This window comes from Ovis canadensis, chromosome 6, assembly GCF_042477335.2.
Source record: "Ovis canadensis isolate MfBH-ARS-UI-01 breed Bighorn chromosome 6, ARS-UI_OviCan_v2, whole genome shotgun sequence".
Classification (NCBI taxonomy): Eukaryota; Metazoa; Chordata; class Mammalia; order Artiodactyla; family Bovidae; genus Ovis; species Ovis canadensis.
Genome location: NC_091250.1, coordinates 53,651,231 through 53,939,588, shown reverse-complemented (window position 1 = coordinate 53,939,588; position 288,358 = coordinate 53,651,231). Strand labels below are relative to the sequence as shown.

Sequence of the window (288,358 nt, the reverse complement as noted above, 5' to 3'; positions counted from 1 at the left end):
TAGAGGTTTATGTTTTATATAAAATACTATTTATGTATATATAATTATATATATTTATATATATATTGGAGAAAGAAATGGCAACCCACTTCAGTACTCTTGCCTAGAGAATCCCGTGGACAGAGGAACCTGATGGGCTGCTATCCATTGTGTCACATGGATTTGGACATGACTGAAGCAACTTAGCATGCATCGATGCATTGGAGAAGGAAATGGCAACCCACTCCAGTATTCTTGCCTGGGGAATCCCAGGGACAGAGGAGCCTGGTGTGCTGCCATCTATGGGGTTGCACAGAGTCAGACATGACTGACGTGACTTAGCAGCAGCAGCAAATATATCTATATTGATATATATAGATAAAAAGAAAGAGACAGAAATTGACTGAAAGGAATTGGCTTACACAATTGCAGGAGGTGGCTAAGCTAGATATTTGAGTTCAGTCACTCAGTCTTGTCTGAGTTTTTGCAACCCCATGAACCTCAGCACACCAGGCCTCCGTGTCCATCACCAACTCCCAGAGTTTACACAAACTTGTGTCCATTGAGTCAGTGATGCCATCCAATCATCTGATTCTCTATCGTCCCCTTCTCCTCCTGCCCTCAATCTTTCCAGCATCAAGGTCTTTTAAAATGTGTCAGCTCTTTGCATCAGGTGGCCAAAGTATTAGAGTTTCAGCTTCAACATCAGCCTTTCCAACGAACACCCAGGACTGATCTCCTTTAGGATGGACTGGAAGGACCTCCTTGCAATCCAAGGGACTCTCAAGAGCCTTTTCCAACACCACTGTTCAAAAGCATCAATTCTTTGGCACTCAGCTTTCTTTATAGTCCAAGCCTCACATCCATACATGACTACTGGAAAAACGATAGCCTTGCCTAGATGGACCTTTGTTGACAAAGTAATGTCTCTGCTTTTTAATGTACTGTCTAGATTGACCATAACTTTACATCCAAGGAGTAGGCATTTTTTAATTTCATGGCTGCAATCACTATTTGCAGTGACTTTGGAACCCAAAAAAATAAAGTCAGCCACTGTTTCCACTGTTTCACCATCTATTTGCCATGAAGTGATGGAACTGGATGACATGATCTTAGTTTTCTGAATGTTGAGTTTTAAGCCAACTTTTTCACTCTCCTCTTTCACTTTCACCAAGAGGCTCTTTAGTTCTTCTTCACTTTCCGCAATTCTATGAAGACCTACCTGAACTTTTAGAACTAACACCCAAAAAAGATGTCCTTTTCATTATAGGGGACTGGAATGCAAAAGTAGGATGGCAAGAAACACCTGGAGTAACAGGCAAATTTGGCCTTGGAGTACAGAATGAAGCAGGGCAAAGGCTAACAGAGTTTTGCTAAGGGAACGCGCTGGTCATACCAAACACCCTTTTCCAGCAACACAAGGGAAGACTCTATACATGGACATCACCAGATGGTCAACACTGAAATCAGATTGATTATATTCTTTGCAGCCAAGGATGGAGAAGCTCTATATAGTCAGCAAAAACAAGATCAGGAGCTGATGTGGCTCAGATCATGAACTCCTTATTGCCAAATTCAGACTTAAATTGAAGAAACTGGGGGAAACCACTAGACCATTCAGGTATGACCTAAATCAAATCCCTTATGATTATACAGTGGAGGTGAGCAAGAGATTTAAGGGACTAGATCTGACAGGAGACAGGGATCAAGACCATCCCCAAGAAAAAGAAATGCAAAAAAGCAAAATGGCTGTCTGAGGAGACCTTACAAATAGCTGCGAAATGAAGAGAAGTGAAAAGCAAAGGAGAAAAGGAAAGATATACCCATCTGAATGTGGAGTTCCAAAAAATAGCAAGGAGAGATAATAAAATCTTCCTCAGTGATCAGTGCAAAGAAATAGAGGAAAACAATAGAATGGGAAAGACTAGAGATCTCTTCAAGAAAATTAGAGATACCAAGGGAACATTTCATGCAAAGATGGGCTCAATAAAGGACAGAAATGGCATGGACCTAAAAGAAGCAGAACATATTAAGAAGTGGCAAGAATACACAGAAGTAAGTAAGCAAGTAAAGTCACTCAGTCGTGTCTGACTCTTTGCAACCCCGTGGACTGTAGCCCACCAGGCTCCTCCGTCCATGGGATTCTCCATGCAAGAATACTGGAATAGGTTGCCATTTCCTTCTCCAGGGGATCGAACCCAGGCCTCCCGCATTACAGGCAGACGCTTTAACCTCTGAGCCACCAGGGAAGCCCACAGAAGAACTGTACAAAAAAGATCTTCACGACCAAGATAATCACGATGGTGTGATCAGTCACCCAGACCCAGATATCCTGGAAGTGAAGTCAAGTGGGCCTTGGGAAACATCACTATGAACAAAGCTAGTGAAGGTGATGGAATTTCAGTGGAGCTATTTCAAATCCTAAATGATGATGCTGTGAAAGCGCTGCACTCAATATGCCAGCACATTTGGAAAACTCAGCAGTGGCCACAGGACTGGAAAAGGTCAGTTTTCATTCCAATCCCAAAGAAGGGCAATGCCAAAGAATGCTCAAACTACTGCACAATTGCACTCATCTCACATGCTAGTAAAGTAATGCTCAAAATTCTCCAAGCCAGGCTTCAGCAATATGTGAACCATGAATTTCCAGATGTTCAAGTTGGTTTTAGAAAAGGCAGAAGAACCAGAGATCAAATTGCCAACATCCGCTGAATCATGGAAAAAGCAAGAGAGTTGCAGAAAAACATCTATTTCTGCTTTATTGACTATGCCAAAGCCTTCGACTATGTGGATCACAATAAACTGTGGAAAATTCTGAAAGAGATGGGAATACCAGACCACCCGACCTGCCTCTTGAGAAACCTATATGCAGGTCAGGAAGCAACAGTTAGAACTGGACATGGAACAACAGACTCATTCCAAATAGAAAAGGAGTATGTCAAGGCTGTGTATTGTCACCCTGCTTATTTAACTTATATGCAGAATACATCATGAGAAACATTGGGCTGGAAGAAGCACAAGCTGGAATCAAGATTGCTGGGAGAAATATCAATAACCTCAGATATGCAGATGACACCACCCTTATGGCAGAAAGTGAAGAACTAAAGAGCCTCTTGATGAAAGTGAAAGAGGCTAGATATATAATATCTATATTGATATATACATTTTTATATATGTATTATGTTTATATATTGTATTATATTTATTTTTATATATCAATATAATAATATAATGATATTATATAAAATAATAAAATTATTTATGTGTATATAATTATATATTTTTATATATCTATATAGATAGATATATAGACATATCTATATTGATATATATAAATAAAAAGAAAGAGACAGAGACTGACTGCACAGAATTAGCTTATACCATTGTAGCAGGTGGCTAGACAGGTCTCAAATCCTAAGGGCAGGCTGCCAGGAAGGGCAGGCTGGAAACTCTCCCACAGGAGCTGACACTGCAGTCCACAGGTGAGCTTTCTTCTTCCTCAGGGAGACTTCAATTCTGTTCTCAAAGCCTTTCAACTGATTGGATCTGGCCCACCCAGATTTTTCAGGGTAATCTCCTTTTACTTAGAGACCAGATTTTTCAGGATAATCTCCTCTTACTAGAGACTGTCAATGTTAAACAGATCTATAAATTGCCTTCACAGCAATACCTGCATGAATATTTGATTGATTAACTGGGGGATTACAGCCTAACCAAGTGGACACATACAGCTGACCACCGCACTCACCCACCTCTTTCTGCCACCTGCCCTCAGCGCACCATTCACATGAGATCACAATGAGATTAATTCTTCCAGGACTTGTACAATGCAGTAGCCCTGCTTCCTCACTGATTCCCCTGTCTCCTGGCCCACCACACCTGACTACTCAAAGCTTTTGCCTAGACTCGGGCCTGGCTACAGCTTGTGTCTGGGTGTGCCCAGTGCACAGATCATACTGAACATTTCCTGGGCGAACAAACAGGACGATTGCAATACAGGTGAAAGGGGAAAGGATGCCGCATAACTGTTTAGAAAAATGGTATGTAAGGCAGAATCATTTAGAAATTAATGAAAGTTGAAAATATGAGAGTTTGGGACCCTAGGAAAAAAACTTCTATTCCTAAACCTGCCTTCCTTTCTCCTTTAAGTGTACAAAACAGAAATTAAGTACTCAAGCCGCAAAATCAACTGGATTTGAAATCTAGATTATATAACCTATTTGAAATCTAGTGGAAGTTTCATAACCACTGTGAACCTCAGTTTCTTCATCTTTGGCATGGGAAAATAATAAACCTTACTTCAGAAAGTTGTTATGAGGATGAAATGAGAAAATACATCAACACTTAGCACAAAGACAAGCATCCTATAGAGTTTTAAAAGTAGCTATTATTATCATTTTACTGTTTGCTGTTTAGTCACTAAGTCATGTCTGACTTCTTTGCAACCCCATGGAGTGTGGCCATGCCAGGTTCCTCTCTCCACAGGGTTTCCCAAGCAAGACTATTGGAGCAGGTTGCCATTTCCTTCTCCAGGGACTCTTCCTAACCTAGGGATAAAACCTGTGTCTCCTGCATTGACAGGCGGATTCTTTACCATGGAGCCTCAGGGAATATTATCAGTAAGTACCTACTATGTGCCAGGCAAAGTAAGGGATAATGAGATAAGTAAGAAGCTTGAAAGTCCATTGAGGAATGTCAGACATTTCAATACAATACATAAATTCAACAGGAGAGGGAGAAGCACATAAAGCAATTTAAGTTTCCCAGCCTAGGGATCAGGAAGACTTCACAGTGGGAATTCCACATGAACTGAGCTTCCAAGGACCAGCGGTGCCTTCCTGAGCACAAAAATGGCAAAGGGCATTACAAGCATGAGGAACAGCATGTGTCAATGCAGAGGCATAGAAGAGCATAGTGTGTCTAGAGGAGAGCTGAAGTCCAGTGTCAATGGAGCATAGGTGTTGTGAGGTAGGGGGGAGAGGATGGGGTAAGATGGAGGACGTGGAGAGTAGGAGGATGGCAAGGAATATAAAGACATCTGATGAAGGCTGATATGGCATGCTAAGGAGTTTGGCCTCTATCCTGAAGGCAGTTGGAGGCAGACTTCCAATTCTGCTTTTGGCCACAGAGCAATTGCACTGTAAATTGATAAAGCAGCATTTGTATTTACTTGTCTACAAGCCAGACATAGCAAATGCACACATCCCCATGGAAATGTTCCTCGCCAGGATCATCAGTAATCTGGGCAGAAGAGGGACAGGGGGATTACACACACCAAAAACAAGTCAACCATGGCGCCCAACCCAGTCCGTTGCCTTACATCACCACATGGCTGGACTTACAGAGAATTTGGGGAGGAAGAAAACTTTCTTAGTTGAAACAAAAGGACATAGCCACAGATATATTTCTCTCTTCTCTCCCTTTTGCACACCCCGGTTCTGAACCATTTTACACACTTGAGTGTTCCCTCCTCCTTTCAGCACTTGCTTCTCTTGGCTTCTAGGACATCCTCATTCTCCTGGGTGTCTTTCTACCTCACAGGTTGCCCCTTCTCAGTCTCCTTCACTGGTTCCTAATGTTGGAGCCCGAGATTTCAGTCTTTGGATGTGTTCCTTATCTTCCCTCACTCCCTAGGTCCTTTCATGCAGATGTATTACTTTAAATATGATCAATGTGCTAACAATTTCCAAATTTATATTATCGGCTCAGACCTCTCCTTTGAATTCCAAACTCTACATTCAACTGCCTGCTCCATCTTTCTAGTCGGTGTGTCAGGCATCTCAGACTTCAGATAGAGAAAACTAAACTTTTGGTCTTCCAAGCCAAATCTGTTCAATAAATATAAATCACAAGATTATTTTAAAACATAAATTATCACCTCACTTCACTGCTCAAAATTGTCCGGCATCTCCTTGTTTCCTTCACAGTAAAAACCAAAGTCCTACAAAATCCCAGCTATTGAATTCCCTCCCCTTTGCCTGTCTGACACTGATCTTCTACCGCTCTCCACCATGGCCTCTCCACGCTGATCACACTAGCTTCTTCCTTTTCCTCATATACACAAGACCACAGGTGCCTCGGAGCCTTTACGCTTCCCCCCTTCCTGAGGATGCTCTTCCCCCAGAATACTGTAGATTACCTGTCACTTTCTCAGTTAAATCTTCCCTAAGCAGCTTATTTAAGATATTAACTCGACCACTGTCAACACCTCTTCCAGAATACCATATCTCCTTCTCTGCTTCATTTTCTCCTTAGTACCAGTCACCATCTAATCAGGCATCTCATATACTTTTTATTTGTCACTTTGTTGTAGTTTTTCTCTCTTGCCACCACCCCTAGAATATGCCAAAACATGAGGACTTTTTTCGTTTTATTCAACATTGTATACCCTCCTGCAAAAAAAAAAAAAAAAAAAGGAACCTGACACATAGCAACTACTCAAAAAACATTTTTAAATTAATTAATCAATCTATGAAAAAAACACTGCACTTAGAGTTTGAAGATTTGGGGTTGAATTCAAACTGTGACTTATTCCTTTGTACCTTTGGTCAAATGATTTATCTTCTTTGGCCTCAGCTTTCTCCTTTGAAAATTGAGGATAGTAATCTCTGTTTAGCATGTAGCAATGATTAACTAGGATTATAAAACACGATACAGTGGGCACTCAACAAATGATTATATACTCATTTATCTTATTTAATGTTTCTGGCAAATAAAAAAGTCAATCCTGTAATAGAATAAGAGCTTCTTCTACTGCCAGCAGTTCTTAGACAAAATATGATTTGTAAAAACCAAGTTTAAACATCTACACTTTGAAGCATTATTATTTCCATACTCCATATTAACTCCTCAAACTTCAGCAGGAATTTAGGGTTCAGATATGTTTTGTCAAGTTAAACACAAAATAAAATGACAGATTGCCTGTTTTATGTCAGATATGCATTCACAAAGTTATTTATTTAACAAACATTTATTAGGTACCCCCTATTTGCCAAACACTGTTCTAGGTTCTGAAGATAAATCAGTGAACAAGACAAAGTTTCTGCTTTCATGGTATTCATACTGTAGTGGAGAAAGACATGAATGAATACCTTGTGGCAGTAATGATTTACAAAGAAAAAGCAGTATAAAGGACCAGAGAGAGTTGCTATTTTTTACAGGATAGACTGATAAAGTAAAATTAGATCAGAAGCCTGAATGAAATCATGGATAAAGCCATGGGAATATTTGGTAAGATAATGTTCCATAAATATAAAAGAGAGAAAAAAAGAAAAAAAAAAAGGCCCTGAAGTTTGATGTGCTAAAAGAATAAAAAAGAAGAGGTCAGTTTGGCTGTAGCTGAGAGAGCAAGGAAGAAAATATTCTGAAATCTGTAGTAACAGATTACCTAGGGACCATAGCATGTAAGAAGTTACAGGCACTGGCTTAACCACTAGCCACTAACCTTCAAATAATAGGACATGTATTTTTAAATTACATGACTAATGTTTGATAAATAAACATTTTGGCATATCCATCACGTTTTTTCCTAATAATTTAGTAATGCTTTCTTTTGTACATTTTATGATCATACCATAAATACAGTCTTAAATCTTGCCTTTTATACTTAATATATCGCATGCACTTTGCATAGACTTCAGCATTCTTTAAGCATATATATTTAATGGCTGTATGATGTATCACTATGTTGGTGTACTGCAGATTAATTAACAATTCTCATTTTAGTTATTTCTTACATTTCGCTATTATACATAGTTCTCAGACTTGAATTAAGATGGGGAACTAGGCCAATTTCTTCTCCTATCTGCTGCAACCTCTAGAAATGACAGAAGAAATATGTAAGAAGCAGAGAGTAAAAGGAAGATGAGAAGGTGGGGATAAAGAAGAGGAGAAAGATGAAATGGGAAAATAAAAATAAATAAAAGATACCCAGGTTGGAAAAAAAGAAGTGAATTTATCTCTATTCATGGATGACATGGTCTCAAGTATAGAAAGTCCTAAGGAATACACATGCACACACACAAACTATTAGAACTGATAAGCATATTCAGCAAGGTTGCCAAGACACAATGGTGTATAAAATTCACTTATATTCTAACCTGCGTGAAATGCAGGAGACACAAGAGACTCGGGTTCAGTCCCTGGGTTCGGAAGATCCCCTGGAGAAGGAAATGACAACCCACTCGAGTATTCTTGGAATACATGGAAAATCCCATGGAGAGAGGAGCCTGGTGGGCTATAATCCATGGGGTCACAAAAGGATCAGACACGACTTAGCAACTAAACCACAATCAGCAATGAACAATTCAAAAATGAAATTAAGAAAATAATCCCATTTATAAAATAATTCAAACAAGCAGAACACTTAAATTTAACAAAAATAATGTAAAATGTATATACTTAAGACCATAAAATATCACTGAAAGCAATTAAAGAAGATCTAAACAAATGGAAAGACATCCCAGATTCATGGACCTGAAAGCCTCGGTATTGCTAACATTGCAATACACCTTACATTGATTACAGATTCAATACAATTTCTATCAAAATCCCACCAGTCATTTTTGCAAAAATTGACAAGTTGATTCTAAATTCATAGGGAAATGCAAGGGACCCAGAAAAGTCAAATCAATCTTGAAAAAGAACAAAGTTGGAGACCTTGCTGAATTAAAAATTTAATATAAAGCTACAATAATCAAGGCAGTGCAATATTGACATAAAACTAGACATATAGATCAGTGGAGTAAAATTGACATTTCAGAAAGAAACCCTTGCATTTATAGAGAACTGATTTTCAACAAGGCAAGAGAATCCAATGTGGAAACAATAATCCTTTTAACAAATGGATTGCTTGCTTGTTACTTAAACAACTTGATACCCACATGCAAAAGAATGAGTTTGTACCCTATCCCTCATACTGTATATAAAAATTAACTCAAAATGAATATATTTGTAAGTTTTTCTCTAAAATTCAACTCATGGATTGAATTGTATAATGGACATGACTGCAGATAAATATTTGAGTTAGAAATCTAAGCCAGCCTATGCTCCCAGGACACAGTAGGAAAGGACAATGTGTTAAATGTGTAAAAGCAACTTAAAAAAAGATGTCATCTAGCTTCAGATATTTAGAACTCAATAAGATTTCTGTAGTAATAGAGAGACTGGAGGAAGACAGAACCAATGAAATAACCAATAAAGAAAATTTCCCAGAACTGTAGAAAGATATAAATGTTTCCATTTTAAAAGTCCAAATGCATATGAATTTTCATTTTTCCAAGGAAAAGAAAAAAATTCTACAAGCTTTCAAAGAAGGCACAGAGGGGAGGAATTAACAGGTACACTACAGAGGACTGAAATTTAGATTGGCATCACAATTTTTATCAATTTTAGATGTCAGAGATAATAGAGCAATGTTTTCCAAGTTCCAGAGGGAAACAGTTATGAGTCTATTCAAGCAAGCAATCATATTACTCTAAAATGTTCACCTGTACAAAACTAGTATACCACAAATCAGAGTAAGACAACTGGGATTCCTTTAAAAATTAAGGGAAATCGGTTGTTCACCATATATATTGAGCTCCTCATGCCAGGCAGCATTGTAGTTAGCCGTGACATAAAGGTGAACAGTATACAGTATATTCTCATCATTCGCGTGTCCTGTATTTGCCTCCTCACTAACCCTTACTCTTTGCTCTTTTGTAGGCTTGCACAGATTGGAAGATTGAGTTGCCTCGCGTGCACGTCTCTACTGAGGTCAAACAAGGAGAAGCTCTGCCTTCTTATGCCAGCTCTCATACTGTAAACAAGTGTCAATGTTTCAAGATCTATTTCACATTTTTCTCATTTTTCTGCCCTTGTTTGGAAAGGAGATTTCACTATTTAAAGTGATCCTCAAGCATAATGGAGTAGTGCTGTCTAGGCACAAGAAGGCCTTGTGGAGAAAATACATGTGTTAGATAAACTTGGTTCAGCCATGAGTTATAGTACCACTGGGCATGAGTTCAATGTTAATGAATCAACAGCATATATTAAATAAGGTGTATTTAAATAGAAACAAGATTGCATACTGATCAGCTGATAAAAATGTTGTGACCAGAGGTTCACTAACTTAACTCTATATTTGCCCTGGGAGTGGAGATTCAATATTCAGCACTAATTCATTAATTCAGTGTTTCTATCACAGTGACGTGATAGAAAGAATCACCATGAATAATGGCAGTTGGCTAACAAATTGCAAGTAGAGCAAAAAATTTTAAAAAATATGTAATCTTGCATAAATAAAAACAACTTAAACCATCTAAAGCCTGAAAAAAAATTCCAACCATATTCTTTAAAATTTATGAGCTGCCTTCTCTCTCCTTATAATATCAAAAAGGTTCTAAACATAACCTTCTAGTACTAGTCTCCTTAAATTCCTGGAAAGATGATAAGAATATTTATATGACTACATCAGTCATCTTTTCTGGGTATTAAAGCACATTGTGTGTGTGTGTGTTTTAAATAACCATGAGTTATTTTCTTGAATTTCTTGGAAATATTTTCTTTCAGAATTTCTGTAGGAGTCTAAGCACATCATCCACATTAGGAGGGGGAGAAATCTGCTTTTTAATCTTTAAAATAGTCAACTAGTATCATCTTTTCTAAAATAAATTAGCCAATTAATCGGTAGGAAGTGGCAACACACAAACAAATCAAATGGAACAAAAAGTAGAATACAAGAAATGGTGAACTGAATGAGGCAAAATGCGAAAATATGTTAAAAACTTTGAAATTTTATATTCATATTAATTCTTAGAAAAAACATCTTTTTGGATTGAATTTCTCTTTTACTTCCTTAAAAAATAGAACACATTCATTTTTAAGTAGAAATATTGAAATTACTCTCCTTTATTTGCATATTTGGCAAGACTTGCTTCTATCAACCACTTAGTAGTACTAAGATTTATGAAAGAACTAAAATACAAGATTAATGGGAGTATTACTCAAATATACTTCGAAGAGAAATTTATTCTTGCTTTCTTTGAATAATAAAGCAACTAAGTTTGCATACCACTTTGTTGAACAGGGAGTCGAAGATCAAGTGTAAGAGAGTAGAAATTCTAAAATTTTTCAAATGTTTCAAGACATACTTTACTAAAGCTGATTCCTACCTGTTTGGCTCCATTGTGATAAGCAAACAGACCCTGATTCCCAGTTGGTAGGGGCAGACTTTTTGTCCAGTACTTAACTGCATGATTATTAATATCATTTCCTTTCACCATCAAAAGTGTTCAAGCAACGAGGGACATATGGAGAGGGGGATTGAAAGAGCGAGCTGACATGATTCTCTTTCCTATTTCATTATTCCCTCAGGCAATTTTCTTTTCTGTGGTCTGCCTTTGTCCTTTTCCAGGTCTAAGAAAACACTTTTTTTTTAAAATTCCAATTTAAAAGCTCCTTCTTTTAATTGAGGACTTAATTGGAAAGATTTTATCATTTCATATAACAATAGCAGAACCAGTTTTTTATTTTGTTTATAATATGATATAAAATCAGAAGATAATTTTTTTGTTGTTTCCAGGGCCACCTAATTATAACTATTTTAAGAATATCTCATGAGATTTTAAGAGGAATTGCTAAACTAAAGTTAGTAAACAGGCTTCTGTATCCTATCTCATCAATAGCTTGGTTAAGAGGAATATTTGACCATGTGGGTCAATATGAGAATTCCAGGCCTTTGGGTACAGACTAAAAATAGCACTTTGGACTACAAAGAAACCACAGGCTTCCAAAGCACTGACCAGTAGAAATTTTTTTTTTTTTTTCAAAAAAAGAAAAGGAAGAAAAGAAGAGGAAAGGAAGAAAAAGCTTTCTCTGCAATGTTGTTTTCAATTGCTTGATTTGCATTTTATTTAAATAGTTGATAATTTTTCTTCTAGAGGAGTAGGCATCAGGGATTCCTTTTCCATGTTATTAGTAATAATAATAAATGCTCATATTGTGATAGTTGAAGAAAATGCATAACAACAAAAAAGTATGAATTAATTACATTCTTCATGAATCTTATCATCTTATCATCTCTGGGAGTTGGTGATGGACAGGGAAGCCTGGCGTGCTGCAGTCCATGGAGTTGCAAAGTGTCAGATATGACTGAGCGACTGAACTGAACTGAACTGATCATCTTAATTACATGGAAAACATAGTCTTTAGACTATAGTTAATTTTTGATATATATTTGAATTCACTAATCTTTTGGATAAATTTGAAGCTTGTCTAAGACTCTGAAGCCTGAAGGCTGGGAAACCACAGTCTGTAAGAAAGAATGTAGAAATTGGAACCAGTTAACTGTGGTTTTTTTTCCAACTCTACCTCAGTTGCTAGACTTGGGTAAATCACTGAATGATCTTGAACCTCAGTTTCCTTATCTGACGAAAGGAAGTCCTAGTACCAGGGAACACTGCTTAATGTTATGTTGCAGCCTGGATAGGAGGGGAGTTTAGGGAAGAATGATTACATGTACGTGTATGGATGAGCCCCATTGCTGTCCACCTGAAACTATCATAACACTGTTAATTTGCTATACTCCAATATAAAATAAAAAGTTTGAAACAAAATTTTTTAACTTTTAATTTAGAAAAAGAAGTGCTAGTGTCTTTCATACAACATCTAATTGTTATAAGGAACACATGAGAAAATAGAGGTAAAGAGGTTGATGATTAGAAACTACTATGCAATTTATTCAAATTGTTTATGAGTAAAAATAGCATTATCTGTTTAACTAACGCCTAATTTTAACAAATAAAAACAAAACTTGCTAGAAACAGGCAAGTAGAAATATGTGTGATTTTTATGTGTCTGGCAACAAAGTATTCTTTCTTAAAAATTAGATTCAGTATGATACAGTCCTCAGATGCAAATGAGAGCCTCTTATTATATCCAAGGAAGGAAATTGTAAACTGAAAATATAGGGGTGAATAGTGCTATATAACCTCTCATGATCCTTATTCATTTCCTACCTATGTCATGGGTAAAAGTACATTCCTTATCTCCCATTCAAATTATAAGGTATTTGAGGATAAAGTTCCTGTTTGTTTCATCTTTGTTGCCTTCACAGAGCCTTTGCACGTAATTGAGAGCGTAATTATTATGTCACAGGCACCTAATAAGAAATGAAGAAGCTCAGTTTCAAATCCAGGTCTTTCTAACAGTGAAAGCCTTCTCCTTTCCAGATACCATCTCAGTGCTATAAACTAGTTATTTTGTAAAACAATGCTGAGAGTCCCATGGACAGCAGGTGTTACATATTTATATGTAAAATCATATATATAAGTATAAGATCTGCTGTCCATGGAACCCTCAACACTTTTGCAATGTGACCAGTTTATAGTACTGATTAGAAATGACTTGAGGTCCCCAAGTTGTGCTCCTTATTCGTGTCCTTATCCACTCACCACCTTTGCTCTCACCATCTCAAACCTTTACCTTCTTGGTTCCTTTCCACAAAGAAAAGCTATCCAGAGCTCTTTAATTCTCTGAGCACAAAGTAACCTCTTGGAGGCATCTCCCCACCACTAGGCAGGAAAGAAGGTAATATACCCTCTGATTAGAATTCAAATTGATATTTTGAAAAATTCAAAAATAAATGTTGTCTATCAGCATCCCTCTTGATATTAAACCATTGAAAAATTTCACTACTTCAAAATACTTGAGTCCCAGCCCTGGGAACAGTCCCCATGTTCCCAGGGCTGACCTCAGTGGTTGGGTGCACTTAGGGAATCTAAGTGTGTAAAGTCTTCAGTTAGGTCTCCTTCATTGCTTGCACCTCCTGGCCTTGTTCTCCAGCTTCTGGACCTCTTAGGGAAAAGTCATATCAAGGCAATCTAATAGTAAATGCAGCCCTACGTTTTCTCAAAGCATGCCCCTCAGAAAGACAGTCCCTAGATGCTCCACCAAAAAAAAGAAAAGAAAAGATTCTCCTGGTTAAAAAAGCAAAAGAGAAACTGCGTGCCATACATTTGCTTGCAGAATGACAGGAAATTCTCACCAGCCCTTACTTTACTAACGGCAAGCCTCTACTATGCCCCCAGTGCTTACAGTGTCTGGCCCTGGAAGGTGTTGAACAAGTATTTGTCAATCAAAAAATTAAATGCATTTCCAATACTAAATACTCTGAGAAGAATTACAATTTAAAGCATCTTTTTCAGTTTTATTTCACTCAGAGTTACCCAAAATACACCTGAACAAAGAATCCTTTTCTCAAAGAAATTGTAGGAATAGTTTATAGGCACAGTAAATCAAACCAAAGAAAACCTATTTTGCTCTAAAGATTAGAGAATACTTTGTTTTAATTCTCTAGAATCTTGACTAGCCCTAAAAATACTCATACTCTTATCCAGTGGTCTGAATAATTCCCATTAGAGAGTGGAGTTTGTAGAGAACTTAGAATTTTTTTTAATTTGCTTAGTTTCCTATCATTATGGGAAAATTGAACAGTTCAGTTGTAGGAGATGGGCTAGTTCTGGATTCTCTAATGGTTTGCTCACCTCAAACTGTGTAAACACTAGTTTACTATCTTTATCAGATTTTTTTAGATAAAAATACAACTCTATCCCAATGTCAACATAATTTCTTAAAGGTTAAGAGCAAAAAGAAATCTTACGTATTAATTGATCTAGTTCTACAAGAATAGAAAGAAATATTATTCCCAAATAATGCTAAATTCAAATGTCTGAGTTAAATATTTTTTGAAAGCTTTCTGAAAAAAATTTTAAATGAATTTTACTCTTTCAAAAATGTTGATAACTTCCCCTTGAACTTCTCTCCTTCTTTGACCTGTATGATTGAACTGCATTGTCTTTCCATCCAACTCTCTGATTGCTGCAACTTATTTCTTTCTTCTCTTATTCTCTCGCTGTTGTATAGTCCAAAGATTTGCCCTGGACATTCTTTTCTCTCTTCATACTTTCTCTCCCCAACAAATCCATCCACTGTCATAACTGCCTTAACTACATCTGGGTAGATAACAACCAACTCTACCTCCATTATTGACTCCTTGCACGCACTCCTTGCCCTTATCCAGCTGAGTCCAAACATTTCTGTATGATTGTCACACTATTTGTTTTCACTCATCATAACTAAAATGCCAGTCATTGTCATCCCTGCTGTGGCCTCTGTATATCATCATCCATCTTTCCGAACAAAAAGAACAATCTCTCCCCTTAAGTAGAAAATGAATTGTTTTGGTAGTCTATAAGGACTGTCTCACAAGATCGATGGAAGAGGCTGGAGAACCAGCCTCAAAAATAAGCAGAAACCAAGACACAGCTACACCCCACCATACATGCAGTCTGCTGAGGATACTGCCTTTATGTCATCACCACTTAATTATCTTGTGCTACTGGACTCACAACTGTGCCACAAGAAAAAAAAAAAAAAAACTCTGACCATCTACTGCCTTATTTCATTACTCCCTCAAAAACTTTAAGTTCCAGATGGGTGTATCTGATGTTTCCAGCCTAGGTGACATTCCTACACTTAAGTTACTGTATGAAGAAGCTTGGAGGGAGATTATCTGCTCTTGCACATAAACTTTTGGTTCCCATGATAGAAGGTAGGATTCTGCCTTCTTACTTTGCAATCCTTCCAAAGTATGAAGAATGTTTAGATACTGGGCAATGAAAAAAGTACAAGTGTTTCAATATCTTCCTATAAAACCAGCCTTCCCTCCTGATCACACTGCTTTTGTTATCACCTTCAAGTCATTATGAGCAAATCCCACCTGATCATCAATCAATTTGGCAGTAGCATCAAATTTTCTTCATAGGACTCCTTCACCCCAGTCCATTATTTCATCACCTCATATGGTGCTTTTGAAATGATCTTCTCATTGGATCCCTGCCTCTAGCTTCTTTCCTTATATATTTGCTGTGGACATTTGTTCTTTAGTAGCAGTGCTCCAGTTTTCTTTTGGATAATTACCTCTCTTTCATTGTATCTCGGACTGTTAAGCAAGGTGACTTGACCTACAACTCCTAATAGCAGATGTGTGACCCAGGGTAGACCATGAATACAAATATTGACCTGATACAATACAAAGCTTATTTAACTTATATGCAGAGTACATCATGAGAAACGCTGGGCTGGAAGAAGCACAAGCTGGAATCAAGATTGCCGGGAGAGATATCAATAACCTCGGATATGCAGATGACACCATCCTTATGGCAGAAAGTGAAGAGGAACTAAAGAGCCTCTTGATGAGTGACAGAGGAGAGTGAAAAAGTTGGCTTAAAGCTCGACATTCAGAAAAAGAAGATCATGGCATTTGGTCCTATCACTTCATGGAAAATAGATGGAGAAACAGTAGAAACAGTGTCAGACTTTATTTGGGGGGGCTCCAAAATGACTGCAGATGGTGACTGCACCCATGAAATTAAAAGACGCTTACTCCTTGGAAGGAAAGTTATGACCAACCTAGATAGCATATTCAAAAGCAGAGACATTACTTTGCCAACTAAGGTCCGTCTAGTCAAGGCTATGGTTTTTCCAGTAGTCATGTACGGATGTGAGAATTGGACTGTGCAGAAAGCTGAACACCGAAGAAGAACTTTTGAACTGTGGTGTTGGAGAAGACTCTTGAGAGTCCCTTGGACTTCAAGGAGATCCAACCAGTCCATTCTAAAGGAGATCAGTTCTGGGTGTTCTTTGGAGGGAATGATGCTAAAGCTGAAACTCCAGTACTTTGGCCACCTCATGCGAAGAGTTGACTCATTGGAAAAGACTCTGATGCTGGGAGGGATTGGGGGCAGGAGGAGAAGGGGACAACAGAGGATGAGATGGCTGGATGGCATCACCAACTTGATGGACGTGAGTGAGTGAACTCCGGGAGTTGGTGATGGACAGGGAGACCTGGCGCGCTGCAATTCATGGGCTCACAAAGAATCGGACATGACTGAGTGACTGAACTGAACTGAACTGATAATACAAAGACTGAAAATGGTCAGATCTAATTTATTTCAGTCAAGGCATCATGACAGTGTCATAGAGCAGTTCCTTCTAAGCTGACCCTTGAAGTAAACTTGGTCCTAAGTTTTTTCAAGTCTAATTCTCTAGGTTTCCCATCTGTGAGTTCCCATACAATGCCCCACCCATGAAATGACTTTTTGAGCTTAAGTTACTTTTCAACCATAACTCTGTTAAAACATTGCAGTCAAATCAGTTTTTTCAGAAATACCTCTGTAATCATAGTACTGCTCTGTTCATAAACGTCAAAAGCTTCCCACAGGACGAATGTGATGCCTTTTCAAATGCTCTCCAAGACCTTTCACATTGTGGTTTCAAGCTATCCGATTTAGGTTGAATTATGTCCCCCTCAAAATTCACACATTGAAGTCCTAACCAGTCTCCAACCTAGGACTTCAGAATGTGACCTTATTTGGAAATAGGGTCATTGTGATGTCATTAGTTAAGATGAGGTTATACTGGAGTAGGGTAGGCCTCTGATATTGTCCTTAAGAAAATAATATCCTGTGAAGAAAGACGTGCATAGATGATGTGAGGAAGCAGGGAGAACACTATCCACAACGAGTGCAAAAGATTGCCAGCAACCAGGAGCTACGAGAGAGGCATGGAGCCGACTGCCTTCAGAGGGACAGCCCGACAAGCACCTTGAGCTCAGACACCTCGCCTCCAGGTCTTCGAGGCAATTTATTTCTGTTGTTTAAGCCACCCAAGTTCGTGGTACTTTGTTTCAGCAGCCCTAGTAATTTAATATATCATCTTACATCATGAGAAATGCTGGGCTGGAAGAAGCACAAGCTGGAATCAAGATTGCCGGGAGAATATCAATAACCTCAGATATGCAGATGACACCACCCTTATGGCAGAAAGTGAAGAGGAACTAAAAAGCCTCCTGATGAGTGAAAGAGGAGAGTGAAAAAGTTGGCTTAAAGCTCAACATTCAGAAAACGAAGATCATGGCATCCGGTCCCATCACTTCATGGGAAATAGATGAGGAAACAGTGGAAACAGTGTCAGACTTTGTTTTTTTGGGCTCCAAAATCACTGCAGATGGTGACTGCAGCCATGAAATTAAAAGATGCTTACTCCTTGGAAGGAAAGTTATGACCAACCTAGATAGTATATTAAAAAGCAGAGACATTACTTTGCCAACAAAGGTCCATCTAGTCAAGGCTGTGGTTTTTCCTGTGGTCATGTATGGATGTGAGAGTTGGACTGTGAAGAAAGCTGAGTGCCGAAGAATTGATGCTTTTGAACTGTGGTGTTGGAGAAGACTCTTGAGAGTCCCTTGGACTGCAAGGAGATCCAACCAGTCCATTCTGAAGGAGATCAGCCCTGGGATTTCTTTGGTAGGAATGATGCTGAAGCTGAAACTCCAATACTTTGGCCACCTCATGTGAAGAGTTGACTCATTGAAAAAGACTCTGATGCTGGGAGGGATTGGGGGCAGGAGGAGAAGGGGACGACCGAGGATGAGATGGCTGGATGGCATCACGGACTCGATGGACATGAGTCTGAGTGAACTCCGGGAGATGGTGATGGACAGGGAGGCCTGGTGTGCTGCGATTCATGGGGTCGCAAAGAGTCAGACATGACTGAGCGACTGAACTGAACTTACTTCTGGATTTAACTGCCATGCAGCTGCTGCTGCTGCTGCTAAGTCGCCTCAGTCGTGCCCAACTCTGTATGACCCCATAGACAGCAGCCCTCCGGGCTCCCCCATCCCTGGGATTCTCCAGTCAAGAACACTGGAGTGGGTTGCCATTTCCTTCTCCAATGCATGAAAGTGAAAAGTCAAAGTGAAGTCACTCAGTTGTGCCCGACTCTTAGCGACCCCATTGACTGCAGCCTACCAGGCTCCTCCGTCCATGGGATTTTCCAGGCAAGAGTACTGGAGTGGGGTGCCATTGCCTTCTCCATTAACTGCCATACTACCTCACAAAAATGATTTTCTCACATGAAATAATGAATCATTATAGCATTCTCCTTATTTTTATATACACTTGAAATTTTTGTGACAAAAAGTTTTTTTTCTAAATCCCAACAGATTTCTCCTAGGAACAACAAACTGATTTTAAAATTTACATGGCCAAACAAAGATCTAAACTGCCTGGAAAATAAAATAAAATGTAGGAAATCACCCTATCAGATATCAGACTTACTATGAATTTATTTTAATTAATATAGCATCTTCTAAACACAGAGATAGAGGAATTAACCAATTACACTGCCAAAAAAAGAGAGTTACATATTACAATATCTTGATCCCTAGCAGAGACAACTCTATAGGTAACTAGGAGAAAAACAACTTATTTAAATGATGCTGAAACAACCGACTATCCACATGGAAAAAAAAAAGTAAATTGAAATCACAACTTATGTCATACATAAAAAATAAATTCTAATGGATTACAAAACAAAACGTGATGGTAAAACTGTAAAATTTTCAGAATGAAATCTAAAAAACTATCCTATGGCCTTGGGATAGCAAAGTATTTCTTGCTGCTACTGCTGCTGCTAAGTCACTTCAGTCGTGTCCAACTCTGTGTGACCCCATCGACAGGAGCCCACCAGGCTCCCCCATCCCTGGGATTCTCCAGGCAAGAACATTGGAGTGGGTTGCCATTTCCTTCTCCAATGCATGAAAGTGAAAAGTGACAGGGAAGTTGCTCTGTCGTGTCCGACCCTTAGCGACCCCATGGACTGCAGCCTACTAGGTTCCTCCATCCATAGAATTTTCCAGGCAAGAGTACTGGAGTAGGGTGCCATTGCCTTCTCCAAAAGTATTTCTTAGATGAGATCTATTACAGAAAAGACATAAATTCTACTGTAATAAGATTAAAAACTTCTTTTTATCAAAAGACACCATAATGAAAGTGAAAAGACAAGCCAGAAACTATTAAGAAAAACTGCAACAAAATGAGTGACAAAGAATTAGTTTCCAGAATACACTAAGAACTTCTGTGAATCAATAATAAAACGTCAAATAACAGCAGGAAAATGCCCAAAAGATGTGGATGATAATTGCATTAAAAATAAAGCAAACAGCCCAATAAACATGAAAATGCCCTCAGTTCCATTAATAACATAGAAATGTAAACTAGGCACATGAAATAGCCACTAGATTGGCAGAGATTAGGAAATATAACAATAATAAATATTGACAAGACCACTGCTAGTAATATTATCAGTTCAGTCGCTCAGTCGTGTCCAGCTCTTTGCAACCCCATGAATTGCAGCACGCCAGGCCTCCCTGTCCATCACCAACTTCCGGAGTTCACTCAGACTCACGTCCATCGAGTTGGTGATGCCATCCAGCCATCTCATCCTCGGTCGTCCCCTTTTCTTCCTGCCCCCAATCCCTCCCAGCATCAGAGTCTTTTTCAATGAGTCAACCCTTCGCATGAGGTGGCCAAAGTATTGGAGTTTCAGCTTCAGCATCATTCCTTCCAAAGAAATCCCAGGGCTGATCTCCTTCAGAATGGACTGGTTGGATCTCCTTGCAGTCCAAGGGACTCTCAAGAGTCTTCTCCAACACCACAGTTCAAAAGCATCAATTCCTCAGTGCTCAGCCTTCTTCACAGTCCAACTCTCACATCCATACATGACCACTGGAAAACCATAGCCTTGACTGCTGCTGCTGCTGCTGCTAAGTCACTTCAGTCGGACCTTAGTCGGCAAAGTAATAGCTTGATACAATTACTTCAGGAAAGAATTTGGCACTATCTTCTGAAGTTGAAAATGTACACAGTTAGAATCCAACAATATAACTCCTAAGTATACATCCCACAGAAACCAAGAAACATGCTAAAGAATAGTCATGATTCTAATAGCAAAAATAAAGAGTATAACCAAAATATACAATAACAGGAGGTTGGATAAATTATAATATGTTGATATATTGGGTTATTACTGAATGAACCAAAACCATATGCAACAATAGGAATAAATAGTAATAATATAACCATGAGCAGAAAAAATACAGGCCATAGAGGACTACATTGAGTATGATATTTTATAAAGCTCTTAAACAAGACTGGATAATACATTGTCTAAGGATATATACATATACTGAATTTATTGCTAATTTGAACACAAGCAAAGGAAGGATAAATATAAATTTCAAGATAGTTTTATCTGGTTGGAATAGAGAAGGGGAGACCCAGAAAAAGAAGGGAAGAATCCTAACATAACGCCAATAGCTTCATCAGCATTGGTAATATTCTATTTCTTAAATTGAATGGTGGGCTCAAAGACGTCCACTCTAGAATTATACATCAAATCTCATATATATAGTGCATGTATCCTTTTCTGCACCTAGTATTACATAATTAAAAATTGAGGAATATGTCACACTATGAGATAGGTTTGTTTTATGTTTCGTTGTTTCATTCCTTTCATTGAAAGCATTAATACTTACAGGGTTTATTGTGACGTATTATGAAGAAGTGATTCTCTATGTTTATTTACCTCACCCCAATAAGGTAAATAATGACTTTTCTATTGATGTATAACACTTTACAACAAACTTAGCAGCCTAAAGCAATGTCAGTTTATTAGCTCGTAGTCCTGTAGGCCAGAAGTTCAGTTATGACATGACTGAGGTCCCTGCTCAGGGGCTCATGGAGCTGAAAAATCAAGGTATTGGCTGAGCTCTCTTTCTGTAAAGTATGGGGAAGAATCTGCTTCCAAGTTCATTCCAATTATTGGCTGAACTGCAGCCCTTGTGACTGCGGAACTGAGGTGCACATGAACTGTCAGGGTGACTAAGCTCTTCCAGAGACTTCCCACATATTCAAAGTCAGTAAAGGAGACTCTTTCTCATATGGAATCTTTCTCACACTTCACATCTCCTTCCAGAAAGAGCTTATCCTTTTTAAGGGTTCATCTGATAAGAGGATCCATCTGGCTCTTCTCTGTATTTTTAAGGATCAGTGATCTGGGACCTTAATTATATCTGCAAAATTCCTTCACAGAAATACATAGGAGTATATGTGTCTGCACCAGGAGCCATACATCTTGGGGGTCATTTTAGAATTATACTCATCACAATTATCAAGCTTGAGTTCATAATTTCTCCCATTGCCAGTTAGTTCTTTTATGCCACCTGTATCATATTAAAAATGTTTGTACTATATATTAGCCAAGATCCTGTTTTCAGGTTATCTATATTTTAATGTTGATTAGTTCATCTATCTGATAGTATTTCCATGCAATAATCTTTAATTACAATATTTATAAAGTATTTTAATATTTTACATGACAAGTTTTCCCCCATTATTGTTCTTCTCCATATTTTGGTCTGGTTTTATATCGCATGTTACCCCAAATTTTTAAAAGTTAAAAATAAAGTGAAACAAATAATTCCTTTGGAAATTTTATCACAGTTAAATACTTTATAGACTTTGGGACTTAAATCTGACAAAACTGGAAATTTGATTGGAACTGTATTTTAGAACAATTGACATTTGCATTCATCTGAACTCTTACCATTGCTGGTAAAAGAAAGTCAGTGTAAACTGTCAATATTTGTAAATCATATTAAACAGGATCTGACATAAAGTCAAAGTGTCAGTTAAATACATAAACAAACTATTATTTTGTTTTCAGCTTAAATATTTTCTCATCAGAAAGGCTTTTCCTGGCATTCCACAATAAAGTAGTCCTTCCACCATTTTCCATTCCATCCATTAAAATTTTGCAAATTGTAAAGTTCAGGTGACTGTAAAGAAATTAAACTTACTTTCTAAAACAAACATTCAAGAATTTATACTTTAAATATATGGACTTTCCTCATAGCTCAGTCGGTAAAGAATCTGCCTGCAATGCAGGAGACCTGAGTTCGATTCCTGGGTTGGGAAGATCCCCTGGAGAAGGAAATGGCAATCCACTTCAGTATTCTTGCCTGGAAAATCCCATGGACAGAGGAGCCTGGTGGGCTACATTCCATGGGGTCTCAAGAGTCAGACACGACTTAGCAACTAAACCACCACCATACTTTAAATAAGTGGACTATCTCCCTCGAGGTTGTAACCTTGAAATTTATAGAAAACACCTCTGGGACATATTCCCCGTTTCTGCTTCCCTTATCTGAGGACTTCCCCAGGTAGATCAAATGGTAAAGAATCTGCCTGCAATGCGGTAGATCTAGGTTTGATCCCTGGGCACAGGGAGATCCCCTGGAGAAGGAAATGGCAACCCATTCCTGTATTTTTGCCTGGAGAATCCCATGGACAGAGGAGCCTGGTGGGCTATAGTCCATGGGGTCGCAAGAGTCAGACACGACTTAGCAACTAACACTTTGAGGACTTCTCCCAAGCCCATGTCACTTCGCCCAAGGTCTTAAGCCTTTGTATTGGGTCAGTTCTGTTGCCCAACCACAGTCAAATAGGCACTGAGACAACTTGGACCACTGAGCTCTCTCTACTGGGAATTTGTAAATGAGAACTTGAGATACAACAACCTTACGCAAATGCTAAGTTTGTGTATAAGAGATCAGTCATCTTCTGCCCTCCTCCCTGTCGCCATGTGCACAGAAAAATGGAAAAACTAAAGAGGGAGGAAGAATGATAATTAATTATACAGATATGCAAATTTTAATGGACCTTGTGGCTTTAGAGGAAGAAAGATAAAGAAAAAGTAGATTTTGATTACTTGTCAAATCCCACTTTTAGCTATATAAAACATGGTACTATTTCTTGTATTTGGATTTCTCCAGAATATCCTTTCTTCAGATAAGTTGCCCCTTATGCTAAGCTGTTTTGTGTGGGCTTCTGCTACTTGCAAATAAAGAAACTCCAATTAAGAAAAGTTACTATATCCCTTTCTAATTATTCTTTGAAATGCAAGGCACGTTTGAAACATTACTCTAGAATTGCCTTCTGAACCTGGATCATTATCTTTCATTTGATGACATATCTTAATCTTTAAAAAAAAAAAAATTAACAACCAAAAATCTTTCAAAGACACACAGCTTAAAAATGTGAAGAACATGCACTGAAAATTCATGTTTTAAATAATTGGCTTAATTATTTTACAGTAACAAATTTTTCCTGCAGAGTTAGAATGTGATTGAGGCTAAGATGATAGGTTCAGGAATTAGATTTCCTTGGTTCAAATTCTGGCTCTGTCACTTATTAACTGTGTAAGTGAGAAAGTTACAGGGTTACAATGAGATACACATAAGACATCCATAAAACACATAAAACAGTGTCATATAGTAAGTGTTCAATAAATATTAGCTAATATTACTACTATTCTTATTATGTGCAATATGCAAAGCAATGTAATATATACTACAGAGGAATGCCAACTGAATATTAGAAGGAATTTCTACCCTCATGAATAAACAACCTATAAATAATAGCTTGAACTCAAGAGAACTAGAGGTATAGTATCCTTAATGGTTTCAGTTCAGTTGCTCAGTCATGTCTGACTCTTTGTGACGCCATGAACCACAGCATGCCAGGCCTCCCTGTCCATCACCAACTCTCAGAGTCCACCCAAACCCATATCCATCGAGTCAGTGATGCCATCCAACTTTCTCATCCTCTGTCGTCTCCTTCTCCTTCTGCCCTCAATCTTTCCCAGCATCAGGGTCTTTTCCAAAAGGCTTAGTTGTGTGAATTCATACACAACAATGTTTTAAATGAATTAGTTAAATATAAATTACATACATAATGTGATAGCTTTCATAGAAGAAGCATTTAATGTTAAAAACATTTGACCACCTTTGAGTAAATAAGTTTTTAGTGCTTTTGTCAGTAGAAATGTTTCTCTATACCTGAATTTCATTCATTCCTACACATTCTCAAATATTTATTATGTATTTACTGTATGCTATGTTTCAAGTGCTATGGATACAGCTGTGAAGAAAAGATCTAGCTGGAATTTTACAGTATGAAGTCAGGCAATAAGCAAATAATTAATGTAGTGACTTTAGATATTGATAAATGCTGTGAAGGAAAGGAAACAGGAGAGTGATTGGGATGACTTGGTACTCGGTGAGTTCCAGGTCTCTGGGGAAGGGACACCAAGTGAGGCTTATACAGCTACAGTACCCACCTAGAGATGGACCCACCTAGAGTACCATATGCATTTCTCAGCCATGAAATTCCTTTTGGCCATAAATGACCAAAGTTTATGTTTAATTCTTTATTTTTGTATTGCTGATACTTCAGATCCAATTTTTTTGAGAACAGAAAAAAAATCTAAATATGTAAAGCTTGTGACTAATTTAACCTGACTATTTTAAAAGAAGTCTATTTTCCTTGTTCTACTTTAAACCTCACATGTAATGATACAGAACTGGAAGGAATTGGTGATCAGAAAATGCAAATTTCATTTAAACTATTTCAGTACCCAGTATCCTTCCTAGAATGACTGGACCTGTCTGGATGCCCAAGATGTAGGGAACTTTGTATGAACATTTCAAGCACAAATCCATCTTCAGTTTTGCTTTCAGAGATTTTGGCAGCTGATCCCAGTTCTGGGAGAATTGTTGGGCCTCATAGGAAACCTGGATGGCTCCAGTTCTGTGAGGAAATAAAATTCTTGGATAATAACACATACATTTCACAATTGCTGCAAATTTTGAACAACTGATAAAATTGAGTTGTATTTATAAAATTATTTCCAATGGGAGAGTACTAAAATCTCTCAACAAAATAATGAATTCTATCAATAATAGAAAAGATAAGTAAAAAGGCTAAATTGAAAAAGATACCAAGATCTAAAATCAGTAAGACCAAGAATTTTTAGGTTAGGTATCTTATCTCTCATCCCGCTAGATCCAGCTGTAACCAATGTCACCCTTAAGTCTTATCCGTTAGGTCTAAATATCTTTTTAATGTGTTGTTTTCTGATCACTCTATCCGAAAAAGGTTATCTACTCTATTCCTCTATTTTCTTCTCTCATTATATGCTCTTTATTTTTTTCAGAACACTTTCCATGATTTATGATAATGTGCTTGCTGTTTGCTTATTCATTATTTGCCTACACTAGATAGATAATGTAAGTTCTTAAGGGCAGAGAAGAGGACTCCTCCATGCTGTTCTGTGCTACATATCAGACACCACCAGAGCACCTAGCATGAAGTAGATACTCCATAAACACTGGTGAGGTCAGACATTGAGTGCCATCCACCCTCCCTACTTTGTTCCATCTCCATCAAAATATTCCATTTTCATCAACTTGTTCTTGTCAACATTCTTGCTATCAACACGTTATCATCATCTGCTTCAAGTCTCAGGATCATGTTAGTTTGGGCTGTTGGTGCTCTATACAAAGACACTATGCTGATGGGATAAGAGGGGCTGAAATCCAGCTTGTGCTCTCTCTCCAGCTGTGAGCCCTGGCGTGGTGACTGCATCCACCCTGAGGGACCATTTTTCCTAATTCATACAGTCTCCATTACAGGCTAACAGCGGTCCCTTTCTGACTATTCACTTCAGAGTTTGAGTTCTCTCTCTGCTTTATATTCTGTGGTGGGTTGATTTATGCCCTCCACAAAAACAAACAAACAAAAAAATATGTTGAAGTCCTAACCCCAAGCTACTCCAGAATGTGACTGTATTTGGAACTAGGGTCATTGCAGATGTGAATAGTCGAGTTAAAGTGAAGTCATACTGAAGTAGGGTGGGCCTATAATCCAGAATGACTGATATCCTTATAAGGCAGACATGTGAAGACAGAGACACACAGGGAGAACATCAAGAGTCAATAATGGCAGAGATTGGAGCGATGCAGCTGCAAGCGAGAACCTCCAAAGATTTCCAACAAATCATCAGAAGCTAGGAAGAGGCAAAGGAGAATTCTCCTACCGGTTCCAGGGAAAAGTGGCCTTATCAACACCTTGATTTCTGACTTTTGGCCTCCAGAACTGTGTGATGATACACTTAGTTTGTTTTAAGCCACTCAGTTTGTGGTGTTTTTTACAACAGCCCTAGAAAACTGATATGCATCCCCATATCTTTTCACTTTGTTAGGCTGATTAAATATAGACACACACACCCCAACACACACACACACACACACACACACACACACACACAATAAATACCCTGCTTACTGAGGACTTAGCAGATTCTTTACCCCCTGTTTCATTCTTTTTGAACCCTAGCTGGATAGAAGCCTATTAGACCGAGGTAGAAGCTGTAGTGAATTTAAGGAGATCCTCTTTACACAACCAGCAATAGATGACTTGGCACCTAAACTTGCACAAAAAAATCATAGATTGTGGAAACATTTTTCTAAGCTTAGAAATTTGACTTTGCAGTTTCCTTGCTACCTACTCTTATTTATTTTGAAACTTGCCTTTTCAAAATAAATTCAGAGATTAGACACTAATAGCTGTCACTAACATGATTTGCAAGCTGTGAATAGAAAGCTTGTTCCTGAGATTTAAACTCTCAAGAATAGAAGCTTCCTAAACCTGAAACATCCCATGACAACAAAAACTTTCTTCACACATCTGTATGATCTTTCTGCATCTCTATCATAGGCACTCTGGGAGGAAAAACACCTGGTTGAAATACAAAGATATTAATGGTCAAGGGGACAATGAGGTATATTCAGACCAAGATGTGAGTATAGATCTCATTAATAGTCTTCAATAATAGTCTCTCATCTGCAGGCAGAGCGAAGTTTTTAAGTAAATAAACAATATGGTAAAGTCAAACTGTGCACTTTAGAACAGATATGCTACCACCAATACAAACTTGCATTCCATTAACATTACAGAGATTACTAAATTACCAGATTCTCTACTTTCAAAAGAAATCAGACCTAGGTTACCAGAGAAGCCATTCAATTGGCCTCATTTCATGAATAAAATCCATGGTGTTGATCCAAATAGCTTTTTTATTTTTTATCTTTGCAAAAGAGCTTGATTAGATATTTTAAACAAAACTTACCAGTTAGTAATAATTATTTTAAAACTTTTTAGAGAAGAAAATCATTGTGAGAAAACTTTCTAATTCATGAATGTTTGCAAATCCAGGCTTAAATTGAAGCTAAATGTAGTCCCACAAAACAGGAAAAAGTCACCCTTGTGGCTGAACTTTTTCATATATTTCAGGCCAATTCATTTACTTTTAAAGTGAGGTAGTTGATAAAAATTGTTTAGAAACTTAACAATATGAAATATTTTCCATTTAAATTCTAAAGCAGCTACACTATGAAATCCTAAGTTTTTCAAGTAAATTATCCTTCAGGGTAGATATTGTTAATGCAACAAAAAATTAAAATTAGCCTTGTATGTATTTTAAGGATGAAAATTAAATATAGTCACTGAACCACTTCGGTTAACAGGAGAACAAACCCAGGACAGATAAGTACATTTTCATGTATAACTCTGAAACTGTCTCAATTATCTGGAAGAAAAATAGACATTTTTGAAACTTTCTGATCTGAATAATCCATTTTGAAAAACTAGTTTCTTTTTATTCACACATTCATTTACTTTGTTTAATCAAATATTTACTGAGTGTTTGCTTTGTATAAGGTCCTGCTAAATATTATCACTTTACTATTCTATCACATGGACTTTTTTCTTAAATGTATGTGATCTCAACAAAAGTCAGGTATTTGTCTGAAAAACAAACAAAAGCAAATAATTTAGGGAAAATAACAGTGGTTTTCAGTAACCATTGGAACCTGTGGTAGATACTGTGACGGGTTTACAATTCATTCGCCCCCTTCCCCACAGTCTTGTTGTGGTTCATCGTGTCCAAAATATATATCCCTTCCATTGACATTGGACTTAACTGTGTGACTCGATTTAACCAATGGAATGGCAGCTAATGTGATATGAAGAAAGGCTTTAAATGTTTCGTGTTGTCTTGCTTACCCTCATGGCTATCTGTCATCTTATGATAAGAGCATGCCCTGAGTAGCCAGATCCCAAAATAAGGCATGGGCATAAAAATTTGACCCACAACCTGGAACTAAACCTACCCAAACCCAGATAGCCCACAGACTCATCAAATTGAGGAGGGGGGCAGAGTGAAAAAAAAAAAAACTTCAGAAAATGAAAATTAAATTGCTTGGTTGTTGAGGAAAGAGTCATAGCACGTAGACAACATTTACATGCACACCAGCTCAGTCATGTCCAACTCTGTGACCCCATGGGCCATAGCCCCCTGGGCTGTTCAGTCCATGTGATGTTTCAGGCAAGAATATTGGAATGAGTTGCCATATCCTACTCAGGGGACCTTCATGACCCTAGGATCAAACCTGGGTCTCTTTCATTTCCTGCATTGGCAGGTGGATTCTTTACCACTGAGCCACCTGGGAAGACATTTACTGATGATCAATTTTTAGGATCAACCCAGAGACAAAACATATAACACTTAAATATGGTTGCAGAGTAGATTGTAAATATTATCAAACTTGATGCAAAAATGCAGATGATGAAAAGTGAAAACTGAAAGGGAAAGAGAGCAAATGGAAAGGTAAGGGTGCTAAAAACCTTCAGCTGGAAAAGTGGAGAATCAAATACACTGGCTACTGTTGATGAAACAAGCAATAACAATATACTAAATAATTTAAATTTTTTTATTTTATTCACTATTAGTTGCTATGGCTGCCCTAGGAAAATACAACAGACTGTGTGGCTTAGCAATACATTTATTTTCTTATATTTCTGGAGGTTGGAAGTCTGATCAAGGTGGCTTACAAATGGCTGCCTTCTTGTGTCCTCACATGATCATTTCTCTGTGTACACATTCCTGGTGTCTCTTTGTGTCCAAATTTCCTCTTCTTATAAGCGTACCAGTCAGAATGAATTAGTATCTGACCTTATCATCTCATTTTAACTTAATCACCTTTTTTTAGGGTCCTGTCTCCAAATGCTGTCACTGTCTGAAGTAGTGTGGGTAGGGTTTCAATATATGAATTTTCACCCAACATATCCAAGCATATAGCAAGCACCCACATGTTTAAAAACGTGTATTCAAGACTTATCTGGTGGTCCAGTGGATAAGAATCTGATTGTCAGTGCAAGGGATGTGGGTTCGATCCCTGGTCTGGAAGATCCCATATGCCTCAGAGTAACTAAGGCTGTGTGCTGCAACTACTGAACCCCAGATGCTGCAACTACTAAAGCCCATGTGCCTAGAGCATGTGCTCCGCAACAAGAGAAGCTACCACAGTGAGAAGCCTGCTCACCACAAGAAAGAAGAGCCCCCACTTGCTATAACAAGAGAAAGCTCACACAACGAAGACGCAGTACAGCCAAAAAGAAACAAAATTAATTTTTTTTAATGTGACGGGATAAATACATCTATTAAAATACTAAAATTGTTGTTAAAATATATTCAAATAGTGATTCAACTATATTGAAAGGTAGGAAAAAGGAAAATAGATTGATAAGGTCAAAAATTGAAGTCAAGAACTAGCTGTAAACACATACTATTCAAAGATATGGAGCTATTTTAGGGCTGCCACAGTTGTACAACTGAATACAGAGGTTCTGAGCAACCACAAGAATAAATTTCAACATAAACAATTAAGAAGTTAAAATAGTTAGCTGTGGAGAACAGGACTGGATTGAGGAAGGGCAAGTCAGACATGTGTTTTCATTAAAAATCACTCAGTACTGGTTTATTCTTAAATCATGTGTACATGTTAGTTTGATTTAAAATTCTAACTCTAATAAAATTAATGAATTAATGAACTAATATTTCATTATTTCTTTGCCTTCTCTCCACCACTCCTCTATTTCCAAACGTTATTAACTCTTGAATGGACTATGGTAAAGTCTTCTAAACGTTTTCCTTGCCTTTAGTACCCTCCAACCCATCCTGCAATGCCTCTAGAGGGTTCTGTCTCAAATAAAAGCATGATTATGCCACCTTAAAAAACTGATTCTAAATCAAGGAAACTATATGGGAAAAAATTCTAGAAATGTTCTTGTTGCCATTCATATAAGAATATACTTCTAGAGTATTGAATCATATGTAAATTTTTATAAGTCAGACACATTGAAATATCAGCAGTTTTGTATAGTTCAATACAATAGATCAGAGATTGAATTTGATATGGTGCAAATGACTGTCTTCCATGAGTTCACAATCCGTGTATGTGTGTGCTAAGTCGCTTCAGTCATGTCCAACTCTTTGCAACCCTATGAAATGTAGCCCACCAGGCTCCTCTGTCCATGGGATTCTCCAGGCAAGAATACTGAAGTGGGTTGCCATGACCTTCTCCAAGGGATCTTCCCAACCCACAGGCAGAACCTGTGTCTCTTATGTCTCCTGGCAGGCAGGTTCTTTACCACAAGCACTACCTGGGAAGCCCCAAGTTCACAATCTAACACTTGTTAAAATGTGTCCTCACATATTCAGTTTCTTATTGCAGCTTTTTTTCTAATTCATTGAGTGCTTGCTTAAATAAAGCACTCTTTAAATGATTTTTACAAAACCAATATGACCATGTCACTCCTCTGCTTAAAATACGTTAGTGATCCTGCCATCCTCTGTGTAATGGTCCTTAACCTTGAGGACAAGATCTTTGATTAATTCCTTGTCTCTTTCTCTGGTCTTTTCTCTGATCACTCTATTACTGTCATTTTATATTTTCTCAAAACTGCTGCTCAGTCGCTTCAGTCGTGTCCGACTCTGTGCAACCCCATAGACGGCAGCCCACCAGGCTCCCCTGTCCCTGGGATTCTCCAGGCAAGAACACTGGAGTGGGTTGCCATTTCCTTCTCCAACGAGTGAACGTGAAAAGTGAAAGTGAAGTCCCTCAGTCGTGTTGTCCAACTCTTAGCGACCCCATGGACGGAAGCCTACCAGGCTCCTCCATTCATAAGATGGAGTCAATTCCATAGGAAGCAGATAAACAGAGAACAGGAGAGGACATGGTCCTTAGGGGAAAATTAACATCTATTTTCTAAAACGAAGGTCTACAAACTGTGTAAAAAACACTAAAGGCATATGCCGTGATCAACAGAATAAATTTTGTGAAACTTACCCTTCATGTCCAGTGTTGCACTTGAAAAATATTAAATGGCAAAATGCTTATTGAATTTTTATGTGCAGAGTACTGTTTTCTGGCTAAAAGGTAGATTTTTATGATAAAGTATGTATCTTAAGTAATGACATTTTAAAATTAACTCACTCATATACAAATGCAAGTTGTTTAAGATATTTCTGTGAAAATGAACAGTATTTTATAGCAGCATATAAATTCTAATCATATTAAATTTGCAGAATAAAATTCTGTCACATGCTTATATATACTGCAGTTTTGTTTGAATTGAGAAAATAAGACAAAATTCATCCCAAGGTAGTTGACATTTTGGAGGGCTTTTTATTTTATTTTTCATCTTTCTTAAAGAGTCCTTAAAAACCAACTCTTTAAAAGAAAATGCTGCTTCAGCAATAAGTTCTACATAATCCTCAAGGTGCCAAAATAAACCCTTGGATCAAGGGATTCATAACAGAAAAAGAGCCTGCTTTTTAAATGCACAAAAAAGTACATATGAAGATTTATCCCCAAAAGCATGAGCAAAGCAGACTTCTTTAAGGAAGAAAGGTGCACTAACAGACATTCTACCTTAGCAGGTGAGATTCCCCCAACAACATGATGCAATTATTTCATTAGCTGTGTGTGGGTAATTTGATTCTTCTCACTCTTTGTATTCCTTGTAGAACCTATCTGGGCAGCTATTTAATAGTACCAGGCCAAATTCCTTCATTTTTTTCCTGCCAAGTAGTACCATAATTGTCATCAAGATGTGATCATCTGTTTCACATTGCTTTAACTCATGCTGAATAAAAGCACCAGAGTGATTTGCCATTTTATTTCAGCTCTCATTCCTGAAAAGTATAAAATATGTGAACTCTTCTTTTTATCCCTTCTTCAACATCGTAAGACTGTGAATTAGTTAACATTGTCCTATTTGATTAGAGGGAGAAAGATGATGAGAATGGAAATAGAAGTTTTTTTAAGAGAGGAAATTGGTTGGGAGGTGGGTAAGGATAAAGCCTTCACTTAATAGAATATAAAAGCTTTCACAGTCCATAAATGCTTTTTCCAATATGGTAGTCTTCATCCATATGTGGCTAATCTGCATTGAAATGTGCTGCAAGTGTAAAATACATACACATGGAATTTCAAAGAATATAGAAAAAGTAATATAAAATAGTTCATTGAAACTTATTTTACATTGATTATATGTTGAAGTGGTAATGTTTTAAATGTATTGGATTAAATAAAATATATTTTAAAAATGAATTTCACTTTTACTTTTTAAATATGACTACTAGAAAATTTAAAATTGGAAATGTGGCTTACATTTATGTCTCACATTATACTTCTATTGAACAGAGCTGGTGTACCATCTACGTGTCAAGAAGTTAGAAAGACTGGAGATGAGATATAAGAAGATATAGAAGTCATATTTAACAAGAAATCTCAAATGCTATTTTCTGTTTTAAAAGACTTATTTGGAGGAATATGCATGTCTCTAATAGAGGTCAGGGTAAACTAAGTGATTTTTTTTCAGTAAAGTGTTATTTGGTGTTGCCTGTCTAGATATCTACATTTCCTTTTTCTGGTAATAGTGCCCTTTGAGGATCTCTCTGATTTTGAGTCTATCTGGTTTGGATGAGGCTGACCCACAGGTCTAGGGTTGGTCGTGTGACCCAGGCCTACCTAATCAGAATATTCTATTCCCCTGGCCAAAATAATTAGCTCAAGAAGTCAATAAAAGTTGATCAACTTTTAATAAGCTGTATATGTTGGAGCAGATAATAAAAAAGAGGTGTTGTTAATCTTGGGGAGGGGCTCGTAACAACCTAGAGGGGTGGGATGGGGAAGGAGATGGGACATATGTATACCTATGACTAATTCAGGTTGATGTTTGGCAGAAACCAACAAAATTCTAAATAAAGCAATTACCCTTCAACTAAAAAATAAATAAATTTAATTTAAAATAAAGGATTAAGTCTATAACTACTAATGGTTACTTTGGCCAAGCACTTGTGGAGATCTGACCTAAGAATCAACCTCTTAGAAACAACCAAGAAGAAAGCAATGGTAGGAGACAGAGAAACAGATTACTTTTGAGTACCTGGATTCTTTCAATGACTAAAGGTTACCACCTGGAATTTTTCAGAATCTTAATAAATTTCCTACTTTAAACAAATTTAAATTTAATTTCTGTTTTTCAAAACTAAGAAATCTGATTAAGTAAACAATATGCAATCACGAAATTCAATAAACATTCACAGAGTTTTGTCTATGTACAAGAAACTGTCAGGTGGAGGAAGGCACAAAGTCATTATTATTATTATTACATTATTAATTCATCCATTCATTTACCCATCCATTTATTCACACAGTAAACACTCACTGAGATCCTCTTCCACTCCAGGCACTATCATAGATACTGGAGGAGCAAAGATAAAAACTCAAAATCACGTACACTGAAGGATCATTCATTTTCTAGGTTATCTATGTACCTATTACTAGTTCTTTTTGCTCTCGCCAACATTCTTTAAATTTTCAGTTTTGCACAGGTCAAGTTCAGTTCAGTTCAGTTGCTCAGTCAAGTCCAAATCTTTGGGACCCCATGGATTGCAGCACACCTGACTTCCCCGTTCATCACCAACTCCTGGAGCATACTCAAACTCATGTCCATAGAGTCGGTGATACCATCCAACCATCTTATCCTCCGTTGTCCACTTCTCCTCCTGCCTTCAATCTTTCCCAGCATCAGGGTCTTTTCAAATGAGTCAGTTCTTCACACCAGGTTGCCAAAGTACTGGAGTTTCAGCTTCAACATATTCCACTGAATATTCAGTACTGATTTTCTTTAGGATGGACTGGTTGGATCTCCTTGCAGCCCAAGGGATTCTTAAGAGTCTTCTCCAATACCACAGTTCAAAAGCATCTTCTTCAGTGCCCAGCTTTCTTATAGTCCAACTCTCACATCCACACATGACCACTGGAAAAACCATAGCTTTGACTAGACAGAACTTTGTTGGTAAAATAATGTCTCCGCTTTTTAATATGCTGTCTAGGTTGGTCATAGCTTTTCTTCCAAGGAGCACGCTTTTTTTAATTTCATGGCTACAGTCACCATCTGCAGTGATTTTGGAGCCCCCCAAAATAAAGTCTGTCACTGTTTCCATTGTCTCCCCATCTATTTGCCATGAAGTGATGGGACTGGATGCCATGATCTTAATTTTCTGAATGTTGAGCTTCAAGCCAACTTTTTCACTCTCCTCCTTCACTTTCATCAAGAGGCTCTTTAGTTCTTCACTTTCTGCCATAAGGGTGGTGTCATCTGCGTGTCTGAGTTTATTGATATTTATCCTAGCAATCTTGATTTCAGCTTGTGCTTCATCCAGCCCAGCATTTTGTATGATATGTACTCTGCATAGAAGTTAAATAAGCAGGGTGAAAATATTCAGTCCTGACATTCCTTTCCCAATTTGTAACCAGTCTGTTGTTCCATGTCCAGTTCTAACTGTTACTTCTTGAACTGAATACAGATTTCTCAGGAGGCAGGTAAGGTGGTCTGGTATTCCCATCTTTTTAAGATTTTTGCACAGTTTGTTGTGATTCACACAGTCAAAGGCTTTGGTGTAGCCAATAAAGCAGAAGTAGATGCTTTTCTGATGATCCAACAAATGTCGGCATTTTGATCTCTGGTTCCTCTGCCTTTTCTAAATCCAGCTTGAACATCTGGAATTTCTTACTGTATGTACTGTTGAAGCCTTGCTTGGAGAATTTTGAGCATTACTTTGCCTGCATGTGAGATGAGTGCAATTGTGCAGTAGTTTGAGTATTCTTTGGCATTGCTCTTCTTTGGGATTGGAATGAAAACGGACCTTTTTCAGTCTTGCGGCCACTGCTGAGTTTTCCAAATTTTCTAGCATATTGAGTGCAGCACTTTCACAGCATCATCTTTTAAGACTTGAAATAGCTCAGCTAGAATTCCATCACCTAGACTAGCTTTGTTCGTAGTGCTCCTTCCTAAGGCCCACATGATTTTGGAATCCAGGATGTCTGGCTCTAGGTGAGTAATCAAACCATCGTGGTTATCTGGGTCTAAAGATGTTTTCTTGTATAGTTCTGTGTATTCTTGCCATTTTTTCTTAATATCTTCTGCTTCTCTTAGATCCATACTGTTTCTGTCCTTTATTGTGCCTGTTGTTGCATGAATTGTTCCCTTGGTATCTCTAATTTTCTTGAAGAGATCTCTAGTCTTTCCCATTCTATTACCCATCTGAATGCAGAGTTCCAAAGAATATCAAGAAGAGATAAGAAAGCCTTCCCAGTGAATAATGCAAAGAAATAGAGGAAAATACGAGTCAAAATTGTGTATAATTTCTGTTTCATTTTGTCCCAAGAAACTCTTGGGTTCTTCCACCATCCTACTTGCATTTGGACTTGCTTTTGAAATCTTCTGCTAAATCTCTTTTATAAGTGCCCTCTACTTCCTCATCTTAGGAATCCCTCTGATCTCTTTTATGGTGGATTCCCGGTTTCCGTGATTACTTCTCTCCTTACTTATAATAAAAGCACATTCTCCAGTAGCATCTGAAAAAAAAATACGTGGGAAGTAGATGTTTTGAGACTTTGCAAGCCAGAAAATATATACTCTGATCCCATAATTGACTGATAGATTGAAAATCATTCTAATTTTAATTCTGAAGATGTTTTCCATAGTCCTCTGCTGGGAAATCTGATACTATTCTGACTCTATTCACTGTATACATGGTCTACCTTTTCTGTCTAGAAGTTTTTAGAATTGTCTCATTGTTCCTGGGATTGTGAAATTTCATGATTGTATGACTTGGAGTGAAGCCACTTAATCTAGAGGTTCATTTCCCCAGGTTCTGGGAATTTATATTATTTCTTTGAAAACCTTCCCCTCAGTTTGTCTATAATCTCTTTTTGGAATTCAGGTTGGTCAGATATTGGACTCCCCAGATTGATCTTGAAATTTTCACATCTTCTATTGTCTGTCTCTACATCTTTTTGGTTTTTTGATGCTACTTCGAAGAAATTTTCTGTCTTAATCTCTCAACATTTCTATGGAATTTTGTCTTTAATTTCCAAGAGATCTTTTTTGACTCCTTGTTGTTCTCTGCTCTCACAGCATCTTGTTTCAAAGTATTTTATTTTAATGATGCAGTATCTTCTTTTACCTCCCTGAAGATTCTAATTATAATTACTTGGAAGCTTTCTTGTATTCCCTGCATTGTCTCTGTTTTAATTTGGATTACATTTATCTGTTTGTTTTGTTTCTGTCTTTCAAATTGGATATTTTACTCATATGTCTAAGGACTCTTAGCAGCCAATGCACATTTATGAGTGAAACCCTTAAACATTGTTTGGATGCTCTGTGTAAATGGTGGACCTTATGACTGGTGGGCTTTACTGAAGTGTGATAAAGCAGAAGACCAGCTTTTTGTTAACAAGATATTCAAATATCAGCATCTATAAGTCTTTTCTATAGCATCTATAGGTCTGCCTTGTAGCTCAAATGGTAAGGAATCTGCCTGCAATGCAGGAGACCCAGGTTCGATCCACGGGTCAGGAAGATCCCTTGGAGAAGGAAATTGCAACCCACTCCAGTATTCTTGCCTGGGAAATCCCATGGACAGAGAAGCCTGGCAGGCAATAGTCTATGGGGATGCAAAGAGCCATACGTGACTGAACGATTAACTCTGTAAGTCTTTTCTGTGAGACTTATGAGTTTCTCTTAAGAAAGATCTCCAATTTCCTGTTGAACTGGAAGAAAGTAATGAGATATAACTCTGGTTATGTGTATTCTAGGAGCAAGTTGGGGAAAATTTACCAAACTTTTACTTAATAATCTGTGTTCAATCTGCAACTTTAGCCCCGCCCCATGCAATACTTGGTGTCCTCAAATTCATAATCTCTCCAGTTCAGTTTCTCCAAAGAGTGAATATCCAGTCTCTTGTAGGAGTCAGGATAAAAAGGCCTGGCTGAACATACATGGTCAAGAAGGAGTCTGGAGGAGGAGGTGATTCTCAGCTCTTTGTACACATCCTTTAAACTTCTCCCTTCTACCTTCTGTCTTAGGACTTTTGTATTTCCTGAGAACAATGGAGAAACAGAGATTCAGGGAAACCAATGATATTCAAAAGAGTTGCTGAGTTTTATATTTAGATCTCTTTTTCTTTCAAGTTTCTGGTTTAGAGCTTAAGAGCTTAATGACTTTAGAATATATTAATAAGATTAGGTGATTTCACCTACTAAATCTGAAAATCTACAATAGAGTAATACGCTACTCTTTACCTTCTACTTTGCATTAGTGATTGTTAATTATAATTTAAATCTTATTATAGTTTACATCATCAGATGTTATATAACTTTGAGATATTGACTATTAAGTTAAAAGTTACTAAAGTTACATCAAATTTATTTTAATTCATATCCCTTCTTTATATGGGTAAACAATAGTAAAATTTAATTGCTTTTTTCTTTCCTGTATTTTACAGGTATTCTCTAGATGGTGTTAATACGCACCACTACCATATTTCACTGGTTAAATAAACATTTTTATAGCAATATTTAAAAATATACATTCAATCCACTAGATTTTACTTCAGAGTTTTATTGCTGAGACTGTTTACCATGAAATGTTAGTATTCTGTACAATTTTGTATTAAAATACATAAATATTTTCTATATGTTGAGACTGAGGACCCAATCCTAGCTATTGTCAACAGCATGGAAAAAAATTTTCAAATTCATAAATTTTTCCTATTTCTGTTCCCTAAGTCATTTTAGTAGGTAAAGAGATTTGCTTTATTCATACAAGACATTGTGGTTTATTTTGTACGAGGAATTTCAACTTGCTGAAAGGCCAATGACTATTTCTTGGTTTGAAATATAACCTCTGTAAAATACAAATATGCCACTTCCTTTTGTCACTGTCTTGACATCAAGGATGAGAAATGAATTTGGATTTATGAGTAGGTTTGAGAACATCGGTGGGGGTTGGAGTGAAAGAACCCTATATTTTTCATGTTTTCTTTTAAAAATCTCCATTTGTTACCTTTTTACTTGAACTTAACAAAAGTTCCATTGGTATCAACTAGACTCTACACATGGACATCACCAGATGGTCAACACCAAAATCAGATTGATTATATTCTTTGCAGCCAAAGATGGACAAGCTTTATACAGTCAGCAAAAACAAGACCAGGAGCTGACTGTGGCTCAGATCATGAGCTCCTTATTGCCAAATTCAGACTTAAATTGAAGAAAGTAGGGAAAAGTACTAGACCATTGAGGTGTGACCTAAATCAAATCTCCTATGATTATACAGTGGAAGTGAAAATAGATTTAAGGGACTAGATCTGACGGATAGAGTGCCTGATGAACTATGGAATGAGGTTTGTGACATTGTACAAGAGACAGGGATCAAGACCATCCCCATGGAAAAGAAATGCATAAAAGCAAAATGGCTGTCTGAGGAGGCCTTACAAATAGCTGTGAAAAGAAGACAAGTGAAAAGCAAAGGAGAAAAGGAAACATATAAGTATCTGAATGCAGAGTTCCAAAGAACTGCAAGAAGAGATAAGAAAGCCTTCTTCAGGGATCAACGCAAAGAAATAGAGGAAAAAGACAGAATGATCTCTTCAAGAAAATCAGAGATACCAAGGGAACATTTCATGCAAAGATGGGCTCGATTAAGGACAGAAATGGTATGGACCTAACAGAAGCAGAAGATATTAAGAGGAGGTGACAAGAATACACAGAAGAACTATATAAAAAAGATCTTCACAACCAAGATAATCACAATGGTATGATCACTCACTTAGAGCCAGATATCCTAGAAGGTGAAGTCAAATGGGCTTTAGGAAGCATCACTACAAACAAAGTTAGTGGAGGTGATGGAATTCCAGTGGAGCTATTTCAAATCATAATGATGATGCTGTGAAAGTGCTGCACTCAATATGCCAGCACATTTGGAAAACTCAGCAGTGGCCACAGGACTGGAAAAGGTCAGTTTTCAGCCAATCCCAAAAAAAGGCAATGCCAAAGAATGCTCAAACTACCGCACAATTGCACTCATCTCACACGCTAGTAAAGTAATGCTCAAAATTCTCCAAGCCAGGCTTCAGCAATACGTGAACCGTGAACTCCCTGATGTTCAAGCTGGTTTTAGAAAAGGCAGAGGAACCAGAGATCAAATTGCCAACATCCGCTGGATCATGGAAAAAGGAAGAGAGTTCAAATAAAACATCTATTTCTGCTTTACTGACTATGCCAAAGCCTTTGATGTGTGGATCACAATGAACTGTGGACAATTCTGAAAGAGATGGGAATACCAGACCACCTGACCTGCCTCTTGAGAAATCTGTATGCAGGTCAGGAAGCAACAGTTAGAACTGGACATGGAACAACAGACTGGTTCCAAATAGGAAAAGGAGTACGTCAAGCCTGTATATTGTTACCCTGCTTATTTAACTTATATGCAGAATACATCATGAGAAACGCTGGGCTGGAAGAAGCACAAGCTGGAATCAAGATTGCCGGGAGAAATATCAATAACGGCAGATATGTAGATGACACCACCCTTATGGCAGAAAGTGAAGAGAAACTATAAAGCTTCTTGATGAAAGTGAAAGAGAAGAGTGAAAAAGTTGGCTTAAAGCTCAACATTCAGGAAACTAAGATCATGGCATCTGGTCCCATCACTTCATGGGAAATAGATGGGGAAACAGTGGAAACAGTGTCCCACTTTATTTTTGGGGGCTCCAAAATCACTGCAGATGGTGACTGCAGCCATGAAATTAAAAGACACTTACTCCTTGGAAGGAAAGTTATGACCAACCTAGATAACATATTCAAAAGCAGAGACATTACTTTGCCAACAAAGGCCCTTCTAGTCAAGGGTGTGGTTTTTCCTGTGGTCATGTATGGATGTGAGAGTTGGACTGTGAAGAAAGCTGAGTGCCGAAGAATTGATGCTTTTGAACTGTGGTGTTGGAGAAGACTCTTGAGATTTCCTTGGACTGCAAGGAAATCCAACCAGTCTATCCTAAAGGAAATCAGTCCTGAATATTCATTGGAAGGAGCTGAAACTCTGATACTTTGGTCCCCTGATGCAAAGAGCTGACTCATTTGAAAACCCCTTATGCTGGAAAAGATTGAAGGCGGGAGGAGAGGATGAGATGGTTGGATGGCATCACCGACTCAATGGACATGAGTTCGAGTAAACTCCAGAAGTTGGTGATGGACAGGGAGGCCTGGTATTCTGCAGTCCATGGGGCTGCAAAGAGTTGGACATGACTGAGCGACTGAACTGAATGAACTGAACTGATACATTCTCAACAAATCATGGCTATTATTAAACTAAAGAAAGTCAAGACTAGGAAACAGGAAATCTGACCTTTAGCTTGTATACTGCTGCTTATAAGCTGTGTAACCTACATAAATTGCTTATTCTCTCTTGGTCTCAATATGCCCATCTGAAAAAGTAAGGGATTGACCTAGACAACCCATACTCTCGCTAAACTGTAATAGCCTAGGTGCTATAGATGACATTTTTATTTGACTTTGATACTGAACTATGCAATTGGATTAAATTGGATGAAATTGCCATCATTAAGCTATAATACATTGAAATTTTAATAAAAGGCTGAAAATGAAAGTGATGATAATGAGTTAGGCTGGGGAAGTAATTTCAAGTGCACACACAAAAGAGTAGTGATAGATCAGATCCTATTAACATCTATCTGGATGTAAGAGAAAATAGATGGTAAATTTATTCCATTCAGATGCCAAGCTCAAAAGTGTATGATTTTGTAAAAAGGAAAAAAAGAGAGAGAACAAGAAAAGAAAACATGCTCCCCCTAATTTCAGTATTGGTTATCCTTCCAGTTTAGGGCCTGAAATCCTCCTAATACAGCAAAGCTTGTATCTAACTATAAGATATTTAATATGAAGAGGTTACAGGTTATAACAGCAATCTTTTAAAAATGGTTGAACTAAACAGAGAACATTGAGAACAAAAATCTGAGATACGCCCCTGAGATGAGTGACAATACTGAGTAAACTATTATGCCCATTTTAAGGTACACTGATTTTTGGAATAGGAAATAGACATTGTACTGTAAGAAAGGAAATCCATGATCATTATTTTTCTGCTTCTTCAATTTTTAGTCCATCCTTTGAAATCTTATCATTATTCCCTACAAAATGTACAAAAAAGATGTTGACAATATTTAGAAATATATCAAGAAGATAAAACTGGTCATCTACTTAACTAATTATTTAACTACAGTATTGAAATTAAATGCATCAGCGTGTGTATCTGAAGCAAGTGTCCTTAGAGTCCAAACTCCCAGAATAAAAAAAATACTGAAAATCTTTGGCTCATAAACCTGGATGAATCTAAGATGCTTGCATAACATTTAGCATAATATGGTTGTGTGGCTGATTAGAAATATTTTGTAAGGGGCTATGTCCATGTCCTAATAATTCATTGATCAAATTTGTCTTTGATTTTTATCTTTCTGATCAAGGCATTATAGCTCAGAACTAAATGAAATATATAGTAAAGTATGATATTTTTAAAGCAGTTAATAAAGTTTACTTAAAAAATGGCTTCTCAGAATTATGAGCAATTTTATAGTTAATTAAGGCATCTAATGCCTTATACTTCCAAAATCTAATTCACACAAAAATATTTATATTTTATTAAATTATAAAATGTATGTTATTTTATATTTCATGTTGATAATTCATAATTAAATAGGCATTTTATACTCGTATTTGTATACTGGGTTGTTTATTTTTGTTGCATAATAAAAGAATAGCTTTCACTTTTGGTTAGTATATCAAAAAACATCTCTTGTCATGTACCTCTGTAATTTCATATTTCTCATCTATGGAAACATGGGTATTTCAAACTACTCCAATTTATTTGTATGTCATATTATAAAATGTACCCCAGCTTAAGAATTGACCAGCAAATGATCACATAAATCAAGAAATGTGATTTTTCTAGCAGTTCATATGTATACTTGATACTCTATGGATTGTTCATAAGATTTAGGTGGATAATCGTGAGCTTGGATAGATATTTATGGTGGTTTGATTGAAGTAATTCGTTGATCTTTTCTGAATCCATGCCATTTACTCTTGCTCTCAGATGTTGAGCTTGGTCATATGATTTGCCTTGTTTAATAGAACAGCAAGCAAATATGATGCAAGCGAAGACTTGAAAAGCACTTACACTGCTTACCCTCTTATTGTGCTTTATATCCTGCAACTAAATAAATAAGCTTTAGCTCAGTTCAGTTCAGTCTTTCAGTCGTGTCCAACTCTTTGCGATCCCATGGACTATAGCACACCAGGCCTCCCTGTCCATAGTCAACTCCCGGAGTTTACTCAAACTCATGTCCATAGAGTCCATGCTGCCAACCAACCATCTCATCCTCTGTCGTCCCCTTCTCCTTCTGCCTTCAATCTTTTGCAGCATCAGGGTCTTTTCCAATGAGACAGTTCTTTGCATCAGGTGGCCAACGTATTGGAGCTCTAGCTAGTCTCTCAATAATGAGATGCTTGGCTGAGTCATTCCTTTTACTGCAGCAAATGGGGAGCCAAACTCCAGACCAGAGAGAGGCCACTGTAGATCAAGCAGCTTCTAGCATTAGCAGTCCCAGTCAAAACCAGCAGTGCTCACCAGGTAAGCAGAACCACCGATTTAATCTGTAGACTTTTCGCGTGATAACAAATGGTTATTCTTTTTCAGTTCAGTTCAGTTCAGTCGCTCAGTCGTGTCTGACTCTTTGCGACCTCATGAATTGCAAAACGCCAGGCCTCCCTGTCCGTCACCAACTCCCGGAGTTCACTCAGACTCACGTCCATCGAGTCCGTGATGCCATCCAGCCATCTCATCCTCGGTCGTCCCCTTCTCCTCCTGCCCCCAATCCCTCCCAGCATCAGAGTCTTTTCCAATGAGTCAACTCTTTGCATGAGGTGGCCAAAGTACTGGAGCTTCAGCTTTAGCATCATTCTTCCAAAGAAATCCCAGGGTTGATCTCCTTCAGAATGGACTGGTTGGATCTCCTTGCAGTTCAAGGGACTCTCAAGAGTCTTCTCCAACACCACAGTTCAAAAGCATCAATTCTTCGGCACTCAGCTTTCTTCACAGTCCAACTCTCACATCCATACATGACCACAGGAAAAACCATAGCCTTGACTAGACAGACCTTAGTTGGCAAAGTAATGTCTCTGTTTTTGAATATACTGTCTAGGTTGGTCATAACTTTTCTTCCAAGGAGTAAGTGTCTTTTAATTTCATGGCTGCAATCACCATTAGCAGTGATTTTGGAGCCCTGAAAAATAAAGTCTGACACTGTTTCCACTGTTTCCCCATCTATTTCCCATGAAGTGATGGGACCAGATGCCATGATCTTAGTTTCCTGAATGTTGAGCTTTAAGCCAACTTTTTCACTCTCCTCTTTCACTTTCATCAGGCAGCTTTTTAGCTCCTCTTCACTTTCTGCCATAAGGGTGGTGTCATCTGCATATCTGCTGTTATTGATATTTCTCGCGGCAATCTTGATTCCAGCTTATGTTTCTTCCAGTCCAGCGTTTCTCATGATGTACTTTGCATATGAGTTAAATAAGCAGGGTGACAATATACAGCCTTGACGTACTCCTTTTCCTATTTGGAACCAGTCTGTTGTTCCATGTCCAGTTCTAACTGTTGCTTCCTGACCTGCATACAGATTTCTCAAGAGGCAGGTCAGGTGGTCTGGTATTCCCATCTCTTTCAGAATTGTCCACAGTTTATTGTGATCCACATAGTCAAAGGCTTTGGCATAGTCAGTAAAGCAGAAATAGATGTTTTATTTGAACTCTCTTGCTTTTTCCATGATCCAGCAGATGTTGGCAATTTGATCTCTGGTTCCTCTGCCTTTTCTAAAACCAGCTTGAACATCAGGGAGTTCACGGTTCACGTATTGCTGAAGTCTGGCTTGGAGAATTTTGAGCATGACTTTACTAGCATGTGAGATGAGTGCAATTGTGCGGTCGTTTGAGCATTCTTTGGCATTGCCTTTCTTTGGAATTGGAATGAAAACTGACCTTTTCCAGTCCTGTGGCCACTGCTGAGTTTTCCAAACTTGCTGGTATATTGAGTGCAGCACTTTCACAGCATCATCTTTCAGGATTTGAAACAGCTCCACTGGAATTCCATCACCTCCTCTAGCTTTGTTCGTAGTGATGCTTTCTAAGGCCCACTTGACTTCACATTCCAAGATGTCTGCTCTAGATTAGTGATCACATCATCATGATTATCTGGGTCGTGAAGATCTTTTTTGTTAAGTTCTTCTGTGTATTCTTGCCACCTCTTCTTAATATCTTCTGCTTCTGTTAGGTCCATACCATTTCTGTCCTTTATCGAGCCCATTTTTGCATGAAATGTTCCCTTGGTATCTCTAATTTTCTTGAAGAGATCTCTACTCTTTCCCATTCTGTTGTTTTCCTCTATTTCTTTGCATTGATCGCTGAAGAAGGCTTTCTTATCTTTTCTTGCTATTCTTTGGAACTCTGCATTCAGATGCTTATATCTTTGCTTTTCTCCTTTGCTTTTCGCCTCTCTTCCTTTCACAGCTATTTGTAAGGCCTCCCCAGACAGCCATTTTGCTTTTTTGCATTTCTTTTCCATGGGGATGTTCTTGATCCCTGTCTCCTGTACAATGTCACAAACCTCAGTCCATAGTTCATCAGGCACTCTATCTATCAGATCTAGACCCTTAAATCTATTTCTCACTTCCACTGTATAATCATAAGGGATTTGATTTAGGTTATACCTGAATGGTCTAGCGGTTTTCCCTACTTTCTTCAATTTAAGTCTGAATTTGGCAATAAGGAGTTCATGATCTGAGCCACAGTCAGCTCCTGGTCTTGTGTTTGTTGACTGTATAGCGCTTCTCCATCTTTGGCTGCATAGAATATAATCAATCTGATTTCGGTGTTGACCATCTGGTGATGTCCATGTGTAGAGTCTTCTCTTGTGTTGTTGGAAGAGGGTGTTTGCTATGACCAGTGCATTTTCTTGGCAAAACTCTATTAGTCTTTGCCCTGCTTCATTCAGCATTCCAAGGCCAAATTTGCCTGTTACTCCAGGTGTTTCTTGACTTCCTACTTTTGCATTCCAGTCCCCTATAATGAAAAGGACATCTTTTGGGGGTGTTAGTTCTAAAACATCTTGTAGGTCTTCATAAAACTGTTCAACTTCAGTTTCTTCAGCGTTACTGGTTGGGGCATAGACTTGGATAACTGTGATATTGAATGGTTTGCCTTGGAGATGAACAGAGATCATTCTGTCATTTTTGAGATTTCGTCCAAGTACTGCATTTCGAACTCTTTTGTTGACCATGATGGCTACTCCATTTCTTCTGAGGGATTCCTGCCCACAGTCGTAGATGTAATGGTCATCTGAGTTAAATTCACCCATTCCAGTCCATTTTAGTTCGCTGATTCCTAAAATGTCAACGTTCACTCTTGCCATCTTTTGTTTGACCACTTCCAATTTGCCTTGATTCATGGACCTGACATTTCAGGTTCCTATGCAATATTGCTCTTTACAGCATCGGATCTTGCTTCTATCACCAGTCACATCCACTACTGGGTATTGTTTTTGCACTGGCTCCATCCCTTCATTCTTTCTGGATTTATTTCTCCACTGATCTCCAGTAGCATATTGGGCATCTAATGACCTGGGGAGTTCCTCTTTTGGTATCCTATCATTTTGCCTTTTCATGCTGTTCATGGGTTCTCAAGGCAAGAATACTGAAGTGGTTTGCCATTCCCTTCTCTAGTGGACCACATTCTGTCAGGCCTCTCCACCATGACCCGCCCGTCTTGGGTTGCCCCATAGGCATGGCTTGGTTTCATTGAGTTAGACAAGGTTATTCTTTTTAGCTACTAAGTTATAGATTGGTTTGTTACACAGTAATAAACAATGATACAATATGTACTGGAAATAGCAGAACAAAATATCTTTCTAAAGACCATTAACATTTTGTTAATTAAAATAACATTAATACAGTTATAATATTATATTATTAACATAATTTTGCTACATTAAAAAATCTTTCGTGAGTAGCCAGATTTTCAGAGTAGGAGACAATCTTGGATATGACTCCTTCTCTATCCTTGGCTCTATAGATATCCCTGCTGCTGCTGCTGCTAAGTCGCTTCAGTTGTTCGTGCCCGACTCTGTGCGACCCCATAGATGGCCTCCTACCAGGCTCCTCTGCCCCTGGGATTCTCCAGGCAAGAACACTGGAGTGGGTTACCATTTCCTTCTCCAACGCATGAAAGTGAAAAGTGAAAAGTTAAAGTGAAGTCATTCAGTTGTGTCCAACTCTTAGCGACCTCATGGACTGCAGCCTACCAGGCTCCTCCGTCCATGGGATTTTCCAGGCAAGAGTACTGGAGTGGGGTGCCATTGCCTTCTCCAACAGATATCCCTAACAATTACCAAATCAATCAATAAACAATGGGCATCAACTAAGTGCCTGGAACAGCACTAGATGCTGAAAATCCAAAAGTGAATCAAATAGACTTCTATCATTATGTTCATTGAACTCACACAAAAATCAAGTTATTGGATTGTTATAACATACTCTGTGATACTGGAAAAATCTTTGCTCTTCAAAGTCAAGCTGAATTCTAGTCCATGGGGTCACAAAATAGTTGGACACTACTTAGCAAGTAAACAACAGCAAAAGTTAACTCAATGTGTGTATTTCATTGCATATGGCCATTATTTTCCTCTTCTCCCAGAAGTTTTATAGATATGATATTTATTAGTTCTGTTCATTAATACTTATTTCCCCTACTTTGGAGGAACACGGTAGCATTGCACATTCCCTCAGGCAGTAGACTGAAAAGTGGGCACAAATTGTTTCCTTCCCTCTTTCCATGCCCTTTTACAACATGTCTTCCTGTTAAGAGGTAGGATCTATGTCCCCATTTTGACACTGGGCTTGGCCATATGATTTGCTTTAGCCAATAGACCTGGAGTAAATGTGACCCAAGGTGAAATTTTAAAAGTGCTTGTGCATTGAGGCTTGCTCTCTTGCTGCTCTTAGAACCCTGTGACTACCACCAAGAGAACAATCCAAGGCTAGCCTCCTGTCGATGAGGGATACCTGAACTGATTGCTCTGTTGTCCCAGCTGACAGTTCACCCTCAGAAACAGGGCTGCCTTGTTGACAGGTAGCTTTCCACAAACACCCGAGTGAGCCCAGGCTGGGCAAGCAGAACTGTCTGGCTGAGCCTAATGAAAATTGCCATTCCATAGATTCATGAACTAAACGAAGTTGATGTCACAAAGTTTTAAGTTTTGAGGCGGTTTGTAATGCTCTATCTGATGTATCAGCTCCTCTGAAGTTAGGCATAGCCACACGATTTGCTTCACCCAGTGAAATACTTTACTTCTGGCAGAAGTTTTTTAGAGCTGGAATATGCTTTGGTAATCTTTTTTCTCTTGTTATGCTGACTGAGGAACTTTCAGATTGGGGGGCGTCCCATAAACATGGGTTCCTGAGTGGACACAGAACAGTTCCCACTACCCTCCCCAATACCGAGTTTTGGAGAACATATAGTTTAAGTAAGAAATAAATTTTTATATTAAACCTCTGATATTTTGGGTTTCTATTATTGGAACATTACCCAGCCCATCTGACTAACATAGAATTTGGTGCCCGGGAGGAAGTACAGTTATGATAGAAAATCTAAAATATATTCTATGACTTAAAAGCTCAGTGAGTGGTGGCGAAGAAACTGTTGTTAGAGGCTGGGAAGTAGGCAATCCATGTTAGCTGTGGTAAAATATTTTGCTAATACTATTCATGCATGCCACCCATTCATCCCCGTTCTAAATAGTTATTCTGTTCCTGTCCCACCACTGTATGTGAAGTGCACGTGTGTGTGTGTGTGTGTGTGTGTAAGCAGAGAAGATAGATACTTTGTCATTTCAGGTCTCTATAACAAGAGACTTTTTTTTTTTTTTTCTGTTCTAATACAGGAACTACCAAGCATCACCCAGAGATGTTGGACTTTGAGATTAATGCCAGTACTGAATAGAATTTTTGGAGTTTTACTTTTGATAGGAATGAATATATTTTGCAGCATAAGGAGAGTGATATGTAAATTGGTGATCAGAAGGATGGGTTCAGTAATCATTGGTACTGTTCACTAGTAAATTTTGGTTAATTTTCCTTCTGGGCAAATGATAGAATTACACTTTCCTGCTTCCTTCAAGGTAGCATGCCCACATAATTTGCTTTTGTCAATGAAATATGAGTGAAATTCACTTGGATCACTTTTAGAAAGAGCCTGTTTGACATTCATCTTCCTTGAGCCTATCATGCAAGTGGGGAAGCTCCAGAGATTGGTTGAAGCCTCCTTAAGCCAACTGGTTGGTTGGTGACAATCTCATGGAGTGACGTTCTCCCACCCTCTCCCTTTTTACTACCAGAAATGAACATACAAATGAACAGGAAATAACTGTTTTGCTGTTATTTTTAAGTCACTAAAACTTTTGGATCCTTTGTTACTGCACCAGTAACTTGCTGCTACTGCTTAGTCGCTTCAGTCTTGTCTGACTCTGTGCCACCCTAAGGACTGCAGCCTTACCAGGCTCCTCTGTCCTTGGGATTCTCTAGGCAAGAGTATTAGAGTGGGTTGCCATGCCCTCCACCACAGGATCTTCCTGACCCAGGAGGGATTGAACCTGGGTCTCCTGCATTGCAGGCAGATTCTTCACCGCTGAGCCAACAGGGAAGCCCTGGTAACCTAGGCTATCCTAACCAATGTAGAGTACTGTAAAAGAAATCAGGAAAGCTACAGACATTAATAATTTTGGCGATTACAGTTCCAGTAGAATCCATAACTGAAACCATCCACTGATACCTCCAAAACATCTTCATTCATGATTTCACTTGCTTCAATTGTGTTCATTCTAAAAACGATGATTATGAGATTTTGAATTTCACTTTTTTTTTAATTTTTGAAAATTTAAAACTGCATCTTTCACTACTGAGGAAGAAGTGATGAGCAGGACTACTTTCTCCTGGGGGCATAGGTGGGAAGAGAGGTAGAAAAGGAATGATAACCCACAAAATAGGGAGGGTAGAACTGAAGTCAGAATTCACAGGCGTTTCCAATAAGAATTAAAACGTGTTTTCCACAGACTTGTGCATAAATTCCCAGTAATACACGGTACTTCTCAGCAACCTTTGGGGTCTTAGTTTCGGTTCAGCACCTTGCACATATACAGAAACACATGCACAATCACTGTGGTGCAAAAGTAAAAACTGTCATTGGAGTTCATATTTAATTAAAAGCTTTCTCTGTGTGTGAAGAAATATTTTCTCTAGAGCAGCGCAGAATTTATTCCAAACGTTTAAGTGCTAAATCCCGTACCGCGCACTGTACCAGGATTAGGCAAGTGAAAGACGACACGGAACACAAGACTCAATGGGTTGCTGTCCAGGAGCTTACATTTTGCCGAGCATAAGTTTCTCCTGTTGGAGTTTTAACCCAGCCACATCTAATCTCCTGCCTCATAAACGATTTCCGGTGAAGTCCCATTTCTTTTCCCTAATTTTGCTTTCTGAGATGTCATCGCCCTGGAAACTGAAGTCACTGTGGGCTCTGTCTTTGGACATTTGGCAGATCTCGGATGCAGCTGAATTACCGGCTTGTTCTTTTCCTACAGTGGCGAGATGACAGTGACCCCAAAAGTTTCCAGCACTTAGAACATAAAGCAGCCCGAACCTTCAAGGGACCCACAACTCTAGCGTCTTCCGCTGCCCTTCTATCACGGATCCTAAGGAAGTTCAGGCGGTTGGGTCAGACCCTGCAACACTCGCAGCCCATTGTTCTAGGCGCTAAACCCATAAGCAGCGCAGAACTGAGAGATCTAAGGCCCAGCCGTTATCCCAAGTGTGCAAAGACCGAAAAAGTGCCCATCTCTGCTGGACTCCAAGAACCGGCATGCATCGCGCCGAAACGGCAATCTCCGCTTCGGAATCCCAGCGCAAAGGGGCCTGGGAAGTGAAGTCTCCGGGAGTCCGGAGTCGCGGTGCGAAGGCAGAAGGAAGGCATTGCTAGTCTGCTCCATTAGCGCGCCGGTTCCTGGCCGAGCTCCGAGCTTCTCGCTGCTGCTCAGGGTTTTCGCGGGCGGCGGGAGCAGGATGGCTTGCTTGAGTAAACTCCGGGGGGAGGGGAGAGAGGGGAGTGGATCGGGAGGCGGGGTCAGCGGAAGCGGCAGGTTGCTTCCTTCTCCTCACTCTCCCTCCCCGCCTCTCCCAGAGGGAGCGATGGGAGGGGGAGGGAAGGGCAGAGGGAAGGTAGTGTGACACGTGTCAATCAACCCCCCTCCGGGGGGCGCGCGCTCCGGGGCTCGCGCCGAGGGCTCGCGCCCCTGCCTCGTGCCTGCGCCGCTCGTATGTAAATGAGGGCGCGTGACGCGGGACGCAGATGGACAAGGGAAGAGAGAGAATGGCCGCTGCCGCCGCCGCTGCTGCCGCCGCCGCCGCCGCCGCTCAGTGCCGGAGCCCTCGGTGCGCGGCGGAGAGGAGAGGATTCCGGCGGGAACTCGACTCTTGGCGCCACCGCCTCATGCACTGTGTAGGTAAGAGAGACACGGGCCGGAGCCCCGGCTCCGCGCGGCGACGAGTGCCGCAGCTCGAGGAGTTTGTGGCTGAGGGGTTTAGTTGAATCTTCCGTTCGGGTCAGTTCAATGGGGGAGCGAGATGGGAGCGGCGGCGGCGCGGCGGCTCCGGCGCTCGCCTTTTGTCTGGGGGCTCCTCGCCCGGCGCGGTCCGTGCTCATTCTCCTTCTTAGCTCTTGGGCTCCCCTGGAACTGTTAGTTCGGACCCGCTTGCTGAGCCCCCGAGGAAGCGGCTTGCTTGCGCTCTCCCCGAAACTCGTCGGCGCCCCTCGCCGCTCACCGTCAGCCCTGTCAATAGGGAGGAAGCGGGTCGGCACCCGGGCGGAGGGGAGCCGGCGGGCAGAGCCGACGGGAGGAAGGCGGGCAGGTCCGCGCCCCCGCCGGGCGCACACACACCCCCTTCTGCCGCCGTGGGCCGGGCGGGCGGGCGGACGCGGCCGGGCTCCGGGGACAGGGACCTGAGCAACCCTCGGGCGCTCGCGGGGCTGGGGTCTAGGGTGGGCCCGCTGGGGGCGAGGGGCGGCGGGGGCGTCGCCCGAGGGGCGGGGGCGCCCAACTCTGCCCTCTCGTGCTCGGCGGCGGCGGCGCGGTGTGTACCCCTTTAAGAAGGAGCCGCTCGAGCGCTGACGGTTGGGATTTGAAGTTCTTCCTCCCTCTTTGGAAGTCTGGACTGAGAGGGGGTGTTGCCATGGCGACGGCAACCCCCCCCCCCCCCCCACTTCTCCTCACTGACGCCCCGACGACTCGGGTCCTCTTTTACTGTCATGTGATGGACCCTTCCCTGCACAACATGCACATCGCTCTCCCCATCGCTCTCCCCACCTCGCATCCCCTTCTGCAATTTCTTCCCTTTTGGTTTGGTGGGAATCGTTTTGCTTCAAACTTCTGGGCTCCGGACTGTCATTCTGCGGGTTCCTCGGGGGTGGCGTGAAGTGGTGGGATCTCGCCGCCTTGCTGCCGTGGCTTTTTTGTCTGAGTGAGACGTGTACGTGGAGCGGTTATCCAGCAGGTTGGTTGAGTGGGCACCGAGGGGATAACGCGGGTTGTGGGATGGGATGTGTTGTGTTTGTTTTGGAAGGGGTTGATGGGTAGGAGAGTATGAGAAGAGGTGAAGGGAAGGTTGCATTGTCTAAGGAGTGGATAGTGGCAAGCAGCTTGCTCAACTGGCGATTAAACCTTGGCTTTGGGAGTTGAGGAAGAAACCTTAGTGCCCTAAGAAAACAACTGCCTTGTTTCCATCTGTTCTTGCGCCACCTCGCGCCCCTTTTCCTCCCCCCCCCCCCCCACTCCCCTCAGATTTGTTTAATTAGCGCTTGAAGATCTTTCTTGTTTTTCAGTAGTGGAGAGGAGATCGTGGTAAGAAACTAATACAACTTAACTCAAAAATGTGCACTGCAGAGTACAGTGGGTATAGGAAAACATACGAGAAGGAAGGTTGCTCTGATTAGGGACATTTATGTTTAAACAAGTCACAGTTTTTCCCTTTATATGTTTTGTTCTTATCTAAGGAAACGTTCTAGGAAATAGCTTTAGTCAAGTAGTCTTAAGTGATTTTGCTTTAAAAAATTTGAAAAAGAACCTCATCGTATTTTTATGTAAAATTTTAAGCGAAGTGTTGCTAATGCCTCCCGAATACAAAATGGACCCTGTTTTTATAATTGCTTATGTAAAGATCTCTTCCACTGACAACCTGTTTGAGTTGTTCAGTTAGAGTCAGGCAGGATGATAGCATAGTAATACTGGCTCGAGATAACTGTGCTAAGTTTTGCCGAGGCACACAGTTAGTTGACGATGTTTTGTTTTTTCTCATCTTGCTTGTTTAGTTGCATTGTCACTTTGTCTCACAAAAATATGTTTTTGAAAAATAGTCGAATTTTTGTTAAACGCAAAATTAATTGGATTTGATGGAAAAGGGAAACAGGATATCTTTCTGTCTTACCTACTTGAATAGTAGAATTAGAAGACGTTGAAAATTGAGTTAATGCTGTGTGTTTAATATGCAGTCACTATATTCACTTGTACGATATTTGAAAGAAATTTTTTCCCCCTTAAGCCCTAACTATATTTGAGAATTACTTCCCACATCTCAGTCCTACTCAGGAGACCTAAGAAGATCCTTCTCCTACTTATAAACAATAAAACTCTTAAGTAGGGTAAACACTGGTTGATTGGGTTTTTTCAGTAGTCTCTGTGTGAAGCACCTATTCATAGTATGAATTGAGATTGAATGTATTTGTGTAACTTTTAAAGTTGCGTTTTGCTATTTGTAAACATGTTTGCAAAGAAACTGTATTCTTTTTACTGTGCCTGTGTGTGTGTGAATATATGTGTACTTCCATATTGAATATTTAGTGCTCTTATTGACATTTTATAAAATATTTTGTCTGCCTTTGGGGAAGAAAATGATCTACAAGTCTTTTTTTAAAATGAGGTATGAAAATTGTAAGCAGTGTTTCAAGGCTGTACAGCAAATTAGTATTGAATTAATAGTGAAATTTTAAAATCTCAGTTCTTAGCCTAAATCTTTAAAATAATCTTTTTCATTTTTTAAATAACATATTAATGTTCTAATTTTATGGGCAAAAAGTCCATTTTACTTGTCATAACTGCTTGTAGTTAGCTAAGATGTTTAATTCTTGATATGGAAAATATTGTTTACCTTTCTCTATTTGTGGAGCTCATCTCTTTATGTTAGATTTATGGCTACTCTGGGATTTAATCCTAGTATTTCTTTTTTTAGAATTGAGGAGTTGTTCTGTAAGCTCTGTGTCACAATATCATTATTTACAATGTGGTGCTTTTTACAATTTGATTTGTTTTTTTTCCTGCAATCCTATACTATACTAACTTTTGAGTAGGTTCATCTAACAAATGTTTGAGGGCTTGTTGAATATAATTAGTAGTATCCTAGTGCTCAGCATGATATTGAGTAATAACAGATATCATCCTGGATTGTATGAGAGATGTAATTGGTATCTGATAAGTTATAAAATTTAAAGCAAAGTCAAGTCTAGGATAAAAGAAATGCATTAATATATTTTTAAACTTGTATGGTCTATTAGGATATTTGATCTGGGAAAAGAGGCAAATTTTTTGTTTTAACTTTTAATTTTGATATAATCTCAAATTTACAAGAAAAGTTGGAAGAATAGTACAAGGGACTCCTCTATATCCTTCCTCACATTCAGCAATTGTATTACATTTTGCAGTATTTGATTTATCATTCTTGCCCTGTATCTATCTATATCTGTTTTTTTCTGGACCAATCAAAGGTGATTTGGAGACATGATGCCTCTTTATCCCTAAATTCTTCAGTTATACTTCCTAAAACCAAGGACATTGTCTTGCCTAACCATAGTATAGTTACTAAAACCAAGAAATATAACATTGACATACTTTAATAATACTATTACTGAATTCATAATTTATGTTCATGTTTTATCAATTTTATTTTATAGCTTTTCCTCTCAGCCAGGATCATACATTGCATTTGGTTGTCATATTTCTTTGGTCTCTTTAAATCTGGAACATTTCCTCAGCCTTTCTTATATTTCTTGACCTTGACATTTTTGAAAAGTACAGGACAGTTATTTTGTCTAATGTCCCTCAATTTGAATTTGTCTGTTGTTTCCTCATGATTAGATTGGTTATGCGTTTTTAGCAGGAATATCTTCTGTTCTTCTTAATACCTTGTATATTAAGATTCATGATGTTGGTTTGTCCCAGCGTTGGTGATGGTACCTTTGAAAGTTTGGCTGATGTGGTATTCTCTGTATTTCTCCCTAAAAGTTATTGTTTGTCCTTTTGTAATTAATGTGTAATTGATGGGAAAATACCTTGAAAAATAGGATACTTACATAGTCTCATAAAACTTACCCACAAGTTTTAACATCCATTCATGATTTTTTGTTCTGTGGCTAGTAGTTGATTCTCTGTCATAAAGTAGTCTTTCCCCTCTCTTCCTTTACTTTGTTATTTTCATCAGAATGAACTCATTGATTCTTACTTTTGTTAAATCCATTGCTGTCATTGTTTTGATTTCCAGGTTGTCCTAGGTTTGGCCAGTGGGAGCCTCATCAAGCTGGTTCCAGTGTTTTTTGACAAACCATGTGTTTCCCCATTCCCTCCCTGCCCAGTGATTATTTTTGAGTGCTTCTTTCTTCCCAAAGTATTCCAGGTTTATCTTGTATTTTACCTGTCCCAGCCCTGACATCAGCCATAGTTCCAAGGAGTCTTAGATTCTTTTTAGTGGAAAATAGATTTAGATACCAAAATGTTAACAGGAGGTGTCAGGACTGTTGTTAAGCCCTATTTATTGATACAGAAGTTAATGATCAGTGTAACTGATTTCCTTAAGGTTACAACAGTAAAACAATGAAGATTTGATTAGAATTATTCTATAAACTCCAGCATATTGCCAACATAGCATCATTGTCCCAGTAGAAATAGTTTTCTAGTAGCCACATTTAAAAGGCATGTTTGATTTAGCCCAGTATATTAAAAATATTTTAAATTAACCCATATAAAATTGTTGAATTAGTTTACATTCTTTTTAAAATATTAAGTCTTTGAAATCAGTTATTATATCTCAAGTTGGACGGGCTACATTTCAGATGCTTAGTAGCCTCTTGCAGCAAATAGCTACCACATTGGACAGTGCAGTTTTATAATGAGAGACTCCAGCAAAGTCTTGATTACCTGAATACCACACTTATTCACTTCTGTTGATACTAACCAAACTGATAGCTTTCCCCAAATCTTTTATTCCCCATGTCTTTTATTTGAATACTGTAATATAGCAAATGGGAATATAGATTCTGGAGCTAGACTATCTTGTGTTTGAATTCTAACTGTTAACCACCTACCGGTTATCACCTACAAGTTACTTAATCTCTCTGTACTTCAGTCCCTTACCTATAAATTGAAGATAATAAAAGTTGTTTGAAAATTAATTGTGTTGATATCTGTTAATATGTCTTCCATAGAAAGCATGCCCTAACCTCCCTGTCCATCACCGTCTCCCGGAATTCACTCAGACTCATGTCCATCGAGTCCGTGATGCCATCCAGCCATCTTATCCTGGGTCGTCTCCTTCTCCTCCTGCCCCCAATCTCTCCCAGCATCAGAGTCTTTTCCAATGAGTCAACTTTTCGCATGAGGTGTCCAAAGTACTGGAGCTTCAGCTTTAACATCGCTGCAATTCATGGGGTCGCAAAGAGTTGGACACAACTGAGCAACTGAGCTGAACTGAACTGAAACTGCCTATTATTGTTATTGAATTATACAGGTTATTAGCAGCTTTGAGCTTTATGTTTTTGCTAATAGATTCTTTCTGGTGGGAGTGCCAATGAACAATGAAAAGATCCTGAGTCATGTTAAAGAAGAAGATAGCAAGGGCTTAAAAGATCTATATTCCATGATATTCTTGAGCCATAGTCATGGAGTTTAAGAATCACAGTGTAGTCACTTGGCTTGGTCTTTGCTTTTTATATGTAAGGAGAGCAAAAGACGTTTCATGCCATTCTACATTCCGAGGGATATTTTGGCTTCGTAGTAACTGAATACAAGAAATTAGTGTAAATTCATTTTAAAAAGCCTGTATCGTACTAGATCATCTTGAACTTACTCTTTGTTGATACCTACTCTCTGTACTTTTCCTGTTAGCCGTGTCACTGTCTTTGAGCTCTGCACTCAGCAAGTGTTTGCAGAGTAAACTTTCTTCCAAACTACCTGCTCCCAACCATAATCAGGGTCAGAAGATATTATCTTCCTCTACTTTTAACATCTGAAGAAGTTACTGGAGCATTTCATAGAGCTGTAACACTTAAAGATGGGATAATCCAGGGAAATATAGTTCTACGTAATCAGCTTGACACTTCTTTCTCAATGCTTCTTGTCTCCTACTCTATTTTTCCACTAACTTCTGCTTCATCTTGTCACTATTGCTGTGTAAATCCCAGAAGAGAAGATTTATGTAGAAATCTAGATTTGATGAGAACTGATATGAATGGGTCAACTACCCAAAAACTTAGACCCTAAAACTATTGTTTCAAATAGCATTTATTTTATTCATTAAAAAAGATGTGAATTATACCACTATCTAATATGTATCAGGCAAGTGGAATCTGTGATGAACATGAGTAGTTGGGTGGTAAAGATACATATCCAAATTTCTCTGTAAAATAGGCTTAATATGAATTTTGCATGTAAAGTTTGAAATTCTGTATACTTTTCAATTATTGTATACCTGGAAGTTCTGCCATCCTTGGGTTCAAACAATATATGAATTTTCTGTATTTGCAGATGTTAGAAACAGGCTGTGTGCCAGTGTGAGCATGCCGTACACATCCTCCTTTCTCTGTGGGCTTGCTGTCTCTTCCTGCCCATGCTACTTCCCTTAGCTGGCTACATGTGTGTACCCGCCTCCCTGTTTGGCTGGGTACTGTGGTAAGTTCCTATTATGTCACCATAAGTAGCTATTATGTATTCTCCATGCTCCTCTGACTTGTCTTTCAATCCTGGTCTTTATATTTTCTACCACAGTGCAGTCTTGGCAGGAGTAACAAAGGCATGTAGATTTTTGGATATACAATTTTTTTCTTTCTTTTTGGTTATTCCAGTTTTTCCAATTATAATATATGTTATTGAGGTTTAAAGTTCCTTTTTCCTTTGGGTAATATTCCTTCTTTGTGTGTGTTTGTGTGTTTTATTCACCACAGAATATAGGAAAGACAATGTGAATAGGCCCAGACCAACGTACTACTGCCATTAGGAAACTAATTAAGGTAACAAAATAATGCCATATTTGTATTTGAAGAATGCTGTTTTGCTCTTAATTAAAGCTAAATAAAAATTTGTTTTGAGACTTCTTATGTTTTCTAGAAAACAACTTACAAGTTACTTTTCTGTATCTTCTTGCCTTTCATATAGTTTTCCCACTCATTGGCAACAGTCCTATTCTGCTTACTTATATTTGCTTCTTTGTTTTTCTTTGTTCTTTACCTTAATCTATTACTAAATTATTGCTATTTTCTTTACAATATCCTTTTGGATTTTGTTTTTTCTGGTGAAGTCAAACACTTGAGCAGGTTCAGATGAATCTAGTTTATGCCAGTAGCTGCATAGCTGATCTACTGTCCTTCACCTTAGCTTACAGCCTATATTAAATCATTATTTGGAATAACTACTTTGATTTTTGTAGTTTACAAAGCAGTGGTATCTCCCATGTGTCTTTTTTCATCAAATACAAGTTAGCTGATCATAGTCCATCAGACTTCTTTCCTGTTTGGCTCACTTCTTCTTTACACAGCCCAGCCACTTTCATCGATTTTTACTTCTGGTTTGTATACATTGCCCCAAATTCTTGAGTATATTATTAATCATAACAGCCACTCTGCATCCTCAGTCACCTTTAAAAATTCAATTGTATCCTAGAGTCTTTTCTAAAGCATTTATTGAAAAACAAGTTTGAGACCTTTCTCTCTTAATTTCAAACTGACTAGTTCATTTCTGATGGCTGTATGTAAGGTGTGTATGTAGGAAAATAACTTTGTCCAGTAGTCTTCATATTTAAATAGTAAACTAGGAAACAGTTTAGGGACAAAGGGCTAAGTCTGCAAATGGTCAAAAGGATTAAGAATTGAAAAAACAGAATTTCTTTTTAGCCTCTACCACTGGTTCCAGATAGGAAAAGGAGTCCGTCAAGGCTGTATATTGTCACCCTGCTTATTTAACTTAGATGCAGAATACATCATGAGAAACGCTGGGCTGAAAGAAGCACAAGCTGGAATCAAGACGCCGGGAGAAATATCAGTAACCTCAGATATGCAGATGACACGACCCTTATGGCAGAAAGTGAAGAGGAACTAAAAAGAGCCTCTTGATGAAAGTGAAAGAGGACAGTGAAAAAGTTGGCTTAAAGCTCAACATTCAGGAAACTAAGATCATGGCATCTGGTCCCATCACTTCATGGGAAATAGATGGGGAAACAGTGTCAGACTTTATTTTTGGGGGCTCCAAAATCAGTGCAGATGGTGACGGCAGCCATGAAATTAAAAGACACTTGCTCCTTGGAAGGAAAGTTATGACCAACCTAGACAGCATTGTAAAAAGCAGAGACATTACTTTGTCAGCAAAGGTCCGTCTAGTCAAGGCTATGGTTTTTCCAGTAGTCATGTATGAATGTGAGAGTTGGACTGTAAAGACAGCTGAGCACTGAAAAATTGATGCTTTTGAACTGTGGTGTTGGAGAATACTCTTGAGAGTCCCTCGGACTGCAAGGAGATCCACCCAGTCCAACCTAAAGGAGATCAGTCCTGAGTGTTCATTCAAAGGACTGATGTTGAAGCTGAAACGCCAGTACTTTGGCCAGCAAAGAGCTGACTCATTTGAAAAGACCCTGATGCTGGGAAATAATGAGGGCAGGAGGAGAAGGGGATGATAGAAGATGAGATGATTGGATGGCATCACTGACTCAGTGGACATGTTTGGGTAAACTCTGCGAGTTGGTGATGGACAGGGAAGTCTGGCGTGCTGCAGTTCATGGGGTTGCAAAGAGTTGGCCATGACTGAGCAACTGAACTGAACTGAGCTGTAGCTAAAGCTTCAATATTTTGGCCACCTGATGGGAAGAGCCAATTCATTGGGAAAGATTGAGGGCAGGAGAAGAGAAGGGCGACAGAGGATGAGATGGTTGGATGGCATCATTGACTAAAATGAACATGAGTTTGAGCAAAGTCCGGGAGATAGTGAAGGACAGGGAATCCTGGCGTACTGCAGTCATGTCGTTCCAAAGAGTTGGATGCGACTGAGTGACTGAACAACGTTAGGCACAAGTCATTTTACTTTTCACAGATAGAAATCTGTGAAACTAGGATAGTATCTGTCCTTAAAGTTTCTCTATTTCTGGTTTTTATGAAAAGTGATTACTATTACTGCTGTAATACTTATGTAGTAGTGGTTTCTGGACTAATTGATATAAATTAAGGAATTATCAGCATAAAGATGACATGTAAATCTGTGGAAATGAATGAGACCACCTAAGGGCAAGAGATAGTATTACTAGACAGGAGTAGAGTACTTGGTACCACATCTTAAGGAATCTTAACAGTCTGGATGGAGGAAGAGCAGTCTCAAAGTAAGACCGCTGGACTTTTACACTGTAAAGTAAAACTGTTGGCTGAGTACAGAAACCAGGAGAGATAGTATTACCAAATCTAAGAGGAGAGAAGAGTGTTAGGATAAGGAGAGATTGTTATATATTGATGAGATGTCAAGTACCATTAAACAGGGATGTGTACGTTGTTTTTGGCAGCATGGAAGTTCTTGGTGACCTTGACTGGATAAATTTAAGCAGAGTGGTGGGAATGGAAGCTGTATTGTAATAGGTTAGAATGTATTTAAGATGTATGTAAGAGGAGAAAACATTTGAGAAGGGACATTTTGAGGGAGAACATATGAATGGAGCAGTAATTGGAAGGGAGTTGCTGATGGGCAGGGAAACACAGCGTGTTGCATTCCATGGGGTTGCAAAGAGTCAGACACGACTAAGCTACTGATCTGAACTGGGCTTAAGGGATGTTTGTTTCATAGATAGATAATAAGATGGAGAATACTCTTCTGAATTGATGATATCCATGATTGCTTTATATGTTAATTAAGCTGAGATTTGATAGCTACAAAATATTGACAGATAATTAAATAGATTTGGTTTGAATCATTGAATGTGAACTCTCATTTTTCCTTCAAAACATATTTTCCTAAGTAAGTTCATCAACTTAATATATGTACTATTAGTGTGTTACACATTTTAAAAGAAAGATTTTTTCCCAGTTAATTTACTATTGTCAGTCATCGAATATCTCGAGTCCTACTGTGTGTCAGTTAATTGGAGTGTAATTCTGTGATTCTTCCTAAACTAGGTTCTGAATTGGAAATAGACTGAAGAATTAGGAATCGAAATGTTAGCTTTTCAGATGGTAAGGTTGTATTAAAGAACCTAGCTTGTAACTGAGGCCAAAATAAAGACAGTATCACTCTGAATTGAACTTGGCAACCTATCAAAGACAAAGCAGCTGGAGCTGCAGGCCTCTTCTAATAAACAAGGAAACTTTACTACCTATTACTGTGGTTTGTTATTGATACATTGGACCATCTAGGCAGGATGAGTGGTAGGCTTGGACATGCATGAAAAATGACCTTTAAAACATTCATCTGTTCTGCTAGGAACAACTGTCAGGATGCTGCCAATACTGGTCATTCTTCTTTCCTTTGGTAGGATGAATAAGGTGTAGAAAAAAGGGCAAAAGCTCCTTCAAGAATACTTCTCCTAGAGTATTGGGAGAGGTGGGAATTATGAGTTGGATAAAAAGACTTAATTACTACACTAGGAATTATTTGCTTTTAAAGATTCACAGTTATGAGGGATGTAAAGTATTAGAGTTGGCATAGAGTAGAGAGCAATTATTTGAAGAATCTGAAATGACTAGACTTGAAAGGATTGAGTGAAAGTAGGGGTTGCAGACTTCCTTTGTAAAGGGCTAGATGTTAACATTTTAGGCCTGGTGGGCCATGTGGTCTTTATTGCAACTGCTCAACTCTTCTGTTCTAGTGAAAAGTTCAGTTCAGTCGCTCAGTCAAATCTGACTCTTTGCGACCCCATGGACTGCAGCACTCCAGGCCTCCCTGTCCATCACCAACTCCTGGAGTTTACTCAAACTCATGTCTGGTTGATGCCATCCAACCATCTCATCCTCTGTTGTCCCCTTCTCTTCCTGCCTTCAATCTTGCCCAGAATCAGGGTCTTTTCAAATGAGTCAGCTGTTCATATCAAGTGGCCAAAGTATTGGCATTTCAGCTCCAACATCAGTCCTTCGAATGAACACTCAGGACTGATCTCCTTTAGGGTGGACTGGTTGAATCTCCTTGCAGTCCAAGGGACTCTCAAGAGTCTTCTCCAACACCACAATTCAAAAGTTTATAGTCCAACTCTCACATTCATACATGACTACCGATAAAACCATAACCTTGATGAGACAGAGCTTTGTCGACAAAGTAATGTCTCTGCTTTTTACAATGCTGTCTAAGTTGGTCATAACTTTCCTTCCAAGGAGCAGGTGTCTTTTAATTTCATGGCTGCAGTCACCATCCACAATGAATTTGGAGACCCCAAAAATAAAGTCTGACACTGTTTCCCTATCTATTTGCTGTGAAGTGATGAGACTGTATACCATGATCTTAGTTTTCTGAATGTTGAGCTTTAAGCCAACTTTTTCACTGTCCTTTTTCACTTTCATCAAGAGGCTCTTTAGTTTTTCTTCACTTTCTGCCATAAGGGTAGTGTCATCTGCATATCTGAGGTTATTGATATTTCTCCTGGCAATCTTGATTCCAGCTTGTGCTTCTTCCAGCCCAGCGTTTCTCAAGAAGTACTCTGTATCTAAGTTAAATAAGCAGGTTGACAATATATAGCCTTGATGTACTCCTTTTCCTATTTGGAGCCAGTCTGTTGTTCCATGTCCAGTTCTAACTGTTGCTTCCTGACCTGCATACAGATTTCTCAAGAGGCAGTTCAGGTGGTCTGGTATTCCCATCTCTTTCAGAATTGTCCACAGTTCATTGTGATCCACACAGTCAAAGGCTTTGGCACAGTCAATAAAGCAGAAATAGATGTTTTTCTGCAACTCTCTTGCTTTTTCAGTGATCCAGCGGATGTTGGCAATTTGATCTCTGGTTCCTCTGCCTTTTCTAAAACCAGCTTGAATATATGGAACTTCACAGTTCATGTATTGCTGAAGCCCGGCTTGGAGAATTTTGAGCATTACTTTACTAGCGTGTGAAATGAATACAATTGTGTGGTAGTTTGAGCATTGTTTGGCATTGTCTTTCTTTGGGATTGGAATGAAAACTGACCTTTTCCAGTCCTGTGGCCACTGCTGAGTTTTCCAAATGTGCTGGCATATTGAGTGCAGCACTTTCACAGCATCATCATTCAGGATTTGAAATAGCTCCACTGGAATTCCATCACCTCCACTAGCTTTGTTCGTAGTGATGCTTCCTGAGGCCCACTTGACTTTGGACTCTAAGATGTCTGGCTCTAGGTGAGTTATCACACCATCATGATTATCTGGGTTGTGAAGATCCTTTTTGTACAGTTCTTCTGTGTATTCTTGCCATCCCTTCTTAGTATCTTTTGCTTCTGTTAGGTCCATACCATTTCTGTCTTTTATTGAGCCCATCTTTGCATGAAATGTTCCCTTGGTATTAATTTTCTTGAAGAGATCTCTAGTCTTTCCCATTCTGTTGTTTTCCTCTATTTCTTTGCACTGATCACTGAGGAAGGCTTTCTTATCTCTCCTTGCTATTCTTTGGAAATCCACATTCAAATGGATATAGCTTTCCTTTTCTCCTTTGCTTTTTGCTTCTCTTCTTTTCACAGCTATTTGTAAGGTCTCCTCAGAAAACCAATTTGCTTTTTTGCATTTCTTTTCCATGGGGATGGTCTTGATCCCTGTTTCCTGTACAATGTCACGAACCTCCGTCCATGGTTCATCAGGCACCCTATCAGATCTAGTCCCTTAAATCTATTTCTCACTTCCACTGTATAATCCTAAGGGATTTGATTTAGGTCATACCTCAATGGTTAGTGATTTCCCTTACTTTTTTCAATTTAAGTCTGAATTTGGCAATAAGGAGCTCATGATCTGAGCCACAGTCAGCTCCTGGTCTTGTTTTTGCTGACTGTATGTATAGAGCTTCTCCATCTTTGGCTGCAAAGAATATAGTCAGTCTAATTTCGGAGTTGGCCATCTGGTGATGTCCATATGTAGGATCTTCTCTTGTGTTGTTGGAAGAGGGTGTTTGCTATGACCAGTGCGATCTCTTGGCAAAACTGTATTAGCCTTTGCCCGGCTTCATTCTGTACTCCCAAGGCCAAATTTGCCTGTTACTCCAGGTGTTTCTTGACTTCCTACTTTTGCATTCTAGTCCGCTATAATGAAAAGGATATCTGTTTTGGATGTTAGTTCTAGAACGTCTTGTAGGTCTTCATAGAACTGTTCAACTTCAGCTTCTTCAGCGTTACTGGTTGGGGCATAGACTTGGATTACCGTGATATTGAATGGTTTGCCTTGTAAACGGACAGAGATCATTCTGTCGTTTTTGAGATTGCATCCAAGTACTGCATTTCAGACTCTTTTGTTGACTATGATGGCTACTCCTTTTCTTCTAAGGGATTCTTGCCCACAGTAGTAGATATAATGGTCATCTGAGTTAAATTCACCCATTCCAGTCCATTTTACGTTGCTGATTTCTGAAATGTCGATGTTCACTCTTGCCATCTCCTGGTTGACCATTTCCAATTTGCTTTGCTTCATGGACTAACATTCCAGGTTCCTATGCAATATTGTGCTTTACAGCATCGGACCTTGCTTTTATCACTAGTCACATCCACAACTGGGTATTGTTTTCGCTTTGGCTCTGTCTCTTTATTCTTTCTGGAGCTATTTTTCCACTCTTCTCCAGTAGCATATTGGGCACTTAGCAACCTGGGGAGTTCATCTTTCAGTGTCCTATCTTTTTGCCTTTTCATACTGTTCATGGGATTCTCAAGGCAAGAATACTGAAGTGGTTTGCTATTCCCTTCTCCAGTGGACCACATTTTGTCAGAACTCTCCACCATGACCCATCCATCTTGGGTGACCCTACACAGCATGGTTTAGATTCATTGAGTTAGACAAGGCTGTGGTCCATGTGATTAGATTGGTTAGTTTTCTGTGATTGTGGTTTCAGTCTGTCTGCCCTCTGATGCCCTCTCAGTGCCTACTGTCTTACTGGGGTTTCTCTTACCTTGGACATGGATATCTCTTCTAGTGCAAAAGCAATGTGTAACTAACTGAGCATGGTGTGGTCCAAAAATAAAATTACTTAGAAAAGTAGGCAGATTTGACATACTGGCTATAGTTTGCTGATCCTTAGATGATCCAGCTGGAAAGTTGGGTGGAAGGAACAGGTTGAGGGATAGTGTAAGCAAAGATACAAAAATCTAAACAGTGTATATGCTGAAAATATTCAGCACTCTAGTAATCATTGGAGTACAGGATGGAAGTTGGAAATAGGATTGAAAGTATAAATTATGGTGTCTATAAGGAGGAAATTATGAGCATTTGAGGTGTTTTTTTTTTTTTAATGGGTGATAAACATGGTCATATAAATCAACTGATTTTCAGTTTGGACATCTATTGGTTCAGGTTTGAGGGGTTTTTTGTTTGTAATAGTTTTAAGAAGCTCAAATCGAAGCAGCCCATTTAAGTCAAAGCTGGGAAAATGAGCAGTTTTCATTGAAGATATTGGATTGCTGAAATACTCTCAAATAGCACCCTTTTTTTTGGCCTGGGTTCTTAACAACTTGAAAATTAAAACAAGGAGAAAGATGGAAGCAGAATATCACTTTTATTAATGATAGAAGGCAGATGAGAGAGATAACTTGGTGGAAAATTTGGGTTCTGGCATAGGGCTTTCCTTGTAATTCAGATGACTAAGAATCTGCCTGCAGTGCAGGCGACCCTGGTTTGATTCCTGGGTCAGGAAGATCCCCTGGAGACGGGAGTGGCAACCCACTCCAGTATTCTTGCCTGGAGAATTCCATGGACAGACCACAGGTTTGCAAAGAGTCGGACAGAACTGAGCAGCAAACACATAAATATGCCTATTTATCTACTGAGTCCTAGGCATACCAGGGATGCAGATAGAATATGAGCTCTTTGCAGGTATTTTCTCTCAATAGCTGCATCCAAGGGTCTACTCAGTTATTCTTTACAAATCACCAATGAGATTAGTCACTTTATTTCCCTACGAGTAAAGAAAGTCTGAGATTGTGCAGATGCCACATCCTTCCTCATAGAAGTAGGGAGCAAGGAAAGGGTATTACTCCTGTAACTATTGAGGCTGGTTTTTGCAGAGTTGTATCTGGGCATAAGTGTACTGAAAACAGTACAATTGTCATTATACTGAACACACGTCAAACTTATATATTCAAAATACTTTTTAAAAAATATTTATAAAGTTGGTAGAGTTTTATTTATTTAATGAACTAGCTTTTGCTACAAGCTTTTGTAAGATATTTAAATAGAATGTATATTTGTCTAGAGATAATACTGTCTTATTTATCAATTTTCAATTGACTTTTCAAATTTAGGAGGAATTAATGTAAAGGAATAGACCATTGTTTCTTTAAGAAAATTTGGATACTTTGACAAATAGATTACCCTTTTATTTAGCTTGATTTATGGGTGCTTATGCAGTTTATTTACTGGTATCACTTTTTGTTTTTAAAATGTCATCAGTTATTCTTCCTTTTTCCCTTCTTGTCCTTTTCTGAACATTTTAGTACTGAAACCGTCAGGTGGAACCAAACAAAGGTAGGTGTCTACTCTGGTTAAGATATGTCTGGGGCAGGGGCAGGGGCACGTCCTCTTGAAAGGTGGGATGTCAGAGCCTGCCAGGGATAAGAAGGGTCCCCATGTGCGATAATGGAACTGGAGGCATGAGGAGCAATCTGCATAGGAGGGCACACCAGTGTAAGGTTTTGGAGCTAAGCAGGGTCAAATTGGTATTTGTGAAGGAGAGTAGCCTGGTACAGGGTAAGAGGGTGAGGAGGGCATCTACTTGGAGGTGATGGGGGCCAGTGGGGGCAGCAGACAGGCATCTGTGTAGGAGGGTAGCCTAGTATGGGTGTATTGTGCCTCAAGTTGGGTGAGATGGGAGTCTGTGTTTGCAGGCATCCCAGTGCAAGATCAGAGCCTGAGGGTGGGGAGAGGAAGACATCCTAGTGGAGGGTCAGCTGTGTATGGGATGTTAGTAGCTAAGCAAGATGAGCATATTCTTTTAGGAGTGCCAAGCACGAGGAATAGCAGCCTGAGCAAGGTGGAGAGGTTTTACTCATGGAGGAGGCGTGCGGGTATTGTGGCAAAAAGGGGTGAAGAGAGCATCTGTGTGGGGATGGAGAAGCAGCCACAGTGGGAGACTGGTAACACAGGGAGACTGGTCCAGAAAGTAACGTTAAGGATAATGGGAGCCAGGCATCTCAGGGTCTGAGAACAGAGTTACTGTTACGGAAGCTGGGAAATACTAGAGTGCTTTCCATATTGTTGAACTGGAAAAGAGATGTTGGTGTGAATTCATGGTTTGTATTATATATAGATATAGGATATAGAAATACATACTTATGCCCTAAATTGTTCTCTGAGAAGGGGCCTAGGAGCAGTGACACCTCAGTAGCAATGAGCATGATGTTTCATTGTTAATTTCCTGGTTTTATAACAAATGGCTATATTTGTAAGAGAATGCCTTCCTAGAAATAGTTATTAAAGAATTCAAGAGTGATGGGTTATCATGTGGGCCATTTACTCTCAAATAGTTGGAAAAGTAACAGTTTTTACCATACTTCAAACATTTAATTGTTACAAATAAAAATAAATACTTAAAAGCAATGCCATTCATCTAAATACTACATTCTCTTAAGTAAGTCACTTTTAGTGTTTGAAACTTGTCTAAGACTTTTCATTTAGAAAATAATGAAGACAGAATTAGCAAATCTAATCCTTCCTGCTTCCTGATGCATTTAAAACATTAGTACTAGAACTGTGTTCTTTATTTCAAAACTTTGAGTTCAGAAGTAGGGAGAAATATTCTGGGTTTAGACATTCTTGTCCCTTTGTTCTTAGCTCTGGAATAAGAGAGAACCAGGAGCTTCTGTATTTGAATGTACATATCAAAGTTAAGGGTTCTCTTAGAATGGGTTAGTTTTAATATCCCCAGATTCCTTTCTTGGCTTTAACATTGGGAATAGGGGAGACAAGAGCATGGAGTTAGTGGGGCAAGGATTTTCCCTAGCATAGATTGTCAATATATAAGTTTTAGTCTTGATGTTAAACAGTTAACCCTCTATCCCAATTCCAAGAATGATGGCCATCCTCTTTCCATCTCTTTTGAACTTTTCCCAAGAATGGCAAATGATCAAATAGAAATAGCTGATGACAATTTATTATTTCATTTTAACTTATGTTCCCCTATACCTGTTTAGAGTATAGGAAAGTCATGCCCTAGTAAAATATATGTTTGGGTTTTTCTGTTTTGTTTTTTTTTTAAACACACTCATAGTATGGCATCAGTCTGGTCTTTACTTATTTTTTTCCTTTGCCCTATTATTTAACCTTTTAACATTTCTAGCATAGATATAACTTATATGTTTCCCTATGACTGCATATTAGCTTGCTTACTTTGCTTATCTTACTGAACTAACCTTTCTTCTCAGTCAGAACCCTCAGGTGCTTTCATCTTCTTTCACAGAGTGAGTTTTTGCTGACTCTCTCATTCTTTAGACCTGTTCTAAAATTGTTCTTTTATTTTTTATCAAGAGTAATTAGATTTTCAGTGTTGAAGGAAGCATAGCCATATGCTGTAATCTTTTCATACATTCCTTTTCTCTTCATAACTTTTTTCAGTAAATATTTATGGGCCAGACATTGTGCTCAATGACTCAGATATGTTAGATTGTCTTCGCATAGTCTTGCAGTGAAAACAAGTCTCTCCTACTCTAAAGAATGGTAAATACTATAATAGAAGTTTATACAATATTAAAGTTGTGGTATAGAGGAGAAGAGAAATTAAATTTCTTTGTATGTGTCGAGGAATGATTGTGGGACTTGAGAAGGGAACTAGAAGCTAAATCACGGAGAAATACCTAAGCAGTATATGACAGTAATTATTGTTATTTTAAATAGTTTTACTGTTCATTAGGCATTAAATGCTTAATTACACTACAATTCATTTGATTTTCACAACATAAGTAGGAACTATTTTTATTATCCCCACTTTACAGATAAAGAAGTAACTCTTAGGTAGTAGAAAACCATTGCAAGATTTTAAAGCATGGGAGTGATGTAGTTTAATTTGTGGTTTTGATGGCTCAGATGATAAAGAATCTGCCTGCAGTGAGGGAGACCTGGGTTCGATCCCTGGGTTGGGAAGATCCCCTGGATGAGGGCATGGCAACCCACTCTAGTGTTCTTGCCAGGAGAATCCCTTGGACAGAGGAGCCTGGTGGGCTACAGTCCATGGAGTCACAAAGAGTTGGACACAACTGAGCGACTCAGCACAACACAGCTGCCAGTAGAAGATCAATCAGAGGAATGTCGGGATAGCCCAACCAAGAAATTATGAGGGTCTGAAATAAGAGTAGTGGTAGAAAGAGAGAAGGAAGAAGAATTCAAAAGATATGAAGCATTAAAATCAGTAGATTTTAGTCATAGATGAGCTGTGGGCATATAGAAAGAGGAAGATTAAGGAATCATTTCCAGGCTTGTGTTTAAAAGGTTTAATTGGATCGTGAGACCATTATCCAGATGGAACATAGAGCAGTTTTCATATTTGCGATAGCAGAGTCAGTATATAGGTGTATCAGTTTCTAGGATCAACCATTAGGATGTGCTAGTTTGCCTTAAGCCAGTAGTTGCAAAAGTATTTACAACAAGAACTCTAAGGAAACCAGTCATACAGTGGAATATAGTAGAGTATAAATTCTGATCTTTCTTAGCTCAGAACTTCTGCTGTAGGAATGATGTGGCACCTCTGCATTCTTGTGTTCTTAACATTTGTAGGTCCAGGGGTAGCTTTGGACCTTGATTATTATTGGGTGTGGTGTTTTGTCCCCCCCTCACCCCCTGCAACTTTATCCCTTATTGTGTGTCAGGAAAATAAGGAATAGACTTAACCTAGATAGACTTACTCATTTTAAGGTTTTGTTGTTGTTGTTGTTAGGCACATATCTGTATAATAAGTACAAGTAATTTGGAAAGACTACCTCAAGTCAGTTTTCACAAATTGTGTCAAATAGAGCAGAGTAAATGTAACATCGTTCACTGTAGGTTTTAGACTTCCATAGCTGAAATATATAATGATTACTTCTTTAAACAAAATCCTACACATTTTCTTGTGACCCTCACTTTCTCTCTTCCCAGTCACTCGCCTGTCTCAATATTTGATTTCTTTCTCCACTTGTATGTCTTTCAGGTATCATAAATAAGACACAGTCTAAAACTGAACTATTGATCTCCCTCTACCAAATACCAAAGCGGTTCCTTTGTTTTTTTTTTATTATACCTAGTTTCACAAGTCAGAAAGTCATCTTTCACCTACTCTACATCTCCACTCTTATACCCAGTTATTATTTATTATGCTTCCAAATACATCTTAAGTCCATTCTTTTCCCTCTCTTTCCATTCCAGTCTAAGTCATCCTTGCTTTTGTTTGCCTGGATTACTGCACAAAGTCTTAGTTTCCCCTCTTCTGTTGTGAATCTTTTTAGTTTAACCTTCTACCCTACAAACAACAATCTGATGAAATATTTGCTCTATTTTCAACCCAGTGATGCCTTCCTTTTTCATCAGAGGCAAAAGCAAAAGGTTTGCTTTTGTGGAAGTTTGATATATTCTGTTTTTTTTAAAAATATTTATTTATTTGTTTGTGCCAGCTCTTAGTTATAGTATGTGGCATCTTTAGTTGCAGCATGGAAACTCTCAGTTGCAGCATGTGGGATCCAGCTCCCTGACCAGGGATGAACCTGGTCCCCCTACATCGGGACCACAGAGTCTTGGCCGCTGGGCCATCAGGCAAGTCCTGTGTTGTGTTTTTTGAAAATTATAGCATGCCCCGAAGTCCCAGGTTGGCAGAAACCATGAGAGTATAGAAATTGACCTGAAGCTGGATTGTGAATGTTTTTCTCCCCAAGGATTTAGTCCTCATTCTGATGTTTCATTGGGTGTTAATTGACATTTTTGTTAGTTAGCTTTTAAGTGGTAAAGTTCACAGGAATGCCACTTTCCACATTCCATCTGGGCTTCTCTGGTAGCTCCACTGGTAAAGAATCCGCCAGCAATGCAGGAGACCCCAGTTCAGTTCCTGGATTGGGAAGATCCCCTGGAGAAGGGATGGGCTACCCACTCCATATTCTTGAGCTTCCCTGGTGGCTCAGATGGTGAAGAATCCTTCTGCAGTGTGGGAGACCTGGGTTCGATCCCTGGGTTGGGAAGATCCCCTGGAGGAGAGCATGGCAACCTACTGTAGTATCCTTGCCTGGAGAATCCCCGTGGACAGAGGAGCCTGGTGGCCTACAGTCCATGGGGTCGAAAAGAATTGAACATGACTGAGTGACTAAGCACAGCACAGCAGCACTGTTGCAGATCTCTGTTTTATACCAAACCTCTGCAAATACTGATTACTCTTTCTTTGGGGAAATAAAAGTAGCTTTCCCAGGAGAATATTTGAAATCTTCGGTATAATCTATAAGAATCATTATGGGAAATTTTAAATATATAGAAAAGAAAGCATAATGAATCCCCATACTTCTGTGACCCAGCTTTAACAATAGTATTGTTAAAATTTTCATTAGGACAAAACATTTTGTATATTGGTTATGTGAATGCAGCAATCAGTCCATTCCATGTTCTAATGTGAACAAAGCCAGATTACACATTTTTTGTGGTACTTGTGGATTTAAATGCCAGAGTTATGAAAAATGTCATGACATTTATCATATCTTACTGCTTGCTTTTAGGCTTAATATAAACTATATTTGATTCCTTTTGATTTTGTTATGAGCCAGAAAAGGTAAGTTCTAGATCCCGGAAATTTACTCATTTCTTCTCTTCCCTCTCATCCCCTCTCCTCTCCTCTCCCTCTTCCATCCCCTCCTATCTTTTTGTTTACTTTTAAATGACTGTAAAACCATAAAGCATTGCTGCTTATGTCTTGGACCTATCTGACATTTTATATTAATCAAGCAAATCAAAGAAAGTTCTGCTTATTAACAGATATATTGCATATGTTGAAGAGCAGTTCGTTGTTTTTCATCTTGTAGAACCACTGAATTAACAGAGAGGTAGCTAATTTGTCAAAGAATCTCAGAGCATTCATCTTATTTGGTTGTTGCTGAAATAACAATAACTTACTAAAGGTGTTTTTACATTAGTGTTGAAAATTTGTTAACACATGATAATTTGATACTTAAAATTTGGTCTCAAGTGTTTATTCAGATCCATATCAAATTAATTTATGACTTGGAAAATCTGAATTTTAGGAGATATGTATAAGTAGGGATATATAGAGGCATGAAGTGTTAGTCGCTCAGTTATGTCCTGTTCTTTGCTACCCCATTGACTGTAGCCCGCCAGGCTCCTCTGTCCATGAAATTCTCCAGGCAAGAGTACTGGACTGGGTTGCCATTTCTTTCTCCAGGGAATTTTCCCAACTCAGGGATCAACCCCAGGTCCCCTGCATTGCAGGAAGATTCTTTACCGTCTAAGCCGCCAGGGAGCTACAGAGGCGTAGATGTATAAGTATCTATCCACATATATGTATGATTTGTCATTAGTAATAACAATTGTGATGATTCCAGGAGACTTCTAAAAAATTATTTTTAGTTTAATTTTAATGAATAGTTGAGAATGTCCTGTTGACATTTGTCTGCTTGAAGCTGCGCTGTGTGCATGCAGTTGCTCAGTTGTGTCTGACTTTTTGTGACCCTGTAGATGGTAGCCCTCCAGGATCCTCTGTCCATGGAATCTTCCAGGCAAGAATACTGGAGCAGGTTGTCATTTCCTGCTCCAGGGGATCTTCCTGACCCAGGGATGGAATCCACAGGGGTCTCCTCCTCTCCTGCACTGTCAGACAGATTCTTTATCACTGAGTCACCAGGGAAGCCCCATGCTTAAAGTTAGAATTGTAGGAAAAATATTAAATTGAGACTTTTGTAGTAAATTATGAATTTTATTCTGTCACTTACTAATTTTGTAACCTTTATAAAGTTATAAGCTATTCTTTTCAAAATAGCTTGTGTATTGATTTTCAGTCAGTCAGTTCAGTCGCTCAGTCATCTCCAACTCTGCGACCACATGAATTGCAGCTCGCCAGGCCTCCCTGTCCATCACCAACTCCCAGAGTTCACTCAGACTCACGACCATCGAGTTGGTGATGCCATCCAGCCATCTCATCCTCTGTCGTCCCCTTCTCCACCTGCCCCCAATCCCTCCTCAGTGTCAGAGTCTTTTCCAATGAGTCAACTCTTCGCATGAGGTGGTCAAAGTATTGGAGTTTCAGTTTCAGCATCGTTCCTTCCAAAGAATACCCAGGACTGATCTCCTTTAGAATGGACTGGTTGGATCTCCTTGCAGTCAAGGGAGCTCTGAAGAGTCTTCTCCAACACCACAGTTCAAAAGCATCAATTCTTCGGCACTCAGCTTTCTTCACAGTCCAACTCTCACATCCATACGTGACTACTGGAAAAACCATAGCCTTGACTAGACGGACCTTTGTTGGCAAAGTAATGTCTCTGCTTTTCAATATGCCATCTAGGTTGGTCAAGTCAGTGCTTTTTTCTTCCTTTCTGTTTGCTGGACCTTTCTGTATGATTTGTTGATAGCCTTTTCTTAACATCTTATTTTAAGCTTCACATCTTCTTTCCTTAGACAGTTTTCATAAACTCAAATGTGATCATTTTACCCTCTGTGTAAAATTCCTCATTGGTTCCCCACCACCTTAGGATAAAGTAAAATATTTTAGGAAACCCTGTCATAACCTGCTGTCTCTTTTCTTTAGCCTTTTTGTCATTACACCTTTATCACTACAGTCAAAGAACTGCATCAGTAGCACAGTTACAATAGTATAGTAATAGTTAACATTTATTAAACATCTATTAATATTTGTGCCAGATATGTGCTTTACACATATTCTGTCCTTTAATCCTACAGTAATCCTGAGTATAAGTTTCATACTTAAAATTTTACAGAAGGATGATGTTGAACCCTTTTTGGATCAAGCACTGTGCCTTCAGGCTTTAGCATTTTTCCTCCTGGATTACCAATAACTGCTATTTTTTCTTTTTGTAAACTTTTGAAAGTATAACTATATAGAGAAAAGTATATGAATTATAAATTTAGAGTTCAATGAACAAGGTGAATGTACTCTTGTAACCACCACCAGATGAAGAAATAAACACCCCAAAGTTGCCTGATAATCCCTCCCAATCATTAATCTATCCATCCTCAAACATGAGTAGTATTCTGACTTCTTAATGCCATAAATTATATTTGTCTATTTTGGGAAACTCTGCCTGCAATGCGGGAGACCTGGGTTCATTTCCTGGGTTGGGAAGATCCTCTGGAAAAGGGAAAGGCTACCCACTCCAGTATTCTGGCCTGGAGAATTCCATTGACTGTATAGTCCATGTGGGTCACAAAGAGCTGGATACGACTCAGTGACTTTCACTTTCACTTGCTTAGATGGAATTATACAGCATTTATTCTTTGTGTATAGCTTCTTTAACTTACTATCATTGTCAGATTCATTCTTTTGGCCTCCTATAGATATATTCATTTTCTTTGCTCTGTAATATTCCAGTGTGTAAATCTGTGATAACATTCATCTATCATGAATATCACTGAAGAATTTTGGACTGTTTCCAGTTTACATTATTATAAACAGTATGGTTGACATTCTTAAACATTATACATTTTTAATTTTGATTCTACTCCTGGATTATTTTTGTTACATTTTAGCTAATTATATTTCATTTTTTCCAGGAAACGTTTCTTATTCTTTGCAAGTTTGTATTTGGAACCGTTTTGTATGCATTGATAATCACTCTCTCTCTGTCTTATAAACATTTATGCTATCTTTCCCAGCAAATAAAAAGTGTTTGTGTATGTGTGTCTGTGCATAAAGGAAAAAATAAGTTTTCTCCCTGCTTTCTTGGCACCCACTAAGTACGTAAATAATTGTAGAGAGTGAGTTTTTCCAGTACATTCACCCTTTCATTGCTAAAAAATAAACATAAATTTAATGGAAATTGAGTAACATTACTGTGGTTTAGTCGCTAAGTCATGATAGACTCTTTTGTGACCCCATGAACTGTAACCTGCCAGGCTCTTCTGTCCATGGGATTTCCCAGGCAAGAGTACTAGAGTGGGTTGCCATTTCCTTCTCAAAGGGATCTTCTGGACCCAGAGATTGAACCCATGTCTCCTGCATGTCCTGCATTGCAAGCAGATTCTTTACTACTGAGCCATCAGGGAAGCCCGGTTTGATGTGTGAAGTGAAGTGAAGTGAAGTGAAGTGAAGTGAAGTGAAGTGAAGTGAAGTGAAGTCACTCAGTCGTGTCCTATTCTCTGCGACCCCATGGATGGTAGCCTACCAGGCTCCACGATCCATGGGATTTTCCAGGCAAGAGTACTGGAGTGGGCTGCCATTTCCTTCTCCAGGGGATCTTCCCAACCCAGGGATCGAACCCGGGTCTCCTGTGTTGCAGACAGACACTTTACCGTCTGAGCCACTAGGGAAGTTTGATGTATAGATTTAACTTAAAACTGATTATTATCAAGTTGTGTTGAAATTTTTTCATTTGTCAGGCATTTGTGGTGTCCCTTTTGTAATTTTTATACCGTACAGCTATCATGCAATATACCTTTGGAAATTTTCTTAAAATTTGTGGCACATTTGATAATTTTATTTGTGGTGAATGAAATTATATACTCTTTGAAAGTGGTGGTGTTTTGGACATAGCCAAAGACAAATGGAGCCAAGACAGTCATTTTACAAATAATGTGTTCTATCAAAAGTGAGTTGAGACTGCAAGGAACATAGACTCTCCACTGCCCCTATCCTCTAGTGGCTTTGAAAACTGTTTTTTTTTTTTTTTTTTTTAACATAATTAAGTCTCTGAATTCAGGTAGAGTTAAGTCATTGAAGTAAGCCAGAGTTTATAGTATATTTTGCTTTTGAGTTTCTTGTGCCTTAAAAGCTGGTTACTTTTGCAAGTTACTTATCTTGTACCTAATTTATACTTGAAAGTTATTTCCTTAATTTGTAAGAGTGTTTTCTTTTTTATTTTTAGCCTTTTTCATCTTGAATTTGTTGCTTCAGAAATTAGCATTTTTATCTTTTTCTTTAACCACCATGCCATTAACACCTAACCCCCCAAGTTTAAAGATAAAGTGCCTTCTACCATCTTATTTCTCTCAGGTTCTCTTTGACTTTAGCACTCTTTTCTTGCCCATCTCAGGGATTCTATATAATGTTTATTGAGCTTGTCTACTTTTTGTTTTTCTTTCCCATTAAACTATAAGGTGTTTAACACCTTAAGGCAGGTGTTTTTATTAGGAGTGTAACAAAAATATTGACTCTATGAAGACTTTGTCATGTGTTTTAGTCATCTCTAAAACACTGTATTTGCTACAAATGCTCGTTTTTACATTTGTAATCTTTCTTATTATTTAAAAACTCTACTTCTTCTTGAGAAACCTTTATGTTACACAGTGTAGATGGTTCTTCTCTCCCTTCAGTCAGATTATCTGTCAGCTGCATTTTAGGTGAATTCAACTACCATTTATTAGGTGAATCACTATGATAGATCCTAGGATTAATAAAAAGGCAGTAATGTCTCTGTTGTCAAGTTGCTAACCATTCTCAATCAAGAAGAAAGAAGTCTCAAGTTAGTATGTGAACATACTTGGGAGAATGTGGTGCTAGTAACAGTGAATTCTGACAAGTAAGATTAGAAGAGTCTTGATGGTACTGTTTGGACAGTATTTCTTATATGCCAGATCTTTTGCACATGAACAAACTGCTGCTTAATGTGGTTAATTACTCAGTTAGTTACAAAGTTGGAAGAAAATGTCTTAGGTTAGTTTGGAAGAATACTTGACAGATCCACAAAGTTGGGGGAAAAGCATTTCAGAAAGACAAGGAGAAGCTCAGATTTGTAAATAACTAATAGATTAGTTGTTTCTTATAAGTGGTGTATTAATTATAATGGAGTTGTATGAAATGAGGTTGGCTAATTGGCAGGGGCAGATCAGGGAAGGTCAATAATTTATCCTAGAATAGTTAGAATTCATAAGCAGTAGAGACCCATTGAAAAGTTTTAAGCAGAATTAGTATAGTTGTCTATTCTTTTAAATGGTGAAAGTTGATTAGAACAGTGACTTGTGTGTCTATTATTAAAGAGCATTGGTAATCATAGATACTCCAGTAAATTTCACGTTTTTTGTACTGCTAAGAGTAATGTTCAATAGAAATGAGTCTATAACACATTTACTGTTTGAAACCATAAAACTTTTTTCAATTGACAAATTATATCAGGGCTGCAAAAACTTAAAGTAATGTATATTCATGTACCTTCTATATTGGAGTTTCCAGGTGGCTAAGTGATGAAAGAATCCATGTGCTAGTGCAGGAGATGCAGGAGGCCTGGGTTTGATCCCTGGGTTGGGAAGATCCCCTGGAGGAGGAAGTGGCAACCCACTCCAGTATTCTTGCCTGGAGAATCCCATGGACAGAGGAGCCTGGTGGGCTGCAGTCCATGGGGTCACAGAGTCAGACATGACTACCCACATGCACCACATGCCTTCTATCTGAAGAAATAAAACATGGCAGATGAAGTTGAAATTCTTATCTGTCTTTTACCCATCCCATTCCCTTTCCTCCATTCTGGAGGTATGTATTTTTCTTTTGCTGTCAGTTTTCTATAAAGCCTTCATAGTCTACTTTCTATAAGTTATTTCAATGTAAGAGTCAGATGTGCCTTCTGAGTCAGGTGTCTTTCATAAAGGTTGCACCTTGAGTTTTTGTGTGTTTGTTTTAAATGCTCAGCAAACCTTCTATTTAAAATTATCGTTTCTTCCTAAAGCATATTATTGTCCCATATATTCATTTGTATATGAACTTAAGTCGTTTTACCTATTAGGTTTGCTTAAAATGAAACATTATTGTGCTATAAAATATGAATTTTTTTATTATAACTTAATAAGAGTAACTTACAAACTTAGTAAAAGATAAAGGGAAATAATATGAATAAAGCCTGGTCAGAATGTTTCCTGATTTGTGCCTGTGTACTCAGGTAAGAGTAAAATCTAGTTCAGGTAACTGAATTGTATATTCCTAGTTTCTGATTTGTTCAGCATTTATTTATTGATTTATTGCATTTTATTAAGAAATTCAATTAATGCTGGATCACATCATTGACCCAATGGACATGAGTTTGAGCAAACTCTGGGAGATGGTGAAGGACAGGGAAGCCTGGCATGTTGCAGTCCATGGAGTCACAAAGAGTAGGAGGACATAACTTAGCAACTGAACTCAACACATTAAGAAATTCTGTACAAATTAACTCTGTACCTAAAATGTATTGTTTTATTAAATGTTGAAAACAATAATAAAATCTTCAATATTTAAAATGTTGATGACATTCCAAATCTTAGAGAGGAAGGATTAGTGACTCAGAGAGGTTATATCATATGTCCAAGATCACATGGCTGGTATGGTGGCAAATTGAAGACTCCAGTGTGAATCTTAATTCCATTATCATTCTGTATTTTATGAGAGGGCAAAACAGACTCAGATATAAAAATCAGGGAATGCTAATAGCTTTTAATGAGAGGATGAGACCTTTTTTTCCAACAATGACTAAGAAGCATTTAGATACAGTAAAATAATTATTCTCATGTCAAATCAGTTATGTTTAAGTCTCGAACAAGGTAGCTATTTATCTTATACATGTGGTTATTCTTAAGCAATGCTCAAAATTCTCCAAGCCAGGTTTCAATAGTACGTGAACCGTGAACTTCCAGATGTTCAAGCTGCTTTTAGAAAAGGAAGAGGAACCAGAGATCAAATTGCCAACATCCGCTGGATCATAGAAAAAGCAAGAGAGTTGCAGAAAAACATCTCTTTCTGCTTTACTGACTATGCCAAAGCCTTTGACTGTGTGGATCACAATAAACTGTGGAAAATTCTGAAAGAGATGGGAATACCAGACCACCTGACCTGCCTCTTGAGAAACCTATATGCAGGTCAGGAAGCAACAATTAGAACTAGACATGGAACAACAGACTGTATATTGTCACCCTGCTTATTTAACTTAGATAGAGAGTACTTCATGAGAAACGCTGGGCTGGAAGAAACACAAGCTGGAATTAAGATTGCCAGGAGAAATATCAATAACCTCAGATATGCAGATGACACCACCCTTATGGCAGAAAGTGAAGGGGAACTAGAAAGCCTCTTGATGAAAGTGAAAGAGGACAGTGAAAAAGTTGGCTTAAAGCTCAACATTCAGAAAACGAAGATCATGGCATCCGGTCCCATCACTTCATGGCAAATAGATGGGGAAAGAGTGGAAACAGTATCAGACTTTATTTTTGGGGCCTCCAAAATCGCTGCAGATGGTGATTGCAGCCATGAAATTAAAAGACACTTACTCCTTGGAAGGAAAGTTATGACCAACCTAGATAGCATATTGAAAAGCAGAGACATTTACTTTGCCAACAGAGGCCCGTCTAGTCAAGGTTTTTCCAGTAGTCATGTATGGATGTGAGAGTTGGACTGTGAAGAAAGCTGAGTGCCGAAGAATTGATGCTTTTGAACTGTGGTGTTGGAGAAGACTCTTGAGAGTCTCTTGGACTGCAAGGAGATCCAACCAGTCCATTCTAAAGGAGATCAGTCCTGGGTGTTCATTGGAAGGACTGATGTTGAAGCTGAAACTCCAATACTTTGGCCACCTCATGCGAAGATTTGACTCATTGGAAAAGACTCTCATGCTGGAAGGGGTTGGGGGCAGGACAAGAGGAGGATGACAGAGGATGAGATGGCTGGATGGCATCACCGACTCGATAGACGTGAGTCTGAGTGAACTCCGGGAGTTGGTGATGGACAGGGAGGCCTGGCATGCTGCGATTCGTGGGGTCTCAAAGAGTTGGACACGACTGAGCAACTGACCTGAACTGAACTGATTCTTCAGAAATTCCATTTGACTGTTTTTTTCCATTTGTTGCGTAAATGTAAATTAGAGAATAATTAAGACATTCTTTGAGTTTTTCTCTTCTAGTGGTGGCTCAGACCGTAAAGAATTTGTCTGCAATGCGGGAAACCTGGGTTCCATCCCTGGATATGGAAGATCCCCTGGAGAAGGGAACAGGGTTCTTGCCTGGAGAATTTCATGGACAGAGGAGCCTGGCAGGCTACAGTCTGTGGGGTCACAAAGAGTCGGACAGGAGCAAACAGCTTTCACTGACTCAGATTTTTCTCTTCTAATGTCTATTCAGACATGTTGAACCTAGTTCCCTTAATGCTGACTTTCAAACCAGCCTTGGCACTATTTTTGGACTAGACAGTTATTTATTGTGTGGAAGTGTCCTGTGTATTGTAGGGTGTTTAGCAGCATCCTTAAAACCAGTAGATACCAGTAGTTCCATTTATTTGCATGTTTGGGGATTAGGGATACTGTAGGACCTTGTAATGGAGACACTTTTATTACTTGAGTTACATCGAGTTAGCACAGTCCTTAAGTCGGAGAAGAAAATATTTCAGAAAGAACAAAATAGTAAGAAAGTGCTTAAGAAAGAAGTGGAAGTGTTAGTCGTATCTGACTCTTTGTGACACCATGGACTGTAGTCCGCCATGCTCCTCTGTCCATGGAATTCTCCAAACAAGAATACTGGGAGCCATTGCCTCCTCCAGGAGATCTTCCTGACCCAGGGATGGAACCCAGGTCTCCTGCATTGCAGGGAGATTATTTTCCATCTGAGCCACCAGGGCAGACACTAACAAAGAAGCAGATAGTTACATTGAAGCTAAAGTGTCTTAGAGTCCAAGAAATAGAAAAAGCACTAAGTTAAGCAAGACATAATATGGGTTCCTCTTAGAACAAGATAGATGTAAATAAATGGTTGTGAATTCCAGAAAAATACTTAATGGGACAAGATAATTATTATTAAGTTTTTAACTTATAGGTTGGGCTGTGTTTTAAAAATTGTTTGAGAATAAATGCCTTTGGTCTCAGAGTGTAATTTTTCTCTCAAACATGTATTCAACAAATATATGAGTGCCTTACATGGGCCAGATTCTAGCGCTGCATAGCAAGCAAAATGACATGGTCCCTTCCTTTTTGGAGCTTATACAATTTTGTGGCATTTGTCAAATAAAAATATCAAGATTTATGTGTGTGTGTGTGTGTGTGTGTGTTTTCTTTCTTTTCCTGTTAGTCTTCTTCCACAGGTTTGAGCTTAGAGCAGAATTCTTATCTCTTTTTACTCACTGATGTCACCTTGTAGAATACCTGGTAGACATGCAAATATTTGTTAAATGAATAATTGATTAGTTGGGAAGCTACATTAAAAATTATACATGACTAACGAGAATTGTGATAGTGCTCCAAGGAAAGTACTATATAATATAAAGCATGTAACAATGGGTCTGGTCTAAGCTAAAGTCAGATTAGATTATATGAACTTTAAATCTGAGGCAGTGATTCTCTCCCCCCACCCCAAATTTATTGTGGTATAATTGACAAATGTATAAAGTATACAATGTGATGACTGGACATATGTATAGTTTGTGTAGTGATTACAGCAGTCAGGTTAATTAACACATCTGTTACCTCACATAGTTAACTTTTTTTGGTGTGTGTAATGAGAAAGCTTAAAATCTACTTTCTTAGCAAATTTTAAGTATGCCACACAATATTACTAACTATAGTCATGATGCTGTTCATTAGATCCCCAGAGTTATACATCTTACAATGTAATGTGTATACTCTTTGATTAACAGTGCTCCATCTCCACTTACACTCCCGTCCCTGGTAACCACTGTTCCACCCTCTGTTTCTCTGAGTTAGACTTTCTTTTCTTTTTTTTTTTTTCAGATTCCGCATATAAGGGAGATCATCCAGTTTGTTTTTGTCTAGCTAATTTTACTTAGCATAATGTCCTTAGATTCATCCATGTCACTGCAGAATTTCCTTCTTTTCATGACTGAATAATATTCCATTGTCAATCTGTGTCATGTCACATCTTCTTTATCTGTTCATCCACTGATGGACACATAGATTGTTTCCTTAGTACATTTGGCCGCTGTAAACAATGCTGCAGTGAACACACTGGTTCACATATTTTCTTGAGATAGTGATTTTTCTTTTTCCTTTCGATGTATACCCAGAAGTGGAACTGCTGGATCATGTGTTCTATTTTTAATTTTTTGAGGCCCCCTCCATCCTGTTTTCCACAGTGGATGCACCAGTTTACATTCCCACCAATAGTACACAAGGGTTCCCTTTTTTCCCACACCCTCCCCAACATGTTGTCTCTTTGATGACAGCCATCTTAACAGGAGGCTTCTCAGGTGGTGCTAGTGCTAAAGAACCTGCCTGCCAGTGCAGGAGACGCAAGAGACATAGATTTGATCTCTGGGTTGGGAAGATCCCCTGGAGGAGAGCATGGCAGCCCACTCCAGTATTTTTTCCTGGAGAATCCCATGGACAGAGGAGCCTGGTGGGCTACAGTCCATGGTGTCGCACAGAGTCAGACATGACTGAAGTGGCTTAGCACATCCTAACACATGTGAGGTGATATCTCATTGTGATTTTGATTTACATTTCCCTGATGATTATTGGTGTTTAGTACCTTTCCTGGTCATGTAGTCATTTGTGTATATCTTCTTTGGAGAAATGTCTATTCAGTTCTTCTGTCCACTTTTTAATCAGACTGTTTTTTGCAATTGAATTATGTGAGTTCTCTATGTATTTTGGATATTAACCTCTTCTCAGATACATGGTTTGTGAATATTTTTATAGATTGCTTGGTCATTGTTGGTTTTCATTGCTGTGCAGAAGCAAGGTTTGATGTAGTCCCACTTGTTTATTTTTACATTTGTGTTCCTGTGCTTTTGGTATTATATCTAAAAAAAGTTGCTGCCAACACCAATGTCAAGGAGCTTTTCCACTGTGTTTTCTTCTAGGAGTTTTAGGGTTTCAGTGATTTTTTTTTAAAACCAAGATTTTAGGAATATGTAGGCGTATCTAGACATATTTTGGAGGCAAGAATGGGGGGTTGGAATGTGTTGTAGGCTGAATTCCTGAGTTGGGATACAGTATGGCTTTTTTTAGGGTTTGAGTGTTGGCAGGCTTGGAGAGGGGATTGTGGGTAGCATCGTACCAGATGACATACTAACTTTTTCTTCAATTATGTACTGAAATACTGAAATTTGTAGTAAAAACAATAATATCATTATAATATTAGCAACTACAATAGAAAAACTTTTAAGTGATAATTTTAAAATATTTTGATTCTGATACTTGATGAAAAGTGGTTTCAATTAATTAGAAAATGAAACTCCATCTTCCATCTCTGTACTGATATTCTGTGTCTCTGATATTCTGTAACATATCCAAGTTAGAATATCCGAAAGTGAACTTCGTTTATAGTTACCAATCATATAAGACAAAATTGAAAAATAAAAAAACACTTCATGGATTTTCCGTCTCAGTGAATGTTTGTTCGCTCAATTTCTCAAGCCAGAAATCCCACCTTAAAATGATGAAATTCTGTCACCATTTAATTATTTTTTTCCATTTGATTGTATTATATGACTCAAAAGCATTCTTTTTTTTTTTCCTTAGATATACTTCTTCCTAAACTTACATTCTCGTTTTCTCTGCTGTATTTTTGCTGGTTTTCTGACCATTCTAAGCCTTACTCATTTTTCCTCATGTTAGTCTGTGTGCCACTTGCTGCTTGAGTGATCTTTTCTGAATGCAAAGCTAATCCTGTCCCTTGACTACTTAAATGCCTGCCGTGGCTCATTTGGCTTTCAGGATAAAAACTAACTACTTGGCAGAATGTGGTAGGCCCTTCAATATCCATGTCATGTGCATCTCTCCAGGCTTTTCTATAACCCTTAGAAATCACATCCTTATTTTTATCATACCTTTTTAACTTCTAGACATGCTGTTTGAATTAATTGAAACTTAATAAAATTTAAAAATCAGTTTTTCATCACCTGTTTGGATAGCACAAACACAGAACATTTTCAGTCATTATACAAAGTTTCGTTGGATAGTACTGTATTCGAGCATACAGTATTAAGCTTTCTTTTCCATATCTATGCATGCTGCTCTCCTTTGCTAAATGTGTAATATGCCTTTCCTTGTTTTGCCTAGCTAATTCCCATTCTTCTATTAAGACTCAATTTGGATGTCCTCATTTCTGGAAAACCTTCTCTGACACCACCTTTCCCTGTCTCTTTCACCTCCAAAGTCTGAATTCTTGCTTTTTGCTTGAATGTTTATTACATTTGAATTCAGGAGTCAGTATTTGAAAGCAGGATTCTAGCAGATACAAAGTATTGAAATTTTGTATAAACTATGGTTTTAGTCAGTACAGTTTTATACTGAATGTAGTGCATGAATTTACCACCATGGAAGTAAAGAAAGAAAGAAAAGAAAGTGAAGTCGTTCAGTCGTGTCCAACTCTTTGGGACCCCATGGACTGTAGCCTACCAGGCTTCTCCGTCCATGGGATACTGGAGTGGGTTACCATTTCCTTCTCCAGGGGATCTTCCCGATCCAGGGATCGAACCCAGGTCTCCCGCATTGGAGGCAGGCACTTTTACCTCTGAGCCACCAGGAAAGCCCATGGAAGTAAGTGAGTGAAGTTGCTCAGTCGTGTCTGACTCTGTGTAACCCCATGGACTGTAGCCTACTACGCTCCTCCATCCATGGGATTTTCCAGGCAAGAGTACTGGAGTGGCTTGCCATTTCCTTCTCCAGAGGATCTTCCTGACCCAGGGATCAAACCCAGGTCTCCTGCACTGTAGGCAGACGCTTTACCATCTGAGCCACCATGGAAGTAAAGATACACTTAAATAGATTTATCACCCAGTACTTACTAAGACGCACTTCATTAAATACTTGTGATCTTAGGAAAAGATAGTCAGTTGGCATGTTACATAGGTCAGAGTTTTCTCTACTTGACTGAGAATTACATACATTTAATTAAATCTGTAAAACATAGAATTGAATCTAGCAACTCAAGAATTTGCAGATATATTTACAAATAGAAAAGCATTGTATCAGATGTATTTCATTATAGAAATACAGTATTAAATTTTTAGGTATCAGGTCGACTTTAATAACTAGCATTATGATAAGCAGAGTCAGGAATGCAGAAAGCATCAGTATGGGTACCTACCCTCATTCAAGTTTACAATATTGTTACTTATCAGCAAGTTTTATCGCCACTCTACTTTAGTTACCCACTACTGCTCACCATCACTTAGTATGGTTCTTCTGTAATCATTAGTTCAGGTATACCTCTGTTTCGCCAGAATGAGGAAGGATTAGTTTCAGCACAGTTCTAGACCTTCAGAAACGGTATTAGTGAGCCAAAGAGAATATAGGAGAGGGAAGTGTGACCTTTTGTGGGGAGACTTCAAATTTTTGCCCAGAGCTTGTCTTTTGTTTTAGGAGTGGGACAAAACACTAATTCTTCTTACTTATATAGATTACTTATAGATTTGGTGACTGTATTTTCCAAACCAGAGTATCTTCTAAAGAGAGATGGGTTTTTTGTTTTGGTTTCTGTTTGCTTGAGTTTTGTTAATCTATTCAGAAATATGAGACCATCATGGAATAAGTTTGCATGCCAAATATTAGAATGTCACCATATGGCTTATGGAGACAATAGATGTCTCAAGATATTTCTGAATTCAAATATTCAAATTTAAAAGATTAAACTATCCAAACCCCAGTTACTGCAACTCAGTTTAGTTACTTACACCTGAGTTTGGAAAGACTTCATTGATAAAACTTAGTGAAGTGAAGCCACTCAGTCGTGTCCGACTCTGCAACCCCATGGACTGTAGCCTATCGAGCTCTTCCGTCCATGGGATTTTCCAGGCAAGAGTGCTGGAGTGGATTGCCATTTCCTTCTCCAGGGGATCTTCCCTACCCAGGAATCAAACCTGGGTCTCTGGCATTGCAAGCATACGCTTTACTGTCTGAGCCACCAGGGAAGCCCTGGTCTTTAAATTGTGTGGCTCAGATAAGTAAAACAGACATTTAAAGATGAACAGATAATTAATGAGGAATGGTTTGATTAGGGATACTTTCTTAGACGACCTGGGCTTTAGTAGACAAAAGAAGGAATGAAAAATGAAAGTAGAGGTCTTTAGAGGAAAAGAAAAAGGAATGAAGATTGTTTGTGAAATAGTGCTGAGACAGGGTAAGAACACCTGACCAGAATAGAAGATGAGGATTGAATATATATAGAGAAAGAGATGGTGATTTCACCTATCAGAGAAGGGATTGAGATCATGTGATGAACTCTCCTATAAAATCTCATTCATCCGAACATACCACATTATCCCTACTTATGTTAATATTTGACTTCTCATACTTTTAGTCTCAAAATGTTTTTTTTGAAAATAGTTTTTTTCTGTATGTATTTGTATCATACTTTTGCTTTCAAATCTTTGTTCTATTTCTGTTCAAAAGGGTTTTTATTTTTGAAGTTCATGTATCAAATTTAGTATTCCACTGGCATGCAGAAAGCTGTTATCTTTCTACATCCATTGATTACTGTGACATCTGACTTTCAGTCTTCTGTATTTGCTCTAAACCCTAAAATCATTCATGTTGACTTTATTTTTGATGAGGATAATCTATCAAGCTGTATAACCTCACAGATCATCAAGTTCTTAATAATGATTCCCACCTTTCTCTGCTTCAGAAATCAGCTATGGCATATTCAACATTTTTTGGTGAGGTTTCTTTTTTTGGCTGCCCCAGACAGCTTGCATATATGCTCACTCAGTCATGTCTGACTCTTTGTGACTTCATGGACTGTAGCCCACCAGGCTCTTCTGTCCATGGGGTTTTCCAGGCAGGAATACTGGAGTGGGTTCCCATTTCCTCCTCTAGGGGATCTTCCTGACCTAGGCATTGAACCCGAGTCTCTGGCGTCTTCTGCATTGGCAAGAACATTCTTTACTACTGTGCCGTCTGGGAAGCCCTGTGCCATGTGGCTTGTAGAATATTAATTCTTTGATAGGGAATTGAACCCATACCCCCTGCAGTGAAAGTGCTGAGTCCTAACCATTGGGCTGCCAGGGAAGTCCCACTGGCCAGGTTTATTAAGGTATAATTTACAGAGTATAGTTCTGACACACTAAGAGTTGGCTAACCAACTCCTCAGCATTCAGTATATACAACAGTTCCACCATACTCAAAAGTTATTTTATGCCCTCTGATAGTTATCTCCTTACCCACTCCCAGGCACTAGGAACCATTGATCTGGTTTTGACCCTATAGTTTTGCTATTTCCAGTGTGTTATATAAATAGAATCATATAGTATGTACTTTTGATTCTAGCTTCCTTCACATAATGATATACATTTGAGATATGTTCATGTTGATGCATGTATCAATAGTTTATTCCTTTTGCTTCATAGTGTTCTTTTATATCAGTTTATCCATTCAGCAGTGGAAGGACACTGGGTAGCTGTGAATGAAACTCTACAAAACTTGTGTACAGGTTTTTGTATGAACATAGTTTTCATTTCTGTTGGTTAAATATCTAGCAGTAAGATTGTTGGATCATGTGGTGGTGTGTGTTTAGCTTATTAGCAGCTGTCAATTTGTTTTCCAAAGTAGTTGTGCCACCTGGCATTCCATCCTGTAGTTTTATGAGAAATCCAGTTGCTGTGCATCCTTACTAGCATGTGATACTCGCCACATGATACCTACATTCTAGTAGGTATGTAGTGATGTTTTGTTGGGTTTTTAATTTGCATATCAATGATAAATGTAAGTACTTTTCATATGCTAATTTGCCATGCCTTTGTCTGCTATGGTGATGTGTCTGTTACCCTTTTTAAAAAAATTTGAGGGGTTTTTTCAAGAGTTTTTATACTTTCTATATATAAATTTTTTATCAAATATGTTACTTGCAAAAATTTTACATGTGCTGTTAACCAGTATTGCTACTGTTTTTACTTTGGTCAGTTATCTTTTAGAGCAATCAAAACTGGGAAACTACGTTTTTAAAGATTAAAGTATAGTTGATTTGCATTATGGTGCTGATTTCAGGTCTACAGCAAAGTGATTCAGATGCGTGCATATGTGTGTTTATGCATATATTCAGATTCTTTCCATTATAGAGTATTCCAAGATACTGAATATGGCTCCCTGTACTATACAGGAAATCCTTGTTGTTTATTTTATACATAGTAGTGTGTTTCTCTTTATCTCATACTCCTGATATATCCCTCCCCCTTTCCCCTTACCATAAGTTTGTTTTCTATGTCTTTGAGTCTCTTTCTGTTTTGTAAATAAACTTATTTGTATTATTTTAAAGATTTCATACTTAAAATGACACCATGTGATATTTATCTTTCTCATCTGACTTGCTTATGATTGTCTCGAGGTCCATCCGTGTACTGCAAATGGCAGTATTTTATTCTTTATTCCTCTGTGTGTGTGTGTGTGTGTGTGTGTGTTTACCACATCTTTACCCATTCATCTGTTGATAGACACATAAGTTGCTTGCCTTGTCTTGGATGTTTTAAATAGTACTGCTATGAACATCGGGGTGCATGTATCTTTTCAAACTGAGTCCTCATCTTACCTGGATATATGTCCAGGAGTAGGATTGCTGGATCATATGGTTGCTCTACTTGTAGTTTTTTAAGGAACCTCCGTACTGTTTTCCATGTGTGGGTGTTTTTTTTTTTGAACTGAAATTCTTTCATCTAATATGCATTTGGTATTATAGGATGAAAAATGTTGATGTATTGAAAAAGAGGAGAAATTCTGACAGAACACCATATAAGGTTTAGCCCCAAAGGGGAAACATGGTTTAAATAATTAAAATGGCCACTTAATTTTTGTTTTTTCCTCCCAGAAATGTAAGTAGTTAAGAGTTTGGATTATGGAAATATTACTTCCTTTACTTGATCTCTTTTTTAGCAAAGATTATTTTTAGTATTGCTCTATCTTAACACTAATCAGGAAGATCAGTTGACTTGGAACTATAAACCAAACAATACATTTATGAACCTCACTGAATCAGCCTAGAAAAACTGACTTTTGAAGGTGCTAAAGCACTTGCCAAGATGCAGCATACACAGCTTTCCAGGTTGTGTTGGCCATTTGTAGAATTATCAGTTTAGGTCTTCTGCTCATTTTTTGATAGGGTTTTAGTTTTTTTGTTATTAAATTGTGTGAGTTGTTTTTATACTTTGGAAATTAAGCCCGAGAAGTCACAGGATTTGCAAATATTTTCTTTCACTCTGTAGGTTGTCTTTGCATTTTGTTTGTGGTTTGCTATGCAAAAGCTTTCAAGTTTGACTTGGTCCCCTCAAATGGGAAATTTTCTTTTACATTTCTTTTTATCTTTATCCTTTTGGGGGAATCTTCATTTCTTTCTGTAGATCTAAATGTCTGGGTTGTAATATATTCTTCTGCCTGAAGAATTTTCTTTCACATTTCCTGTAGTGCAGGTCTTCTGGTAATCTCTCAGTTTTTGTCAGTCTGAAATGTTTTTATTTCACCTTTATTTTTGAAGGATATTTTTGTTATGTACAAAATTCTGGGTTGATAGTTTCAGCACTTGCAAGGTGTCATTCCATTGTCTTCTGTGTTGCAGAGTTTTGGATGTGAAGCATGCTGTAATTCTCATCTTTATTCTTGTGTATGTAGGGTGTATCCAGTTCTGTTTAACATTTAGTGGAGGCCTTAGGCAAAATAATAAAATTAAAGAGCGGGGAAACACAGTGATTTGAAAGGACTTACAGTTGTAGTTTTCCATAGGCATTTGTATATAATAATAAAAGAGAATCCACAGGTATATTATTAAAACAATCAGAAGAGTATAATAAGTTTACTGGATATAATTTGGCTACATCCATATGGAAAAGCAGAGATATTACTTTGCCAACAAAGGTCCGTTTAGTCAAGGCTGTGGTTTTTCCAGTGGTCATGTATGGATACGAGAGTAGGACTGTGAAGAAAGCTGAGCGCCGAAGAATTGATGCTTTTGAGCTGTGGTGTTGGAGAAGACTCTTGAGAGTCCCTTGGACTACAAGGAGGTCCAACCAGTCCATTCTAAAGGAGATCAGCCCTGGGTGTTCTTTGGAAGGAATGATGCTAAAGCTGAAACTCCTGTACTTTGGCCACCTCATGGGAAGGGTTGACTTGTAGGAAAAGACTCTGATGCTGGGAGGGACTGGGGTCAGGAGGAGAAGGGGACGACAGAGAATGAGATGGCTGGATGGGATGACCGACTCGATGGACATGAGTTTGAGTGAACTCCAGGAGATGGTGATGGACAGAGGGGCCTGGCATGCTGCGATTCATGGGGTCACAAAGAGTCGGACACGACTGAGCGACTGAACTGAACTGATATACCAAAAAGAAACAAGTTTTTTTTTTTTCTTTTGAGTTGACCTTTTTAGTTGTTAATAGAAACTATAAGCAAGAGTAGCTCTAATAAATGATGTGTTGAACCTTTGTTAAGAAAGTCATTGAGTGATACCAAGAATATTTTTTAAAATCATCAAATGGTAATGTGAGCGCTGAAGAATTGATGCTTTTGAACTGTGGTGTTGGAGAAGACTCTTGAGAGTCCCTTGGACTGCAAGGAGATCCAACCAGTCCATTCTAAAGGAGATCAGCCCTGGGTGTTTTTAACACATTGTGGTATTCACTTAGGAGTAGACAAATAAAGAACCTAAAAACAGATACAACAAAGATTGATAAATTGTAACTAAAAAAAGTTACAAACCTTTGTGCTTCAGAAGACATCATTATGAAAGTGAAAAGACAACCCACTGACTTGTAGAAAATATTTGCAGATAGATCATATATCTGATAAGGACCCTATATCCATATGAGCTTTGTAGCTCAATAATGAAAAGGCAAATGACCCCAACTAAAAAATAAGCAGGTACTTCTCTGGTCCAGTGGTTGAGACTCTATACTTCAAATGCGGGGGACATGGATCCAATCCCTGGTCTGGGTACTAGAATCTGAAACTAAATAAATACTTAAAAAAAAAATAAGCAAAGGATTTCAATAGACATTTTACTGAAGAACATATGTGAATTACCAATAATACAGTGTGCATGCTCAGTCGTGTCTCCCTCTTTGTGACCTTGTGGACTGTAGCCCACCAGGCTCCTCTGTCCGTGGAATTTTCCAGGCAAAAATACTGGGGTGGGTTGCCATTTCCTACTCCAATAAGCACATAATAAGATGTTCAATATCATTAGTCACTAGGAAAATGAGATACTACTTCATACTCACCAAAATGGCTATAATTGAAAAAACAAGTGATAAGACTAGAGAAATACTAGTGTAAGTATAAAATGGTCTAGGTACTTTGCAAAACAGTTTGGTGGTTTCCTAAAATGTTAAACATAAAAATACCGTATAGCCTAGAAATTTCATTTCTATGTGTACCTACCCAATAGAAATGAAAATATATGTCCACAAATGTACATAGTAGCATTATTGACAATAAGCCAAAAAAGTAAAAACAGTCCATCAGCTATCACATGGATGTATAAATGTAGTGAAAAGTAATAATATGTGCTACAACATAAATGAACATCACAGACGCTGAGATGATACCTGATGGTAGTTTTAGTTTGCATTTCTCTAATAATGAGCTATGTTGAGCATTGTTTCATGTGTTTATTGACCATCTGTATGTCTGCTTTGAAGAAATGTCTGTTTAGGTCTTCTACCCATTTTTTGATTGGTTGTTTTTCTTTTTTATATTGAGTTGCATGAGCTGCTTGTATACTTTGGAGATTAATCCTTTGTCAGTTGCTTTGTTTGCAAATATTTTCTCCCATTTTGAGGGTTGTCTTTTAGTATGCTTTATGGTTTTCTTTGGTGTGCAAAAGCTCTTACAGGACTTTAGGACAAGGATAAAGAGGACCATTTTATAATGATAATGAAATCAGTTCACAAAGGAGACATAATATTTAAAAAATATGCATCTAATATCAGAGATTCAAAATATATGACATAAAAACTGATAAAACTTAAAGGAGAAAGATTAGAAAACCAATAGAAATAAAGAAGACTTAAAGAACATTTTGTCAGCTGAGCCTAAATGACATTTATAGTACATTCCCCTCAACAACTGCAAATACACATTCTTTTCGAGTGTTCATGGAATATTCACCAGCATAGTGTATCATATGCTACCTGGAAATCAAGTGTCAATAAATTTAAAATGATTGTAACCTAACAAAGCATGTTTTATGAACACAAGAAATTCAGTTGGGATTCAGTAACAGATTTCTGTAAAATTCCCAAATATTTAGAAATAAAACAGTACATGATATAACCTGGGCACATAAGGCACCATAAGCGAAATTACATTTTTAACTTAATGAAAATGAAAAGATAATTTATCAGAGTTTATGAGATTGATCTAAATTAGTGAGTAAGGAGAAATGTGTAGTTTCAGATGCTTTTATTAGAAAAGGACAAAAGTCACTTATCAGTGTTCTAAGTTTTTACCTTAATAACCTAGAAAGATAAGTGCAAAGAAACGCTGGACTGGAAGAAATACAGCTGGAATCAAGATTGCCGGGAGAAATATCAATAACCTCAGATAGGCAGATGATACCACCCTTATGGCAGAAAGTGAAGAGGAACTAAAAAGCCTCCTGATGAAAGTGAAAGAGGAGAGTGAAAAAGTTGGCTTAAAGCTCAACATTCAGAAAACGAAGATCATGGCATCTGGTCCCATCACTTCATGGCAAATAGATGGGGAAACAGTGGTAACGGTGTCAGACTTTATTTTTCAGGGCTCCAAAATCACTGCAGATGGTGATTGCAGCCATGAAATTAAAAGACACTTACTCCTTGGAAGAAAAGTTATGACCAACCTAGATAGCATATTGAAAAGCAGAGACATTACTTTGCCAACTAAGGTCTTTCTAGTCAAGGCTATGGTTTTTCCTGTGGTCATGTATGGATATGAGAGTTGGACTGTGAAGAAAGCTGAGTACCAAAGAATTGATGCTCTTGAGAGTCCCTTGGACTGCAAGGAGATCCAACCAGTCCATTCTGAAGGAGATCAGCCCTGGGATTTCTTTGGAAGGAATGATGCTAAAGCTGAAACTCCTGTACTTTGGCAACCTCATGCGAAGAGTTGACTCATTGGAAAAGACTTTGATGCTGGGAGGGATTGGGGGCAGGAGAAGGGGACAGCAGAGTATGAGATGGCTGGATGGCATCACTGACTGGATGGATGTGAGTCTGAGTGAACTTCGGGAGTTGGTGATGGACAGGGATGCCTGGCGTGCTGCGGTTCATGGGGTCGCAAAGAGTCGGTCATGACTGAGCGACTGAACTGAACTGAGGGCAGAATAAAGTGACATAGAAAAAGATGGACAATAGAATTACTGAAACCACAAGTGGTATTTTGAAAACATCAGTAAAACTGCTATAATTTTGGCCAGGGTGATCAATAAAAAAGTAGAGCAGGTAATTAAACTGATACAGAGAATGAAAGAGGGATATCACTGCAGATTGTACAGACAAGAAAAGGGTAGTATGAAAATCTTTTAAACAATTTTAGATGAATAAATTATAAGATACAAACAGCCAAAACTGATCAATTAAGAAATACATAGCTTGAATAGGTTTCTGTTGAATTAAAAAGCAGCATTCATAACGTAAAACTTTGCTAAAAAGAAACCCAGGTCTGGTTTCCGGTTAGTGAATAGATACTACTCCATACAAACTCAGAAAATAGAAAAGGATGGTTCATTTCCCAGTTTGCTTTATGAAGCAAGTATAACTCTGTTGCCGTAACAAAACAAAGATATTTTTATAGAAAGAATGCTTAAAATCATTATTCATTAAGAAATTCCAAATTGCTACAATTATACGCCCATACATATTTATTAGAGTGGCTAAAGTTAGAAAGATTGACAATGCTAAATGTTGATAAGGATGTGGTGCAACTGACTCTCTCTCGTATTACTGGTGGGAATGTCAAAGAATACAGCTGTTTTGCAAAACAGCTGTTCAGTTCCTTAAAGTATTAACAACCAAAAAAATCTTACCACTCAGCCCAGAAATAACATTTTATTCAAGAGAAATGATAATGTTTATTCACAAAGACTTTCAAACACTCAAATGTCCATCAACATGAGATTGAATAAACAAGTTGTCCTATATCCATAGAAAGTAAAAAGTACTGTTAATACATGCAACAGTGTGGATAAATCTCATTAACAGGTTGCTGAGCAAAGGAAGCTAGACTCAAAACAATGTATGCTCTGATTCCATTTATATGCAGCTATAGAAAAGACAGGTCTAATGTATAATGACAGAAAATAGGTTAGTGTTTCTTTGGGCTTTGGGTTGTTTCAGAAAATTTACTCAGATGGCACAAAGATACTATTTGAGTTGATAGAAATAGTCTGTGCTTCATTATGTTTTTAATTAAATGAGAGTATGCATTTATCAACATTTATTGAACTTTATTTTAAAAAAATCGGTCCATAGTATTTTATGACAATTTTATCTTTATAAAATTGACTAAAAAAATCAGAGGATGTGTTTGTCAATTGATTGTGCAATAGATGGAATTTGTGAAGTGGAATATATATATATAGTAGAAGAAATTAACCAAATACAGTTGAGAAAAGTAAAATACAGGAGGGAGAGAGAGCAGCATGAAAGTATATTGAAATATATTGTGAGAACAACTTAGATACTTTTGATGGGAGTCTTAGGAAAGGTGTTAACAACAGGTATTCAATAAAGGGGGTACTTAAGGCAGAGGGAAAATATTCCTAGATCAGTACTCTGAGATATGATAAGTAATGAAGAGCAGAGACAGTGATAAATGTGTGTGCAAGCATAAAAGAACATAATGTTTGGTGAAATATATAGAGCAATAGCATAAATTGGAAGGAAGTCTAAGTCATGAGACGATGAATAAGGATCGGATTAATGTTAGACCTATATCCTAATTTCTCGGATCACATCGAAAAGAATAAAAATAGAAGGCATAATTTTCATACTGATTGATAGAGGAAAAATAAAATTAAGTGTTAAATATTCAGTAAATTCCAAAGTTTACAAGAAAGATGAAAAATAGAAGCTTGATACAGTAGAACAAAAACAGATAAGGAATTTAAACTCAAATATAAACTCTTTAAATTACTGAATTTTGGCAAAATGTCATAGTATTTTTTAAAAAATAGAAGTTACATGTTACTTAATGGTATAGAAAGATTGTAAAGAAATAATTGAAAAAGACATTAGGCAGACAAAAATGTTTCATAAGTGTACAGAAAGGCCATTTAGTCAAATGCAAAAATCATTACTAGAAATAAAAAAGTTTGCTTCGTAATTATATAAAGTTCTGTTCACCAGGATGATATAACAATTATAAAATTATAAGCACTTTATAACGTAGCATCAAAAACTTGTAAAGCAGAATTTTGAAGAAATACAAAAGAAATAGACAAAGCCACAATTTCATAGAAGATTGTACTAACTTTTCTCAACAATTGATAGAAAAAAACAGGCATGAAAACCCAAAACTATATAAGGTGGATTAAAGAGCACAATGCTGCATCCAACAGTTTTAGAGTACACATTCTTTTCAAGCATATGTAGAGAATTTTCAGAAATTATGTGTTGACCATAAAAACAATCTCAGAAAATTTCAAAGGATTGAAATCATGTTGGACATTTTCTTTTACTACAGTATAATTAAGTTATATATCTATGAAAAGGGTACACTGTATATTTGGAAATCTAAAAAGAAGTCATAATGGAAATAAGGAAATATTTAGATTGAATGATGAGAAAATATGACATACTGAAAGTTGTGGAATGCAATTTATTAGATGGAAATGAACAATTTTAAATGCATATGTTAGAGAAAAAGGCTGAAAGTTAGTGAGCTAAAATCCATTTCAAGAAGAAAAGTAAGAGCAAAATAAAGGGGAGGAGGAACTAAAAACAGAAACAGGAATTAATGGGTAAGAAAACAAACATGCAATAGAGAAGATCAAGGAGTCAAAAAAGAATTCTTTTTAAATATTAAAAAAGAGAAACTTTTAACGAGCTCAGCTGAAGAAAAAGAAAAATAAGTACCCAACATGTGGAATGAGAAGTAAAAAGGACATGACTGCCAATACTGTTGACATTAAGATAGAAACACGGAAATATCTTATGCAAATAAATTGGAAAATGTAGTTGAAATGGGCAAGTTCCCAGAAAACTATGACTAATGTAAGATAGAATTTGTGAATAGTCCTTTATCATAGCCTGTCCCCAACCTTTCTGGCGCCAGGGACCCATTTCATGGAAGACAGTTTCTCTGTGGATGAGGCTGGGGTGGAGTGAATGGTTTCAGAATGAATAAGTGAATTATATTCATTGTGCACTTTATTTCTGTTATTGTTGCATTGTGCTATATAATGAAATAATTATACAGCTCACCATAATGCAGAATCAGTGGGAGCCCTGAGCTTGTTTTCCTGAGCTCAGCTGATAATGTGAGTGAGTGATGGGTAACCGCTATAAATACAGATGAAGCTTTGCTCACTCACCTACCCGGCCACTCACCTCCTGCTGTGTGGCCTGGTTCCTAACAGGCCATGAACTGGTAGAGGTCCATTGCCCAGGGGTTGGGGACCCCTGCTTTAATGGTGAAATAAATTTGATCAGTGGTAAGTGCTTCAGAAAGACCTTATTCCCAGTTAACATCCCTGGCATATTACATGTTCAAGTAAGGCATCCTATATTTCTTAATATTTTCTCAGAGAAGAGGGAAAGAAAGGACATTGCCACCCATTTTATGAGGGTAGTATAGCATTCATATAAATACTTGATCAAGTACAAAGGAAATTTACAGACCAGGCTCATTAGTGACCACAGATGCCAAAATTTGAAAAGGCTAATCAAGAAACTCAGCAAATATATCTCATGATAATGTTGGATTTTCCCAGGAATGGGAATTTTATTCAATGTAATTCACTGTATCACTATGTTAAGAGATTTAAGAAAGAATGACATGGTTATTTCAATAAATTCAAAATAAATTTGGTGAAAAGTGAAAGTGTTATTTATTCAGTCATGTCCAACTCTTTGCGACCCCATGGACTGTAGCCTACAAGGCTACTTTGTCCATGAAATTCTTCAGGCAAGAATACTGGAGTGGGTTGCTATTCACTTCTCCAGGGGATCTTCCTGACCTAGGAATCAAACCCAGATCTCATGCATTGCAGGTAGATTCTTTACTATCTGAGCTACCAGGGAAGTCATAGATTTTAAGAATTTAATTTGGAAAGTGAAAGTGTTAGTTTCCCAGTCACATCCAACTCTTTGCAACCCTATGGACTGTAGCCCACCAGGCTCCTCTGTTCATCAAATTCTTAAGGCAAGAACGCTGGAGTGGGTTGCCATTCCCTTTGCAGGGGATCTTCCTGATCAAGGGATCAAACCTGGGTCTCCTGCATTGTAGGCAGATTCTTTACCATCTATCAGTTCAGTTTAGTTCAGTTCAGTCGCTCAGTCGTGTCTGACTCTTTGTGACCCCATGAATTGCAGCACGCCAGGCCTCCTTGTCCATCACCATCTCCTGGAGTTCACTCAAACTCATGTCCATCGAGTCCGTGATGCCATCCAGCCATCTCATCCCGGATCGTCCCCTTTTCTTCCTGCCCCCAACCTCTCCCAGCATCAGAGTCTTTTCCAATGAGTCAACTCTTTGCATGAGGTGGCCAAAGTACTGGAGCTTCAGCTTCAGCATCATTCCTTCCAAAGAAATCCCAGGGCTGATTTCCTTCAGAATGGACTGGTTGGATCTCCTTGCAGTCCAAAGGACCCTCAAGAGTCTTCTCCAACACCACAGTTCAAATGCATCAGTTCTTTGGCGCTCAGCCTTCTTCACAGTCCGACTCTCACATCCATACATGACCACAGGAAAAACCACAGCCTTGACTAGGCGGACCTTAGTCGGCAAAGTAATGTCTCTGCTTTTGAATATACTATCTAGGTTGGTCATAACTTTTCTTCCAAGGAGTAAGTGTCTTTTAATTTCATGGCTGCAATCACCATCAGCAGTGATTTTGGAGCCCTGAAAAATAAAGTCTGACACTGTTTCCACTGTTTCCCCATCTATTTCCCATGAAGTGATGGGACCAGGTGCCATGATCTTAGTTTTCTGAATGTTGAGCTTTAAGCCAACTTTTTCACTCTCCTGTTTCACTTTCATCAGGCGGCTTTTTAGCTCCTCTTCACTTTCTGCCATAAGGGTGGTGTCATCTACATATCTGCCGTTATTGATATTTCTCGCGGCAATCTTGATTCCAGCTTATGTTTCTTCCAGTCCAGCGTTTCTCATGATTTACTCTGCATAGAAGTTAAATAAGCAGGGTGACAATATACAGCCTTGATGTACTCCTTTTCCTATTTGGAACCAGTCTGTTGTTCCATGTCCAGTTCTAACTGTTGCTTCCTGACCTGCATACAGATTTCTCAAGAGGCAGGTCAGGTGGTCTGGTATTCCCATCTCTTTCAGAATTGTCCACAGTTCATTGTGATCCACACAGTCAAAGGCTTTGGCACAGTCAATAAAGCAGAAATAGATGTTTTTCTGCAACTCTCTTGCTTTTTCAGTGATCCAGCGGATGTTGGCAATTTGATCTCTGGTTCCTCTGCCTTTTCTAAAACCAGCTTGAACATCAGGGAGTTCACGGTTCACGTATTGCTGAAGCCTGGCTTGGAGAATGTTGAGCATTACTTTACTAGCATGTGAGATGAGTGCAATTGTGCGGTCGTTTGAGCATTGTTTGGCATTGTCTTTATTTGGGATTGGAATGAAAACTGACCTTTTCCAGTCCTGTGGCCACTGCTGAGTTTTCCAAATGTGCTGGCATATTGAGTGCAGCACTTTCACAGCATCATCTTTCAGGATTTGAAACAGCTCAACTGGAATTCCATCACCTCCACTAGCTTTGTTCGTAGTGATGCTTTCTAAGAACCACTTGACTTCACATTCCAAGATGTCTGCTCTAGGTTAGTGATCACATCATCATGATTATCTGGGTCATGAAGATCTTTTTTGTACAGTTCTTCTGTGTATTCTTGCCACCTCTTCTTAATATCTTCTGCTTCTGTTAGGTCCCTACAATTTCTGTCCTTTATCGAGCCCATCTTTGCATGAAATGTTCCCTTGGTATCTCTAATTTTCTTGAAGAGATTTCTAGTCTTTCCCGTTCTGTTGTCTTCCTCTATTTCTTCGCATTGACCTCTGAGGAGGGCTTTCTTATCTCTTCTTGCTATTCTTTGGAACTCTGCATTCAGATGCTTATATCTTTGCTTTTCGCCTCTCTTCTTTTCACAGCTATTTGTAAGGCCTCCCCAGACAGCCATTTTGCTTTTTTGCATTTCTTTTCCATGGGGATGGTCTTGATCCCTGTTTCCTATACAATGTCACGAACCTCATTCCATAGTTCATCAGGCCCTCTACCTATCAGATCTAGACCCTTAAATCTATTTCTCACTTCCACTATATAATCATAAGGGGTTTGATTTAGGTCATACCTGAATGGTCTAGCGGTTTTCCCTACTTTCTTCAATTTAAGTCTGAATTTGGCAATAAGGAGTTCATGATCTGAGCCACAGTCCGCTCCTGATCTTGTGTTTGTTGACTGTGTAGAGCTTCTCCATCTTTGGCTGCAAAGAATATAATCAGTCTGATTTCGGTGTTGACCATCTGATGATGTCCATGTGTAGAGTCCTTCTCTTGTGTTGTTGGAAGAGGGTGTTTGCTATGACCAGTGCATTTTCTTGGCAAAACTCTATTAGTCTTTGCCCTGCTTCATTCTGCATTCCAAGGCCAAATTTGCCTGTTACTCCAAGAGATGGCAAGGGTGAACGTCGACATTTTAGGAATCAGCGAACTAAAATGGACTGGAATGGGTGAATTTAAGTCAGATGACCATTACATCTACTACTGCGGGCAGGAATCCCTCAGAAGAAATGGAGTAGCCATCATGGTCAACAAAAGAGTCCAAAATGCAGTACTTGGATGCAATCTCAAAAACGACAGAATGATCTCTGTTCATCTCCAAGGCAAACCATTCAGTATCACAGTTATCCAAGTCTATGCCCCAACCAGTAATGCCAAAGAAACTGAAGTTGAATGGTTTTATGAAGACCTACAAAATCTTTTAGAACTAACACCCAAAAAAGATGTCCTTTTCATTATAGGGGACTGGAATGCAAAAGTAGGAAGTCAAGAAACACCTGGAGTAACAGGCAAATTTACCATCTATAGGTAAAGTCAAATTTGGTACTCAACTGTAAAAAATGAGAAAGAAAGAAATTTTGTCATTTGTGACAAGGTGGATGGACCTAGAAGGTATTGTTGTTTGTGAAATGAATCAGACAGAGCAAGACAAATACTGTATCTTTTCACTTATAAATGAAATCTAAAAACTAAAACCAGTCTAATTGATCACTGACAAATATAGAAAAACAGACTTACAGATAGAACAAACTAGTAGTTACTGGGAGAAGAGGTGTGAAAGATTGGGCAAAGTATGTGAAAGAGATTGAGAGGGACAAACTACTAGGTATGAAATAAATAAGTTATAGGATTGTAATCTACAGCACAAGGAATATAGTTAGTATTTTATAATAGCTTTATATGGAGTATAGCCTATAAAAATATTGAATTACTGAGTTATATACCTGGAATACAATATTGTAAATCAAATATAAACTGATTGATTGAGTTGATAAAATTCAGTATTTTTGCATGGCAGGAAAACCCTCCTAGCAAACTAGACATAGAATGAACTTCCTTAGTGTGATAAGCAGTATTTCTATTAAAACAACAAAGATACTTATTAATAATAAAATCTGGAATGCTTTCCCATTTAGATTGGGTATAAGTCAACAATGCTCACTGCCACCACCAATTTTCAACATTATATTGAGGTCCTAGATAAAACAGTGAAGCAAGAGTCAGAAACAAAAAATCTGTAAGGATTAAAAAAGGAAAAAAAAAACCAACCTACCATTGTCTATAGATGATATATTTGTGTATGTAGAGCAGTAGTCATGTATGGATGGGAGAGTTGGACTATAAAGAAAGCTGAGCACCGAAGAATTGATGCTTTTGAACTGTGGTGTTGGAGAAGACTCTTGAGAGTCCCTTGGACTGCAAGGAGCTCAAACCAGTCAATCCTAAAGGTAATCAGTCCTGAATATTCATTGGAAGGACTGATGTTGAAGCTGAAACTCCAATACTTTGGCCACCTCATGTGAAGAAGTGACTCATTGGGAAAGACCCTGATGCTGGGAATGGTTGAAGGCAGAAGGAGGAGGAGACGGCAGAGGATAAAATGGCTGGATGGCATCACCAACTCGATGGACATGAGTCTGAGTAAACTCTGGGAGTTGGTGATGGACAGGGAAGCGTGGCGTGCTGCAGTCCATGGGGTTGCAAAGAGTCGGACACAACTAAGCTAAACTGAAGAGCATTTCCAGATAAGTTATTGTAATTAGAGTTTAGCAATGTCTTCAGATACAAAGTCAATATACAAACATCAATTGTGTTTCTGTAAGCCCACAAAAAAGAAAACTTTTTAACTAAAGGTATCATTTAATTTAGCACCAATGCTATGCAATATGAATAAATATTAGCAAGCTATATTTAAGACCTTGATCTTATTTTTTGAAAAGTTGAGAAACCCAGTAGAACAAGAATGTAAGTCCCTGTTTGCTTTCTTTACAGACTTAAATCTAGGAAATAGTCATTGTTTAAATTCAGTATGCTTATCCAGGGAGGGCCTATACGGTTTGTCCAAATATCACAGAATAGTATCCTAAAGTAGTTGTTTGCAGTATTACTTTTGGAGTAAATTGATCACAGAAAATATGGTGTTAATAGAGATTTGGGGCTTGTTTCATCTGATTCTTTGTCTAATAGTAAGTATTTTCTGTAAGCATTCTTGAAAGCATTCTCGGGAGTTCATTCACTTTTCTACCTGAACTTTCCACTGTGGGAACTAGCTCTGAATCATTTCACAGAAATTTTGTTAAAGTACGTATTTACCAAGTAACGTGGTAGCTACCTAGGTTGGTAAAATTTAAGACATTAGTTCTAAGATGCATTGTTTCTTCATAATCTACTAAATTAAACAATGTTATCTCTTTTTGACTGACATCATTGATTTTAATATGCATCTTGATTATAGAGGTTTTTGTTTTTTAAAAATATTTTATGATTTATGAAATGTTCCTATAGAAATATTTCTACTGTTTTATAGTTTAAAAATAACTGCATAGGAAATCTACTTTATAGTTCATTTTTCAGGTCTATCATGCTGCAATTCAGTTTTTTTCCTTCATAATTTAACCATCCTTAAAGTAGTTACTTTTCTTGTTTTCCCAGTTATTTTACCATCCTGGCTATTTTCTTCTGCATGTCTTATAGTTTGTCAGTAACCTTCCTAATACTGAATATGATACAGACTTCAAAAAGAAAATTATAAAATCTTAGTATATCCAGAAAGTAGTATACTCTGTGAATTCATGAACTAGAGTTTTGTTAATAAGATTTTCAGTAATTTTTTCCTTAAAACAAGGCAAGATTGTTTTTTAATTTTTGCAAGTAGGTTTAAATTGTAAGAATTTAAATAGTAGGTTTAAACTTTTCCCTTAAGGCAGAATTGTTTTATTTTTCGTAAGTAGGTTTAAATTGTAAGAAATTACAAGAATTTCTCCCTATTGACACTCATTTACTCACTTTTAAAATTGAAGTTAAAGATGCTACTTTTTAAAAAGTTAACATTTTTTCGTAACCAGTATAAACAGGATTGTAATACATGTATTTTCCAATTATTCTTTTCCTCTCTACAAAGTCGTTGCAAAACAAACCTGCCCATTATTTTAACCTGGGAATGTTTCAAAATGACAAGAAGTTTGTTTGTTTTAGAAGTGAATATTTACATTTGAATATATATATATATATATATATATATATATATTTTACAATCATAATTCCTGGTAGTCATTGTGTGACTTTTTACTATGTTTTACATATTCCCAGTTCAGCTTAATTCATCTAAAGGGAAAATGACCCCTCATAGTATTTTAAAATTAGCAGATTCATGTCGAGTGTGGCTTCCCAGGTGGCACAGTGGTAAAGAATCCACCTGCCAGTGAGGAGACGCAAGAGACATGGGTTTGATTCCTAGGTTGGGAAGATCGCCCTAGAGTAGGAAATGGCAACTCACTCTAGTATTCTTGCCTGGAAAATTCCATGGACAGAGGAGCATGGTGGGCTACTGTCCATGAAGTCACAGAATCAGATGCAACTGAGCGTGTGCATGTTCACACACACACACACACACACTCTCACTCACTCATAGAGTGTATGGGTAAGCTTTTTTAGTAGCTAATACACTTTTCTCTCTTTAATAACACAGGTTTTGAGAGTATTTTAGAAGGGCTTTATGGACCACGGCTACGAAGAGACCTCAGTTTATTTGAAGGTAATACTTCTTAAATTTTATTTAAAAATTTTAATCTTCAGTTCATTTTACAAGTGAAAAATAGTTGTTTTGTACTAGCTTTATATTAAAATGAATTTGTGATCTTGTTTAATTAGAAAATACTTTTAAAATAAATGAGCCAAATATTATTTCTGTTATTATATAATGTTATTAATATTGTAACTTTAGTACACTATTTTAGTACAAAATAGAAAACAAAGCCTGGTTTTTAGCTTAATGATAAAATTTAACTTTTGTTATTTTAAACATTATGTTCCCTGACTTATTCTTAAAGAGAACTCAAAGGAGTTCAATTAGATAAATACCTCTTATTACTTACGATATAGGCAGCCTGGAACTCAGATTTTTATTCTGAGGTATCCTTCTGTGTGTGTTCAGAGTTTTAATACTGTTTGTTGTTTATTATAGCCTCCTCTTCCAAACACTTTAGCATAAATCCTGGTAGAAAATTTTGATCTATGCTATAATTGCTGTGATATAGTTTAGGTTTTTTAATTCTTGCCTGGAAACAGAGCATTATGAGAGGACATTTTTGTAGACATTGAAATTTTATAGTATAGCTCATTCACAAAATGGGCAATGTTAGTGTAGACTTTCTTGTTTGGTTTTGATGTAATTCTTTCTCAATGTCTTACCTGTTCAGTTTTGTATGCTGACTCTGTTACCTTCTGTTCTCCTGGTACTTCCTACAAAGACCGAAGGTATTTTGTGCAAATAAATCTTTTGAGTTGAGGGAGAGATAGTGATGTTAGGAGCAATCAAAAGTTTCCACTCATCCTCTATATCTCTCTCTCATTTTTTAATGTTGAGCAGAATAATTGAGTTATGAACCATGGAGCTGAAATCTGTATCAAAGACCATTTGTGCCAACCACCCATGTTGAGTAGATGAATGATACCCATGCAGAACATGACTTTTAGGACGAAGACTCAAAACTGTTTTTGTTCTAGTGTTTTTTGTTGTTGTTGTTGTTGTGCTAGTGTTTTATCATTGTTATGGCTAAAATCTTTTTCTGTCTTTATTCATTTCTTATTTCATTTATCATAGTTTAATACAGCATTAAATATTTTTACCTGATATACTTATAAGCAAAACTGGTTTTATTTTCACTTATTTTTCTGAGCATATAAATGAAGAAAGGAAAAAAATCTAAAACAACAAGTATTTAACATATGTTTGGTATTTCTTCAACCTTTCTTTTTAAACCTGCTGTCCTCGTTCAGATCAGAAACAGCATTATACTTAATTGCCTACTGATAACCCAAGATGCAACTTGTAACTTTTAAGCATCTTTAATTTATCTTTATATAATTACATAGGCATATATTTATGTTCCTTCAGAAATTAGCTGTTTAGTATATAAAGGGCAGAATGTCCTAATGAAATAAAGTCTTGTATTTTGTTTTAGACTAGTATTTCCGTAGTATACAAGTAACACATGTTCATTTTTAGAAACTAGAAAATACAAATAAATCTTAAATATACTCTTAGTTCCACAACCACATAGATAACCTTTAATATTTTTATATAAATTTAAAGTGTATGTTTGGATGTAATTATTCTTCTATTAAAGTAGTACATACTGCGTGTACAGTGTGTATAGGTTTTTGTGCTTACTGATTTTGTTCACTAGTATATCATTTAGATAAATGAAGTTCTGTATCATCACTCTTAATGGCAGAAAAATATTACATCATATATCTGTGATAATTAATTTAGTGAATTATACCATCCCATTTTTTTCTTTTAATTCTGGTAGATCTTGTACTTTATATCTTCTCTGTGCTTTATTTGATGGCAGGATTTATAAAATTAACTAAGCTGTGGAACTCAGTCTTTTTCTCAAACACAGGCACATATTGATGTTGGCCTTTTTCATCCTAAATGTTCTTTCTTCCAGGTTTCTTAGGTAAAATCTTCCTTCTTTTCTTTGCATTTTTGAATTCTTTTTTTTTTTTTAAAAAAGGCTTCTAATCAAAGTTGCAGACTTAAGAGGGATGATACTAATTACAGTAATAAATCTATATATGTGCAAGGGTAAAGAAAGACAGCCATATTATATCTTGAAGGAAAGTTACAACAGTGCTATCAAAGTGTAGAAGAGCCTTTAAAAAGGTTTGTGGAAGCTATCCACTATAGACGTCTCCAGCTTTTTTCTTATCCTCTTCTTAAATATTTGCTTTCTTTGTTCTTATCATTGTTTAAAATGGCTTAATATTTAGATGTTAGGATTACCAAGTGTAGATATTTCTCGTTATACAAATCTAGATTCAGGAGACACATTAGATGAGTGTATGTTTTTGTCTAAATCATTGGAAATCTGAACCTTTGTTATTCACTATCCAAAGCTCAGGTATCAGATTAATTGGTTGGCATGGGATCCTTATATATTACTCTAAATTATTTTTTGTTATAAAATTAAATGCATAGTATTTTTAGTTTGTAATACATTTAAGTTAAATAGACTGCATTGCCAATTTGCTACTATTTTGTGGAAAAATATGTTCTAAATTTCATACTGCTACCTTAAAAGTCAACTCTGGTATACAGTGTGTTTTTAATGTAAAGGTTTTTATCATATATATTTTGTATTTTGAGGAGTTCATATTTTATTTCTTGAAATCTGTTTAGAGTCGCCTCCAAATTTAATGGTTTTGAAAGAAACTTTTGAGTGTTCCTAATTTTTAATTTGTTGGAAACAGAAGTTCTAACTTTGTCTTCTTTGATCTCTTCTCACAACTTTTTGTCCTTCTGAGGAAAACATAACTGTTACTGCTTTTTGGAGTCAAGTCTCCAAAGAAACTTTGAATATTGTGAATTTTGTTGTACCCCCTGAAAAGCTCCCTATACTCTATGCCTCTTTTCTGCCAACCCAAAACTCACTTGTTCTGCCATGACACAACTTCTAAGCAGAAATTCACCCTTGTTTTCTGCCTTAGTCAGTCCTTTCTCATGTCTTACTGGGAAACTAGTTTCTTTCATATGTAAGATTGTCTGATTTACTTGCCCTGACTATGGATATTTACTAATATGAGGAGAGTACAGTAGGCATGTATAAATTGGCTTATAGATCCCGTTGATTTTTCTCTGGCTATGCCCAGATTTCAAAGAGAAATTATGTCAGAGGGGTGCAAGTAATTGCATGTTGGCCGGATGCAGCCTATTGACTATTTTTGAATGGCCTGTGAGCTAAGAACGGTTTTTATGTTTCTAAATAATTGAAAAAAATCAAAAGAAGATTTAATGTTTTGTGACATGTGGAAGCTATATGAAGTTCAAATTGAATGTCCAGTTAGTACAGTTTTATTGGAAACAGCCCCTCTCATTTGTTGATATATTGTCTGTGGCTACTTTTACACTTCAACAGTAGTTAAATGGTTCAACTCTATGACCTCCACAACCTAAAATATATATTCTCTGGCTGTTTATAGTAAAGGTTTGGTAATCCATGACTTATAACACCAATCAGCATATAATATTTTTGGCTTAATATCGTTTTCTCCCCCTAACTATTAGCACTATGATGATTGAACAAACAAAACTACCTTTTAGATTTATTGGGTAACATATTTTGAATGCTTATTTTGTGTTAGAAACCATGATGAGCAGTGAGGAAAGAAAAGTGAATACATAGGATCTCTGCCTACTAGGACCTCATAGCCTAGTATTAACTAAAAAATGAATAGTTTTTTAATATGAATTGATGATTATTTATATTAAACCAGAGAACCTAATACTATTTTATAGTTAGTTATATAAGCTATAGTAGCTTTTCTCAGTGTGTTAGCAAAGACTTATCCAAGTGTACAGGCATACCTCAGAGGTATTGCCAGTTCAGTTCCAGACCACTGTAATAAAGAGAGTAACAATTAGAGTGAGTCTCATGAAATTTTGGTTTCCCAGTGCATGTAAACTTTTTGTTTTTTACAGTTGTGTTTACACTATACTGTAGTCTATTGGATGCAATAACATTATGTCTAAAAAGACAGTGTGACTTTGTTAAAAAATACTTTATTGCTAAAATATGCTAACCATCTCTTGAACCTTTTGCAAGTCATAATTGTTTTGCTGGTAGAGGGTCTTGCATTGATGTTTATGGCTGCTGACTGATCAAGGTGGTGGTTGCTGTGGTGATTTCTTAAAAGAAGACAACAATGAAGTCTGCCACACTGATTGTCTCTTCCTTTCACAATTTGTATCATTCATTGCTATTTGATAGCCTATTACTCACAATAGAACTTCTTTCAAAATTGGAGTCAGTCCTCTCAAAACCTTCCATTGCTATATCAGCTAAGTTTATATGATGTTCTAAATCCTTTGTTGTCATTTCAACAATCTTCTGAGCATCTTCACCAGTAAATGCCATCTCAGGAAACCACTTTCTTTCCTCATTCATGAGAAGCACCTTTTTCTTATGCTAAAGAAGTTTTATCATGAGTTTGTAATAACTCAGTCACATTTTCACATTTCACTTCTAATTCCAGTTCTCTTGCTGTTGCCACCACGTCTGCAGCTGCTTTCTCCACTGAAGTGTGGAACCCTTCAAAGTCATCCATGAGGGTTGGAATCAGCTGTTTCAAAACTCCTGTTTATGTTGATATTTTGACCTCTCCCCTTGAATCATTGATGTTTTTCATGGTGAATGGTGATTCCTTTTCAAAAATTTTTGGTTTACTTTGCCCAGATCCATCAGAGGAATCACTGTCTATGGCAACTGTATGAAATATTTTTCTTAAATAATAAGAATTGAAAGTGGAAATGATTCCCGATCCATGGGCTGCAGAATGGTTATTGTATTAGCAGATGAGAACAACATAACTCTCATTGTACACCTCCATTGGAGCTCTTGCGTGATCAGACGCATTATCAATGAGCAGTCACGTTTACATTTTGAAAGGAATTTTTTTATTCTGAGTAGTAGATCTCAACAGTGAGCTTAAAATATCCAGTAAACCATGTTGTCAACATCCAAGCTTTGTTGTCCCATTTATAGAGCACAGTTTGGCTTTAGGGTACTTAGTGTTTTGGGGATGGTAAATGAGCATTGGCTTCAACTTTGGGTTATCTGCATCGTTAGACCCTAACAAAAGAGTCAGTCTGTCCTTTGAAGCTTTGAAGTCATGCATTGACTTCCCTGTTTAGCTATGAAAGTCATAGATGGCATCTTCTTCCAATATGAGGCTGTTTTGTCTATATTTAAAATCTATTGTTTACTGTGACCATCTTCATTCATTGTCTTAGGTAGATTTTCTGGTAAGCTTGCTGTTCGATGTTACGCAGATGGCTGCCTTCCTTAAACGTTGTGAACCAATCTCTGCTGCTTCAGACTTCTGTGTCTTCTTCACCTCTCTCAGTCTTCATTGAATTGAAGGGAATTAGGTCCTTGCTCTGGATTAGGCTTTGGCTTAAGGGAATTTTTGGTTTTGGCTTAAGTCTTTGGTTTTGGCTTAAGAATACCCACTCTAGTATTGGGCTTCCCTTGTGGCTGAGCTGATAAAGGATCCGCCTGCAACGTGGGAGACCTGGGTTTGATCCCTGGGTTGAGAAGATCCCCTGGAGAAGGGAAAGGCTACCCACTCCAGTATTCTGGCGTGGAGAATTCCATGGACTATACAGTCCAAGGGGTCACAAAGAATCGGACACGACGGAGCGACTTTACTTCTCTAAGGGAATATTGTGGCAGGCTACCCAGACCGCTAGAATTTTCTTCATATCAGAAATAAGACTGTTCTGGTTTCTTATCATTTATATGTTTACTTTTATTTTCCTTTAAGAACTTTTTCTTTGCATTCACAAATTGGCTGTTTGTTATATGTGGCCTAGCCTTTAGCTATCTCAACTTTATGCCTTCCTCACTAAGCTTAATCATTTCTAGTTCTTGATTTTAAAGTGAGAGACTTGCTATTCCTCGTTTCACTTGAACTTTTAGAGGTCATTGTAGGGTTATTAACTGGTCTGATTTCAATATTGTTGTGTTTCAGGGAATAAGGCCCAATGAGAGGGAGACAGATTGGGGACAGGCTATTTGGTGGTATAGTCAGAACACTCATGTGAAGAATATACAGTGGAAAAAAAGACAGTCTCTTCTGCAAGTGGTAATGGGAAAGTTGAACAGCTGCATGTAAATCAGTGAAGTTAGAACATATCCTTACACCATACACAAAAATAAAGTCAGCTTGGCTTAAATACTTAAATATGAGAAATAATACCATAAAACTCCTAGAAAAGAACATACACAAAACATTCTCTGACATAAATCGTACTAATGTTTTCTTAGGCCAGTCTCCCAAGGCAATAGAAATAAAAGCAAAAATAAACAAATGGGGCCTAATCAAACTTAAAAACTTTTGTACAGCAAAAGAAACCATAAGCAAAATGAAAAAGACACCCTACAGAGTGGGAGAAAATATTTGCAATTATGTGACCAACAGTTAAACCCAACAAGGGTTTAATTTCCAAAATATATACACATCTCATACAACTCAACAACAACAAAAAACCAGATAACCCAATTGAAAAATGGGTAGTAGACCTAAATAGACATTTCTACAGAGAAGACATGCAGATGGCCAAAAGGCACATGAGAAGATGCAAGTCTGCAAATAACAGCTGCTAGAGATGGAGTGGAGAAAAGAGAACCTTGTTCCACTGTTGGTGGGAATGTAAGCTGATACAACCACTATGGAGAAGAGTATGGAAGTTCCTCAAAAAAATAAAAATAAAGTTACCAAATGAGCCTGTATCCTACTCCTGAGCATACATTTAGACAAAATTGTAATTCAAAAGGATACACTCAACTGTGTTCATAGTGGCACTATTCACAATAGCCAAAACATGGAAGCAACCTAAGTGTCCATTGACAGATGAATGAATAAAGAAGATGTGGTATATATACACAATGGAATAGTACTTAAGTTATAAAAAGAATGAAATAATGCCATTGCAACAACATGGATGTGCTTAGAGATTACCCTAAGTGAAGTAAAGAGAAAAACAAATACAAATACTTAAGTGAAGTAAATCAGAAAGAGAAAAACAAATGCAGTGTGATATCATTTATATGTGGAATCTCAAATATGATACAAATGAGCTCATATATGAAACAGAAACAGACTCACAGACATAGGGAACAGACTTGTGGTTGCCAAGAGGAAGTGGGTGGGGAGGGATAGATTGGGAGTTTGAGGTTAGCAGATACAAACCACTATGTATAGAATGGATAAATAGCAAGATCCTATTGTATAGCACAATATATAAAATATCTTGTGATTGTGATTAAATCATAATGGAAAAGAATATAAACAATATGTGTGTATATATATAACTGAATAACTTTGTTGTACAACAGAAGTTAACAGAACATTGTAAGTTAACTATACTTCAATAAAATAAAGAACACACATAGAACATTGATTGATTAAATTTGCCATTTTATATCAGCTCAGTTCTTGGCACCCCAAAGCAATTATAATAGTTAAAAGATCACTGATCACAGATGACCATAGCAAATATAATAATGAAAAAGTTTGAAATGTGAGAATTACAAAAATGTGTGACACAGAGACTCAAAGTGAATAAATGCTCTTGGAAAAAATGGTGCTGATAGACTTGCTCAGCACAGTGTTGCCACAAATCTTCAGTTTGTTTTAAAAAAAAAAAACAAAAAAAAACAAAGTGTATCTGTGAAGTACAATAAAACAAAGTAGAACAAAATAATAAAACTGCCTTGTCCAGATGTGCCACAGTTTGCTTATCCATTCACCTATTTGAAAGACTTCCTTATTACTTCCTAGGTTTGGCAATCATGATTAAGCCTGTTCTCAACATGTGTGTGCAAGTTTTTGTGTGGACATACATTTTCAACTCATTTGGATAAATACCTAGGAGCATGATCGCTAGATCCTTTGGACAGAGTATGTCAGACTATCTTCAAGAATGGCTGTACTGTTTTGTGTTCCCACCAGCAGTGAATTTAGGTTCCTTTTGCTCTACATCCTGACCAGCATTTCGTGTCGTCAGTGTTTTGGACTTAACAGTTTTAATAGGTGTGTAGTGGGATCTTGATGTAATTTGCATTTCTCATGGCATTTCCTATGCTTTTTTGCTGTCTGCATATCTTCTTGAGTGAGGTATCCAGACAGATTTTTGAAGTCAAGAATGAGGAAATATTTCCTCTGCTTCTGTTTCATGGAACAGATTATGGAGAAACCATTTGGGCTGGTGCTTTCTGTTTGGGGAGGCTATTAATTATTGATTTAGTTCCTTTAATTGATAAGTGCCTTTTGAGGCTTTGTATTTTTTTGTGAGATTTGATAGATTGTGTCTTTCAAGAAATTTGTCCATTTTACCCAAATTGGTGGGGAAATAATGTTGTCCATAATACTCTTTTGTTATTCTTTTAATGTTCATAGGATCAATAGTGATGGCCTATCTTTCATTTCTATTGTTTTCTTGTTTCCCTCATTTAACTTGGCTAGAGGTTTATCATTTTATTGATCTTTTAAAAAAATCAACTGATCCTAATTTTTTAGAAGGCATAAAATATAAACTGGAAGGATATATTGCAAAATGTTAATCATTATTCTCTAGAAGATGAGATCATAGTTTTTCTCTTCTCTGTAATTTCAGTTTAGTTAATATATAGTTCATAATTAAAGATTATCTTTTAATTATATTGCCTGCTGTTCAGTATCTTTTATCAAAATTAACGAAGTTATAATCACTATCTTGTGATCTTAATGAAAAATCTAGTTTCAGTATTCTCTTTAATCATTTTTCATTGAGCTTTGTCTTTAGGAACTCCAGATTTATTTTTTATGGTTAGAGGGTACTGAAGATAATAAAAACATTCAAAAGAAGTGTGATTAGTTAAAAGAAAATGAAAGTAACATTTTCTGGACTTAATGTGTTTTGCATATGTTCTTATTTAATTTTTACTACAGCCTTAAGATGCCATTATTACCCTCATTTTACAGATGAGGAAATTGATGTTCAGAGAAGGTAATTTGCCCAAGACCACATCTGGTATGTGGAAAGACCATGATTCAGTACAAGGCTCTCTAATTTCAAAGTCTGTTACCTTCCCAGATAGATTAGGTAAATGATTGGAGCCAGACTTTGACCACAAGAATATATATACATGGTGGAAAGGTTGATTTTGATCATTCATTTACTATCAGTTTTCATATATGACATTGCCTTTATTAATAAGGCTAGTTGTATAAGGTACATAATTTGACCTTTTTCAGCTTATAACTTCAGGTATTTAAATTTCAAAATGAGAGACAACTTATTTTAGAGATGACTATCTGATTCATTGTCAAATTTTGTTTGAGAGATAAAATGAATGTGTTTTGTTGTAGTGCTTATTTAATTTTTATGACCTGAAAGGACAACCTGGACAGAGGGAGAAGTCTGGCCTCCAGGTGATTTTTCAAAATCGCTTTTCCTATATATAAAAAATGTATACCACCAGCATTTATTTGGATTGAAAATTAAAAGTTGCTATATAAAGAGTAAATATTTTAAAGTAAATTCATATATTTCCAAACATAGTAACATTTAATGGCATTTATGTAATTATTGAATATTCAGTGCCATTTATTTAACTATTTAGGCATTTATTTTAATTAAATTTCCTTGAAGAACTCACCTAAAGTGACTAAAATAAATAAGGATTATCTCAGCATGCCCAATTTTATTTTACAACTGGTAATTGTCTGAATTAACCCAAAGTTGTCCCTTGAGTCAACGTATTTTTCACTTAAGCTTTATGAAACCTTTCAATGACTTTTTTTTTCTTTCTTTCTTTACAATATCAATGACTTTCCAAAAACACCTTTTCCAGACCTACTAGCTGTTTTTCAAAAATCCTAATCTTAGCCAGTGGCTAAGACTTTGCACTCCCAAGGCAGGGGGCCCAGGTTCTATCCCTGATCAGGGAACTAGATCCCACATGCCGAAACTAAGAGCCCAAATGCTGCAACTGAAGATCCTGAATACTGCAGCTAAGACTGGCACAGCCAAACAAATATTAAAAAAAAAAAAAAAAATCCCAGTGCTGGAGTCCTTTCATATTTCTGGTTCTTGAGGCCATAATTTTTAAAGCTTTAAGATTTCCTTGATCTATCAAAATTATGCTTGGCATATGAGTCAAGTTTTAGTACAGTAATGCTGCATAACAAACAGCTTCAAAATCTATTTCATGCTTATGGGTGACTATTCATTGGAGTCTAGGCTGTGGATGGGGTTTACATCTCCTCATGACCCCACGTTCCAGACTGAATGGATAATGGCTTTATGGGGCAAGTTCTTCTGATGTTGGATGGTGAAAGTTCAAGATAATTGCCATGGGGAATTTGCCATGTCTTTTAAAGCCTCTGTTTAGAGTGGTATACTGTCACTTCTTATATATTCATTTCATTGGTCGGAAAGCTTTGCCTCACTCTCTATAAGAGACACTGCATAGTCTTACATTCAAGAGGATGAGTCTGTGATTCTGATATAATGACAGGGTAAAAGTTGGAAAAAATTATGAACCTGCATAACTACAGTTCTGGGTTTTTAATTGTATAGATTATGTAAACCTTTTGATTGTCAGATTGTTTACACAAATTGATCAGTTTTCTTAAGCAAATATTCAATTAAAGTTATCTGTCTTCTGCAAACTAACTTTATTAAATACATGTGTCAGTACAGAATTTAAAAAATAATGACTAGTGACTCTACCTGATTAATAATTAGCCTTTGCATGATGTTTTGTAGTTTATAAAATATTTTAATATTTTAAAAATTGGTCATAAATAAGTTAGGTGACAGAATCCTTATTTTACATATGTGGAAATTAAAAGCCTGGCTTGGCAAGGCTATAACTAGTAGGTTCCATTCCAGATTTTTGGAGACTTCAAATCCAGTCATCTTTCCATTACTCATCCTGGATCTTATGTTCCCATTCCCTATTCTTTCCCAGTTTAAATAAATAATGGGAATATTTCTGGACCACTGCCAGAAATGAAAGGAATCTATCACTGCACTCTTTATATTCCAACAAATTATATATCTTCTATTCTGACCTGTGTATCTGAATTAATGCAAGAGGCTGAACCTATCTAGTATTTATTCATTATCATTCCAGAAAGATGAATGTTTATTTCCTTTGTAGTTTAGCAGAAAACAAGTATTTAATTTCATTAAACATTTCAAAAGTATAAGAGAAATTACTGTGGTACACCAGTGCTTTTCCAGTTAGTTCTAATGTAGCTGCCTCAGATGATGATGGTTTCTGTATTTGAGGTTCTGTGTATTAAATTATTTGGGAAAAGAAATTGGAGGGAGTTTCTGTTGCAAGGAGTAAGTTTGAAAAATCTCTGTCTATACCAAGTATAGTTAGGATAGAAATGTTATTATTTCTTCATAAAATTCCTTCATTTGAAAATGTTTTCCACGAACTCTCTAATATATTCCAGTAGTTGGATTATAAGGAACATTCTTGTGAAAAAAATCCATGTTTTGTATTGAATAACATAACTTGTTTACTTGTTTTTTACCCTAACTTTTATAACAAATCCTTTAGCAATGTAATAAAAAAATCTGATCTGACTTTTTAGTAGTGGATTTCTATTAAATTTTCTTGGACAGCATTCCATGTTCTCAAATTTGTAGGTTTTTCTGGTGCTTTATTCCATTTTTGTTTTATATTGTCATTTGTGCCAAATTTATTCCCTTATCCCATATCTCCCTGTCTGTTTTGATTTCTTTCATAGTGAAAATAAAAATTAGTAGACAATAATAAATTGAGTATTTCAGAAGGTTAAATGATACTTAACACATTATTAGCCAGTGACATATTAATGCTACAGGTTTAGTTACTGCAGAAATCCCCTGGTCAAATAATGTGTTGAAACTCTATTGTTGGATAATGAATTTATAGCCAGCTCATTGTTCTTGCTACTTTGTCCAATAATAGTGCAAAATTACTCTCCATATTTCTTTTTAAATGTCACCAGTTTAATTTTTTTTTTAGGCCTTTCCCCCTTACTTTTAGTAGTTAGCTTTTTTATATGACCCATTGCTGTGGAGAGTGGTAATTTTATTTGTTTTATATAAAGTTAGTGTATTTAATCAATATTTTTCCCTCTTTTGAAGACTGTGAACCAGAAGAGCTGACTGACTGGTCTATGGATGAAAAATGTTCATTTTGTAACCTACAAAGAGAAGCAGTCAGTGTAAGTTTTAGTGCTATGAAATTATTTCTAAACTAATTGCACAGTTGTAACACAAATTTTTTAAACTTAATTTGTTCTGAGAATTTGGGACTTAGAGTGAAATTTAAATACTTGATTTTGGTAATAAGAATATTTTGAAGTCTCATGTTAGAAGTCTAACATTTAGCTTAACTTGCAGGTGAAAATCCCAATATACTCATCTTTTTTGCTTATTTCACATTTGTTTCTTAAAACTCCTGACTCATAAAGTTCAGTTCAGTTCTCTTTCATATTTAGGTTGACAAAGGTGAGCCTAGTTTGATCTGAGACTACCTTACAGTCTGATTTCTTAGGAATCAGTGGTTGGAAGATAATGTAGTACTATTTTTTAGATTTTTACTTTTTCTTGAAGTCTTTTGGATATCATAATTGTCTCCTGTGAAATAATTATTAGTTTTTATTGTAAATAGGGCATAAACTAGACAAGTAGAATCATCTTGTATGGTAGGAAGTCCTAATTCTTTTAATATTGTTGTGAGAATGGCGGAAAAGAAATGGGAACTTGGAGAACTTGCACCCATTTTGGTCATGTTAGTGGGTAAACATCTGCTTTGTTCTTCAAACTCTCATTGCTGGCATGCTATATAGTGAATTTATTTAACAATATATTTTATCTTTTCTCCCTCTTCCTCTTGTTTGACAGTAGTTTTGCTAAGAAATAAGGCTAGTTTGGCCCTCTATCAAAGATAAATTTCTTTTTTCCTGATTCCTTCCCCAAATTTTATATTTTGTATATAATTTCATATATTTAAAAGACAGAACAAATGACCATTTAGAGAATTTCTTTTTGCCATTTTAATGAAGTCCCATGTTTAAATAAAAAGTGATTTTTTTATGATGTTTTCTTCTAATTTTAGGATTGTATACCATCTCTTGATTCTTCACAGTCAACACCAACAGAGGAGCTATCATCTCAGGGCCAGTCCAACACTGAAAAGATTGAATGCCAAGCAGAAAATTACCTTAATGCACTCTTTCGAAAGAAAGGTAATATTGATATACTTTGTCATTTAAAATTTGTAGTAGAGACCTAAAATGTATGAATTTTTCTCGCATACGAGTTTTTAATATGTCAGTCTCTACTCCATTCTTGATTATTTCCTTCTTTGTCCTTAGTTTTTCTCCATGTTTTTAAGGCATTAGGATTTGCAGTCACAGGGCTAGCCTTCTGCTAGGCTCTCCTTTTCACCATTCTGAAATCTCTCCTTGACTTTATTTTGTTAATTACTGTAGGCAGAATAAAATTTTGTATGCTTTTGGTCTTCCTTATTTTGTTGCTTTTCTCAAGACTGCAAAAGTTCTTTTGTGTTCAATAAGTGATAGATATATTGCAAAACTGTTTATAGAAATGTAACAGTTAAATCATTTATCAGCCAGGTTGGTAGTATATTTGCTGGCTTGAGATTTCAGTGTTTCTTTGATAGCTTGAATGTGCTATTAGAATGTCACTGTTCTTCTTTGCTTCCTGTCTATCTAAACATTTAATCAAAATGAGGGTTGTTTCATGTGTTTCCTTGCTTGATACATATGTATCAGGCAGAATTTGTTTTTATATCTTAAGCTACTTGAGAAAACTAGAGAAATATAGACCCTTCCATTTTTTTTCTTGGCCATTTCTGCAATAGTAGAATGTCTTTAATTTTTACCATATAGACCTTGGGAATAAGTGATGGTTTAGGGGGAATGCAGGGTGGTAGTGGGAAGATCATCTTACCTCCCAGCTTCCAGAGATGAGGAAAATGATACTGTATTTTCATCTAAGTATTGATAGTGCTTTTAATACTCTTTTGAATTAGGTAACATCAGATATTTTCTGTTAAATAGGTACCTTTCAAGTTTTAATCTGTAATGTTGAATATTGTCCTTACCTTTGAGAAAGGAGGCTTTTGTTCAGTCTTAGTGTTATGAGTTCTTTTATGTGTTGAAATATGAAAATCCTCTGATTAGAAGAATAATTAGCATATTAAAAGGCCTAAAGTTAAGAACTACATATATTTTTAAGTGTAAAGGACTGAAAATCTTTCCCTGTGTGTAATTAAAGTAACTCATATTGAGAAATTGTCATTGTCTTTAAAAAACAAAATTTTAAAAAAATTTTCTACATGAACTAATATAAAAATACTTTACATGCTTTAAGGATTTTGTATTAATTTAGAAAATTTTATTCTGCCTGTATATTTACACTTATGAGAAGAATTACATTCTCAGATTTACATCACAAAGAGAGCTGGAGGAAATGTATGCATTTACACGCATGCATGCAGAAAGTTTCACTCATCTTAGAACTCATTACTCAGTCTCCTTCTCCTTTGAGTAATTTGTAATGGTAGTAGGTAGAAATTAATAATAGTAACTTTTAATATTTGATAGTATGGAGTTAACCTGTGCTCCATTGCCCTATTAAGAGTAATCAGTAAAAAATTGGTACTATTTCAGCTGATTCAAGCATCTGGGTCTTCAAGAGGTCTCCTACCAGTGGTTGGGTGAGTGTTCATGGATATTTAGTGACCTCTCCATTTGGGGATTTTTGTTTTTCTTCGAGATCTTTAAAGGATCACAGAGTTTTTAAATAAAAGGTTCTTATTAGTAGTATTTTTGCCTTACCTTAGGTCTTTAGTATTTTTGTCTTTGTTAATTTCTTTATTTGTGGTCCATCATCACCTTCCAGATTTAATTAAACATAAGGACTTTTCTACTTGTTTACTTGGCTTTGTTTCTGTTGTTTGTTTTTAATTTCTATGAATGAAATAGTTTTCGAGATTTCCAGTATGGTCTGACCAGGATGTGGCTGGAAGATAGTAACAGTATCTTTTAAATGGTCTTAATTCCTTTATGCATTTATTTCTTTAGTAAGTTCTTTAACTTTGAAACAAAAGGCAAAAAAAAAAATGTGTTTTTAAAGATAGGAAATATTTCCGAGTCTTTGGAAGCAAATAAAATGCTAATAGAAGCCTGTTGTTGGTTGGTGAAGTTTTTATTTGATTCCTGAACATTTCACAAAGTCAGTCATTTTTAGGAATTCTGGATATTAGTAACATTAGTATTAATGATACTTTGAATCTGTTGCTTAGTTTGAGGAACATAAGCATGTGATCATCTTGCCAAAACACAGAGAAATCTTTTAATATTCTTATTATAGCTTGTTTATTATCTTTCCTAACTATAGTTTTATGGACTTCGATGATATATTACCTTTATTGAGAACTCACACTTAGGATAATTATTATGGTTGATGTCACCAATTATGATGTCATCAATCATGATTGAACACTAAGCCCGTTTAATAGCAAAACATTGTTGAGAGATGGATACTCTTGTTATCATCTTAACAGATAAAGATAATAAAGCTCAGAGAAGTTAAGTTTTGTGTTGTGAACATTTGAACCCTGGGAAGAAATTTTTAAAAGGTCAAAGATGTTTTATGTGAAGAGCACTTAGATTCTAAGTATTAAGTAGAAAAGTCTTCCTGTTTTCTACTGCTTAACAGCCTAGAATTAGGATTATTTTAATTGAATTGGGAAGGCTAGAGAGGACCTATGAGAAATACAAAGCATTCCATCTTGCCTTCGTATGAAGAGCTTTAATGATTAGTTCCCTTACAGTATTTAGTAATTGGAAAAGCTTATTACTTAATCTAAATACAGTTTGGACAATCCCTTATAATAGAAGCTAGTCAAAAATACTCTTTGCGGGTTGAATAAGTATAGTCAGGAAGAGGGGATATTTTAGTGTAGAAGTGAATTTTCAACTAATTTTGTATATTCTTTAGACATGTTTCAGAATTGAGTTCCTTGTAGAGATTAACCTGCACATTTATGTAGAGTGCTAGAGTAGAATGAAACCTCCATGATAGCAGGGACTTTGTTTTGTTAATTGCAGAATCCTTAGTATATGGAATAGTACTTGTCACATCTTGTATCTTCAATAAATATTTCTTGAATGGATGAATGAGCACTAAGATAAACTAATATATGTTCCAGTTTTTCCACATACTTATGGTATGATATTTGTTCCATTTGAAGGATAAAATTGTTTTGCATGTATATATAGTTTATCTTCTTCTTTGTACTTAAATTTATTACTATGTATGTTTAGCATGAATATGTTTATTTTGAAATGTGGATAAACATAGGCATATAAATATAAAATGCCTTTTCTGAAGCTATCCTCATAGGATGTAAACTAAATTATTTTGACTTTAGGCTTCATATTCTCTGATCACCTGAAGCAGTGTAAATCACTAGCTTACAATTCAAGAAGATATCTCATCTTTTATTTTTCAATTAAAGAAGCCTACTTAACTAAATTGGACAGATAGTATACACATTGTAGCTGAATTAATCATACTGCTAAGTATATAATAAAATAAAGCCTTCCTTCATCAAAATATGATGTTTTTCCTACTTTATCCTCCACCCCCCTACCCCCCCATCTCCCCCAACAACACATATTTAACATTCATTTAACTATTATTCTGGCCATTTCTTTTCGAAGCCCTTCTTGATATATAGTTGAAAGCTGCTATTAACCAATCTTTTCCCCTGAAATTAATTGATAGCCAGGTTTTATATAAAGTTTTTCATGCCTTTTCTGAACACAAATCTTTTTCCCTTTAAACTTTTAATTTTTAAGCTTTATAATATTGCATGAAATAAATATTAATACTTCTCATTAATTAATTGGATTATGTCTGATACTAAAACATTTGACTTCTTAGAAACAGGAGTATTAAATCTTTTAGATTGCTTTTCTCTAAATGCAGGTATCTTTGAATGGCTATGTAAATTTGACCTGATTCATTCATACCCTAGGTATTTATTATACAAATGCACCTTTCTGATACCATGTGGTCATATATTGAAAAAGTGAATTTAAAGTGTTATATTCTCTGCAACCTCATAGACTGTAGCCCACCAGACTCCTCTGTCCATGGAATTCTCCAGGCAAGAATACTGGAGGGGGTAGCCATCCCCTTCTCCCGGGGAATCTTCCTGACCCAGGGGTCGAACCCAGGTCTCCCACATTGCAATCAGATTCTTTACCAGCTGAGCCACCAGGGAAGGCCCCTTGGCTTTCTCTTTATATGTGGGTTGCCTTTTTGGAACTCTCAGGGAACTGTATGTTGCTGCTGCTGCCACCAAGTCGCTTCAGTTGTGTCCAACTCCTAGCAACACCATGGACTGCAACCTACCAGACTCCTCCACCCATGGGATTTTCCAGGCAAGAGTACTGAAGTGGGTTGCTATTGCCTTCTCCGAACTGTATGTTAGTGTGGTAAAATAATCCATATATCATTATGAGTCATAATCCAAAGGTGTTCATGAAAAAAAAATTTTTTTTTGCCATATACATAGATGATATGAATGAAATTCTAAGAACACACTAAAAGTTATAACTGGATTTAAGATCTTAGGCATTTTTAGTCACCTTTCTGCCTGTGACACCATCCATAGTAGGAATTAAAGACAGACTGTTGGATTATTCATTTACCATTACCTGGATTCTTTTATCTCCTTTTGTCTTCTTTAATCTCTAATTTGACTAGTCAGTTACACCTTTACAAGCACCCATATTTTTTTCCACTGTGTTTTCTGAAACTTATGATCTTTCATCAACAATCCCCTATATCCTCAGTCTTTTCTCTTAATGTTCCCTTTACTTTATTACTTTAGGTGAAACCTGTATATTCATAAAAGATGCTTTTGTAGCCCTTTCTCTTGCTAAATGTTTTTAATTGCTTGCTTTATGTAATACAGGAGTGATAAAATTGACAAGTTCTGAGATCTTTATAGCTGCTTTCCAATCATTTATTTACTTTCCTCACTCAAAACCCTGAGCTTCTGTGAAGCACCTGACATCTACCTGTTCCATCCACATCATCATGTTACATACCTCTACTAACTTTTTTCACTTTCTTCCTCCTGTCTTAGTTCTTGGTGACTTCAAGTACTATGCAGCTGATTCATTCAACATTCTGGCTTCTCAGTTACTTGACCTCTCCATTTTAATGATCTTTTCCTCCATTCAACTCCAGCCACCTTTCTGATGATCATCCCTAGACCTTTGCCACCTCCCAAATATAATTTCAACCTTTCCTATTTCTGACTACCATTTTATTTTAATAGTCATCCTAATATTTTTTAACCTTTTTGCAACCCCCAATCTATTGACCATACCACTTCTCACTAGTCATTATTTCATGATTTCACTTTTCTCCTTACTCATTTCAGATACTGCACTTGATTGCTGTAATCATCTTTCTATAAAATCTTAACTTCCTTGCTTCTCTTTTCCTTTCTCATATTTGCATGCCAGAACCTCATCTGGATTTTGACCCTGTACCCCATATATTATACACTTGCCCTGGAACAGCTGAACTTGACTAAAGTTAAATACCTAGGTAGTTATTTTATATCCCTCTCCTCAAATTCTTCACAACTAAAAACCACCACTCCTTTTTGTAGTGCAGTTACCTTCTAACATTATATAATTTGCTTATTTTTTAAATGTATTATTCATTGTCTTTTTCCATCTGCTAGTATTAAACACCATGAAGAATTGGATTTTTGTATTTTTTCCTTCTGAGATATCTCTAGCATCTGACACACAGTAGGTACTTATTTTCTGTGCTTTTACCATCTTCACTTTGTTCTCCTTTTCTTTTCAACTCATCCTGATTAGACTTTCTTTTCTACTACCCTGCTGAAAGTGTTTTATCATTTTCATTGGCAATTCCATTTTGTACTCTTTAGAGGAAAGTTAATCAATTCTCACCTTATTCAGATTTTCACCATTCATCAGTGATAGGGTTGATCACTTCCTTAATCCTGGTTTCTAGGATATTATATTCTTTTAATTCTTTTCCCCCTGTCTTGCAAATTACTTCTTTCACATGCTTCTTGCTGGTTTTTGTGTTCTTTACCTTTAAATATTGAAGAGCCCAAGAGTTAGTCCTCAGTGTCTTTTCTTCTTAAATGGCTTCTCTTACTTGATAACTTCATTTCATCCAGTCAGTATGTCTTGGTGACATCTGAATATTGTAGGATTATATCTAATCCTAATCTTTTCTCTAGCTTTTCTCTCTTATATCTCTCTACTTGGTATTCATTAGAATATCTAATCGGTACTTCACATGGCCTCTCTAAAACAGAATTCTTGATTTTACTTTCCCAAACTTCTCCTGTCCCAACCTTTCCTATCTTGTGAAACGTGTCACTCTTGACCCTAGTTGGTTGCTAGTCCCCAAAACAAGAAACTTATCTTGATTCCTCAGTATCCTCTATACACACATGCAAGCTATCATCAACTCCCATTTGTTGTTCTACCTTCAAAATCTATTCTAAATGTGACCGTGTCTCACCATTTCCATTGCTGCCACTCTAATCCAAGATGCTTCATCTCTGGCATGTACTACTTGATATTGACCAGAGACATATTAACACCACAAGCATTAGTTTCTGCAAAAATCCCCTTGTCAATATGTGTTAAAGAGCCTCCGAACTGTTTCTCTTTCTACTTTTCTCTTTCCGACCAGTTCATTTTTCTACACAAAATGATATTTCTGAAGCCCAAACCAGTACATCATTCCTCTGCCCAAAAGTTTCCAGTGGCTTTGCATGTCACTTAGAGTAAAATCTATCAGATGTTTGATCTACATGGCCTAGTTTAGCCTCCTTTTCAGCCAAATCTCTTATTGCTCATTCTTTTGCAGACTCTGGCTTTTTGCTCATCCTCTGATGTGCTAACCTTATTGCCATCTCAGGGTCTTCTCACTTGCTGTTGCTGTTACCTCTGTCTAGAATCCTTGTTTGCACCTGAGCATTGCACTCCATTGTATTACCAAACATTACCCTTGGCCCTGATCACTTGTTGCTCCAGCCACCCTGTTTATGATAATTCTTTCAGACAGTCTTTCCTACCATTCTGCTTTTTGTTTGTTTGTTTTTCTAACTAACTCCTCTTTTAATGTGTTTGTTGTCTCTGCTACTTCTACAATATAAGAACAGTAAGACGGGATTTTTATTATGCTATATCCCTAGCACTTAGAATTGTATATGAGGCAGTCAAAACTCAATAACTTAATTGAGTGATATAGAAAAGGAATATTTTAAAGCTCAGCAGTAATGCTTTAAAATCATGATTTAAAAGATCATGTTTGTTTTAAAAGCATGACTTACAGTATACTAGATCTTTTAGCAGTCTTTAATGAGTCCCTGTATGTGATAAGAAAGTCTTCTAGGAATCAGCCTAAATAATGAAAATAAAAGTGATTCCAGATTTCTTTCAGAAATGTTTGGTCATTGAATTATTCTTTTCAGTAGTTTTATACAACCCTGATAACCTTCTAAGGACATAATTTAAATTTTGAGGAAGCAGTGGTTCTTCCATTTCTCTTTATATAAGGAGTTCTGTCTAAATTATTTCTTTGCACATTCTAATTAAGTTTTAAAAATGTAGTCTGTTAGGTGAGAGGGAAGACCTAATTCTCAGAAGAGTATAATTTTATTTGGGGCCCTTTTTTTTTGTATCACCATCTGTCCCTGGGTAATATTTCTTCCCTGTACTTTGTCTCTAGTATGGCAGATAATGGAATTGGCCTGTGTATAAATAAATGTAATAATCTATATATGCTATTCAAAATAATCAGAGTTCTGAACTGGAAAAAGCACTTTTATGTAAAAGTAACAGTTACTGTAATTACTATGTACTATTTAGCTGTTTTGTATTAACTTAGTAATATCATTTAAGAATCTTCTTAGAATATTTTTCTGATTTTCTTGAGTAACTCATAAATTCACCAGATATATCATCACCCATGTGTTCTTTCATAAAATGCTACTAATTTAGTTCTTTCTTTCCTTGAGTGTGACTTCCCCCAAAGTAAAACTAGCAAGTTGGCCTTTATAAAACATATTTCCCATCCATGATTAGAGAAGTTAATTCATTCAAGAAAGTTCCACTAATCTTCCTTCTGTATACTAGGTACCATATTAGTGAAAAGAAAAAACACAAAAACATCTCTGTCTGCATGAACTTTTGTGTGGTAGTAAGGGGAAGCAACCAGTAAATAAGTAAATTATGTTTGGTTCAGTGTGGTTCAGTGTGGTTCAGTGTGGTTCAGTGTGCATGTATGCACATGCATACACACACACACAGTCCCCTGCCTTACACACATGCTGGATATAAATATATATTTAAGTGTTGGAGACAAAGGAGGAAGAGGAGCATTGGGAATACCAGGGCAGAGGTGGTATTCAAGTAACATTTGAGCAACCATTTTTTAAAAAAAAAAAAGGGTATCAAACTACAGAAAACCTGGGGAAAATACATTTCAAGAGTTAAAGATAATATTGATTTTGAAAATTTATGTATCAGGCATGTGGGAAGTGATTGCCACCCCATTCCTCTGTTTTACAAACTACTTATTTTCCTTTTAAGACCACGCTAAAATTACAGCATTTTAAAGCAGATACGGGATTTAGAGATTATTTGATTCTACCGTTCCTTTCAGTTCAGTTCAGTTCAGTTCAGTTGCTCAGCCGTGTCCGACTCTTTGCGACCCCATGAATCGCAGCACGCCAGGCCTGCCTGTCTATCACCAACTCCCAGAGTTCACTCAGACTCATGTCCATCGAGTCATAATTTAAGTAACTTAACCAAGGAACATATATTATTTAACATGTATTAAGTAACATAGTGATTATCAATAATACTTAGTAAAATAATCAAAAAGCCATTTTACAAAATGTTTAATAAAAGTTGCTTACATGAAGTGTGATGGTAATAAAAGAGATGAAGGCTTAGTTTTTGTTGCTGTTTGGTGATGAGTAATATTAAGCCAGAGTGAGCTGGGGAAGTAGTGAACAGATGAATGTCTGAATCTGTTGAACTAACTCTGAACCATCAGCTGAAGTCAGAGGAAAGGCAGTGGGATTTTTAAGAAACTAAAAATGGATGAACTACTCAATTCACTTGTAGTTTTTCAGCCCCTGGTCACCCGTTAATGTGTGGAGTCTTCTGATCATGATCAAACTCAACTTGTATCAACCAAAATTTTATATGCATGATGTGAAATTTCTTTTGAAGATTTGGTGTCAAGTATTTGTGACTCCTTTATCTTTGCCTGAATAATGATGAACATCAAGTTGAAAGATTTTCTCAATCATAATGTAATGTTAACAGTTATCATTTTCATGGTCTACTTCATTAAATCTAGCCTCCTTAACAAGTAAGACATTTTGCTTTACAGTCAACATTTCTTTTAACACCTGAAGGTTAACAGAAAATATGCTAGGATTTTGCATATTCCAGTCATTGTTTATTGAGATACTTTTCCCAAAGCCTGATTGGCTGAGAGTATCTTTTTATCAAAACACTTTAATAAATCCATGGTCCCCTATAGGGACCATGAGATGGGAGGTAAGTAAATTTACTGTTCTTTTAAATAGGTCTTTAATAGTTTCCACACACCTCCTGTACTTTAAAGCATCTCTGCAAATAGAGTGTGATTTTCATATTTAAAAGATGTGTGTTTCGTGATACATAATAATGTATGAGACTGTAGACCTTAAGTGATGTATATGCTGTATGGGTGTATTTAAGAGACTTCAAAGGATACTTTTGATTCTATAAAATGATTTCTAACTTCTTTGTCAATTTTAAATATTATTCTGTCATGTCCCCCTAATAGTATTTAGTAGATTTTGAACTTCTTGGAGGCAAAGAATATTTTAATAATTTTTTTCTTCCCAATTCATTATAAAACATGTCTTAGTTTCTTAAATAGAGTTCTGGTCAAGGACATCAATCATAAATATAGAAGATACTCTTCAACATGTAATAGGTATTTGCTGTTCAACTTATGTATAATTATTCATTTTAGGGATAAAGTGATGAAAAATCATTTAAAGGTGAATTTTCCTGAACATACATACATGTGTGTGGTAAAATAACATGGCTCAGCTGCCAAACAGGTTTTAGGAAACCATACAGCAGCATGGTTCAGGAGCATTGGCAGGTGACCAAGCAAATAACAGGAGAAGCCTGCTCAAAAGATTATGCAAACGCAGTTTCCTCCTTTCAGTCGCTATATATTCGGGTGTCTTAAAATTTTGCTCTATGAAATAATATGTTTCTAAAATGAGAGGGTTTCTTGTTGTTGTTGTTTTTTTTTTATGAGAACTGATGTTTACAGGTTTTATTCAATCCCTTGGTCACAGGTTGTGTGTGTTTGTTCAGTGCTGTGAAAATAAGGGTGTTTGTTTGTTTTTTAACTTCTTGGAAAATCTACATTTCTTAGAGATCTGATTTTCTCTGCTTTTTTATTTTCTTTTTAAATTTTGTCTTCAGCAGCTTCGTATTATTTTAAATTGTTTTAATTAAACACATCGTTTATTTAATATGCTTTTAAAACAGTGCTTATCTCTGTTATTATATACCTAAAAACAGCAGATGGTTAGATGACTTTACAGTAAAAACCACTATGATAATTCTTTCGCTTATTTTCTTTTTAAGATATACTTTAACACATATGTGTAGAACGTTTTCATTGTCCTTGTAAATAATACATCTAAAACTCTAATCCACAATTCTTAGAACTGTGGTTCCTCTTGTTATTTTAGCTATAAGACTTAATTAAACCTGGCTATGGTCTGCCTCCAAATTTTAGACAGCACATTGTGTTGAATTGGGTGGTATTAGAATCTCAAGATCAGGACCTTTTAAGGAAAAAAAGAAAACTTAATAGCCAAGGTAAATTTAGCTAAAGACTGAAATAGTTCATATGTCCTGAGTTGAAATAAGAAGGAAGAGGAAGGGTGTGTTAGTCAGCTGGACTTTTTGTCATTGTTGTTAGATAATTTTTTTCATATACTGTAGTTTTATGGATGATAAAATACAATGTAAAAAATCACCTGAGTTATCAGGCAGACAGTGAATCAATCTATCACCTTAACTGTTTTATAAGTCCAAGTTCCATCTTGCCGTAATTTTGAGTCCGATATTTTCAGTTTTTTACTCTCACATAAAGTTCTTTTTTTGATGGAATTTTTATAGAAATAGCACTTCGTAAATATCCTCTTAACATGAGAGCTCTCCTGTCTATCTCATTTAATATGATATAGTTATAATGCTCTTTTAATAATTACTTATTCTCGGCACTTCAGTGGCTGATTAATTCTTTCTGAATATCTCTTACTGAGATATAAGGAGTCTAGGACTAGCAGAGGGTTTGATCAAATACTGTACTTGTGAAATGTAATGAATTAGCTTTATAAATTACTGTTTCATCATTTTTAATTATAAGTGTAAACTGTCAGTTATAGTTTACTATTTGCTGTTGGCTAGTTGTACATTATATTGACAGTCTGCTCAGACTGTTCTATTGATTAGAACTTACTGATTTGTTATTACTACGTGGCAGTCATCCCCTGCCTTTTCTCCATATGGACTCGTGTGTGTGTGTGTTCTCCCTTAAGTGTTTTGAATGAAGTCTTTAAAATGTTTCTATCATCAATGGAAAGGGAAAAACATAAGTTTTACCATCAAACAGGGATTAAAATCTTACCCTACCATTTATTCACTATATAGTTCTGGTAAACTACTTACCATTTTGTGTGGCTTAGTTTCCTCATGTACACAAGAGGCATAATAATTGTGGATGCTTGTATTCTGTTGTCTGCCCTCACCCACTAAAAAATAGTTTTATTAAAGATATTAGTTTAGAATCTAGTGTTTTAACATTGATAGGTGTGGTGTGTGTTCAATAGTAGCTTCTTGTAGAAAAAAGAACATGGACTATGGAATCAAATCTAGATGGGTTGCTTCCTGTTTGTTTTGTTTCTTTTTCATTAAATAACTGTGATATTGAGCCAGTTACTTACCTTGGTGATACTATATCATTGTGCCCATTTGTTGTTGTTCAGGTACTAAGTCATGTCCAATTCTTTGCGGCTCCATGGAGCGTAGCCTACCAGGCTTCCCTGTCCTTCACTATCTCCCAGAGTTTGCTCAAACTCATGTCCATTGAGTCGGTGATGCCATCCAACCATCCCATTCTCTGTCATCCCCTTCTTCTCTTGCCCTCAATCTTTGCCAGCATAAGGGTCTTTTCCAACAAGTTGTCTCTTCATGTCAGGTGGCCAAAGCCTTGGAGCTTCAGCTTTAGCATCAGTCCTCCCAGTGAATATTCAGTGTTGATTTCCTTTAGTATTGTGCAAATTAATATAATGTAAATGAAACATCCAGCTTGTGCCATGTTTATAATAGCCATCCAGGGAAGAGTAGCCCTATGGCAGATTGCACTGTTTTTGTTTGTTTAAGTGTATAATAAAAGGAGGCACTGGCATCTACTCTCTCTAATCATACTATGGCACAGTAGTTGAGGTCAAATTTGGGGTTAGACCTGGATTCTAGAGTTGGTTCTACTACTTACTCAGCCTTGTGTGACATTAGGCAAACTTTTTAACCTCCTTAAGACTAGTTTCCATTTCTCTAGTGAAAATTGCTCAGTTGCTTCGGACTCTTTGCAACCCCATGGACTTCACAGTTCATGGAATTCTCCAGGCCAGAATACTGGAGTGGGTCGCTGTTCCCTTCTCCAGAGTATTTTCCCAACCCAGGATTCAACCCAGGTCTCCCACCTTGCAGGCAGATTCTTTACCAGCTGAGCCACCAGGAAAGCCCCCATTTCTATATAATGGGAATAATTCTGGCATTCTTAAGAGGATTATTGTGATGACTTGAAGAGATAAGGCATCAAAACTCATCAAATTTTAGATGTTATTTATGTGTAGTTTTTCTTGTATACCAGTTATACCGCAACAAATTTGGGGAAGAGTGGGAGGAAAAATTAATGTAAGGACTCAATAATCTAAAACTACTGCTGCTCTTTAGTATTATTTATTATCAGTATCATCAATTACTTGGAATTACACTAAATCAAAAAAGGAAGATGACAAAGGATTTAGTTCTCAAGTTTTGTAATCATGAAGAAAATTGCCCTTAGAGCCCATGAATTAATAACTTAACATCAAAGTATAAGGTATCAATCATAGTCTCAAAAGTGAGTGGTAATACTTAAGAACTGTCAGCAGTAAATGTAGTACTCTTTGGATACTTTAGGGGAGTAGAATGGTTAGGTAAATAAAATACAAATTATAACGTTTATTTTATACAAAAAAAGTCACTTTCGTGCTTCAATTTCTTATTTGATAAAATGGAAAGTTTTTGCTAAAGTGTGTTGATATATTTTGTTAGCCTATGTGGCATTAAGGAAGTGAAACAAAGTTAAAGGAATGTTTGAGAGAAATTATTTTACAGGCATATATACCAACCAGTCTTAGTAATCATTTGAGACACTTTGAAGTAAAATTTCAGTCTGGATAGTTTGAAAAGTTGACTATTCTTGTTAGCCATTTTTCTTATTTCCTCTATGTTCTGATTGGTTAGAGGACCAAAGCTGATTTGAAAATATATACTAATAACTGAAAATATTGTATGAATATATTTGTGTAATGATAGGTCACATTTTCTAGAGAAAAATATAAATTATTTGGGAACTACTTATTATTTTAGGTTACTTTTTACTTCTTTAGATCCATATGGGCATGGCAACTCGAGTATTCTTGCCTGGAGAATCCCACGGAGAGAGGAGCCTGGTGGGCTACAGTCCTTAGGGTTGCAAAGAGTTAGACACGACTGAAACGACTTAGCATACACAATCAAGAGTATACATTATAGTAACTAGAAATGTTAAAATACTTTTATGTGTATATAAGAAAATTTATTTTATATTTAAGCCAGCAACATGTTAAAGTGGACCCTCATAGGGTTGCTCCTGTCTTATACATACTAAGTTAGGCTACCAGTGTTTCTGATGACCACCTGGAACAATATACTAGCCAAATATGCTTGTGAGTCTGATCACATGCTCTAATAGTCTGGTATTATTTGAACTTCTGGTATTATTTGGGCATATTATAGCCCAATGGCCCCTGATTTACTCTGTATATATTTCACTTTTCAATTTAAAATACTCTTAAAGTTCTGCAAAGCCATCTGTGAGCCTATAGTAAATGTTGGCTATTTTTTTACTTTATCTATGTTTGTTTTTCTAAAAAGCATACTTATTATTCTGGCAGTAGTGGTTGTTGTTGCTGAGGTTTATTTGTAAAAGAAGCACTCACTCTTTGGTGGAGTAATGGTCAGTGTCTACCTAGATTAGGGTATATTTATGTACCTCTGGCATTGTCATTTGTTGGAGTTACTGAAGTTCCAGGGTTTCAGGCCTTACATGTGTCTGGAAGGTTATAGAAATAAAACTATAACAAGTCTGATTTTTGCAGTTGCATCCATTTCTTTGACGCAGTCCTTGTTAACTCTCGAAGTGTTTTAGACTATTAGTAGAAGGCATTCCTTTATTGTTGTTGAATGTTTTGTTAGATCAACCACCAAAAAAAAAATAAAACCATATTGGAGCAGTGCTGTAAAATGGTGCTGTCCAAAATCATCTGTGCATGTAGTCAGGGATTAAGTAAGATGATCCCCTGAAGTGTAGGAATTCTATTTACATTGATATAAGTCCTTAATATAATAAGACTTTTTCAGTGAAGAGAACCAAGGCTCCTTGGAGAAGTGGTTGCTTCCATGGCTGGGGTTGGCAAAATATAAAATGAATTTGCAGCATCTTGTGGTACCAGAATTCCAGACATCCTGGAATCTGAAGTCAAGTGGAGGTGATGGAATTCCAGTTGAGCTACTTCAAATTCTAAAAGATGATGCTGTGAAAGTGCTGCACTCAATATGCTAGCAAATTTGGAAAACTCAGCAGTGGCCACAGGACTGGAAAATGTCAGTTTTCATTCCACTCCCTAAGAAAGGCAATGCCAAAGAATGCTCAAACTACTGCACAATCGCACTCATCTCACACGCTAGCAAAGTAATGCTCAAAGTTCTCCAAGCCAGGCTTCAACAATACGTGAACCGTGAACTGCCAGATGTTCAAGCTGGTTTTAGAAAAGGAAGAGGAACCAGAGATCAAATTGCCAACATCCGCTGGATCATTGAAAAAGCAAGAGAGTTCCAGAAAAACATCTGCTTCTGCTTTATTGACTATGCCAAAGCCTTTGACTGTGTGGATCACAATAAACTGTGGAAAATTCTGAAAGAGATGGGAATACCAGACCACCTGACCTACCTTGAGAAATCTCTATGCAGGTCACGAAGCCACAGTTAGAAGTGGACATGGAGCAACAGACTGGTTCCAAATAGGAAAAGGAGTACGTCAAGGCTGTATATTGTCACCCTGCTTATTTAACTTCTGTGCAGATTACATCATGAGAAATGCTGGGCTGGATGAAGCACAAGCTGGAATCAAGATTGCAGGGAGAAATATCAATCACCTCAGATATGCAGATGACACTACCCTAATGGGAGAAAGTGAAGAAGAACTAAAGAGCCTCTTGATGAAAGTGAAAGAGGAGAGTAAGGAAGTTGGCTTAAAGCTCAACATTCAGAAAACTAAGATTATGGCATCCAGTCCCATCGCTTCATAGCAAATAGATGGGGAAACAGTGGAAACAGTGGCAGACTTTATTTTGGGGGCCTCCAAAATCACTGCAGATGGTGACTGCAGCCATGAAATTAAAAGACGTTTACTGCTTGGAAGAAAAGTTATGACCAACCTAGACAGCATATTAAAAAGCAGAGACATTACTTTGCCAACAAAGGTCCATCTAGTCAAGAGTATGGTTTATCCATTAGTCATGTATGGATGTGTGAATTGGACTATAAAGAAAGCTGAGCGCTGAAGAATTGATGCTTTTGAACTGTGGTGTTGGAGAAGACTCTTGAGAGTCCCTTGGACTGCAAGGAGATCCAACCAGTCCATCCTAAAGGAGATCAGTCCTGGGAGTTCATTGGAAGGACTGATGTTGTAGCTGAAACTCCAATACTTTGGCCACCTGATGTGAAGAGCTGACTCATTTGAAAAGACCCTGATACTGGGAAAGATTGAGGGCAGGATTAGGAGGGGATGACAGAGGATGAGATGGTTGGATGGCATCACTGACTCAATGGGCATGAGTTTGAGTAAACTCCAGGAGTTGGTGATGGACAGAGAGGCCTGTCGTGTAGCAGTCCACGGGTCACAAAGAATCAGACATGACTGAGCGACTGAACTGAACTGAACTGTAGTACCAGAAATTAAAGGTGTGTTTAGTCACTCAGTCATGTCTGACTCTTTGTGACACCATGAACTATAGCCTACCAGGTTCCTCTGTCCATGGAATTCTCCAGGCCAGAATACTAGAGTGAATATCCTTTCCCTTCTCCGGGGGATCATCTTGACCCAGGGATTGAACTTGGGTCTCCTGCATTGCAGGCAGATTCTTTACCATCTGAGCCACCCAAGAAGCCAGAAAGTAAGGAAGTCTTGATAAAAAGTAAGTTGGTAGGACACAGGTGCCAGCCAACCTGAAAGAGCTGCTAATGGTCAAAACTGGAACAACTTGAGGAAAAAAATAAATAAGAGTATAATCCATAGAGTAAAATCAGTATTCAGTTTTTCACATTGAGATAAATGAAGAAGGGACAGCTCTATCTTACAAAAGAATTCCAATTTTAAAATGTAAAGAATGCAGGAACTTAAAATCACCCTTAGAACGCCACAGTGACAATCATTGCATCTAGCAATGAGTGCTGAAATCAGTGGGCAAGATTTTGATGAGAAACAGAATATTATTCTAACAGCATCTCCCCCAGGGTATTAATTATGAAGAGAGGAGGAGAAGCATTGCAATACAGAAACCCAGCAGATTTCCAGGGTAGCATCATCAGTCTTAAAACACATCCAGTCTTATTGGTGCACTGATTCGATGCACTGAGAAATGCACATCCTTTCTGTAGTATTCTTGCCAAAGATGCATAACTGAACTGAACGTGAGAAAGCATCAGCTGTATTGAGGAACATTCTTCCAAATAACTGACCATTCAGTTCAGTTCAGTCGCTCAGTTGTGTCCAGCTCTTTGCGACCTCATGAATTGCAGCACGCCAGGCCTCCCTGTCCATCACCATCTCCCGGAGTTCACCCAGACTCACATCCATCGAGTCCGTGATGTCATCCAGCCATTACTCATCCAAAATGTGTAATATCATGAAAGACAAGGAAAGTACAAAACTTTTCACTGATTAGAGGAGACTAAGGGAACATCATAATTAAATGCATTGTGGAATCCTGGATTGGATTTTGGAATAGAAAGGGGATTCTCTTGGGAAAACTGATGAATTCCAAATAAAATCTACAGTTAATAATATTGTACTGATACTAACTTCTGTGTTTTGATGGTTATGTAGGATGTTAACATTAAGAAAAAGCTGGGGAAAGAATTTACAGGGCATTTTTTTTTATTGCTTTTGAAGCTTTTTTGTAGTCTAAAACTATTTTTAAAGTTTAAAATATTTTTAAAAAGCATAATGAAAATAAATAAGTTGACCTTTACTAATTTTTGATGGATGGACTAACAGTGACACCCTTATTTGAGCTTTGTATCAGAAGTCCCTTGCCATATAAAGGAGACCTAGTGTTTTGGGAGAAGAGTGAGAGCTCAGTCCTTCAGATGAGAGATTGATAATGGAACCCTTATTCTTTGGTTTTTCATTCTGAGTGTTGTGATATATTGTAGTTTGTATGGCCCAGTTAAATGGATGTACATATTCTACTGTGTAATTTTATCTGAATTAGCTTTGAAAAATAGATAAGTGGCATTTAAAGATTCTATCATTGATGAACCCTCCTCTAAGTATATGCTGTGCTTTGCGATGTTTGGCGTGTAATAATGTGACAGTGTAATTTATAAATAATATACATATTTTAAGGTGCATTCTCAGTTTAGTTAATTGATGAGTGAATATCAAACAAAATGTGAACAACTCTGCTCTAATGGTATATTTTAGAGATTAACTGATTCTTCCAAAGTCCAAAAGTGGTGAGCTGAATGTAACAAAGCACATTTAATTGCTAAAAAGTCTCATAGGTAAAATTGTAGGCACAGGGGAGTTGGACTTTCACTTTAAAGACGCTAAGAGATTCACAGATACTGTGGTCAGACCACAGCTTTAAAGAGGCAAAAAGTAGGAGGAGCAGGAAGAGTAAGGAGGGGCAAAAGGATTAAATGTCTACATTAAGCTGTGGTAGGCCATGACTTTTACTAATGCCTCATGTAGTCTTTAAGAATTGAAACTTGGAAGTATAACTGGGATACAGTGAGACTTTCCTCTTATGATAATAGCATGAATTCTGTGATAACATGTTTCTATCTTCCTTACCCACCCACCCACCCCCACCCCTCCAAAAACCTTGGAACGTTAAAAAAGGCAGAAGTGCTATGGTTATGTATTCTCAATGTTCCTCTGGCCTGGTGGATTCCCATTTTATGTGTGAAGTTGAGACCATCAAATCTGTTGAATAAAGAGAAGCTTCAGGAAGCCCATCCCATGTCCACTTACCTGACCCTTCATTTTATATTTATCCTTTGCAGTGCGTGTTCAGTCGTGACATAGTAAACCAGAATGAAAACAACATAAGCAATGTCTAAATCTGCATTCTTGCCTGTCTTTGAACCAGCTAACTCATAAGACTTCTAGGGGGGAAAATGTCATTTATTTCTATTATTTCCTTTCAGTGACTCTTCAGAAACCTTTGTGTTACATGTAAGAGAGTAAACAAATGTTTTTCTTGTTTTTCTGTGCCCTGTAAAAAATTATAACAAAAATATTAGCTTAAAATGTGAAAATCACTTACTTATGAAATTTATTGAGTTACCTTGTTGTGGTACCATTGTAGATCCTTGAATAGGTAAATGAGTAAGATACAGTTCTTAGTCTCAGGGAGTACAATGGCATGTTATATAGTAGGATACAGTGGATATAATACTAGTTCAGGGTAATAAAAGAGACACAGAGAAAGAATATTTTCTGCTCTCTAGGAGTTAGTGATCCAGTATGGAAGGATACAATGTAAAGATAGTATATTTCTTCAAAGAATATCTTGAGACTTATTTGGCCGTCAATTTCAACACTCATGAGTAGAGTACAGGAGGTTAAAGTGGAGAAGAGAATCAAGAGCATATGAACTGTTCTTCTTATTCTGTCTCCACTGTATCCTACTTTATGATCTTGTCACGTCCAGAAAAGAATACATTTAAATCCTACAGTAACCCTTATCAAACTTAACTCAATAAGAATAGAATTTTTATAGCTTTATTTGGACTTCACTATGTTGTTCAAGTATTAGAGTTTCTTTGGTAGGGAGTCTGATTTTCAAGACCTTTGTTTCTGTTTGTTAGCAGACCTAAAAGCTTTTTTGAAAATGTTTGTATCTTTCTGAATGCCACCTTGGTTATAGTGGGTATTTTCTACAACTGGATATGTTCTACAAACACTTGTGGAGCACTAGCCATAATTCTTATACAGTAATATCCTCTAGACAGTAACTTCTAAACTCTGTTGAAAGTACCTGTGATAGGAATAAGATATTATCTGAACAATTATCAATACTTTGTTGAGTCAGAGATTAATAGTACTTAATAGCAAGTGCTATAGCTGTTGCTGCTGCTGCTGCTAAGTTGCTTCAGTCATGTCCGACTCTGTGCAACCCCATAGACGGAAGCCCACCAGGCTCCCCCGTCCCTGGGATTCTCCAGGCAAGAATACTGGAGTGGGTTGCCATTTCCTTCTCCAATGCGTGAAAGTGAAAAGTCAAAGGGAAGTCGCTCAGTCGTGTCCGACTCTTAGCAACCCCATGGGCTACAGCCTACCCGGCTCCTCTGTCCATGGGATATTCTAGGCAGGAGTACTGGAGTGGGGTGCCATTGCGAAAAGTCTGTCATAGAAATTACTAAGCATTCCAAATAATTTCAAATTTTCACCACAACACAGACTTTTGTGTAGAGATATAAGCATTAAGATAATGTATCTAGGGTAGCCTGACTGCATCCCTCTAAGAGGAAAATGGTTTACCCTTCATGTCAATATAATGCTCTCTCTAGGGTAGCAGTTAGACCAGCTAAAAGCGTTGTACCATTATTGTTCATCTGTTCTGACCCTGGCTTTCATTGCAGAGTGTATCAGTAGATGGTGTAAGAAGTAGAATCTGGATGAAGCAGGTTGGGAATGGAATGTGAAAGATAGAGTGAACATTGTACTGGCAATCTGTGGTTATCAACTGATTCCTGTTGGGGATAAATTTTTAAAAATTAGTTTAAGTGCAGTTATGAGTTCTTTTCGTTCTCTGAAAATATTCAGAAACCTCTGAATCTGTTCTACCTTACTTTGCTTAAACATCCTGTTCTTTAGTCTTTCTCTCTTGATCCACTCGCAGTGGTAAGAAATGAAGCAGAGGATATAGTATTTTATCATTGCAGTTTAAAACTAGCATATACTGTTTTGCTGCTGTAATTTCCCTGATACTGGAAAACTTTTATGTCTCTTTAATTTTACTTTCTAGTTTATGGATTCTTAACCAGGGATTACCCCAAGAAGTTCATGGATAGGACTTCATGGGTTCATAAACTTGAATGGGGGGGAAAATGACATCTTTATTTTCACTAACTCCTGCTAAAGTTTAGGGCTTCCCTAGTAGCTCAGATGTTAAAGAATCTGCCCACAGTACAGGAGACCTGGGTTCATTCCCTGGGTTGGGATGATCCCCTGCCGGAGGATATGACAACCCACTCCAGTATTCTTGCCTGGAGAATCCCCATGGACAATGGAGCCTGGTGGTATAAAGTCCATGGGGTTGCAAAGAGTTGAGTGACTAAGTGTAGCACAGCATAGCTGAAATTTAGCATTTCCTTCAAAGATAGATGTTGGTAACAAACAACAGTAGTAGTAATAATATCTGTTCTAGGAATAAAAATCATATATTTTCATATCACATAAAATTGTTGTTTATATTCTTGCTACTTAGAAATTATGGTAAACGTTAGACTTAACTACCAGATCTTATATTTTAATACATTGTTGCTGTCCAGTCACTAAGTCATATTCAACTCTTTTGAGAGCCCATGGACTGTAGCCCACCAGTCTCCTCAGTCCATGGGATTTTGCAGGTAAGAATATTGGAGTGGGTTGCCATTTCCTTCTCCAGGGGATCTTCCTGACCCAGAGATTAAACTTTGTCTCCTGCATTGGCAGGAGGATTCTTTACCACTGAGCCGCAAGGCAAGCCCATTTTAATGCATTAAGAAGGGGAAAATATATTATTGTATCTCAACTTAAAAATTTTCTAAATTATATTTAGTATAGTTGGTTTCTTTTGTAATCCTACAAATTTGTGCTTTTAAAATATGATTCTGTGATTAAGTGAGGGGAAGAAAAATGATCGTAATAAAAAAAAAATCCAAAAAATGTTTTAAAAGACATGATTCTGAGACGGAAACTATAGTCTTCACCACACTGCCAAAGGCATTCTTGCATGCAAAGAGTTAAGAATTCTATCTACCTCTTTACTGTTTGATTTTCTTGATGCCCCCAGAAGGTTATACCTTAAGGACTATGTCCTTAGAGTTCATATATACATTCATATATGTATTTATGTATATACATGTATTTCCTTGACTACTCCCGTCCCCCAAAATAACTCTTCCACTCTCGTGGCTTCAACTCTTAACTTCTATTTATGTGAGCCACAGCCTCCAAGGTTCATGCTGTTTTCTAGACATCTCCACATATTTATTATGGGAGGAATTATAAATTTAGTAGATCTAAACTTATTTTCCTTTGTTAGTTTGCTCATTTTCTTATGTGCTCCATTAATTAGTGCCATTTAAACCTTCCCACTCACTCTGGATTAAAATACAAGAATCATTTTTGATTCTTTGTTCTTTCTTATGACTTCCTCTGAAAGCAGTTATTAATAAATCACTAGGAATTATTAATAAGGCTGTTGTGAACATTCTTATACTTTTTGGACATCTGTTTGATTTCTCTTGGGAAAAGCTGTGAGAGTAAAATTGCTGGGTCATAGCATCAATATGTATTTAAAATATACTAGAAAGCGACAAATCATTCTCCCAAATTTGTCCTTTTGCAAACTCATTAGAAATGCATGGGAGTTCTAGTTGCTCCACATCTCTGTCAGCAACTTACTGTTACCCGTCTTTGTTACTAGCTAATCTAGTAGGCGTGAAATGGTATCTCATTTTGCTTTAAATTGCATTTTCCTAATAATAATGTTGAGTGCTTTTTCAAGTTCTTATAGGCAGTTGGTCGATCTTTTTGAGAGATCTGTTCAATTTTTGCCTTTTAGTTGGGTTGTTTGCTTTCTACTGCTGATTTGTATGTATTTATAAATTCTGTATAAAAGTCTTTCATATGACCATTAGTAATGTTTTGTGTTTGTTTAATAGGACTTTCACCTTGTTGGAGTGCCTTTATGCCTCCTAATTTGTTCAGCCATGTGAGGAAGAAGCCATAGTTTGGATATCCTCCATGTGTGTATGCTAAGTTGTTTCAGTCATGTCCAAGTCCTTGTGACCCTATGGACTGCACTCTGCCGGGTTCATCCATCCATGCAATTCTCCATCAAGAATACTGGAGTGGGTTGCCATTCCCTTCTCCAGGGGATCTTCCTGACCCAAGGATTGAACCTGTGTCTCTTATGTCTCCTTCATTGCCAGGCAGGTTCTTTACCACTATCGCCATGTGGAAAGCCCATCCTCCATGTGATCACTAAATTAACTAGACACATATGTGAAACTACATTAAGACTAAGAAAACTATGAATAATAAAAGAGGATCTCTGAAAACTTAAGATTGGCAATTTACATTTTTAAAGTGGGCTTTACAAACTGTTGTATACTTTAAATGTTTTGTGTAACAAATTAAGCTCTGAATGCATTTACAAAATGAAATAAAATTGTATTCACAAGGTCATTAATAGATATACAAAAGGTATTAATTTGTGATATCCAGGAAGTCTACTACAGCAGTGGAAATTTGAAGTTGTAGGACTTTTATTTTTTAAATTCTGTCACATATGAATATATAACCTCATTTGAAGATGATACTAAAATCATAAATACGTAGGAAATTTGCAAATGTGAGGCACAGGCCAAGTGACTCTCCTGGCTGCTTCTGTGTTGGATATAAAACTGGACCGGATTCAGAAGAGTTGGCAAGAATACACAGAACAACTACAAAAAAAATCTTCACAACCCAGATAATCACAATGGTGTGATCACTCACCTAGAACCAGACATCCTGGAATGTGAAGTCAAGTGGGCCTTAGGGGGCATCACTACGAACAAAGCTAGTGGAGGTGATGGAATTTCCAGTGGAGGTATTTCAAGTCCTAAAAGATGATGCTGCGAAAGTGCTGCACTTGATATGTCAGCAAATTTGGAAAACTCAGCAGTGGCCACAGGACTAGAAAAGGTCAGTTTCATTCCACTCCCAAAGAATGGCAATGCTGAAGAATGTTCATACTACCGCAAAATTGCACTTACAACACATGCTAGCAAAGTACTGCTGAGAATTTTCCAAGCCAGGCTTCCAACAGTACGTGAACTGTGAACTTCCAGGTGTTCAAGCTGGTTTTAGAAAAGGCAGAGGAACTAGAGATCAAATTGCCAATATCCATTGGATCATCAAGAAAGCAAGATAATTCCAGAGAAACATCTACTTCCGCTTTATTAATTATGCCAAAGCCTTTGACTGTGTAGATCACAACAAACTGTGGAAAATTTTTCAAGAGATAGGAATACCAGACCACTTTACCTGCCTCTTGAGAAATCTGTATGCAGGTCAAGAAGCAACAGTTAGAACCAGGCATGGAACAACAGACTGGTTCCAGATTGAGCAAGGGGTACGTCAAGGCTGTATATTGTCACCCTGCTTATTTAACTTCTATGCAGATTACATCATGCGAAATGCCAGTCTGGATGGAAGCATAAGCTGGAATCAAGATTGCTGGGAGAAATATCAATAGCCTCAGATATGCAGATGACACCACCCTTAGTGAGAAAGTGAAGAGGAACTAAAGAGCCTCTTGATGAAAGTGAAAGAGGAGAGTAAAAAAGCTGGCTTGAAACTCATATTCCAAAAACGAAGATTAATGGCATAGGGTCCCATCACTTCACGGCAAATAGATGGGGAAACAATGGAAGCAGTGACTTTATTTTGGGGGGCTTCAAAATCATTGCAGATGGTGACTGCAGCCATGAAATTAATGCATTTGCTCCTTGGAACAAAAGCTATGACTAACCTAGACAGTATATTAAAAAGCAGACACATTACTTTGCCAACAAAGGTCTGTCTAGTCAAGGCTATGGTTTTTCCAGTGGTCATGTATGGATGTGAGAGTTGGACTGTAGAGAAAATTGAGCACAGAAGAATAGATGCTTTTAAACTGTGGTGTTGGAAAAGACTCTTGAGAGTCCCTTGGACTGCAAGGAAATCCAACCAGTCAATCCTAAAGAGAATCAGTCCTGAATAGTACTTTGCCACCTGATGCGAAAAACTGACTCATTGGAAAAGACCCAGATGCTGGGAAAGATTGAGGGCAGGAGGAGAAGGGGACCACAGAGGAAAAGATGGTTGGATGGCATCACTTAACTCGATGGACATGAGTTTGAGCAGGCTCCAGGAATTGGTGCTGGACAGGGAAGCCTGGCGTGCTGCAGTCCATGGGGTCACAAAAGTTGGACACAACTGACTGACTGAACTGAACTGGACTGTGACTTTGTTCTACTTTTGCACTCTTTATTTCCTCTTTTTATTTAAAAAAATGTGACTAGGTTTATCAGTTAATAATTATTATAATGACTTAGGAATTTTCTTTTATATAGCTTTTAACTACCTCTTAATTGTGGAGGTGAGTGTATATGCTGCTGTTTTTCTACTAATGTTCTAGGTGTCATACTTGCTAAGTGTGATAACTGGAGAGTGATGAGGAAAAGGAAAAATCTAAGTCTGTAACATAATTCCATTTATTGCCTCTTATGATAGATTTTCAGTAAAGTAAGGATTAAATTATTAATGAAAATCAGGTGTTTTATAAAAAAATTGAGCAGTTCAGTTAGCCCATGTTCTTCTTAAATTCTTTTCTTACAAATGCTTTAAAAAGTTAGATATGTTAATACTATTATTTATATTAAGGAATTATTTTTCCTAATAATATGTTAATAGTTCAGTGATTGCAGAAGATAACATTTCTTATTAACAGACCCCTCTTCTAAAAGGTTTTTTCCAGTTGTTATATAGTATGGATGCTAGAACTTGTTTTGTTGAACTACGTCAACAGTGGCAGTGTTAACAGCCTGTGATAAAAAGTTGCAATAGAGTGTTGGCAAAATTTCCCTGGAAACTTTAAAATGGTTAGAATGTTATCCCAGAACAGTGTTTGTTTGGTACTAAGGAATAGGTGCAAGGAATTGGATACCCAGCATAAAAGGAGGATGAATACTCTAAATTGTTCAGAGGGATTAAAAGTCATACAGAATGTGTCATTTTATAAATTCTTAACCCTATATATAAATTATGGACTATTACAAAATTTATATAATGGATTATGAAATGATGAAAAATAACATTAAAAATTTGCTCTCTTCTCTGTGAAATTATGTGGTTGGATTAGATTTTGTCTCATCTGGTGTCAATAGATCCTGAAGTCTAGTAGTCCTGAAAGTTGGCAAAATATACAGAAGCTGTTTTTGACATTTTAAAAAGTCATAAAAGTCATATATTTACTTGAAATGAGACTGTAAACTAAAGAAAAAATTCCTTTGTATTTGTTTCAAATTGATACTACTTTCTCTTCATAAAATTTGGGAGAGCACCTTACCTCTTATTTGCATATCTTTTAAATAAGTTGGTAATTACAATATGAAAGTGTGGAAATCACTATGCTATATATTGTCCAGTGTTTCCCAGGAGATTAACACATGTATTTTATGGACAAATCAGAGATCCATCAGTGGCCATGCTTTTATATTACCTAGTAGTATATAATGGACTTTCAGGGGATTCACTTCCAAGATTGGTTTTCATTTACTCTCTGTATGTGTATGTGTGTGTGGGGGGTGGTGTGTGTGTGTATACCTAAATTTAATTTCATTCCATTAAGAATGAACTGTTGTTCTGCAACTACAGTTACATTCTAACATTTTATTTGTTCAGGACACTGAGTAGATTTTTTTTTTAATTGGAAATAAATGTTAAATAACAATTCTCTATTGTGCAGAACTCTATAATGATAATTAAAAGTTAATATATTTGGTTTTATTACTATTTTAGCCACATGCTGCCTAGTTGATAATTTGTTTTCCGAGAATTGAGTTCTTAATTTGGAAAAATAATGCATTTTACTCTTCTTTTCAGATACCTCTTTGATTTTCTTCTTTATTCTATCCCTTCTCTCCTATCTCCACCAAAACGGCAGTATATGGTATTTGGTCTCCATTAATAGGTGGCTCAGACAGTAAAGAATCTGTCTGCAGTGTGGGAGACCTGGTTTGGATCCCTGGATTAGGAAGATCTCCTGGAGGTGGGCATGACAATCCACTCCAGTATTCTTGCCTGGAGAATCCCCATGGACAAAGGATCCTGGTGGGCTATAGTCCACGAGGTCGCAAAGAGTCGGACACGACTGAGCCACTAAGCAGCAGTAGGTAAAATACATAATTCCCTAGCACCTGTATAGGACCACTTTAATGTGATATAAATTAAGAAGATAAGGGAGGAGATTATTTTTTAGAAGTCAGGGCTACATCATTTGTTCTCTGTAAAACTGCAATTTGAGTATGTCAGGTTGAATCCCAGAGGGGTGGACAGCAGTAGTTCTTTGGTAGGTAGTTAACATGTTTTCATCCTCTGCATTTTAGGAAGACACAGTAGAATAGTTTTTTCTGTCCCAGGTTGAGGAGAAAATGAATTTTTAAGAGCCTTGATGGATGTTTAGTGTGACAGCTTTTTCTACAGAGAAAATTTCCCAGTTAGGCACTTGCTCTTAGTAGTCAAGAAGTGCCAAATGGACATGCTGTGTAGTTGTCAAAATGTGAATTTGAATTTGGTTTTTAAATGGCTTAATATAGCACTTTTAAAAATCTGCCTACAGTGTAGGACTACTATTGTTCCTTAATTTGTCAGATCTGCATTCCTGGATTTTCATGATTACTTACCTACTTATGGAATAATATGATTTGCGTTTAAATTTAGTTGTCTGTAACGTTTTTCAAAAGCATAAGTCATAATATTCATTAATAAATAAATGCAACCTCAAAGCATGTATTAACATTAGAACTAAGCATTATAAGTAGTACCTCTGTAATTCCTTATTCTAAAGGGCGTCTGGTGCCATCTACTGAATAGTTTTTTAAAGTAAGAGAAATGTGAAATTAAATGACCTATTTTGAGTTCACTTTTGTGAAAAATGAAAAGTCGGTTTCTAGATTCTTTCCTTGCATGTGGTTGTTCAGTTCTGCTATCAAAGATAGTTCTTTCTACATTTGATTACTTTTGTTTCATTATCAAAGATGAGTTGACTTTTGTTTGTGTGGGCCTATTTCTGGGTGATCTATTCTGTTCGACTGATCTGTCTATTTGTGTTCATTATCATACTGTCTTGTTGTTGTAGCTTTATAGTAATTCTTGAGGTTGGTAGTATCAGTTCTCCAATTTTTTTTTTTTTTAACTACTGGATTGGCTAATCAGTGTCCTTTACTTTCTATATAAACTTAAGAATCAGTTTATCAATACCCATGAGATATTGTGGGATTTTGATTAGGATTACATTGAATCTGTAAAGTTGGAAAGAACTGACAGGTTAACAATATTGAGTTTCTGTCTGTGGACATGGGATCTCTCTCCATTTATTCAGTTGTTTGATTTCTTTCATCAGTTTTGTGGTTTTCTTTATATAGTTCTTGTACATATTTGTTACTGTCAATTTATCCCTTTGTGTGTGACTTAATATTTTATGTATATAGATGGCTTCTATGTTTGATACATATATATATTTATAATTACTGTATATTCTTCTTGGATTGATCCCTTGATTATTGTGTGATGTCCTTCTTTGTCTCTTGCTACAGTCTTTGTTTTAAAATTTATTTTGTCTGATACAAGTATTGCTACTCCAGCTTTCTTTTGGTTTCTATTTGCGTGAAGTACCCTTTTCATCCTCTCACTTTGACTCAGTGTGTACCAACTAATTGTTGACAGAAATTATTTATTTCCATTTTGTTAGTTGTTTGGAGTTGTTCTTATAGTTCTTTACTGTTACCTTCTTTGTTTCTCTTTGTGATGTGATGACTATCTTTGTGTTTGGATTATTTTCTCTTTTTTTTAATGTATCTTTTGATATGTGATTATCATGAGGTGTGTGTATATATGCCTGGTTATTTTAAGTTGCTGATCTCTTAATTTCAAATTCATTTTTAATACCTCAGCATTTTTGCTCCCCTCCCCCCACAGTTACTGTTTTGAATCATATTTCGCATCATTTTGTTTTGTGTACCTTAATTACTTATTAGGGATATAGATGATTTGACTACTTTTATCTTTTTTATCCTTCTACCTTTGTATATGGTTCATTTCTTTACTGTATATTTGCCTTTACCAGTGAGATTTTCCTCTTATAGTTTTCATGTTTCCAGTTGTGGCCTCTTCTTTTTTTACTTAGAGAAGTACCTTAAACATTTCTTATAATGCTGGTTTGATGATGCTGAACTTAGCTTTTGCTTGTCTTTAAAGTTTTTGATCTTTCCGTCAAATCTAAATGAAAGCCTTGGTGGGTAGAATACTCTTGGCTCTAGGTTTTTCTCTTTCATTACTCATAGTTATATCATTCCATTGTCTTCTAGCCGGTAGAATTTCTGCTGAAAAGTCAGCTGGTTGCTGAATGGGTGTTCCCTTGAATGCAATTTGTTGCTTTTCCCTTGTTGCTTTTAATATTCTCTCTTTATTTCTCATTTTTGTCATTTTAATTACAGTGTGTCTTGGTGTGGTCCTCTTTAGTGAAGTAGTGAAGTAGCTCAGTCGTGTCTGACTCTTGCAACCCTGTGGATTGTAGCCTACCAGGCTCCTCCCTCCATGGGAGTCTCCAGGCAAGAATACTGGAGTGGCTGCCATTTCCTTCTCCAGGGAATCTTCCCAACTCAGGGATTGAACCTGGGTCTCCTGCATTGCAGGCAGACACTTTAACCTCTGAGCCACCAGGGAAGCCCTGTGGTCCTCTTTGGGTTGATCTTATATGGGTCTCTCTTCTGCTTATTGGACCTTTCCCAGGTTAGGGAAATTTTTAGATATTATGTCTTCAAATAACCTGAAAATATGATATAGAATTATCAAAAGTACAAGGAGGATATCAGAATTTAAGATCTTAGTTAAGTCAAACAGGCCTAAAGTTAATGAGAAGGAAGAAGATTTGAACAACATAGTTAATAATTTTGAGATAAAGGACATACTTAGAAACCTGAACCCAACCATTACAAATTTATAAATGTTGTAAACATGTTTTTAAGTATACTCAAAAACTGACTGCATTCTGTACCATTAAGTTATCAGCAAGTGAAAACTGGTATCATACAACCATATTTCTTGGTACAGTTCAGTTAAGATAGTAATCAGTAACAAAAAGATGTTTTAAATGAAGAAGTTTATGTGTATGGAAATTTTCAACATTTCCAAGAAATTTATGGGATAAAGAAGAAATCCTAATGATTTTCAGAATATATTTGGCACTAAATGGTGTTAAAAATACATTTTAAAACTTATAGGGCTTATAGGATTTAGTAGAAGATAATTTACAGCCTTAAATTTTTATTTTACTTAAGAAAAGGATTGGAATTTTAATAGTGAGTGGAGCATCTAACTGAAGTTTTTTTTTTCTAAGTTACCCTAAATAAGTAGGAGAAAGGCAAAGAATATTGAATAAAACTTGTGAAACAAAATGCAAAGATAAAATAGAGAAGATAGACAAAGTTAAAAGGTCTGTTTTGAAAAAAAAAGACTACTAAAATTAAAATGTCACAATATGCTGATATCTGAAATTACACATTCTAAAATTCTAGAAATTAGTACTTCAAGGATATTGCTCATTTTTAGAGATTTTGTTCTAAAAAAATTTCTCAGATTATTGTCTTTGATATTTTTCTCCTGATAGGGATTGTAGCAAATAGCTACATTATATAAAACTTATATAATTAGGCCATTACTCTTTGAGGATTATGTAATAGGCATTGGGTAAGTGCTGTCTATATATTAGTTCATTTAATCCTGGAAGCAACTCCTTTAGAGAGTATGTGGAGAATCACTTTACAGAGAAAGAAATTATGGTTTACAAAGTAACTTATACAATGCTATATAGCCTGTATTCAGCAGAGCTGGAATTTGATTCCAGGTGTATCTTACTACAGTGATATACTTCCAGCAATTCTTCTATATTGCCTTCTAGCAAATGGCAACGCACTCCAGTATCCTTGCCTGGGAAATCTCATGGATGGAGGAGCTTGGCAGGCTACAGTCCTTAGGGTCGCAGAGAGTCAGACATGACTTAGTGACTAAACTAAAAATACTGTTTTTATGGGATAAAAATATATTAGGTTTGGTGGTTCTCCAAGTGTGATACATGGGACTCTTGGGTCTCTAAGACTCATTCATGGAATCTGCAAGGTCAGAACTTAAAAAAAAAAAAAAGAATTCTAAGGTGTTATTTGCCACTTTTGCTGTGTTGACATTTACACTAATGGTACAAAAGCAATGTTGGGGAAAATTACTGGTACCCTAGTGTAAATCAAGCCAGGGACAATAAACTGTACCTAGTAGTCCTTGTGTTCTTCAACATCACACACAGTGTGTTAAAAAAAGAGGGGGAGCTATTAAGAATGCCCTTGATGAAGGAATAAAATTGTTTTCATTTATGAAAATTTAACCTTTAGGTTAGACATTTTAAAAAATAATTCTGTACAATTAAAGCTGAAGTACTCAAATATTTCTCTTGCATACCAAATTACATCCTCATGATTGTTTTGAGGACAAAAGGCTTGGTTAAGGGCCTTAACTCATAATATTGACATAGCATTTATTAATGTCTATGTACCAAATAATATAGCAACCACCTTCATAAAGCAGAAACTTGAGCATATTCAGGGTAAAGGACAAACACTCAGAGAGTATTAACATGTCACTAATTGGTAAAGTGGATCTAAAGTAAGTAAGGATGCAAAAGACCTAAAATGATAGTAAATAAGTTGTTATATATTAAATAATAGTAAATAATAAATAATAGTTTATGGATACAATTTTAACTGTGTCCTCAGATAATACTGTTTCTTCTTAAGTGCATCTGGAACATTCACAGAAAATTTATATACTATATCATAAAGAAATTCTGAATGAGTGCATAACGTAGAAACATTACAAAATTAATTTTTCATCATAATACAGTAAAGACAGAAATGAATAATAGCAGCAAAAACCAGTCATGTTCACCTACAATGTAAATATTGTTTTAAGAAGCTTTAGGATAAAGAAGTGGCATCCCTGGTAGCTCAAGCAGTAAGAATCTGCCTGCAATGCTGGAGACCTGGGTTCAGTCCCTGGGTTGGCAAGACCACCTGGAGAAGGGAATGGCTACCCACTCCAGTATTCCTGCTTGGAGAATTCCATGGACAGAGGAACCTGGTGGGCTACAGTCCATGGGGTTGCAAAGAGTCAGGACTGAATGACTAAGACTTTGATTTTTTTCAAGGTAAAGAATCCACCTGACAATGCAGGAGACACAGGTTCCATCCCTGTTCTAGGAGGATCCAACATGCCATGGAGTAGCTAGGCCCGTGTGCCACAACTATTGAGCCTGTGCTCTGGAGCCTGCAAGCCGCAACTGCTGAGCTTGTGTGCCACAGCAACTGAAGCCTGAGTACCCTAAAGCCCATGCTCTGCAACAAGAGAAGCCACCACAGTGAGAAGCCCACTCACCTCAACTAGAGAAAAGCCTGCACAGCAACAAAGACCCAGCACAGCCAAACATAAATAAATAAAATTATTTTTAAAAAAACAAAAACTTTAATGTGAGAGGGAAGAAAAAGAGTATAGGATCTCTTTAAACTATACTGATGATGAAAAAGCTACATGTAGGAATCTAGGGGATATAGTTAAAATAGTGACTTTAAAAACATTTGGCCTTTAATATTTTTATCAGTAAAGGTGAAAGAATGAGAAGTTGAATTATCATCAGAAAAGCAAGGAAAAAAATCACAAAGTGGGAATTCCTTGGCAATCCAGTGGTTAGGGCTCCATGCCTCCGCTGCAGGGAACTAAGATCCTGCAAGCTGCATGGTGCATCCCCCACCCTAAAAGAAAAATCACAAAATAAATCAGAATAATGATCAAGGAAGGACATAATAGAGATGAAAGCAAAAATTATTAAGGTAGGGGACAGAAAAACATTGACTAAAAAATAAATAGAAAAAAAGTTTGTTCTTTAGAAAAGGCCACAGAATAGAAAAGTACTAGTAATGGAACATAGAGTTTAGCTGACCTTAGAAAATTTGGTAAATTTTGGCAGGGTAGTAACAGGAGAGAGGTTAGTACAGAGGGGGAAAGGAGAGATACAGAAGACATGACAAGGGAGAAATAATCATTTAAGCAGAAAGTTTAAAAAGTCATAGATTCTGTTCTGTATAACTTAGGTGAGATGGATAATTAATAGGAAAATCCAGTTTACCAACATTGTCTCTGAAAAACTAGAAGACTTAAACAGGCCTTTTTTTCCCTTTTTTTTTAAAGAAATAGGAATAAGTATGAAGAACCCTCAACAAAAGCACTAACTCAGAAAATTTAAAAGTTATATTTTACCAAATTTTCTAAGATCAGCTAATCTCTATGTTTCATGAAATTTTTCAGACCATAAAAATTTAAGGTCCCGAGGGAACCCTCATACACTGTTGTTGGGGATGTAAATTGGCACAGCCACTATGGAGAACAGTATGAAGGTTCCTTAAAAAACTAAAAATAAAACTAGCATATGACGCAAGAATTCCACCCAGGAATTTCTCCTGGGCATATACCTGGAGATCCATGCACCACACTCATGTTCATTGCAGCACTGTTTACAATAGCCAGGATATGGAAGCAACCTAAGTATACATCAGCAAAGGGATGGATAAAGATTTAGTTTAAGTGAAAGTGTTAGTCACTCAGTCATGTCCAACTGTTTGTGACCCCATGGTCTGTAGCCTGCCAGGTTCCTCTGTCCATGGAATTCTCCAGGCAAGAATACTGGAGTGGGTTGCCATTCCCTTCTCCAGGGGATCTTCCCAACCAGGAACTGAACCCAGGTCTCCTGCATTACAGGCAGATTCCTTATCACCTGATCCACCAGAGAATCAGATAAAGATGTAGTACATATATACAATGAAATACTACTCAGCAATAAAAAAGAATGGAATAATGCCATTTGCAGAAAAATGGATGGACCTACAGATTGTCATACTGAGTAAAGACACAAAGACAAATATGTAATATTGCTTATATGTGAAATCTAAATTTAAAGGGTACAAATGAATTTATTTACAAAACAGAAGTAGAGTCACAGATGTAGAAACAAACTGATGGTTACCAGGGGATAAGGGAGGGGAAGCGATAAATTGGGAGATTAGGACTGACATATACACTGCTGGACTTGCCCTGGTGGCTCAGATAGTAGAGAATCTGTCTGCAGCACAAAGACCCAGATCTAATTCCTGGGTCAAGAAGACCCCCTGCAAAAGGAAATGACTACCCACTCTAGTATTCTTGCATCGAGAATTCCACGGACAGAGGAGTCTGGCAGGCTGCAGTTCATGGGGTTGCAAAGAGTTGGACAGGACTGACTGTCACTTTCACTTTTTCATACACACTGCTATATATAAAATAGATAACTTAATAAGAACCTGTTGTATAGCATAGGGAACTCTACTCCATATAGGCCATTACATTATATTGTCACCCTGCTTATTTAACTTAGATACAGAGTACCTCATGAGAAACGCTGGGCTGGAAGAAACACAAGCTGGAATCAAGATTGCCGGGAGAAATATCAATAACCTCAGATATGCAGATGACACCATGCTTACGGCAGAAAGCAAAAAGGAACTGAGGAGCTTCTTGATGAAAATGAAAGGAGAGTGAAAAAGCTGGCTTAAAACTCTGCATTCAGGGAGGGAGGTTCAAAAGAGGGGATATATGTATACCTATGGCTGATTCATGTTGAGCTTTGACAGAAAACAGCAAAATTCTGTAAAGCAATTATCCTTCAAAAAAAAAAAACACTAAAAAACTCAACATTCAAAAAACTAAGATCATGGCATCCAGTCCTCTCACTTCATGACAAATAGATGGGCAGACAATGGAGACAATGGCAGACTTTATTTTGATTGGCTCCAAAATCAGTGCAGATGGTGACTGCAGCCATGAAATTAAAAGACATTTTCTCCTTGGAAGAAAAGCTATGACCAACCTAGACAGCATATTAAAAATAGAGAGATTACCTTGCTGACAAAGCGCATCTAGTCAAAGCTATGGTTTTTCCAGTAGTCATGTATGGATGTGATAGTTGGACCATGAAGAAGGCTGAACGCCAAAGAATTGATGCTTTTGAACTGTTGTGTTGGAGAAGACTCTTGAGAGTCCCTTGGACTGCAAGAAGATCCAACCAGTCCATCCTGAAGGAAATCAGTCCTGAATATTCATTGGAAGAACTGATGCTGAAGCTGAAACTCCAATCCTTTGGTCAGCTGATACGAAGAACTGACTCCTTGGAAAAGACCCAGATGTTGGGCAAGATTGAAGGGTGGAGGAGAAGGGGATGACAGAGGATGAGATGGTTGGATGGCATCACTGACTTGATGGACATGGGTTTGACCAGGCTCTGGGAGTTGATAATGGGAAGCCTGGTGTGCTGCAGTCCATGGGGTCGCAGAGTCAGACACGACTGACCAAGTGAACTAAACTGAACTGATTAATAATCTTTTAGACAGAAGAGGAAAGAATATATGAGCATTTTCTTATTTTTATACAAGAAACACAAAAGGATAAACTAGAAACTGAAGAAATTTGGTTACTTTGGGAGTGGTGGAAAATAGTGAACCTTTTTGGAGACTTGTATATTTTTGAGTTTTGAGACGTTAATTTTGTGCATTTAAAAAAAATAAAATCAAGAAGGATGCGATTCGGCAAAACAAAAAAGCAAATGAACCTAACTGTATTTCATATTGATAATACAAAAAATTAACTCAGATTACTAATATAGTACTCTGTGTTCTCAGTGAGATATATTTTAAGGATAAACATATTTTAGTCATTGTATTGGTGTGGTAATTTTGTGAGTTTTTACTGTTAAGAGAATAAAACTATGGAATGGGGAAAGAGAAGAACTCCATGGTTATAGAGGTAACAATATGAACTAATGATTTGAATATATATATTTTAGGATTTATTAACTTTGCCTACTATAAAACTCTAAAAGCAGTGACACTGCAGTAGCAATGACCACACTTACGCCAGTCCCTACCACAAGTAGGCTTCCTTGCTAGCTCAGTTGGCTAAGAATCCCCCTGCAAGGCAGGAGACCCCAGTTTGGTCCTTGGTCAGGAAGATCCACTGGAGAAGAAATAGGCTACCCAGTCCAATATTCTTGGACTTCCCTTGTGGCTTAGCTGGTAGAGAATCCGCCTGCAATGTGGGAGACCTGGGTTTGATCCCTGGGTTGGGAAGATCCCCTGGAGAAGGGAAGGGCTATCCACTCCAGTATTCTAGCCTGGAGAATTCCATGGACTGTATAGTTCAAAGAGTCAGGCGCAACTAAACAACTTTCACTTACCACAAATAGCAAAAATAGGACATGTGGTTGATTCCAAGTCAGGGACAGGAAAAGTAGAAAACGGACAAGGAACATTTTTATATGCTAAAAAAAAGGAAGTCCTCAAGATACATCAAAAATATATAAGGCCCAGTATGAAGGGCTTTCCACTGGCCAGATTTGGAATCATTTGTGCATTAAAGTGAGTAATGAAGTCCTAGATAACATATTAGATAATAAGAAACAATCTGTGTTTCTTTCTCGTTGTGATAAAAAGAAACAAAACCAAAAAAGGTGTGGGGGTCACAGAAGAGAAGGCATTTCTTTTTTTCCTTTTTTCTTTTTTTTAAAGAATGCTACAGAAAAATAGAGAATGAATCAGTTGAGTTCAGTCAGTTCAGTTGCTCAGTCGGGCCGACTCTTTGCAACCCCATGAATCACAGCACGCCAGGCCTCCCTGTCCATCACCAACTCCAGGAGTTCACTCAGACTCACATCCATCGAGTCAATGATGCCATCCAGCCATCTCATCCTCGGTCGTCCCCTTCTCCTCCTGCCCCCAATCCCTCCCAGCATCAGAGTCTTTTCCAGTGAGTCAGCTCTTCGTATGAGGTGGCCAAAGTACTGGAGTTTCAGCTTTAGCATCATTCCTTCCAAAGAAATCCCAGGGCTGATCTCCTTCAGAATGGACTGGGTGGATCTCCTTGCAGTCCAAGGGACTCTCAAAATCATCAATTCTTCTGTGCTCAGATTTCTTCACAGTCCAACTCTCACATCCATACATGACAACTGGAAAAACCATAGCCTTGACTAGATGGACCTTTGTTGGCAAAGTAATGTCTCTGCTTTTCAATATGCTTTCTAGGTTGGTCATAACTTTTCTCCCAGGGAGTAAGTGTCTTTTAATTTCATGGCTGCAGTCACCATCTGCAGTGATTTTGGAGCCCCCATAAATAAAGTCTAACACGGTTTCCACTGTTTCCCCATCTTTTTCCATGAAGTGATGGGACCAGATGCCATGATCTTCTTTTTCTGAATGTTGAGCTTTAAGCCAACTTTTCACTCTCCACTTTCATCAAGAGGCTTTTTAGTTCCTCTTCACTTTCTGCCATAAGGGTGGTGTCATCTGCATATTTGAGGTTATTGATGTTTCTCCCGGCAGTCTTGATTCCAGCTTGTGCTTCTTCCAGTGTTTCTCATGATGTACTCTGCATAGAAGTTAAAGAAGCTAGCAAAGAAGTACAGCCTTGACATACTTCCTGTTCCTATTTGGAACCAGTCTGTAGTTCCATGTCCAGTCCTAACTGTTGTTGAATAGTGGACTTAAAAAAGTTACTGGTTTGTAACCACTATATACCAGTTGGTTCTGGCAGAGATTACCAGTTGATACAAAAACCATTTAGCAAATACCAGATTGTTGGGGAAGAGGATAATTATCAATACATTAAAATATTACTCCATAGATTACTAATTACAAAGGTGAAAATATAACTCTACAATGGAAATATTTATTGGATAACCACCTTAAAGCTAGTGATCAACATTACTAATGCTGGGATGAACTGGTATGATACATTAAGCGTACCATCTGTGTACTGCCTGTCAAAAATGATTAACCTGAATTGAAATCTTAATGGAGCTAATCCAAACTTTAGGACAATACTACAAGATAAATGGTGTCTTAAAAAACAGGAAAGAAAACTAGGGAGACGTGACAGTCAAATACAATATGGAACCCTAGATTGCAGCCTGAGGTTGGGGAAGAAAAAGCTGTAAAGGAGATATGGGGGAGAGTTAGGGACAATATTGTTCGTGTTAATTTTTTTGAAAGGGATGATGGCATTATAGTTATGTTCCATAATGTTGTTGTTTATTACTCAATTAGAGTTAAAGCTTCATGGTATCTACAGGTTTCAAATCCTTCACCCATAAATAACTTCTGTGTGTGAGTTTATATGTAAATCAAATGAAACAAAAGGTCAGTAGTTGAATCTATAGAGGTAAGATTTTGTGGAAGTACATTGTATTCTTCATTCAACTTTTCTAAAGATTGAAATTTTTAAAAATAAAATAACTGGGGAAGAATAAAAGGCAAGGGCAAGAACTGTACACTGTCAGTAGTGCTGTAAGACATCCCTTCTTACCTTTCACTGTATCATTTTCTGATCTAATATATTTGTCATTAAGTGATATCAATGTATGTTAGAGCTCTTCATATTATATAAAGTGCTATATCACTGTTAATTGTTGTTAATATATATCAAACATAGAAGGGAAATGGAGATGGAGAAAGAGAAGATAACAGAAACCATCATCCTGGCCTTTAAAATTTTTGTTGAATTAGTGACCAACATTTTCCACATTGACAGTCTCATAATTGAGACAACCTACACAGATATTCTTAGATTGATCCTAAGAGCAGCTCTCTCTCTTGGTAAATAATAGCATTATCTTTCAGTGTAGAAGAATACTTAACAAAGGAGTGAATACAAGGAAGCTGGAATCAGTTGGTTCTGGTGATTCATGTGTCTTCCATATGTAAAATATACTCACCCCTGACCAAGACTTCCAGAAGTCTTTCTATAGTATCATCTCAAAAATCATGCTCTTTACTCCATTGTATATTCTTGCCTCCTTTGTCAAAGATAAGGTGTCCATATGTGTGTGGATTTATCTCTGGGCTTTCTATTTTGTTCCATTGATCTATATGTCTGTCTTTGTGCCAGTACCATACTGTCTTGATGACTGTGGCTTTGTAGTAGAGCCTGAAGTCAGGCAAGTTGATTCCTCCAGTTCCATTCTTCTTTCTCAAGATTGCTTTGGCTATTCGAGGTTTTTTGTATTTCCATACAAATCTTGAAATTATTTGTTCTAGTTCTGTGAAAAATGTGGCTGGTAGCTTGATAGGGATTGCATTGAATTTGTAAATTGCTTTGGGTAGTATACTCATTTTCACTATATTGATTCTTCCGATCCATGAACATGGTATATTTCTCCATCTATTAGTGTCCTCTTTGATTTCTTTCATCAGTGTTTTATAGTTTTCTATATATAGGTCTTTAGTTTCTTTAGGTAGATATATTCCTAAGTATTTTATTCTTTTCGTTGCAATGGTGAATGGAATTGTTTCCTTAATTTCTTTTTCTACTTTCTCATTATTCGTGTATAGGAATGCAAGGGATTTCTGTGTGTTGATTTTATATCCTGCATCTTTACTATATTCATTGATTAGCTCTAGTAATTTTCTGGTGGAGTCTTTAGGGTTTTCCATGTAGAGGATCATGTCATCTGCAAACAGTGAGAGTTTTACTTCTTCTTTTCCAATTTGGATTCCTTTTATTTCTTTTTCTGCTCTGATTGCTGTGGCCAAAACTTCCAGAACTATGTTGAATAGTAGTGGTGAAAGTGGACACCTTTGTCTTGTTCCTGACTTTAGGGGAAATGCTTTGGGAAAACTGGTCAACCACTTGTAAAAGAATGAAACTAGATCACTTTCTAACACCATACACAAAAATAAACTCAAAATGGATTAAAGATCTAAATGTAAGGTCAGAAACTATAAAACTCCTAGAGGAGAACATAGGCAAAACACTCTCAGACATAAATCACAGCAGGATCCTCTATGATCCACCTCCCAGAATTCTGGAAATAAAAGCAAAAATAAACGGGATCTAATTAAAATTAAAAGCTGCACAACAAAGGAAAATATAAGCAAGGTGAAAAGACAGCCTTCTGAATGGGAGAAAATAATAGCAAATGAAGCAACTGACAAACAACTAATCTCAAAAATATACAAGCCACTTATGCAGCTCAATTCCAGAAAAATAAACGACCCAATCAAAAAATGGGCCAAAGAACTAAATAGACATTTCTCCAAAGAAGACATACGGATGGCTAACAAACACATGAAAAGATGCTCAACATCACTCATTATTAGAGAAATGCAAATCAAAACCACAATGAGGTACCACTTCACACCAGTCAGAATGTCTGCGATCCAAAAATCTGCAAGCAATAAATGCTGGAGAGGGTGTGGAGAAAAGGGAACCCTCCTACACTGTTGGTGGGAATGCAAACTAGTACAGCCACTATGGAGAACAGTGTGGAGATTCCTTAAAAAATTGCAAATAGAACTACCTTATGACCCAGCAATCCCACCGCTGGGCATACACACTGAGGAAACCAGAATTGAAAGAGACACATGTACCCCAATGTTCATCGCAGCACTGTTTATAATAGCCAGGACATGGAAACAACCTAGATGTCCATCAGCAGATGAATGGATAAGAAAGCTGTGGTACATATACACAATGGAGTATTACTCAGCTGTTAAAAAGAATTCATTTGAATCAGTTCTGATGAGATGGATGAAACTGGAGCCGATTATACAGAGTGAAGTAAGCCAGAAAAAAAAACACCAATACAGTATACTAACACATATATATGGAATTTAGGAAGATGGCAATGACGACCCTGTATGCAAGACAGGAAAAAAGACACAGATGTGTATAACGGACTTTTGGACTCAGAGGGAGAGGGAGAGGGTGGGATGATTTGGGAGAATGGCATTCTAACATGTATACTATCATGTAAGAATTAAATCGCCAGTCTATGTCTGACGCAGGGTACAGCATGCTTGGGGCTGGTGCATGGGGATGACCCAGAGCGACGTTATGGGGAGGGAGGTGGGAGGGGGGTTCATGTCTGGGAACACATGTAAGAATTAAAGATTTTAAAATTTAAAAAATAAAAAACTAAAAAAAAAATCATGCTCTTGTTATCTAATTTAGTTTATATACAAATGAAGTTCCTTGGGTGTAGTTCCTTTGGTATAGTTTCTCTTGGTCTGTAGCCCTTTAAAAGTGAAAAGACAAATTACTTGCCCATACACACCCAACATACAGTGTTAGGACAGGCATAGGCTAACCTTTGTAAACAATCCTGTTTGAAGTGGGGAAATCGGGTGCACACAGGGATCACTGTTCCATAGCAATTCTGAAATCCAGCTGGGCAGATGTTGGAAGTTATTTGATTAGATATTAAAGAATAATTCTTTATGGCTCATGAATCTGCCCTTTAGGCACGAAGTTCCACTCTAATTTATCCTTTTTTCCTATTTTTCTTTTTTTTATTCAGATATAATTTGCATTCTATAAAATTTACTTGTTAAAGTATAAAATTCAGTGGTTTTTTGTATACTCATTCACAAAGTTTTGTGACCATTACCACTCTCTGTAGAATATATTCTTCATCCTTAAAAAACCCATTATTAGATTAGCACCCATTCCTTATCCTTCTCCTACTCTTCTTCAGTCTCTGGCAATCACTAACAAATCTCTCTGGACTTGCCTGTTTTAAACATTTCATATAAATGCAGTTGTACTATGCGCAACCTTCATTTAGCATGCTTTTGAGGTTCATTCTTCTGGTACATGTCAGTTCTTTGTTTCCTTTTATGACTGAATAATACTCTATTGTATAAATATACTACATTTATATATTCACCGGTTGATGTTCATTTGGGTTGTTTCTAATTTGTGGTTGTTACGAATAATGCTGCTGTGAACATTCATACACATTTTTGACTGAACGTGTTTTCAGTCTTCTTGGTTATATACCTGGAGGTGGAATTTACTGGGTCATATGATAATCCTTTGTTTACATTTTTTAATGTGTTATCAAGGGCTTCCCTCATAGCTCAGTTGGTAAAGAATCTGCCTGAAATGCAGGAGACCTGGGTTCGATCCCTGGGTCAGGAAGATCCCCTGGAGAAGCAAATGGCAACCCACTCTAGTATTCTCGCCTGGAAAATCCCACGGACAGAGGACCTGGTGGGCTACAGTCCACAGGATCGCAACACAACTTAGTGACTAAACCACCACCAGCATTCTGTTATCAAAGTGTATTTTCCAAAAGACTGCACCATTTTGCATTCCCACCCGCAGTGTATGAGGACTCAAATTTCTTCACATCCTCAGTTGCTCTTGTTATCTGCATTTATTATAATTCTCCTTCTAGGTGTGAAGTAATATCTCATTCTGGTTTTGATTTGCATTTCTCTAAAGACTAATGTGCTTTAGGGAAATGCATCTTGTCATGTGCTTACTGGTCATTAGTAATATCTTATTTGGAGAAATGCCTGCTCAAATCATTTTCTCTTTAATTGGACATTTGTTTCTTTATTATTGGGTTATAAAAGTTCTTTATATACTTGGAGAGTAGACCCTTAACAGACATGTGATTTGTAAATATTTACTCCTGTTCTGTGGACTGTATTCATTTGTTGATAATTTCCTTTGAAGTACAAACGTTTTAAATTTTAATCAAGTTGTTTATATCTGTTTCATTGCTTGTGTTTTAGTGTCAGATCTAAGGAATCACTGATTTAATCTAAGGTCTTTATACTTGTTTATAAGCAAATTTATACTTATGTTTTCTTTCAGATTTTTATAGTTTTAGGTCCTGTGTTTAGATCATTAATCCAGTTTGGAGCTAATTATTCTATGTGGTATGAGGTAGAGGTCCAGCTTCATTATTTTGCATATAAATATCCAGTTGTCTTAAGCAAAACTTATTGAAAAGACAATTATTTTCTTCCTTGAATTTTCTTGGTACTCTTAACAAAAATAGATTAAGATATGTGATCTTCGCATGAGCGCTGAGACTGTCTATTTTGTTCATCCTGAATTCCTGGAAAATAGCTTAGTTCCTGGCATATAATAAGTTCTCAGGGATTTTGTTGAATGAATTATTGTTGTAGATCTCCTTCTGTTCTTTTAGGAAAATAGTTTGGAAGAAGGCAATCCTGGGAGGAAGGAATGAAGGGAGGGAAAAAAAAATTTTTTTAATAAATTAAGGGTTTATCTTGGGGCTCAGTTCTGCTCTATTGATCTATATGTCTCTCCTTATGCCCTTAACACCTAGGCTTGATTATCACACTGTTAATAAGTTTTGATATCAGGAATTGCTAGTCTTCCAATTAATTTCTTTTTCAAGATTGTTTTGGCTATTCTGGATTCCTTGCATCTTGATATGCATTTTAGAATCAGCTTGTCAGTTTCTATAAAAATGCCAGCTAGGGCTCTGAGAGAGATTGTGTTAAATTTGTTGATCAATTTGGGAAATATTATCATGTTAACAATATTAAATCTTCCAGTCCATGAACACAGGATGTATTTCTGTTTATTTAGGTTCTCTTTATGCTTTGTCAGACTTATGTTTCTTCTTTGTAATATGTTGTATATGGAATTATTTTCCTAATTATTTCATTTTGGAATTGCTTAGTGCCATTGTATAGAAATAAAATTGATTTTTGTATATTGACATGGCATCCTGTAACCTTGCTGAACTTAACTAGTTCTAAAATTTTGTGTGTGTGGATTCCTTAGAAATTCCTATATACAACATTGCGTTATGGTGAGAAATGGTAAGAGCATATGTCCTTTTCTTGTTCTGATATTTTTGGGGAAACTTTCCCTCTTTCACCATTAAGTATGATGTTATCTGTAGATTTTTCATAGATGCCCTTTCTTAGATGGAGGTAATTTCCTTCTATTCCTAGTTTGTTCAGTGTTTTTATCATGAAAAGGTTATAAAGTGCTTTTCTACGTCTATGGAGATTATTATGTGGCTTTTGTCCTTAACATGTTATATTATATTGCTTGACTGGTTTTTATATGTTAAACTAACCTTGCACCTTGGGGATAAATCCCACTTGGTATTGATGTATAATCTTTTTTATTGTGTGTTGCTAGGTTCTGTTTGATAGGAGAGTTGAAGGATTAGTTTTAATTCTTCTTAAATGTCTGATAGAATTCACCAGTAAATCTATCTGTTCCTGGGCTCTTTGTGACAAGAGTTTTGACTACTAATTCAGTCTCTTTACTTGTATGTCTGTTCAAGCCTTTTATTACTTCTTGAGTGAGTGTGATAGTTTTTGTCTTTCTAAGAATTTGGCCTTTTCATCTAGGATATCTAATTTGTTGATGTGTAGCTTTTTTTCCTGTAGTATTTCTATATTACTTTTTTGTGTTTCTTTAATGTTAATTGTGATAGCTCTTCCTTCATTTCTAATTTTACAAATTTAAATCTTTATTTTTATTCTTGGTCAATTTTTTTAATCTTTTCAAAGAATCAATTTTTGGTTTTATTGATCTTCTTTTTATCTTACCTTGTCTTGCCTTTCCCTTCTCCTATTTAATATTTTCTGCTCTAACTTTTTATTTATTTCTTCCTCTATTCTTGCTTTGGGTTTAATTTTCAAATCATTTTCTCTTAAGGAGGGCTAGGTTGAGTTGAATTTTTAAATGTCTCTATTTATTGCCGTAAGTTGCTCTCTAATCACTGTTTTAGCTTCATCACATACTTTTGGTATGTTGTTTCCCTTTTCAGTCATTTGGGAGTTGATTGCTGTTGAGCATCTTTTTGCATATTCAGTCATTCTGCTGTTTGCAGGATACTTCAGTTCCTCTCTTGTGAGCAGTGCCACTCACAGTACAACTCTCTCCAGAGTGAGTGATGAGAGAGCAAGAGGGCAGAATAGAAGGGAGTGATAATGAACATCAGTGTTCAGAGTATCCAGGATAGACGCCATATTCTCTTATAACCTAATCTTGGAAGTGACGTACACTTTTGCAATATGTTATTTTAATCTCACATTTCACCCTTCATACAACGTGGAAGGGACTCTGCAACACTGGAGACCAGGAGGTGGAAGTGGGAATCATTAAGAATCATCTTGAAACTGGGCACCGCAAAGAACTTGCTAAATTCTTGAATTTGTTAAATTTAAAATAAAGAGATGGGGCAAAAATAAATTATTTCTGTCTTCTTAGGGGCATACCATTTCCATGTGGCAACCCAGTGTTTATTAGTTGCCTAACTTTTGAAACCATTTGAGCGTATATCCCTGACCAAGATCTTTAGTTAATTCATTTGTTTGTAATTGTGACCACTTGTGCAAGAAATCTAGAAGGCTCACTAACTAATTAGCAACTGAGCAGCATTTTAACTCTTTATCTTTTTAAATCGTATTTGTTTTTTTGCTGTTTGCCAAGTCTTTTGGTTTTACACATAGATGTATTCCTAATATAAACAAGCAAAAACTGAGTAGATGAATGAGCTCTAAACTCAACTCTAAAGTGTAGCTCTAGTCATATGATATGAATGTGATCATATTTCTGTCCCTTTTTTATAAATTTAATCATTTTGAATTTATAAAGTGACATTAGCCAGTAAATTACAGGTCAGTTAACCAAAATACATAGAAGTAAATCCAGTATCTCCTTTTAACACATAATGCAAAGCAAGATTAGATTTGAAAAATGATGGAGAAATGGTTTGCCGAACACCTTCAAGGATTCCGAAGGAAGTCATTGAGAAATAACATTAATTAGGAATCTTTCTGTGTAACATAGAAATCTCTTGCTTTGTTATAAATCACTTTAGCTAGGTTACATATGCTAATACTGTCTGTTCAGAATCAGAATATATCACATGGGCTTAGAAATTATGTCCTTTGTATTTTCCACGTTAGTTAATACTGTACGTATATTAACCTAGTTAATACTTCAACTTAGTTGACATTTTATGATTAACTGCTCAGCCTGAATCTTCTTAACTGCTCAGCCTGAATCTTGTTTCTCTTCTTATGTTCACTGCAATCTAAGATAACAGTGTAGTTAATGTCAGTTATTAAAAATGCCAAGTATAAGAACTCAGTATTTTATCTACAATCTCATATAATCTTAAAATACCCTGTGAGCAAGCCCTATTATGATTTCCAAAGTTCTGTTATTTCCATTTTATGAACAAAGAAACTAAAATATGGAGTGGTGTGTAACTAACCTAAATTTATAAAGATGGCTAAGATTTCAATCTGTGAGTCTTTTTTCATTAAAATTTAATTGATGTACAATATTATTTTAATTTCAGGTATACTATGGGATGATTTGACATACATGGTGAAATGATCACCACAATAAATTTAGTAACAGTCTGTCCCCATACAAAGTTATTTCAATACCATGGGCCATATACCTTGTATTATATATTCTCACTTACATGTGGAACCTAAAAAACAAAACAAAGTGAAACAGACTCACAGTTACAGAGAACAAACAAGTGGTTGCCAGAGGAGAGAAGGGTGTTGGAGGATGAATAAGTGAGGAGGGGGAAATGAAGAGGTACAAACCTCTAGTTTTAAAATAAATATGCCATGGGGATATAATATATACAACTGACCCTTGAACAACATGGAAGTTCAGAGCACTGACCCTCTGCATAGTCAAAACTCTTAACTTTATAGTGGGCCCTTTGTATTTGGGGTTCCACATCTACAGATTGAACCAACTATGGATTGTGTAGTACTGTAGTGCATATTTATTGGGAAAAAAATTCATGTCTGTGTGCACTTCTACAGTTCAAACTCATGTTGTTTAAGGGTCAAGTGTATAGGCAAGTCTTTCTTTTTAGTACTCTAGAACAACTAGTGCCTCTCTTCCCTACTCGGTTCTAAACAAAGAATAAATATGAGAATTAAATATTACCTTTTTTTATAAGCCCATAATCCCTCCTCAAATGTTTTCTTCAGAATTCAAAATTGTTTTGAAAGAGCTAATATTAAGGAGATGTTTATTGTGTAATATCTCTGCTGCTGCTGCTGCTAAGTCACTTCAGTCATGTCCAACATCTTTAGCAGATCCAAAAAAGCACCCTATAATCAAATATATTGGTACTTCAGCAAGACCGTAAACAGATTGATGTCGGTTTAGGTCACATTTTGCTAATCAGATATGATTGTGGTCATGGTGGAGGTAGTTTGTTGCCTTTCCTCACCTTTATAAAAATAGTTGCTGGTTGGAAGATTTGCCTTCAGATCTCTTAGGCGCTCCAGCTAAGACGACATAAGCCTTCAGTCTCAGACAGCTCAGGATCAAGGCAGGTCTGTTCACACAACACTGATTTGTCTGGGTAAGAGTTGAGGTGGTAATGAGCAGCGAATTAATAACTCTAGAAGTAGGCCCACTTCCGAAGAGGAAGTACAGAGCCTAACCAGATAAGCTTAGTCATCCTTCCCATTTCACCAGTCATTCTACCTCTGAAGGAGCAGGGTAAATAAAAGGATTGGGGTGAAACCAGTAGTGTGTCTGTGGAAAAACCACCACCACTACCACCCAATATCAGTACTCTTTTTTATTTATTATATACTGTGTTTATAAATTATTTATTCTATACTTCTTACTATAAAATAATTTAGTTGTTTTTACCTCTTGTACAGGTTTTAAGCAGAAATGTATATGACTACCTTTATTTTGGTTATAGATGACCAACATGTTTTGGGATCAAGGACTGATTAAGACTCTCAATAATGGTATTACTGTTTCTATAGGGGAATCTTAGTGGATGAGTACTGAAATATTTAGGAGTGAAATGCCATAATTTTGCAATTTACTTTTCAGTAGTTCTACAAACCAGAAGGTAAAAAGAAAGTGAATATGGCAGCATACTAACAATTCTTGAATCTTGGTTGAGGCTGTCTGTGTCATTGTAGGATTAATTTTTTCTTTATGACTGAAATTTCTTGATATGAAAAGTTGAGAAAGAAAAAATCCTTGACAACATTCAGGCCCTATACGAAGTCCATATTTGACAGGATTAATGGTAATAAACAACAGAGTTTAGACGTTTTCTTTAATAGTTAATTTGTATACCTAGTCTACTATATTAAAAATTGCTTGATTACTTATATGTACAATTTATGTTCACATACTAAGTTCTAATATCTTTTGCAGTTCATTTGAATTAAAACTCTGAAAATAAGCTGTCTCCTTTTATGTCTAGTTCTTTATATTTTAATTTGGGACCAAAAATGTTTATTTTCAAGAAATAAATAGCCAAGTTAAGGGTTAATATATTCTCGTAATACTAATTAAATCTACAAGGTTTTTGTTGCTAAGTTCCAGAAACCATTCACAATTATGGACTTCCTCTGAGACTTCTGAAATCATTAATTTGTAGTTAAGATAAATTTAAACATTGGTATTTTGTATTCTCTTTTTAATTCTTACTGTATTTATTTCTTCCCTAGATCTTCCTCAGAACTGTGATCCTAACATTCCCCTAGTTGCTCAGGAATTAATGAAAAAGATGATACGTCAGTTTGCAATTGAGTATATTTCAAAAAGTGGTAAAATTCAAGAGAATAGAAATGGTTCAATTGGACCAAGTCTGATATGTAAAAGTATCCAAATGAATCAAGCAGAAAACTCCCTTCAGGAAGAGCAGGAAGGCCCCTTAGACCTCACTGTGAATCGAATGCAAGAACAAAATACTCAGCAAGGTAAGATTTATGTGTGTGTGTATGTGATGTTTGATTTTATGTTTTAATATTCTTTAGTATATATATAACCATATATTCACAGAGAAATTTAAAAGTAATACTACTTGAATTAGTCTGTAACATGGACTAGAGAGAAGTGTTAAATTAAAACTTTTGTATTACATTTGTCTTTGTTTATAAATGGAGAAGTGAAAGTTTCTCTACCCTCTTTTCACAATAAAGTGTATGGTGAGAGAATCCTAAAAGCAACCTAGAAGGAAAGTATATGAATAAAAAGATGTATATGATAAAAATGAATTTTTATAATGTACAGCTGAGAACATTCATTAAGCACTTTTGTTGTTCAGTTTTTCACACTTAGGTCAAAAATAAAACATTGATGGATAATAGTCAATTGTTTATGATGTCACTAGGGAAAGAGAAAAGTTAATACCTTGATAAACATAATGTAAATAATTATATAGAGAGACACATTTTTCAAAAGCATGAATGATGAAGCTGTGCTGATCTTATCTGATCATTATTTAAAGGAAGAATTGTGATTCTCAGAGGAAAAGAAGGAAGAGCCTTAAAGTGCTTGTTCAGTTCAGTTCAGTCGCTCAGTGGAGGATGCCAAATAAGTGTTTGCCTAGAGAAGAAAGAACAAATAGCTTTTGTTAATACAAATTAGGTATAGTGTTGTCAGGCCTCGAAACCAGAAAAATGTTAGCATTAAGTTTGATTGCAGAAGGCAATGTGGTGTTTGAGGCTCTAGAGAAGAGTACATTGTACATTACTGAGTATTTAAAGAAGATCATCTATTCAATGTGTAAAACAGATTAAAATTGAGAGAGGCTGAAATATGGAAATACTTTTTTTCTCTTTGCTTCCTTAATTTTAGGTTGTATGAGTTTATTTATGTAGAAAGATATGAGAAATTTGAGATATTAAGACAGGTTGGTTATAAGACAGAAAGGAATGCTGAAGATGATTTGAATAGAAAGCTTAAGGGCAAAATATATCAATACATTGAATTTTGAAAGTTAGAAAGTATGGAAATTTTAGTATTGATGCTTATTTGTGTTACATTTCCATGTTTCACCTTCTCTTAAATCTTTCTCCTTTGTGGGAAGCAGTTCAGTGTTCTAAACAGACTTAAACATAGTTTGGTGTCTGTCACAGACTTGTGGTTGAAATCCCTGCTCTGCTACTTAAATTACATGAAGTGTTAACTTTCTGTTGGTTTTAATTTCCTCACTTGTTACTTGGCAATAATATAACAAACTCATTGAGGCAATATGAAAGTTAAATATAAAATAACCACCTCATAAAAGATACTCAAACATTAGTCCCTCCATACTCTATTTCTTGTTCCATACTACCACAGAAGAGAAACCTTGGAAGTCTCTAAAATGTATATTGTTATTCACTAGAGTAGGGCTGAACTTTCTCTGAATGGCCCAATGAGTAGACTTAGGATCACTACGTAGAGATTAGGTGGAAATAGATTTTAGATCCATATAAGAAAGAATATTTCTAAGGATCAGACTTTTTTTTTAAAGGGGAATGAGAAAAATGATTCCCTGCTTGCCTTATCATTAGAGGCATTCAGAAGCATCAGCTGATTGGTTGGAATAGATGACATTTTTAAAGTAAATTTCTAGTTCTTATATTCTGTGATTCAGTGAATTCAAGTGATAAGGCATGTCCAAGTGTATGTATGTAGGAAATAATTAATGTAGTTACTACAGGTGAGACTAAAAAAATATAAGATTATGAGAAAAACATATAGGAAATATTAAGGATTTTTTCTTTTCTTACAACCATGGAAAGCTGCTATATTTCTTTAAGCAGAGAGTAAGAAAATTAGATCCTCTTTTATAAAACTATTCTGCTGTGGTAGAAATTGGTAAGCTCTAACTTTGCCTACTTGCATACCAATTTTTTTTAATAGATCACATAACCTCTGATGCATTTGTGTGTGCATGCCCATCAGTGTGTGTATGTATGCACATCAGTACTTTATATGTACTAATATTTTCACAAATTAATATTTTTAAGGTTGAAATAAAGATATTATAAACCATTTTCACATGTCTTGCTAATCATGGCAACTTCACTCTCAGTGTCACACAGTATAGGCTTTGGAGTGTTTCATTAGTAATAATACAAGGTATAAATCCTTACTTCATATGGTTTCTTAAGACCTAAAAAAATGTTTGGACTGACTTCACTGTCCATACCTTATGATATAATTAATAAAATGGTCATATTAGTAGTAGCAGGATTAGTTCTGCCTTTGTTTGTCTGTTTTTTGCTAGTACTTACTTTTTTTACATTATTCTTACTCTGTAATTTTGCAACAATACACATTTAAGTCATCTGTTCATTTTGTCAGTTATTTTATTCAAATTAGATGCTATAATCTGTAAATCCCATATAATGTAGCCATAACTAATGTGGACAATTTGTGGATTGTCTAACCTATACATCTGTAAAATTACTATCTCAAATGGTGTTGCAGGTAACTTAAAGCAATAGATAATTCTTATCTTTTAAAGACTATTTTTAAAAAAAAGAAAAGAGAAATATTACTACCATCTTGATATCAAAATGAGGCACAGATAACAAAAGAAAGAAAAATTGCCAACTAGGCTTATTTACAAATGTAGGTGCAAAAATTCTAAACATTAGCAAATTGAATATAGTAAAGTATAAAAACATTATAAATAATGACTAGGGAAGCACAAATAATTCTGCTCTTGAAACACTTTTTTGTTTTCCACATTACAAAAAAATAAAGAGAAAACTATCATCCTAATAAATACAGAAAATATTTACAAAGTCTGACATTTATTATAAAAATTGCTTATAACACCAAGAATAGATGAGCACATCTCCTGCCAGGGACATCATAATGAAATGATTTAAAGTAATAGATATGACAAAAGTACATACTATCACCAATTTTCAACATTTTATGAGCGGTCTTGACTCATGTAATGTGAAGAGAAAAAAAGAAATATGAAAGTAAACAATAATAAGTAGTAGGTTATAAGGAAAGAATGAGCAGAATTGTGGTTGCTTGCAAACAGTATAATTGTGTATATAGAAAATATGAAGGAATGTCTATGTAAAGTTTTCAAACTGGTGAAAACGTTTGGCAAGATTAGTATGTATTATAATATCCAATTAGAAAATCCAGCTTTTAAAAAATCTCTTCTACAGTAGCAACAAAGGCAGGAAAAACATTAAAACACCTAAGAATGAAACTAATAAAGTATGAACTTATGGAGAACATTATAAAATTTTATTGCAGGATATAAAAGAAGACTCCCAAAATAAGTAATTATATTTTAAGTGAATGGGAAGACTCTAAAAGATAGCGGTTCATCTTTAATATACTTAAAAATTGAGCTTCAGGACTTCCCTGGTGGCTCAGTTGTAAAGAATCCAGCTGCCAATGCTAGAGATGCAGGTTCAATCCCTGGTCTGGGAAGATCCCACATGCTGAGGAGCAACTAAGCCTACGTGCTACAACTATTGAGTCTGTGGTCTAGAGCCTGGGACCACAACCATTGAGCCCATGAGCCACAACTACTGAAGCCCATGTGCTCTAGAGCTGTGCTCTACAACAAGAGAAGCCACCACAATGAGAAGCCTGCTCACCACAGTGAAGATAGCTCCCACTTGCTGCAACTAGAGAAAAGCCAACATGAAGCAACAAAGTCCCAGCACAGCCAAAAATAAATAAAATTTTTTTAAATTCAGCATCAGTCCATTTAAAATTCTGATAGGGTTTATTGTGAAAAATGACTTTCTAATCATAAAATTTATGTGTAAAACTTAAAAGAGCCAAGAATTACCAAGACAATGTGGTGAGGGACTTCTCTAAAGCATATCAAGACTTAGTAAAATAATTCAAACAGGGTCCTGTAGCCCTTATAGAAATCACTGGGACCGATTAGCAATCCCAGAAATTCTCCAGACATTAGTGGAATCTTGGTACAAGAGTGAGAGATATCATTAAACAGTTCCAAGGCAATTGGTTATGTGCATGGAGTGGGTGGGGATATGGATCCCTACCTTATATCATTCACAAAAGTGATTTCATTTGGGTTTAAAGGCTAAATGTTAAAAGCAAAACTAAAAGAAAAGATAAAAGATTGTATCTTAATGAACTTAAAATAAGGAAGAAATTCATAAGATGCAGAAATAACAATCCATAAAATAATTGTGTAAATTTGACTGCACTAAAATGTAAAACTTAAGTATTGCAAAAGTCATTATACTGTTGCTGCTGCTAAGTCGCTTCAGCCGTGTCTGACTCTGTCCGACCCCATAGACGGCGGCCTACCAGGTTCCCCCGTCCCTGGGATTCTCCAGGCAAGAACACTGGAGTGGGTTGCCATTTCCTTCTCCAATGCATGAAAGTGAAAAGTGAAAGTGAAGTTGCTCAGTCTTGTCTGACCCTCAGCAACCCCATGGACTGCAGCCCATCCGGCTCCTCCATCTATGGGATTTGCCAGGCTAGAGTACTGGAGTGGGTTGCCATTGCCTTCTCCAGTAAAAGTCATTATGAATAGTGAAAATTCAAATCTCAAATTAGGAGACAGTATTTACAACTGATGTAACTAACAACCATTCAGTTAAACAAACCTATAGCCAATGAGGAAAACATGACAGCATAGAAAAATAGACTAGTTATCAGAAGATAACAGAATAGCCAAATAAAGTAAAAGATGCACAAAAGAATATCCTGCTCATCTTTCAATGGTAATTCAACCTTTGATTGACAATTAAGTACTTGCAAAAGATATTTGACAGCTCCGACAGTTAAGCTCATATCTTTGAAATATCCACCCTTCATTTTGCATTTTTTTTCCATCTGCAATAGCATTTTGCTCAATAGTTCTATAAATACTTGTAGAAATCATTGTATCTCCGAGACTTCTCTTTTCTATGCTAACCTTTAGGGTGTTGGGTTTTCTTTACCATCTGCAGCAGTATGATAGAATTTATTCCTTTTGCTTTTTATTAGTGCTGCAAATATTTGTTGGAACTATTTTGTCTGTCTAAACCTCTCCAGCAAATCTTCATAGGTTCTCTAATTGTTCTTCATAAATCAGTTTTCGTACTTTTCATTTTCCTTGTCTTCTCTTTGAAAAACCCTAGACTGACTTAAAATATTCTTACCATGAGAGAAACATTCCTATTTAGCTCCTCCATGTACTTTCTAACCAAGTATTCAAATATTAGAGATATTTTTTTGTGCACTTTCATTTCTACAGATTTGTATTTATATACTTTGTATATATTTACACTTTGTATATATTTATACTTTGTATATAAATACAAATATATAAATATACTTTGTATACTTTGTATTTATATACTTTTAGCCTCAGAAACTGGGACAAAGTAAGTTATGCATTTTTTTTTTTTCCTGGAGCAGTAAATTTAAAACCGGATAAGAAATAACATTAGCATAACCAGAAAAAAAAATTTTTTTCTATTCTAATCTGGACCCAAAGTAAAAGCTTCTTTGAATTCCAGAGTACAGGAAGAAATTTGAAACTTACGAACCTTTATCATTATTGTGACCACCTTGAAGAATTTACCAGTTCTGTGTATATACAAAACAAGATCAAATGTGGGCAGAGATGAACCAGCAGCACTTTGTTGCCCTTGTTGGTGGTGTTTTCTGCCTTGAGGCTTGAGTGAATATTCTGGTAGAATTTTCAATATAGTAAATTTCTCACTTCATTGCCATTATTTCTGTGTATATCTCCCCAGTTTGGGAGCAGGAACCTGTCTGTTTGCTTCTGCATCCCCAGTGTGTGTAAATGACGTACTGGATTTACCAGATTAAAAATCTTCACTATTTTCAAATACTATTGACAGATAAACTAAGTAAGAATTATTCCTTGTTCATTGGATTTATGATTTTAACAGTGAAATTTCTTGTTTTAAACTTATTGGATGGAAATTATCCTGCAGTATCTTTAAATAACATGGAACTAAGTGTCATGATGAACATTAATTATTGCAGTAACCTCTAATGACTGGACATTTTTTGAATTATTTTCCCTACAGCTACCTGCCAACAGATTAGTTTAAAAAATTTTTTTAAGAAGTTATTTCACATTGCTGTTAGTAGGCTAAACTTTGGAAATATCTCCTAGTTAAATAATATTTTTTAATAAATTATAAATGAGAATATAAACTAGGCTTCAGGTGAACATTTGAGAGATTGCATTGAATGAGATATATAAATTTCAGTGATATGTTTAATTGTCATTAAGTATCCTTTGTTGGTGGTGCTGCCACCTCCTCTAATCTGGTTTCTTGGCTGAGATTAAGGTAGGTGACATTGACAGCTGAGATGTTAAAATATAATTAAAAGGGCAGTGTGTTATTTTATGATACTATGTACTTTAAATTACTCTGTTTATAAATGAAGTCTGTTGTTACTCTGTTAGGAAAATACTGAATAGTTTTTAAGTTCAGTTCAGAAGATATTTCTGTATGTACTAATGAATGCAATAAAATATACATCTTGTTTTTCTGTAATAAACTTTTATTTTCCAAGGCTAAAGACATGGAAGAAAATGTTATGTTCCATGCTTGAGAAGATACCATATTTTAGTAAACCTGAAGAATAAAACCTATCTAGATGATCCATGTCCCTTCTGATCTCACCTTCTCTGACTAGGGATATAGGAAACAGGTGATATTTAAAAATTCTGAATCAAGTCATACCACTCATTTGTTTAAAACTCTTTAATGGCTGTGAAGTGTTCTTAGGTCTAAAATCCTAAACTGACCAAGATCCAGACCCTGCCTACCTATTCACTCTCACCTTGTACCTTTCTTTAGTCTTCATATTGAAATTCTGTGTTTCTTGAATGTCACATACTCTAGCCTCAAAACATTTGTACATGCTCTTGCCTCTCAGTAGAAGCCACTCCCTACTTCCACCAATTTTTTCTAAATAAATCTTACTTGGTTTTTCTTCAGGTCTCCTTTTAAACATCACTTCTCTAAGAAAAACTTCCTCTATACCTCCTAAATTGGATGCACACAGACATACACATGCAATCTTATTAATTATCACCAAAATTGAGGTTGGGTAATTTATGCTTTTGAACTGTGGTGTTGGAGAAGACTCTTGAGAGTCCCTTGGACTGCAAAGAGATCCAACCAGGCCATTCTAAAGGAGATCAGTCCTGGGTGTTCATTGGAAGGACTGATGCTGAAGCTGAAACTGCAGTACTTTGGCCACCTCATGCGAAGAGTTGACTCATTAGAAAAGACTCTGATGCTGGGAGGGATTGGGGGCAGGAGGAGAAGGAGACGACAGAGGATGAGATGGCTGGATGGCCTCACCAACTCGATGGACATGAGTCTGAGTGAACTCCGGGAGTTGGTGATGGACAGGGAGGCCTGGCGTGCTGTGATTCATGCGGTCGCAGAGTCAGACACGACTGAGCAACTGAACTGAAATGAACTGATCTTGTTATATTTTCCCATAGCATCCTGTATTCTATAGTCTCATCAACCAAATTAACTTGTCTAACACAAAATAGCACCATCTTATTTTGTACTTTCTGTTTGTCCCATTTAAGTTTTTTTGTTCCTTTGTTATTTTCTTTTAGGTTGTATTTTTTTTCTCTTGTTTGACTCTTCTCTGTTTGCTGATTTTGAAGTAATATACTCTACTGCTGTTCTGTTAGTGGTTGCCCTTGTTGTTGTGTTAGTTGCTCAGTCGTGTCCGACTCCTTCCAGTCCCGTGGACTGTAGCCTGCCAGCGGGCTCCTCTATGCATGGAATTCTCCAGGCAAGAATATTGGAGTGGGTAGCCATTTCCTTCTCCAACAGATCTTCCTAGAAATTTTTTAATGCTTAGTTAACTCAACAGTTTATTTAAGGAATATTTTAACTTGTTACCTGTCCTGACACAATAGCCATTTCATCAGTTCTTTAGTTCTCTTTTAAAGACATCCCAATGAAAACATTGTAACTATTTGTTTTTATATAATTAATTTTTGTTTACATTTACAAACATGATTATCTTTTTCCTTTGCTCATTATTCATTCTTGTAGCTTGAATTTTCTTCTGGAATCAGAGAGTCTTTTAATAAAGGTCTACTGGTAGTAAACTCTTAGATTTTTCTCTTTTTCTAGTGTCTTGCTCTTTTTTTAAAAAATAACCTTGTTCTTAAAAGAGATTTTCTTCTTCTGGGTACACAAGTCTAGGCTGACAATTACTATTTTCTTAGCACAGCTACTACATCTGTGTCTTGGCTTCTGTTTCTGTATAATTTCACAACGAATAGTCTTTTCATTGTAGGTAATCTTCATACACTGTATCTACTTTTAGCACCTATCTCTCAATTTCTGTTTTGTTTATGCTGTTTTGCAGGTTGTCCTGGATATGTTTGGGTATAGATTTCTTTTATTCATTCTGCTTGGAAGTCATCATTTCTAAAACTGAGGACAAATTTCTTTATCTATTATGGTTTTCCAGCCATTATCTTTTTCAGTATATTGCATTTCCCAGTTTATCTCTTGTCAAAAATTTTTGAGGCATGTTTTGGATATCCTCTCATTCTGTCCTTCTTATCTCTTTTCTTTTGTATCTTCCACCTCTTTGTCTCTTTGTGTTAATTTAGATTACTTAATTTAGAACTGTCTCTAGATACACTGATTCTCTCTTGAGCTGTTCTAATCACTGTTTAAACCTTTGTGTTGAGTTTCTAATTTGTTTTTATTTTTTCATTTCCAGAAGTTATTTGTTACTTTTTGGAAATATGCCTGTCAGCATGCCCCTAATCTTACAAAAGAATCAATAAGCAAGATACCAAGAGTGACTTGAGAGGATTATCTTAGGTAAGGTGGTCAGGAAAGCCTCCCTGAAGAAGTGAGTTTGAACAGAGAATTGAATAATTAGAAGTTGTTCTCCACAGGAAGATCTGAGGGCAGGTCATTCCAGACAGAAGTATCAAAAACAGAGACAAAATATCAGAAATCAAAGAAGGCAGGAACAAATCAGGTATGTTTGAGGAATTGTATGAAGATTATCTCAGTCACTTAAAAATCAGGAGACTAGTCAAGGCTTTTTCTGTAAAGTCAGATTATAGTGTCAAGAAATATAATTGTTACCTTTATTTAACTTGGGCAAACTCCGAGAGATGGTGAGGACAGGGAGGCCTGCCATGCTGCAGTCCATGGGGTCGCAGAGTCAGAGGTGACTGGGTGACTGAAAAACAACAACAGTATATTTAAACTGGATTGTTCTTTTTTTTCTGTTTTGTAAAGAATATCGCATAAAACCATGCACTTTAAATTTAGAACCTCCATAAACAAATGTAAGTATAAAAAGAAAGAAAAAGAAGTCAGTTTTTCAATAGCTGTTAAATTTTTCCTGAATATTTTTTAAGTTTGGTATAAAGTTGGTCACTCTGTTACCATGTGGTTTCCAAGTGACAGTTCGTTGAGTTATTTCCTTTATAATTTTTTCATGTATTTTCCTTCCAAATACAGCTTTCATAAGATGTACCTTAACATAATTCTTAAGTTATCAGTGTGCCAAAATGGGGTTCAAAATATCTGCTTGAATAAAGTAAAGCTTGTATTACTTCTATATTAAATCTTTCTGTTATTACCAGAGCTAAATCTTCCTTTCTATTACTGGAAGAATAAAATCTGTTTTCTTCTCATGGTTTACATGGTTTTGACAAGATCTTGTCCCTGTCTACCCCTCTGATTCCTTTTCCTCTCTTCCTGGCTTAGTATGTGCACTTCACACTATCTGTGTATTTCTGCTAAGCTCATTTCACTTCTGAACCTTCACTTTTGCCAGTTGCTTTTCCTGGATTATTCTGCCTTTAAGCCTTCTTATTTCTCTGGCTTGTCCCCTTCATCGTTTATATCTCAACTAGAACGTCACCTTAACAATAAGAGAGTGATAAATTCCAGTGTGTAAAAATAACTTTGGGTGATAAAGAAGAAAGCACTATTAGAAAAATCCAAAGAGAAATAGTAGTCTGTGAAAAATATTTATAATCTATATTATAAAATAAAGGGCTACTAATTAATGCATTAACAGTTTCAAAAAATTGAGTACTGAAAGAAAAACCACCTGCTAGGTAAATGAGCATTGTTTTACTGTCAGTTCATATAAGAAGCTTTAAAAGTTTTTAAACATAGGAAAACACACTTATAAACTCATAGGAAATACAGTCATTATATGGTTCACACCTATCGGACTAATAAGAATTCAAGTTGAACAACATAATCTTTCTCATGAGGCTGTAAGAAACAGGCACTCTCATGCATTCCTAAGGGAATACAAACTAGTAGAATCTTTATGGAGGGAAATTGGCAATGCATTTAACTCTTTGACTCAGCAATCTCATTTCAAAGAATTGAGCTTATAATTATACAAATATCAATGATACATATTCAAAGTTAATTCATCAGGGGTATTTATAATAGCAAGGAATTAGAAGTAACCCAAATGGATAACCAAATTATTATACATCCATACAGTAGAAAATTTGAGTATTTGGAAAAGAGTATGAGAAAGATCCCTTTATAGTGACATTTTCAGGTTTTATTGTTAGGAGGTAAGAGCAAGATACAGAATTGTGTGTGTATATATATATATTTTATATACACAGATATATATATCTATATATACATATATATATGTATTGTTTTGTATAAACAAAGCAGGAAAGATAAAACCTATAAGGGAATGAAGTAAATGAGATGGAGAGGGCTGAATAGAAGTGTTGTGGATGGACCTTTATATAGCTTTATATAAATGCTCAACAAACCCCAAAGGTTTTTAATTTTAAAAAATTAAAGCAGTCCCTAAAATATGAAAAAGAAAGTAACAAATGAGCATAGTTGCATCATGTTTTTAACAGTAATGTATTAACACTGAGAAAAGGATTCTGTCAGGTGACTTTACCCAATATTTTGACTGTACATTTTTGGTGGAATATATTTTAAACATAAATGAGTACTTCAAAGAAATCCTAAACTTCTTTTAGTAATATTAGTAATGATATTGCCATTGTGTGTTATTTTGGATCTATAGGATAAATCAAATATATAATTACATTATTATTTTAGGAAGCCAAGATTTTCAGGGTAAGAGTAGAAACAAACAAATTTAAAAATCAAAGAATTAAAAACCCTGTAAATTGCATACATGTATACTGAAAAGGGCTTCCCTGGTGATTCAGACAGTAAAGAGTCCACCTGCAGTGCAGGAGACCCAGGTTCAATCCTTGGGTCGGGAAGATCACTGGAGAAGGACATGGCAACCCATTCCAATATTCTTGCCTGGAGAATTCCATGGACAGAGCAGCCTGTTGGGCTACAGTTCCTGGGGTCACACAGAATGAGACAAGACTGAGTGACTAATACACACAGATTGGAAATGTCATTGCAAACTCATGATTTTTTTTTTTTCATTTCAAAAATCTGTACTCTTATGTATATGAATATTTCAGTACTGAAATAATTGCTTGACAGTTCAGTGACACTGAACTTGGGCCTAGATTGTGGTCTCTAAACATTATTTTCCTTTAAAGGAAAGTAGACCTCCTTGGGGAGAAGGCAATGGCACCCCACTCCAGTACTCTTACCTGGAAAATCCCACGGATGGAGGAGCCTGGTGGGCTGCCGTCTGTGGGGTCACACAGAGTCAGACACGACTGAAGTGACTTAGCAGTAGCAGTAGCAGACCTCCTTGGAATCCAGATCTGGATCAGAAAATGTATAAGGTGATCCTGGAACATCTTGTGCCAACAAGCAAGAATATACCAAAGACCAATTTGTTAACCAAATACTGGAGGCAATGTTAATGGTTCCCCATTGGCCAAATATGAGAACATTTAAGCCTCAAGAGGGAAAAACATTTTTAGCTGAAACATGTTGAATGTTTTAAAATCCACTAGATCTTGATAATGATTCCTCAAAGTCATTAGTCTACACAGAGGAACATAGCATACCAGCTTATTACTTTGAAAATGAGCAGTTGCAGGAAAGAGTTTAGCATTTATTTTGCTTTTCTTTTACAAATTGTATTTCAGGATAACCAAATTGCCTTCTTTTGAGAAGGATTCTTAAGAATTTCAGTTAATAAATATGAAGACATGATAGACTTAAAATATTATTATTTTACAACTCCTAATAAGAAAACTGAATCAAAAGTATCATCAGAAGATAAAATTATTAGAGGAAAGATTCCTTGGGTAACTTTACAGTGGAGGGGTCAAGCTATTGTCATCAGAATACAGTGATCACTTAAGCATCATTGGAAATACACTTAATATATCACTTGTGAAGTATTCTTGACAGAAGCGTCGAACATGACTCTAAGCAATTTTTTTAGGTCAGTGGTTCTCAATGAAACTCTTTCTAGAGTACAGCAAGTCAAAATTAATATATTATTATTTGCCCTTTTCACTCTCATTTTCTCCCAGTATATAGTAGAGTAGGTAATAGAGTCAATCAGAGGCTGATTGATGTATGATTTCTGAACACAGTTTATACAGAAACATATGAGAATCCAACTGTATTCTATAAAGCTAGACATTTAAAAGATTTACAAAATTATTTTTTAAACTTCTCACTTTATATCTAAAAATGTTTTTTCATTAAAATGTTATTATAATATTAGCATTTATGGTTATCAATTACAGATATTTTAAAACATCTCAGTTTAACTTATAAATGTTAAGAAATAAAGTTTCTTAACCGAAACAGAGGTTCTTTGAGATCCACAGAGATTTTTAATGCTAAAGAGATTGTGAGATCCAAAAGTTTGAGAACCATTTGCTTTAAAACTTCAGGTTCGTCAGAATTATTAGGAAATAAAGTGAAAACAAATGACAATATAGAAAAGGAGAAAGAACAAACCATATTGTAAGATATTCTCTAGTAGAACTGATAACCTGGCTTCTAAAAGTCAGTATCATTATGTTTAAAAATGAGGCAAAGGGCTGCTATAAATTTTAAGAGACATAGCGTCAAGCATAACATAGCTCCTACTTTGAACATAGCGATTGTAAAAAGACACTTTGGCTTGCCTAGAGAATATTCAGTACAAACTAAGTATAAGGTGATATCAAGGAATTGTTATGTAAGAAAATGTTCATATGTTTAAAGATGCTTCAGTTCAGTTCAGTCGCTCAGTCGTGTCCGACTCTTTGCCTCCCCATGAATCAAAGATGCTTAAGAATATAGAAATGATGTGACAACTGGAATTAACTCTAAAATACTTAAGTAGATAGTATAAATAGAGCAAGCATAGCAAAAGTCTAGGTAATTGTGTAAAGAGTGGATAGAAGGAATCATTCTATATTTTGCATGGTTAATGTGTATCAGTGAAATTTCTCTTTTGAAAAAGAGCAAATCTTCTTCTCTAGACTTTTCCTAATCATTTATTCCAACATGATAGCCTCTTCCCACCTGCCATTGTTGTTGTTCTTTCCTGTTACTATCTTTTATTTTCGTTATAGGCCTTATCATCTTGTGAATTTATTTTTTTAATTAATTGGAGGGTAATTGCAATATTATTTTATTGATTTATCTTTTCTTTGTCTGCTCTACTAGAATGTAAATTCTGTGAGAGCAGAAACATTTTCTATTGTACTCCCTACTGTTTCCTTTGTGCCATTTAGAAAACTGACTGGCATATTATAACCATTCAATAAATATTAATAAAATGAATGAATTGTAAAGCTATGCATTGATCTTTTATTCATCCACCCAGAGTTAACTGCTGTGATTTTCAATCCTTCCAAATCATTTTCTGGAAAAAAACACTCATATTTACACACTCTTACTCTCACTGTCTCCTCTCAGAGCTTATTCCCACAAATCATTCATTATATAATCCTCTGTAACTTGTATTTTTAAAATATTTTAAAACATCAATATATTTTAGCTGAATAGTATTCTGTTTCATGGAAGGATTACATTATACTTATCTTCAGATATACATGCTCAAGCTGAAATTGTGCACTGAATCTTAATTTTTACTTAGGACATACTCCTAGAAGTGAAATTGCTACTTAAAAAGAGCATGCATAAAGCTGTTAGAAGTCAAGATAGTGGAGGTAGGTGTAAGTTAGAGACCAGAGGAGATATGATGGGGAGGGCTTCAGGTTGACTGTGGTGATCTAGTTGCTATTTACAGTGAAATGTTCAGAATTCATTGGACTGTGTACTTAGGTTCATTCTTGTTGTGAATGTAATATTTCAGTAAAAATATTTTTAAAACTCCTAGATCACCTTTGGATGAGCATGATAAGGACTAGCAAATCTAAAGTTTTCCAGTATAATATTATTGTAATAAGTATACATGCCACATCTTTAAAGTTTGGTTGAAGGTTAAACTTACAGAGTACACACTGTAACACTTGGTATAAACAAAGAATGTGTTTTACAAAATATTTTTCAAGGTGTTGACTTTGAAGCCTTTTGACTTTGGTTTGATACTTAAAGGAATAAGTGAAGAAAGAAAAAAGAACTGCAATGAAATTCTAAAATGGCTTAGGGTGGAGGTGCTGAAACCTTGTTTAATTTTACCAGTAATATTTCCTAATTAAGGTTAGTAGTAGTATTTTTCACATCCTGTGCCGGGGTCCAGCCCCAGTGGATCCAGGGTGATTCAAAGGTGGGGACGGAGTCGGCGTCTTTGGAAAAATACATATTTAATCACAGATATAGAGAGATTAGAAACGGATAGTGTAGTAGGAAGATTAGTGGAGAAAAAGAGGCTGAATAACTTGGATTACGAGGAATAGCATCCATGCTCCAGATGGGAATTCAGCCAGAAAAACGGGAGCAAGAAAGAAGCGACATGGGGGAATCAGTCTTTCCGGAAACTGATCCGATTTCTTTATTTTTGGGTTTGCTTATATACCTTTTGTTACACATAGGGATGAATACAGAGTCATGCGGGGGTCAGCAGTCCTGACCTTTATCAAAATCAGGTGCTTCACATAAATGTATAAAAAAAGGTACATCATCTTCTGGCCATGAGTGAGACCTGCTGACATTTTATGATCCTTTCTTTCTGATAACCAAAAAACTTATTTCTTCCAAGGGTGTTTTTTCTTAAACCAGGCACCACCCTCCAAATAAAGTTACATTCCTATAGGGTGAGGGTGTAGTGAGTTACAATCAAGAAAGGAATTTATTTAACCCAAGGTTAACAAGATTAATCTTAAAGGTTAATACTTATTTCTCCTATATGCTTAAGGGTTAATACTTATTTCTCCTATATGTTAGTTATATTCATTATAAGGGTAGGGAACATGGAGATTTAGCAGCAGACATCAGCCCAACAAATGAAAATCCTTTCACCAATGCTCCCCTTAAGATCTATTTAGTCTTAAGATATGATAAAGTTACATTTTTACATAGCAAGGACACAGTGATTTATAACAAAGTACAGTGATCTATTACAAAAGAGAAAATCCATTAACTCAAAAAGTCTAGTATTGCTAACATCAAAAACTACCATATTTCCTTTGCTATATTCCAAATACATTGATTAATATATTCCCAGGTGCCTAAGGATATGGAGGCCTGGCAGCAATCATTGACTCAACAAGAAGAAAAAGCCCTATGCTAATTAAGACTCTCAAAATACTCCAAAACTCTGTGCTGTTTATGGTTAAGAGGTAGTAAACAATCATGTGGCAGGAGTATGGATAATCCTGTCACACAAGCTAGTCTGTCAGCAGAGAGGTTTGACCTGAGACATCCTTGTCCCACCCAGAGCAGGGAATTAGCAGCAATTATTGACACAACAAATGAAAAACCCTTCACCAATATAATTCCTAACCCATCATACTAATAATTTCTAACTCCCCAAAAGAATTTGCCTTTAGTAAGTCTAAAACATCTCATGCCTCTCAGGTTGGGAGGCTGTAAACAATCACATGTGGCCGGACAAACCTATACAGGTGGGCTAGATAACCTTCAGAGGAGTCCGTAAGCTGAAACACTCTTGTCACGCCCAAGAATTTTTATTGCCTTGGAGCTGCACGTTTACTCCTCCGAGAGAAACGGTTATGGGGGAGAGCCCCCCGTAAAGTCAGAGGTGTAGATGAGAGCATAAAACAGACCCTGGTTTTGGGGTTAGATGCTCGGGAACAGGGGGTTTCCTGAGGCTTGATCACGCCTTTGCGTATGCCAAGCCTCGTTCCTCATGACCTTTGCCGTGGGCGGAGTTCCTCACGCTGGCCCCCGGCAATCCTAAATTTATTACAAGAACTTTTTCCTGATTTATTTTGTCCTTTGTCATATTAGTAAATAGTAGGTGAATGAATTCTATGAGATTTCAGCTGTGTAGGCACTAAATAAAACACATCAAAAAAGCAGTAACTCTTCCCTTTAAAAAGTGTGTTTGATGTGCAGAAGAAGGCAAATGAAGGATGGAAAAACCAATATTAAAGTTTAATTGATATCCTGCCCTAATGCTATCTTGATCATTTCTCCTATGACTCTGAAACTTTAACTCAATGGTTAAACAAGTAACAAAAACAATTTTAAAATAAAATTTGGATAAACTCAACTGATTGCTTTTATAGTTTGGTATTTTATTGATAAGTTTGTGGAGTTTCTTCCTTAATATATATGCTCATTATTGTAAACTTGGGGAAAAGAGAAAATTAGCAAAATTATATTGTGTGAATATTTATATATATATATATATATATAGTGCATATATTTTGGGATTCCCTGGTGGCTCAGACAGTAAAGTGTCTGCCTGCAATGCAGGAGACCCAGGTTCAATCCCTGGGTCGGGAAGATCCCCTGGAGAAGGAAATGGCAACCCACTCCAGTACTCTTGCCTAGAAAATTCCATGGATTGGAGGACCCTGGTGGGCTACAGTCCATGGGGTTGCAAAGAGTCGAACACGACTGAGCGACTTCACTTCAGTGCAAATATTTATATATATTTGTGCTTATGTATATTTGAGATTTTTGGTATACCTTTGTACATAAAAGCATTTTCTTGTTAAATGCTATTTTCTTAAGATAGATGTTTAGAGGAGTGTGAACATTTTTAAGATTTTTGATAGCATATTACTAGATTATTTCCAAAAGTGTTGTGCATTTTAACTGGTTATGTGTGATGGTAGCAAGTTTATTACATCATTACCATTGTAACTTGACTTTTTGAAACATTACACAGGTTAGATATTGTAGTTTAATAGAGTAATCAGAATCTGGAATAACTACCTGAGTTTGAATGACAGTAAGTGTAAGTGTGTGACCCTGGGCAAGATAATTAACCTCTATTTCACTTTCAGTTTTATCATTAAAAATTGCAAATTAAAAAAACTTGTTTGTATATTGGGACGTGTGAGCCCTATGTGGGGTTAAGACATATAATGCTCTTAGAGTAATACTCGAAAAATATTATAGTTTTGTATATGTAGATTTTTGTAAGTTCTATTTTCTAGAAACCAGTTAAATATAAATTATTTATGTTTGAAATCAGGGGAATCTTCTAGAGAGTACAGTAGGAAAAAACAAGAAAGATCTGAAGGCTGACTAGAACAGTACATCAAGGGGCTAAAAGGATGACCTATTTAAGGAGAGATAAGAAATGATCAAATATATAAAGTAGAAATAGTGTTCAGATATTTATTAAAACTATTAACATAGATTTGCATCAAACATCTTAAAATGTTAAATAGCATTGATTTGGAAGAAAGTTTTGTGCTGGTGATTAGTGTTATTATGAAATTTAATTTGGAATATTTTTCCCTTGTTCAAACAGCATAAAATGTGCATGATAGTTGGTCATTAAAATTCATTTGCCTTCATATACTAAATTTGATTCATACTTATATCTTTAATATTGATGATACATAATGTATTATTGAAGGTCTTTTAAACTCATGTTCATTCTCAGTATGGCAACTGGAGATCAGTAGTGTCATGATGAGTTGATAAATACGTTTTTAACATACTTAATATTCATATTAAGTGGTTAATGATCAACAGTCTTAAGATTTCTGAAGAAAAATCTGTTATTGTTAGAACCTAATGAATATAGAAATGGATTATTAAAAATCATTCTGAACCTCTAACTGAATGGAGTTTCTCTGTGTGTAAAACTAACTTCTCTCCCATATAAGATATCAGCTTCTTGACTGTGCTGTCATTTTCGATTGGCTGAACAAAGTTCTTTGATTTCATGATAGTTTTGTCAGTCAGGGTCTGCTATATGCAGGATTGATGTGACAGAACTGGGTAAGCCATTTCTGAGTCAGTGAATTGGTGTTTGCTGAGGTACTATTCATTTCAGGCCTTGCTTAGAAGTAAGTTTAGTGAGAAAATCAGCCAAATAAATACACTTAATTAGATATAAATTATAAATAGATCCTAAAAATAGTTAACTAATTCCCCACAGTACTATTGAAGTTCAGATGCTAAACTTGGCAAGTTATAACAACACATTATAAATACATAAATACAAATAGAAGCATACAAAGAATACTATGGGAATATGAAAGAAGGTGGGGGGTAAATTAGGAAAATCTTCTTTAAGGGGATGATGCTGAAGTTATATGTAGCCTGGCCAAGAGAGCATAGAGTTTACTTAGACGAATGGACAGAGGGCAGGTAAGGGATGAGAAAGAATAGTGCCCTTGGAGGAGTGAAAGATCTGTATTATGTGGATCGCATTTATCTTCTTTTTACAGATTATTTGTCAGGTATTTGCAGGAGAATACAGAACTGAGAACAGTTTGTAAACAGAAATCCAAACCTTGGTTTTGGAATGTGAATTCTAAAAAAATTAACCCAATAAAATGTTAATACACAAGAAGTAGGTTAATTTGTTCATGGTTTCAATTTTTCAAATGCTAATTTATTTTTAAAGTTATCTGGTAGTGTCATGTATTTAACAATTACCTGACCTTACACCAGCCTCTCTCTAATTCTGTATCTTTAGCATTAATGTTTGATGAGAAATAGTTAATCGTGTTAATGTTCAGACTACAACCAGTAAATGGAAATAATTTGTTTATTATTTGGAAAATGTTCATACATAGAGCAAAATGCAGTATAATAATCATGTTCCTGTCACCCAGAACTAATAAATGTGTTACTTGATCATATTTACTTCTAGTATGTTTTCTCTTAAGGAACTGTTCATCCTTTTGTTTATCCTTGAGAGCTACCTCTGATAATATGTACTTGTGCGTTTTTAAGCAAAACAGTTGTGTGTCCTTTAGATATCCACATAAACACATATATCAAATGTACTCTTATTAATTTACTCCTGCAACTTGCTTTTCTTACTTATCAGATTAGCAAAAATTAAAAATCTCAACACCAAGTGTTGTCAGGGTTGTGGAAAAAAATTTTAGTAATATTTACAGAAGTTCAAAATGTATACTGTCCAGCACTGGCATTCCTAGGTGTGCATCTTAGAAAAATTCTTACACATGAATACTAGAAAACATTTAGTAGTATTTTCACTTCAGAATGGTTTGTAACAGTGAAAAACTGAAGCAACCTAAGAACCTACCAATAGGTGAATGGTTAAATAAATTTCAGTCTCTTTCTGTGCTCTACTTACTTCATATTGCCTTGCAGCATTTAGCATAATAGATGTTTAGTTTTTATCCATCAAGTTAATTATTAGTACTTTGAATGTGTACACACAAAACAATCTAGTTATGACGTGACATCTTCATTATGAAGGAGTGATACTGATAAATGTAAATCAGCAGCAGGAGCAAGAAAATGCCCTTTTTGCCATTCCTGATTTTTTTTTTCTCAGTCCTGGTTCCCAAGCTGTTTTTCCCCTTCTCTTTTTGTTTTTCAAACAATCCTGGGGGTATTTATCATTTTTCTAGCTCTTGATCTGCAGCCTTTATGATGGAAAAAGGAATTGATACCAGCAAAATACTTGAGGTGACAAACTGCTAATAAAAAATGAGATCTTTTTTATAAGTAACATGGGCAGCCTAGTTATGGAAGAAGGGGTTAAGGAAAAAAAAAATGTTTCTTATCTGCGTCACTGTTATAGAGTTTCTAAAGAAAGTGAATCAGATATATAGTCCTGATTTGAATAGTTTCTCTTAAAGATGAAACAGATCTTAAATCTAGTTCCTCCTCAAGACTGAAATCAGCTACCAAACCAGCAGTCAAGGAGCAGTCCAAAAAGAACAAGAATACCTTTTTGCCCTAGCTTGGGAGCTACCTGTGACTCAGGCAGTTAAGATTCAGCGTGCAGTGCAAGAGACTCCGGTTCAATCCCTGGGTCAGAAAGATAACCCAGAGAAGGAAATGACAGCCCACTCCAGTATTCTTGCCTGGAAAAGTCCTATGGACGGAGGAGCCTGGTGGGCTCTAGTCTATGGGGTCAAAAAGAGTCAGACACGACTGAGTGGCTAACAGTTTCAGTTACAGGGAGCTACAGCCTAGTTAGCACAGTTAATGTAAAGGAGAGAGAGAAAGAGTTATCAGCACCTCCCTTTTTTATTTATAGTTAGTGGAATAATTAACCTTAATCATATCAAAAGTGTAGAACTTACAATTGGAGAAATTCATTAATTTATTCTGGAACATTGACAAGGGATAACACTTATGAAGACTGTTTTATATGCTATAACTTACATAAATCTATTTTTGTTTATGAAATATGTCAGAATTCCTGACCTTGAGTAGTTCAGTCTTTTGGGAAAAAAAGATTTGTAACTCAAAAATTGCATGAGTGTGCCATTAAGTTTTATAGGATGCTCTTGACAAGGGTGACATTAAACTTCTACTTGGCTGGGGCGGGGGTGGGTCTGAATCTTTGAAGAAGAGTGGAAAGAGCATTCTAGGCAGAGGGAACCATGCACTGGATGTTTTAGAGACCCAACACCACATAGCATTTTTGATTAATTGCGCATGGCTCAATTGCTCAGGAAGTATGAACATTGAGATGAGTTGTTGACTAAGCATAAGATTGAGCTGAATGGATAAACTGGGGCATTTATTAGGTAAAGAGATCAAAAGATACTTCACTTAATAATTTTTAAGGTAGCATGTACCATATACTTGTCTGCCCAGTCTTTTTATCTCAATCTAGGCTTTGTAACCTCTAGCAATAACTGAATTTCTACTTCTGAATTCTTTTCAGCAAATACCTAACCAAACACTTACTGTGTATCAGCCACTGTTGTAGGGAATGGGTCTACATCAGTAAGTAGACAGATTTTCTGCCTTCATGTAGCATATTGTCTGGTGGCTAATACTAGTAAGTAAATAAAGAACTAAATTATGGCCTGCTAACTGCTAAATAATATTGGTAAGTGTTGCAAGTATAGGAACCTACAATAATGACAACAAAGTTCAAGTTGTGTCTTGAATGATGAGTAAGATTTGGTGCTTCCGAGGTGGCACTAGTGATTAAAAAAAAACTTGCTTGCTTGCCTGCCAATGTAAGAGACCTGGTTTGATCCTGGCTCAGGAAGATCTGGTTTGATCCTTCCTGGAGAAGGAAATGGCAACCCAACTCCAGAATTCTTGCCAGGAGAATCCCACGGACAGAAGAACCTGGTGGGCTACAAGCTATAGGGTCGCACAGAGTTGGACATGACTAAAGCAGCTTAGCCCGCACGCACAGGGTGAAAGTGAGGATAGAAGGAGAGGATTAGGAGACTTCTAGGCAGAGGAAACTAATTGAAAGTGTGAAAACCCAAAGGTGAGAAATAGCATATCAATTTCCCAACAGGTTTCTCTGTTCCCCCCACAGCAGATTAATCCTTTAAAAAAATTAAAATTGTCAGTCTTATGTTTAGAATCCTCCGGTGGTTTATTGTGTCTTTCAAAATAAAATTCAAATTTCTTGCCATTGTCTACAAAGCACTATATGATCTGCCTGGTTTTTGATCTTAGCTCACTGAGTCTGGCTTATTCCATTGCAGTCATCCTGGCCTCTTTGCTATTCCTCAAATTCCAGATATGATTCTATATCATAGCCTTTGCACAAACTGATCCTTCTATAAGCTTTCCCCCAGATAATCTGCTTGGTTGTTACCTTCACTTTGTTCAGGACAGTGTTCAAGTCAAAGGAGGCCTGAATTGATAATACTCAATAAAACAGCAGCTGCCTTAAGCCTACTCTCATTACTTTTATCAGCTCACTCTGCTTTATTTTTCCTAAGAAGCACATATCATCAGCCTGAAATATGGTTATGGTGGTGGTGGTGTATGAATTATCTAACTAGATTGTTAAGAACCATGAGGAGGTACTTTATGCATTTTTAATTACTGCTTTCCAAATTCCAGCAGTGCTTTGCACATAATTGAATTATTTTTAAACATAGATGAATTTTTTGGTATAATTTGTAAAACGTGAATTTTTCTTAAAACGATTTCTTACAGCTTTTTCAGTTTTTTAGGTATCAGAAACATTCACCATATGTATTGATGTATTTTAAATTCAGTTTATTTTTATTCTTGATTTTGAAGTTTATCAGATTAACAACATACCTGAGTCACTTGAAGTTTTGTCTATGTAAATCAGTATTATAATAATAACTACATTTTAGTAAGAAATACATAGGCAGTTGTTTTCTAACAAGCTACTTTTTCCTAAAATGTTATTTTATTGTATCATCATCTAATCACAGATATAACCACAATATGTTACATAGTCAGTGATTCAACTGTTGTACATTTTAGTTATTTAAAACAGTAAAATTTTATACTGTGAGCTCTGAAAAATATATTGGTTGAGCATAGAATCATAGATTACCTAAAGTATGTTTTCCACATATTAATAGTCCTAGTAAATGCTAATTATCGTTCTCTTATTCATCCTCATATTTCCTATGCTCTCGGTTTTGTTAAACATACATTATTCCCACTTTCTCAAAGCATCATCTGGGCAGCCTTGAATAGAAAACAGTCATGTTTTTTATTGAATAAGCAATCAAGTGACTCTTCACTGCAGAAGAGAAAGGTGAACAAGGGTGGATTTTAAACAATTTTTATCTAATTTCTTCATATCACGGCAGTGCCAGCTCTTCCTCTGTTCTTTTTTCCTATGTAGTGCCTTCCCAGTCATGTTCTGTTGCTAAAACCACAAGATGAGTTGGTAATGGCCACATATTAAATACCAGTGTTAATTTTTAGGTCATTAATTAGTAGATCATCAAAATATGAAATGTTATGATGTGAGGATTACCTATCTGTCACAAATATAAAGTTTTTTCTCTTGCAAAAATTATAGGGGATGGAGTGTTAGATCTCTCTACAAAGAAAACCAGCATAAAATCTGAAGAGTCATCCATATGTGATCCTTCTTCTGAAAATTCAGTGGCTGGGTAAGCAATATCTAGGAAATATAATTTAGTATTAATATAAAATTATACAGAGAACTCTTCATACTACTCTGAATAGACTGACATAAATAGTTTTCTTCCAGAATTTTTGTCACTCATAAATGTGTGTCTTTCATACCTTTCATTTGTCCTTTCTCTTTCTTTTTTATTCTTTCTGTTAAAGAAAAGTTATCAGAACAATCACCAAACTTTAGTTCATGTTACTAAAATGAACTACCAACTTAATCATAGAATACAAACTAAGAAGCAGGACGAGTAGAGAATTTTAAATTCAGTATTTAGGAGGCAGTTTTAAGGAAAATATGTAATTTCACTATTTAATTTTTTAAACAATCAACTAGTTTTAAAAGTACTATACTTACTAATTCTTATAGCTAATTTACAGTGCTTAGCGTTTTTTCATTGTGTTTTAGGTGTGGTGGCAGACTTAATATATCTAGTAATCACCACAGAAAGTCCTTTCATGCTTTGAAAGCTGTTTAATTAATTAAATCATTAATAGTGAAATGCTGTTCTGTTGGATTTTTGGAATTTAAGGGGGGTAACTTTTGCATCTTCCATTAACAATTTGCATAGGAAGCTTTTTAGTAACGTTTAAATCTCAGATACAGAGTGTAATTTTTTTCAACTAAGGCTGTAATAGCTTTTTGAGTCATAAGGTATAAAGAACTTTCTGTTAAAGAAACTTTGAAAGTTATAATGATACATTCAAAATAGAAATAACATGTATAAAATCTAAAAGTATTTTACCCAATATAACATATCTACTTGGTTCAAATTTTAAGTTTTTATCTAGAGAAAAATATGGGGTGTTTGTGTTTGGAAATATTCTTACTGCTACAAATTTCCTTAAAGGGGTTGACTCTTTTATTACTTGTTTAGCGGTAACGTCACATTTCTACTAACAAAAACTCCTTTAGGATTTGGGTATTTTATATAATGGAACTCTAATTGTAAAAAAATTATGTGTTGCTCTACAAGCATCTGTCAGAGGAATAGCAACATCATGAGAATATTTTTACAAATACTGAGTTAGGATTTTATGTTCTTGGAAGGTCTGCCCCTTGAGGCCACCGTATGATTGACACATTGTCCTACCAGGACTGTAGCGTTTGCTTTGATAAGGAGTAACTACTACATCTCACAGACTTAAAAAGTGATGTTACCTAAGCAAGGAGTATAATAAAGGAGTGGACCCTCCCCTTCCATAGCTGTGTGAGAGTCTCTCATGCATCAGTTTACCATCGTTTCATTCCATCCATCCAGGAGACTACACAGAAACAGAGAGGACTATGTGGAAAGAAGTGCTGAGTTTGCAGATGGTTTGCTCTCAAAAGCTTTGAAAGACATTCAGTCTGGAGCACTGGACATAAATAAAGCAGGCATACTTTATGGCATACCTCAAAAAACTTTACTTCTCCACTTAGAAGCCTTACCAGCAGGGAAGCCTGCATCTTTTAAAAACAAAACTCGAGATTTCAATGATAGTTACTCATATAAAGACAGTAAAGAAACTTGTGCAGTGCTGCAAAAAGTAGCCTTGTGGGCAAGAGCTCAAGCAGAGCGCACAGAAAAAAGTAAACTCAATCTACTTGAAACCTCAGAATTAAAATTCCCAACAGCTTCCAGTTACCTCCATCAGTTAACTCTACAGAAAATGGTTACTCAATTTAAAGAAAAAAATGAAAGCCTACAATATGAAACACATCCTACTGTACAGTTAAAAATTCCTCAGCTACGAGTAAGTTCTGTTTCAAAACCACAACCTGATGGTCCTGGTCTGCTGGATGTTATGTATCAAGTTTCCAAAACCTCTCCAGTCCTTGAAGGATCAGCCCTCCAAAAACTGAAAAATATACTCCCTAAACAGAACAAAATAGAATGTTCTGGGCCTGTAACTCACTCAAGTGTTGACTCTTACTTTCTACATGGGGACCTCTCTCCTTTGTGTCTTAATTCTAAAAATGGAACAGTTGATGGAACCTCTGAAAATACTGAAGATGGATTGGATCGAAAAGATAATAAGCAGCCCAGGAAAAAACGTGGCCGTTATCGGCAATATGATCATGAAATAATGGAAGAGGCTATTGCAATGGTAATGAGCGGAAAAATGAGTGTTTCCAAAGCACAAGGAATTTATGGGGTACCTCACAGCACTTTAGAATACAAGGTAAAAGAAAGATCTGGAACACTGAAGACTCCTCCGAAGAAGAAACTCCGATTACCAGACACTGGGTTATATAATATGACAGATTCAGGGACTGGCAGCTGCAAAAACAGCAGCAAGCCTGTGTAGATTACTTGTTAGGAAAACGTTTGTATGTGTGTATATGCGTGAGTGCGTGTATGTGTGTTTGCGTGTGTATGTGCACAGGTGTGTTTTTGTGTGTCTATATACACACATGTGGGAATTACAGATGCTCACTCTGACAGGAGACATGAAATTTTACAGTTCAAAAACCACTTACATGCCTTTTGAAAAAAAGTTTTATTCAGGGTTTTCACTGTGGACAGAATTATATAGTTGCTTACTTAATTCTGATAGTTTGTATTTAATCCTTGTATAAATAGGCGAAAAAGATTCAGGTTTTCTTTAGTAGTCAATAGCATAAAGCATTGTGGGAAAACAAGTAACTGTCAAGTGAAATATTTTTATTGGTGAAAGACCACTCCAGCCATTCAGTTGAACCATCTTCTAATGGAAATATGATATTACTAGTTTGTAAGCATTTTTGCATAACATACTTACATTTATTGTAAGTATATGAAACAACCAATCAAAGTTTAAACAGACAGCTATCTCCACACTAATAAAAATTAATATATACAGTATTAGTACACTACAGTGCATTCTATGAAATATGAAATGCACTCAAGTGCATCCATCAGAAATAGAGAACCTTAAATGGTATGTATAATGAAATTTAATATTTATCCTTTAATAGTTGATTTAGCAGGAAGTTGGGGTTTATAAGGTATATACTTTTAAAAAAACTGACACATAGTTAACCCCAGCAGCTATAGAATCCTTTAATGTAAGATGGAATACTAAGAACAAAAAGTAATTTAAATTTAATTATTAAAATAATTTAATTTTGTTTTTCATTTGAAAAATAAGCTAATGTGTAAGGCTAGAAAAGAAAGTTGGAATGCAACTTAGAGCATGTTTATAATGTGCACAGAAAAGCTTGAGAATGATAATTTTGGTTTAAATGTGCTGGTTAGTTGATGTTATGACTACTTTAAATTTTAAGGATTGTGACACACTCCTACTATTGAAAAACCTCAGTGTAACTTTAATATATTTGCTGCTGTGACATTTCAAAACATTTTCAGTTTATCAAAATGAATTACAGATTTCATTTTGGTGGGCGATACATTATCATTTTGCTAATAACCAAATTTGCAGTTTGTTCAGGGTCTTGAATAGATTTACAAATATTTAACACTGAAGCTGTTTTGAACTTTCAGTAATGTAAACTCTCTACTAATTACGTAGTTAGAAGCTGGGCAGTGCATTTTAACTTTTACTAGACTCATGAGAAAGACCAGTAATTTTGTATAGCAGTTTTAAAATGTGTTTCAGAGTATCCATGTTGGATTTATGGAGTATGCAGTTTTAGTGGTAAAATGTTATAAAGCATGTGCCTCCATAGAAAGAATGGGGATTTGCTTCATAAATACAAAATTCTTCGAGTGCCCCTTTTCTCTGTTAAAATTCAGGTTCTGATCATTTTTTCTAAGCCAGTTTTCCTAAGTCCAAAAGGAATACTTAAAGCTGAATTTAAAAAATAAGTGCACCTTGTCAAATACATGTGTTTTTACACTTGTGTTTGTGTGTATCTAATAATCATATATACATATAATACTAAAGAGATTTTCAGCTATTACATTTAAAAACTGCTTACATATGTTTAAAGAAACTGAAGAGTAGGAAACTACACAACCAAGTAGTTATTTGGTCTCTCAGATCTATACTGAACCCTCTTCAGTTATTAAAGTTACTTGCATACTAGGATATGAATCCTCTTGCTCTTTTTTTCCCCCCAAGAAATTATACATAATAGATTGCAAAACAGCAGATGTCAGGGTCATCTTTCTTTTTAAAGAATTAAGCCATATTTTGTGAGGGCCAGAACTTGGATTATTTAATATATTTCCCCTCCCCCCCATTGAAAAACGAAGTTAAAGTAAATGTTTCAACACAATTTTATTGACCTCTTTATACAGAACTTTACCTGCAAAAATTGGGGGGTTTGAATGCATTACATAATATTTATATTGTATTGAGCTTTTTTATTCCTCACACTATATTTACATTAATAAATTGATTGAGAAGTTTATAGTAAAGGGATACTTACAGAACACTTTTATATCATTTAAAAGATGACCTGACCAAAAACTTTACAGGATTCATAAAATCAGGGATCATTTTGCTATTGACTTCACAGTGATCAGTAGTTTTATAGGTAATATTATAGTTAATTTGCAGCATTTTAGTACTCGTATTATTTATTTTTGGTCAGAAATAGTAAATTAAATATTTTTTGATAGTTTATAGGTAATGATCAACCCATAACTTTTAAAAGAAACAAAATGTTTCTAATTATTGAGTTAACTTTTGATTATACAAACTAGGAAAGGCAGGGAAATTTATGGGTTCCCCTTCTCCCCAATGATTCTATTAAGGTATTCTTTATGTTTAACTTTCAAAGTACTTTATAAATTTAGTTACCAGTTACTACTTGTTAATTGACAATTTTCTGAAAAATCCAGTTTCAGCAGACTTTTAGTGAAGGTGAAAGCAATCCTTATGTGCTTTCTACTTATTTGAATGTTCCTCAAGTATTTTATATTAAAAAAAAAAGAAGGAAAAGAAAAAACAGTGCCTCTGTTTTTAGAAAACTACTGCTCAGTAAAGTTGTTTAAACCATTTCTGGTAGCTAATGACAATTTTATATTAAATTGTATACTAACTTTAGTGAGACTGATTTTTTTAGTTGTTTACAGTACAGATACTTGTATTTGTTCTTTAATTACAGTATTTTCATTGTCGCAGTAATTTAGTAAAACTCTGTGGCTGCCTTGATTTTGACAGATTTTGTTAATATAAACTGATTGTTAGGCAATTAGTTATATTTATGCATAAATCAATTGCACTATAATTCATGAATTATTTATTACAATATTTTCTAATGAATTCATGTATCTGTCTTGTGTTGTAAATGTACTGTAATTCTGTTTCTACTTTGTGTTGTTATATATCTAAATCTGATTGTATGAATTTTAATTGTTCAGTTAACGTGTTTCTAGGTTGTAATTTGTAGTAAAGCACTTCAATGCTTTTGCACTTAAATTTACAACACTGTTGGTGTGTGATTGATTTACTCATTCATTCAGTAAAAGAAAAAAAGAAAAGAAAAGAAAAAACTTGACTACACTGACTTATTTGATTCACTCTAGGAAGCAATTTTTTTAATATCAGTAATAGAAATTGACTTTTTCTACAGACAACTCTCAGCAACAAAGCTTATAATGGGAAAAATGGATAGAAACTTACCAAAAAATAAGCAGGATGTGTTTGTTTATAAATCAAACAAAAATTAGAAAAAATTTTAGCACGAAAAGCAGTGGAGCTGTGAAACATACAATTTTAGAATCTTTATGTAGTTAAGTGAGTAAATTCTAGATTGGAGGCTTATGTGTATTCAACCATTTATTCATACATTCGGTTTTTCTTTGAGATTCTAACATACAAAAAAATACAGAAATGAAAATAATTAAAGCCAAATAAGTATATTATGGAATTTTCTAATTTGAGAACTTAGTTATCTAATATCTGAGAGAGATGTATAAAATCCTAATATCTGAATATCTAATTAGTAACTTTTTGAAGCTGTTCTTCCTATGACATTAGAACAAAATTATTGGCCCCTATGATATTGTTGAGATTTTTGAAGTTCCACTATTAAAAATAATCAATTGAATAAGAAATTCTTAAAGTATAGACTTCTTGGAATGTCAGAAGAAAGCCATAAAAATCTTTCAATGATTTTCAAAATAACACTAATCATTAATTTTGATTAGTTCTGCTCTAGACTACTAATGGAAAAGATCATTTGAGCATTTCAGGAACTGTTACGAGAGCATAGTAATGTTTAAAAAATAGATAATCTTTTTCTAAATTTGCAAAATTTGCTTTGGTGTTTTTGCTGCTACTCAAACAACAGAGTTTTATAAAATGTAGATACAACATTGCCTGCTTATCTGTGAAACAGGTTAAACCAGTTTTAGGCAGGTAATTTTATGAAAAGCATGTAAAATCTCTCTTTAGTCACAGATAGTTTAATAGGCCATAATATAACTTTTAAACAAACGTGTTGGAAATGGATCTGTCAGAACTTTTGGGATTTTCTTTTGCTTGTGTGAAAATTTTAGTTTTTTATTTGCTGGGAAAGAATATAATACCACTTATATCCTCTTACTGATAGTTAACATTTACTTGTGCCTTTATTCTCTATATATGTTTTCTGAGTTATACAGTAGTGAATCTTTGGAGTTAGTTCAATCATTTTATACTCTAACCATGAAAAAATTTACAAAAAATTATTTTCCAAAGGGAAGGGATACCGAGGTCATGTCCTGTCTTCATCTGTCTAGAGATGACAGTAGACTTAAAAATTTTTATTGTAATTTCATCTCTTCTCTCTGTTCGATAACTTCTTTATGTTAAATCCCATGCTAGTTTTACTAGCAAAACATTGGTTGAATCTAGTAAAATTACCTTTTTTCTAGAAGAATTTTTATCTAATCTGAAACATTTGCTTTGATGTTTTTGCTACTCAACAGAAATTTTATAAAATGTAGATAACATATTGCCTACTTATCTGTGAAACAGTTTAAACTGGTTTTAGGGAGGAACTTTTTAAAATCAGTTTCACGTTCATTTTAAAAATTATTTAATTTTTAATATTGGTGAACATAATAACCCTTTATTTAAATAATATACAGTCTTCTTTCACAGTTCATAGTCAGCACATTTCAGTTCCAACCCTAAATAAAATTTGTACAAGCCAGTGACTAACAACAACAAATATAAGAAATCACAAGTGGGAGGCTGTTTTCATGTACAGAGTTTGGTGATATGTTTAATTTAAATAGATACTTTTCTGAAACAGAATTCTTTTAATATATTTTATTCTTCTTGCTGCTGGTATTGGATTAGAAAGATTTTTTTTTTATGTAGACTTATACATTGGTTGCTAAGTAATCCTGGGTTTTAGTTTCCATTAGATTTATGTTAGTTTCTGCAGTGGGAAATTTTCCAGCATTTGAAATTAAATAATTAGGTAAGTAATGCCTTTAGTTTTGCTATAATTAATTTAGTATTTAAAATAAATTAAAAATAGATTATATTTTTAAATAGCTTAAATTTTTATTTTATTACTAGGTTAAAACGCCTGTTATTTATATGAAATCTAAATCCCTTAACTTTCCTTTTGACTATACAAAACTTTTTATTAGTAATTTTATTTTCACTACCTTGAAAAATATTTTATCTTTTTTTTAAATAAAGGTATTAAAAGAAAGATTTTCTCCTACATCTTATTTACCTTATTTGTACTAATATGGACTGATAACTACCAAATAACTTATAAAATGTCTACTTTACAAAAATTTTAACTCCTTCTGAAGCACTTTCCATTAAATATTCTTAATATAGCCAAAGCACTAAACATTAGCAATCTGTAAATATAACTATATCTATCAGTAGCAGCCTTTATATTACACCAAACATAGGGTTTTGCTTTGACTCATATTTTGTCATAGGAAATTATCGTAAGTGCTTCATTATATTTTTGGTAAACAATAATCAATATATCACTTTCACAGCTCTCCATAGGAATTAGGAGTCCAGCAATATAAAAATATCTATTTCAAGCTCTGTTAAAATTAAAATTCCTTATGATATTAGTATTTTTGCTGTAATTCATTTTTTGTTTGATTTTTATTTTTAGTTCAACTGTTGATGCAAAATCAGAGGAAGCTACTAAAATGGAAAAAGGAAAATCAGCATTAAGCAAAGTTTTGGAATCTTTGTGCATACATCACCAGGAACAAGTTTTGGCTATGTTGAAATTTCTAGTCCAAGAGCAGAATGCTGCTTCTCTTTGCTGTTGTAATTCATCCTATACTGTGTCTTCAGAGTCTCAGAATCCCCTAATTGAAGATGATGTAGATGGTCTGTTGTGTAGCTGTGAATATAGGCTGGCAGAAGGAGGGTGTTTACACAATGAAAGACAAAGCCCTGGTTTTGTGCCTCTGCCAGTCTGTATTAAAGATTTACATTGTTTATCTTGTCAAACTGTAACTATTGAACACATTAAGAAGGTAGTGAATAGAGGAATTGCAGACAGTTACAATTCTCACAGGTTCTGTTCTGGACTGTTAGCAGACATTCATTCCACAAAATCAGGCTTTCAGAGTCCTCGTTCATCAAGGGAAATATGTGATGTTTCGGTAAATCTTCAAGATGTTTGTAGATCTCGAAGTCCCTCACCCCCACCATTATCACCTGTGCAGGCTGAAGGATTTGAAAAATTGAAAGATGTCATCTCGGAGTGTTCAGCCTTAGAAAATAATAGACTTGAAACAAGTATTAACCAGCCTCCATCTCTGACACCAGCAGAAATAAGCAATGATGAAGATGGTCATGAAGGTAAAATGCCTAAAACTAAAAAATCCAGTAACTCTGATTCTTTGCTCTTAGAAGACAGCAATAATTGTACTACAAATCATGAAAAGGGTGAAACTACTATAATTTTTCAAGATTTAATGGATCGTATTAATGAAAAATTAAAGTCAATAGAAACAATAGATATGACAAACCTTATAAAATTATCTAGCAGTGATTGCAATACAGATAATGATTTAAAATTGAGAGATTTAATAACCTCTCTTTTGCATAATGCAAAGGCCAGTGATTACAGTTTTATGGAATTGCTGAGTCAACATGATAAAAAGATAGAAAATAAAATTATTCAGACAAGATTTCGAAAGCGTCAAGAAACCTTATTTGCAATGCACAGCTCTCCTGACTCACCCATATTCAGAAGGCAGTCATTACAGATAAAAAGAGAACTTGCTAGTCTTGATGAAAACTTTATGAGAAAAAAATACACCGAAAAAAATCCAAGGAAGTTTTTGCGCAATGATGAACTCTTTTCAGCAGACAAAGAGCAATTCTATCATTGCCAAAGACCTTCTTTACAGAATTCTAAAAGCCTGCAAGATAATAATCATGTGGAAACATCATTTTTACCAGATTATGGATTACAGTCATTGCAACTACCTCTAAATAATTTAGAAACTAACTTGGCTTTTGATGCATTTTCAGAAAGCTTTAAAACAGCTTCTCCTGAGAAAATGAACATAAGGAGATCACAGGAGATATCTGTGGCTAGGAAAAAGTTTTTGCAAAATCATAAAGAGAATCCAAAATTAGAGAATACTCAAACTCCTTTGAAAAGTGATATCCCTGGACTTTTGAGCAGAACCAAACGAAATATTGTACCACCAGGGTGGTATTCTATATATGTAACAAATAATTATGTTTTCAAAAAATCCCCTAAGGCCAAAAAAGTTTCTGACTCTACCAAAGGAAAAGATGAAGTAAAAAATATTCAGGTTGAAAGCTCACATAGTATAGATTTAAACAAAATTGCAATGAATTCTAATTTACAAGTTGTTGTGGAACGTTTGGAAGATACAATAAATATGGCCAAAAAGTCTTGGGATAGTCAGTCATTATCAGAAGGGTATAAAGCATCCAAGAAATTGATAGAAGTTGATGGTAAAGATCAACCTGCTGGTAGAAATATGACTCTGACTGTAAGTAGAATGACATGTAAAGAGAAAAGTTTATCAAAATCCATAGTAGCATCCACCAATATTAAAACCAATCATATACCTACAATAGATTTGAAGAGCAAACGACTTAACCAGAAAAAGTCATCTGCTTTAAACACAAGTAGCTTGATTTCCAGTGTTGAAAACGTACCAACAAAATATGAAGCCATTGAAAGCTCTTCTTTTGCCACCTATTCTAGTCCTATCAAACTCATGTTTTTATCTGAGGTTAAAAGCAGTGAAGGAGTCAAATATACTTTAACTTCAGTTGGTAATTCTGAATCAAATCGTGATTTTTCTTCTGAAAAGCAACCAACTCAAGTAACTGAAAATAGAAAAGAAACAAATGAGACTATCCCAAATGCTAACTCTGCAAATTATAGTTCTAATCTTAATGATAGTGACACTTTCCAAAAAGAACTAAACAAATTTAATTGTGCAAAAGAAACTGCAGAATCCTCTGCAGTGTTTACAGATGATATAAAGAATGATAAGCCACAAGAGTTACCTAAAGAGTATTCAAGCAGTATGATTGATTCATCTTTTAAAAGAAAACCAGGTAGACCTAAAAAAATAGGTCCCCAGGTTGTGAAACAGATAAAGCGACCAATTGGAAGACCACCTAAACCTAAAACTGACCAAACCGACATCGCCATTTGCCAAAATGAGTCCATTAGTGCTGAAAAGAAAAGCCCAGAGTCTCTCATATCAGAAGTAAAAGAAGGTATACATCAGAAGAGTATTACAGTAACTGTTATTTATGGAAGGTCAAGAAGAACTAAAAGGCATGTTTCTGAAGGAAGCATAAACAAAAGCAACTGTATATCTTTTAAAAATACTGTTACTGATTTTCCAACAGAATATAATAGTCTCAGAAATATTAGAGAATATGACACTGACTTGGGTGAAAGAATAAGTGCTATTTCAAGTTTGACTACTGAAAGTGAAATCTTGGGGTCTGGCTTTGAATATGTTAGACCTTTCAAGAACAAGCCTGTGATACCTCAACCTTCCAAGAACATTATTCGACCGAATCAGAAGCCTTTGGCAATAATTAGGAAGCCTGGTAGACCTGCAAAAGTGAAAATCTCTGGCATATCTGTGACTATCAGTAGAATTTCACCTCAGGAGAGAGAAGTGAGTATTAGCAGCTGCTTACCTCCTTTAGAACAAGAGAATATATTCCAGAAAAATCTGCCTGAAGAAAATCACCAGTGCACCATGGATACAAGGCACACTGAAGTTGACAAATTCAAGAATGAATCGAAAAGTATGGTTGCTGCTGTACCTTTGAGACATTCCATTAGGGATCGAAAACCATCTCTGCATTTCTTACATTCATTAGCATCTTCTAGTTCACTTATTTATAGAAATTCCCTGCTCCATAAGTCATATAAGCTTCATTTGCAGAAAGGTAAAAGTCAGGAGGACAAACATAAGCAGTCAAGGATTAAAATAGCTTCCAAAGGTACCCCAGGAGCTAGAAATTCAAGGAATGCAAAAAAGCATTTGGAAGATAAATTAATACCCATTTCTGAAGTATCCTTGGACCCTATAATTTCATCAAACCCTTTGCTCAGGTGGTGGGCTGCTTCTACTTCAAACGATTCCTTATTAGAGGAATTAAACAATAGATTTGAACAAATAACAAATGCTTGGGTGCCTGTGAGTGGAGATGAAGCTGAAAATTCTGTTCATAAAAAAAGAGAACCCATTGAAAATGATAACTTCAAAATAGCAAGCCCTTTGGAGACCTGTCTTTTAGAACTTGAGGTTTCACCCGTAAAAATGCTTTTTCAGAAAAAGTATGATTTGAATGAACTCTGTACCTGGTTTATGCAAACAACAGAAACACAGTCTCTTTCATTAGTTAGAAAAGCAAATGCACGGAACCCTTTGGAAGTAATAAACACCAGAGAAATTAAATTAGGGACCAAATATTCTGATTTTAATACCAGCCCTTTCAGAAAGCACTTTAAAAAATTTGCACTATCTTCACCTTCAAAGTCAGCAGGGAAGTTGCATATACTGCATAAAATGGTTAGCTCCCCACTCTTAAATGTGAAAAGTAATTTAACACTAACTAGATTAAAAAGAACTGAGTTTAAGAGGTTGCATCATGAAAGGTGGAGAAGAGAGGGAAAGCGGCACAGCCATGGGACAGGTGCTTGGATATCTAAGAGGAGGAACTTGAGATTTTTTTGCCAGAACCAACTTTTGAGTAAGACTGAGGGAGTAACAAATACTGACGTCCCACTCCAAGGAAAAAACAGAGTAGATAATCAGTTTATTTTCCCACCTGAGATCAGAGATAACTTTTTGCAACAGAGGTTGGCCATGTCTGATTTCAAAACACATGCTAGTTTAGAGAATAAATTTAACTCAGAAGCAAAGGAGAATGGAACAAACTGCAGCCAAAAAGATTTTGAAAAGGGACCAAGACTAGGCAATGTATGTTCAAATAACTGGAGGTCAAAAACCTTGAAAGACTGTAGAATATTTTTGAGGAAGATCAACTATCTTGAACACAGAAATACTTTTAAGTTAAATACCATCATTTACTCTCCTGAATCTATTAACTGTGGAAGTAATCATCAAACTCACATAGAAGAATCAAAGCGCTTTACCTTAAGATCCCAGTCTGCTAGGCAAAATTCTTTTAAAAAGCAATCTAAAGAAATAGAAAATGCTAAAGCAAATAGTCCTTCAAGCGATAAATTTCCTGCCCAACTTGAAAATAGTAAATTAAATAAATATGTTAACTATGACAAGAATCCTTCTGATAATTGTGAAGTTCTTAGCAAATTGAACAAAAGAAAAAGACCACCGTGGAAGACCACAGAAATGTCAACAAAAAGACATAAACGACAGTCTTGCAACAGTGGACAAATGGCAAACTATTATTCAAAATACCAACTAGGTAAGTTTTTCTCTACTTAATTTTAGTTTCATTGTAGGTGCCTTGAGTGAAATATCAGATGATGGCTAGAAAAGGAACAGTTGATTTAGTTTTGTTTCTAAAATATTTGGACAATCTAATTTCTTGGCACCTAGTATGAAACTCATAAAATTAGGTGCTGCTAAATGTCCCAGTGCACTTCCCCACATCTAAATATGTCCAGGATTTCAAGAAAAGTATATTTGAGACATAGAAAGCTTCTAAAATATTAATGTAAATACTGTCTTCTTTTGCATCTGATCTAATATAAAATATAGAGAACAGTATGCCCAATATGCCCAAGTAGCTATCTAAAAATTTACTACTATACTACAAGCTAATATATATTTATTGTCTAATGATAAATTAGTAACTTTGAGACCATCTGGAAAGTAAAAACTATCTCATGGTTAACTTGATGAAGACTATAACATATATAATAATCCTAGAGTATCAATCTCGCATTCACCATTAAGTTGTTAGGCCCTTTGATACTGCTTTGGGAACTACTTTTAGAGTCTATTTATTTAAAAGTGTCAAGATTTTTTTCCAATACGTCAGCAACTTATTAAATAGTTTTTTCATATGTGACGTTGATTCCATGGATATAAAGATGAAGATTTCTTTGTAGAGATAATGCATCACCTACCAAAGGAGAAAACCATATACAGGTAATTTTAAGATAATGTTAAATTCAGAATCAGCAAGTAATTATGAGCTTTACTCAGCTATTCTAACCTGACATTGGTACCTCAGGGAGACCGTTACCCCTTGAACCTAGCAAAAATGGGATGTAAACACTAGTTGCCATCAAACCAGTTCCAATTCTCTTCTTGATAGGTGCTAGACAATTTAGGATATGTAAGAGTGTGGCAGTGTTTGTTGATTTCTTTCCTGACATGAAAGAGTGAAGGAATGCAGGGTTACTGGGTTACATTTGGATATTTAAGGATATTTTATCATATGGTTGCATTGTTACATTGTATATTTTAGGGGAGTCTTTTGTGTGGCCCGAGAGGTATTAGTGGCTTAATTTTTATTATGTTTTTTAAAAACTTTATTAAAAGATAAAAAAACATTTTCAGGTCTTAAATTGAAACATTAAAAGCAGTAATTAAACTCGTTTTAATAGGTTAGATTATTATGAACCCCAAAATTCAATTACTTAACTGAATAACTTTTATAATACTTATTTCAGTATATCTCACTTGCAGTGATTAAAATTTTTAACATAAATAATTTAAATTTTAAAGATGGTCAAATTGGAGTCTCCATTATTAAAAATGTATCAAATCTAAAAGTGACGTCCTTTGTTCCTTGGCCTAAGGGTAACTAAAAATAACACAACAAATAGTATGTCAGGAAAAAAGTGGGAAGAAGTCTAATAGTTATTTTTTTCAAAAGAGCTTATAATTCACCTAAAAATACATTCACATATTTTTAAAAGATTGCCATGAATGGAGAATAAAGTGTAATGTTTCATTTTTAATTCTTTACACCATCCTCATTTCATACTAAAGATAGTTTGTATTGTCATTTCTCAACAAAACTGTGTTTTGTTACTTCCAGCTTAACCATTGTATCTTTCTAAGGTATAAATGTAAATGTATTTTAATATGATTCTTCATCTCACTAAATATGATATCACCCTAGAAAAATAAGATGGAAGATGCCTATTGTTACTTTTTCAAATTAATTTCAGATCCTTTTGTAACATTTAAAAAAACTTTAGTATCATAATAGGAGTTGTTTTTCACCTTTTCTCATTTTAAAAATTCATAGTAGTAGTTCCTGTTCTGCTCAAAGTTTTATTTATCTTTTACTGATAACTTTCCTTCTTTGTTTTAACATTCTTTTTTTTCCCACTCAATCAACAAGGACATTATTTTTATAAAGTTGTATTTATAGCAATATTTGTTATATTATCTGATTTTTAAATGTTTCTTAAGGTGTTGTTTTTTTTTAATCATTATTCTTGATACTCATTTTCTTTTTGCCTTTTTGGAAATGACACTAAAATTCATTATTTTATATGTGTTTTTCTTCTTCATTGAATACATAGTAACTGGAAGTTTGAGACTTTTAACAATAGGACTTTTCTAGGAAAATTCATTTGGCAATGTAATAATGAATTAATGGAATATTTCTGTTGATGAAGAGTTTTGCTTTTACTTACAAATGTCTTGTTTTTAAACTTTTCAAGATTAACCATACAGATATAGTTTAGTACACAGAAATTTGAAAACTTATACTTGATGACATTTGTACTGCTTATATCAATTGTAAACATGGAAAGGAAGAAGAAGAAGTGCAATTCTATTGTATTCTTGTTTTAACAAATACTTACTGAATGCCTACAATATGCTCTTAGGCACGATAGAAGATTCACAAAGCTTTTTTCCATCTAAGTAAGAAAATAAGATCTATATTGCTTATTTATTCAAAATATAGAGTGTATTTTATGTTTTAAGTGCGATATTATATGTTTTAAGGGGATAGAATGGTAAAAGTCATGTTTTGTACTCTCGAGCTTACCATCTTATGCAGGATAGTGAATAGGCAATTCATGGAAAGAGGAGTGCTATGATGGGAGAGAGAGATGGACTATAGGAGCACATAGGGAAATTGAACCCAGGGTCAGAGAATTACACAAGGATACTTGCTTCTAAGCTGGAATTTGAAGAATGACAAAGTATTAGAAGTCCGGAGTATTTCAGGCAGAAGCAAATTGCATGGGGAAAATGTGGTTGACTGAAGAGAGCAGGGTTGTCTGGAACACGGATTAATTTAGTTCATATAGCTAAGACACAAAATAGGAATTTAGGAAGGGGCAGGGGGTAGTTGAAAAAATGGCAAAAGATAAAGCTGCTGATGGAGGCATAGCACAAATTGTGAGGTCAGCATCAGTTAGTGAAAAAAAAAATCTGGAGCCCTGATAGTGGCAGTATTGGGGAAGAATGGACATATTTGAGACACATCCATGAAGTAGAATCAGTCTTAGAGAACAGAAGAATAAAGTTTAACATCAGGTTTTTGGCTTGGACATCTGGGTAGGTGATTGTAATATCACTCTAGGTGTTCAGTTTTAGACATATAAAGTTTGAGATATCTAATGGGGTATCCAAGAAGAGATAACTTAGGATGAGTTATGAGTGTTTGCTCAGGAGAGAGATCTCAGCTACAGATAAAGATTTGGGGGCCAGCAAATAGTTGAAGCCCTGAGAGTGGAAGAGACTGTTCAGTGTAAAATGTGAAGAACATAGGGTCTCAGAGCCCCAGAGATAGGAGAAAATAAAAGATGTGTACAAAAGGAGACTAGTGAGAGTAGCCTGGAGAGAAGAGGAAAGCCAGCACAGAATGGTGACACGAAATGTGTTTTAAGAAGGGAAAAAAACAACAGTGTAAAGTGTTAATAAGAGGTCAGTTAGGTCTTGAAATCTTCTGTGTAGCACAGGAGGTTATTTTAGAGTCAGAACTCTTATGATTGAGTAAATGCAGGAAAAAGAAATGAAAATTAGCACAGAAAAATGTAAATGGCAGATTGGTGAGGAAATAGGGAAGTAGTGAGAGGAAGCCCAGTTGAAGGATGTTTAGATGCCAATGGGAAGAAACCACTGGAAAATGAACGACTGAAGTAGAAAAATGAGATGGCAAACAGGGGAAATGGAGTGAAGCCCCTGACTTGATAGTGGGGTATCATGAGAATCATTAGAGAGATTGGTTTTGGCCAGAAGAGTCCTTTCTCTCCTAAGACATGAGAATGCATGTGTGCATGCCAAGTTGCTACAGCCATGTCCAACTCTGCGGCAGTCTGGGCCACAGCCCGCCAGTCTCCTCTGTCCATGGCATTCTCCAGGCGAGAATACTGGAGTGGGTTGCCATGCCCTCCTCCAGGGTATCTTCCCCACTCAGGGAGAAAAGCCTCATCAATTACGTCTCCTGCATTGCAGGCAGGTTCTTTTACCATTAGTGCCACCTGGGAAGCCGAAAACATGAGAATAGTGGGAGTGATTTTTAGGAGGATCCAAATCCTCCTAAAGTTTATAATTTATGGGGACAATGTTTAGGATAGTAGACTATTTTCTATGAATCAAGAGGTAATCTAAGAGTTTTATGGTAAGTATTGAGCTCTGGATAATGTTTGAAATACTGTCTCAATAAGTAACAGGATTGAACAGCTTGTGATTTTTATCGTAGTTGCCAGAATGTAAAGCTTGGGAGAAAGATGGGCCATTATACTTAATAGTAACTGTGTTCACCAAGTGGATGTAACAGAAGGAAAAGAGATCAAACTAAGAATTTATTCTTTGAGTTGTGATAAATTACATGATCAAACTACTTCTAAGAAGTCTTTTTCTAATAGCTGCACACAATATAGATTAGAAGAGAGGGCAGAATGGGGTGTGTGAAGGACCAGTTGTAAGAGACGATTTTTGTGGTGATAATGGTCTAAAATTATGTGTGACTATTGAAAATAATAACATAGACTCTTTAATGTCAGTGTTGTTTGAGTTCCTAAAGCAAATGTGTGCCTTTTCCTAATTGATACACAGCTGGATATAATAAATAGACTTTGGACACCTCTGAAATTTCAGGCCAGAATAACCTAGTATGTACTTAAAGCTACTATCCTCATATTATTTTTCCTAAAATGTTAAAGTTTTCCATAAAAATTCAAAACTCAGGTTTACACTTTCAGTTGGATTCTGAGATGACTGAAAATAGTTCAGTTTGTCAGTTTCTCTGGTTTTGTCATCTGTCCTCAAAAATGACTAGATATATATTTCCACTCAGAATTCTGTTTTTCACTGAGATATGTAAGTGATGGGTGATTTGAAATTAATGGTATACTCTTTTAATTACCTAAAACTGAAACTAACCGTGCATCCTTCTCTGGTCCTGCTAATGAACATTTTACCATATTTTTCTGAGTCCTAACTCAAGATATTCTTTTAAATTTGTATGGTTGAGGCAACCTCAACACAGAATATCCTTTAACAGTTAAAAATAAAATTTAGAGTTACTTCATGTAACATTCAGCATCATGTTACCTAATGGAAATTATGAAGTACTAGAGATGATTTTCTGAATTTCATTTTGATAGAAAAATGTTTCCAGATGATTCAGTCACTTTAATCTGGTTTGCTACACAAGCATTCCAAAGTTACATTCCAGGAAAAACTGGTCCACCAAGATGTTCTGTGTTCAAAGTGTTCTGTAGTCCAGTAACATTGTGAAATGCTCAGTTATCTTTCTTGTGCTTACTGAATCATAGAGCCCCATTAGTATGTTAAAACACGTTCTCCAAACTTTATGTCCCATAGAACATAGTTTGCATGCTAAGTCGCTTCAGTCTTTGCAACCCCATGGTTTGTCTGTCCATGGGATTCTCCAGGCATGAATACTGGGATGGGTTGCCATTTCCTTCTCCAGGGGATTTTCCTGACCCCGGGATCAAACCAGTGTCTCTTAAACCTCCTGCATTGGCAGGTGCCACTAGCGCCACCTGGGAGGCCCCGGAGCACAGTGTTGGAAACGCTGCTCTACAGAGTTTCCTGCTAGGCTTTCTCTGTACTTACTGTGATGCTACCAGAAAGAATGCAGTGACTATAATTATGTACGTTAATTTATGTACTAGACTTGCTCTTGTACATAGATTGTTAAAGTAATCAAAATTAAATTGTAAGTGCTTTACTAAGATTCACCAAGAAAAGATGACTCTAGTAAATAACATTCAGGCCAAAATAATCACATTTTGATAAGTCTGATTTATTTTTGTATAGATTTTATTTCATAATGAATCAAGAAAGGAAATAGCAGTCAGTTCAGGTGGCTTGCCTCTCTGTATTAAAAATCATAAGAAAATACCTTACGAGTTTAGGAAAACATACGAGATCAGAGTCCCCTTGAGTCTTAATTAAACCACACTCTTATTTTGGTCAGAACTGGATAAAAAAGACATATTTTAATGTAAAAAATAATAAATATATCGACCTGTTCTTTTTTACATGAGCTTTATATTACCGTCTTGTTACTTGCCAGTGTCATCAGTAAAAATATTAAAACTGTGACCCAGTAATTTAAAGCATTCTAATGAAATAAAAAAGGCTTTAATAAAATGCATTCTTTTTACAATTAAATATTTTCCCCATTATTGTAATTTTCATAGAGACTGACTAAAGAGAAGAGTTAACGTTTTAAAGAGTTTTAATATAGTAATATTTGCGTTATGAAACAGCTACTTTGGTAATTCCTTATCTTTTTTTTCCTAGAATTTCTCTCGCATATCTTATATCTCATTGCTTTGTCAACCATTACAGAATATTCTACTTTACTAATTGCCCCATATCTTTCGTGGAAAACTATTCCATTTGTTCAACAAATATTGTATATTTTTCTTTTGATCTCCTGGGCACTATTAGGTAGGGTTACAAAGTAACTCAGGGAACTTAGCAAAAAATATTTCAAGTTGTTTTTTCAGTTTAACAACATAATTAGTAAAACTTGAAGAAAGATAATTTGGTTGATTCACCCTATTAATGGATATGAAGTACAACACTATTTTCAAACCAGATTAACTTTCCAAATTGAGGTGTCTGGCCCCCAGCCTGCCTTGTAAGTAGTTTTGTTGGAACATTGCCATGATCATTCACTTATGTGTTTTGTCTATTGCTGTTTTATGCTGCAAAAGCTGAATTGAGTAGTTGCAACAGAGATCCTAAAGCCCACAAAGCCTAAAATATCCTGACCCTTTGCAGAAAAAGTTGGCTGACCCATTTTTATTGGTAGAATTTTGATATGATGTGACTAGAAAAAAAATTTATTGTCTTTTCTTTTTGTTTTTAGTAAGTTAAGATTATTATATCCAGTTCTTTCCCAGAACCTATCCACTCCCTCCCTATTGTCCACTTCCTCTTGCCACACAATCCAGTACATTTCTGACTTGTAGTTATTTTATTTTGTTTTATCTCCCTGGGACAAGACCTGTCTGTATCCAGCAGAGTGGTGCTGGGGGAGCCATCAGTGCCAGTTTTGTTCTGTTTTGTAAATCTTCATTCTCTCCCTGCAGCCTCCAGACCTGCTTTGTCTATCTGAGGTAAGTGGTTCAAGGGTCACCCTTCTCTTCCTTAACCAGGTGCTATGACCTGTTAGAGATTTATTTCAGTGCTTCACACCTTAAATTCCTGCCTCACATGTTCTCTTCTCCCCTTTTCTCTTCTCTATTCATTTAGTAATTCAAATTTTTTAGTTCAGCCCTCATGGCTATCATATTTTTCTCCTCATTTTTCCTATAGTGAGCTGAGTAGTCTGTGATTATCATAATAAACAGCCTACTGAATTCACCTATTGTTGAACAACAACAGCAAAAAAAAGCAGAGCAGGTATCTGAATGATTTCATCCTGCCATGTTTTTCTTCCTTGTTTTTGTTAATTTTAAGCAAGACCTTGGCTTCATTTTATTCCCCTCCAATTCCATTTCTAGGCAACCTGGAAAATTCATTTGTTTGCTTCTTTGTGTGTAATATAAATGTATAGAATGCTAGACTTTAGAAGCCAGTATCTATAGACACCATTAATTTATTCTTTCAAAAATTTTTGTCTCCTGTGTTCTAGGCAGTATGGTAGTCATATGGAACGTGATGGGGGACAAAACCAGATGTCACTCCATTCATGGTCAGCTTTGTTTGGAGAGGCAGACATTTGAGAAAAATTACACAAATTTTACAAGTTCTTAATTTGTAGGTGGTACTATGATTATTCCTTATAGGGAGATCTTATCAAGTCAGCAAAGTAAAGGAAGACTTCTCTGAAAAAGTGTCCATTGAACTGAGCTGTGAAGAATGAGTAGCCATCAACTAGGCCAAGCAACAGAGAATGGGGAGGGGAGGAATGACTTTCCAGGAAGAAAGAAGTGACTATGAAAAAAAACATGAGGCTTGGTATTCCTCGTGGAGTTAGATAAGAGGTGACTGGTGTGTCTTGAGTCAAAAGAGAGAAGGAGGAGCATGACGCCCCTTGAACATTGAAGAGTAAGCCAAGGGTAGACCACGCAGGTTCTCAGAAGCCATATTTACGTCCTTTCAGTGGCTGATTTTACTCCACTAGTCAGGCAGCACCAGCACCTATCTGGGAACTCTACTTACCCAAGTTCTAGGAGGGCGTTCCATTTTTTGGTGGCAACACCAGTCATATCCAGTCCTATATGGCCTCTAGGTATTTTCCATCTGGTCCTTCTCAATGGTCTTTTTCACAGCCTTGGGAAACATTTATGTCTGATCAGTATTGATCTGCAGACTTGCAGGGAGTCTAGTCACCTTGGACTCTTCTACATCTAAACTCTGTCTTCCCTTTTCAGGAAGATTCCCAAGCTCTGTTTGGGTTCCTCCTTTATTGCAGTCTGGAAACTCTCTAAGCAGTAAACCATAGCAAATTTTAGGACTTACCACCTTTTATTTCCCTTTTTTCAGGAATCACTGTCATCTGTACTTCTGTCATCCTTTATCTTAGAAACATTATTTCATGTATTTAGTGTACTGTTTATAAAGTGAGAGGGCAGATTCATCTTGTTACCTCATCATGGTTAGAAAAAAATAACCCAGATTCATTTTTTAACAATTATTTATCCAGCTGCAATATGCTAGGAGATGAAAATAATATACTGAGCAAGACAACAGGGATTTATACTTTCTTCAAGCTTGTATTTTATTGGAGGGTGTAAAACAGAAAACGTAAGGCAGTGGTAAAATCTGTGTTATGAAATTAGGTGATACAAGGAGATTTTTTGTAAAGCCGCTTTAGGTTGAGTACTCAGAAAAATTGAGATAGCTAGAATATCATTGATAACTGAAACTGAATATGGATGAGAGCTGACAGTATAAAAAAAGGAAGGAAAGCCTGGGACTCAAACTTGAGAAGTAGCAACATGCATTAGCCAGGTAGAGTGGGATGACTACTTGAATTGACAGGAAGAGGCAGAGGAAAACCAGTACTGAGTTTCAAAAAGAGAGAGTATGTTACTCTGCTCAGGCTGCCATAACAAAACAACATGGACTGCATGACTTAAACAATAGAGATTTATTGTCTCAGTTCTGGAGACTGCAAAGTCTAAGATCTGGAGGGTTCTGTTTCTGGTGAGAGCTCTCTTCCTGGCTTGCAGGACACTCTCCCATTCTTTGGTGTCTCCTTCTCTATAGGAACATCAGTCCTATTGGATTATTGTTGTTGATGTTCAGTCATGTCTGACTCTTTGCAAACCCCATGGAGTGCAGCACAGCAGGCTTCCCTGTTCTTCACCATCTCCCAGAGCTTGCTCAAACCCATGTCCATCGAGTCAGTGATGCCATCCAACCATCTTGTCTTCCGTCATCCCCTTCTGTTCCTGCCTTCAATCTTTCCCAGCATCAGGGTCTTTTCTAATGTGTTGGCTCTTTGCATAAGGTGGCCAAAGTATTGGAGCTTCAGCTTCAGTATCAGTCCTTCCAATGAATATTCAGGATTGATTTCCCTTTAGGATTGACTGGTTTGATCTTCTTGCTGTCCAAGGGACTCTCTAGAGTCTTCTCCAGCACCACAGTTCAAAAGCATCAATACTTCAGCACTCAGCCTTCTTTATGATCCAACTCTCACAACCATACATGACTACTGGAAAAACCATAGCTTTGACTAGACAGACGTTTGTCAGCAAAGTAATGTCTCTGCTTTTAAATATGCTTTCTAGGTTGGCCATAGCTCTTCTTCCCAGGAGCAAGCGTCTTTTAACTTCATGGCTGCATCACCACCTGCCGTGAATTTGGAGCCCCAAAAAATAAAGTCTGACACTGTTTTCCCATCAATTTCCCATGAAGTGATGGGACAGGATGCCATGATCTTCGTTTTTTCAATGTTGAGTTTTAAGCCAGCTTTTTCACTCTCCTCTTTCACTTTCATCAGGTTTCTTTAGTTCCTCTTCACTTTCTCCCATAAGGGTAGTGTCATCTACATATCTGAGGTTATTGATATTTCTCCTGGCAATCTTGATTCCAGCTTGTGCTTCATCCAGCCTGGCATTTCACATGTTGTACTCTGCATAGAAGTTAAATAAGCAGGCTGACAATATACAGCCTTGACCTACTGCTTTCCCAATTTGGAACCAGTCCATTGTTCCATGTCTGGTTGTAACTGTTGCTTCTTGACCTGCATACAGGCTTCTCAAGAGGCAGGTAAGGTGGTCTGGTATTCCATCTCTTAAAGAATTTTCCACAGGTTGTTGCGATTCACAGTCAAATTTTGGCATAGTCAGTGAAGTAGATTTTTTCTGGAATTCTCTTGCTTTTCAATGATCCAGCAGATGTTGGCAATTTGACTTCTGGTTCCTCTCCCTTTTTTAAATCCAGCTTGAACATCTGGAAGTTCGTGATTCACGTATTGTTGAAGCCTCGCTTGGAGAATTTTGAGCATTACTTTACTAGCATGTGAAATGAGTGCAATTTTGCGGTAGTTTGAACATTCTTTGGCGTTGCCCTTCTTTGGGATTGGGATGAAAACCTTTTCCAGTCCTGTGGCCACTGCTGTGTTTTCCAAATTTGCTGGCATATTGAGTGCAGCACTTTCACAGAATAATCTTTTAGAATTTGATATACCTCAGCTGGAATTCCAACACCTCCACTAACTTTGTTCATAGTGATGCTTCCTAAGGCCCACTTGACTTTGCACTCCAGGATGTTTGGCTCCAGATGAATGATCACACCATTGTGATTATCTGGATCATCTATGGGGTTGCACAGAGTCAGACATGACTGAAGTGACCTAGCAGAAGATCTTTTTTGTATAGTTCTTCTGTATATTCTTGCCACCTCTTCTTAATATCTTTTGCTTCTGTTAAGTCCATACTGTTTCTGTCCTTTATTGTGCCCATCTTTGCATGCAATGTTCCTTTGGTATCTAATTTTCTTGAAGAGATCTCTAGTCTTTCCCATTCTATTGTTTTCCTCTATTTCTTTGCATTGTTTACTTGGAAAGGCTTTCTTATGACTCCTTTCTTATCTTCGGAACTTTGCATTCAGATGGATATATCTTTCTTTCTCTCTTTTGCCTTTCACTTCTTTTCACAGCTATTTGTAAGTCCTTCTCAGACAACCAGTTTGCACTGGTGAATTTCTTTTTCTTTGGAATGGTTTTGATCATCACCTCCTGTACAGTGTCATGAACCTCCGTCCATAGTTCTTCAGGCATTCTATCAGGTCTAATCCCTTGAATCTATTTGTCACTTCCACTGTATAGTCATAAGGAATTTGATTTAGGTCATATCTGAATGGCCTAATGATTTTCCCTACTTTCTTCAATTTAAGTCTGAATTTGGCAATAAGGAGTTCATGATCTGAGCCACAGTCAGCTCCCGGTCTTGTTTTTGCAGACTGTATAGAGCTTCTCCATCTTCAGCTGCAAATAATATAATCAATCTGATTTCAGTATTGACCATCTGGTGATGTCCATGTGTAGAGTCATCTCTTGTGGTTTTGGAAGAGGTGCTTGGTATGACCAGTGCGTTCTCTTGGAAAAAGTCTCTTAGCCTTTGCCCTGCTTCATTTTCTAGTCCAAAGCCAAACTTGTCTGTTACTCCAGGTATGTCTTGGCTTCCTAATTTTGCATTCTAGTCCCCTATGATGAAAAGGACATCTTTATTTGGTGTTCATTCTAGAAGGTCTTGTAGGTCCTCATAGAACCATTCAACTTCAGCTTCTTTGGCATTAATGGTTGGGGCATAGACTTGGATTACTGTCTTGGATTACTTGAATGGTTTGCCTTGGAAATGAACAGAGGTCATTCTGTTGTTTTTGAGATTGCACCCAAGTACTGCATTTAGGACTCTTATTGACTATGAGGGCTACTCCATTTCTTCTAAGGGATTATTGGATTATGGCCCTACCCTATGACTTCATTTCACCTTAATTACTCCTAAAGGCCCCATATCTCTTAATAATAGAAATCTGAGGATGGGGGATTGGAGGGGTGGTGGGAAGGGAGGGGTACATAATCCAGTCCCTAGCAGAAGAAACAGCCGAAAGTGTTGAATGTTGTTAAGAAGTCAAAAAGTCAAAAACTAAAGATCCTTTGTTAGATTTATTACATTGGTGACTATAGTAAGTGCTGGTTTCCTGGAGTAAAAGCCCTGAAAGCTAGGTTAGAGAAGGTTAAAGAAGAAGAGGTATAGAAAATGGTGATAGCAAATATAGGAAAGCTTATTAAAGTAATCTAACTAAAAATATTCAGTTCAGTTCACTTAGTCATGTCCGACTCTTTGCGACCCCATGGACTTCAGCACACCAGGCCTGCCTGTCCATCACCAACTCCTGGAGTTTACTCAAACTCATGTCCACTGGGGAGACGGCAACGTCACCCCATTCCAGGACTCTTGCCTGGAAAATCCCATGGATGGAGGAGCCTGGTGGGCTGCAGTCCAAAGGGTCACACAGAGTTGGACACGACTGAAGCGACTTAGCAGCAGCAGTATGTCCATTGAGTCGGTGATGCCATACAGCCACCTCATCCTCTGTTGTCCCCTTCTACTCCCACCTTCAATCTTTCCCAGCATCAGGGTCTTTTCGAATGAATCAGTTCTTCGCAGGTGGCCAAAGTATTGGAGTTTCAGCTTCAGCATCAGTCTTTCCAGTGAATATTCAGGACTGATTTCCTTTAGCATGGACTGGTTGGATCTCCTTGCAGTCCAAGGGACTCTCAAGAGCTTTCTCCAACACCACAGTTCAAGAGCATCAGCTCTTTGGCACTCAGCTTTCTTTATAGTCCAACTCTCACACCCATACATGACTGTTGGAAAAGTAATGTCTCTGCTTTTTAATATGCTGTCTAGGTTGGTCAAAAGATTGAGTGAAGCCATGGTTTTTTGTTTTTTTTTTTTAAATAATGAGGGACCTTGCACTTGTTTAAACACGATGGTGAGGATCCAAAATAGGAGAGATGGTCTATTATTTATTTCCACAACAATGCTACATTTTACAAACCACACCAAAACTCATCAGCTCAAAGTAATTAAGTATTTATTTCACTCGTGTCAGTGATTGGCAAGTGTGACTGGAGGTTCTTTGGATATTGGCTGGGCTCCCTCCAGTGTGTTGGGGTTAGCTGGCAATTGAGTGGAACAGCTTAGCCCTGCTCCTTGTGTCTCTCATAGTCATCCAGCAAGCCAGCCAGGCATGTTCTTAGGGCAGAAGCAGAGGTGTAAAAGTGAACATAAATGTCTAGTCTCTCAACTTCAGCTAGCATCATGTTTGCTGTTTATAAATAGCATGTTTGCTATTATCCCATTAAGCCAGTGCACATCACATAGGTGAGTCAGGATGGGAGGGCCTGGTCGAATAGATAGGGCAGAGTGAATACAGTGATGGATGAAGAACCGAAGTCATTAATTAATCTGCCACAGATGGTATATTTAAGAAAAAGGATTGGAACCATTGATGATAATCATTGAGAAGTTCCTGAGAAGGTCTGTGGGAACAGGGTCAAAAAACATTTACGTCGTACCAGGTTCTGTGATCTTCTACAGTTAATTGGCATTGTTTTAGATAAACAGCTTCCTAATTGCTTTTACTTTCATATTAGTACTGACATTTTCTAGTTTATTTATAAAGGTATCTGAATCATGTAGTTTCTAGATATTTGAATGCTTATTTAATATACTGCTTTAGGTACAGTTGTACTAATATGCAAGTTCACTAAGAAATTCAGGGATCCCTACAAGACTGAGAATCACTTCTAAATCACATAGCAATGCAAACTGTTCATTGAATCCTGAAGAGAATTTGTTTTGTACCTTTGATATGACTACAGTTTCCTTCATTTCGTTTAGCTAAAAATTCAGGTAGATATCTCACTTCTTAGTGAAGTGATTAAATTCTAAATGTCTTCTTTTCAATTTTTTATTATTTCGGTTTGCTCTTTACTAATCATGGTAGCGCTAAGTAAGCACGTACTGTGTGTACCATGTGTTGATCTTTTATTGAAAATGTAATTTTTCTAAAATTGGTAGCAGTAAGTTGCAACTCTAGGATTCTATTCTAAGACTATTGACTTTCAAGGTCTTGCTCTTAAACACCTGGTTCTTCCCCTCCTTCAGATAACCATATCAAAAAACCAAAAGCAAATCCAGAAAAATGGCTGACTTATTCCCACTTTAACAATCTGCCGAAGTATTTAAATTCATCAGTATCTTACCAAAAGGAAATTTTACTCTTCAGATAAATTACAGCTTTTAAAAACAAACAAATACAACAGCTGTACAACCTAACACTCAGAGAGTTTTCCAACAAGAGAAAGGATTTATTTGGTCACCTTAAACCTCATGGTTCACTAGTGCACCATGTTTACCTGGCTACACTCTATGGCTTTTTTACATTTGATCCTCTTTAAGCCCAGAGATTCAAAATTAACCTGTTGCATACAAATTACTTGTTTAGTCGCTAAGTCATGTCTGACTCTTTTGCAACCCCATGGACTGTAGCCCATCAGGCTCCTCTGTCCATGGAATTTTCCAGGAAAGAATCCTGAAGTGGGTTGTCATTTCCTTCTCCAGGGGTGTCTTCCTGACCCAGGGATCGAACCCAAGTCTCCTGAACTGCAGGCAGGTTCTTTACTGCTAAATTACCGGGGAAACTAATACAGTAAAAATTGTAAAAACAGATTATACATGTATCTGCCATAGTTTATCCCCACACATGTAATTTTTTATTTTGATTTTTGTTATCAGTACTAATATTCACATTTATTGACTCCTTACTGTGTGTCCAATCAGGCATATTACATGCATTCCCTATACCAGGTGCTTTATTTACATCAATTCATTTAATAATCACATTACCCTTAAGATGTGGTATTCTATCTTTACTATCCAGTTAAATTGAAACTTAGAGGCTAAGGAGTGTACACTCAGCAGGTGAGTGATTTGATTTAGGATCAGAACTCAGGATCTAAAATCTCCCTCTGTCCCAATTTCCTAAAATTCTCATCCCTAAAGACCTATTTCAAATGTTAATCCATTTCTAGGATTACTCTTTCCCTTCTCTGTAATCCCTTTGTCCTTAGTTACTCCTTTTACTTTTACTACTTTTAATTCTGGTAATTTATGAATACTCCCTCCTCCCTGCCCCCCACCCACCCACCACCACCTTACCAAGCTGCAAAACCCTTTAAAACAGATACTAGCACACACTTTTATATTCCTAATATATTAGGTAGATATTGTTAAGGATTTAACTTTACTTACCAGCAGACCTGGATGGTGAACAATGCCAGAGCCATATAGAACTGAAACATTTCTCTCTGTGGCAGGGTCTTATATTGGCCTCGTAGAACCTAAGAACCATCAAATTTAGATTCCAGTAGACCAGTCACTTCATTTTTGTAACTTACTACTCAAAAACTTGGAAATATACTTGTCTACTTCATGAAGGTTCTCTGCTCTAGTTCTGCCCTTTCATGTTATTTGGACAGATTTGTGAAGATACCAGACTCAAAGATAGTGCTGAGCTGTAACAACTATCAGTGATTTTTTTTTTTTTTTTTTTTACTGAATAAACAATGGAGGACACAATTTCCAGAAGGAAATAAACCAGTCACCCACTGGCATTAAATAAATTCAAATTTGGTGGTTTCCGGGACAGTATAGTAACTATTCAAATTCCAAATCCTATGTCAGGGTTGCCTATCCATGCATATGGCTAGACTTCTTTCTTCCTTTGAAAAGGTAACTTGTGTTCCCTGAAACTCAACCTAAAGAACACTCATGGTGGCTCTCATGTCAGTCTGTGCCCTGACATTTTCCTCTGACACTGAGAAATTAAAAGATATGACTAGTGGCTCCCTCTGTAAAGAAAATTCACGCTGTAAACATATAGGTCTCTTGGATAAGGTTATGGCTGTAGACCTGACATGGAAATTAAGTATTCTAAAGAAACAGATAAGTAGGTAGTAACATGAAGGGAGAATCATGACAGAATCACAACCCAAGAGTCAGCATGCAGGCATCAGATCATAGGCCCTGAAGACTCACTCAGTTTCGTGACCTTGGGTCAGTCATCTTACTTCTTTGAGCCTCAGTGGATGATTGTTAGAACTGAATGAGGTCAGTGTAAGAAAGACTTGTAGCATAATGCCTGGCATATAGCAACTGCTTTATAAGTGATGTTTTTAGACTTGTCTCAATTACACTATTTTCTACAATGTGACTGGCTTATTGTCTGTATGACGGAAATGAACCATCACATACCTCCAGTAATAAGTAAAACAAGTTTATTAGAGTTGTATATGTGAAAAAAATATTTTAGAATTATCTGTAATCATTAATCATTAAACACAATAACTATTTGGATTCCCATAACTTAAAAAATTATTTTTTCCTTTTATACTTTCCAAATGCACATGTTCTGTAAACTGTTATGCAGATGGTGGAGAGGGGCTCTGTCTTAGGGTGAGTGAAATTACTGAAGTATTGAAAATAGGCTGAGCTGTCTACATAATCATCGCAGGCAACCTTTGCCCTTATTCGGGCCTGTTTCTGACTATCTAATGAGAGTCAGTCAATATGCTTTAAAAACTATAGGGAGCTATAGACAAATGTAAAGGTTTAGTTTAACACTACACACTTTGGTGAAAGCGGGAGGAAGCTACAAGAGAGGTACTTATCCAAAGTAAGGCCCTGTCCATATCAAATAAGGAATCCAGATGTTACTTGTGGCCTGAGTAAGGGCTGTGTTCTGTTCTTAGTATTCTGTAGACCACAGGTGCCCAAATTTTGAATGTTACTTTTTTGGTAGGTATGTATTAATTAAACATGTCAATCTGTATGTGGGTACTAACATTTAGTTCTTTTTCTTGACTGATATTTTCTTCCCATGCATTTGTATAGTTTTGTGCACCTCTAGAGTTTGTGTTCCCAAATTTGGAGTTTACTCTCTAAAAAAGTAACTTAAAAAAATTGTCTTTAAGTATTGAAAAGGACAATAATATAGTTATTGAGTATTACTCTGTGATGAATACTGTTAAATAGCAAAAAGAAAAAAAAATTTTGACCATGATTTGTTGATCCATGCCATTGTTTTCTTATTTGGGAGTTTGATACCTGATATACATACCTACCAAGATACCTCAATTAATATCATTGTGTTTGTATAGCTTCCTTTAGTTTCTCAAAGAGGCATACATCAAATTTTGTTTTGAAAATACAAATAAATATGAAGACTGGCAGTCGTTGGAGGAAGGAAAAACATTACTGTCATTAATCATATCTCTGTTTTGTTTTTAAAAAGTGATTTACTGTTTTTGATTGGTAGTCTTTTAGGCTGTCATTTTGTTTCATATCTATTTATAAAAATTGAAATCATGTCATTCAGTGAAACAAACAATGTGGGGGAAATTCAGTGAAAATATGATAGTTGTTAAAATACTATTTAACAGGTAAATCTCTGGTTTATGGAATGACAAATGAGTCAGTTGTTTGAAGTTGCAAGGAGGGATCAGGAAATTGCTAGCGAAGTCTGGATGCTGCTGCCATTTACCAATTCTAATAAGCCACTACACTACACAGCTCAGCCTCCTCTTTACTGATGGGCAGAATCATTGACATGCAGTTAGAGGAAGCTTAGGAATGATGTAGCCCAGTTGAACTCATCAGTCGTGTCAAATGAGCTAATGTATATCAAGCTGTTTCTAAACATAAGGACTCACATCTGAAGATGTGAATTGACTTTCGTTAATATTACGTAAGACTTGGGATTACATGTGTGTCACGTGTGGAGTGGCTAGCTACCTTTGGACTGTTATGTCTGTGATTTTAGAGAAGATTCTCATCAGAGAGCTAGTAGACGGGCATAAAGAGCAAGGACTGTATTTCAGCTCCAGCCTTGCAACTCGATTTTATTTGTACTGTAACTCTGTGACTCACTTTTATCATCTCTTATGGGCTTACAGTATACCAGCCTTGCTTGGTTGTTAATGAAATGTGAGATAATGCATGTGAATGTGCCTAGAATATGGTAGGCATTCAACAGAGGTTAATTCCTTCTTGTGTCAAAGTGTCTGTGATCCTTGGTTAAGTTAAAGGAAAAGTTAAAAGGGTTGAATGCCAAGCTCAGTAGGTCAAATATCCTGAGGGATACTGATGAAATCCATATATGCTATTTTTTGTCCAGGGGTATTTGAGTCAGAATTACTTATGTTGCATTCAGTTCATTAAGGCAGCAGGAGCTAAAAAAAAAAAAAAAATGCTGTTTAGAGGTCCAAACAGTAATACTGAGTTTTCTAAGGTTGATCGTTTCTTTGAAATGAAAGCAAAACTAAAGTGCTTTACCCTTTTCTTTTCCAGCATGCTACAAGTGAAAACTGATGAGAAACTGAATTTGTCTGATGGGAATACAGCAAGTTGCCCTCTGAGCCCCATTAAGATGTGCCTTAATCATCCCATTGAGTGGAATCTGAAGTTGACAGCAGCATCTCTAGCAAGCTGTACAGTTCATAACCAAAATCTCAAAAGTGAAGAGAAATAGATTGCAGTTCTTCTTGCACTATCTTTATTTTGTATATCAACATTCTTTCTGCCAATAGCATTTATTGATTTTGAAATATTTCTGGTCTTGTGATTTGTCTATAAAATCATTATTAATCATTTTGATTATATTCTTTGTATTTTTTACGTTTTATGCCAGACCATTGTGGAATTTTGCAGTACAAATGGATTTTGATGTTTCTCTTTTTAATGGTATTTTGTGAATTTTTTACACCCTAAATATATAATTGTCCCGTTTTATTTCTGTACACAAAGTCTTAATATATAATGCATTGTGAAATTTAGAAGGCTAGTGCTGTAAAGACTTCTGATGACCTGACCCATGAACGGTTGTCTAACAGGTGGATACCAACTACCTCGAAGCAAATTGGTAAAAGGCAAAAGGTATCTCTTAGAAGTATCTCTTTCAAAGTTATATATGTATAGGAAATTGATCATAGTTTATCATCAAGTGTTTCATTCACAGGGAGAGTCTGAACTGATCAGTTATTTCTCTGTACTTTTAAACCTATGAAGTCTGTGGGCTTTAAGAGCAATGGCACAACTGCATGTTTACTCTTCAGCATATCATCTGTGCCTCTTGCAGATAAGAATACTGTTTGGTTTTTTGTAAGTTATCAGTTTTGAATGAAAAATGGTCAATGGATTTACATCTATTGATTTTATTGTATTCTAGCCCTTTATTTTAAAGTGTAAAGGGATGTCCTAAAATGAGGATAATATTCCTTTAGTAGTGCAAAGCATAGCTTCATCATTGGCTTATGTGATTGTGTCTAAAACTTGAATAGTAAGAATACTCAAAGTTTGATGCTTATTTTTCCCATGCCAGAGAAAGCAAGCTGTGGTATGGTGGTCCATGTAAGTATGTAAGAATATGGCTGCTTCCCTTTGGATAGCTATGGATTAAAAGGGATTTCATTTATTGAGATTCTGAAGACTTTTACTTATGGCATACCTTTTAAGACCTTATTTATCCCTACCTAGCCCACCCCCCCCCAAATTTTTTAAATGACAGGGATCTAACAACAAAGGCTTACATAAAGAATTTGAAGCACAGGAAGACAGCCAACAGAATGAAAAACAATCATCTGTTTTTCACTGTTTTTATATCACCACCATATCTTCATTTTCCTTTTAGCTTAATAAGCATTCTTTGTAACTTCTGGGCTCCTTTTATATTTCTAAGTTGTATAAAGCATATATACATATGTAACGTAGCAATCTGGCCCAAAAAAGCACAGCAGTCTTAACTTCAGCTCCATCAGAGAACATCACCTTAAAGAAATGGCCTCTCAGAAATAAACCTTAACAAAAGCACACTTATTAAAATAGATCCAATGTTAGGTTATTTCTATTCTGAATAATAGGATTATCAGAGGGTAGATGTTTTGTTGGGTATTAACACAAGGAAAGAGGACTGATTTGACAGAGTAAGTTTCTTAAGTCAGGCACGTGCCAATTTTATTCAGTAAATAAATTTACAGTTGAAGAAATAGTGCTCATAAGTTAGTATGTAGTGAACTTCCTGTCACATTCTTTTCCTACTAGTATTTTTTAATCACTCACAATAAATATTTTGTTATATCCCAAACACAGAAAACCCCATCATTAATACATATATGTGAACATCTCCCTAACCAAGGAACCATCATAACATAAGCAAACTTGGGCTCTCATATGCAAACACTTTGGGGAAAAAAAAAATCACCCATACAAGTAGCATTATCAAAATATTTTAAAGTGTAAGGATCACAAAGTTATCAAAATGTAACTGTTGAACTTGGATGCTGGGGACTCTGGTTCATCATACTAGTCTTCCCTGGAACTAAGCTTGTTTCTGGCTAGTTTGTGGTGTTTTTATTTTTCCTTACGATGTCATTTTTAACATGTGTTCTGAGGTGTTATTATCTATCTTGGATATGCCACAGCTAAGTCAAGTTTCTCAAAGCAAGCAGCCAGCGAGTTGTTACACTTAGATGTTGCCCATATGCCATGATTTTAAACATGAAAATTCGGGAGACTTGTTAAAAGGTAGGTTCCCAGTCCCACCTTATTTTCTTATTAAATCCATGATTGATTGATAGCAGATGGAGTAGTAAGCACCCTTATAGATTCAATACAGGATAAAACAATGTGAAATCGCACACCGGAATTTCTACAAGAATCAGACTTTAATTTTCATACAAGGGTAACTTTATTAAAGCAAAGAACTGAACATAATTTTAAAGGCCATTTTTCAAAGGACTCCACCTCCATCATTTCTTCTTCTAACTTGTATCTTCATTGAGAAATTGTGCAAGGTTAAGTTTCGTTTTTTCTAGTGCTGCTGTTTTGGCTCGTCTTGGTAATCTCATCTTCATTTCTGATTCTGGTTCTGGAACTTCATGATCACTAAACAGATGTTGAAATACAGCAATTTAAATATAAGCTTTAAAACCAGTTTATTTATAAATAAAACTTTGTTTCTGTCATTTTATTAGTGTGTGATTGATATCCTGATTCCACTGAGCTTAAAACTAAAATCTCAAAACCAAGAAACACTGACCTGGTATTATACAGAATAAAGCAAAAAACAAAAACTTCAATTTCTATAATGAAGCTTGTAATTAAACAGGAGCCACAGCAACTGCCCAAGAATTTTATGGGATACTCAAGTAGTGAAAAAAATAAGTTCTATTTATTTAGGCAAATAATTCCTAAAACACTAAATAGCAAGTATCCCCAAAAGATACTTGTTCAATTTAATCAAACCTTTAAAGTTATATACTGAAAATATATACATTTTACCTATGAATGAATGAATGAATGAATGAACACAAGACAGCTGTAAACATTCAGCTTCCAACAGCGGCTTATTGGCAGAAATCAAAAATAAATTATACCACTAACACCATCTAAATTACAGGCAGAATTATTCTAACATTATAAATGTAGAGAACCCAAATCTGAATCTCAGTAGTTTGCCAATTCAAATTCAGAGATGTCATATATATGTGATCTTTTAATTAGATGAATAAATGGAAATATAACTTGAAAGAACATAAAAATAATTACATAGTACTAAAAGTCATGTCAACCAATAGGAAAAGCACACAAACCAGAGGAAGTCAAATACTCCTGGATAATCTAAAAAGCTATACATTCTCAGATTATCCTGTTATATATTCACAGTATAAGCAAACTACAATTTTTTTAACTTCTAGATAATTTTTTTAATGAAGATGGGCTTCTTGACATATTCTAGATGTACATGGCATACCTTTCAGAGTTAGCCTCAGCTTCAACAGTCTGACGTCTTCTGTTCGTTCTAGCTGAAGCTATCACTTTTCTCCGTCCTTAAAGACAGTATATAACTCATTATCAATTGCTCATTTTAAACCTATTTTCTCAACTACCCATCCTTTATTTTCCCCTCTTCAACACCCTTCCCTCCTGGTTCCCAGACACCTTGATACAAAGTACCAATACCACAGAGAAATGGAACCCAAGTAAGATTAAAATTTTACTAATGTAAGCTCTGACAATAGGCAAGGGAAAAGATGGAAACTGAGTTATACGGAGGCAAATTCTGTTAAATTCATTTGGGGAAAAGAAGCATGTGAAAAATGCTACATAAAGAGTGTACCCTTTATGGCACAAGGTATATGTAGACCTAATGATAAGGTCAGAAGTATAGATTAAGCCCATAAAACAGGTCCTAAAGAAATAGAACTTTAATCAGTAAGATATGGTTTCTTGTAAAATATTTAAATTTTACAAGAAAATATTCAAAATATTCAAATTTGAATATTAAAATATTCAAACTACAAGGTCAATTCAAATGTGTGCCCTAAAACATTTTGGAATAAAATTAAAGCCTTTATATGCTGGAGGAGGTTACAAAAATTCTACCTGATAGAAATTTACAAAGTTACAAAGTAAAGTGGCCTCTGATGATCCTCATTTATGATAATAAAATACCATACATAAATGAAATTGGAGCTATTAAAAAAAATAGGTGGAATTCTTGTAGTATATCTGACTAAAAGCAATCTGATCAAAGCCAAATTATTCAGTATGGTCATCTGATTGAAATTTATATACCATACTTATTTGAGTGAGACTTTTTCTTTTGTTTTCTTCCAACATTACGTATTTGTTTGTAAACTTCTAACGCAGTTATCCCCAAGAAAACATCCAACAATATGGGACTAATATGGAACAATATCTAGCAATCAGCATTCAAATAACTGGCTCCAAAACAATATCATGGCCAGATTTCATTTAGAAATAATTAAATCTTAATAGAAAAGGGCTTCAAAAAAAAAATTTTTTTTTAAATGGTTGACTCATGAATGGAATTATTAGCATTCTTTAGTTTGCTTGGATGTGTTTTCTGATTCTTCTGTAACAAGCATGCATTGCTTTTGTAATAAGAAAATAATAAAAGATTAAAAAGACCTTGATTTTCAGATTTTTTTTCTAAGTGACCCCTAAACAGTCAACATTTACTTTATTCCAACAAAACCCTTATTGTTGGATATCCCTTGGAAAATAAATTATGTTGGGAAAATATGAAATAAAAGGAAAATAGAAGCCCAGAAAAATACTAGGAGGATAAAAAGGACAAAAATGCTTTATCATGTAAAGGACAGACAACAAACTGATAATATAAATAAATCTTAGTTTAACCCAAACAGCCCTTTGCAACAGATCTTTTGCATCATACTTCTTTCAATCAAGAGCACTTGAAGCAACAGATATTACTTTTAGACACAAAGTAAAACCTAATATAAGCTGAAACAAATCAAAAAGATATTTAAGGATATGTAAGACACTGAAAAATCTTTACACTTAACTAAGGAAACCAAGTATTTCATTTGATAACAAAACTGAAAAGTTGTAAAGTTAGACAATCCATGTTATTACCTCTGTTGGTCTTTTGCTGAGTGGATTTCACTCCAGTTGCTTTTACTTCCTTGACAGGAGTTATGTATACATCTTTATTCTTTTCTATTAAAGGAAATAATACAATTATTAAAAAAAAGCCTCATAAAATATGAGCAAGTCAGTGACAATCAGTCCCCACAGCAGCTACTGAAAAATGTACCATAAATAAATGTTCTAAGTGTGAACACTGGAAAATAACCAAGCAAAACTCTTAGGAACATAGCAGGCATGGTATTATGGTGAGAAATGTACACAAAAAATCTATGCAAGTACAATAAACACTTATCAGTAATATTAATACACTTTCCCAAGTGAATTTAATTAGAAAAACTTCCATTTCTGACATCTATCACTTAGATGTTAGAGGAGGAGAATCTTAATACTCAGGTTACTATATCGTTACCATCTTCACTCTGAAGAACAGTCATAGCTGTGATGTCATCCTGTGCTGCTACAGCTTGGTCACTATGTTCTTTCATTCCTTTTTCTAACTGAATCTTGATTTTCTCCAAAGCTCTTAGACATGTTCTATCTTTTACTTGCTATAATAGAAAAAAAAATTTTTATACAGCATTTTTTTATGCAGCATATTTTTTAATGCAGCATTTTCTAACCTTTTAAAAAACTATATAATGATAAAATTAATAAAGCATTCTAAAAATTCTATTAAATTTTGAAGGAAATATTTACTTCAAGAAATGAGCACCAAATACTAATGTGTGTATAAATTTAATAGAATGTAAATTCTACTTTGATTTAAAAAAATATATACACATTAAGAGTGACTAGAAACTACTTACCTCCAGAATCTCATTCAACACAACCAGAAGATCTTTAGCAAGTTCGCTGCTGAGTTCTAAAGAACTCAAAGCTTTCGTATAGACCCGAACTTCTGGTGAATATGGACATGTTAGGATCTCATTGCAAATTTTCATAGCCAGATTGTCATGAACTGTTAAGGCCTGGCAAATCAAGAGAAAAATACTGGTAAATTGAAATGGTATCTTTATAATACAGTCCTACATATCATTTCCAGCTAATGATCTTGTCATAATCCCAAAATGCCTAAAACAAAATTAACATAGTCCTCCCCACGTGAGCTCCCCTTCTTATAGCAGATGCTGTGGTACAATGCGTACTGAACCATTCACTCTCCAGGCTACCATGAGTTTTAAAGGTTAAAGGTTCCCAGGGTAGACTGAACCAGGCTGAAGACAATGGGCTTTGCTTAAGGTCACACTGCCTCCCCAAGGGCTAATCCACATTCAGTAACTGGTAGATGTGTAGGTACAACAGCCCAGCCTTATCTCAATTTCGGACAAACCAAAGAACAATGCCAATTCTGGAACTTCCTGTGAGATCGGCTGAGGCCCTCAGACTGCATGACAGTTCCATCTCTCCCTCTGCCCAATCTATTCCCTTCACTCCTCCAGGATGCTGCTCATCAGAGTGCACCCTGACGTCAACAGGCTCTTGAGGTCTTCTGTCACCCATACCTAGGACCTCAGAGTTACCTTGGATTCTTCCAACTCCCCCGCCTCAAACAAAGCTCTTTCTGCTAGGCTTCTGTACCAGCAACTTTTTTTCTATATCAATTTCTACTACTTTTCACTATTACTTTCTATTCTCTTTCTATAAGCATTTATTTCCTAAAACTAATTTTTTAACTGCTCTCTTTATTCTCTATTCCTCTTACCAACTCACCATACCTAATGAAATTGACAATCAAATTAATCTTCCCAATAATGACTGTTATCCCATTAAGCCTTTCATTATACTCCCTGCAAATAGAGTCAACTCCAAATTCCCTATCCTAATGTTCTCCCCTAAAAGGCCTATTCAGGATCCTTAGCTGTAAAGATTTTTCCACAGTTCCCCAACATGACTTGTAAAACCAACTACATTTGATCACCTGCACTGAGTCTTTTTCTCTATCCAAATCACTCCTCAAATCCAAACAAAGCCTAAGTGAATTTTATTCAGTCAGATTTAAAACCAGTAATGCTGAACTTATCATCCAAACCACATGAAACCTGCCATCTTCTAAAGCACTTAGCTATATCACTGACCCTTACTATATTGTCTTAATTTTTGTAATCTTCTTTCTAATAACATGTAACTTAGTAACTCAAATGAGGTATGCTGTCACTAAATATCAAAAACTAAAATATCAATTAAAACAGAAGACCAATACCTTCAACTTAATACGCTGACATCTGAAATAATTCATAACACATTAACTTTCAATATGGTGAATGTTTGATCAAATGATATTAAAGGGTTAAAAACCAGCTTACATTTAATTTGTGGGAGAGTATGCACTAACTGTATCTTCTCTAAATTAAAAACAAAACTAAGCTTCAGGTGAGTTTCATCCTTTGAATTCCTCTTCCTTGTATCAGAAACATAGCAGGTAAATCAATAATTGAGCACTCAGTGAGCTCTACATACAGGTCATTATTCAGAATGAGTAACAGCCAGCACGAGGTGGGGAGGGGATGGTAAAAATGATGAATTGTTGGAAATTTCCATTCAGTAGCAAAACTGTTAGCACTTTTATTTTTATATGATATCTCCCCATTTCCCAAAAGGCCTTTTTTAATTAAAATGTAGTGAATTTGCAACATTATATTAGTTTTAGGTGCATGACAGTTATTCATTATTTTTATAGATCATACTCCATTTCAAATTATTTTCAAATAATGGCTACATTTCCCTGTGCTGTACAGTATATCCTGGTAGTTTATTTTATAAATAGTAGTCTGTGTCTCTTAATCCCTTATCTCTATTTTATCCCTTCCCTCTCCTCTCTGATAACCACTAGTCTCTACTTTATATCCGTTTGTTTTGTCATATTCGTTCTTTTTGTTAGATTCCACAAATAAGTAATTAACAGAGTATTTGTCTTTGTCCGAATTATTTCAGACAAATTATTTAAGACAAAATACCCTCTAGGTCCACCGACACAGTTGCAAAAGACATTTTTCTTTTCTTAGTGTTATGTACTACCACATACACCAGAAATCTTAAGATCAATATGCAGCCTCTCTATTTTAAAGAAACTATCAGAAGGATTATTTTACCAAAACAACAGTGACCTGCATGCTAGTTACTACCCTTACCATCCATAGGCTAATATACTCACCCACCTGATAATCTTGGGAATTCTTGGCCTGAGGATTTAACCCACTTGGTCTTGTCAAATCTACAAGTAACTCAGCAACATTAGTGATATCTATTTCAGCTAGAGGAGAAGATGCAGGGGCATTGGCCAGTGTTTGCAGAGTTGGAAGAAAGGCTTCTTCAAAACATTCCTGGTTAGTCCTATTGAAAAACAATTCAAGGTAAGTTAGCAAAGAAAAAGCAAATGATTCTTTAAAAACAACATTATATGCAAAATTCACCCTATCAAGATATAGTACATGTTTATCTAGGACAGTGCCAAATAATTCAGGTAGATAGAATCTAGGTAAATTCTTCTCATTTACCACTGAAGAAAAAGAAAACTAACAGCAAAATACTATAAATACGACTCATGAGGAGCCTGGATTCAATTTCAAGCTAGACTTTGGTTTATCAATATGACTAAATACCTGCTTGCATAAGCAAACATGGGGAAGAACACGCCTAGGCAATGTCGAAGTCGAACATCCTCTTCAGTCACAGGATTGTACCATAACAAGACAAGATGAGAAAGAATCCTGCTGCTGACCAAGAGTCCAGAGAACATCAGCTTGGCTAGTCCTTCTGCAGCTCCTGTCCTGAGTTCAGACACCTATTAAAAATGACTTTCATTAGAAGAAAATTTTTATTTGTATTAATACTTCCCTTTTAGGCCTTACATTGTAGCCCATCCTACAGTACTTTTATATAAATTTATCCAAAAGTATTCACGTTATTATGATTATTTAAAGGTACATAAGAGGATTTTATTTCTTCTTTTTAGGTTAAGGCTATGTGACGAACTATTAGTCTAGCTATAAATTCCCTTTCAACTCTTCAGAAGAACAGAAAGAACCAAAAGGTAATACTGTGAAACCAGAAACCAAAACCATATGTATTAAACAATTATCATGGTGCTAAGATATAGAAAACTTTCAACAACAGTCTCTACCATCAGAGACGGTGTCTATAAATGAAAGTTCCACAGGCAGGAGTGGCAATATGTGTGAATAACAGGTAAAATGTGAATAGAAAGTACACAAAAAGAAAAAGGCATTGCTTAAAAAGGGTAACCAAAACAAAACTAGAGAAAAAAATGAAAAAGAGGTAGTGGTATTCAAACAGAGATACGGGTATGAAAGAGTAGTAGTTTAAAATACTGGCTATTGAGCCTGAATTAGATTCAAGCCTCTGATACTTCCTAGTTGCATGATCTGATCTTATGCGTATTACTTAACTTCTTTGTGCCTCACTTTTTTCATATATAAAAAATGGGATAACAGAAGTACTTACAACAAAAAACAAAGAATATATGTAAAACTCTTAGAAGTGCCATCCACACAGTAAACCCTTAACAAATGTCAGTGATTATTTTTACTACAGATAGAAAGTAAGTTTTCTTAGCAATCAGATTAGAGAGACCTTGAAAGTTAGGTAAAGAAATTCACCCTCAATGAGGTAGGATATCGTTGAAGATTTTTGAAAGAGTACTTAGACAAATGAGATTTCAAAAAAATAATGTTGACAGGTCATAGATTATTTAACTAGATTCTGTGACGTATATGCAGACTACATCATACAAAATGTTGGGCTGGATGAAGCACAAGCTGGGATCAAGACTGCCGGGAGAAATATCAAAAACCTCAGATACACAGATGACACCACCTTTATGCCAAAAAAAAACAAAAAACAAAAAACAGAGGAACTAAAGAGCCACTTGATGAAAGAGAAAGAGGACAATGAAAAAGCTGACTTAAAACTCAACATTCAAAAAATGAATATCATGGCATCCAGTCCCAACACCTCATGGCAAATAAATGGGGAAACAATGGGAACAGTGACAGACTTTATCTTTTTGGGCTTCAAAATCATTATAGGTGTGACTACAGCCATAATATTAAAAAGACAATTGCTCCTTGGAAGAAAAGCTATGACCAACCTAGACAGCATATTAAAAAGCAGACACATTTCTTTGCCTACAAAGGTCCATATAGTCAAAGCTATGATTTTTCCAGTAGTTGTGTGGATTTAAGAGTAGGACCATAAAGAAAGCTGAGCACTGAAGAATTGACACTTTTGAGCTGTGGTGTTAGAGAAGACGCTTGAGAGTCCCTTAACTGCAAGGAGATCAAACCAGTCAATCCAAAAGGAATTCAATCCTGAATATTCCCTGGAAGGACTGAAGCTGAAGCTCCAATAGTTTGCCCAACTGATGCAAAGACCTGACTCACTGGAAAAGACCCTGATGCTGGGAAAGACTGAAAGCCGGAGGAGAAGAGGATAACAGAGGATGAGATGGTTGGATGGCATCACTGATTCAATGGACATGAGCTTGAGCAAGCTCCAGGAGTCGGTGATGGACAGGGAAGCCTGGTGTGCTGCAGTCCCATAGGGTCACAAAGAGTCAGACACGACAGAGCAACTGAACAACAATGTTGATAGGCCATAATCCGGGAATGAAAGACAAGTCTAAACTAGAAGGGACAGAAGGGAAAACAGTGGAATGAGAAAATACAGAAATTATTTCAGAAATTTTTTCAAAACTCAAAAATGAAGAGAAAAATATAGAGGTTGATAAGATTAATAAGTGCCAGAGTACTGGCAGGTTCTTTCCACACACAAACTCATTTAGGGCTCAAAACAACCATGAGGGCAGATACTTTGTTCCACCCAGCACTGTATTCTCAAGACCGTATAGTTACTGGCACATAAATAGCTGTGAAATACTTGTTGACTAAATTAAAGAACCAGCCTGAATAAACATCATTTTCCCCATTTCAAAGATAAAGAAACAGTCCAGAGACAATAAATATCTTATTGAAGATTCAAAGATGTTACCAGAACACAAGTCTGTAAGTCTCCAATTCCAAAGGCTGCATGCCTTTCATCTTTTTAAAATTTCTAACATAGGAATTTGAATTGGGACAAGACTGCAGGTCTTTAAAGCATGTAAAGAAAACTTGTATATGGCCCAGAGGACAATTAAGAAAGTCAAGATTTTTTAGTGGTTATGACAAAAATAAAATCAAAGTCACAGAATCTAGTGAAGCCAGAAAGAGATTAATGAACCTGTGCTATTTAAAAAAAAAAACCCAAAAAACAAAACTCATTCATCTACAGTCAAACAGTGTTCCTGTTCAATAGTTTTCCATCTACACAATGTCAGCAAACCCACAGCACTGGATAAGTCCCAACAAGAAGTCAGTCTTATCACTTGGCTAGTGACTTAAAACTTAAGAAAATACTAATAAGGACTTATTTCCACCAACTTATAGTCAAAATGTGATGTCAAAAACTGTTACATTAAATATTAATTTTAAAAAGGTCAACTCATCAAAAAGATACTTATAAACATAAAACAGAGCCCCAAAACATCTGGAATACATTGATGGAACTGTAGGCAGAAGACAGCTCGAAAATAATAACTGAAGACGTTAATATGCCACTTTCCATAATGAATAGAACAGCTGGAAAGACCAATAAGGAAGTAGAGGACTTAACACCATAAACCTACCAAACATACAAAACACTCCCCCCAACAACAGTAGACTACACAGTCTTCTGAAGTGCACTGGAACATTCTCAAGAATAGAGCCTGTATTAGACTCAAAACCAGTCTCAACAAACTCATAAAGAATGACATCAAACAAAGTATCTTCTCCAACTACAATGGAAAACACTGAAAAGCGTAACAAAAGAAAACTGTAAAATTCACAAGTATGTAAATTAAACAATATATTCTTCTTACACACCAACAGGTCAAAGTAGTCATCAAAATGAAAATTAGAAACTACTTAAATAGATGAATAAAAATAAAAAACACAGAAACTTTTGATATGCACCAAAGTGTTCAGAGGAAAATTTATAGCAGTAAATGTCTACATTAAAAAAAAAAATCTAAAACCAATAAGCTAACTTTACATCTTAGAGAACTAAAAAAAAGAGACAGAAAATTAGAGGGAAAAACAAACTCAATGAAACTGGAAGTTGGTTCTTTGAAAAGATCAACACACTTGAAAAACCTTTAGTTATATTGACAAAAAAAAGAGGCAAGTAACTAAAATCAGAAATGAAAGCAGAACATTACAACTGGCCTTACAGAAATAAAAAGGACTATAAACATAATACTAAGAACTGAATATCAACAAATTAAACAACCTAGAGGAAATGAACCACATCCTAGAAACACACAAATTGCCAAAGGGGCTTAAAAAATAGAAAATCTGAATACACCAGTAAAAAAATACATAGATTGAATAAGTAAATCAGAAACTTCTCCAAAAGAAAACTCTAAGACTAGATGTGTTCACTGATAAATTTTACCAAATATTTAAAGAACTGACAGCAATCTTTCTCAAAGTCTTCCTAAAAAAAAGAAGAAGAGAAAACAATTCCTATCTCAATTTATGAGGTCAATATCACCCTGACACCCGGCACACAAAGACAATGCAAGGAAACTATAGATTAATTTCCCTTATGAATACCAATGTAAAAAATCTTTACCAAATTACTAGCAAATCAAAACAAACAACATATTAAAAAGATTATACAACATAACTCAGTGAGATTTATCCAAAGAATGCAAGGGTGGTTCAATATAAGAAAATGAAGCATTATAATGTACCACAGCAATTAAAAAAAAAAAAATCACATGAACGTTTCAACTCACAGAGAAAAATCATTTGACAAAATTAGACATGCTTTTATGGTTAGGGGAAAAAACCTCAGAGAAATAAAAATAGAATTTCTTTAAAACGATAAAGGGCATTTATGAAGAATCCACATTATAGTCAACAAAGACTGAAAACTTTCGCCCTGAGATCAGAAACAGGATAAGGATGCCTTTTTTAACCACTGCTATTCAAGACTGTACAGCAAGTTCTAGCCAGAACAATTAGACCAGAAAAAGAAAGAAAAGATATTCAAATTGAAAAGGAAGAATTAAAGCTGTCTCTTCACAGATAACTTGATCTTAGAGAGGAAATGCCAAAGAATAAACACACAGAGAAACTACAAGAGTTAGCAAATGAATGCAGCAAAGTTGCATGATACAAACTTAAATCAATCCACACACAAAGATACAGCTGAGTTTCTATACAACATGAATGAACAATCCAAACAAGAAATTAAGAAAATAATTCCATTTACAATAGCACCCAAAATAAAATATACAGGAATAAATTTAACCAAGGAAGTAAAAAACATGGACCCAGACACCTATATACTAACATTTTTGAAAGAAATCAAAGACAACCTAAATAGAAGTAAAGACATTTGAATTAATGGATTGGAAAACATTAAGATAGCAATACTGCCCCAATGCAATCTACATATATTCAATACAATCACTATCAGAATTCCAACAGACTTTTTTGCAGAAATGAAAAAGTCAATCCTCAAATTCATAAGAACTTTAAGGTACTTCAAATAGCCAAAACAATACTGAAAATAATGAGCTGAAGTTGGAAAACTCAACTCCCTGGTTTCAAAACTTACTGTGAAGTTACATGAATCAAGAGAGTTTGGTACTGGCTCAGGATGGACAGACAATGAAAAAGAACGGAGAATCCAGAAATAAACCCATATACTGATGATCAATTGACTCTCTGATCCTCCACAATGGTGCTAAAACAATTCAGTAGGAAAAGAATAATCTCTTCAACTAATGGTGCTGAGACAACTGGATGCCCACAGTTAAACCAATGAAACTGGACTTCTACCTCACACCACCTACTGAGATATTACCTGAAAATGCACCAATACATCTAAATCAAAAGCTAAAGAAGTAAAACTTTTAGAAGAAAATAAAAGGATAAACTTTCATGGCTTCTGATTAGACAGTGTAGTCTTAGACAAAACACCAAAAGCACAAGCAACAAAAGATGAATTAGTCTTCATGGAAACCTAAAACTTCATAAAAATCTAAGAACATTATTAACAAAGTAAAAAGCCCAATCTAAAAATGGGCAAAGGATGTGAATAGATATTTCTCTAAACAAGGCATACAAATAGCCAAAAGGCACAGGGAGATACTCATCACTAGTCATAGGGTAATTTAATTCAAAACTACAGTGAGGTGCCAATCCAATCTACTAAAATAGCTGAAAATTACAATAACAATTTTCTCATATTAATTTTAATAACAAACAATAAAATTGTTTAAAATAACAAGTGTTGATAAGGATGGAACCCCTGTTCATTGTTGGACACTGGGAATGTAAAGTAGTTTAGCTGCTATGAAAAACAGTTTGGCAGGTCCTCAAAAAATTAAAGAAATTACCATATGAAACCATGAAATTCCTACAGAAAAAACAGAGGGTAGTAAGCTCCTTAATATAGGCGACAAAAGCAAAAATAAACAAGTGGGACTATATCAAACTGAAAATCATCTCCACAGCAAAGGAAATCATCAACAAAATTAAAAGACAGCCTATGGAATGGGAGAAAATATTCACAAATCATATATCTGATAAAGGATTAATATCCAAAATTATATGTAAAGAACTCTACTACAACTCAATAGCAAAACCAACAATTTGATTAATTGTTGTTCCCTGGTGGTCCGCCTTCCCGGCGGCTAAGTCCAGTTGTCAAGACTCCACCTTCTACTGCAGGGGGCGTTGGTTCAACCTTTCTGACTTCAGATTATACTACAAAGCTATAGTCATCAAGACCGTACTGGCACAAAAAAAAGAAATACAAACAAATGGAACAAGACGGAAAGCCCAGAGGTAATCCCATGCACCTATGGATTCCTTATTTTTGACAAAGGAGGAAAGAATATACAATGCGGCAAAGAGAGTCTCTTCAGTAAGTGATGCTGGGAAAACTGGACAGCTACTTGAAAAAAAATGAAATTAGAACAGTTCCTAACACCATACACAAAGATAAGACTCAAAATGGATTAAAGACCTAAATGTAAGACCAGAAACTATAAAATTCCTAGAGGAAAACACAGGCACAACACTGACATAAATCACAGCAAGATCTTCTATGACCCACCAGAGTAATGGAAATTAAAAAAAAATAAACACGTAGGACCTAATTAAATTTAAAAGCTTTTGCACAGCAAAGGAAACTATAAACAAAGTGAAAAGACAACCTTGAGAATGGGGAATAAATAACAGTAAATGAAAGAACTGACAAAGGATTAATCTCAAAAATATACAAGCAGCTCATACAAATCAATAACAACCAAAACAATCAATCAAAAAATGGGCAAAAGACCTAAACAGACATTTCTCCAAAGACATGCAGATGTCTAACAAATACATGAAAAGATGTTTAACATCATTCATTATTGGAGAAATGCAAATCAGGACTACAATGAGATATTACCTCATAGCGGTCAGGAATGGCCATCATCAAAAAATCTACAAACAATAAATGCTACAGAGGGTGTGGAGAAAAGGGAACCTTCCTGCACTGTTGGTGGGAATATAAATTGATACAGCCACTATGGAGAAAAGTATGGAGACTCCTTAAAAAACTAGGAATAAAATCACCATATGACTCAGCAATCCCATTACTAGGCATATATCCTGAGGAAACCAAAAGTGAAAGACACATGTAACCCAATGTTTACTGCAGCTCTATATGCAATAGCTAGGACATGGAAGAAACCTAGATGTCCATCGACAGATGAATGGATAAAGAATCTGTGCTCTCGCACGCACACGCATGCGCTCTCTCTCTCTCTCTCTATATATATATATATATATATATATATATATAATATATATATAAGTATATGATGGAATATTACTCAGCCATAAAAAGGAACATACTTGAGTCAGTCCTAATGAGGTGGATGAAGCTAGAGCCTATTATACAAAGTGAAGTAAGTCAAAAAGAGAAAAACAATTATCGAATACTAATGCATATATATGGAATCTAGAAAGATGGCACTGATGAACCTATTTGCAGAGCAGCAGTGGAGACACAGACATTAAGAACAGACTTATGCACATGGCTAGGTGGGGAGAAGGAGAGGGTAGGAGGTGTGGTGAGAGTAACATGGACACATACATCACCATATATAAAATAGTCAATGGGAATTTGCTGTATGACTCAGGGAACTCAAACTAGGGTTCAGTAACAATCTAGAGGGGTGGGATAGGGTGGGAGGTGGGAGGGAAATTCAAGTGGGATGGGACATGGGTACATCTGGCAGATTCACGTTGATGTTCGGCAGAAACCAATGCAATACTGTAAAGCAATTATCCTTCAATTAAAAATAAAATTTTAAAAAAATGAGCAGAGGAATTGATAAACATTTTTTGAAAGAAGATATACAAATGGCTGACAGGCACATGAAAAGGTGCTCAATACCACTAATCACCAGGAAAATACAAAACAAAAGTAAAATGAGGGAATTCCCTGGTGATCCAGTGGTTAAGATTCCACCTTCCAACGCAGGGGGCATGGATTTGATCCCTGCTCGGGGTAACTAAGATCCCACATGCTGTATGGTGCTAGAAGAAACCTGAATACTTCTATGCAAAAAAAAAAAAAAAACCAGCAACAACTGATCATACCTTGTACCACAAGCAAAAGATTAACTCAAAAATGAATAAAAACCAAAATGCAAAAACCTAAAAAGAATTTAAGGGAAAAAAAAAAAAACCCCACCACAATGAGATATCACCTCACACTGTTAAAATGGTTTTATCAAAAAGACATTTGGCAAGGATGTGAAGAAAAAAGAACCTAAGCACAGTCTTGGTGGGAATGTAAACTGGTGTAGTCATTATGAAAAGTAGAATGAAATTCTTCAAAACAGTAAAAACACAAGTACTACATGATTCAGCAATCCCATTTTGGGGTGTACATCCAAAGGAAATGAAAAGAGACTCTTGAAGACATATCTGCACTCCCATGTTCACTGTAGCATTATTTACAAGAGCTAAGATATGGAAACAACTTATGTGTCCATTAGTGAATGAACAGAGAAGATGTGAGATATATAGTACAATATTATTCAGCCATAAAAAAGGAAGGAAATCCTACAATTTGCAACAACAGGACTAGACCCCGAGGACAATATACTAAGTGAAACAGCCCAATAAATACTTTCTTGGTATCACTTATATGTAGAAATCTTTCAAAAAGTTAAACTCAGAGAAACAGTAGAATGAATAGTAGTTACCACAGATTGGTGGGTGGGGGCAAATATAGAGAGGCTGGTAAAAGGGTGTATTTTCAGCTATAAGAAGTTCTATTATACCTTTAAAAAAAAAAGATAAATAAGTTCTCAAGACCAAATATAAAATATGGTGGCAAATGATAACACTATAATATTACTAAAATTCGCTGAGAGAACATAAATGTTCTAACTTTAAAGCGAAAGAAAGGTTGAGGATATATTAAGCAATTAGTTGGGATGAGGAGCAGAAGCAAAATCCTAAAACAGCAAAGAAGAATTAATATATGACCTGGTAACCCTACTTCCAGAAATATACTCAAAAGAACTGAAAATAGCTACTCAGCCATACATATCTTCATAGCAGCACTATTCACAACAACCAAAGGTGGAAACAGTCCAAATATCCTTCAGTGGATGAATGGCTAAGCAAATTGTGGTATACACATAAAACAGGATATTATTCTGCCATAAGAAGGCTTGTGACACAAGTCACAACATAGATAAATCCTGAAAAAAAGCTAAGTGAAAGAAAGTAGACAGGAAGTCACATATTCTATGATTCCATTTATAGGAAATATCCAGAAGAGTTATATCCATAGAGACAAAATGCAAATTGATGGTTGTTACAGGCTGTTAGGAGGAGACACTGGGAGCAACTACTTAATCTTTGGGGATATAAAAATGTTTTAAAAATTAGAGGCAGTGGTTGCACTACACTAACTGTCAATTAATTGTTCACTCTAAAATTGTTACTCTATATCAATTTCATCTCAATAAAAATTAAAAATTTTATAATTTAAATGTTTATAGATGCTTTAAAAATGTAGTTAATGAGTACCTTAAGGAAAGAGATCTAAGCCCATACCATATCTTAGAACTTGTACCCACTCAATATAAGATTATTTTAAATTATTTCTTAAGACTCTTTGGGAGGGCCTCCCTGGCAGTCCAGTGGTTAAGACTCCGTGTTTTCAGTGCAGGGGGTGGAGTTCAATTCCTGGTCGAGGAACTAAAATCCCCATGACATAGTAGAAAAAACAAAAACAAAAACTCCTGGGTAAGAAATTTGTAAGTCATAGACCATAAGACAGAGAAAAAAGATGAAAAACAACAACCTCCCAATAGTCATTTCATTTTTGTTTACACTTCAATTCTCTAAACATGTAATTTGATAGTGGGAAATTAGGTATATTCCAAGTGAAAGAATTATGATATTCAAAAGGCAAAAATTTTAAAAATGCCAGCCAAGTTTAAACTTCAGCTTAAAAAACTAAAAAGAACATAAACATATACATGCTAAAAATGACCTTGCACACTAACAGGGCCATGATTATTTCTTACCTCACTATCTAAGAAATCAGAAAGTAGTTTCAGAACATTCTTGGCTATAGCTGTCTCTTCTTCAGATTCTTTTGACTCTTGCTCTTCATTGGAATTTACTTCTGCACCTTCCTTCTGAGTAGCTTTGATTTTTTTAGTTTTAAATGGTTCAAATCCAAATGTCATCAGTTGATCAAAGATTGCCTTTAAAGCACTTATTTTTATTGTCACATCATCAATTTGCAAAACCTAAATTGAAACAACATCCCCCACCAAAAATAAATGAGGTACACTTTCATTCTGTTCACACAACATAAAATTAACATATATCTTAGTCTAATTTCAACAACAGTGTCTACATATAATATTTTTAAAAACTTAATTAAAATTTATTCTAAAGTTATTGTTATTTATACCATGACACTTAAAAGAGTTACATTTCTTTCAGAAAAAGTTCGTCAGTAAAAATTTCCTGAACTAGAATCAAGCAGAATTATTTGTTCCTTTTATATATAAAAATGTGTATGAGTATATGTTCAACGAGTATATGTTCAACTATGATTTTATTATGTTTTTAAGATCTAGAAAAACTGTTCTATTATATTGTAATTGTTTAGGGCCATTTATAAAGACAAAAGTATTACATCCTAACTAATGAAAAGCATTTACTGGAACATCAGTATTCCTCTAAGCTATGAAGCTTCATTAAAGATAACTTTTTTTTCTTATTAGTGCGATAAATTCAGATTTCATTAATCATCAATTAATTTTCATCGAACTGGAAGGAAGTAAATCACAAAACCCAGCAGTTTGTATGAGTATCTTAAGTTAAGAAAACTGAATTCCTATAAACTAAATTTAAAAGCCATGAAAAAAATAGAGTTGAATATTTCTACTATGAAGAAATTTACTATTGGTATGTTCTCTAATGTACTTAAATTTTGGTCATTGATATGCTTGATTGATTGATAAGCTATACAGCTTAGCCCATAGAATGAAAAAAAAAAAAATATATCACCAGCAGGTTTGTCAAATAAATGAATTGAGAAAAATGGCTCAGAATTACAAAACTTAATTTCAAGATACATCTATTACATTTTCTTATGTCAAGACTTGCAAATTTGCCAAATCCAAATGCTTATTTCTAAGAATGTACTGTCATGACCATCCTCTACAAATTTTAAACACACTACTCTCTCAACAGCATCTTGGCTTTCCTTGCCCTTTTCAGTCCTTTACTGGCTAGCAATAGCTCTCTAAATTGGATATTTTTTAAAGAAAGATTTTAAAATTAAGTAATTTCCCTCTTCTGCCTTTCTAACAAGTGTGGATATATTTCTTAAATCAGTTTCTGCTAGTCAAACTTGATTAAAAAAAAAAACGATTTCTTACTTTCCCAAAATATAGCTCTTTCCCCTTAATCTAAAATCTTCCAATGATAGCTCTGAAAATACCTTAATAAACAACTGAATCTGCTGTGGTTAAATTCTTTTGATTGCAAATCCTTTTGAAGATCTAATAAAAGTCCACCCCAGAATAACATTCAAAACAGAGGCAAAATTCCATATACAATTTATTTTACTGCATTTGTATCTGGTATCGCTCACATTTTTAATGTACAAAAAATTATATTGTTATTTTTCAGACAAACATTAATAGCCAGTCCCTGAAAAAAGTTCAGAGATCAAAGTTAAAAGTTAAAAAAAAAGGTCAATTTTAATTCCACGACAAGGCTACTATTAAGTATTTTGATTTGATATTAAGGTAAAATTATGAAATGGTCTTGATAGGGAACATTCATTTATTTTTCACATGAACTTGCTTTTGGCAATTCTTTTCACAGAAAATTATACAGGAGAAAACAACACTCCTATAGCTCTGTCAAATGGGGGATAAGTTTAGTATTAAATAACTTCCTAATGCTCCAGGACACTCTTAAGCATTAAATTCATATTACATTTCTTCTAAGATGACCAAAACACTTATTATTCATGTTGTTGTCACACTGTGTTAGTCACTCAATTGTGCCCTACTCCTTGTGACCCCATGGACTGTAGCCCCTTAGGCTCTTCTGTCCATGGTATTCTCCAGGCAAGAATACTACAGCTGGGTTTCCATTTCCTTCTCTATATTGTTCATGTTATATTAACAAAATTTAAAAAGATCAAAATTCACATTTCAAATTTGAAAGTGCATGACTATACCTTTGGAATGAGTTCTAGGCTTTTTTTTTTTTTTTGCTGCAGTACTAGAAATTTTATATAATTGTCTAACTTTAATCTCCTCTATCAGCATTCCAATTTGAAAACAACTTGTAAATTTTCAGAAGTACTCATAATGGTATATAGGGCATCTTGATAAATGTTTTACCTCATTTTTAGAGTCAGAAAGCACTGTACTTAGTAAGCTAGACATAAATGAATCCTTCACTATCAAATGTTCTAGTAAGATTTTTCTTCCACTTAAAAAAAAAAGTAATGACTAGGGGTCAATCTCGGAGAAGGCAATGGCACCCCACTCCAGTACTCTTGCCTGGAAAATCTCACGGACGGAGGAGCCTGGTGGGCTGCAATCCATGGGGTCATGAAGAGTCGGACACAACTGAGCGACTTCACTTTCACTTTTTCACTTTCCTGCACTGGAGAAGGAAATGGCAACCCACTCCAGTGTTCTTGCCTGGGAATCCCAGGGACAGGGGAGCCTGGTGGGCTGCCGTCTATGGGGTCGCACAGAGTTGGACATGACTGAAATGGGATTTCTTTGGAAATAATGATGCTAAAGCTGAAACTCCAGTACTTTGGCCACCTCATGCGAAGAGTTGACTCATTGGAAAAGACTCTGATGCTGGGAGGGATTGGGGGCAGGAGGAGAAGGGGACGACAGAGGATGAAATGGCTGGATGGCATCACTGACTCGATGGACCTGAGTCTGAGTGATTCCGGGAGTTGGTGATGGACAGGGAGGCCTGGCGTGCTGCGATTCATGGGGTCGCAAAGAGCTGGACACAACTGAGCAACTGAACTGAACTGAACTGAAATGACTTAGCAGCAGGGGTCAATCTACACTTCACTACCCTTCCTCTACAAAGCCAAGAAACTGAAGTCGAGAACTTACTTGTTTAATTTCTTAGCAAAATCTCTTTGAAAATGTAGGATTTTATTTCCTGGGTATCTATAAAGCCAATAAAATTCACAATAGTAGATGGGACTCCTTTTAGAATTACTAGTAGAATCACTGACGCCAATACCTGCTGATTTAAATAGTAATGGGAGATTTATTCTACATCTTGGAGCAAAACCAAATATATGGCTAAGTGCTATAAATGATTCATCTGGACAAAGTACAAAATCTTTCCTCCAGTTTGAAAAAAAACTATACACCATTTTAAAGATAATACGTGACATTCCAAGTTTCCAAAAGAATCTCACATAATAAAAATTTTACTCTGATAACAAGCATGGGCTGATAAATATAAACAAAACAACATTAGGAATTTAATCCTTGTACATTAAATGAACTGATTAGATGCGAAGTACTCCAAAAAAGGAAATTATAACCAAACACTGAAATTTCTGAGATCTTTTAAAAAAAAAAAGTATGGTTTAAAATTGTTTTCCTTTGATACAAGTCACAAACAGTTTGATCATTTCCAGAACACACGACTTACCCATGTCTTCCCTAACTGTATGCTTTCTTTTTCTTAGCAATATCATATGCAACATTAAAGGAAGTTTCATTTGGGCCTAGCTTTACTTGGAAAATACACTTCCCTCCATCTCCCCACACTGTCACAAAAGGACAGTGTCATTCATGTAGCACTTGGTATTGTCAAATGTAGTGGAATAAAAAAGCTGCAAGGTATTTTTGTGCAAATTGCTTGCCAACAGGAAAATGGGAGCACTTTTCGTGTTAACTTGAAAATAACATGTGAGATATCTTTTAGGAAGATTATTTTAAAAGACTCAACTCAATCAATAGTTGAAAATAACATGTGACATAATCTTTCAGGAAGATTATTTTAAAAGACTCAACCCAATCAATAGCTGAATTTCCCCCAAGATCAAAAATTCCTTGCTGCTTTTTTATCCCACTACATTTGACAAGAGATGGAGGAAGTATATTTTCCAGTAAAGCTAGGACCAAATGTTAAAAACAGATGTCCAAAGGAGCTAAAAAGTCAAATACATTCCACTAATACACTAGACTTAATCCCCTCTTGTCTACTCAATAGCACTCAAGCAGCTGAGCACCCTCTCTTCCCTCTATTTTCACTTTTTTTGTTTCATGTGGGTCATTCTCATTAGGGTAAACAGGCTTTAATTTTCTCCATCTTAAAAAAAATTCAAACCAAAAAAACTTTTTTTTACCCCATTTCCTCTCTTGCTACCCCTCCATTTCTGTTACTCCTAACAAAGTATAATCTTGAAAGAATAGTCTACACTGGCTATCTCCAATCCTTCTCCCAGAAGGATTGGAGATAAAAATCCTCTACTCAATAATTCTCTCTTTGGATCACTCCAATAGACTTTGACCTTCACACAAACTACTTTCATGAAAGTCACCAAACACTGCCTCACTTGCCAAAAATGGTCAACCATGAAGTCTTATACCAACCTGTCACAAGCATTAGACAGTTGGGTCATCTTGGCCTCATTAAAATATCATCTTCACTTGCTTTCTAGGACATCACACTCTTCCCTAACTATCTACTTCACCTTGGTCTTAACTGGTTCCTCCTCATCTCCCTTACCTTAAATGTTGCCTGAGCCCTAGGGAACTACAAAGTTGAGATCTCTTCTCAAACTACATGCATTTGTCAGGTAACATCCAAACTCTAGGCATCAGATACTATTATAGAATAAAGACTCCCAGATCCATGTGCTCAGTCTAGGCCTGTCTACTAGCTCCAAACCCACATCCAAATGTCTATCCAATACACACCCACTTGTATGTGATGGACAGGGAGGCCTGGCATGCTGTGATTCATGGGGTCGCAAAGAGTCGGACACGACTGAGTGACTGAACTGAACTGTACCTCCAATTTCAAACTTACCATGTCTAAAATTGAACTCCTTGTCTCACTTACCTGCCATAAAACCTGTTATTCTGTTTTCCTTATCACAGGAAAGGGTAACTCCCTTTCCATCTATTCTGGCCAAATTCCTGTTTCCTTCCACTTCTTTTTCTCACATGACACATCAGATTCATCAGCAAATTCTACAGACATCGTCCTTCAGACTTAAACTACCATCACTTCTCATGACCCCAAAAATCATAACACTGGTCCAGGTCATCAATATCTCTTTCCAGGATTATTACAATACCTTATGAGTACCCGTGCTTCCACACTTATATCCCTGTAATTACTACTAGGGATCTGCAAACTATGACTCATGGACCAAATCCAGTTTGCTGCCTGCTTTTAAACAGACTCTAAGTCAAGAATAAAATTGTACATTTTTAAATGGTTAAAAACTAATATCTCATTATGTGCTAAAATTATATGAAATTTAAATTTCAAATTCCATAAGTGTAAGTTTTATTGATCTACAACTACACCTAATAATATATCTCATCTATGGATGTTTTCAACCACTACAGCAGGGCAAGAGTTCAGACAGACCATAAGCCCTGCGAAGTCTACAATATTTACTCTCTAGACCTTTATAGAAAATATTTGCCAATCCATGGTCAAACTAACACTATACCCAGTCAGAGCATAACAATTCTCTACTCAAAATCTTCCAGTTCCTTCCCATCTCATTCACTGTGAAGCTACATCTTTATAGACTAGACATCCCTAAAGACATGGATGTCAGCTACCTACAAACTCTTTTTTCTACTATTCTTCCCTTTGTTCGGTCTGCCCTAGCCATATGAGGTCCTGCTCCTTGAACATGTAAAGCAAAATCCTACTGCAGGGCCCCCCCGCTGCTCTTCCCTCTCTTTGGAAACTTCTTAACCCAGATCTACATGGTTCATTCTCACTCCTCTCTGGTAATGGCCCAAATTTCGACTTATTAGTGAGGTCTTTCTCGATCAAACTGCTCCCACTCCCTATTCCCAGTCTTGATTTCCTTCCTCTGCTTTTTCTCCATCTGACATACTATTTACTGTCTATTTTCCACAGTGTATTTCCTCTGCAACGTTTATCTTGTGTTTTTCATTACCTATTTTATTTTTTCCTAAGTTAGAATAATGCAGGGCATAGTATATGCACTCAATATAATTTGCTATACGATTAATTTTAAAATAACCTTAAATAATTGAATTTCATCTTCTACAAAAAAATTTTAATAATAGAAAAATCAAAAGATTAAAAACTGAGTTCCGAAAAGTCATCCATCATCATCAACATCAATAAGCCATGGAATAGATTAAACTTATAATACTAACACATTCAGACATATTGAGTATTTATTTCAGTAAGTATAATCATGATTTTAATCACATGATAAATCTTACCTGCAGTAGTAATACAAAGTGTTTACTTGCAAAATCCTGATTCTGCAGTCCACAGCATCCCAAACACAATACAGCCAAATTTCTTACTACAGGATGAACATTTATTATTCCAGGAAGAATCTAAAATGAATTAGAAATTAAAATAATTTTGACTAGAGGAAGAAATTTAAAACAGTATATTAAAAAGGTGGTCAAAATGAAAATTTCTGTAAGACCTCATAGATCTATTTTTTCCTCATAGATCTGCATTTCCATATATAGTCTATTAACTCAAAAAAGTAAATTGTTAAAACATAAGAATACAGTCAGAGCAAAATACAGTCCTTATATTCCCTCCACCTCCCCACACTGACTCAGTGGCTTCCCAGTGCTCAAAGAGAAGATACATCTCCATATTGTGTAGTCTTTCCCAGTACCATCTCATACCACACTATCCCTTGCTCTTGTTTATTCAATTGATCTGATTTCAATGTCTCCCAATTGGTGCTATCCACTAGGGACATAATGCAAGTCACATATGTCATTTTAAATTTTCTAATAGCCACATTACATTTTATTCCAAAATAAAATATTATCAATACATGTAATCAATATTTAAAAATCGAGATAATATTTTTAGCTGTGGTTTCAAAAAAATTTTATAAAAAAGTGATATAACATGTTGTTTGTACTAAGTCTTTGAAACCCAATGTATTTTTACATTTATAAATATATATATATATTTACAATAGTTTTTAATAGTCATAGGTTTTTAATATCCACATGTTGCTGGTGGCTACAGTATTCACAAGAGTAAATCTATACCATTCTTCCCTTCCTTTTTCACATATTTAATATGCCCACTCAAATGTCACCTCAAGATCACCCTCCATGAACAGATGAAACTCATTATCTTAAGTTAACATATGACCATAAAGCTTTTCTTCATAGCAATTATCAATGGCATAAGCTTTCACTTGTTTATTTGATTCATGTCCCCTCTCACTTGACCAAAAGATCTACCAAGGGCAGTCTACATGTGTTTTGTAAATCATGTATACTCTATCCTCAATACTGAGTGTATAGTACACAATACACTATAATAAACAATATTATTTATATTTATTATAAAATTATTAATATTTATTCACTTTCATTTTTAAAGCACAGTAATTCCATTAAAATATTATTACTCCTATATCTAAATACCTTATTCTAAAGGTCTGGAATCTTTAGACAGATTACTTTTATATATTTAAAATCATTATGACCATTCAATTTTGTATTCTTTATTTCCTCACTATTGTATGTGTTTTCCCACATATATATGTCTTTGTAATTGCTGTTTTAATTGTGTAGTTAATTATATCATAATTTATCATTCTCCTGCAACAGAACCAGACATAAAGCACACAGCAGAATTTTAAAATACCACTTTTCACTAGAGACATCTTCTTCCTTAAAATTAAAACTAAATTCTAGAGATTTAATAGATCTAGTTTTAATCAGCTCTGGACTGTTGTAAATAATAATCGGATTTCTTTACTATATTGACAAACTCATGACAATCCAAGGAACTAGATTTTAGATCACAATTGTTGGCTGTTTCTCACTAATCCCAAGTGAAAAAACCTTGGGGAAAATCCTGGAAGAGCTTGGATACATTTAAAATTTGCTTTGGATAAGCAGCGATATTAAAAAAATACTCTAAGGCTGCATGTCTAATACCGTCACCATTAACCACATGTGGCTACTGAATATTTGAAATTTGATTTGTCCAGATTGAGATGTGCTTTAAGACTTAGTATGAAGAAAAGAACATAATTTTTATGTTGACTAACTGATGAAATTATAATATTTGGGGTATACTGAGTTAAATAAATTAAAATTAATTTCACATGTTTCTTTTTAATTTTTAAATGCAGCCACTAGAAAAGTTAAAGTTAACAGGTGGTTTGCATTATATTTCTATCAGACAATGTTGTTCTAGGGCTTGCAGAATTTATATCCCTCTCCTGAGTAAAATGGAGATTACCTATGAAGGGTTACTTTAGTAAAAAGTCTCTTAAATATGCAGTAATAAACAAATTCCTTTCACAAGGCTTACAATGTAACTTTCTCAGTCTTTCTACACAGTAAGATTCTGGTACTTTAAATATTACAATTGTATCTCAGTATTCCTCTTACTATTCAAAAAATGAAGATATTCTGCATCTCTTACCAGTATAAAATAATTTTTTTAAACTTTCTAAAAGAATAATTATAACTTATATACCAGGTCCTTTACATGTATTATCTTAATTCTCACAATATAAAGTAGCTACTACATTATTTCTTTCAACATACCAAAGATTCAATGATGCCATCCATGGTTGCACCTATACCTGTTGAAGTGGACATCTGCTTCAATAGTTCATAGCATAAAATAAGACACTTCTGTAGGGTTTCAGCATCATTCTAAAACAAAACACAAGATATTCTGCGTTAGTAAGAATATAGTCTGCCCACCTCTCAAATATTTACTTTCATAGTTTTTTTTGTCTAAGACATGTTGTCTCTATACACATTCCCTGAACAACTTTAACCATTCACATAATTTACCATTTATGAGCTAGTTCAACTGTTTTCTAAAGTTTCATATTCATATAGAAAACTGCCATATGACATTTCCTCTTATACGTCCAACAGGCTTTTTAAACTCAAAATGGCCAAAAGGGAACTAATTATTACCCAAATCCTTCCTCCTGTCCAACATCCATCAATACTGCTGCCATCTACCCAGGCATCCAAACCAAAAGACCTAGGGTACACTCCTGACTTACTGTTCTCCCTGTTACTATTTCCAAAACATGTTTCAAATCCAGAACTTCTTTCCATATCCCCCATCATCATGTTCAGATCACAATCATCTCAATCCTACATTACTCTAAGTCTTCAAACTACTGTGTCTGCATGAAATTAATTTCCTGAGTAACAGTGATCCTCATAAGACATAAATCTCATTTTTAGTTCTACACCATGATCTTTAAAAGGTCAACATGGTCAAACAGATGCCAAGAGTAAACATCGACATTTTAAGAATCACTGAGCTAAAATGGACAGGAATGGGTGAATTTAATTCAGATGACCATTGTATCTACTACTGTGGACAAGACTCCCTCAGAAGAAATGGAGAAGCCCTCATAGTCAACAAAAGAATCTGAAATGCAGTACTTGGGTGCAATCTCAAAAATGACAGCATGATCTTGGTTTGTTTCCAAGTAATCCAAGGCTATGCCCTAACCACTAACGTTGAAGAAGCTTAAGTCGAATGGTTCTATGAAGACCTACAAGACGTTCTAGAATGAACACCAAAAAAAGATGTCCTTTTCTTCATAGGGGATGGGAATGCAAAAGTAGGAAGTCAAGACATACCTGGAGTAACAGGCAAGTTTGGCCTTTGACTAGAAAATGAAGCAGGGAAAAGGCGAAGAGTTTTTCCAAGAGAACGCACTATCATAGTAAACACCCTCTTTCAAAAACACAAGAGACAACTCTACATATAGACATCATCAGATGGTTGATACCAAAATCAGATTGATTGTATTCATTGCAGCTGAAGATGGAGAAGCTCTACAGTCAGCAAAAACAAGACCAGGGGAGCTGACTGTGGCTCAGATCATAAACTCCTTACTGCAAAATTCAGACTTCACTTAAAGAAAGTAGGGGAAACCACTAGGCCATTCAGGTATGACCCAAATCAAACGCCTTATGATTACACAGTGGAAGTGACAAGTAGATTCAAGGGGTTAGATCTGATACAGAGTGTCTAAAGAACTATAGGTGGACGTTTGTTAACACTGTACAGAAGGCAGTGATGAAAACCATCCCAAAGGAGAAGAAAAGCAACAAGGCAAACCGGTTGTCTGAGGCGGCCTTACAAATAGCTGAGAAAAGAAGAGAAGCGAAAGGCAAAGAAAGGGAAAGACATAACCAACTGAATGCAGAGTTCCAAAGAATAGCAAGGAGAAATAAAAGAGCCTTGTTCAGTGAACAATGCAAAGAAACAGAACAAAAGGACAGAAAACACTAGAGATCTCTTCAAGAAAACTGGAGATTCAAGGGAACATTTCATGCAAAGATGGGTACAATAAAGGACAGAATTGGCAAGGACATAACAGAAGCAGAAGAGATTAAGAAGAGGTGGCAAGAATAAACAGAACTATATAAAAAAGGTCTTAATGACTGGGATAACCACAATGGTGTGGTCACTCACCTAGAGCCAAACATCCTGGAGTGTGAAGTCAAGTGGGCCTTAGGAAGCATTACTACGAGGAAAGCTAGTGGAGGTGATGGAATTTCAGCTGACCTATTTAAAATCCTAAAAGATGACACTGTTAAAGTGCTGCACCAATGTTAGCAAATCAGGAAAACTCAGCAGTGGCCACAGAACTGGAAAAGGTCAGTTTTCATTCCAATCCCAAAGAAGGGCATTGCCAAAGAATGCTCAAACTACCGCACAACTGTGCTCATTTCATAAGGTAGCAAGGTAATGCTCAAAATCCTTCAAGATAACCTTCAACAGTACATGAAGCAAGAACTTCCAGATGTACAAGCTGGATCTAGAAAAGGCAGAAGAATCAGAGATCAAATGGCCATTATCCACTGGATCACAGAAAAAGCAAGAGAATTCTGGAAAAACACCTACTTCTGCTTATCTGACTACGCTAAAACCTTTGACTGTGTGGAGTATAACAAAGTCTGGAAAATTCTTAGAGAGATGGGAATACCAGACCACCTTACCTACCTCCTGAGAAACCTGTATGGTCATGAAGCAATAGTTACAACCAGACATGGAACAACGAACTGATTCAAAATTGGGGAAGGAGTACATCTAGGCTGTATATTGTCACCCTGCTTATTTAACTTCTACGCAGAGTACATATTTTGAAATACTGGGCCAGATGAAGCACAAGCTGGAATCAAGACTGCCAGAAGAAATATCAACAACCTCAGATATACACGATACCACCCTAATGGCAGAAAGTGAAGAGGAACTCAAAAGCCTCTTGATGAAGGTGAAAGAGAATGAAAAAGCTGGCTTAAAACTCAATATTCAAAAAGCAAAGATCATGGCATCCCATCTCATCGCTTCATGGCAAATAGATGGGGGGAAAATGGAAACAGTGACAGACTTCTATTTTCTTGGACTCCAAAATCACTGCGAATAGTGACTGCAGTCATGAAATTAAAAGACACTTGCTCCTTGGAAGAAAAGCTATGAACAACCTACACAGTGTATTAAAAAGCAGACATCACTTTGCCAAATCAATAAGGTCCACCTAGTCAAAGCTATGGTTTTTCCAATAGTTATGTATGGATGTGAGAGTTGGACCATAAAGAAGGCAGAGCACTGAAGAATTGATGCTTTCAAACTGTGGTGCTGGAGAAGACTCTTGAGAGTCCTTTGGACTGCAAGGAGATCAAACCAGTCAATCATAAAGGAAATCAACCCTGAATATGGAAGGACTTCTTTGGAAGGACTGATGCTGAAGCTGAAGATCCAATATTTGGCCACCTGATGTGCAAAGCCGACTCACTGGAAAAGACTCATGCTGGGAAAGATTGAAGGCAGGAAGAGAAGGGGATGAGAGAGGATGAGATGGTTGGATGGCATCACCAACTCAATGGACTGAGTTTGAGGAAACTCTAGGACATAGTGAAGGACAGGGAAGCCTGGCATGCTGCAATCCATGGGGTTACAAAGAGTTGGATACAATTTAGCGACAGAACAACAACATGATCTTAGGGTAAGGCACAATTTTTAAAAGATTGCTTATACAAGGCCTTACATGAATTGGCCCTTAAAATTTTTCCCCCAGGTTTATCTTTCACCTCTTCCCGTCAATTCTATAGTCACATGGACCTTAAGTTTTTTTTAACATAACAGGCACTCTTTAACTTCTAGGCCTTCACACATGTCACTCCATCTGCCTATAACATTTCTCTAACAACTCATTGCAGAAAGATGACACAGAGTTCAGTAAAAGCACAACAAAATCCACATGCCTGGGTCTGAATCCTGCCTCCACCATTTACTATCTATATAACTTTAGGCAAGTTACTTGCCTTCTATAAAATTAGGATAATTGTACTAATTCCACTAGGTCACAGTGAGAATCAAATGAATTCACACTCATGAATATCTCCCCCGCTCCGACACACACACAAAAGAATCCTGTAACTACTAGCTTAAAAATTATTTTTCAAATCTCAAGTTAAACATTATTCTTCTAGCGAAGTCAACACCACACTATGTGGTTTAGATGCCTCTCCTACCCTTACCTGGCTATAGCATTTATTACACTATTCTATGATTATACTGTAACAGATTCATAACCCTTAGATAGGACAAATGAACACATAAACAGTCAAATCAAGTAAAGTTAAACAGATAATATTAATCATGACAGATCACCTTAGTTAAAATTTCTCTAATTCAGATCTGCAGTTTATATCATTTTTTCAGTTTCCATTTTCAATTTTTGCTTTAAATTTTCTCCTCAAATTTAAAAGCCCACTGAATTTGTCAAACAAAAGAAATAGCTACTAACTATGAAAATACAATTCAGGCATATCCATTGGGAAGGTGGGGTATTAGAGCAAGGAAGTCTATGGCTACAGAACTCAATCATATAACTCACAAAACTCCCCTGTACAGTAAACTCTTCTCCATCCAGCTTTCTCTTCATGAGAATAATCAGAGACCATTACAGAGTACTGAGAAGAGTTGCCCATGCTATACAGCAGGTTTTTATTAGTTACCTAGTTTATATAGTATCTCATTTAAGATAACAAAGTGACTTAGCTTTTTCTAAAACCAAAGAGTAATTAAACTTTAAAACATATGTGTAACAGTAGACATTCTATAGTTACATGTGTAACTATAGACATTCTTCTCCTAGCACTGGAAAGATCATGAGTCTTCCACTTTCAAATAAGGAAAACACATTTTCCTTTTCTAAATCATTTAAGACAAAATAAAACAAAAAACAAAGAGAAGGAAACCACTGGAAGGTAATTTTCCTTGGCAAGCAAGAAAGACTCTGGATCCTGCTGCTGCTGCTAAGTCATTTCAGTCGTGTCCGACTCTGCGCAACCCCACAGACAGCAGCCCACCAGGCTCCCCCATCCCTGGGATTCCCCAGGCAAGAACACTGGAGTGGGTTACCATTTCCTTCTCCAATGCATGAAAGTGAAAAGTGAAAGTGAAGTCACTTTAGATCCTAGGGATTAGCATGACAAGGGAGCAAATCAAATAAAGTCCTAGCTATAATATTTAAAGTTCATTAAAGCTTTCTGAAGTCCAAAACAGAAAGGAACTGGCAGAAAAATATAATTTTCATATTATTTCATGGTACTGTTAAAAATCCCTCCAAAGGGAATATATTCTGGCAACTGAATTAGGCAAACAAGGTTGAATTATGATGATTAATAGCAGCTGAAATTTACTGTAAAAAGTTACCTATACCTTCTCTATCTGGACTTCCTTCATTTCATGTTGCTCTGTCTCTTTCAATAGGTTTATTTTGGCATCCTCTAATGCTTTTATTTCTTCTTTTAATTCTGATGCTCGATGAAAATCCTGTAAGGTAATGCAATTTTCCAAAGAGTCTTTTGCCTCAATAAGTTTAACTTTTATTTCAGCCATCTAAGAAAAGATATAAATTGTATAAACACCAAACAAAAACAATTAATACAAAATCTGTAGCAAACTAAACAGTATTATTAACATCTCAACCATCTACAAGTTTAATTAGTCAGGCACATATAGAAAAAGTTGTAGTCTTCCTGAAACAGACTGGAAAATCTTTCAACTCACATAATCTGAGAACATTTTGACACTCTTACAGTTTAATAGTTAATCTATAATTTAACTTTGTGAGAGAAATTTTGAAAATGTACAAGAAATAAAAGACTTGCACACCTACATTCTAGTCAAGCATTTCTTTAATTTAGAAGAGAGTTACCTTAAGCTCTTTCTTTCTTGCATCAGCTGGATCATTATTAACACCAACAGTAACAATGGGTGCCCGAATCTCTGAGATAATTTCTGTAACCTGATAAGTTATAATTCAGAATAAATGTTTTAATATATGTTATACAACAGAAAATGACATTCACTTGTTACACAAAACTTCAAACAGTATCCACAATCTTTTGAAAAACAGAGTAAAACATATAAGCAAAAATGGTACACATTCTATTTCCTAGACAATTTTAGAAAAAAGTGACCAAACAATACATCTGACTAAAAACTCTTAATATTATGGGAAGGTAAATAGGCATATAGACACTGAAGATAAATTCTCTTTCATACAGTGCTTAGAAACAGGAAAAAAATGAAAAAAGCCTGTAATCTTAGGTACCATAAAACTAAAATTTTCTGCCTCTAATCCTCAACTCCCTCTCTTATTAAGCTACAATGGGAGTGGAACACAGAAATTAAGAATACTCTTTAATTCTTCCTTTCGGTGCACAAGGCAGAATGGCAGCAAACTAAACACTTTCCTTTCAGAGACACTAGGCACTGGAGTTGTCAGATTCAGGAAAAAGTTGCATCCCTAATGAAGGTACATTAAACAGGTCCTGTATAACCACTAATTGTCAATGTTGTAGAAGGAATTTATATATTATCTGTATAAGGAAGGGCTAGAAAAGACAACCTTTGAAGTAACTTGTGATTTACAATTTTACAAAAATCAATGATACAAGTCTGTTTTTTAGAATACCCTAGAGAAAAATGACAGTACTTGAAAATAGTAATATAATTTAAAAAAAAATCTTTTATTTATCTAAAAAAAAAAAAAAGATACTTATTTACCAAGCACTTTACCAAAAATAAAGATACTTATTTACCAAGCACTTTATGAAAATTATTTCATGGAACAATAAAAAATAAATATTGTTATTCTTATTTTGCAAACAAATAAAAATTCTAAATTACATAATTTGCGTAAAGTCACAAATTCAGAAAGTGTCCAATGGGAAATGAACCCAAAGTGAAGAGGAACTTAAGAGCCTCTTAATGAGGGTGAAGGAGGAGAGTGAAAGCCGGCTTAAAACTCAACATTAAGAAAAACAAGATCATGGCATCTGGTCCCATCACTTCATGGCTAATAGAAAGGGAAAAGGTGGAAGCAGTGACAGATTTCCCTTTCTTGGTCTCTAAAATCACAGGGGATGGTGACTATAGCCATGAAATTAGAAGACAACTACTTGGCAGGAAAGCCATGAAAACCTAGACAGTATGTTAAAAAGCAAAGACATCACTTTGCCAACAAAGGTCCACAAAGCTGAAGCTATCGTTTTTCCAATAGTCATGTATGGATGTAAGAGCTGGACAATAAAGACGGCAGCGAGCCGAAGAATTGATGCTTTCAAACTGCGGTGCTGGAAAAGACTCTTGAGAGTCCCTTGGAAAGCAAGGAGATCAAACCAGTCCATCCTAAATGAAATCAGTCCAGAATATATATTGGAAGGACTGATGCTGAAGCTGAAGTTCCAATACTTTGGCCACCTGACAGGAAGAATTGTCTCATTGGAAAAGACCCTGATGCTGGTAAAGATTGAAGACAGAAGAAGAGGGCAACAGAGGATGAGATGGTTGGATGTCCAGAGTTGGGCAAACTCTGGGAGGTGGTGAGGGACAAGGAAGCCTGGTGTGCTGCATGCAGTCCATGGGGTCACAAAGAGTCAGAAACAACTTGGCCACTGAACAACACAAATGTATAAATTCAGCAGGCTCTCAAACCTAGCAACCACTGCCTATGCCATGCCTTCCCTAAACTGCTCCATTTCAAACTGAATCAACACAATGATAGGCACAGTAAGAGAAGAAAAGAAATATTTTTTAAAATGTGTGTGTGACAGCAGGATCCTCTATGATCCACCTCCCAGAATTCTGGAAATAAAAGCAAAAATAAACAAATGGGATCTAATTAAAATTAAAAGCTTCTGCACAACAAAGGAAAATATAAGCAAGGTGAAAAGACAGCCATCTGAATGGGAGAAAATAATAGCAAATGAAGCAACTGACAAACAACTAATCTCAAAAATATACAAGCAACTTCTGCAGCTCAACTCCAGAAAAATAAACGACCCAATCAAAAAATGGGCCAAAGAACTAAATAGACATTTCTCCAAAGAAGACATACGGATGGCTAACAAACACATGAAAAGATGCTCAACATCACTCATTATTAGAGAAATGCAAATCAAAACCACAATGAGGTACCACTTCACACCAGTCAGAATGGCTGCGATCCAAAAATCTGCAAGCAATAAATGCTAGAGAGGGTGTGGAGAAAAGGGAACCCTCCTACACTGTTGGTGGGAATGCAAACTAGTACAGCCACTATGGAGAAGAGTGTGGAGATTCCTTAAAAAATTGCAAATAGAACTACCTCATGACCCAGCAATCCCACTTCTGGGCATACACACCGAGGAAACCAGAATTGAAAGAGACACATGTACCCCAATGTTCATCGCAGCACTGTTTATAATAGCCAGGACATGGAAACAACCTAGATGTCCATCAGCAGATGAATGGATAAGAAAGCTGTGGTACATATACACAATGGAGTATTACTCAGCCGTTAAAAAGAATTCATTTGAATCAGTTCTGATGAGATGGATGAAACTGGAGCCGATTATACAGAGTGAAGTAAGCCAGAAAGAAAAACACCAATACAGTATACTAACACATATATATGGAATTTAGGAAGATGGCAATGATGACCTGTATGCAAGACAGGGAAAGAGACACAGATGTGTATAATGGACTTTTGGACTCAGAGGGAGAGGGAGAGGGTGGGATGATTTGGGAGAATGACATTCTAACATGTATACTATCATGTGAATTGAATCGCCAGTCTATGTCTGACGCAGGATGCAGCATGCTTGGGGCTGGTGCATGGGGATGACCCAGAAAGATGTTCTGGGGAGGGAGGTGGGAGGGGGGTTCATGTTTGGGAATGCATGTAAGAATTAAAGATTTTAAAATTTAAAAAATAAAAAACTAAAAATTAAAAAAAAAAATAAAAAATAAAAAAATAAAATGTGTGTGTGAGAGAGACTGGGTTTTAAGAAGTTCAAAAGCTACACAAAGAGACAAAACTAAAACAAAAGCAATTAAAGACAAAGCCAAAAGCACTGAAAAGACAATTAACATTCAGTGTTATTGACCAAAATCTTTTATTTCTATCAACAATGAAGAAAATTACTTACAATTTGTATTCTCTTATTATCATCTATAATGATGTGGAGCAGTCTCTCAACAAGAAAAGAAACTAGGGATATTGGGACAGTAGGTAGAGTAAGAATCTCCTGTAAGATACTCAGCAATCGTTTCCTAAATTCAAGAAGAACTATTTTAATTTCAATACAAAAAGAGAAACACATTATATTTTAACCTATTCTGCAGACTTAATTTGCCTTCTTTTTTATATTTATCTCTATAGGTACAAAAATATATGTACAGACTTTAAGCCAAAAATTCACATTCTGAAAAAAAAATATTTATAAATGACCCTAATAATCTTTCATAAATCAACATGATGAAATGACAAAATACCATAAGTGATTCAAATAATTTATACCATATTTATTATAGAGAGGACTAATAATACCAACAGAAAATTGTAAGCAAAAACCTGCAACTTTATTGTTTATTCTGATGAAACTGAATTAGAAACTCATATTTCCATATACATGTAACAGAGAAGAGAAACAGAGACGGTGCGTATTTTCGCTTACATACTCCATATATGTATTATATACATAAGAGGAAAGAAAAACCTTTATATAATACTTTAGAGACCTAGGTTAAATACATTTAATCATATGGTAATGACTGTATTTTAACAAAGACTATTAGGAGAGCAAGTTAGAACATTTAATTTAAATGTACCTTCCTCCTTCTTCATTGGTATCCAAAGACTTGATAATTAGAATCAATTGTTGACCTATGAATTCTTTTGTCATCAAATTGCCAATATAGGAAAAATCACCTCTCTGTTCTTCATTAACAACTGGAATGCTTTGAATATAACTAAAACAAGCACAATTAATAAAATGTAGAATTTGTTACAAAACATTGAACAGCTCCCCATTAAGTGAGAAAAGGGTCATTTTATGCCCTTATCAGTCCCAAGATTTATATATGGACATTTTATACCATGTGATACTAATGAGATTTAGAAACTAAATTCTGTGTTATTGTCATGAACTTTCATGAACTTAATGGCTTGATTCAAAAGAACTTGGAAATATATTTTCATTAAAAATACACATTTCCTATGGGAAATTTTCAAAAGGTACATATTTATATCTCTTAATATAACTAATTACTTCAACATCACTAGTATTCTCAATTATAAAGTTCTAAATCTATTCTCCAAAAATACAATTATTCAGAAAGAGCCTGTCTTCCCTCATCATCCTTAATCATTATTTTGTTTAAAAGAATAATAGTATAAATAAAAATTGCATCGTTACCCATGAGGGCTTCCCTTGTGGCTCAGCCAGTAAAGAATCTGCCTGCAATGCGGGAAACCTGGGTTCAATCCCTGGGTTGGGAAGATCCCCTGGAGAAGGGAAAGGCTACCCACTCCAGAATTTTGGCCTGGAGAATTCCATGGACTATATAGTCTATGGGGTCGTAAAGAGTAACAATGACCTTTTAAAAAAATTAGAAAAAAACAGATAGCTTTGTGAATTTGTATTACCTTGCTTAAGGGCTTTCCTGGTGGTTCAGATGGTAAAGAATCTGCCTATAATGCTGGAGACCTGGGTTGGATCCCTGGGTCAGGAATATCCCCTAGAGAGGGAAATAGCTATCCACTCCAGTATTCTTGACTGGAGAATTCCATGGACAGAGGAGCCTGGTGGGCTACAGTCCTTGCTTAGGGTCCTATTAATCACTATACTGTTCTTATTCTAGGATAATTGCTACCAAGCAAGCACTGTCAACCACACTTTTACTTTTACTGTGTGTGTGTGTGTCTGTGTGTGCTCAGTTGCTCAGTGGTTTCTGACTTTGTGACCCTATGGACTGTAGCCTGCCAGGTTCCTCTGTCCACGGGATTTTCCCAGCAAGAATACTGGAGTGGGTTGCCATTTCCTCCTCCAAGGACTTCCTGACCCAGGGATTAAATCCGCATCTCCTGCGGCTTCTGCATTAGCAGGCAGATTCTTAACCACTGAGCCACCAGGGAATCCCTTTAATTTTTTACTATCACTGCCTAAATTAGTCATTTACAACCCACACCTAGATAACATTCAAGAGCTTACCAGAAGTTCTTTTTTTTTCCTGTGGAACAAAAAAAGCTATTTAAAAGCAAAATAAAGAAAGAGTTTAAATAGATTATGAGTTTAAACTTACACAAGAATTTATGAAATGACTCATTAGAAAAGACCCTGATGCTGGGAAAGACTGAAGGCAGGAGAAGGGGACGACAGAGGACAATACAGTTGGATGGCATCACAGACTCAATGGACCTGAGTTTGAGCAAGTGCCAGAAGATGGTGAAGGACAGGAAGCCTGGTGGGCTGCAGTTCATTGGGCCGCAAAGAGTCAGAAACAACTGAACAACAACAATATAGATGAAAAATGTGTCATTTTAAACTGTCAACAGAAATCAAGTTATAGATACTGCAGAATTCTACATGATGAATAAATGAAATGACTCATAAAACGACAGCCAAGAGTAAATAAACGCTCCTCAATCTACATCAATATTAGGAACTTCAAACGTACCAGCCACCTTTTGGAATCTGGCAGGAAACTAAGCAAAATCTACAAAACTGATAATTATCAAAATCTATAAATCAGTAGAGTTGCTGATTTCTGACAAGCTAAAAAACCTTCACTCAACTTTGGATCCCTCCCTACTTTTCCATCCCAGCTTCAGCATAGCATTAAGACTTTGGGTATCGGCAAAAATAAATTCAGAGTAGTTATTTCATTAGTAATTACAAAATCCTGAACTGCATAAATAGAACTTAAAATAGACCCAGCAATTTTAATTACCATGAAATCATCTATTCTCAACCATTTTTACAGGTAATCATTATAATGAAGAGACCACTCAAGAAAGTCTTTTTTAAAATTCTCTAAGAATTTATATTTAAGCTTTCTGAAAACTGTATGTGTGCCTTTTCCTTACTCAAATTTAATAAGCCTCATTTAACATCCCCAATTTCTCTTTATGTGAACACCTCAATTAACAGGAAATTGCTTCCTATTAGCAATTGTTTCCTATTAGTGACTCCCATTAGAGTCACTGACTCTTCCTGTTACAAAATGTTATAAAATGCCTGAAAATTTGAGATTATCAAGAACCAATTTTTCCATCTCATTTTGCTTCTGTTCCTGAGAAAACTATTCCTATCTAATGACATTGCTCTAAAAAGAAAATCATCCTGTTTAAGTATTATTTCAATAATTAAATATAATCTTTAAATCTTTTCATAAGTGAAAAAACAATTCAAGTAAATTAATTAAAAACTTACAAAGCAACAAAGGATATATAAAAATCACTGTTCTCTCAAAGTCAGAAGAACTGAACTCTTCACAAGAATTAATCTGTGAAGCAGTCTTTCAGGAGATGTTTTCTCTTTGTTAAATATTTAACATAACCTCATACTTTCTTGTATTTTCTCAATCTATGAGCATTTATTACTTTTGTGTAAACATGTGTTATTAAACACTGCATCAAAAACCTATTCCTTTTGGCCCTTTGCTGTTCACCTGAGCTATCACAACATTGTTAATCGGCTATTTGTTGTTGTTCAGTTGTTCGTTGTGTCTGACTCTTTGCCACCCCATGGACTGCAGCACACCAGGCTTGCCCTGTCCTTCACCATCCATACGAAATAAAAAGTTTAAAAAAAAAATCATTTCTTTTTGGAACATTTCAACATGGCCCAAACTGCATTATAATGAATATTCCAATTAAAGCCTGAGGTAGTTATCATTAAAACTCTAAGTAGATTCCCACATTTCTCGTGTTACTATGACCTCAAGCTCTAAGTCTCCATATTGGCTCACATTTGAGATATTTTTAAGTTCAATGTTTTGCATACAAAACTCAAACACATTCTTAGCTTTGCTCTCTAACTTATATGTGGAGCCACTATAAGCAAAAGCTTTCCTGGTGGCTCAAATGGTAAAGAATCTGCCTGTGATGTGGAAGACCTGAGTTCGATCCCTGGGTCTAGAAGATCCCCTGGAGAAAGGAATGGCTACCTATTCCAGTATTCTGGCCTGGAGAATTCCATGGACAGAGGAGCCTGGTGGGTTCCAGTTCATGGGGTTGCAAACAGTCAGAGAGGACTGAATGACTAACACTTTCACTTTCACAAGCAAAAGCATAATTCTATATTTCCAAAAAAAAGAATTCATGCCCATAATTCATATTGTATGAAAAGCTTTTTTTAAAAAAATGCATCTAAACCAGGACTTCCTGGTGGTCCAATGGTTAAGACTCTCCGCTTCCACTGTAGGGGCACAGGTCCACTCCCTGGTTGGGGAACTAAGATCCCCACAAGGTCCAGTCAAACAAAAAGGGGCACCAAAATCATGAAGTTAAAAAATCTACACACCAATATCCATAAAAAATATATATATATAACCTTTGGCCCAGCAATTCCACCTCTTGGAATCAACTCTACAAAATCCCAAACAAACATAAAAATGTAAAGAAAGTTTAAGACACCTTTATCAGTGAAAACTGAGAACATCCTAAATGTCCATCAACCATCAAGAGAAGAGCAAATTAAATATTACCACCATACTATGAAGTGACATGCTGTTAAAACTGTGATAGACTTGTATGTACCAATATATAATGATCTCATGTATCAGCGATTGAAAAAAAAGCAAAAATATGTATAGTCTGTGTTATAGTTTCAAAATTATGCATTTAATGTGTGTCTCTAAATGCAGAGAAAGAGGGTTTGGAACTGTATGCCCCAAAATGTTTAGATATCAACTCTATGGAGATTGAGGAATTAGGAGATAAGAGGAAACATTTATTCTATGTACTTCTGTATTTGAATTTTTGACAATGCATTCATGTTTTACTTGTATAATTGTAAAGTGATCTAAGTAGAAATCAGGGCAATTCAAATAAATAAAAGATATTTTGAAAAAGCTTTTTAACAAACAAAAAGCCAAACAGTAACAATTTTAATAAATACTAAAACCGGCCACAGGGATCCACCCAGTCAATTGGAAAACCATTGCTTGCCCATGCACCAGATCCAGTCTGTTCCTTGTTTTTGTACAGCATGAAAGCTAAGATTTTTACATCTTTAAATGACATACATATAAATACATAAGTAAAAATATGTACATGTGAAAATTACATGAAATTCAAATTTTAGTGTCCATAAAAGTTAATGAAAGTTTTATCAGAAAACAGCCAGATCTATTCATAATGTATTTTGTGGCTGCTTTTGCAGAGCCACAGCAAACTGAGTCACTGCGAGAGAGACAGTATGGCCCACAGAAATATTTACTAAATATATTTACTACCTGGCAGTTAGAAACAGTTTGCCAACAAATTTCAAAAGGAAGCACACCATTATCAACGTTACAAAAAATGTTCATCATCATGTCCGAACAATTTTAAGAAAATGTCCCAAAACATACTGACTTTGGTCTTTTAGTATACTGAGCAGCACAGGGTATTCTCTAGAAAGTCTCAGTGTGCATACCTATTTTTCCTTGACTGTCCAAAAACCTGGATTTTAACTTATTCTTAATCAAGCATGGCTCTGAGGGAGGGAGCTAGAAAGTTAACACACAACACAAATACAACACAAGCACAGTCCAAAGCAAAGGAAAAAATTTTACCTCAGTAAATACTCTGCATATACTACAGGCTCTGGCAAAATCTGCTCTAAAAATTCTTCACCTTCTTCTCCTTTTGATTTCAAATGTTCACAAAGGACACGCCAATACAAAGCAAATTCAGGAGTTAATGTATCTGCTGGAATCAATTTCCTTCATTTAAAAAGCAAAGAATAAAAGATATCTTAATATCCAGTAAAAATCTGAACACACAAAAAATGTGAACCAAGTAGATAACTGGGAATAAGCAGCCTTGATTTATAACCATCACCTCTTTAATTGCAAAGCCATTAATTTATCCACCCCCAAAAAATGAAGATATTTAGACAAAAAGGAAAAAGACAGACTCAAATAAGCAAATATAATAGGTATGCATGCTGTTGGACTTTTCATGGTAGGCCTAATGCAAACATAAAAGTAATAAAACAAAAAATGCAAAGTAGTCTAAGGGGTGAGTTCTTATATAAAGAGGAAAAAAAGGGAAAAAAGACATTCACCAGAGTAAAGAAAACCTAAGACGTCTCAGTAAAAGATATCGATACAATCTTAAGTAATGGTAAAAGGGACTACTTTTAAGCACAGAAGTTCATCAATTATCATATTTCAAATAATGAACACTTTATATACCTGCCATCACTATTTTTACAGATTTCTGTCAGTTCATTAAGAGGAGTCACGGAAAACAAGGCATTGAGAACAGAGACTGCTACTTCAGAAGAATTTTCTACATCCAATCGATGAAGAAACTCTAATATATTTCCTTCAGTAAAATGTAACCAGCCTTGGAGAAGATGCTTCTGCATTGCTTGTTTCACAGCATCTGTTAAGTCATTGGAACATAGGTGAACAAAGTCCCCCTCTAGCTTCTATCTCCTATATTTTTTGTGCTTTAATTAATTTTTATCAGATCAATGTTAACATTAAGTCGACATTTACTACAAAAATGAAACCAGACAAAGACAAAACAAAGCATATTAAAGAAAAAATTAAAAGAACAATGATATTACAAGTTACTATGATCCTTACTTTCAAGTGAAAATGGAAAAGGTCAGAACCAAATATAGAATCAAATACATAACCACTACCACAGCCTTCTCTTATTGAGTTCACTGGGCTTCAGATGTTAGTTTAGACTATATATAATACCTATTATTTCACTTGTTGCCTGACTTCATGTATTATATGACTGATATTTGCAGTAGTGAATTATACAAGCAATATCACTGAAAAACCTTATTCTTAGTTTTTAAAGTCATCCTAGTTATTAGTACTTCAAACTCAGGTTTTCTTGCTGTGGCAAAATTAAGCCATTGGAGACTTCTCATGGGGTTTGGAAATTTAAAATGTATCATTCCTCATATCATTGCTGTAAATCAATTCTCCAATTATTAAAGAGAAAAGGTGGGAAGCAGGGAAATTACACTGGACTGACCATTTCTACTTGTTTTAGATGTACAGAACACATTCATAGCAGGATATTCACAAAAGGGATAAGACAGCAGTTTTTTTTAAAGAGAGAGGGCTGAAAAAGAGATTCTGCCCTACTGCTGATGTAAGATATCTTTATAGCCTTAAACTCTAGTTTCTCCATACACCAAACACAGAAAAAAACAAACCATGCTACTTCTAAGTACCAAGATCTTGAAAAATGTCTTCTATACAATACACCTACATAAACTTTGACAGGCTGTGGAAATGATAGATTTACCTGATCTAATTTATTAATAGGACACTCTTTCCTAAAACTTTTAGTTTGACCTCAAAATCTACTAAAGTTTTATGTATAAAGATGTTTAAATTACCTGATCGGTCATTGAGACCTTGTTGAAGGAGCATTACTCTCTGAGCAATGGACAGAGCTCTCATGTGAACCTTTTCAGCTAAAACCTATAAGAGATAATAAAAAATAGCTATTAAACTCAATATAATTTATGGATTTTACAACTAGTAATATCTCCTTCACCTAACAAAATTATCTACAATGTCCAAAAAATTAATACCTGGCAACACATTAATGCAACAGCATTCTACCTAAATTATTCATACTGTCCATAAAAATCTCAATTGAAGAAATTACTACATGCCAAATATTTTTCAAAGGTATTTTAAGAATATGGGTTCTTGTCTTTTTAAGAACAGGTCTACACAAGACACTGGACCATTTACCTGATAAGCCAGCTTTCTGACAGTTTCTTTCACATCCTTGGTGCGCCCAACAATTTTTGGCAAAGTCTTTGCTGATGGCGCAATACACGATAACACTGCCCGCCTAACTTCTGGATTTGAATCATTTTCAATCAAAGTAGCATATGCTAAAAATAGAGTAATACATTTTAGTACAGCAACAAAATATTTATTTAGCCATAGTCATAAGATAACCCATATTTCATAATCTTTATAATGATAAAAATGCTATATTTTAGTCTTACACATTTAATTTTAGCTGAAGATTCTTTTCTGCCAACATCCTTTGAAAAGGACAGAATGAGAAAGCAGTCAATGAAAACAAATAATCCTAAAAATCATGGAAAATCCATCATTCAGATTATGTCTTTGCTACTCAAGATTTAGAAAAAAGTCTAAGCTGGAAGGCAGTTTATTTTAAACTAATATGACTTTTATAAAGAGGTCAGTATTTTAATTTTTAATGAACCTAAAAAGAGAGAACTTCGGGTTTTGCTGAACAAAATTTTCATTTCCTGTATTTAAATACTTACCTCTATTTCCTCTGCTTTATAATCAAGTATACATTAACTATTAAACATATATATTTTACACATTATTATGTCCTTCATTTAATACCAAAAAATACCAACTACCAAGAGTTATTAAAATTATAAAGCTAGTAACAGAGACAAAGAGAAAAACAAATCAGAAGAGTTCCCAAAAAAAGCCTAGGCATACATAGAAAAGTGGAACATGACTCTCTTTGCAAGCAGAGGTAGAGAAAGATTTCTTAAATAAAACAAAGTACAAACCATAAGAGATTGGTAATTTTGACATTAGGAATTTTTCCAACAAAAGACATAGTGAAGCGAGTGAAATAATCCATCTAAAGTAGGAAGATCTACAATCCATATAACCCAATGGCTTCCCCTCAGAATATATAAAGAACTCCAATTAATAAGATAAGTCAAGAGGAAAATGAGCAGAACACATTAACAGGCAGTACACAGAAAAAATAAAATTGGTTGCTAAACATTTGAAAAGATGCATAACAATGACATACGATACATATAACCAGATAAACAGAAATTTTAAAATATGACAATACCAAACATTGGAAAGGATAGGGCTCAGTGAACACTTTTATACAGTTATTGAAAATATAAATTGATAAACTGTTTTGTAGAACACCTGCACCTTATCCAATAAAGCTCATGACATACACCAACAAGTCAACCCTTAGGTATACATCCCAGAAAGATTGTGCACCAGAACCCATGTATAAGAAAGTTAATAGCAACAACACTATTTTAACAAGGAAAAAAAAAAATGCAAACAACTAGAAGGTCCATCAATATCAGAAACAATATAATTGTCTTATACTCATATAGCAGAATGTTATAAGTCAGCAAATAAATATATCAACATGGATGAATGTTAGAAATAATGTTGAGAGCACAGAAAAATATAGTATGATTCACAAAACATACAAAATGATAGCCAAAACTTAACATTATTCAGAGGTTTATACATGTGGTTGGGCTTCCTAGGTGGTAGTAAAGAATCTGTCTGCCAACACAGGAGATGATCCCTGGATCAGGAGATCCCCTGGAGGAGGGCATGGCAACCCACTCCAGGATTCCTGCCTGAAAAATCTCATGGACAGAGGAGCCTGGTGGGCTACAGTCCATGGGGTCGCAAAGAATTAGACACGACTGAGTGACTGAGAACATACACACGTGTTTAACTGTTCAAACAAACAAAAGGCAAGAGAATAATTAAACCAAAATTCAAGATAATCATTAATTCAGAGGGAGAGTGACAGAACTGGAGTGGGACCTAAGATAGGCTTCAAAGGTACTGATGATATTCTTTTTTTTTTTTAAGTTGGATGGTGGCTACTTGAGTATAAGATTTTTCTTAATATAAGTTTCAAAATCATATTATATATGTGTACATATATATGAACTATACTCTTCCATAACATCATAATAAGAAAATTCATCTGCTGAGAATTTAACATTATCAACGAAACTGAAAAAGGATTTAGGGAGCTATACATACCATTAACCACTGGGCATTCATCATCTTTGGGATCCTGAAGGCGTGAAAGAGCAAGAACTGCCTGTATCCTTACATTTGGAACTTTATCTTTCAATCTAATAAGCATGGCTTCATTAATTTTATCAAACAAATCATCATCAATCTGGGCATTTTCTGGCAAATTTCCCAAGAGCTTGTTTATGAGCTGGCACGCTCTAAATCTAACTGCATTGCTGTTTGCTTCATGAGACTAAAACAGAAACAAATCAAAATTTATTCCAAGTTACATACCATTATTAACTTGCAAAAAAACCTTGATCCACAGGCATACTAAACACACATTACATACCACAAAGACTCAAAATATACATTGTCTAAAGTATTCACTAAATTACAAAAGCATATTCCTCTTTGTAGGAACTCTCACTTCTAAAATAGAGAACCCATTTAAAACAAATGTTTATGAGAATTGGCTTAGAATGGTCATTAAAAATTTAATGCAGATTTATTTTTAAAAGTCCACATTTTAATCTTAATGACAGTCCTAATATTTCCATTTTCTCAATTATCAGATATTTCATTCTCTAAGATGCACAAACTCCTATGGCCCTTTTAAAATAGCAAAATTTTCTATACTATTCTCCTGAAATTCTAGTTTTCCTATACCTTTAATAGAAAAGTAAGCAAATAATTTAAAATGCCACCATCCTCCTCCTCTTCATCATTTTCCATATCTGATTGGTGAAATGAAGTAACAAACTTTGCGGCAAATTCTATTACTCTTTCCACAGCTGGTTCTCGTTTATAGACCACCATAGCATATTTAAGGTAATGAACAAACTCTTCATGAAAATCTGTTTTGTCATCCACCTGAAAGAGAAAAGAAACCCTTCAAAAACTTCATGGATTAAATCCTTTTTTCTCAACATTACTCTAAAACGCTGAAAACACCAGCCCTACCACAAACTAAAATCATTATTTAGTAAACTCTCAACTATCCAAACCACCAAAGAGGAAATAAATCTGCACAAATCTCTCTCTAGAGAAATGTACTTCTCGCAGGAAGAAAACAAACGTGAATCTTGACAGTGAAAAGAATTCCTTCGATATTTTTTTCAACACTCCTTAATTCTCCATATGATGCCTTGGTACCAGTTTAGTAAAAATCTGCTTCTTTATGAACAATCCAAAATCAATAACAGCATCTGCATTTTACCGAGTTACCTTTAATGTGCGTGGGCGAGTAGTCGCTGCAGTTGCGTCTGACTTTTCGACCCTATGGACTGTAGCCTGCCAAGTTCCTCTGTCCATCGAATTCTCCAGGCCAAGAATACTGGAGTGGGTTGCCATGCCCTCCTCCAGGGGATCTTCCCGGCTCAGGGATTGAACCCGAGTCTCCTGAGGCTCCTGAACTGCAAGCGGATTCTTTACCGCTGAGCCACCGGGGAAGCCCATTACCCTTAGTATTACACAGCAATTCCTTTCCGATAACAACTTTCACATCCTGTCTCATATCCTCAAGCCCTATTATTCTGACATAATTTTTCTAGCACCTCAAGATAATTTATTTTCCCGAAATCCATTGTCCTATTCGTCTCAAGGCTTCATTCAAAAGGAAGCAAACAGAATTTACGTGACTAGGAAGAGTCTGGTGCTAATAATTAATTTGCTAATTGGTGATTTGATGCAATTTCACTGAGGCGCGAGGTTTAAGTAATTAGATGTGGGCGGTGACCAGAAGGACAACAACCGCTGAGCCACCGCGTTCAGGACCCAAGATACAGCCAGCCCTACACTAGGTCGACCCGGTGCGCGCAAACATTTCTCTTAGATTCGCCGCCAGAGAATTAACGGTCCACGCCGTAGGCCTCTTCGAACCGGGTCTGGAGGGCTGAAGAGCCTGGAGTCGTGGTGAGATTAGTCGGGAGGGTAGCGGGAAGCCCCTGGGAGAGAGGACGGGGAGGGGAGAGGCGGGCCCCGGACCGCGGGCGGCCGCGCTTACCGAGCCGTAGGTGCGGTTCAGCGCCACCACCAGCTTCGCCTGGTTCTGGTGAGGCTGCTGCGCCAGCTGGAAGGCCTCCTTAATCGGCAGCAGTCTCTTCTCCTTCCCCATGGCGCCAGTACCCGGCCGAGACGAAGCCTGTTCACGTTCGCCTACAGCTGGCCAAACGGACCAAGGTCCTCATCTCCACTGGGAAGCCGACAGTCGAGGGCGTGGTTACCGCCAAAGCTTTCAAACAACTCCCGCGGGAGAAGGAAATACCGCGAGACTACCGCGAGACTACCGCGAACGCGTAGAGCGGCGAGAGCTGGAAGAGACGAATCCACCGCCTTCAACCTCACGGTTTGGGCGCATGCGCTGAGTGTCTTTTAAGCCGTTTTCTGAGGGGGACTTGGCGTTTCTAAGAGAAAGGGTCATTGGCTCCCCCGGAAGAGATATCCGCCGGGAGTGAGTACCCTGTGGAGATTCGCCTGTTGGAGCCGAGCTGGTGGCGCTAGGCCTAGTCGGGTCTTGCGGCTGGGGGTGAGGCGAGGAAGAAGAATCCTCCATGGGTGAGAACAGGGACTCTGCCGAGGGGAAGAATCCCTGCTCCCCCTTTAGGAGAGGAGTTCCTTTGGAGATGCGTGGAGGAGGGAAGGCTGGGGCGTCTGGGAGCGCTGGGAGCGCCCCGGCTTCTACTGAGAAGGGAAATGTCCCTAGGTCTTCTGATTGAGGCGAGCCGCTTTTTAATTCTGAGCGGTTGTTGTCCTTCTGGTCAATGCCCACATCTAATTACTTAAACCTCTCCCCACAGTGAAATTGCTGGTGAAGAGTCTGCAGACGTGGGAGGCAGTTGGGGAAGAGAGGCACGAGTTAATTTAGATAAAGCTTGTTGTTTTGAAGGCCTGGTTTACAAACGTGCATGTTGTTTAGTCGCTAAGTCGTGTCCAACTCTTCGCGATCCCAGAGACTGTGGCCCGCCAGGCTGCTCTGTCCGTGGGATTTCCCAGGCAAGAATACTGAAGTGGGTTGCCATTTCCTCCTCCACGGGATCTTCCCCACCCTGGGATCTAACCCGCATCTCCTGCTTTGGCTGGAGGGAGCAACTGAGCCACCAGGGAAGCCCCACAAAGGTACCTGAGGGCAATGTTTTCAACAAAGGAGAACACAGATTGGAAAAGGGTATAGAGATTAAGATAAATTGCCTTCCGAATTTTTTTTAATGGAGTTATTTCAGGTAGAAATCAACATCTCCATAATTACAGCCAACTAAAGAATTAAATTACAATGCTTCATGTATGCGTTTTTCCTATCAAACTATCTTCCCTCCCCAGCAGTAATAGATTTTCTTCTCTTTTTTTTGTGGGGGGGGGAAGGAATTTTCTTAATTTACTGGTAACTTTTATGTGTTAATGACATATGAATAAATCTATGAATAAGTATACTGTATTGTTTTCATGTTCTAAGGTTATATGAATAATCATGGAAGCTGCTTTTTCCCATAACTGTTATTTTTGAAGTTTATTCATATTGATACTTTCATAACAGTAACTGAACACCTCATGGACCCTTTTTCTAGGAAAAAGTAATCAGTGTTTGATCTAGGAAGGAAAAGGAAAATTTTACTCAGGCCAACCTGAGGATTATAACCCATGAGATAGTCTTTCAGAAAGTTCTGAGGACTGTTCTGCCCTATAGAGGTCTAAGCACGATTATATATGTTTTTGAGACGAAGGGTGTCTGTCAACGCATTATTGACAGTTTACACAATCCAGACCTATGGGTGTGAAGAGAATAGTAGGTCATAGAAGACCCCATACAAGATTAAGAAGGAAGGTTATCTCCTAGGAGTTCTTATTAGTGCAGCTACACAACACACACTAAAGGGGAGGGAGGAGGCCCAAATAGCCAGAGGAAAAATTTTATATTTTAATTTTTCTTTTCTTGTCATAAAATTGTATTTTATTTCATTACCTTTTATGCCAAGACAGTGTTCTAAGCACTTTACTTCATTTAATCCTCAGATGCAACCCTTGAAACTACTTCTCCTTTTTAAGAAGAGGAAACTGAGGTACAGATAGGTTTCTCTAATAGTCTATTGTTTGAGTATGCCATAATTTGTTCATCCATTCCCTTGCTTCATAGTCCTAATTCCTGAAATATTGTAGGTATTCAAATGCTAGTTAATAAATATGGTAGCAGTTGGAGTTCCCATAATTTCAAAATTATCAAAATGTCTAATTTCTGAAAAGGCAAGATGTGTGGGTACTTTAGGTTAATCAGCTGAGGAAAATCATAGAGGTTTAAGAGTACATGAAATATGCTTGATAACAATTTTAACCTCACTGTAGATTAAAATGTAGAGTATCTAGACAGCCGTGGTGAAAGAAACGTAGAAAGGGCTTTTTTTTTTAACCAAATATATCCAAAATAGCATCTCAACATGTATTCAACATAAATTGAGAATTATTTTACATTAGCCACATTTCAAATGCTAACTGGAGCTAGTGGCTGCAGTATTAGTGTAAAACTATTCTTACTTTGGGAACCACTGAACTTACCATTTGTTTTTCATCTAAAATCAATTGGTGAGCTAAAAGTTTGAGCAAACTAATATTTGGAGGCATTTTTCCTATTTTGGAGCCTTTTATTGCTCAGGCTTCCCTTATGCTTTGGGTGTCTGCTACCTTTGTTGCTTTTTTAACTGTGCAGTTCTGTTACTTCCTTTACCTTATTTTATTGGACTATCTCACCACAAATTCTTACCATTTTGTAAGTTACTGAAGGGTGAGGCATTGGCCACCAGAGGTCAGCCTAACTATCTTGATTAGCTCTGTGGAGGTGAGGTTTAATAATATGTCTTTGTTCAGTATTTTTTTAACATTATAATCTGAAAACTTTTTTTAAAAGATACTGGATTACAAAAATGTCAGTTTTGGAATGGTAGAAGATAGTTGCAAACCATATATCTCATAATAAGTTAATAGAAAAAATATAGAAGAACTCATACAATTCAATAGTGAATTAATAATAACCTAATTAAAAATGAGCAAAGGACCTGAATAGACAAATTTTCCAAAGAACACATGCAAATGGCCAACCAGTATATGAAAAGGTGGTCAACATCATGAATCATCAGGGAAATTCAAATGAAAACCACAGTAAAGTATCACTTCACATCTGTCAGAATGACTATTAAAAAGTCTAAAGATAACAAGTGTTGATGAGGATGTACAGAAAAAGGAACACTGATACATGTTCAGTTCAGTCGCTCAGTCGTGTCCGACTCTTTGCGATCCCATGAATCGCAGCATGCCAGGCCTCCCTGTCCATCACCAACTCCCGGAGTTGACTCAGACTCACATCCTAGTCAGTGATGCCATCCAGCCATCATCCTCTGTCGTCCCCGTCTCCTGCCCCCAATCCCTCCCAGCATTAGAGGTGGGCAGCAATATGAAAGTTCCTCAAAAAAGTAAAAATAGAACTGTCATATGATCCAGGAATCCCCCTTCTTGGTATATATTCAAAGGAAATAAAATTACTATCTCAAAGATGTATCTGCACTCCCATGTTTATTGCAGCATTATTCACAGTAGCCAAGGTGTGGAAATAAGTGTCCATCAATGAGTAAATGGATAAAGAATCTGTAACATTTATATACAGACATGATTCAATCTTTAAAAAAAAGGAAATTCTACTACTTACAGGAACATGGGTCAACCTGGAGGACATTCTGCCATATAAAATAAACCAAACACAAAGACAAATCCTGTATGATCCTGTTTACATGTGGAATCTCAAACAGTTGAACTCACAGTAACAGAGTAGAAAGGGAGTTATCAGTGGCTAGCGACGGAGGAGCCTGGTAGGCTGCAGTCCATGGGGGTCGCTAAGAGTCAGGCAGGACAGCGACTTCACTTTCACTTTTCACTTTCATGCATTGGAGAAGGAAACGGCAACCCGCTCCAGTGTTCTTGCCAGGAGAATCCCAGGGATGGGGGAGCCTGGTGGGCTGCCATCTCTGGGGTCGCACAGAGTCGGACACAACTGAAGCAACTTAGTAGCAGCAGCAGCAACAGCAGCAGCTAGTTAAGGAAATAGGAAGAACTCCTGGAATTGGTGATGGACAGGGAGGCCTGGCGTGCTGCGATTCATGGAGTCACAGAGTTGGATACAACTGAGCAACTGAACTGAAATGAAAGCATACAAACTTTCTGGAGACCTAATGTACGTTGTGGTGACGATAGTTAATTATGTATACTTGAAGTTTACTGGGAGTAGATCCTAAGTGTTCTCATCACATCACATGCAGAAAAAAAAAAATCTGTGAGGTGATGGATATTTTCATTAGCTTGATTGTGGTAATCATTTCACAGTGAATACATATCTCAGGATATCATGTACATGTTAAATATATACAATTTGTCAATCATACCTCAATAAAACTGGCTTTATTTTTAAAAAGATACTATGTTAAACTCACTGCCTTTCATTTATCTGTGTCTTGACTTTTAATGCTATTGGGGAAAAGAAATTGTAGCAATTAAACTAAGCAAACTAAAGAATTTGTATAGTAAGGCTATTTCTGAAATTACAGAAAAATCATTCTTTCAAGGTAAATTTTACATGGGAGTACCTAGAGTGATTAATTCAGTTTTTATGTTTTTTGTTCAATTACTTCATCATCATATACATATACATGTTGTTGCTAAGTCGTATCCAACTCTGTGACCCTGTGAGTGTAGCCTGCCTGGCTCTCTGTCCATGGGATTTCCCAGTAATTCAGTTTTGATATGCCTATAACTGCTTCTGCAATGGCTGAGACAGTAAAGAATCTGCCTGCAATACAGGATACCTGGGTTTGATCCCTGAGTTGGGAAGATCCCCTGGAGAAGGAAATGGCAACCCTCTCCAGTATTCTTGCCTGGAAAATCCCATGAACAGAGGAGCCTGGCAGGCTACAGTTCATGCGGTTGCAGAGAGTGGGACAACTAACACACTACAGTGCCTGTGGAATGTAAGAGGTTAACAGGATGAGTTCACTCTAGATTTTATAGATGCCTTCAAAGAAACTTTGTCTTATTTCTGCTATAGTAGAATGACCCTTTTAAAGAATGCTTTGAATAGCACAATAACTAAAGTATAGCCAATTATTAGTCTTGCAGATGAAATCTGGTTGAATGAAAATAGTAAAACTATGAGGACAGAAGAATTAAAAGCTAAAACCTCCTATCTCAATAAAATACTTATAATACATTTATAGTTTTCTTTTTGTTTTCAGATTGAAGTAGGTAATATAAACTTTTTAAAGTATTCTTAAAGATGAAGTTTAAGTTACAAGCAATTCCCTTTGTGTGGCTTTAATAGTATCTTTGTTGATCCTGTTTTTAAATATTATTTCATATGTCTGTATATCTTTCTCATACATGTATATTAAAATTTTCATATTTTTGTCTCCCTAAAATAAAGGTAAAACGTGCTTGTGTAGTTATAACAGGCCTCTACCATTCTCTCATTAATTTTTTTTTAAAAACTTGCTAAGCCCCTAATATGTGCCACTGCTGAGAACTAAATTAGATAAAATGAGTAGAAGCCAGAGAAATATTCTCTTATTTTAGTTGGCCATGCTGCACAGCATGTGGAATCTTAGTTCCCAGAGCAGGTATCTAACCTGTGTCCCCTGCATTGGGAGCATGGCATCTTTACCACTGAACTACCAGGAAGTCCCAGAGAAATGTTCTTTAGATGAACATTACTGACAGGAAGCCAGCCCTTATCACCTCTATGTATTTGACCCTAGAGATGTTACAGACTTTCATTTTGAAAATCATTCTTACAGAATGGCATAAATGGGATGTTGATAATTTGGTTTTGCTTATTTCATTTGTTATTGTTCAGTTGCTAAGTCCCGGCCAACTCTGCAATTTAACCTATGCTTTTAGTCCATCTGTGTTGCTATGTATACTTCTAATGTGCTTTCATCACATGTTGCCTATCCATTCCTCTAGGGATGGAAACTTTTAATGCTTCTAATTCTTTAACATAGAGATGAAGCTTCAGAATACATGTTGGTTTTCCGGAGATTTTCTCTGTTATATAAACCCAAGAGTAGAATTGCTGGATCCTGAGATGTGCAGATAGTCTAGCTAAGTAGGGCTGCCAGATTGCTCTTCAGAAAGGTTAGCCCAGTCTATAATCCCACCAATAGTGCTGGTTTCTAAAGGAATTCCTTTAGTCCCCTCACTAACACCTGGCCTTATCCATCTTCCTAATTTTTACCAAAATAATAGAATAATGTGATATCTCTTTACTCACGTAGAGTTAATGGCCTGTGGATTGTTTCTTCTGTAAACTGGGTATTGTCCTTTGCCCATTTCTTTATTGAGATTGCTACCTTTGTTGTTGATTTGTAATTAACTTCTTTCTTGATGTCTTTACTTCATTCCAAAAAAGATTAATTTTGATGTGATTGAACTCATCATAGTTTGGTCTTGTGCTTTATGGTTTTTTTTTTTTTTTTTAAGAAGTCCTCTGCTCCTAAATCACAAAGATATTCTCCTGCATTATATTCTAGTGACTATATAGTCTTATACTTCTCACTTAGATCTTTAATCTGTCATGAGTCCTCCTTTGTATGTGGCATTATATAGGTAACTTTTATTTTTCTTCATATGAGCCAGATTTACCAATATTATGTGCTAGATGGATTCATCCCCCTTTGATTTATGTGCTAACTTTATATTACATTCTAAAATTTTATGTGGTTCTATTTCTGAGCTTTGTTCCATTGGACTATTTGTTCTTATATTCTACCAGAGAAGCCCTGTTCTTGTACTAACTCTACCTTATTTTAATTTCTGTAGCTTCTCTAATATGTGTTACTATCCTGTAGGCCAAGAACCTCCTTTACGCTTCTGTTTAAATAGTTGGTGTAGCTATATATGGAATTTTATTCTTAACATATGAGGATTGTATAAATTGGAAAAACGTTAACTTTATAGTATTCATTTGTTCCATCCAAGAGCATGGAGTGTCTGTTTATTTTAAATTATGTGTCCTTGATTAGACTTTTACAGTCTTCTTTATAGAGGTCTTGAATATTATTGATTAGTTCTTAAATCCTTCATAGGTTTAGTCTGAGTTTTTTTTTTTTCCTTTTCTTTATTGTGAAAGTGTTTATGTAATATATTTTATGGTCCATATTGCTGGTATAGAAGTTAAGAGTGCCTGTGGTCAAATCCTATCATTTTGTAGATATAGGACCCTGGACAAGTAGCTTAAACCTCATGTATAAAATGGGGACAATAAAAGTACCTATCTTACAGGATCATTAGAATTTCAATGAGTAGTGTTTGTACAATTCCTAGAATAGTATTTGGCAAATAGTAAGTGCTATATAAACAAGTTAATGAATATTCATAGGTTAATCTGTGAATTAGAAAAAAGATTCAGGAACCGTATTGAGCTTTTTTGGTAGCTCTAATAGTTTATATTTTAGGGTTTTTTTTTTTTAATTTGGATGACTATATCATCTGTAAAATAGTTTTATCTCTTTACAGTTCTTACCCTTTTTAAAAAAATAATGTTGACTAGGACTTTGGTACTTTGTTACACAGTATCAGTCATCAGGATCACCCTACCTGATTCATTTTTAAAGAGAATATATCTAAATTTCTCATTTAGGATAATATTTGCTGAAAGTTTTTGGTAGATAAGTTTTACCATGATGAGAAAGTAGCTTTCTCTTCCAATCTGGTAAAAGTGTTTTGGTTTTTTAAGTCATAAATAGGCGTTGGTCAAAAACTAAGACTTAAATTTCCACAATTGATAAAATTATCTGATTTTTTCTGTTTTATTACTATAGTGATTTATATTTATAAATTTATGAAACTGAGATGTTCTTGCTTTCAAGTTCTACATGATTATAACATTCTTTTTTTCTTTATTACACTATTACATTTCGTTAGGTAGTATTTTAAATTTTTGCTAGTAAAATGAGCCTGTATCTTTCTTACATGCTTCATCTCTAGATTTAATTAATGTTTTATTATCTTCATGAAAGAAGCTAATCAGTTTTATGCTTTTTTGCTTTTTTCTGGAACAGTTAATATAAAATATGTATTAATTTTCTTGGAAGTTTAATGGAACTGTCTTATGAGAGTGGTGTTTTTAATAGGCGGTTATTACCTTTTCACTTTCTTTAATACTGGTCTGTTTTATTCCAGTTATCGATTTATTCCTATATGAATTTTAGTATTTTATATTCTTCTAGAATTTAGCCAGCTTATCTAGGTTTTCACATGTTAGCATATATTATGTTTTTACTTTTAATCTTTTTTGGAGTATTTTTAAATCTCTTTCTTGATAAGTATCACTAGTTTTGTTTTTCTTATTCATATTTTCAGAAAACTGTCTTTCAGTTTTATCAACCTATTTTTCCATTATATACACTATTTAATTTCTGCCTTTATTATTTCTTTTCTGCTTATTTTGCTGTTGCTTTTTTTCTGTTATCTTGAATGCCTAACTTGTGGGTATTTAAACTTCCTTATTTCCTCACAAGTGTTTTCAAAGCTATGAATTTCTTCTAAGTACTGGTTTGGCCATGCCCCACAAATTTTGCCTTGTATGGTTATGATATCTTTTGGGGGGGTATTAAGATTGCTATCTGAGCATTATTCTGGTCCACAGTTACCTGATAACATCTTTTTTCATATTTCTGGTTTTGACCTTTTTGGATCTTTTTGCTTTAAAGTATGTTATTGAATCTTATTTTGTTTTGTTAATTCATTCTGAGTGTCTGTCTTTTAATTATGAATTTAAGCTGTTTATAGTCATTGTAATTCCTGCTATATTAAGATTTATGCCTGCCATAATCTGTATAGTATAGTCATAGGACCACAACCTTTGGGTCCCAGCAAGAGTTCTGACATCTAGAAACTACAATGAGGACAGGTCTCCTAAAACTAATGCCAAGAAGCACCTCTAAAGATAAAAATGGTACCTTTTACAGCTCCCTATTTGGAGTTCGAAGCATAAGGGATCTGATTTGGCAGAGAATTATCTGGTATAGAACTCCATAATAAAAAATAAACTAGCCCAGGTATGTACCAACAAAGGATTAAAGTGGCCCCAGGCTTTCCTTCCCAATTTTGTCATGGTAGGAGCCAGTCCCAGTTGGAGAATCTGCCTAAGTTTATGTGCTGAAGATGGGAAAGCCAGTAAGGCTTTTTGCTTAGCATCAGTGTGCTTGGATACTCTATGAAGTTAGATGGATAATAATGTTACCCAGTGCTTTCAAACTTTAATATCATGTCTCAAGTCTTCTCATTCACAGGTTAAGGCTACCTTTGCAGATGGTCCAGCAACTAAGTCGCCAGTTTCCAAGGGCATTTGCACCATCTATGGAAAACATCGGATCCTTGCACACCAGACAGATCCTTGGCAACTCATCCTACCATCCCCCTGCACAAAAGTTACTGCACCAGCTGACAAAGAAGGCAATCACTGAGTTTCTTTTCATTACCAAATAAATACAATATCTCTGCCAACAAAAAAGAGTACACAAAGTGTCTCTTCATGAAATCGCAACCAGTTGAGACCATGCTAAGCAAATCAGCTTGTCTATACAGTGACCTCTTCTTTTCTTCAATAGCCAGGATTTGAAGGAGAGACTCTGACCTGTGCCACTGGTAAGTGACTAACTTTTACACACTGAACTGGTGCTGAGAACTGAGCTGTCGTCTTTGTAAGTGAAGAATATACAACATAATCTTGAAGAACTGTACAGTGTTGCAAGCCAGAGTCATACTATGTGTGTATAACAGACTGAGAAACAAGTGAATCTTATTGAAACAATTTCTCATCTTTTGCTTTATTTGCCAGTGTCAGTGTTTTGCTGGCTTAGATTGTTACCTTTTTCTGGTATCTTTTTTCCTACACTGTTGGTCTATTTTAATGGGTCCTAGAAATCCCTCTCCTGATCCCTTATCAGAATCAGAAAGTGAGGAAGAAGAAAACACTAACTACCTAAATGAGAGTTCTGGGGAAGAGTGGGATTCCTCTGAAGAAGAGGACCCTGTGGTGCCCAACCTAACACCTCTTGAGAGTCTTGCCTGGCAGGTTAAGTGCCTTTTAAAATATTCTACAACTTGGAAACCTTTAAATCCTAATTCCTGGTTATATCATGCTAAACTCCTGGATGCTAGCACACCAGTCCATATACTTCGAGAGATAGGTCTGAGACTCTCTCATTGCTCCCATTGTGTACCCAAACTGGAACCAATTCCTGAATGGCCTCCTCTGGCTTCTTGTGGAGTACCACCTTTTCAAAAGCCCCTTCTAAGTCCCAGCCGGCTTTCTAGAGAGCATGCCACTCTAAATGGAGCACTGCAGTTTGCCACCAAACAGTTAAGTCGAACATTGAGTAGAGCCACCCCCATACCTGAATACCTAAAACAGGTTCCTAATTCCTGTGTTTCTGGTTGTTGCTGTGGCTGGTTAACTAAAACAGTTAAGGAAACAACCCGCACTGAACCCATCAACACTACTTATTCCTACACTGACTTCCAAAAGGCAGTTAACAAACTCCTAACTGCATCACTATAAAAAACCCACCCACCATTCATTCTCATCTCACGTTCCCAGTTGAGAAAGGAACACAGTTACACAGCCCACAGTTGAGAAACAAATGTCTTCTCAGCCAAACTATCCCATCTTCAGAAGCCAAAGTACCGTCCAGTACTAAATACATACCCTAAGAGTCCTGTAACTCAACTACAGAAGATGTGCAGTGCAAGCATTCCCTTTGAAAGACTCTGTGGATGAGAAGAGAACTTCAATAGAGAATTAGTTAAAAGGGACTTTTTTACAAAAAATTGTTGACTATTCTCCTCACTCAGGTCTCCCAACAATTCACTCTGCATGTCTAATAGACTTAACTAGATACCTAATTATCAATAGGAAGGAAAAGTAGGCCACTGTCCCACTGGTTACCCAACCTTCAGAATAGCCATTGTGGAAACTGGTAAATTAGCTACTGCTAATAACACCTTTCTGAGCATACTTTTCTCTAATACTCATTTTCAGAGAGGTTTTTGATTTAAATAGAATAACTGGACAAAAGAAAATGGTAGGACTATGGATTTAACTCCCAGTTTTATATTGATAGTCCTGCATAGGGCACCCTTTAGGGGTTCCTATTTGTGGGGAGGGAGTGCAGCGCAGCAGTGCATAGTCACTTAGTTGTGTCTGATTCTTTGCAACCCCGTGGACTGTAACCCACCAATGTAGTAGCAGCCTACACTACTTCAGACGTATTATGGGACCTACAGTTACAGCATACACATTTTATAGGTTCCCACCAGGCTGTCTCTAGATAAACTGGCTTGTAAGATCATGTGTGTGTGTGTGCTCAGTCTTGTTTGACTCTTTGCAACCCCATGGACTATAGCCTGCAAGGTTCTGCTATCCATGGAATTTTCCAGGCAAGAATATTGGGGTGGGTTGCCATTTCCTCCTCCAGGGAATCTTTCTGACCCAGAGATGAACCTGCGTCTCTTGCATCTCCTGCATTGGCAGGCAGATTCTTTACCACTGTGTCATGTGAGAAGCCTTGTAAGATCATACATAGAGTTTAAACAGACACTTGCTCTGTAGGGAATATATTTCCTGCATCCTGGCATCTAGACTTTAGTTGGTAGCAAATAAAACACATTCTAAAAGAACAATGGGAAAGAAAAGCATTTATGCTAGTGGATGAAAGTATTTTATCTGTCTGTTTCCTGGAGCAGTATTCATGCACTTTCAGAATCTATTGCAAACTTTTAGGAACCCTTCTAACTTTAAAGAACTTGACTGCAGTAAATCTCAGCCTAATACAATCTGAAGTGTTTCTGTGTCTGACTTTAGATTTTTTTTCTGGTTGAATAGAAAGCATACACAGCCTTGCAAATGAGTCTTGCTGTGTCAAAACATAGAAGTCAACATACATAAAATGTATGAGGCCAGTAAGTCTTTTTACACACCTATAATAAAGAGGAAATCTGTATGTGATCCTGGTTGGCTGGGCATCTAAAGGGAATCAGAAAATAGATTGTTAAAGGTGTATGTATGTGTATATATGTATATATATATATATATATATATATATATATCCTTCCTTATTTTAGTTTTGCTTTTTCTTGTTCTCCATAATTAAGTGCTGTATACAAGGTGGCATCAAAAAATGGAAGCATTAATGGACTCATAAATTCTATAAAATGTATAGCAACTTTGAGAAAGAAGAATGTTTCTAACCTAATGAGAAATTTCTACTGAGCCTTAGTTGTTTCATCTTAAGGAAAAGGAGGGAATTATAGTGGGTAGAAAAAAAATATTTGTGAATGGAAAATTACTGAATTGAAACCATATAATGTTAGTGTAACTGAATGTAACAGTAACTGCTCCTATGTAGATATTCTATTAAATTGTTTTTTTTTTTATGTTAGAAAAACATGTTTCTTTTTTTCAAAGGGGGAGGTGGGAAGAAGTAGGGAGATCTGAAAATTAAAATATGTTGATGTTTATGTAACCGTAATATGTTCCTTTTTCTGTGTGTGTGCATGCGTGTGTGTGTATAAAAGTGCCTTGAACACATGAACACATCTTTGCTGTTCATTCCAAAAGGAAGCCTTTTCCCAGCTTCCCAGCTGAATAAAGCAATAGCTTTGTACATGCTGAACAGAGTATGGTTATTTGTTCCTAACAAAATGAAATAGATTCTACTTTGCTTAAGGCATATTCAACATTCACTAAGTGCTAAATAGAGTCCATAGAGATACAGTGGATCTCATAGGAGGTGACTTGGCTGTCCTAGGAAAGAAACATAATTGAAGAAAGTGTTAGATATTCAGTCCAAACCTAGGTTTGAACCCATTTGTTTGTATATATTAAGTAGTTTCAGATTGCACAAAATGATAGGTACCCGAATAAGCCTTAAGACTACTACTTTTTGTGTGTCATGTGTGTGGGGCTGGGGGGTCAGTTAACTACTTTCACACTCTCTCTCTCCATGGGCCTTGGTTAAATTCAGTCACCATAATTAGGATTAAAAAGGATGAGTTTATTCTCTATTTATCAAAATATTTATCAAAGAGGTGGGAAAAGGGATTTCTAAACCAACAGACATCAGTGTTATTTAAAGGTGTTATTTTTTCTTGGTGCAAATAGTCTCTTTTTGTTGAAGCAGTCCAGGAAACTTGAGCCCAGAAGACCATAATCATGTTTTTTAAGCCAGTCAGCTTCCTAACAGAAGGAAGAAATCTAGACATGGCAGGAAGAGGGTAGATGTTAGGTCACCTTTAAGGAATTATCTTGTTGGGACTCCTATCACAACTATCCATCTAAAATTTTTTCTCTATGATGAAAATAGTGTTTTGATACTAGAGTAGATTCCTAAAGCAATTAGGACTTTAGTTCAAGTCAGTTGGGTTGTTTGCTTACTGATAACATAAATTCTGTTACATCTCTTAACAAATGATTTTCTTCTTTTGGCTCCATTGTTAGAGAACTCAGCATCTTTTGGAGCAGCCCATTAGTTTTAAATAGAGATACAGTTGTTCATCTAATAACATTATGGAGTGCCTACTATAATTCAAGATACTCACTGGGAGTACAAAACTAAGATATATAAGAAGTTAGTTTCAAAATGTGTTGAACCAATGTGAATTATCCCAAGGCTTTTGGCTATTAGTGCTTATTTACTGTGAGCTAGAGTCAGGCTCACAGTAAATAAGCTTACTCCTTACACTGGCTGGTAATTATTTGAAAATGAGACAGCCATCCAAGCATAGTGGATATTCAAATGGAGAGCACACCCCAACAATTAAACCCCACAAGAGGTAGTCAGATAAGGGAATACATAAATAGGTATCTTATACACGGATTTAAATTGTATATACTAAATTCACAAGGCAGTGGCACACAAAAATCAAGACCCGAAGTGTTTTGCTCATATGACTGATGTATATATAAAGGCCCAGAAAGTCTGGACCTCTCAGATTTCATGAGACAACTCTGTACAAGCCGCTGCCTTAATATAAGTCTACAAATGACCAGTATCCATTGTACGGAGGGAAATCAAAGGCGCTACACTAACTGACCAACCACCAGGTATTGTGTCTACTTGGCTGTTATCAAAGGAAAGTATCTTTGTGTATCTTTGCCAGTTTTGAAACAAGTTTAGTTAATGGCTACATGTTTGAGTCTGATCCTTGTATACAGTCTTCTAATCTGTTTCTATTGGTGGCAGCAGTGGGATTATGTTCTGTAAAATTTTTGGAAGTGAGACTAAGGAATATCACAGTGATGTGATATTCCCAGCTCTTCTTGGCTGTAAGAGCTATGACCAGCCCTGAATTTTCAATAAGATACGGAAAAGGATGACTTGATTTTAAAATAATAGTAGAGTTCCCTGGTAGTCTGGTGGTTAGGATTTGGTGCTTTCACTACTGTGACCCAGGTTCAATCCCTGGAGAACTGAGATCTCACAAGCTTTAGGGTGTGGCCAAGATAAAAAATAATAATGATAATTTAAAATAACAGTGTACCAGGCAGACAGTACTAGATTTGTTGCTTCTAAACTGTGGAGTCAGTTTAAAATGTTAACCTCGCCAGTGAAGACCCACTGTCAGATGGAATGGAAATAAACATTTCATTTTAAACATCAATTCTGAACTTAATCACTTTTCTCCAGCCCACACATGATATGAAATAATCCATTTAGTTCCAAGAGAATTTTGTTAATATTCTAAAATATTCAAAAATGAACTATTTTGTGGCATAGTGTAAAAATCCTCCCTTTCTACTCACATCTTCACTAAAGTAAAAACCCCTTAATATTATGCATAAATACAAAAATGATACCTTACCCTATCTCATCAACTGTGTTCAGGGCTTCGGTTGAATCCGAACAGGGCTACAGCAATGAGCATCAGAACTGAGGCAGAAGGGCGTTGATAAAACCAGTCCTCTACCTCCTCTAAAACCTAAAGACTGGCTTTTGCCTTTTTTTTTTCTACATGTTGAGCATAGACCACTGTGAAGAACCTCTCCCCACATCCCCTGCAGCTTCTGCCTGTGGTTGATCATTGCTTACTTCTCATCATCACCAGCTCATAAACCTGGAAGTAACCTTCAACAGCCAGGCAATATTTACCAAATTCATAACTTTATGATTTTGACTGTTAATAAAATGTTTGTTTTCTTCTTTTTAAATCCTATAGCACCCATTGAAATGACACTATGGAAAGATACTTTGAGATAATTTCCAGAGATGAGAAATCTGAAGATGAGAAAAATTAAATGACTTGTCCAATTCCATACAAAATGTTTAAATATTTAATAATGCACTTAAAACACAGTGTGTATAAAATTATACAATAAACAATTCAAACTCTCAAAATATTAACAGCTTAGTGTTGGAGCATAAAGCAGTAAGTTGTCTGGGATTCAGGAAGTTTATTTGGGAAAAAATATATGCACCTGAAACATGATATGAAAATTCTTGAAAATATTTGGAAAGTTATGCTCTGTTTCTTAGAGTGGAACATAACCAGTATTCATCAAGGAGATAGGATCCCAGTCAGCCTAACAAGGTTGTTAACTGAGTTCCTAGTATACACAGAAACTGAGCTGGTGTGGTATCAAATTAGGTATCAACAGAAACCAGATGACATCTTAAAATGAGTTGCAGCTTATAAATTAAAGAGCTGATAACATTTTAGTTAGGGGGAAGTTATTATATTTGGGTTAACTACTAAACCCATGTTTCATGCTACTTTTCCACCGTGGTGTCAGCTTATGAGACCTGACACTCCAGGACATCAGCTAATGTCTTGCCATGTATCATCTAGGCAGTGGTCTGGTTGGGGGAATTTCGTTTGAAAGATACACAAATAATTGAAACAGTCCAAGAGTATGGCCATCTTCCATCAGAAAAGACTCTTAATTGGCTTTGTGATGATACCCTGAGGAACCAGACTGGCTTGATAGAAGGAGAGCTCTAGTGACACGAATAAGGGGCTAACCATGCTACCTAGATAATCTGAGTTCCTATAGTAGTTGAAAGCATTAATTTTTGTCACAGCCAAGGCAGTCTGTATTGCAAAGTAGGTATGTATGGGGTTGTCCATGGCTACCAGCTTGGTAGTAATGTAGATTTTTTAAATATTATTTGCCCGCATCGGGTCTTAGTTGCTGCATTCAGGATATTTAGTGTATCATGTGGGATCTTTCCTTGTGTCGTGCAGACTCAGTAATAACAGTGCTGCTGCTGCTAAGTCACTTCAGTCGTGTCCGACTCTCTGTGACCCCATAGACGGCAGCCCACCAGGCTCCCCCGTCCCTGGGATTCTCCAGGCAAGAACACTGGAGTGGGTTGCTATTTCCTTCTCCAGTGCATGAAAGTGAAAGTGAAGTCACTCAGTCGTGTCTGACTCTTAGTGACCCCATGGACTGCAGCATACCAGGCTCCTCTGTCCATGGGATTTTCCAGGCAAGAGTACTGGAGTGGGGTGCCATTGCCTTCTCCAATGCACAGGCTTAGTTTCTCCATGGCATGTGGGATCTTACTTCCCCCACCAGGGGTCAAACCTTCATTCCCTGCATTGCAAGGCAGATTCTTAACCACTGGACCAGCAGGGAAATCCCAGGAATGTAGATTTTTCCCAGTGAATAGTTTTGGTTCAGATCCCCAGTTTCCTTCTTTATATCCAGCTTTTCTATGGTGGTCATTTTCTACTTATGATACATTCTTTCTTTAAATATCTTGGATTGGCAGTCTTAGCAAATAAAAATACAGGATGCCCAAATAAATTTGAATTTCAGAAAAAAAGAAATAGGGATCATACTTATTTTAGAAAAAAAGTTATCTGAAATTCATATTTATGTGGCATCCCATATTTTATCTGGCAACCCTATAAATGTGTTAGTAACACTGGTTAAGTTTGGATTGTAGTCATGTATTTGTTCCCAGGAAACACACTGGTCCTTTCCATTACGTACTGATTTTTTACCTGCTAATACTTGATATGGGAAGAGGAAGGCTAACACATAGTTGACCCAAAGCTTATTTTTAAGAGATAAAAGAGGAAGCCTAATTGCAGATATGAGTTTTGAATAGGAGACACACTGTCTTTGGCTAAAATTCTCACATAGCCATTAAAACATTTCCAGATGTACAAATTTTTGAAATAATGTCTAGATAATCGGTAGTTTAGAGGTTGTTGCTTTTTGTTTGTGTGACTTTTAAGCAGTTACTTTCTCATTCTCTTTTACCATGAAGGGAAGGATTAAGTGCACTACTCTTTTTTTTTTTAGTACTTGATAGGTAGCACAATTCTCACAGCCACTCTTCATCTCAGAAAAGATACACAAATGTAGAACACCTATCTTTTTCTTCCAGAACCCCCCAGGGAGTCAAGGATTTGGAGTCACTAGGTGCCCTGAAAGGTGCGGTTGAGGAGCAAAGTTGAAAACAAGGGGATTATTTGAAAGTCTATTTTTGTTCTCCCATTGTAGCCAAGCAGCTTTCTCTTTTTCTAGCAGAAGGCTGGAAACTTATTCTCTGGAGAAATTAAACCAAACAGATTAGAGCTGGGACCTGGGGGGAGAATGGTGGTCATAGTGAGGTATCACACTGAAAACAGGATGATTGAGAGATCAGTGTTCTGAACATTATAAGCCTTCAGTGCCCTTTCACCACCTTGCTACAGAATGTGGCAGCTGGGCTTATATACACCCCATCCCAGCCCTTCTGGAGAGATGAACAATTTTAAAAAACAGCTTGCACTTGATTATTTGTTACAGTGAAGCTCAGAGTTCACAACCCTACTCATTCATACATGACTTTCAGTCCCTTGAAATAATGCTAAGCTACTGGTATTAATATATATTTGGTTAAGGCGATGACACCCCACTCCAGTACTCTTGCCTGGAAAATCCCACGAACAGAGGAGCCTGGTAGGCTGCAGTCCGTGGGGTCGCCAAGAGTGGGACACGACTGAGCAACTTCACTTTCAGTTTTCACTTACATGCATTGGAGAAGGAAGTGGCTACCCACTCCAGTGTTCTTGCCTGGAGAATCCCAGGGACGGGGGAGCCTGGTGGGCGGCCGTCTATGGGGTTGCACAGAGTCGGACACGACTGAAGCAACTTAGCAGACTTAGCAGTAAGTATATAAGATAATCAAAACAAACCAAAAATAAGGGGAAGAATTTCATGCTGAACTTTTTTTGTGTGGAGGCACTAAACCATAGTGGACAAAGCAATACTCAGGAAAAGAAAATGTGGTCAGTGTTGTTCAACGAAAAATAAATTTTTTCCAATACAAAAAAAAAGAATGCTAAGCAGATAGCCAAGAATCACTATACATATAGAAATAACTTCAACAATGAAAGATGAAGACTAAAACAAAAGTACCTGGAAAAAAAAGCAGAAAACATTAAGTTCCCAAAGATGCTATAATATTCTCAGAACAGTATATATTGCATCCATGAAAATTAAGAAAGTGCTATAAAAGATGAACAATCAGAAAAAAGTATTAGAAAAATAGGAGAGCCAAAATTAAATATGAAATGTGTTGGGGAATAAGTTGAAGAAATTTCAGAAAATAGAACAAAAAAGCAGAGGTGAAAATAGCAAAGAACCAAAAAATTAGAATGGGGCACAACATCTGATTAAGATCTCGAAAAGGAGAGAAAAGAGAAAGGAGGTGATAATAAAAAAGAATATCTCCCCAACATGTAGGACATGTGGCTCTTACTAATAAAACGATCCACTGAGCGCATGGTACAATGAATCACCCACACACACATGCAAAATCATATGATAATTCAGGATGCTAGTTGTTAAAGAAGATCCTTAAAGTTTCCACAGGGGGATAACAAGAGTTACATAAAAAGATGTTTTCAGAATGGCGTTTTAACTTTTTGGTAGCAACACTAGAAGATGCTAGAAGACTATAAATGCAGGGTCTTCCAATCTAAGAGAAAAAATTATTTCCAGTCTAATATTCTGTCTAGAATTATAGACAGTCCAATCAAGTATGGGGCTAAAATGAAGGTTAGACTGGCATGGTCTCAAAATTGTATCTTACCATGTACCCTTTCTTAGGAGGCTACTGGAGGATGTGCTTCATCAAAACAAAGGAGTAATCTAAGTAAGAAAGCATGGGATCCTGAAAATATAAGATCTGGCAAAGGAATGCAATGAAAGTCCCACGATGACTACTGTGTCAAGTAAGTAGGGTGGGGGTTTGAGGAAGTAGGTCCCTAGGAAACTTGGAACAAAGTGTTTTGAGTACATAGAAAGTATAAAAAGAAGTGCAACAGATGTCAAGAGAAAATATAAAAAGATAAGTACAAGCATAGTGATAATAATGATAAAATGAGGCAATTAGAAGTACACCAAACATTTTTGAATAAATGTTTCTGTATCACAAAAATAAATTGAGATTTTATTTCTCAAAATGTAATCATTACAATTTTGATGGTCAGATTTTAGAAGTTTGACATTAAAGATACAGGAGAATTGTAGCATTGTCACTGATTAGATTGCTCCTTCAGGCATCATCCTCCACAATTGCAATAGGTGCTCACCTTCAAAAAGGTGTGCCCTGCAGATTTTTTCAGAAAGAAAGAATTGTTTTCAATAACTTGTTTTCAATAACTTGTCTTGTGAAAGGAACTATGCCCCTCGCTTAGACAAATCTCAAATTTTTTTATTTAAAGAAATAATGCATAATACATAGCAATAATTTCAACAAGCTTTTTGTTTAAATTTTAGCCTCTGTAGACTCAAAAGCATAAAGAATGATTTACTTCTTTAAAAATATTTTGAAATTATATACGATTTTTCATATTCTGTACTATTTTTCTATCAAG

At 36.3% G+C, this 288,358-nt stretch overlaps 3 protein-coding genes and 1 long non-coding RNA gene across 28 annotated transcripts; 3 read left to right on the top strand and 1 right to left on the bottom strand.

Moving 5' to 3' along the window:
- Positions 1–51,072: 51,072 nt before the first annotated feature.
- Positions 51,073–221,271, top strand: LCORL (ligand dependent nuclear receptor corepressor like). Of its 25 annotated transcripts, none has more exons than XM_069593755.1 (10): positions 51,081–51,641; positions 104,052–104,117; positions 113,501–113,563; positions 116,283–116,362; positions 117,259–117,388; positions 165,326–165,577; positions 188,838–188,931; positions 196,968–201,778; positions 208,866–208,892; positions 220,149–220,405. In XM_069593755.1, the coding sequence occupies exons 4-9, from the start codon at positions 116,315–116,317 to the stop codon at positions 208,889–208,891; spliced, it is 5,361 nt and encodes a 1,786-aa protein (XP_069449856.1). In that variant the 5' UTR covers positions 51,081–51,641; positions 104,052–104,117; positions 113,501–113,563; positions 116,283–116,314; the 3' UTR covers position 208,892; positions 220,149–220,405. The 25 variants fall into 25 exon arrangements, 22 of the variants coding, with proteins under 22 accessions (XP_069449854.1, XP_069449855.1, XP_070148544.1 ...); XM_069593759.1 differs by having other exon boundaries at positions 51,484–51,637; XM_069593760.1 differs by lacking the exon at positions 51,081–51,641 and adding an exon at positions 52,449–52,689.
- A 1,253-nt stretch (positions 221,272–222,524) lies between these two features.
- NCAPG (non-SMC condensin I complex subunit G) lies at positions 222,525–268,701 on the bottom strand. Its single transcript, XM_069593766.1, has 21 exons — positions 268,458–268,701; positions 267,122–267,325; positions 266,477–266,705; positions 264,413–264,558; positions 264,049–264,133; positions 262,874–263,066; positions 262,250–262,399; positions 257,300–257,440; positions 256,618–256,741; positions 253,359–253,448; positions 252,860–253,039; positions 247,696–247,806; positions 245,371–245,490; positions 238,927–239,154; positions 228,872–229,053; positions 228,428–228,602; positions 226,079–226,240; positions 225,682–225,820; positions 225,258–225,341; positions 223,609–223,684; positions 222,525–222,740 (listed from the first exon to the last, which is right to left on the bottom strand). The coding sequence occupies exons 1-21, from the start codon at positions 268,566–268,568 to the stop codon at positions 222,617–222,619; spliced, it is 3,054 nt and encodes a 1,017-aa protein (XP_069449867.1). The 5' UTR covers positions 268,569–268,701; the 3' UTR covers positions 222,525–222,616.
- Positions 268,702–268,751: 50 nt separating this feature from the next.
- LOC138442433 (uncharacterized) lies at positions 268,752–278,294 on the top strand. Its single transcript, XR_011257680.1, has 2 exons — positions 268,752–269,008; positions 277,759–278,294. It is a non-coding gene; the product is annotated as an uncharacterized lncRNA (long non-coding RNA).
- DCAF16 (DDB1 and CUL4 associated factor 16) lies at positions 278,295–279,128 on the top strand. The gene has a single exon (XM_069593770.1). It carries the CDS (start codon positions 278,394–278,396, stop codon positions 279,042–279,044), a length of 651 nt encoding a protein of 216 aa, XP_069449871.1. The 5' UTR covers positions 278,295–278,393; the 3' UTR covers positions 279,045–279,128.
- The last annotated feature ends 9,230 nt before the right edge of the window (positions 279,129–288,358 follow it).

What these genes read in the sequence shown, in the direction of transcription:
- DCAF16 (XM_069593770.1), top strand. Translation starts at nt 278,394, where the DNA reads ATGGGTCCTAGAAATCCCTCTCCTGATCCCTTATCAGAATCAGAAAGT.
- NCAPG (XM_069593766.1), bottom strand. Translation starts at nt 268,568, where the DNA reads ATGGGGAAGGAGAAGAGACTGCTGCCGATTAAGGAGGCCTTCCAGCTG. An exon ending in TGTAAAAATAGTGATGGCAG is followed by an intron (nt 262,400 to 262,873) that starts GTATATAAAGTG and finishes TTTTAAATGAAG; the next exon opens with GAAATTGATTCCAGCAGATA. An exon ending in TGTTGAATGAGATTCTGGAG is followed by an intron (nt 225,821 to 226,078) that starts GTAAGTAGTTTC and finishes TTTCTATTATAG; the next exon opens with CAAGTAAAAGATAGAACATG.
- LCORL (XM_069593753.1), top strand. Translation starts at nt 51,488, where the DNA reads ATGGACAAGGGAAGAGAGAGAATGGCCGCTGCCGCCGCCGCTGCTGCC. An exon ending in TGCACTCTTTCGAAAGAAAG is followed by an intron (nt 117,389 to 165,325) that starts GTAATATTGATA and finishes TTTCTTCCCTAG; the next exon opens with ATCTTCCTCAGAACTGTGAT. An exon ending in AGAACAAAATACTCAGCAAG is followed by an intron (nt 165,578 to 188,837) that starts GTAAGATTTATG and finishes CAAAAATTATAG; the next exon opens with GGGATGGAGTGTTAGATCTC.